Source organism: Hippopotamus amphibius, chromosome 12 (assembly GCF_030028045.1).
Source record: "Hippopotamus amphibius kiboko isolate mHipAmp2 chromosome 12, mHipAmp2.hap2, whole genome shotgun sequence".
Taxonomy (NCBI): Eukaryota; Metazoa; Chordata; class Mammalia; order Artiodactyla; family Hippopotamidae; genus Hippopotamus; species Hippopotamus amphibius.
In genome coordinates, this window is record NC_080197.1 from 90,394,700 (window position 1) to 90,597,533 (window position 202,834).

At 40.3% G+C, this 202,834-nt stretch overlaps 2 protein-coding genes and 1 long non-coding RNA gene across 6 annotated transcripts; 1 reads left to right on the forward strand and 2 right to left on the reverse strand.

Moving 5' to 3' along the window:
• Positions 1-40,194: 40,194 nt before the first annotated feature.
• Positions 40,195-147,166, reverse strand: LOC130833887 (uncharacterized). Its single transcript, XR_009048568.1, has 4 exons — positions 146,963-147,166; positions 145,921-145,993; positions 42,710-42,766; positions 40,195-40,508 (listed from the first exon to the last, which is right to left on the reverse strand). It is a non-coding gene; the product is annotated as an uncharacterized LOC130833887 (long non-coding RNA).
• Positions 147,167-157,308: 10,142 nt separating this feature from the next.
• Positions 157,309-171,679, forward strand: SLC38A2 (solute carrier family 38 member 2). Of its 4 annotated transcripts, none has more exons than XM_057701575.1 (16): positions 157,309-157,606; positions 158,762-158,959; positions 159,252-159,333; positions 159,482-159,597; positions 162,467-162,540; positions 162,642-162,734; positions 162,863-162,944; positions 164,685-164,767; positions 165,151-165,209; positions 165,301-165,468; positions 165,866-165,945; positions 166,060-166,160; positions 166,743-166,867; positions 167,233-167,377; positions 167,492-167,589; positions 168,680-171,679. In XM_057701575.1, the coding sequence occupies exons 2-16, from the start codon at positions 158,844-158,846 to the stop codon at positions 168,776-168,778; spliced, it is 1,521 nt and encodes a 506-aa protein (XP_057557558.1). In that variant the 5' UTR covers positions 157,309-157,606; positions 158,762-158,843; the 3' UTR covers positions 168,779-171,679. The 4 variants fall into 4 exon arrangements, with proteins under 4 accessions (XP_057557558.1, XP_057557557.1, XP_057557559.1 ...); XM_057701574.1 differs by having other exon boundaries at positions 170,568-171,679; XM_057701576.1 differs by lacking the exons at positions 157,309-157,606; positions 159,482-159,597 and having other exon boundaries at positions 158,820-158,959; positions 170,568-171,679.
• A 9,491-nt stretch (positions 171,680-181,170) lies between these two features.
• Positions 181,171-182,170, reverse strand: LOC130832778 (heterogeneous nuclear ribonucleoprotein A1-like). The gene has a single exon (XM_057701579.1). It carries the CDS (start codon positions 182,136-182,138, stop codon positions 181,176-181,178), a length of 963 nt encoding a protein of 320 aa, XP_057557562.1. The 5' UTR covers positions 182,139-182,170; the 3' UTR covers positions 181,171-181,175.
• Between the last annotated feature and the right edge of the window lie 20,664 nt (positions 182,171-202,834).

Here is a 202,834-nt window from a genome sequence, read left to right on the forward strand (position 1 = left end):
AAAAAAAATAGGTGAAATTTATCTTTTGCCTTCTTCCACCTTTCCCCTATTACCTACTGCCCCTTCTCAGGCTTCCCTTCCCTCTGACCCCAACTTCCCTGACGCTGTTAATCCTTTCTCTGACCCTAGATGTCCAGTTTCATCCCAGCCATCAATATCAAAACCTGCTCTCAGGAAAGGTTTTGAAAAATTCATAATGTTGACTATGTCAACCCTCACGTGGGTTTTTTTTTTTTTTAAATAATTTGCCAGGTGACAAAATCTTAAGCCAAAATAATAAATCTCTAATTGTGAGATTTTAGCCTGGTCAGAGACTCTTTCACAGTCCCCGCACCCACAGTGAGGCATTTTGGGTAGGAGTTGCCTTTTCATAATTGTTAGGGGCACCAGAATCTCTGTAAACTCTCGGCTATAGGATCTGGGGCCCTAGGAAATCAGTCTGCCTGAAACTAAATGGACAGCCATTCTTCTAGTATCAAATTATTGAGGCTGCTTGAAAAAATTAATCTTTCAGTTTTTTTTAATAAGCCTCCACATTTAAAAGATAAGGAAGACTTTGCCTAAGAAAACAGTTCAACTCAGCAGATTTGATTTAAACACTAATTAATTTTATTAGTGTTTAAATCAAATTTTATTCTTATTTGGTGAATAAGACCACTATTTAACATGCGGTTACTTCCTAATGGAGGAAGGGGGAATAGAATCATTAAAACCCTAATAAGAACTAAGCAGAGAAAAACTATTTCCTAATTATGTCTCGGCAGATAACAAGTTAAAGGGTAAACAGTAAGAAAGATGATCTCAGAAGAGTGACAGAGTTCAATAAACATCCGGCTCATTTTCCTAGGAATTCTGAAAGCTCCTGAGTGTTTTGTGAGACATCTTTTTAGGAAGATAAAGGATAGATGATGCATTCTACCAAGCCTGTATATCAAAAGAGGCCATAAATCTATGCAGAAGTGACACACACCCCAATTTCTGTACATTGGAATACTTGTGTTAAAACAGATAAATAAGATTCTGCCTGCCACGCCATCCCAGTACCAGAATGGCTCCGTGGACCAAGGCCATATACCAAAGCAGAGAAGCCAATTAGAAATCATCTGGCCATCGGGCAGTGTAAGCTTTCCGTCTGCTGAGTCAGAACTGAGAATAAGTCTCTGGATTTTACCTTCTCTCCCTGAGTTCACTGGATGGTGGCTCAGCCCTGCACTCAGACAGTAAAAGTAATATTCCAGAAGTTCTTGTCTTCCAGACATGTAACAATATGATGTAATATTGAGGAGCAGAAATTAAATGTGAGGAGATGCATTTAAAACCCCAAGACGCTTTATAAATATCAGATGGTGGAATTACTGTGATGGGGATACATGATGGCACTTGGCTAGTACAGTTGATGGTGAAATTGTCAAACACAGGAGCCTTATTTAAAAAAAAAAAACTGAAAGATCTATTTTTTTTTCGAGGAGCCTCAATAATTTGGTAGTTCTAGAAGAATGGCTATCTATTGTCCTTGATGGTCAAGTCAATACAAGCCGCCTCTCCTCTGCCTGACTGAAATAGACTGTGATACAAGAAAATAATATTATATTTGAGTATCAGATGCTTGGGCGACCAGAAAAACCTACTGAAGACATCTAGTGACAATATATGTTATATTAGATTATATACTGGGTTAGAATAGAAAATAGTTCTGAGTTCCATCTCAGGCTCCCAAGAACTTGTCTATTCATCCCTTTTAGTGAAGATAAGAGTCATTTCCTAACTCCTCACCCCCCACACATACATACCCCCACCCCAGTGGAACTAAGGTCTTGCAGCAGAGACATGTCTCCTAGGATCATTTAAGCCTAGAAAAGGGACAAGGAGTTATTTAGTACAACTCTCTCATGGGGCATAGTGAAAATTAAAAGAACCCATGCACATAGAGCCTGTAGCACAATAACTAGCATATACTAAGCCCTCAATAAAAGTTGCTATTCATAGTACTAACAGTAATATCTTGGAGCTGTTTAGGACAGGGCTGGGACTAGAACCCACGTCTCTGCTCTCAATTTCTCCCATAAGACCGGAGACCTCCCATTGCAGAAAGACTAGAGTGGGAGGCTTTGAAAAATTGTTTAAAAGAGATGATTATTTCCAAGCAATTTATTTTATTGTATAAGCACAGATAGTCTGGCTTAACAATATCAACAAAGTTTAATTTTAGATTCCCAAGTTATTTTTCCCATTTCCTTCCATAAAGAGTCCAGACATAAAAAACAAATGTGGTAAAGAAAATCCCTGAATGATTACTTTGATTAAAATTGTATTTGTTTGAACAATAAACCTTCATATCACAGGGCTCCAGCTGTACAATTTGACAACACCCAGCACCTACACATATATTTTAGCAAATATACTCCCCCCCCCCCCACAAATGCACCAGGCTTTACAAAATGCCATGGCTACTGGAAAAAAAATCTGGGACCCATAACTTCCTGAGCCTTATCCAAAAGCAAAACAAATGAAACAAGAAAATTATACTCTTTCTCTCTCCCAACAAAACAGTAAAATATTTTCCTCCTAAAACCATGCAGGGGATACCCAGGAGAGTCAATTCTATTGTATTCTGTGTTCAAATAAATTGAATAAATTGACTCTACCAGACCACAAAAGCAGGTGTGGCCCCATAACCTCTCTGCGCAAAGAACATGATTATGACTTGAAAGAAATAAAAAAAAAAACAACGGACATTTAAATGTAAGTAACAATGATAACAGTGATGATGATGGTGGTCAGGATCACCTGAAGGGATTTTGTGGAAAAAGAGTTCCATGGCCAAGTTGCTTCAAAAATTCATAACCAAGCAAAGTTACACCAATAAATGAACCAAGTGTCTTTACTGCAGTATCCTCAAAGGCTTCAGGTCCCTAATGTGAATTTTTTCTTCTAGAAAGCAAAATAATATTTAGCAATCTGAAAACTTATTTCTTTTCAGAGAATTAATTGGAGTTGGCATTTCATAGAACCCCTTTTGGAATATTCTGCTTAGGTTATAGGCAGACACTTAAGAGCACCTTCTAGGGGCTTCCTAGGTGGCTCAGTGGTTGAGAATCCACCTGCCAATGCAGGGGACACAGGTTCGATCCCTGCTCCAGGATGATCCCACATGCCGCGGAGCAACTAAGCCCATGTACCACAACTATTGAGCCCGTGTGCTGCAACTACTGAAGCCCACGTGCCTAGAGCCCATGTGCCTAGAGCCCATGTTCCTCAACAAAAGAAGCCACGGCAATGAGGAGCCCACGCACCACAACAAAGAGTAGCCCCCACTCACTGCAACTAAACAAAGCCTGCACACAGCAAAAAAAACCCCACAGCCAATAAAATTTAAAAATAAATAAATAAAAATAAAAGCACCTTCTAATATTAGACTAATCATACTGTATGCAATAGATCCTCATGTTAAATCCTTAGTACATACACAGTTATATAATCTTAAAATACATATGGCTAACCATTATCTATAGAAATTGAATTTACACTGGTAGTTATGAGAAAATTCACCATTTCTTACCAGGAAGATTACAGCTTGTTTCTCCCCTGTCTACATTTAGTTTTTTATTGAAGCTTTAACATTTAACATGGAGAAAATGAACACTTTTTCCTTCTCCAGGTCACTAATATTCACTGCAATCAAAGTTGCCCTTGTTGAGGCAAAATAAGCATTAGTATGAGTTTTTAAACATGTTTTTAAATTATTTTATTTTTAAAGAGTTGCATGATTATTATACAAAAATTGGCAAAGCCAGAAACGATTTTTTAAAGAAAATAATAAATTATTACCAATAATTTCACAACCTAGGAATAAAATTTTGTATGTTTCCTTTCACAATTTCGCCTCCTAACTTTTTCACATGCTGAGCATTTTCCCTTGACATTAAGAAAATATTCAAAAGCATATTAACCATGGTTAAACACTGTGGATTGAAATCATGTGTTCATCCTCTTCTCCTCTAAAAGGGAAAAATTACAAAGAGAACTGACGGGTAAGCAAAATTATTTTTTTCAAGATGAAAATTACATGAAGGCATAGTAACTGCCTTAGTAGAACAGCAAAAAGCTGAAACTAAGTGCCTACAGCTGGGAATTTTATCAAGCTACAAGAAAACTCACTCTAGAATTCTCCTCAAAGGGACTCACACAAAGTAGAGGTGAAACGTGGAACTGAGCATGGAACTGTATTAGGAATAGCCACCCAGGGCACACTGGGCATAGCCAAGGTGAAACAGGCTGGGACCTGGGACCTGGGACACTTTGCTGCAGTACTTACAACTGGACAAACATCTTCTCAAGCAACAAAATACAAAGAAACTATAAGGGACTAAAAATAATTGCATGCATGCATAACTGGGGCAAATTATGGACAATGAGATATAAAAAGAACAAAAAAAAAACCCCAACTGCTGCTTCTGAAGAGCAGAGAGCAAAAACAGGGTGTCAGGAGCAAAAGCAGTGTACTGAGCACGCCCCCCTACACACACCACCACCAAAGGGATGGCCATACCACATAACACCTAACACACCCCTCTGGCTCAACCCCTGGACACATCCCTACCCTAACCTCATATAAGGAACCAGCTCACTCCCCATCAGGCAGTGAGCAAGGGAACCTGTTACCTGTTTTTGCTTCCTCCTGCTGCAGCAGGGGCCCCAGTAAAGACTTGCCTGAATTTCCTGTCTGGCCTCTGATCTATCTCTACTAACTAAGGAAGGCTGAGAACCCTGAATGGTAACAAAGGGACTATCCCTTCCTACCACACAGACACAGAGGATTCACTCTCTGGAGAAAATGAACCAGAGAACCTCCTAGACATGTGATTGCCCAGCCTGGCAGAGGTTAGGAGAGAAGCCAGAAGTGATACAAGATATTGAAAATGGGGGGTTGAAAGTCTAAATGAAGAGGTGAGAGTCCCCTCCACCTGCCCCCAGAACACTGGCAGCTAAGCTGATACAAGCAAGGCAACCAATTGGAAAATCCTTCCATGGAGAAACAAAAACTAAACAAACCTAGATGCTTAAAAAGCCACAGATACTAATATCTGTAGGCCAACTGATAGAAAAAATAACTCTCAGCCCTATCATCCTGCAATGATGCCATGCACTTAGTTTCCACCAACTTTGTAGTGCCTCATTTTTAAATATGAATAAAGAGACAAAACCTCCAGACACAGGAGGAAGGCTTCCCCCATGAAAAACAAACAGGCCTTAAAAACTAGAACTTAATGGAACCCAATACGTCTCAGGAAAGAAGATAAAACACAAAAAAAGAACTGTACACATAAGACATAAACTTAAAAGAAGATACTACAACCATGAAATAAGAAACAGAATCTGGGGCTAGGAGGCAGAGGAGAGGAGGTAGGAAAACTCAGAATAAGAAAAATATCATGGAAATTTTTAAGTACTATAGCAGGAAAAAAATCAATAGGAATTTTGGAGTATATTGACGAAATTTCCGAGAAAGTAGAACAATAAGACAATTGAAAGGGCAATTGAAAGAAAAGGAAAAAAAGGATAAGCTAAGAAGGATAAGCTAAGAAGTCCAATATCTAACTAGAAGGAATGCCATGAAAAAAATAAGAGAAAAGAAGACAAGGAATCTGTGTGAGAGAAGAATAATTATATTTTTAGGTATATAGTTTTTTAAAAACACATTTTAAAAGCAGATTTAGGTTACAGAAAAATTGAGAGTTCCCACATATCCCCTGCTCCCACACATGCACAGACTCTCCCACTATGAACATTCCTAATCACAGTGGTACATTTGTTACAATCAATGAACCTACGTTAACACGTCATTATCACCCAAACTCCATAGTTTGCATCACGATTGACTCTTGGTGTTGTACATTAGTGGGTTATGATGAAAGTATAACATGCACCCACCATTAAAGTATCATACAGAGCATTGTTCTGTCTTAAAAATCCTCTATGCTCTGCCTATTCATCCTTTCATTCTTCCTAGTTCATGACAACCACTGATCCTTTGATTGACTTTATAGTTTTCTTATCACTTCTTTCACTTAGTAATATGCATCTAAGTGAATGCTTTTCATTACCTGATAGTTCATTTCTTTTAATTCTGAGTATTCCATTGTCTGGATGTACGATAGTTTATCCATTCATCTACTAAAGGGCATCTTGGTTGTTTCCAAGTTTTGGCAATTATGAATAAAGTTGCTATAAGCATCTGTATGCAGGTTTTTGTGTAGATAAAGGTTTTCAGCTCCTTGGGATAAATATCAAGGAGTGTGATTGCTGGATCATATGGTAAGAGTATGTTTAATTTTCTTAAAAATTTGCCAAACTATCTTCCAAAGTGGAGGTACCATTTTGCAACCCCACCAGCAGTGCATGAGAGTTTCTGTTGCTCTACATCCTTGTCAGCATTTAGTGTTCTCAATATGTTGAATTTAGGCCATTCTAATAGATGTGTACTGGTGTCTCATTGTTGTTTTAATTTGCAGCTCTGTGCTTCTCCTTCAATATTGTTCTGGCTAGTCTATGTCTTTTGCCTCTCCACATAAATTTTAGAATCAGTTTGTTGATATTCACAAAATAACTTGCCTGGAGTTTGATTGAGATTGTTGAATCAATACAGTATGTTGGGAAGAACTGACATCTGGACCATATTGTCTTCCTATCCATGAACATGAAATATTTCTCCTTTTATTTAATTACTTGATTCTTTCATCAGAGCTTTGTAGTTTTCCTCATATAGATCTTCCACATATTTTAAGTTAATACTTAAGTATTTCATTCTTTTGGGTACTAATGTAAATGGTATTGTATTTTGAATCTCAGGTTCTACTTGTTCATTGCTGGTATATAGGGAAGAGATTGACTTTTGTATATTAACCTTGTATCCTTGTTACTTGCTTTAGTCACTTACTCCAGGAGTATTTTTGTTAACTCTTTCAGATTTTCTAGATAGACAACCATTCATCTGAAAACAAAGCCAGTTTTATTTCTTCACTCCCAATCAGTATACATTTTATTTCCTTTTCTTATTTTGCTGCATTAGCTAGAACTTCCAGCACAGTGTCAAAAAGCAGTGGTGAGAGGGGACATTCTTGCCTGGTTCCTGAACTTAATGGAAAAGTTTCTAGTGGCTCACTATTAAGTATGATGTTAGTTAAAAATTTTTGCAGATGTTCTTTATCAAGTTGGGAAAATTCCTCTCTATTCAAAGGTTGCTGAGACTTTTTATGATTAATGGGTGTTAGATTTTGTCAAATACTTTTTCTGCATCCACTGATTATGAGATTTTTCTTCTTTGGTTTGTTGATATAATGGATTACATTAATTGATTTTCAAATGCTGAACCAGCTTTTCATACCTTGCATAAATCCTACTTGGTCTTTTTGTATAATTACTTTCACATATTGTTGAATTTGATTTGCTAATATTTGCTGGGAATTTTTTGTATGTATGTTCATGAGTGATATTGGTCTATGGTTTTCTTGTAATGTCTTTGAGTTTGTGACTAGGATAATGCTGTCCTCGTAGGATGTTAGGAAGTGTCCCTCTGCTTCTATCTCCTGGAAGAGATTGTAGAGAATTTGTATGATATCTTCCTTAACTGTTTTGTAGATTTCACCAGTGAACTCATCTGGGCCACAGGCGTTCTGTTTTGGAAAGCTATTAATTATTGCTTTGATTTCTTTAGTAAGTATACTCCTATTGTTTTTTCTTGTGTGAGTTTTGACAGAGTGAGTCTTTCAAGGAATTCGTCTGTTTCATATAGGTTATCAAATTTGTGGGCATGGAGTTTTTCATATTATTCATTTATTATTCTTTAAGTGTCCATGGGATCTGTAGTGATGTCCCTTCTTTTATTTCTGATATTAGTAATTTGCATCTTCTTTTTTTCCCCTCAGTTAGTCTGTCTAGAGGTTTATCAATTTTATTGATCTTTTAAAGAATTATCCTTTCATTTCATTGACTTTCTTCTGATTTCCTATTTTCAATTTTATTGATTTCCACTCCAAATTTCATTATTTCTTTTCTTCTGCTTACTCTTCTTTTTCTAGTTTTCTAGAAACTTAGATTATTGATTTTAGAATTTTCTTACTTCATAATGTATGTGTTCAGTGCTATAAACTTCCCTCCAATCACTGCTTTCACAAATTTTGATAAGTTGTACTTTCATTTATATTTATTTCTTTTGAAATGTCTACTTTGACCCACATTACTGTTTAATCTCCAAGTATTTAGGGGTTTTCCAAATATCTTCCCAAAGTTGATTTCTAATTTAATTCCATTGTGGTCTGACAGCAGACACTGTATGATTTCTCTACTTTAAAATTTGTTAAGGTATGTGTTATGGTCCAGAAGGTGACCTATCTCTGTGAATGTTCCATATGAGCTTGAGAAGAATGTGTATTTTTCTGTCGTTGAATGGTATAGTCTATACATGTCAATTATATCCAGTTGATTAATGGTGCTGTTGAGTTAAACTACGTCCTTACTGATTTTCTACCTGCGGGATCTGTCCATTTCTGATAGAGTGTTAAAGTCCCCAATTATGCTAACAGTTCCATCTGTCTCTCTTTGTAAGTCTATAATTTTTGCCTACTTATTTTGACCCTTTTGTTAGGTACATATACATTAAAGATTATTATGTCTTCTTGGATATTTTATCCTTTTACTTTTTGTAATGCCATTCTTTATCCCTGATACTTCTCTTGCTCTGAAGTCTGCTCTATCTGAAAAAGAATGAATAACATGTAAAATTAATGAATTGAGAAGTGGTATTATAATCATACATTATTTGGGGGGGAAGGTAAATAACAAAATAAATACTTAAGAGTTGGACATTATTGCTTCTGCAAAGCCAAACCAGGAATTAGGAGGGTTGCATCATGGAGCTGTTATTTTTGTGAAAAACCTTCAGCACTATTTGACTTTTTAACCATACACATGCATTACTTTCATAAAAATAAAAGGTAATTTTTAAAAAGCAAATTCTATATAATAGAGATCATGATTTAATTAAATATTAATCTGTTTTTGAATGTTTGAATTTTTTCCAATTTCTTCATATCATATCATAAATAATACCGAGATGGATATTTGCATCTACATCTCTTACTATCTATTTGGATGGATGTAAAGGTTGCTGTAAGACAATTACGGGAATGGTGTCCTAAGTCCCTATTAGCACAATGCACACAAATACCAGCTTTGCCAGCAATGACTTCAAAGCTTTCTCCAGAAACTAAGCCAAAGTCTACATGATCTATACCCTTACTAAAGCAGCTATAGTTTGCAAAATTATATGTGAAATACTCCCATTTTAATATATCTCTTTAGTCATACAGATCTTACAGAAATCCTTAACCTCTGTATTTTTCTTAATTTCTTTTCTAAACTCTATCAGATATCCAACTGCTTATTTTGTAAACAGCTTGAGAGTCTGAAACTAAAATGTAGACTCTATACCTTCAGCAATATTTAATTTATATATTTCAGGTGAGAGGGCTGTTTAAACTTTCAAATATTTGATATCTGAGATGATTTTAAGAATTCTTGATTCTAAAATCACGACATTGTAAGCCAAGGATTTTTTGACCAATTCAATGGAAAGCTGTAAATTAGAGCACAAATTTTATCCTTAAAAATCTGTAGACATAATTTGTGGGTGCAAGATCACCCTATCATCAAGGATCAGATCACACTTATATTGATTCCACATAAGTGCTGTCCACACTTATATGGACAGCAAGAAAATTCGTTCTCCTGATCTGCCACAAACTCTCACACTTAAGCCCATTGACTATGAGAGGGTGAAACAGACAGAGGGAGAATGTTTTCATACTAATTCAGGGTTGAGTACTGACTATGCCAAGCTAAGCACTCTAATGTATTGGCTCAATCCTCAAACAACCCTTTCAGAGGAATTCTATTATTCTTCCCAGTTTACAAAGGGGGAAACTGAGCTTTAAAGAGGTTATATAAATTGTGCCAGGTCACATGCCTCAAAAGTGGCAGAGCAAAAATTTGAACCCACGTCTGACTCCAGCAGCGCTCAGCTGTGTTCAAGCATTGCCTTGCTCAGCAGTGATCCTGGATCCATAGGAATGCAAGAAAACAGGCAGCCTGGATCAACAGTAGCAAATGAAGAGCAGAATTCCTATATTTTTTGTGTCAAATATGACTTTCCTGGCATGTTTTATCTGAAATTAACATGACAGTTGCCCTACATCTCAACCCACAAGGGCTGCTGTGTCCTTTACTAGTCCTGGAGAAAACCTACATTCAGACATTGCATTCTGTACCAATACCACCTGCTCGGTCATCCATCCGTCTCCTGTTGAACTGCTTTTGCTAAGAAGCTCAGTTCTTTCTGCTACCTCTGGGCACCCACAAGTCCTTTGTTATCTAACTTGTCATCAAAACCAAACCTCTGCTGTTACTTCACTTGTAACATGAACAGATGACTGCCCCACTTAAGACTTCCTGTCTTTAGACAAAGGGCTAACCCTTTCTTTCAGAGGTCCCTCAGTGTCCTAAGCCACAGAGCAGCCTTTGATTTTGGACCCATGCCAGTTTTAAGTGCTTCTAAACTTACAAGACCAAAATAGAAAAAGATGGTAAATAGGTTTCCGCTCTTTACCAAAAGCGATAAATTAATAGACCTTACCGAAGCACCACGTTGAAACGATTCTGAGACTCCATTTAGGCCCACTGGGAAAGAGGGTGATGTTTGTCTAGCAGTGTCTGTCACTGGCCTAGGACAGGAGAGAAGCAGCACACATAACAGGAACTTGCAGTCCCTCAAGGGATTGCTCAAGCTCTAATGACTGCCCCATGAACTCTCAAGTTCCTAAGTAACATGTTAGCAAAGTGAAATAAAAGGAGCCTGGGTACTCTGCATCACCAGCTTCTTTGTAACTTTCACTCTTATTCCCAAGGTAATTAATTCTAAAATAATTCAAATACCCTCATCCCAGGATGATTAAAAAGGCTTTTCCACAGATGAAGTTCATTGCCACACTCAGAGAAGACACAGGCCTGACTGCACTTGACCACAAGATGACAACAACCCCCTGAGTTAGCTGCAGAGCATGTTGCTAGTGAAGGAGGCTAATCAGCTGGCATTCTGGGATGTGATTATGATACAAAGCAGAGTGAGTGCCACAGTTCTGCCACAAGTATAATCAGTTCCACAAAATTCAGCAGAAGGAAACAAGACCTGATGTGAAAGGCTGACTGATCTGGCTTCTCATCCAGGCTCTTTCACTTACTGAACTACTCATCATGTGTTCAGACAAGATGTGATATTGTGAAGATGTGGATTCTCCCCAAATTAATCTATCAATTCCAAATCAAAATCCCAATAGGGTTTTGACAAACTGACTCTCAAATATATATGGAGCAGGGAAAGACTAATAATAGACAATATGTTTTGAAAAAAAAGTCAAGATATAGGGTTGGGGTAGGAAGATCAGGGAATTTTCCCAATCAGCTATGAAGATGTTTTTATATCAAAGCTGTAATAATCAAGACAGACCTAAATGTAAGGCCAGGCACTATAAAACTCTTAAAGGAAAACATAGGCAGAACATTCTTTGACATAAATCACAGCAACATCTTTTTTGATCCACCTCCTAGAGTAATGAAAAATTAAAACAAAAATAAACAAATGGGACCTATTTAAACTTAAAAGCTTTTACACAGCAAAGGAAACCATAAACAAGATGAAAAGACAACCCTCAGAATAGGAGAAAATATTTGCAAACAAAGCAACTGACAAAGGATTAATCTCCAAAATATACAAGCAGCTCATATAGCTCAATATCAAAAAAACAAACAACCCAATCAAAAAATGGGTGGAAGAACTAAATAGACATTTCTCCAAAGAAGACATACGGATGGCCGACAAACACATGAAAAAATGCTCAACATCACTAACTATTAGAGAAATGCAAATTAAAGCTACAATGGGGTATCACTTCACACTGGTCAGAATGGTCATCATCAAAAAATCTACAAACAATCAATGCTGGAGAGGGTGTGGAGAAAAGGGAACCCTCATACACTATTGGTGGGAATGTAATTTGGTACAGCCACTATCGAGAACAGTATGGAGATTCCTTAAAAAACTAAAAATAGAACTACCATATGACCCAACAATCCCACTACTGGCCATATACCCAGAGAAAACCATCATCCAAAAAGAAATATGTACCATAATGTTCATTGCAGCGCTATTTACAATAGCCAGGATATGGAAGCAACCTAAATGCCCGTCAACAGATGAATGGATAAAGAAGATGTGGCACATATATACAATGGAATATTACTCAGCCATAAAAAGGAATGAACTTGGGTCATTTGTAGGAGATGTGGATGGACCTAGAGATTGTCATGCAGAATGAAGTAAGTCAGACAGAAAAAAGAAAATATCATATAATAATGCATATATTTGGAATCTAGAAAAATAGTATAGATGATCTTCTTAGCAAAACAGAGCTAGAAACACATAAGTAGAGAACAAATGTATGGATAGCAAGAGGGAAAGGGGTGGGGTGGGAGGAATTGGGAGACTGGGATTGACACATATACATTATTGATATTATGTATAAAATAGACTACTGATGGGAACATACTGTATAGCAGAGGGAACTCTATCTAATACATTGTGGTAACCTAAACTGGAGGGAAGTTCAACAGGGAAGGGAAGGAATATCTGCATGCATATGGCTGATTCATTTTGTTGTGCAGTGGAGGCTAACACAACATTGTAAAGAAACCACACTCTAATAAAAATTAATAATTAAAAAAGTTTAAAAAAACCTACTGTAATTCCGACCACCTGATTCATATCTAAACAGAAAGAATTTTCAAGGCAATAAATCCGAAGAGGTATTTACCTAATGTTTAACCTCAGAATATGGATCTACATAATAAATTATATCTTCAACAATAAAAAAAAGACAGTGTCATATTTGCACAGGACAAACAATTAGAACGATGGAACAAAACAGAGAGCCCAGGATCAAATCCACATATACATGGAAGGCTGATATATTTATGTTTATCCATTCATTCATCAGATATAGATAGAACACCTATCTTATGTCAGGTACTCTAGGAGGAGGTAAGCAATGAAGAAGAAGGCAAAAACAGATGAAAATCCCTGATCTCATTAAATTGTGCTGTAATATAGGAGAAAATAATCAAAATGAGCAAATATTTTGTATGTTAAATAGTAACATGTTAGAGAAAAGCTAAGAAGGAGGATAAAAAGTATTTTTTTTAAAAAGGTTGAAATTTTACTTGGAGTGGCCAAGGAATACCTCCCTAAGAAAGGGGCATTTTTAATGAATCCCTGAAAAAGTAAGAGAGCTGGCCGTGCAGATACCTGGAGGAAGATTCATCCAGGAAGAAGAAACAAGTGCAAAGGTCCTGTGGTAGGAACAGGTCTGACTTAAGCTAAGATGAGTGGTGGGGGAGAAGTAGGAGAGGAAGCTAGGGAAATAACAAGGGAGGAGGACAGATTATATGGGGCTTTATATGTCACTTAAAAAGACAAACACTTGACTTTTGCTCTAAGTGTAATAAGCTTTGGAGGATGCTGAGTAGAGGAATGACTTGATCTGATTTATGATTTAAAAGGATCACCCCAGCTATTGTGATGAAAGTAGGACATGGGAAACAAGGGCAGAAGCTATTGTGACAATCCAGGAAAGAGAGACGGTGGCTTGGATCAGGGTGGAATCTGTACATGACAGAACTGGGGTACAAACCAAGAGAGAAAGCTATACTGTTAGGAAAAAAAGTGCTGTGACTACTGGGAGAAAGGGAAAGAAATTTGGAGTTTATAAGAAATTCCAAATGGATTAAAGATCTATTGAAGAAAGCAAAACTCTACATTTTTTAGAAGAAAACATAAGAGAGTATATTTATGACCTTGGGTAAGGACCTTTTGTGTCTTTGCAACACTCAAAACCACAAACCACACAGTAAAAGATTAATAACATGATTACATTAAAATAGAAAATTTCTAAACATAAACAGATACTATAAACAGTAAAAAACACAAACCCCAAACTGGGAGAAGACATTTACAAAGCATAAAACTGATGATTGGTATCCTAAATGAAGTACTCTTATAAATCAAGGAAAAAGAAAAGATAAAAAACTGAATTTAAAAAAGGAAAAAGGTGTGTTGGGGTGGGGAGGGGTGCTTTCCTGGTGGCGCAGTAGTTAAGAATCTGCCTGCCAATGCAGGGGACACAGCTTCCATCCCTGTGCTGGGAAGATCCCACATGCCACAGTGCAACTAAGCCCATGTGCCACAACTACTGAACCTGCGCTCTAGAGCCCGCGCTCTGCAACAAGAGAAAGCACTGCACTGAGAAGCCCAAGCACCACAATGAAGAGTGACCCCCCCCACCCCGCTCTCTGCAACTCAAGAAAAAGCCTGCGCAGAGCAACGAAGACCCAATGCAGCCAATACATAAGTAAAATAAATAAATAAACTTTAAAAAAAAGAAAGGGCTTCCCTGGTGGCGCAGTGGTTAAGAATCTGCCTGCCAGTGCAGGGGACACAGGTTCGATCCCTGGTCCCGGAAGATCCCACATGCCACAGAGCAACTAAGCCCATGCGGCACAACTATTGAGCCTGTGCTGTAGAGCCCATGAGCCACAACTATTGAGCCCATGTGCCACAACTACTGAAGCCCAAGTGCCTAGAGCCCATGCTCCACAACAAGAGAAGCCACCACAATGAGAAGCCCACACACCGCATGGAAGAGTAGCCCCCACTCGCCACAAATAGGGAAAGCCTGGGTGCAGCAACGAAGACCCAACACAGCCAAAAATAAATAAATAAATAGATAAATAAATAAATAAATAAATAAATTTAAAAAAAAAGAAATGAAGTGTACATTGCACCTAATTTGTCATTTAAAAAAATAAAATAAAATAGAAAAGGACAAAGGGTATGAATAGGCAACTTTAAAAAGCCAAGAAATATTGAACTAGCCACAGGGAAATGCAAGTTAAAACCTGACATCCTACAGATTAGAAAAAGTTTAAAAGTTTGACAATTTCAAGTGTTGACAAAGATGTGGAGAGATGACTCTTATAGTCTATTGAGAGGGAACATGAATTCACCTAATCTCTTTGGAAAGTCTACCATAGACACAGAAATTACACTGCTAAACATAAACTCCCTAAAGCAGTGATTTTCAAACTGTGTGTCTCAATCCATCTGAAGTCAAGCTGGTAAATTACAAGCAACAATTTTTGTTATCAATTAAGATGAAATAAAAAGAATAGAGCATGTCATAATGCATTATAAATAGTAAAAGTAAGTATAATTTTGTGAAACTTTGGTTTGAGTTATATTCAGGTGGGTATGTACTATACATGTATGCATGGGTTTTCTGCCCATAATACACAGAATTTATTTCTCACTGGGAGTTGTGATCAAAAATGTTTGAAAGACAATGGCTTAGAATAGCAGTTCTCAAAGTGTGGTCCAGAAATTTCTGATGGTTCCTAAGACACTCACAGTGGGTCCACATGGTCAAAACAATTTTGTAATAATACTAAGATGTTATTTGTCCTTTTGACTCTCATCCTCTCACAAGTGTGCAGTGGAGTTTTCCAGAGCCTATGTGATGTGCAATATCACAATCAGAAGTAGATGTGAAAATTCAGCTCCCATCTATGAAAGGGATTTACAGAAATCTAAAGCAATGCCACTCTTCTCACTAGTGTTTTTCCTTTTCTAAGATAGTATTTTACAGCGTGCTTTATACTATTTAATAGTTATTAAAATAATTGTTATTTATAGTAACATATAATGGGTTTATTCGTTATTTTAAGTAATTTAATAAATTTTATGGCAGAAGACTCTTTGACATAAATAGCAGCAATATTTTTTTTGGATCTGTCTCCTAGAGTAACGGAAATAAAAACAAAAATAAACAAATGGGACCTAATCAAGCTTAGAAGGTTTTGCACAGCAAAGGAAACCATAAACAAATGAAAAGAAAACCCACAGAATGGGAGAAAATATTTGCAAACAATTCTACTGACAAGGGATTATTCTCCAAAATATACAAACCACTCACGCAGCTTAATATCAAAAAACAAACAACCCAATAAAAAAAATGGGCAGAAGACCTAAACAGACAATTCTCCAAAGAAGACATACAGATGGCCAACAGGCACATGAAAAGACGCTCAACATCGCTAAGTATTAAAGAAATGCAAATCAAAACTACAATGAGGTATCATCTCACACCAGTCAGAATGGCCATCATTAAAGAGTCTACAAATAACAACTGCTGGAGAGGGTGTGGAAAAAAGGGAACTCTCCTACACTGTTGGTGGAAATGTAAACTGGTGCAGCCGCTATGGAGAACAGTATGAAGGTTCCTTAAAAAACTAAAAATACACTTACCATATGATCCTGCAGTCCCACCTCTGGGCATATATATCTGGAGAAAACTCTAATTCAAAAAGATACATGCACCCCAATGTTCGTAGCAGCACTATTTACAATAATCAAGACATGGAAGCAACCTAAGTGTCCATTGACCGATGAATAGATAAAGAAGATGTGGTACATATATACAATGGAATACCACTCAACCATAAGAAAAGAATGAAATAACTCCATTTGCAGCAACATGGATGGACCTACAGATTAACAAATTAAGTGAAGTAAGTCAGACAGAGAAAGACAAATATGTGATATCACTTATATGTGGAATCCTAAAAAATGATACAAATGAACTTATTTACAAAACAAAAATAGAGTCACAGACATAGAAAACAAACTTATGGTTACCAAAAAGGATAGCGGCGGTGGGGGGGGGGGGGGGAGCGATAAATTAGGAGTTTGGGATGAACACACACACACTACTACATATAAAATAGGTAAACAATAAGGACCTACTGTAGAGCACAGGGAACTATACTCAACATCTTGTAATAACCAATAATGGAAAAGAATCTGAAAAGAATATTCTATATGTACACACATATATATAAATATAACTGAATCACTTTGCTCTACACTTCAAACTAACACAGCATTGTAAATTAACTATAAATAAATAGATATTTTAAAGCATATCAGTTTTCATTTCTAATATAGTAAATACTAATAGACATAATTCACATAAAGATCTTTGGGATCCTTAATAACTTTTAGAAGTATAAATCAAAACATTTAAGAAATGGAAGCTCAGAGACAGTCTCCCTTGTTCCCAAGGCAACATTGGTGAGAATGTTCATTGGCACACTGTAATATAAAAGAAAGAGGAGGAAGGAAGGAAGGGAGGACGGAAAAAAGGAAGAAAGGAAGGAGGAAAGAAAGAAAAAAGAGAAAGAGGGAAGGAAAGAAAGAGAAAAAGTAGAAACAACATAAATATCCATCAACAGGAAAATGTATAAATTAATTTTGGCCTATTCATACAAATGAAGACTACACAAACTTGAAAATAAACTAGAGCTACATATAACACAAATGTCATGTTAAGAGAAGAAAGTTTCAGAAAGATACATACAAGGATGATGCCATTTATATAAAATATTAAAACACTCAGAATAATAATATATGTTTTTCTTATGTGTATACAAATAAGAACAAAAAGTAAGTATTAAGGCCTGCAGGGGAAGATAAACACTGTATTTGAGATGATGATTCACTGGAGTGGTGATGATATCAGGGGAGTAAGTTGGAAGTGAAATGAGATTGGGAAGAGAGTCAATGAGTGGCTTCAATCATATTTGTAAAGTTTTGTTTATTAAGCTGAATGATATGCACATAGATATAATTCTACGTACATTTGTATTTCTTAACTATTTCAAGAAGGGATTGAATTTGTTTTAATTTTGTGCTATATAACTGCACCACCACTCCCATTGAGTTATAATAACTTTATTTAGCTTTAAACTATAAAATGCCACCTATAAAAACTGAAGACCTATAGGAGCAATGGCGAAAGGAAAAGGAAACTAACGTTTGTGTATCTACCTATTTACCATCACTGCACTGGATATTACTTTTTTTCTTATTTAATCTTCACAACAGAATAATAAAGTACTGAGTTTAAGAATGACAGAAGACTTTAAAGTTGAGCCATGCCCTCGAAGTCATCAGCAATCATAAGCAATATGACCAAATTTTTTGGGTTGTACAACATTTGTGGGGTACACGCCTCCAAGAAATTGATTATTTTCACATTGTCCCAGAATACACAGATCTGTGTCTTATTTTTCACAGTTTATGGGGTTGATTTCATGTATTTTTGACATTTAAGAAAATGAATTTTTTTCCTTGTGATAAGTTGAGAGAACTTGCCCCTCTCCTTCTCTATGATATGATTATAGGAGCAAGACTGAAGCATGTATTACACCAGCAGTAGACGAAAGGGCCACATCCAGAATGAGGGATTGAGATTTAACTTCCAAAACTGCTAATTGTCAAAATTAGTGAAGTTCTCCCCCAAACCAAAGTCTCTCAAAATAGGAAGGAGCAGTAGAAAAATGAGCAAATGATAGTCATATACACATTGCCATATATACTATATCTATATTCACAAATATACAACATATGTGCATCTATACACACACAGATATATTCTCTGATAAGCAGAGAAATATATACTAAAATCATGAAATGCCATTGTTTTGTCTATCAAATTAGCAAAGTTTTTTTACAGGTAATGTGTCTTGCAGCTAGAATGAGATGACATATACAAGGTAAATTAAGACATTTCTGGAAAGGAACAGAAATATATAAGATATATAATATATACCTATATTCTATATATGTATACAATATATGCAGTATATACTCTATATACATACATTGTATATACATTGTATTTTGTGTATATACAACATATATGTATATCTATATGTGAGTATACACACACACACACACACACACAATGGATTTGTATATACACATTGAAAATGTTTATAGCCTTTCACCAATTATTTCATTTCCAGGAATCTAGCTAAAGGAATCATCAATTGCAATCAAAATGTATTTACATACAGACTTGTTCATCATACTACTATAATAGTGAAAAACAAGAAACAACATAAATGCCCCCAAATGAGGGAATAACTGGATAAACCACAGCATTTTCACAGAACGAACTGTTACTTAATATACTAAGAGAAACTGAGGCTTTCCAAAGGCTAAGAAAGTTACTAGTGGCAGAGATAAGATTTGAACCCTATCTGACCAGAGTTTGTGCTCTAAAAGATGGGACAGATGTTTCCCAAAGAGTTTCTTTGCAAAGCCACAGGTAGGTATACCGCGGGCTGGAGCACTCTCGCTGTAGAGCGTTCATAGGTGTTCGTGGACAGGATATTTTCCTAGTCAAATAAGACTGGGAAATACTGGGTTAAACCACCTCAAACAGATTTCCTGTGATAAGCTAATATGCACCTCCAAGAGATGATCTTTTTATAAGTAACAGTTCCCAAATTTATTTAGCTATAGTGCTCTCTTTTCAAGGAAATTCCCTTGAGAACACAGTCTAGGCAACCAAGTACCTCACCATCCTACAGTGCCCCATGTCTCAGTAATCTCACCCCCGAAATCACAAAGGGAAATGGCATATCGTGTAGCAATTCATAAGACTGGCGGGGTGGCAGTTATATACAGATGTTGTCTTGCTATTAAAAATAATCAAATGTTTAGGATTCTGTTAATAGTCTTTGAAATAAGACATCACTCTTTATAAGGAAAAGTTAAAGTCCCCAAGCTCTCCTCACTTATTGTATTCCTAATGGGGAGATTTCTTTTCTGTGGAAACCCTCACAGAGAAGATAGACAAATAGGAAAACTGGGGGCTTTTCCCACTTGATCAGCAGAACAGAAATATTTCTAGAAATTTTTCTTAATACGATATAATTTTCCCATAAAAATGTTACATACCCAAAAGAGAAAGTTCACTTTTCAGAAGTCCACATGTGGATTAGTTCCTGGTGTGTAACGTTCAATTTCCTGTGTCAGTAGATCAGCTGTTAGCATTGCTGCTCCAGGGAGGGGTAGAGTAGCGCCTGGGGTGGGGCGTGGGTGCCCGTCAGCTGTTGCATGTGACATTGCACCTATATGCTTACCCAGAGCTTTTTGAGGAAATGTAGTCCTGTTCAGAATACTTGTAGTCACTTGAACATTGGAAAAGACAAGTACGTCACTCCTTAGCTTTGGAACAGATGCCCAAGGGATGCGGATTCACTTTTCTCTGGGACTCCACAGGATGTTAATTTCAAATCTTCTGGAATTCAGGCAGTCCTGGAAAGGGTAGATAGATTTTTTTCACCATTTACTAGGCACCCTCCAACTAGCCTTTATTTTGCCCCCCAGAGGGGCCCTAAGCCCTGTCTTTAACTTCCTCTACCCAGCCAACCCAGGTGACCCTAACCTTTCATTCAACGAATCTGTTATGTCCAAATCCTTGACCATGGCCAACCATCCTTCCCCTCCTCTTCTGATCTAGCTGACTTGATTTCTTGTCATCCTTCCTTTCCTCCATCAAGATCCCAAAGTAAAACCTGTTTCCTTTATTATTGTTTGCACCCTCTTTATTATTTTTAGGGTGAAATTCCCACCTGTCCTCCTTAACCTTCACCTGCCACCTGTTTCAATGTGGAGAAGCAGGAAATGGTAATAGAACTTCCATGAGCCTGGGCATCAAATAGACCTGGGCTCTGATTCCAACCCGGCCACTGTATGGACTGGACAAGTTACTTAATCTCTCTGACATTTGGTTCCCTCATCTATACAACAGATACTTCAATAGCTGGTTTGTAGGGTTTGGGAAGAAATAAATAAATGCAAAGTGCCTGATGCTAAGTAAGTGGAGCCTATTATTATTATTGTTACTTTCACTATTATCGTTTCAATCTGCAGGTGATGCCTTTCCCTGGCCATCCCTTCACCATGTTCCCAATCATCACCCTCTCCCTTCCCTGTCAGGGGTACCAGCCCCCTGATCCACAACCCAAACAGCTGTTTCTCTGGGCCAAGGCCATGTGGTTACTGAAGAGAGCTTCTCTCCTTCCCATGCATTTGACCGATGGGTCACATTATTTGCTAAAAGGCAATTATAACTAGATGAGTCTGGGAGAGTTTCACAAAATCAAGCTACCACCTCTTCTGATCAAAGTGAAAATGTACACCACTGGGAGTGAGGACTTTGGATGATGTATCACTTCTTTCAAGGGCCAGGCCCCATCTCAGGTATCTCCGTAGGAATGGACTTTCTCCCTTCACATTTTAACTGTGGCCATGGGCTCCAGACCATCCCTGTATAAGGAGGATGTGTAGCATTCCGTGTTTGACCAGAATTTGCTAGGCTGAGGAAGGTCGTCCTTGCACCGGCTGCCCTGGTCCAGTTCTCTAGAGAACTCAGTTCTCCTGGGGGAGGATCGCACAACTGCGGTCTGCAACCGAGCACTCCTGGGACCAACGCCACCTCCTTTGCCAGAACAGAGAGGAAAACTAGGCCCCAGGGCTTTGGGCCAGAGGAATTAGAAAGCCTTCTCACTGTTGGGTCACCCATTTCCCTGAACCCAAAGGACCTCCCCTGCATGCTGCCCTCTGCCTCTCTGAGAAGCCACAGTCCCCCAACAAGCTAAGTCTCTCTGAGCCAGCCCCCTTGCCCCCAGAGCCTCCTCCCACCCCCACCCCCACTCTCACGTGCCCTTCCCTCTGCGTGGAAAAATCCAGCATCATCCTTCCCATTTGACCTATTGCCCTGAAAGGCACAACAGAGAGAAGTTTCCTCACTGAGCAACTACCTTGACACCAGCTGCATTTGGGGAGAGAAAGGAAGGAACCCACCAATTCTCTGGCCTTCGTCACTGGGGCTCAATGAGCAGAGCTGCTAGCAGTAGGGTTGTCAGCTCTCAGGCAGGCTATTAGATATTCCCACCCTTTTCTAGAAAATTTGCCCTGGCCACTGGCCTGAAAGTGGCAGCTCTAACCTCCCATGTGACCCTTGCTGCCTGGGCCATGTCTGATTTTATCATGGATAAACTGTCGACCAAAGAGGAGCTGATCCATTGGCTAGACGATGGCCTGTGATTCATGTGATCCGGCTCAAACAGATAAGCTGAACCAATCAGATTTCTCTCCCAAACTGTGTGTCAAGAGACACACAAGCCTGTTGCTACCTGTGGTGGCTGGGAAGCCCCTGGGGCCACATTCAAGACGAGTAGGCAGAGGAATCTGGCAAAGACAGAGGAGGAAAAAGCAGAGTGACACAGCAGAGCTGGGAAGGCCATGGGGAAACTGCGGAACATGAAGAGTTACCCCATGGGAGTAACTCCCAACTCCCAGCATGTAAGCTTGACTCAATCCTTCATCTTTTTTTATCTTTTTTCTTTTTTTTTTTTTTTTGGTGCACTAAGTGGCAGGTGGATCTACCCCAACCAGCGATTGAACCTGTACCCCTTGCACTGCAATTGCGGAGTCTTAACCACTGGACCACCAGGGAAGTCCTCAATCCTTCATCTTTGTTCTATGAGATTCTCCTATAAAATTTCATGCAAGCCCACCCCCCACCCCCGCCCAGCTAGCTCGAACCAAGTTTTGTTTCTTTTCAACCAAAATTGTCTTAACAAAAACATAGTTTCCCCTAAACAGATGCCTATGTCTAAAAACCTCTTCCAGACATGCTGCATTGTCATTTAAGTCTCCTGTCAGTTTGCCTGTGATCGTGCACCTGGCTATCACTTATTGAACCTTGTTCTGTGCCAGGCAGTATGCTAAGAGCCTCACACACCTTCTCTCCCTGCGTCTTGTAGCAGCCTTGGGATATACTATCATCATCCCTGTTTTGCCTGTTAGAAAACTGAGACTCAGAGAGGTTAAGTAAAATTTCCCAAGGCCAGGTGGCAGATCCAGTATCTAAGTCTAGCTGGTATGATTCCAAGTCTGTACCCTCCCCATCCCCAGCATGGTGTCTCCTACATAATCTACAAGGCAGGAAAAAGCTACATCACTGCTCCCTGCAGACATGTGGTTACAGGCCTCCAGAGGCTCTCCTGGGAGTAGCCAACAGTCCAGTGGGGATGGACAAACCAACAGGGATGCCCAGGTGGAGCTGAGAATGATGGAAACAGCTATAGATACTGCTAACACTCCTGGTGTCCCACAGTGGGTCCCAAAGAACATCCGCCATGTATAAGCCCCAGCCCCTGCTCACTGCAGGCTTTTGAAAGGAAATGCGGTCTTAGAAGCAAATTAGGAAAGGCAGCAACACCTGCAAAATTACCTACAGCACTGAAGACCTTGTGAGGAACAATTTCCAAATATATTAATAGATCAATTTGATTTTTTTAAAAAATCCTTCTCAAATCTACCCCTTGTTAACCCTAAACATCATTTAAATTTAACTGTCTCTATTCTTTTGCATTGTAAATCAACTATACTTCAATAAAAAATAAAATTAAAAAAAATTAACAATCTCTAAAATAAATTCCTATAGATGATTTTCTCTGTGAGGCTTCTATTTCATTAACATACAGCTCATGAAACGTTCATTTGTGTAGGAAGAGATAAAAAGAAATGCAGGAGAACACTTAAGTATAGGTAGTAACATAATATTTACTAAGATGTTCAAGCTCCACTTCTGATCAACCATTCTTTTTTTTTTTTAACTTTTTATTTTTTTATTTTTTACAATAAACTGCATATATTTAGAGTGTACAATTTGGTATCCCAATCTCCCAATTCATTCTCCCCCCAACCCTCCCCGCTTTCCCCACTTAGTGTCCATATGTTTGTTCTCTACATCTGGGTCTCTATTTCTGCCTTGCAAACCGGTTGATTTGTACCATTTTTCTATAGTCCACATATATGTGTTAATATACAATATTTGTTTTTCTCCTTCTGACTCACTTCACTCTGTATGACAGTCTCAAGGTCCATCCATGTCTCTAAAAATGTCCCAGTTTCATTGCTTTTTACAGCTGAGTAATAGTCCATTGTATGTATTTACCACATCTTCTTTATCCATTCTTCTGTTGATGGACATTTAGGTTGCTTCCATGTCCTAGCTATTGTAAATAGTGCTGCCATGAACATTGGAAGTGCATGTGTCTTTTTGAATTATGGTGTTCTCTGGGTATATGCCCAGCAGTGGGATTGCTGCGTCATATGGTAGTTCTATTTTTAATTTTGCAAGGAACCTCCATACCGTTCTCCGTAGTGGCTGTATCAGTTTACATTCCCACCAGCAATGCAAGAGCGTTCCTTTTTCTCCACACCCTCTCCAGCATTTACTGTTTGTAGATTTTCTGATGATGCCCATTTTAACCGGTGTGAGGTGATACCTCATTGTAGTTTTAATTTGCATTTCTCTAATAATTAGTGATGTTGAGCAGCTTTTCATGTGCCTCTTGGCCATCCGTATGTCTTCTTTGGAGAAATGCCTATTTATGCCCATTTTTTGATTGGGTTGTTTGTTTTTTTGATATTGAGCTGGATCAACTGTTTATATATTTTGGAGATTAATCCCTTGTCTGTTGATTCATTTGCAAATATTTTCTCCCATTCTGAGGGTTGTCTTCTCATCTTGCTTATAGTTTCCTTTGCTGTGCAGAAGCTTTGAAGTTTCATTAAGTCCCACTTATTTATTTTTGATTTTATTTCCATTATTCTAGGGGGTGGATCAAAAAAGATCTTGCTGTTATTTACATCGAAGAGTGTTCTTCCTATGTTTTCCTCTAGGATTTTTGTAGTGTCTGGCCTTACATGTAGGTCTTTTATCCATTTTGAGTTTATTTTTGGGTATGGTGTTAGGAAGTGTCCTAATTTCATTCTTTTCCATGTAGCTGCCCAGTTTTCCCAGCACCACTTATTGAAGAGCCTGCCTTTTCTCCATTGTATATCCTTGCCTCCTTTGTCATAGATTAGTTGACCGTAGTTTATCTCTGGGCTTTCTATCCTGTTCCCTTGATCTATATTTCTGTTTTTGTGCCAGTACCATACTGTCTTGATCACTGTAGCCTTGTAGTATAGCCTGAAGTCGGGAAGCCTGATTCCACCAACTCCATCTTTCCTTCTCAAGATTGCTTTGGCTATTCAGGGTCTTTTGTGTTTCCATACAAATCGTAAAATTTCTTGTTCTAGTTCTGTAAAAAATGCCATTGGTAATTTGATCGGGATTGCATTGAATCTGTAAATTGCTTTGGGTAGTATAGTCATTTTCACAATGTTGATTCTTCCAATCCAAGAACATGGTATGTCCCTGCATCTGTTTGTGTTGGCTTTGATTTCTTAGAGTTTTCTGAGTACAGATCTTTTACCTCCTTGGTTAGGTCTATTCCTAGGTATTTTATTCTTTTTGTTGCAATGGTGAATGAGATTGTTTCCTTAATTTCTCTTTCTGACCTTTCATTCTTAGTGTATAGAAATACAAGAGATTTCTGTGTGTTGATTTTGTATCCTGCAACTTTACCAAATTCATTGATTAGCTCAAGTAGTTTTCTGGTGGTATCTTTAGGATTTTCTATGTATAGTATCATGTCATCTGCAAACAGTGACAGTTTTACTTCTTCTTTTCCAATTTGAATTCCTTTTATTTCTTTTTCTTCTCTGATTGCTGTGGCAAGGACTTCCAAAACTATGTTGAATAGTAGTGGAGAGAGTGGACATCCTTGTCTTGTTCCTGATCTTAGAGGGAATGCTTCCAGTTTTTCACCATTGAGAATGATGTTTGCTTTGGGTTTCTCATATATGGCCTTTATTATGTTGAGGTAGGTTCCCTTTATGCCCACTTTCTGGAGAGTTTTTATCAGAAATGGGTGTTGAATTTTGTCAAAAGCTTTTTCTGCATCTATTGAGATGTTCATGTGGTTTTTATCATTTAGTTTGTTAATGTGGTGTATCACATTGATTGATTTGCATATATTGAAGAATCCTTGCATTCCAGGGATAAATCCCACTTGATCATGGTGTATGATCCTTTTAATGTGTTGTTGGATTCTGTTGGCTAGTATTTTGTTGAGGATTTTTGCATCTAAATTCATCAGTGATATTGGTCTATAGTTTTCTGTTTTTGCAGTATCTTTGTCTGGTTTTGGTATCAGGGTGATGGTGGCTTCATAAAATGAGTTTGGGAGTGTTCCTTCCTCTGTAATTTTTTGGAAGAGTTTGAGAAGGATGGGTGTTAGCTCTTCTCTAAATGTTTGATAAAATTCACCTGTGAATCCATCTGGTCCTGGACTTTTGTTTGTTGGGAGATTTTTAATCACAGCTTCAATTTCATTACTTGTGATTGGTCTGTTCATATTTTCTATGTCTTCCTGATTCAGTCTTGGAAGGTATAACTTTCTAAGAATCTGTCTATCTCATCCAGATTGTCCATTTTATTGGCATATAGTTGCTTGTAGTAATCTCTTGTGGTGCTTTTTATTTCTGCGGAGTCCATTGTAACTTCTGCTGTTTCATTTCTAATTTTATTGATTTGAGTCCTCTCCCTCTTTTTCTTGATGAGTCTTGCTAGAGGTTTATTGATTTTATTTATCTTCTCAAAGAACCAGCTTTTAGTTTTATTGATTTTTGCTATTGTTTTCTTTGTCTCTATTTCATTTATTTCTGCTCTGATCTTTATGATTTCTCTCCATCTACTCACTTTGGGTTTTGTTTGCTCTTCTTTCTCTAGTTTCTTTAGGTGTAAGATTAGATTGTTTATTTGGGATTTTTCTTGTTTCTTGAGGTAGGATTGTATCGCTATAAACTTCCCTCTTAGAACCGCCTTTGCTGCATTCCATAGGTTTTGGATTATTGTGTTTTCATTGTCATTTGTCTCTAGGTATTTTTTGATTTCCTCTTTGATTTCTTCAGTGATCCCTTGGTTATTTAGTAGCATATTGTTTCGCCTCCATGTGTTTGTGTTTTTTACAGTTTTTTTCCTGTAATTGATTTCTAATCTCATAGCGTTGTGGTTGGAAAAGGTGCTTTATATGATTTCAATTTTCTTGAATTTACCAAGGCTTGATTTATGACCCAAAATGTGATCTATCCTGAAGAATGTTTCATGTGCACTTGAGAAGAATGTATAATCTGCTGTTTTGGGATGTAATGTCCTATAGATATCTATTAAATCAAGCTTATTTATTGTGTCATTTAAAGCTTGTGTTTCCTTATTGATTTTCTGTCTGGATGATCTGTCCATTGGTGTAAGTGGGGTGTTAAAGTCCCCCACTATAATTGTGTTACTGTCGATTTCCTCTTTCATAGTTGTTAGCATTTGCTTTATGTATTGAGGGGCTCCTATATTGGGTGCATATATATTTATAATTGTTATCTCTTCTTCTTGGATTGATCCCTCAATCTTTATGTAGTGTCCTTTCTTGTCTCTTGTAACATTGTTTATTTTAAAGTCTATTTTATCTGATATGAGTATTGCTACTTCAGCTTTCTTTTGATTTCCATTTGCATGGAATATCTTTTTCCATCCCCTCACTTTCAGTCTGTATGTGTGCCTAGGTCTGAAGTGGGTCTCTTGTAGACAGCATATATATGGGTCTTGTTTTTGTATCCATTCAGCCTGTCTGTGTCTTTTGGTTGGGGCATTTAGTCCATTTATGTTCAAGGTAATTAGCAATATGTATGTTCCTATTACCATTTTCTTAATTGTTTTGTTTTTGTTTCTGTAGGTCCTTTTCTTCTCTTATGTTTCCCACTTAGAGAATTTCCTTTAGCATTTGTTGTAAGGCTAGTTTGGTGGTGCTGAATTCTCTTAGCTGTTGCTTGTCTGTAAAGCTTTTGATTTCTCCCTCAAATCTGAATGAGATCCTTGCTAGGTAGAGTATTCTTGGTTGTAGGCTTCTTCCCTTTCATCACTTTAAATATATTGTGCCACTCCCTTCTGGCTTGTAGAGTTTCTGCTGAGAAATCAGCTGCTAACCTTATGGGAGTTCCCTTGTATGTTATTTGTCGTTTTTCCCTTGTTGCTTTTAATAACTTTTCTCTGTCTTTACTTTTTGTCAGTTTGGCTACTATATGTCTTGGCATGTTTCTCCTTGGGTTTATCCTGCCTGGGACTCTCTGTGCTTCCTGGACTTGGGTAGCTATTTCCTTTCCCATGTGAGGGAAGTTTTCAACTATAATCTCTTCCTGTATTTTCTCAGGTCCTTTCTCTCTCTCTTCTCCTTCTGGGACCCCTATAATGCGAATGTTGGTGCATTTAACATTGTCCCAGAGGTCTCTTAGGCTGTTTTCAGTTCTTTTTATTCTTTTGTCTTTATTCTTTTCTGCACCAGTGATTATCACCATTCTGTCTTCCAGGTCGCTTATTCGCCCTTCTGCCTCAGTTAATCTGCTATTAGTTCCTTCTAGTGTATTTTTCATTTCAGTTACTGTGTTGCATATCTCTGTTTGTTTGTTCTTTAATTCTTCTAGGTCTTTGGTAAACTTTTCTTACAACTTCTCGATCTTTGCATCCAATCATTTTTCGAAGTCCTGGATCACCTTCACCATCATTATTCTGAATTCTTTTTCCAGAAGAGTGCCTATCTCCTCTTCATTTAGTTGTTTTTCTGGTGTTTTATCTTGTCCCTTCATCTGGTACAAAGTCTTTTGCCTTTTCATTTTCTCTGTCTTTCTGTGGCTGTGGTTTTCAGTTCCACAAGATGAAATACTGCTGATACTGTTTAATTCTGCTGTCTGCCCTCTTGTGCAGGAAGCTCTCTAGGAGGCTGGTGGGTGCTTCCTAATGGGAGGGACTGATGGTGGGTAGGGCTGGGTGGGTGGAGCTCAGTAAATCTTTAATCTGATTTGATGGGTGGAGCTCAGTGACACTTTAATCTGCTTGTCTGCCAAAGGGTGGGGCTGTGTTCCCACCCTGGTGGTCGTTTGGCCTGAGGTGACCCAGCACTGGAGTTTACAGACTCTTTGGTGGAGCTAATGGCGGGCTCTGGAAGGGCTCATGCCAATGAGCACTTCTCAGAACCCCTGCCCCCAGTGCCCCTGTCTCCTCGGTGAGGCACAGCTGCCCCCCACCTCTGCAGGCAACCCCCCGACACCAGCAGGTAGGTCTGGTTCCATCTCCTATGGGGTCACTGCTCCTTCCCCCTGGGTCCTGGCAAGCACACTTTTTTGTGTGCCCTCCAAGAGTGCAGTCTCCATTTCCCCCTGTCCTGTGGAGGTCCTGCAATCAAATCCTGCTGGCTTTCAAAGTCTGATTCTCTGGGATTCCTCCTCCCATTGCTTGACCCCCAGGTTAGGAAGCCTGACATGGGGCTCAGAACCCTCAGGACTTCTGCAATATAACTGTTCTCCAGCTTGTGAGTCACCCACCTAGCATTTATGGGATATGATTTTAACGTGATTGCACCCCTCCTACCATCTCATTGAGGCTTCTCCTTTGTCTCTGGATGTGCGGTGTTTTTTTTTTTTTTTTTTTTTTTTTGGTGAATTCCAGTGTCTTTCTGTTGATGGTTGTTCAGCAGCTAGTTGTAATTACAGTGCTCTTGCAAGAGGGAGTGAGTGCACGTCCTCCTACTCCGCCATCTTGATTCTTCCTCCTTTGATCAACCACTCTTGATTGTTCCTCCAGAGTCTCTTCTAGGGCAAGAGAAATGGCATTAACCAAGAACGTTTTATTAAAAACACATTTATTTTTCAGGGCAGATAATTGACTGATATTGGGGGTCAGTGCATATTAGAACACTCCAAAGACAGGAAGGCAATGATAAAGGCAGATAGTAATTAAATGTACCCTAGAAGCTGTTGGGTTTTTTTGACTAGAACTGTAATTACAGGGCTACTAAAGAGGTGAAGGATATAGTTAAGGTTTCGTCAGCATTTTTATTGTAATACTTAGTGAAATTAGTCATTTTAGTTGTTCTCTTTCTATGTGCCAAAAATGGAAGACAGCTGTTTGTGCTCTAAAAACTGTTTTTTAAAGGATAGTTCTCTCTGTTTATCAAGTGTATTTTTCCACCAGGGAAACATATTTTAAAGCTTTTTGCACTGTCAAAATGAAGTGAGTAGAAATGATTGCTTTAGCTGTGACTTCTGGATAAGGACAGGAAGCGTGAGCATGTAGGAAAACCTCACAGGGATGATGCAGAATATCTGGGCACACAAATATTCCACTTTCCATCTCTTCCTGTAAAGAGGGATTCCTGATGGCACTGATCATCACCCAAAGTTATTCCCTGAGCTGGGGAATTACTGCAGAAGTATTTAGAGGCAATTCCGTGAAGGCTGGTAACCTAAATCATAATCAGCCCATCCCCCAAGAGCAGAAAGCCAGCTTCTTTTCATAAGCCCATGTGTCTTAGTGAATCATCTAAATCCAGGGGACTTCCCTGGTGGTGCAGTGGTTAAGAATCCGCCTGCCAATGCAAGGGACATGGGTTCGATCCCTGGTCCGGGAAGATCCCACATGCCACGGAACAACTAAGCCCATGTGCCACAACTGCTGAGCCTGTGCTCTAGAGCTCATGAGCCACAACTATTGAGCCCATGTGCTGCAACTACTGAAGCCAGCATGCCTAGAGCCTGTGCTCCACAACAAGAAAAGCCACCACAATGAGAAGCCCATGCACCACAAAGAAGAGTAGCCCCTGCTCGCCACAACTAGAGAAAGCCTGTGAGCAGCAACGAAGACACAATGCAGCCAATAAATAAATAAATTTATTTTTTAAAAAATCTAAATCCAGGAGTTCTGACTGGCCTAGATGAATCCATCTTCCAAAGTATAATAAACCCCAAGAATTCGTTTCCACCAGTACATTAAATATCTGTAGCCTAACACACTAAAAAAAAAAATTGAGGCTTAATTAAATTTTAAACAAAGCCCATGTTTATCATTTGTTCTTAGTTCCAACTTGTCAAATTTCTCTAAGAAAGGTAAGATCTATCTCTCTTTGAATGGTGTGATGACTATCATTCTTTTTATTCCAGACACTTCCAGTTATTTGATTGCCTGATTCAATCAGTGATGTAATAAGAAACCTCAGGTGCTGCTTTGCAGAAGGATTTTGCTTTGCAAAAATCCATAAAATGGCACTGACCCTTTTTTTTGTTTGCTTGTTTTTACTATATATTACTTTGGGGGTTTGGTTGTTGTCCTAAGGCCCTAACTCTAAAAAGCTTATAATCTAGTTAGTGAGGTAAGACCTCAAGACAGAAAACAATTAAACAGCCAACACAAATCAGCATACTGAAAGATGCAGCTCAGATCCCCCCTTCAGGAAAGGACTCTGTGCCCAGCTATGAGGACCAACCATGGTGAGCTGACAGGCTCCAGCTGTGAGCCTCTTCAGCTTTTAGCTAGGGTCACACTTTTCTCAGGAGCACCACCACCTTGCCCCCAGACCATAACTGAGCAAGGCAGGAGTCCAGGGCCTGGCCATTTCCACCCCGTGGGTATTCCTCTAACAGCCATCTCTGCTCCAGAGCTCTCCATGGGGCTGGCAGGGACTCTGTCAGGTCTGCATGAGGTTGGATGGTCCCTATGCCCAATCTTGTGGCCCCTTCTTTTCCTGTCACAGTGGCCACTCCTCAATAAACCTTTTGCAATTCTCACTGTGTCTCAGAGTCTTCTTTCTGGAGATTCTAATCCCTAACGGTGTCAAATTATTACGAGACATCCGGAACAGGATGGGACCAAGACTCGTGTGCCTTCAGGGAAGTGAAAGGTGTTGGAAGGGGTATTTAAGTCCCTGAGGGAATTGTGATGATTAATGAGCTTTGGGTTCCACTACCTGAAATGATACCTGCCCTTGGAAAGCTGGGGAGATCAGGAACCAGTGAAGGAGAGACCTGAGCAGACCAATCCAGTGTAGGTCAAAGCAGGAGGGCAGCTAGGAAGAGAAGAGCTTACCCTCCATCACCCCTTCCATCGTCCCTCCACTGAGGAAAACCTTGCAGTGATGCCATGGAGGAAAGCACCTATCTTGCATCCAGAAAAGTTCAACTTGTATCCTAGATCACTCTTTGATAACCTGTGTGACCCTAGACAGGTCACATCATCTGAGATCTCTCTGGACCTCCGCTGTTCACGGGGAGTGATACTGATTCTCCCGGCACTTAACTGGAATCAAGTAAAATAGTGCACATGAACGTGTTTCATCGGCCGAATGGCCCCAAGAGAACTGAAGGTATTACCTTGCCACATCTCAAAGGCTAAGAGGAAGCCACGGAGCACCACCACCTCCTCCTCCAGACATGCTGTGTGAGCCTCCTCTACCCTGGGCGGCTCAGCTCCCCACTCCCAGCATCACAACACCCGTTCTGAGTGCTTATGCTTCAGGTGTAGTTAGCAGATCCCTGCATTTTCAAATGTATATCAGTTAATCGTTTTATTGTCTTCTTCCTAGTATATTTATACTTTAATTTGGTGATCCTGGCACAAAACATACCGTCAATAAATATTTGTTGAACTGAACTGATTTGATCCTTTATTGAGTCTATTGGTCTCTTCAGTGTTTTGTAATAGCTTTTTCAAACTGATTTTTTTATGATACTGTAACATCCTGTTCTTTACGTCAGAGCAAATGATTTAGTCCCTAGTTGTTAAATAACATGCTAGTTACTCCTCTCATGAGCAGATAATGACTTGAATTCAATGTCAATTTATCAAGGCTGCATGAAAATAAATATTCAAGGACTTTAGCTTATCTTTAGAGAATTTTATCCTAAAAACATTACTTCAAACCCTGAGATACTTCATATAATGTATAGTCTTAAAAATAAGTGTCTTCTAGACATGGGAGAGGGGGTAGATACTTGCCTGTTATTCTGTCTTTGTTTTGTCTTCCTTTTTCCTGTTCAGTGCCCCTTCCCCCAATTTCTTCTGATGATAACACTCCCACTTTGTGGGGAGAACCATTCTCCCTACCTTCATTTAGCTTTGGCAGAACCGCCACAGCAGCTATGGCCCTGGCCTCAGAGTGAGTTCACAGTCCAGGCGGGCTACATCATGGTACATGTCATCCCCCTGGCCTGGGTGACTGACCCAGGCCTGTAGACACAATCCAAGCTGGGCTAATTGAAGTGATTTATGGATGAGTACTAGGAGAATGGGGGGGGGGGGGGTCAAGATTGGGCATGGGTAAACTAAGGTCAAATTCCTCCTTTTCCTCACCACATGGAGGTCTGTGTGAGGTGGGAGAAATGAACTCAAATTCCAAAAGAGCAAGGCTGAGGGAGGAAGAAGGGAGAAGAGAGGCAAAGAGAGGGACAAGGAGAGAGAGAGAGGAAAAGGGAGAGAAGAAGGAGGAAGGGGAGGGCTAGGGGGAGGTGGGGAGAAAGGGAGGAGGAGGTGGGGGAGAAGGAAGCAGGGAGGATAGGAAGGAAGAAAGATGGTGGAGGGAAGGATAGAATGAGGAGAAAAGAGGAGAGGTTTAGAGAGAAGGAGGCAGAGGGAGTGTTATAGAGACAGAAGAAGAGAAAGGGGGTAATAGAGAGGAAAGGGGGAGAAAACAGAAGGGATTGGAGAGAGAGAGAAGAGAGGAAAGAGGAAAGGGGGAGAGAGAGGTGGAGATCACTGAGGACAACTGCACACACACGCCGTAGACCAAGTGAAATGTCTCAGCATAATCATGTTGATTTACTTGCTAAACCCCTAAAGAATTTTGAGAAAGTACATTTTGTGATTGAGAAAATAACAGACTTTTCTAGAGGAGAGGGTACAAGTCATCAGAGTAATTTTAAGATCATGACCTTGAAAATTTTTGAAACACTATGTAAAACAGAACAATGTTACTATTTTCCCCCCCATATGTAATTAAGTTCCTCCTTCAGAAATCACATCTTTGCATTCCTTCAGTGCCTTGGACATAGTAAGACCCCGTAAAAAAGTTGGAGGTAACATTTGTCTGTGGCTTTCTCAGTCTCCTCTTTATGGACACTTTCATCCCTTTTTGGCACCCACCCTGCCCTCCACCGCTTTTCCCACTTCCCATCTAATAAAACCTGCTTTCAATGGACAACCCAACACTCCTGCTATCGAGTTGTAAAGGGCCAGGAGAACTTAATGGTCTGTTCTTCACAGGGTGCTTCTAAGGGCATTTTAGAAGGAGACAAAGGAAGCAAAGCTTTAAAAATCACAAAAGCGAATGTTTAATTCTGGAATTTCTGGCCAGTGCTGGAAGCATTTCAAGATGAGGGCACAGGAAGGCAGAGGCCTTCTGGGGCCCCTGTGGTTGTACAAGTGGTCACCTACATGCTCGTTCTAGGTGACAGTGGTGCAGAGTCAGGGTTCAGACTCAGAATTCCTGAAATCCTGACCACTGCCCCCTGGAAAGAAACCCATCTGTTTGAGTCTGACTTCATTTGTTTATGTTTTGCATTTTTCTTGTAAGAAAATATGTAGTTATTTTGGCCACGTTGTGCCCACTGAAATCGCAGAATGTTTTCCAATGCTTTTAAAGTCCACCATGAAAAGAACAAAATTATTGCTATTTCACAACTCCAGAGAGTTTTCTCAGAACCTAAAAACAAAATATTTCTTATTAATAAGCTAACACACACAGAGAGAAACCAAAAAGGGGGTAACGAAAAATGCTTATTGATGATTCATTTTAACCTTAGCATAGAATTCTTTTAGTCTACTTCCGCCTTGATTTACTGGTGAGGAAAAGGATAGCTTTCTCTAGGAACTTTCAGGTATTTTTTGCATCAAGGGCAGTGTTTGTCTGCTGGATTGTTAGTGGCTGACTACAGCACTGCACCAAAAATGTTTTCAAAACCACGTCCAGGTACAGTGAGAAAAACTCCCGTGATTGACGATGAATGTCTGCAATGGGTGCAGGAGGGAAAGTGGTGGATCACATGACATCAGTTCTTCCTGCCACTTGGTATTTGCTCATTTTTCTCCTGGTAACTGAACCCAGATTTCCCACAGGAAACAACTCATCCTTCTAAACTAGCCTATATACTCTGGGCTCAGGGTAGAGCATGAGCCCAGGTCTAAGCTAATCAGTATTTCCTGTTCTCTGAATCATAATGACAGCTTTATGGTGGTCAAGTGACCCTATTGGAGCCAATAACACTTCAGTAGGAGATGCCACAAGCACTCTCACTTTTTTCTGCAGGATTTCATTTGGAAGGATTTTATAGTTCCTAGTAAATATCTTGCAACCATGAAAGAAAAATGCCTAAGAATGAATTCAACCCAGAGGAAGTGGAACCAAAATTAACAAGGGTAACTCTCCATGGCTTTATCATTGAGCCTTATTTAAAGCCACACCTGAAGTTATAGTTGTGCTTTGCTTAAGCTACTTTGGGTTAGATATTCGATTACTTGCAACCAGAAGAATCCTGATATAGCCATTAATGCTATTTTCTCCCCTGGTTATAACCTTTAACCAGTATGTTTTAAAATTAGTTTACCCTAGGGAAGACATCAAACAAAAATAGAGGGTGAAGATTTGTTGATAGAAATGTTAGGGGGCCTTTTTCACAATTTGGGAGGGTCCCAAGAGGTCAAAGAATTTCTAAGCACTCCAGACCAGAAAAATATGAGCTTCACAAAAAGAATCTGAACCTTATCTCCATCCACATTCCTGGACATCCTCCCTCCATGCTGAGAAATCAGAAGTGATTAGACAGCACAAGAAGGCATCCCTAGAATGTGACGGTGTTCTGGTGAAGAATCTCGATACAATCAATGTCAAGGATCTGAGTCTACAGGGATGAAGATAAAATATAATCTCATGAGGGAGTCTAATAGGTAGCACAGGACAATAACCCACGTTAGCCCCCGATCAGCTTTCCAACTACGCCTACCAGCCCTCGTGGGAGAAGCAGTGTGTCCAGATCACCAATCAAGATTCCATGCGTATGGATGGAATACATGCACTAGAGGTGTTATTTCACTCTTAATAATTCATTTGAGCACACGCAGTACTCTGTAAGGAAAGAGAAATCTCTTCTTCGCCTTTGCATCACCAGAAATTTGCCTTGCAAAAAGGGAGGGTTCCCCGGCCGGTTTAGGTTCGTTTCAGTCTCACCAGGGATCGTTGCCAACATCAGAAGCTCCCAGCACCGTTCCCCTAAAGTGACCATGAAGACCTTATGTCTCTATAGCATCACCCTTTAGGAGCCCCATCAAGAACAGGAGAAACGACAGCTCCCTTTAACACCTCTCTCAGTGCATTCCTATCTACTCTCCTGTCTCCCTAGTATAAATCTCCATCCCACACCCTTTTCCTGATCAACAGACCTGTAACAACTACTGGACACCTCTACTTGCTATAATGTGAGCATTTAACACACACCATGCCATAAATAGAATTCACTATTTCTACCTCGCCCTGCCCTCCTCCATCTCAGTGACTGACCCTGTTGTCCAAGCCAGAAGCCTGGATCTGTCCTCACCCCCACTCTTTACTCACAACTCCCTAGTCTCTTCAAACAACACACCCTTTTTAAAATTTTTTTTATTGAAGTATAGTTTATTTACAATATTGTGTTAGTTTCAGGTGTACAGCAAAGTGATTCAGTTATACACATATATGTATATATCTATATGCTTTTGTAATTCTTTTCCCTTATAGTTTGTTACAAGATATTGAATATAGTTCCCTGTGCTATGTGGTAAATCCTTGTTGTTTATTTTACATATTATAGTGTGCATCTGTTAATCCCATGCTCCCAATTTATCTTTCCCTCCCATTCTCCTTTGGCAACCGTAAGTTTGTTTTCTATGTCTGTGAGTCTGTTTCTATTTTGTAACTAAGTTCATTTGTATCGTTATTTTAGATTCCACATATAAGCGATATCATGATATTGGTCTTTCTCTGTCTGGCTTACTTTCCTTAGTATGATAATCGCTAGGTCCATCCATGTCACTGAAAATGGCATTATTTAATCCTTTTTATGGCTGAGTAATATTCCATTCCACACACACAGACACACACATTCTCCTTTATCCATTCATCCATTCATCTTTATCCATCCATTCAACTTAGGTTGCTTCCAAGTCTTGACTATTGTAAACAGTGCTATAAACATTGAGGTTCATGTATCTTTTTGAATTAGAGTTTTCTCCAAGTATATGCTCAGGTGTGGTATTGCAGGATCATATGGCAACATTATTTTTACTTTTTTTAAGGAATCTCCATACTGTTTTCCGTATAGGCTGCACCAACTTACATTCCCATCAACAGTGTAGGAGGGTTCCCTTTTCTGCACACCCTCTCCAGCATTTATCATTTGTAGACTTTTTGATGGTGGCCATTCTGACTGGTGTGAGGTGATACTTTCTTGTGGGTCTGATTTGCATTTCTCTAATGATTAGCGATGTTGAGCATCTTTTCACATGCCTGTTGGCCATCTGTATGTCTTCTTTGGAAAAATGTCTATTTAAGTCTTCTGCCCACTTTTTGATTGGATTGCTTGTTTTTGTTTTTTGGTTTTTGGTTTTTATTTTGAGCTGCATTAACTGTTTAAACAACACGTCGTATCGGTCTCTGGTTTTCATCTACTTCTTTCCATGTCCACTAGCACCACTTTAATTCAGCCCACTGCTCTCTCTCTCTTGCATTCCTGTTATTCTCCTAATTAGTTTCCCTACATCCAGTCTTACCTGCTCTGGCCCAGCCTCCACAGTAATTTTTATAATTCAAAAGTATTATCATATATCCCCCATTTAAAACACTTTAATCAGGCCTCATCATCCTCAAAAGAAAGCCCTTAGTGTAACTCACAATACCTTTCATTATCTGACCTCTGCTTATCTCTCTGGCCTCACAGGATCGTCCCACCTTATTCTCCATAATCCATACTGTTCTAATTGCAACTCTTCAAATGAAAATGCCCTCTATTGCCTCTGGGATTTTGAACGTTTCTGGCTGAAATGTTCTCTTATTGCCGTCCGTCTATTCTCTCTCCCAACTCCATGTTCCTTCAGTTTCCTACTTTTTTTCTGCTTAATCTTCCAGGAAGCCTTCCCCAGCACCCAGGCTCCTACATCTGTGTTGACCTCTGAAACATACTCCCACAGGGCACTCAACTTATCTTAAACCGCAGCTCAAATCCACTGAACTGAATTGCCTTCTAGACTGTAAACTCTTTGGGAGCCAAACTATGACAAGTATGTCGTTGAGTTCCTGATGATTAATACAGAGACTGACACAAGCAGGACATCAAGAAAGATGAATCAAATCAGAGAATGAATTAACAGGGACTCTTGGGTACCCACAGGTGAAGCAAAGGACATACACATATCTGGATTTTGATGTCACATAGTGTTTTAGCTTGTACGTTTAGTCACTGAATATCTGTTATATGCCGTTTCCCATGTATTGCCCTTCTATTCCAATGACCTTGTGAAGCATCTGACAAGAGAGTGAAAATGATGTTTCTCAAAACTAGTTACCTGATGTTGCAATAATTTCTCCCTGTAACTGTGCTAACCACAGCTATGGAGTGGGTAAGAAACCATCTGATTTTTCACTCTACACACACACATACACACATATATATTCAAAACATTCCAAGTTGAAGTTGAAAGCTATAATTTCTGAATTTAGAGCTTCTCATGGTGGCTGCCCAGCTACAGCAAGTCACATGTGTTGTCCCCTTGGGGCCCTGCTCATGGTGGTGGCAGGCCCCTAGAAGCCAGGTCTGTGCTGTGTGGTCCTGCCCTTCTCACCTCAGCTCATTGATCCGAGGTGGACACTGACCCACACTGGCCCAATAAGACTCTTTCTCCCAAGAATTGGGAATCTGGTGTTAACCTGGTGTCCATGGAGCTGAGTATTTGACATGATCTCTATAAATTTCCACGGTGTCCACCTTCCCGAGGCCTCCCTGTGCAACGCTTCCTTAAGGCCTCTGAGAGTCTTCAGAATCATTTTAATAAATCTCTATTTTTTTACATCTCTTTCCATGACTTCTGACCGAAAGAACCTTCCTAACTAACACAACAGCAATGTTACTGAAAACTGTCAATAGTGTGTTTCCTTTGTTGGTTTAAGTTTCTCAAAGGCTATATTCTCTATTATTAAGCAATTCTATTCCATGAGTTACAGAATGCTGCATTAGATAAAAGGGAAATAATTGGATTGCATCTTGTTAGAAGTCTAAATTTCAAAAAGAGACAACTTTATAAGAAAACCTTTCTCAACCATTCTTACAGGAAAACACCTTATACTCTGAAGCCTCACTTTAATGCTTCACTCACAACCTATGCTGTGGGACCTAGTGCAACCCTAAAGGAAGAACTTGGCCTGAAATATCTACAGGATGGCCCATGCCAGTGGAGCAATCCTTTATAGAGCATTCCTGGCATATAATCTAGCCCTAAGTGAAAAGACTGGTATAATTCATCAGGTTCTCTGGCAATGATCAAGTATGTTTTGAATACTGACCCTTTTTTCAGAATCCTTTCTATATTGGAAAACATTAAAGCAAACTCAAATTTATAATTTAAAGCAGGCATTGAAAATCTCAGTGATAAGCTGGTAAGAAATATTTCTAAATTCTGAAAGAGTAATAAGTCTCTATTAATTGATTATTCTGTATATTTACTGTATATGCTGCTATTTATACTTATTTATGCTAAGGGATTTTTTAAATGTCCTAAAACTGACCTTTTTGCATCAGACACAAATCTCTAATTAGTTGAAAATAAAGTGACCAACAACTAATGTTTAAGCATAACTTTCAATATATGTTATCTATTGGCACAAACACAAGAGGAGAAACTCAAATTCCAGAGGTTTGAGTGCATATTTTATTTTAAAAACAAACACACACACACACCCCAAAATCTTCCCTCTAATTTTTAAATAAATATAGAAGTAAGATGAGGTTAAGTTTGAATAAATGCTCTGCCACAGAGACAGACCAGAGGAATACAACCTTATCACCAGCAGTGGGCACCTGTCTGATTTTGTCCAAGCCCACCTGGTGGCAATTCTCAAGGCTCCTATAGCAAACGAACATTTAACAATACTCCATGAGATTAGCAGTAGACTCTACAAGTAGGCAAAATGCTCCTCAAAGGCTTTGTGAATGAGTGTATCTCTTCCAGGGTCAGCACCAAGAGTCCCATGGAAAGGGAATTCACCACAGACGTCCCAAAGATGAGACTGCTCTTTCCACTGAGAGAGATCATGAATGCCCAAAGCTTTTGAAATGTTAATTATTTCAGTTAAATTTAAGGAAATTGGTATTACCAAAGAGTCCCAGCAAATCTAACTGAGTCTATTTCAGAGAACAATGATACTTGCTGAAAACCACGGTTTACATTCCATCTTCAAAGTGAGATAATGCAAGAATGCCAAAAATTCAACAGAACCTTCTCAAGTAACAATCTTGTCCTTGAGAGAGCATTGGGATTCTGAGTTGTGGAATTTTCCACTCATTTATTCTTTCATTTTCCATCTTCCTTTGCCTTCAAGTATCATTTGGCTTCTCTCAGTCACAGCTGTACAAATCACAGGACTTTTTTTTAATTGGCAGAAGACATATACGTTATTCATCTATTCGGTTTCATCTGAAGGAAATCCAAAAAAGACACAATTTGATTTTTCAACGAAATATTTAAAGCTGCTTTTTGCCCGCGAGAAACTGGACAGAAGACCCCACCTGTGATCTATGTAAGTACAAAATTTTTTGCCTATCAGAGCATGTATGTATTTGATTTTATTAAAATGTAGGCTGGCTTTTTTCCTGTCATGCTTCATCTACTTGTATATAAGTATGTAGCAAATTCAATGTTTTTCTTAGTTTGTGAAGGCTTACATACGATAATAATAACAAGAACACCCTGTGCTTTTCCCAGCAAATATTGACTTATAAGGACATTTTGTTTACATTTGTGCTACATCCTTGATAGCAAGCAATGTGTTTTTCTCTAACTGTAAATACAGTGAAGCGGAAAAGTCAAGTAGCGACTCTACATCAAGTCATTACCTCGGACTCTGGGTTATTGATTGAACTAAAATGCAGGTTAAGGTCACGATAACCCTCATTTAGTAGGCTCTTCCGTGGACAGAGGAAATGACCTGTGTCAAACTCAACACACACAAGCCTTCCTATTTGACAAGCCGGTTCTAAGTCACAAAAATCCTATATGCAATGAAGTAAGGAAATGATGTTCACATTGGTAGTGACATGGGTATCAGCTTTGCACATTGGCCACAGCGATAGGTTCATGGTATGACATAAGGATAAACCTTTCTCTCCTCCAGGGGATAGTTCACTATCCTGCTCTGTAAAAGCCTTGTGGGACACACTGACAGAGCAGCAGAGAGAAACGTGCACCTGCGTTCCCATCTTCAACCCAGCTCTCCATGATGGAAGAATTCAATAGTCACCATCAACCACTAATGAAAACACTGAGCTTGCGAGCTCCAAGTTCTCTACCAGAAGAGAAAAGTTCCACTATAAAAGAGACAGTCATGGCTTTACAAGCCAAACAGAACTTTCTCAACAACTCACAGCCATCTCATTAACCAATGCTCTCTCATCATGAGTGATCACAGTTATTTAGAGTCAGGAGCAAAATATGGGGAGCTCTGTCAGCAGGCAAGTGGAGACAAGGCATAATAAAGGAAGAGCTAGGTGTGTGAGGAAAATCATGAAGTGGGCATATTTTAATGCTTAACTCATAAGGAAGAAAATGCAACTCGGGCAGGAATTTAACCCCTTTCTGGTTGAAATGTCAAGTAGACACATAAACAAGTATTTCTATTTCTTTCAGCATCAATCCACTCTTTTGCCCCAATACTTGGATTTATTTCAAGGCTTGGTAAAGGCACCTCATAAAAGCCTTTCACATATAAAAAGGTACAAATTTCAACATCTTTAATTGTTTTTGAAAACATTGATTCTAAGTGGAGGAAGTTATCATTTGCGATGATTCACTTCCGGGTCACACCAAGTGTATCATTGAACTCACGGCTGGGCATCTCAAATGAGAGATAGAATTTCTGGGCCTTCACACTTCGGGGTCAGCAAGGAGGGTGGCCCTACAGTAGCTGATGTTGAAAAAGATTTTAAATTCAAATAATACAGGGAACCCGAAACACACTCCAACAGCTCCGGGCAAGTGGCGAGCCTTATCTCTTCTGCAGAGACTTGTACATAAGCCTGGATGTTTATTTGGTGATGTCACTTTCCTGTTTCCCCATTTCAGGTTGCCCTTGTGTTCATTTTAACCTAGTTTTTTCTGTATACACTTGTTGGCACAAAGGAAGGAACTGTGGGATTTGGGACTTTATATTCCTTCGTGGAAGACTTTGCATTGCTTTTGAGTAAAGGTTTACGCAAATGAATATTTTAAGAAACAAAGGGGGAGGGAGGAGAGAAGGAGTGGTTGTTGTTTCCCTGTTTTTCCTAAGTTAAAATATTTGGAAACTTCATACACTTAATGCTTATATGTAAGTGCAAATGATAATGAGATGTGACTTTTGTTTATCCCTGGAAATAGGGTGAGATGGAGCAGAGAAAGGTAGGATAGGGTATGTTGGGACAGCCTAGGTTCACAGAGCATATGGTAGCAGCTGAGGGGACAATAGTACTAGAATGAATTTTTAAGACCTGCTGGTTCGACCCAATCGTTTTGGAGTGAGAAACTGAGCTTCAGTGAGGGGAGGATCTTTGCCCAAAGACAAAGAATTGAACGGCTGGGGTTATTCAATGAAAATACTACACATTTTTAATAAGAAAAACAAAAAAGCAAATTTTACTTACTTGCTATTTACTAGCTGTGTTACTAGGAGCAGGTAACTTAACCTCTCTGTGGTTCATCTGTAAAACCGAGATATAATAGTTATCGGCTTGCTGGGAAAATCAAATCAGTTGGTACGTGTAAAGCACCTAGAAACAATAAGTATTTGACAAGCGTCCACTGTTTTCATTATTATTATTATCACTACTAGTGTGCATTCAGCCAGGCCTTTCTCAAGCAAGTGAGCTTTCGTTGTTGGTTGAAGAACTATGGCTTGGCAGGTCACAGTGGTGTGGGTGTCAACATTTTAGGATACACGGAGGGAGAGCCTAGCTTCATCTTGGAGCCGAACCAAGTGAGGGGTGCCGAGGGGGTCTTGTCTCCATGACTAATGGTCACTCATACTTCAAAACACTCAGCTAGCAACTTTCATGTAGCAAAAGAAAAACCTCCAAGAATGAAATTGAAAACCCTCACCTTTCTTGAGTCCCAATTTTGATTTTTGGAAACCTTGACCAAGCCACTTCCATATCTGGTGTTAATAACAAGCTTCCCCTGAATTGCTATAAAGATTAAATGTATTTGAAAGCACTTTATGACCCATAAATTCCACAGAGAATTGCACATTCTTAAAAACACAGTGTATTACAGTTACAAAATGTTTCTCATTTTGAAATTACAGGGAAAAGATCATTTTTGCTTTCTTCCGAGGATTTAGCGTTGACCATGAAAACAGGGTATATGGCCAGAAGATTCATGAAAAGTGTGCTGGAAAGAAAGAACACTGAGCTGGGAAGCTTGGAGGTGTGGGTTCCAGCCTCAGCTTTCCCTTGGACACAGCATACAGCTCCAGGCAAGTCGTTTAGACTTCCTGGCTCCCCGTTGCCTTCCCTGTAAAACACAGGACGAATTAGATGATCTCTCCCCCTCTCATTCTGTAATTCTCAATGTCATACATACATTTTCATGAATCCGTGAGTCACTAAAACCTGGCAAGTTTCAGAAAAGTATTTAATAAACAAAATGTCTCATAAGCAGTTGGAGCCATCTTGGAACTGACTCCCAAAATATTGCATAATCATGTTTAGGCAAAGACTTCAAACCCGAGAAGAACATCTTGGAATCGGGCCTCTTTTCACCACCATTCGCAATGCACAGAAGACAGGCTGTCAGCTCCTGTGTTCACACTCATCCTGCCCTAAGGGCTCAGAGCATTAATTGGAGGCGTGGGGAGAGGCACTTACTAAACAGAAAATCATACTGCCTCTTTCAAAATGAAATGAAAGCCTACCAGTGTGTTTTACTTCTACAAGATCAGCATTTCCAAATGCTTTAGCTTTTTTTTCTCCTTCTCCTTTCGGATTTGATCAATATAACAAGTTTACCAAGTAGGCTGGGCCCAGGAATTCTTGGGCCCTTTTTACAAATGAATATCCCGGGGACAAAGAGATAAAGTAACCTGCTTCCCATTTGCAGTAGATTGTCCTCATTCTTGGATTGCCTGACTCGCACATGAAATCTGACCCCATCTGGGAGTAACCTCCTCCCTAGGGTCCACCAGCTTGCAGATGAGCCCCTGGAAATGCCCGAATCAGCTTCCTTCACAAGCAAAAATCTCTCCTCCTACTTACCGCCCAAGTCATTCTCTGGGACCCCATATAGAACTGAAGTGAGCATCTCTGAGTGCTTTAGCCCTTTTAAAGAACTTCCATGGAAAAATAAAATTCCCAAGATAGAAACAATGGGCTTATTGAAGACCCTGCCGCCATGCCCTGTGGTTTCTCCCAATAAAATGTTTTTCCCATAATTCAGTGGTGACTTTGGGACAGCTGTCCAGAACTCTTTCATCAGAGTTATTTTTTCATCCTAAGATTTTGGCCATCTCTCAGTTTATTTTGAAAAAGGGGAAGGGATGGATCATGTCCTAGAGAGAAAGATCCTACAAGGTCCTCAACATTTTATATCCATGGGGATAATTAGGAAGATTGGAGAATTATAGCCCTCTCTGTTAGCTGACTGAGGAGTAGACCAACTTCAAATCACAAACACAGGATTCCGAACACCGTATAATTTTATGGAACTCACTTCCAGGCCCCTGTGGCAGAGACAAGACAGTGATATGTTTGAAGTGACTGTCCTGGGCTTGGTTGGCGAATGGAATCCAGTAGAGTCAGAGGGCTGGGAATGAAAGATCACGCCGAGATTAGCTCCATGAGAAACATGCCTGTGTTTGCGTAATATTTATGCTTCCACCTTCATCACGGTTTCATTTCATTTATCTCCCAAATTAAGTGGCAGAGACAGCTACTTGTGGTGGCACACATGGTTCCCTTGCTCCTTCTGCCGGACTTGTGAGAGGGGCATTGTTGTTTTCCTTTTGGCGACTGAAGCAAAACAAACACAGCTCCCCATCTTGGACTCACTTTTCACTTATGGTGGAAGATATTGGCAGCCACACCCATCACTTCACCTGATTCAGGCCCACAAATGGTAAGAACCTACTGTGGGCAAGGCACTGTGTTGGGTGCATCAGGGGACCAAAATCTGAGGTCGGTCGAGTGAGTGATGGCTGGAAAGGGATGGTGGGGGGCTGGTGATGGGGGAGATGAGTCTTCAAATTGCTATTTAGAATCAAAGGTTTTATAACAAAAGCACACCTAACAATCAAACACAACAAAGATATCAGACTAGGGACCATATCTCCTTTGAAATATCCCTGCATCCCACTCTGGTACTTAAAAACATTATTTTTTAAGGAAAGGAAAGAGAGGTATCTTGAGGATTCAGAAAAGGGATGGTTCTTAGGGGGATAAGTAAAGGTTTCATGAAGAAAGCGATGCTGGAAATGAGTTCTGAAGGTTGAGTAGATTTTAAATAAATGGGTAAAGTAATAACAATAAATATATATATATATATATATATATATATAATGCACAATTTTTTTTGGCCAAGCCACACAGGATCTTAGTTCCCCAACCAGAGATCGAACCCTGGCTCCCTGCAGTGGAAGCCCAGAGTCCTAACCACTGGACTGCCAGGGAATTCCCAGTGCACAATTTTAAATGGCACGATTACATGTATCATCTTACTTCTTAAGACAAGGAGAAGAGGTCCCTCCACGTAGGAAGCACACCAGGAGCAAAGGCAAGGGCCTGGGAAGCACCAGACATCTGTAGGAGCTAGCAAATACTTTTGCATGCGCACGCCAAACCTTTAGTGAGCACCTACTATGTTCCAGGTGTGCAGCGTAGGTGATACAAGGATTCTGAGGCACAAATGTTTGCCTCCAAGTGTCATGCAGCCTGGAGGAGAAGCTGACGTCATTGACCCAGGACAGGTCAGGTGGAAGCAGGAGATAAAGATGGGAGGTTACCTTGGGACCAGGTGAAGAAGTTCTTTAAAACTAGGCTAATGGGGTCGTACTTATTTCAGTGGCAAGAGAGGATTATTAAAGATTTCGGGCTGAGGAGATATGATCTGGCTTGAATACGTGATTCATTTGGAGCAAATGCATAGGATTCATTTAGAACAAGAAGAAATGAGAAAGAAAAACTTGTTAGGAGACAAAAGCAAAGGTCCCAAGTAAGAGATAATAGGGTTCTGAATAGGGTAGCACTGAAGACCGATAGAGAGAATGGGAGAAAGAGAGAGAGAGCCTCAGCTAAAATAAACAGTTTAGGACACTGAACTGTTTGAAAGGAAAAGGAGGTGTTTGATATGGGCCATGCTGCGTTTGGAATGCTAGCGGGATACAGGGAGGGGTGTCGAGCCCACAGCTGGACAGTCGGGTCTACGGTATTTCAGTGCTGGCAAGAAATACGTTTTGGTGCTACCCACAAGGGAGTGACTGCTAAGGCCATGGGATTGAACAAGACAGCTGAGGTAGCATGTATAGAAGGAGGAGGAAGAAGACATTGCTGGGGAATATGTACGTCTATGGGGTAGAAGTAGAAAAAGAAGCACGTGAAGAGGACAGGAGAAATAAGAGAAGAGTTGGAGGGTCACGATTGTGCAGCACCAGGGAACACAGAGCAGGAGAATGTGTAAAGGGGGAGGTATCGAGAGTCAGATGCTAAGGAGAAGCCAGGAGGTATAGACCGAGTTGGGTTGAGCCACAGGATCTAGTGCTTGGGTGGGGTCACTGGCTGCCTTTGAAAAAGAAACTTCAGTGAGGGTGAGAACAGAAATGTCAGCACTCATCAGCAGAAAGTGAGTGAGCGGACAGAAGGAAGGAGACTTTAGCAGATGAATGGAGGGATGGAGAATGAAGCTGTGCGTGAGGAGGGAGGGACTGATGGGGAAGGAGGCAAAAGAATCAGATTGGCAGATCTAGGGGTGAAGTTGCAAAGAGAAGGGTGCATATAGCCCAGAGGCAAGTTGGAAAGAAGAAAGCGTGGAGGGGTGGGAAAACAAAAAGCCTCTCTCCCTAGACCGCCCTCGCCCACGCCCATGAGCACAATTACCACCTCTCCCTGGGGTGACTCACATTTCTATCTCTTGCTCTAACCTCTGCCAGAGCTCCTGATCTATATATAATATGATCTGCTAGACGACTCCACCTGGGTTCAAACAGGCACCTCCAACTCAACCAGCCCGAATCAAAAGCATAATTTTTCCTCCAAACCATGTAATCTCCCACTGTTCCCTTCTCAACACCTGCCGTCTTTATCCACCGAGTTGCCAAAGTCAGAAAGTTAGAACTTCTCTCAGCACCTCGATTGTTCTCAAACCCCTCACCACCACTAAAAGGTTTTAATTTGTCTCCCAAAAGCCTTGGCTCTAGACTACAGCTAGAGTGACTTTTTCAAAATGCAAGTCTGATCACATCCACCCCTGCCTGGAGCGCTCCGGTGGCTTCCTGCTGGGCAGGGCCAGAATCTGATGCAACTCCCCAGGCCCCACATGGCCTGGCCCTGCCCACCTCCCTGCCTCACCTCTTGCTCTCCCCAGCCTGCACACCCCAACCACCCTGCCTCTCTTCTCTTCCACCTCTGTGCGCCACACGTGCTGTTCCACCTGCCTGGCCTCCCTTCCCACCATTCTCTCCACCTGCTTGACTTCTATTTGAGGCAAGATGGGAGACAGTATAGCAGAGTAGTTAGGACTCCAGACTTTGCAATCCAATTGAGTTCCAATCCCCATTCTTCTACTCACAGCTGGATCATCCTAAACAAGTTACTGTCTCCAAGCCTTTTTCTCACCTCTATGTTAACATGGGTCCATAACTCACAAAAAACCCCATATAAAGCACTAAAATCTGGGCCTGTTACATAGGAACCACTTGGTAAATGTCAGCCAATTTTATTATTGTTCTTTCCAACCAACCGTGAATCAGTCATCCCTTCCTGGAGGCACCATCCCTGAACAGGTCACCGCCCCCTGTCTGCACTCTCAGCCCCCTCGCACCCTCCCTTCCTCGCACCCATCACAGACTTAGTGTTGGATTTATTACAAGGTTTTTAGATTATGTCTGTGTTTTCCACCAGGTTGAAGGCTCTTCGAAACTCTGCCTCCTTTGCTCATGCAAATAGCCCAGTCCCTAGCACGATGCTGCCAAAGTAGACACTCAAGCCACACCCGCTCAGTGAATGAATGAACGAACGAGTAAACAGACATGGCCCAGCTGTGGTTAGAGTGTCAGGGTTTGCACACCCAGCTTGTCCTCTGTGCAACAACCCGGTATTTTGTCACTTAGCCATTTCATCCTCGCTTTAGGGAGGGCCAGATACGCAGTGTGTTGTCTCATCTATAAATTCCAGTACATTGTTCTTAGCAATATTTATTTTTCAGAAACCAGATAAGTCTGGAGTAAAATCCATATTCGTGCGGGCCTCATTGACCAAGGACATTGGATAATCCACAGTTGAGGCAGAGGACGACAGCGGTGATCATCTCATAATTAACAAGGCTTATGAATATCAGCACATTAAGTCCCAGAACACATTGGGCCAGTCAGTGGAACGGACAGAACAGAAGCTCCTGAAGGTCACCTTGTGTGCCAAGTGAGAAACACTGAGGGAGAGCCGTCTCCCCTGCTCCCTTCAGCCCATCTTAATTTTCTGTTGTCGATATAAACACAGACGTCGAACCGGACCCCTCACCGAGATGTGACCTCTGCAGCTTTCTGACTGTGAACTGTGACTTGAGGGCTCGCGAGGCAGGTCACATCCTCCCTTCCTTCCACGTCTGCTTCCCTCCAGGTCTCTTCCGAGGAAAACATTTTATCCTAGGGTGTGTTTTCTGAAGAATACTCTTGGTGTCTGCTATTGGGCACACACTAAATCCATGGGAAATTCTATACAATCCTGGACAAATGTGAGGAAAAGCAGACGAAAGATCCCTATAACTCCATATAGATCACCTTTACTACAGCACGTAAGCCCTTTGATTCATGCTTCCCTTTGCTTCTAACACCAACATAGTCTTTCCCTTGACGGAACAGCTTGGGAGTTCTGAGATGACTGAGTAATGATAGGTTCTGTATCGTAGTGAGAATTTATGCTATTATCTATGCCTTTTCTTTTATTGAGTACCTAGAAAAGGTAGCAAACCACAAAGCCCTAGGTGCATTCCCTGTGCTTGTCATTAAATTGAACAGTAGTTTCAATGCTTTGAGCGTAAACTCTAAGAGCTTTGTACTCTTTATAGAACAGGAAAGGAAAATTGAAGTCTTTCTAGCACTACACATTGTGATCTGTCCCTTGCTCTCCTAGGACTGTTTATCTTAGTTCTGTTTGGCCCCTGGCAGACTGTTGTCTTAGTTGAAACAGTAAAGTAAGATTAACTCCAATATAGTAATGTTGAGAACAGCACTGAAAACCTTTCACTTCCAGAACTTAGTGAACCTTTTTGAAGAAGTCCATTATTACCCAGAAATTCTATTATAAAAGCACATTAGGGTTTCGAAATGCAAAGTGGCTGGGAAAAAAGGCTTATGTAACATTAGAAGCAAAAAAAAAAAAGTGAATGTAAAGTCATGTCTCTGCTAAGATTGTAACTCTATGAAAATTAGGTAACATATTGACAGTAACTGGAAGGAAACATTAAAACAGCTGGTTTTTAGAATGGCAAGATTAGAGATACCTTTTCTTTCCCTTTTTTTCTCGCTTGATTTCTATTGTTGTTATGGTATTGTTTGCCCAATACACATTTGTCAGCTAAACATTTTTTTATGCTTAAAATATGGGAGAAAATCGTAATTCGCTTGTAGTGCAGACATTAAAAATGATACCCCACCTGAAAGTTGAATACGGAAAACATGGAGCTACTCTACCTTATCTTTTAAAACTATCACTTATTCTACACAACAAAAAAACAGGGAACGACTTCTACCATAGTTCTTAAAATTGGCAGAAACGAATTTCATTTATCTTCTCTGGCATCACGGGCAACAGCCTCAAAACTTTCATTTTCTTCGATGAGAAATGATAGAATAAAATTAATTTTTATTAAATTTTCTTTCTGATTATTTAGTAGACTAGAAAACCTGTCTAGAAAAACTACCCTATGTTTGAGGAATCCTTAGTAGGGCAGGGTCAGAAGATGCTTCAGCATATATTTGCCTCATGACTACAAATGCTTAAAGACAGAATGCTTGCTGGGTGCTGGTAGCCAGCGTTGCATCCCTGAATTACAGGCAGGTCTGCAAATTCAACTCAGAAAATAACCACAAAGTCTCCTGTTTCTTAACCTTCTGTTTATTCGGTGCTTCAATCACAGGGACCTGTTGCCTGTAAAAGACACAGTGTAGGGTTAGGATACATCTCACACTGAACGGGCATTTTATCCTGTCCAGAAATTTCCATTTGCTTTTTTTTTTTTTTCTGCTTTCTTTAGTTGCAGTGAGTGGGGGCTACTCTTCGTTGTGGTGCAAGGGCTTCTCATTGCCGTGGCTTCTCTTTTTGCGGAGCACAGGCTCTAGGCTCGTGGGCTTCAGTAGTTGCAGCACATGGGCTCAATAGTTGTGGCTCACAGGCTCTAAAGCGCAGCCTCAGTAATTGTGGCGCACAGGCTTAGTTGCTCTGCGGCATGTGGGATCTTCCTGGAGCAGGGATCAAACCCGTGTCCCCTGCATTGGCAGGCGGATTCTTAACCACGGCGCCACCTAGAAAGTCCTCCATTTGCTTTTTAAATGAAATGATTCCTCTCCCCATGCCTTTGCCCTCTGGAATGCCATTAAGAGGTTAAGAGAGTTTGGGCTTTATCTGCCTTAGAGCTCAGGCCACTCCTGTGGCGCTTTCATGCAAGTCAATCCAACAAAAATATATCCAGCTGAGTGACTTCCCATAGCTGTTGAGTAAACAAGCTCTACCAGGGGGCTATGGAAACACCTTATTGGCCCTTGAATGCTGTGTCTCACCCACTGGTTAGTTAGCACCGTCCATGCTGGACTTCTGAACAGTTCAATCCAGAATAGGTTGGACTACACGTTCTTAACTTTCCTCTTCACATGACTGCTTATGTGTGGTAAGAGTTATCAACTGCAAAAACAAAGTCCAATGCTACAATAACAAGCAATCTGGTGACCAACAAATGAACGACTCAATACTGGTAAGTCAATTGCCACACTAAAGATCATGAACTCAATTTGGGGGACAAGGGGAACCATGCAATGAACTTCGAGAAGAACAGGGATAATGTAACCTGAGTTTAAGATGAGAACTAAACCTAGAGGCTGGAAGAAAATAAACTGGAGAGGGTAGAGATTGGCTAGAATCAGGAAATGAAGACGAAGCTACTGGAATAGTTGAACTCGCTCAAACCAAGGCAATGACAACAGGCATGGAACTCAAACAGATCACAGAGTAAAACTGGATCAAATGATGCAACAAGTTTGATGCAGATTAATGAAGAAAAACACTGTGGCAAGACAGAGTGAAGAAGACACTAAATTTTTAGCCTAGGCTATTGAGTTGTTGGTGATGTCATTAATATAACTAAGAAACCAAGAGGAGAGGTTTGGGGGATGAGACAGTGAGCTCTTGATTTTAGATATGATGGTTTTAAAGTGTCTGGGGCATATCCACGGGGAACACTCCAGCAGGCCGTAAAGATATGCCAGGGCTGCACACTTCCTTTAACATTGAAAGGTCAATCATGAAACTTAAAAGCTTTTGCACAGCAAAAGAAACCATAAACAAGACTAAAAGGCAACCCTCAGAATGGGAAAAAATAATTGCCTATGAAACAACGGACAAAGGATTAACCTCCAAAATATACAAGCAGCTTATGAAGCTTAATATCAAAAAAGCAAATAACCCAATCCACAAATGGGCAGAAGACCTAAATAGACATTTCTCCAAAGAAGACATACAGATGGCCAACAAACACATGAAAAGATGCTCAACATCACTCATCATCAGAGAAATGCAAGTCAAAGCCACAATGAGGTATCACCTCACACCGATCAGAAGGGCCATCATCACAAAGTCTGGAAACAACAAATGTTGGAGAGGGTGTGGAGAAAAGGGAACTCTCCTGCACTGTTGGTGGGACTGTAAGTTGGTACAGCCACTAAGGAAAACAATTTGGAGGTTCCTTAAAAAACTACAAATAGAACTACCATATGATCCAGTAATCCCACTACTGGGCATATACCCAAAGAAAACCATAATCCCAAAAGAAACATGTACCATAATGTTTATTGCAGCACTATTTACAATAGCCAGGACATGGAAGCAACCTAAATGCCCATCAACAAATGATGGATAAAGAAGATGTGGCATATGTATACAATGGAATATTACTCAGCTATAAAAAGGGATGAGATGGAGCTATATGTAATGAGGTGGATAGAACTACAATCTGTCATACAGAGTGAAGTAAGTCAGAAAGAGAAGGACAAATATTGTATGCTAACTCACATATATGGAATCTAAAAATGGTACTGATGAACTCAGTGACAAGAACAAGGAAGCAGATACAGAGAATGGACTGGAGAACTCGAGGTATGGGAGGGGGTGGGGGGTGAAGGGGAAACTGAGACGAAGGGAGAGAGTAGCACAGACATATATATACTACCAACTGTAAAATAGTCAGTGGGAAGTGTTGTATAACAAAGGGAGCCCAACTCGAGGATGGAAGATGCCTTAGAGGACTGGGGCGGGGAGGGTGGGGAGGACTCGAGGAGGGGGAGTCAAGGAAGGGAGGGAATACGGGGATATGTGTATAAAAACAGATGATTGAACCTGGTGTACCCCCCAAAAAATAAATAAAAAACAGAAACAAACAAAAAAAAACATTGAAAGGTCAAGAGGAAAAACACAAAGATTGTCAAGTAAATTCACTGCAATTTAAGTTTTTCTGAATATCACAATATATGGTTAAAGAGATATGAATAGGGTCAGTGCTGTTTTAATCCATAAACTCTTTATTTTTTTTAAAGATTTGTTATACTTCTGTTCTAAGAACGGGGAATAAAAATAGAAAGCACATGGTGAAAATCCGTTTAGTTTTTGCTATTGTTTTAATTAACACCTTCAGTCCTAGACAGAAAGAAGAAAAAAAAAAAGATATGCCAGGGTTAGAAGCAGGACTTAACAGTATAGACATTGAAATTAAACTCTGCTTCTGCCAATTAGGTTGAGTGGCCTTGGATAAAATATGTAAACTTTTGAGCCTCTAGTTTCTCATCTGAAAAATGAAGATAATAATTACATTATAGGATTGTTGTGACTATTAAAGAAGAATCATCCACGGGAAGCACTTACAGTGTCTGAAACATAGTAAGAACTCAAAAAAAGTGTTCTTGAACCCCTGCAATAATTTCTTCCTGTTCTCCCTGTTTCATCCTTTACCTCCCTCAGTTCACCTCTTCATGGCAATCAGAGAGATCTTCTTATAATAAAGATGAGCATCCCATCACTCCTCTGCTTAAAAACCTCTATGGACTCAGCATTCCTATCCTCGAACATGACACTCTTGTCTTAGCCTCAGGGCCTTTGCACTTGCTGTTCCCTCTGCCTAGAGTGCTCTTCCCTAGATTTCTCAAGGTTGGCTCTTTCACATCCTTCTTCTATTGGCTCACACTACACCATCTCATGGAAGCCTTTTGAGGATCCCTTCTTCATCCACCCCTTGCACGCTACATATTCTTACTCTGTTTTTATTTTGTCTGTAGAAAATTAGCATTTGAAATGAAAGATTCATGTATATGTTTACATTTCCCGTCTGTTCTCCTTCTTCAATTGGAATGTCAGTTTCTTGACAGCATGTCTGTCTTATTCCCCACTGTACTTGGCACACAGTAGGATCTCCAGAAATGTGTTGAATGAATGAATTAATGAATATACATGGAAGTATATGGATCCTTAAATATAAAACATGCATTTCTTCCCCAGCAAGATTGAACAGTTGAACTCAGAAACATAATCCTATGCTGTTTAGTTACTCTAACCTTAATGTTTCACCAAGGTAAGCCAATTAACCTCTCTGGCCCCTATTGTCCTTCTCATTATGAAAGAGCCAACACTTGCCACTCTCCTGCCAAAGATAGATGTAGTGAAGAATAAGCAAGATGAAATCTGGCCAACACAAGAGGAAGACACTCTACTTAACTGTCCAACCCACCATAAACATGACAGGAACAGGCCAAAACGACAGAAGCAAAATCCCCAAAGTCACATCAAATCACTGGACTACAAATCCCCACATGGCCCTCAAACAATAGTCTGTCAGAATTTTCACCAAGCTACAGGATCACAATTCAGTGTGGCAGTTCCTGAAACATTATGAAAACCAAGGCCACTACCCAAAAGGATTTGTGATCACAAAGAAAATGCAACATGCCTTCTGCCACAGCATGGCCAAGCCCCCAGTTCCCAGGCTCCTGGCTTCCCTCTCTCCATGGATGGCGCCCATCAATGTTCCTCAGGTGCCCCAGAGCCCCCTGCCAGAGCGTTTAGCGGGAGCTTACTCTCAGAACAACATTTTCAAGATACACCCAACTAAACTGAAGGAAATAGCTTAGGCTTGAGCTTTATTTCAAGCCTAGCTAATGAAAGCTGGCTTTATGGGTCTAGGATAAATGACTCAGCTCAGGACAGCTCTGACGTCAGCAACACCCCTCTCCAGTTACAAAGCCCCTGCCATCCATGACCTCTCTATGAGAACAAGGGAATCCAGAAAGCTCACCACATCTGGTGTAGAGATTAAGAAAATGGATTTTGCTTTTCTTTTTAACTTGGGTGGCCCCGGGGTTTTCTTCATTTTGTCATTTGCCAGTTGTATAACTTCAGGCAAGTCATTCTAAATCCTCAGGGGCTTCAGTGTTCAACATATAAAATGAGGATAAGAGTGCCTACTTTAGTGGGATGTGGTAGAGGAGATAAAGGAGATAGAGTAAAACACTAAGTGTGCTCAATAAATGCTGGCTATGGCTGTTAATCAATAGGTAATCAGTAATTGTCAATAAAAATATCTAAATTCACGTTATTTGTGTTTTATTCACCCAGCAAATATTTACTGAGCATCTGCTTGATGCCCAGCATTGTGCTAAGTGCTGGCGACGCACCAGCAAACATGGGACACTGACCCCTGCCCTCGTGCAGGCAGTAGATTTGTAGATAGACAATTGCAGGGTGGTGAAATCAGTGCTACGTGGGGAAGGCTCAGAGCGCAGTGAGGACACCTGAAGGACACCAAACACGGGCCGGGGAGTCATGGAAGGCTTCTTGCATGAACTGATGCTTAAGCTATATTCCAAGAATGTCATCCAAAGGTTGGAGGAGATGGAGCAAAGAAAATCCCATGCAGAAGAAACACTCTTCGCAGATGCTCAAAGAGTAGAGAGCAAGGCATTTTCAAGTTGCTGATAACAGGTTTGAGCAACGCACATTATGCTGAGAAGGGTCCTAGTAAGTCTTTGTTAAAGAGCTTCTGCTTTAATCTGAGTGCCTTGGGGAACACTGTAAGCTTTTAAGCCAAAGAGTGGCATGGTTGCATTTGTATTTTAGAACGATCACTCTGGCTGCCGTGTGAAGAATAGATTTAGGTAAAGAAACCGTTATGAGTCTATGAACCAAGAAAATATCCCACAAGGATGTGGAGAAGTGGTCATATCCTAGAGATATTTAGAAGAACAATGACAGCACTTGGCAATTGATAGAGGGAGGGAGAGGGAGAGGGAGAGGAGAAAGGTGATGCCAGATTAAATGGTGATACCATTCACTGAGATGGGAAACACAGAGCAGGAACACCTTTCCGATGCTCAGCATAGAATAAGCTGAAGATAAGTTGATTAATGAGGGTCTCAGTCTTTCCTTGCCATCATCATCATCATCACAACTACCTTCTCTTAGTGCTTACTGCCACTATCATCTAGCCTCATAGGACTTCTCTTCCTCAAACAAACCAAACTCATTTCCACATCTAGGTCTTTGCATCTGCTCTTCTCTCCAGTGGGGATCCTCTTCCCTCAGATGGCCAGATGCCTGGCTCCTCGCAATTCAGATGTCTGCTCAGACATTACCTCCATCGAGGGGTCGTCTCTGACCACCCAACCTAAACTCTTCTCAACGTCATTCTCAATCTCTCTGTCCTAAATAGCATCATCACAGCCCTGATAAGTGATAACTATCAGAAATTATCTTGTTCTTTTATTCCTTTACTTTTTTCTTGTTTGTCACCCACACTCTAGAACTGCTGCCTAATACCATAGCCGCACGTGGCTTTGTAAATTTAAATAAATTAAAACTTAATAAGATTTGAAATTTCAGCCCCTCATTTGTACCAGCCGTATTTTGCAGGCCAGAGTCACATGTGGCTGACAGTTAGCACATTGGGCAAGACAGATGCAGAACATTTCCATCAATGCAGACAATTCTAATGGACAGCTCAGCTCTAGAAAGAAAGTTCCACGTGGCCAATGCTTCTATTTCCCCGGAGCCTAGAAGAATGTTTTCTAAAAACTGTAGGCCATGTTTCATTTGAGGACTGGGAAATTTAGTAGATAGTGACCATTATAAGTTTGTGAAACAGGGTAGAAAATAACAAAACATATCACAATAAACATAAGGAGAGTAAGAATCTTCGAAGGAAAATTTGTTTGTGTATATGTACGTCCTGGGTGGCATTATAAATTGTATTTCTTATTATATGTCACAGCCCAAAAAAGATTGTACATTGTACCTGTAAAATAGTATGGGATCAAGTTATTTTTTGAATTTTTTGTTGAATCAATCAATAAAACATTTTATAGATTATCTGATTACATGGACTCCCAACTCACACCCCTGTGAAGTGGGAATTACTATGCTGACTTTAATATTGAGAAAACAGAGGTTATGAGAGTTAAGTGACTTGTCCAGATGACAAAACTTAGAAGGGTTGGAATTAAGTGTCAAATCTGCATCTGGCTGACTCTACATACTATGACCTTAACCGTGGATGCTGCTGGCTCACGCAGTGGGAAGGGAGATGAGCTTGGAGAGGACTGGGAGGGAACCCGGTGTGGGGAGAAGAGCAAAGGAGAAACAGCACAAAGGGGTCCTAACTTCACGGGAAATGGAGCCTGAAAATTTCAGTAAAGTTAGCAGGGAGGGGGTTGTTAAAAACTTTAGCAAGAGTGATTTCAGTGAGGCCATGGGTTCAGAACCTGCCCCTGAAGGCTGAAGGGGAAGTGGGAGGCAAATGTCATACTTTTGCTGTGAGGGAGGAAACAAGGTGTGGAGGCAGAGTTACTGTTTATGTATTTTTAAAATAGGACCTTATGAGCACGATAACATATTGATGTGAAGGGAGAGGTTGATATAGAGAGTTCCTGAGCAGGCGGGAGGGGATGAAATCCAGGGAAGAGGTGGAGAGAGAGCCCTGGATAAAGGGAGGACCGCCCGCTCTGGTTTAACAAGGAGGAAAGGGAGGGTGAGAAATGGGTCAGAGACAAACTAGAAGTGGGACATTGCCAGAGCTCCTCTCCAAGGGTCTCTTTTCTCTGGAAAGCAGGAGAGATCTTGTGCTATGAATGCAGAACAGGAAAAAAAGTGTGGAGAGGGTATTTTTATTTTGTTATTGAAGTATAGTTGATTTCCAACATTGTGTTAATTCCTGTTGTACAGCAAAGTGATTGAAAAAATATGTATATATATGTTCTTTTTCGTATTCTTTTCCATTATAGTTTATCACAGGATATTGGATATAGTTCCCTATGCTGTACAGTAGGACCTTGTTGTTTTTCCACTCTATATATAATAATTTGCATCTGCTAACCCCAAACCCCCAACCCATCCCTTCCTTAGTGCCCTACTCCTTGGCAACCACAAGTCTGTTCTCTACGTCTGTGAGTCTATTTCTCTTTCGTAGATAAGTTCATTTGTGTCGTATTTTAGATTCCACATATAAGTGACGTCATATGGTATTTGTCTTTCTCTGGAAAGGATATTTTTTTAATTTTTATTTTATATTGGAATATAGTTGATTAACAATGTTGTGTTAGTTTCAGGTGTACAGCAGAATGATTCAGTTATACATATACATCTCTCTCTTCTTTTGGAAAGGGTATTTGAAAAAAAAATAAACAACAAGACTTTATCTACATTCACATGTGCATAAACCCTCAAAAACCTGTTCCCAGTTTTCCTAAATCAGAAAGCCAAAACTCCCCTGCATCCTAGCGCCCTGAAGGAGCAGAACTACAAAATGCGGAGAGAACGATACTCTAATCAGGTGAAATGGATGACAGGGCTGACCCAGAAAGCAGGAATGGGGGGCAGCGTGGAGGGACCCCGTGGAAGCTGCAGCCTGTGAACTTTCAGTGACACCAGTCAGCAAACTTCCTGGAAATGCCTGGACCATCTCTGCCTCTAAGTGAGCTGTTCAACACATCCGACTTCAGCAGTAAGAATCTGACCTCATTCCCCCTGTGAAAACTGAAATCTGAAAGAAACAAACCTCCAGCAGAAAGCAGACGAAAAATATAACCACCAGCTATCTATTTTACATTTGGTAGTGTATATATGTCGATGCTACTCTCTCACTTCGTCCCAGCCTCCCCTTTCCCCTCTGAGTCCTCAAGTCCATTTTCTACGTCTGCATCTCTATTCCTGCCCTGCCACTAGATTCATCAGTACCATTTTTCTAGATTCCAAACGTATGCATTAGCATACGGTATTTGTTTTTCTCACTTCACTCTGTATGACAGACTCTAGCCATTGTTGTGGGACTGAGACCCTCAAGTATATAAAAATCTAAACTAAACTTGTACCCTTTTTGCACCTTCCTTTCTACCTTATGCAGTTCATTGAAAATTTCCAATCTTGCACTAATAGGTACCTAAGATGATGCTGGTATTACAAGGTTTGTTTAAAGTTAGAGAAACATAAGCCCTCTATATTATAAAAACTCAGTTCACTCTACCTGCCGAGTCAGGAAAAAACCATTTCTTGCCTACCATGCATTTCTTTCCTGTCTGTCTCCTTACTACTCACACTGCATACTTCACTTCTGGTCACCAAATGTATGGGGGTTTCTACCCACACCGAACAGTTCTTCATGACACCAGCTGGATGTCCTACAACTTAATTCTGACTCTACCTGAAGAGGGTACCCGATCCCACATGCTAAGAGCTCAGTCCCAGCAGACTGTCCGCCACTTCAGAGGGCTAGAGGAAGTCCAGATTGTCACCTGTGCTTCTGACCAATGGGATATAAATCAAAGGCTCCCACAATCTCTTCCTTGGATTTGATTAATTTGCTAGAGTGGCTCACAGAACTCAGGAAAACCGTTTACTACATCTTCTGGTTTATTTATTTATTTATTTATTTTTTATTGACTGTGTTGGGTCTTCACCGCTGCACACCGGCTTTTTCTAGTTGTGGCGAGCAGGGGCTACTCTTCGTTGCGGTGCGCGGGCTCCTCATTGCCGTGACATCTCTTGTTGCAGAGCACCGGCTCTAGGTGGGTGGGCTTTAGTAGTTGCAGCACATGGGCTCAATAGTTGTGGCTCACAGGCTTAGTTGCTCCACCGCGGCATGTGGGATCTTCCTGGAGCAGGGATCAAACCCATGTCCCCTGCATTGGCAGGTGGATTCTCAATCACTGTGCCACCTAGGAAGCCCTCTCCTGGTTTATTTTAAAAGGATATGATAAAGAATACAGACGAATATCCAGATGGAAGAGATGCACAGGGCAAGGTATATGGGAAAGGGTGTGGAACTTCCATGCCCTTTCCAGGGTACCATTCTCCCCACGCCTCCACCTGTTCACCGACCTGTTTGCCAAGCTCTCCAAATCCCCTGCTCTTGGGGTTTTATGGATGCCTCCTCATTTAGGCATGATCAATTCTTAACTCCATTTTCAGCCCCTCTCCTCTCTTTGGAGGATGGGGGGGTAGGGTTGAAAAATTCCAAGCTTCTAATCATGGCTTTCTGCTGACCAGCCCCCATCCTATTACTTAGGAATTTGCAAGGATTTTAGGAGCCCTGTGTCAGGGATGTAGTGAAAGACCAAATGTTAGAAAAAGAGACGCTCCTAGTGGTCTTATCACTTAGGAAATCACAAAGGTTTTAGGAGCTCTGTGCCAGGAACTGGGGGTAGAGACCAATACATACATGTTCAATTATCTCACACCCTCAAAAACTTTAGTGTTGTCCTAAATCAAACTTGAAAAACTTCCGCCATCACTGTGTAGTGAGAGCAGCATTCAACAATCAGATTGGCAAAGATCAAAACATTTGAAAATACTATGTTGGCAAGTATTTATAGAAATAGACGCACTCCTGCATTGGTGGTGGGAATATAAACTGGCATAACCTCTTAGAAGGCAATTTAACAACAATCACTAAAACTGAAAGTTTTCACATGGGTCAAACCAGCAGTTGACTCACGGATATTTATCTCACAAATGTATTCCCACAGGTGACAATGCACCCTTGTTTATAATATCAAAAGATTAGAAACTACCTAAATGCCTTTCCATGCCAGACTGAGACAATTATGTATTGAGATGGATAGATCTCCATGATATAGTTAAGGAGGAAATAGTATGGTTCAGAACAGTGTATAGAGTATGCGCCCATCTGTATGAAAAAAAAATGTATATACATATACTTATCATCTGTGTAAAGAATATATATACACATACATATATATGTACGTTTGTAAATATGTAACAGATCTCTAGAAATAGATATATATAAAGTAACAGTGATTGGAAAAGGAATTAGATGGCTAGAAGATAAGGGAAGATTTGCTGTTCAACATCTCTATGTGGATGTTTTGAAATTTTTTTATTGAAGTGTAGTTGATGTACAATATTATATGTTACAAGTGTAAAATACAGTGATTCACAAATTTTAAAGGTTATACGCCATTTATAGTTACTGTAAGACATTGGCTGTATTCCCTGTGTTGTACAATACATCCTTGAGCCTATCTTACACCCAATAGTTTGTACCTCCCAGTCTCCCAGTCCTATATGGCCCCTCCCCTTCACTGGTAACCACTAGCTTGTTCTCTACATCTGTCTGCTTCTTTTTTTTGTTATAGTCACTAGTTTATCTTATTTTTTAGATTCCACATATAAGTGATATCATACAGTATTCATCTTTCTCTGAGTTATTTCACTTAGCATAATGCCCTCCAAGTCCATCCATGTTGCTGAAAATGGCAAACTTTCATTCTTTTTTATGGCTGAGTAGTATTCTTTTGTGTGTGTGTGTGTGTGTGTGACGTCTTCTTTATCCATTCATCTGTAGATGGACACTTACGTTGCTTCTACATCTTGGTAACTGTAAATAACACTGCTGTGAACATTGGGGTGCAGATATCTTTTTGAATTAGTGTTTGAGGGTTTTTTCGGATATATACCCAGGAGTTGAATTGCTGGATCATATGGTAGTTCTATTTTTAGTTTTTTGAGAAATGTTCATATTGTTTTCCACCATGCTGCACTAATTTATATTCCCACCGACAGTGTGCAAGACTTCCCTTTTCTTCATATCCTTGCCAACATTTGTTATTTGTGTTCTTTTTGATGATAGCCATTCTGATAGGTGTGAGGTGATATGTCATTGTATTTTTGATTTGCATTTCCCTGATGACTAGTGATGTTGAACATCTTTTCATGTGCCTGTTGGCCATCTGCATGTCTTCTTGGGGAAAGTGACTATTTAGGTCTTCTGCCCATTTTTCAATCCGGTTGTTTGTTTTTTTGATGTTGACTTGTATGAGCTGTTTATATTTTTTGGATATTAACCCCTTATTGGTCACATAATTTGCAAATATTTTCTCCCATTCCGTAGGTTATCTTTTCTTTTTGTCAATGGTCTCCTTTGCTGTGCAAAATCTTTTAAGTTTAATCAGGTATTTGTTTACTTTTGCTTGTATTTCCTTTGCTTTAGGAGACCAATCCAAAAAAATATTACTAGATGTTTTGAATTTGTAACCAGTGGTAACCAATTAAAAATAATGTCCAGCAAACTAAACAAGAATACCACCAACTCCTATAAACACAAAGCTCACTTAACACTGTATAAAACTATAAGAAGTCTGATCCATGATCAGTTGGAATCACTTCTGAAAGATTAGAGACCAAAATATGGAAACATGAAGGTCATCTCTAATTAGGAATTCTGGCTGAACATTACAATTTAACACTCTTGTGAGTGCAGAAAACACACGTGTGCAGTGGCCAGTAGCACCCCTGCTCCTGGAGAGCAGAATAGAACAAATCCAGTAGCTGATGTACAAGTCAAGGATGCTTCCTTGCCAGCCATCATTACATGACTCTGGCTTAGTTCCAATCATAATTGAAAATTATTTTTTTAATAATTCAAATAAATATAATCACAAAAGTAAAACAATCAAAGGGGGAAAAAAATCCCCAAATTGTCCTGAGTCAAACTAGAGGAGCGTTCCCACTGGCCCCACTCAAGGAGAAGCCAGAATGGCTTCTGAGTTATTTCTGAGTCTGATGAAAACCCTACTCCCAAGACTGTACTCAGGCCCCCTTGTGGACTGCTTGTCATCACAGAAACCTGGCCTATTATGTTCAAGACAAGGATTGATGTGATTCCCAAGTAAACCCAACAGTGATGTTCAACCACAGTTACTCAAGTTGAATGATTTGGAGCACTGGTTTCACTGTTGTAAAACACAGTTGCCTATTTAGAAGACAGGGAAGTGATTTCTTTTCTTGCATTTTCTCCTCCAGCCTTTCTGAGCAGTTACAATAGGAAGTGGTTGTTTCCTCCAGTCCGGTGGCAGCTGGGTTCTGTATCCCCACCCCTGGAGAAGCAATTCCCTGTGCTACAAACACCCAGAGGCTGGCTGATTACAAAAGAGGAACTTCCGTTTGGTAAGAGAGTTTTAAGAACATACTTTAGACTATGCACTAAACACTAGTGTTAATCATTGCCAGAAAGGCAAGAGTAGAATGCAGGTAGGTTGATGAAGTTAAGTCCAAACTCATTTTGATAAAATTCAGTACCTTGGACTCTAGGTCACATGTGAACAATGAGGCTATGTGCCCAGCACCCAGCACACACGTCAGGCAATTTCCCTCTCCCTCATAATTCTAATAATTTACCTTAGTGAGCTAGATGTGACACCTCTTCTCTGTGTTCTTATCTAAAAAATTAAGGCTGGACTATATTAGGGTTGTGGTGAAATTTAGTTTACTGTGCCTAACGCCACATAAATTCTGGTAGAAGTAGCTCGCAAAATATCTTTTAAAATTGTAGGCAAAAATAGAAAGTAGAAAATATGTAGTTTCGTCTGTCGCAAAATTTTATAGCTAAAAAAACAGCTATTCAACTATACTCACAAACACATATGTAGTCATTTTTTTTCCTAATTTGCTTACACATTTCCATTCTTTTCTACCATAAAATAGGAAAAAAAAATTATCTCTGGATACTTCCCAAAGTGGTTGCATTTTTTTTTCTTGCCTGGGTGTAGAGCCAATAAAGATTAAACTGAGGAGGGAATTGATATGACCTTGGACAAGCACAATTAACACTTCAGGATGCCAGTTTCCTCTTCTGTAAAATAACAAAACTGGACAAATAAGTCCTTCTGAAACCACAGTGTGTTCTGGAATCACCTGGGGACCAGGTGCCTTGGCCATAGGATCTAGGCAAATTTTGTTGTTGTTGTTGTTTGTTTGTTTTTTGCAAACTCCCCAAGAGATTCTGATGCACACCAAGTTCGAGAATCTTTAAATCCGTGATCTCTAAGTCATTTCTGGCTCTAACAATTATTAATCTTTTTTTAAACATAGTTGCTCTGTGTATATAGACAATTTCATAAAAATGCAAAACCGTAACTGTATACATGCTTTGGGGACTTTTTTTTCTCTTTTCCTTTTTTGTGTGGCTACTCCTTCTTTTGCTGTTCATTCTATTCTACCCACAACCATCACTCTCCTCCCACAGGACCCCATGTGAACACTCTATCAATGATCTTAGTAAATCAAGCAGAGGCCTGCCTGGTCCTCTAGATTTGGGATGCTGAATCCCAAGCCTCAAATGCATTTTTTTAATCTAACTGAAAATATCAACGACATGCCAATTCTCTGTTTCCTTTCATTCTGTCTCCTTTGCCATCATCCAAGTAGCCTCATGGAAAAGCAATTGCTCCCTCATGATCACAGTTTTCTTTGCCTCTGCCCTGTGCCCAGCTCAATGCTTAGCTGGCACATGGTATTGTTTGTTGACTGACTAACTGGCTTTAGGAAAAGACAAATTTCAATCTTTGCCCCTGATTGTTTTGTGACTCTCAGTGAGTCCTTGTCTCTACTGAATAGATAGGAGTTAGAAAGTCAGAGATGAATGAAGGTTGCAAAGGAGATAGAGAGCCAGAACCCAGAGTCTCTCATGATTCTATCCCTCTCAATTCACAGGCAAAAGAGACTCTGAAACTGGACACTGTGTAGATAAAAAGAAGAAGACGAAATAACAGCTACCTTCAAAATCGGTCGATAGGGTCCCACAAAAGATCAGACCCAAATCGAAAAAAATACTATGTGGAATCTCATAAAAGTTTTTTACCTTATATGTTGTTAAATTTTTATATTTGGCAAGAAATTAGTAAATATTTTACTGATAGGTGGATTTTCTTCATGAGACTGAAATTTATTTCCTCTGGCAAATCTCTATGAATGAGAAGTTGAGATATGACTTGCCACGCCACACCCCACAAAATGAATCAGTGGTCCAGCTCCATGTTTCACTCTGTGTCCACCCAAATCACTCTACTTTATAACAGGCACGAGAGCAGACATAACATTGCATCGCTCATCTCTGAGGTGCCAAGAAGGATTCTGCGAAAGCCATCTAGATAGTGGACCTCACGACCTACCTTGGCAACACAAATCTCAGTATAACAGCTCTCCTAGTCAGGTCATTCTTCCAGTGCCGTTAATGTATATTACACATTTAATTAAGAATTCAGCAAAGGAGCCAAAGATCAAAAGAGCATGGCTGATGACATGCCCTCAAATCCCTAAAACACTCAATACAGAGCCCACACATTGACCTGTTCTTGAGGACACTCCCAACGCTGCCGGATAGCTCTGCACGGAAAAGACTTTGGTCTTCAGGGCCACCAGGCAAACCTCCTGCAGGAGCATTGCAGTAGACATCAATCGTGGTGGCACTGTGAAGTCAGATCTTTGAACACTCTTGGGACATTATCCAGAGTCCCTCAGAGTCACACTTCCATCCTACGACCTTCCCACATCTGTGAGCCGTGGTGACCATGTCCAGGGTTGAGGTGAGAAGAGTCAGTGGAAATGCCACAGGAAGGGGACTCTTCCACAGCCCTTTCTGGGGTCCTTTGGTGGCTTCTGTCAAGTTCTCCTTCTATTCCTGAGAGTCTTCATATAAAATAGCAGAGTTACCTCCTTTTTCCCAGATGCGCAATGAACACACAATTCTCAGAACCTAGTGTAAATGGCTGTGTATTCACTCCTCTTTCCCGTAAGAGGGCCAGAGCTTAGTGAAGAGTGCACATCTTGGAATGTAAATATGTCTGAAATGTTTAATATGGCTAATCCATATTGTTTTGACAAATCTTCCATAGAGTTGCTCAGTTAATGTAGAAGTGGGAATTTGGTCCAAGACAAAGCAAGGAAGTCAAGCAGCTACTGCATGTGAGATCTAAACATAAACAAATAGCTATTGTCACTGGCCTCCACATCTGGAGAAATAAATCTAATTTAAACTAATGCCCACCAATTTTTTAAATTCCATAAAAGATCAATACCTGGAACTATAAAAATATATACTAATTATTATTTTTATTAAGATAAATATGAGCTATACTCTACTATCAACATACATTTACATACATGGTCACTAATCCTCCCATCAAATCACCCTTCACTCTGTTGTTCAAACCCTAAACTATTATTAGTAGTCTCCTTGGTTCCTTGCTTTCCCTCAATCCCACACCCAATTGACCATTAGCTGTAACACAAAATATATCCTATATTTTCCCACCTTTCTCCAGTTCCCTGGCCCCTGTTCTAGACTGAGCCAAAATCATCTCTCTCAGACCACTACAATAACTGCCAAAATGTGTTTCTTTGCTTCCCTTCCTGCCCTCCTCAAAGCCACGCTCCAATAGCAGCCAGAAAGATCATTATACAACTCAAACTTCCTATGGCTTTCCTTTACACTTAGGGTAAAACCCAGACTCCCCAGCCTGGCCTTTCACAATCAAGCCCACGTGTACAGCGCCAACTCCATCACCTTCACTATCCCCTCCTTCAGTATCCTCCAGCCACTTTGGCTTTCACTCTGACCCATCCCCCACAAAGCTCACCCTACTCTCTTTTGCCAGCTCTTGGAGCGGCTGGATCCTGCCCATCATTTAGTTTTCTAGTTCTCAACTCAATGTCAGCACTTCCCAAAAAAGCATTACTGAACCACTCTTTCTGAAGTAGGCTCCCAATCCCAGACTCTTGATTACATCACCCTGATTATTTCCTCCATAGCAGTAATTATTCCTTTGACTGTCTTTAGCTAAAGAGAGCTGTCTAACACAGGTTTATACCCCCTTCCCATGGTCAATCCACTGATTGGTCCACACAACAGTACGAGAAAGAGCCCTTTCTCCACAACAAGGGCATCTCTGAAAAGTCATCCCAGTCTCAGATCTCCCTGCAGCATTGGCTGAGAACTTCCCTGAGTTGCAGCTGAATTTCCCCCTGCCCAGTCCTAATTCCACCCCTTCCCATCCACAGATAGGTGGTCCCAAGAGCTCTCCCTAATAATTTCCTACATGCTAATTGTTTCCTGAGTCAGCTCCCCAGGATCCCAACCTATAACAGAACTGGTCATATTCTGAATGTGTCTTAAAGATAGAACCAACAAAATTTGCTGATGGATGTGATAGAGGGTGTGTGAGAAAAAAGGGAGGCAATAATTACACCAAGATTTTTATCTTAAGCAACTGGAAAAATCAAGTTGCTAATTACTGTCATGGGTAACTCTGCTGGAAGAATATGTTGGGGATGGGGATAGGACCCACTGTTTGGTTCAGTTCCAATCACCATGCCTACAAGGCACCCAAGAGGAGCAACATGTAAGCACTTGAATATGTGAGACTGGAGCTCAAGGGAGCAGTCAGGGCAGAAATAGAAACGTGAGAGATGTTAGCATGTGGATGATAAGTGCTTGTAACTGGATGAGAACACCTTTAGATCAAAAAAGTATATCCATTATAATTTTGGTCAGCATTCCCAAAGTAAACTATCTGCATTATTGTTACAGTATTTTAATTTTGAAATTTGTCATGAGATGTGTTTTGTCACCAATTAGCTATTCTACCTTGAACAAGTCATTTACTTAACTTATTGGCCTCTTGGTTTCTTCATCTGACATGTGGACATAAATTATAATCATAAACTTTAACTTTAGGGGTTAATCTGAGGATCAAATGAGAAGATAGATAGGAAGGCACGTAGAAGAGTTAAAACTTATCCTAATGAGACATTTTATTTCTGTTAGTTTTTTTTAGAAATATAGTTCCTTTGTTATTAGGAATGAAAGCAAAACAAGAATTAAATTAAACATGCATTGAATTTCACTTGGGGGAAATAACAAATGAATCCAACGGAAAATTAAGTAAGTGAAATAACATTAACAAAATGGAAATAAACAAACTGGAAAACGTTAAAATTCTCAAACAGATAAAACTCAGATTTTCAATAAGCTAAAAAATACAAAACCATTTTGCAAATTATGAAAAACAAAGATGAGCTTACACATTAAATGACAATTGAATAAAACACAAAAGGTTTTTGAATAAAAGTGAATATTTATCAGAAGTATGTTAATTTACATATAAGCTTCATTAAAGTGATAATTTTTCTTCTTAAAAAGAAACACAGAAACAAACATGTTTCTCCTAGAAATTAATTGGAGTTCCTACATAACTGAGCAAGATAGTTTTGATCCATAATATTACTTTTTAAAGTGCCAAATGCAATTTGAATTGTCTACAGAATTATCTTTTTAAAAATATTTTTAATAGGAAAATCTGAAAAGAGTAACTTAAAATATGTCAGTTCCATTCTTCTGATGCCCTGTTTCAATTATGCTATCTAGATGCACCTCATCCTGCTCTACTCACTGCATCCTTGCTGGTGCAAGCTCCATAGAAACTCTTTTTAATTGAAGTATAGTTGATTTACAATATTGTATTAGTTTCAGATGTACAACATAGTGATTCAATATTTTTATAGGTTAAACTGCATTCCATGTGTGGTACATTACATTCCTGTGACTTAATTTACTTTGTAACTGGTAGTTTATACCTCTTAATCCCCATTCACCTATTTCATTCCTCTCCCCTCAGCTCTTCCTCTCGTGACCATTGTTTGTTCTCTGTATCTGTGAGTCTGTTTCTGTTTTGTTATATATGTTCATTTTTTCTTTTTAGATTCCAGATATAAGGGGAAACATACAGTATATATCTTTCTCTGTCAATTATTTTACTAAGCATAATACCTTCCAGGTCCATCCATGTTGTCACAAAAAACAAGGTTTCTTTCTTTATGACTGGGTAATATTCCACTGTGTTCCTTATCCATTTATCTGTTGATGAACATTTAGGTTGCTTCCATATCTTGGCTATTGGAAATAATACTGCAATGAACATTGGGCGCATTTATATTTCAAATTAGTGTTTTTATGTTCTTTGGATAAGTGCCCAGGAGTAGGATTGTTGGATGTTGTGGTAGCTCTATTTTTAATTTTTTGAAGACTCTCCGTATTGTTTTCCACAGTAGCTTTACCAACTTACATTCCCACCAACAGTGTACTAGGGTTCCCTTTTCTCCACAACCTTACCAACACTTGTTATTTGCTGTCATTTTGATGATGGCCATTCTGACAAGTGTGAAGTGATATCTCATTGTGGTTTGGATTTGCATTTCTCTAATAACTAGCAATGTTGAACATCTTTTCATTTGCCTGTTAGCCATCTATACGTCTTCTTAAGAAAAATGTCTATTCAGGTCTTCTGCCCATTTTTTGATTGGGTCATTTGTTTTTTTGTTTGTTTGCTTGTTTTATACTGAGTTATATTAGCTGGATATTAACCTCTTGTCAGTCACATCATTTGCAAATATTTTCTCCCATTCTGTAGGTTGTCTTTTCTACAGCCATACCACCCTGAATACACCTAATCTCATCTGTTGGTTGTCTTTTTGTTTTGTTGTACGAAAGATTTTAGGTTTAATTACATCTCATTTGTGTTTTTGTCTTTTTTTCTTCTTTCCTTTCTTTCTTTCTTTCTTTCTTTCTTTCTTTCTTTCTTTCTTTTTTTCTTCTTTTGTTTCCTTTGCCAGAGGAAACATATCATATATATATATATATATATATATTGCTAAGACAAATATCAAAGAACATATTGCCTATGTTTTCTTCTAGGAGTTTTACAATTACAGATCTTACATTTAAGCCTTTAATCCATTTTGAGTTTATTTTTGTATATGGTATGAGAAAATATTCCAATGGGTTGGCCAAAAGTAAAAATAAAAGACAGTCTTCAGTCTTTAAGTAAAAATAAAAGACACATTTTTCATCTTCACCAAGAAATTTATTGAACAACATATTCACCGTTTTGTTCCACTACCTTCTACCACTTTTCAGGTAACTTCATAATTCCATCTTCCCCAAAATTTTTATCTTTTTGAGCAAAGAACTCTTGCCTTTTATAGTCTTCCAGGGAATTGAAATTTTTTCCCTTAAGAGAATTTTTTAAAGACTGAAATAAATGGAAATCTGAAGGGGCAATGTCTGGGGAATACCACTGATGAATCAGAACTTCCTAGCCAAACTGTAACAGTTTTTGCCTGATCATCAAAGAAACATGCAGTCTTGCGTTATCCTGATGGAAGATTATGCATTTTCTGTTGATTAATTCCTGACACTTTTCGTCAAGTGCTACTTTCAGTTGGTGTAATTGGGAGTAGTACTTAGAATTAATCAATTGGTTTTCCAGAAGGAGCTCATAATAGAGGACTTCCTGCCAATCCTACCATAAAACATCACCTTCTTTGGATGAAGACCAGCATTTGGTGTGGTTGGTGGTGGTTCATTTCACTTGCCCCACAATCTCTTCCATTCCACATTATTATACAGTATCCAATTTTCATTGCCCATCATAATTTGTTTTAAAAACCAAACGTTTTCATTAATTTTCAGTAGAGTATTACATGTGGAAATATGGTGAAGGTTTTTTTGGCTTAACTTATGTGGAACCCAAACATCAAAGCAATGAGTATAACCAAGCTGGTGCAAATGATTTTCGAAGCTTGATTTGGATATTTTGAATATGTCAGCTATCTCCCACTTGGTATAACATTGATTGCTCTCAATTAATGTCTTGATTAGATTGCTATCAACTTCAACTGGTCTATTCGACAGTGGAGTATCATCCAGCAAGAAATCTCCAGGATGAAATTTCGCAAACCACTTTTGACATGTTTGGTCAGTCACAGCACCTTCTCCATACACTGCACAAGTCTTTTTTTTTTTTGCATTTCAGTTGTGTTTTTACCTTTCTTGAAATAATAAAGCATAATATGCCAAAAATGTTGCTTTTTTTCTTCCATCTTCAATGTTAAAATGGCTACACAACAATTCACCAATTTTTATAATTTTTTTAAATGTACGCTGATATGATAGCTGTCACAATACAATTTAACAAAATTGTTTCAAATGAAGTTAAAGACAACTTAGCACTACTAGAACCATCTTATGGAAAAAAACCAAACGAACATTTTGGCCAACCCAATAGTTTCATTCTCTTATGTGCAGCTCTCCAGTTTTCCAAGCACCACTTATTGAAGAGACTGTCTTTTCCCCCATTGTATGGACTTGCTTCCCTTGTCATAGATTAATTGACCATATAAGTGTGGGTTTATTTCTGGGCTCTCTGTTCTGCTCCATTGATCTTATGTGTCTGTTTTTGTGCCAGTACGATACTGTTTTGATCACTATAGCTTTATAGTATAGTTTGAAGTCAGGGAGCATAATAACTCCAGCTTTCTCAAAACTGCTTTGGCTATTTAAGATCTTTTGTGGTTGCATATAAATTTGGGGATTAATTTCTTCTAGTTTTGTCAAAAATTCCATGAGTATTTTGACGTGGATTGCAATGAATCTGTAGACTGTTTTGGATAGTATGGACATTTTAACAATATTAATTCTTCCAATCTCTGAACACGCTATATCTTTCCTTTTATTGCATCATCTTCAATTTCATCAATATCTTACAGTTTTCAGAGTACAGGTCTTTCACCTCCTGGGTTAAATTTATTCCTAGGTATTGTATTCTTTTTGATTAGATTGTAAATGAGATTGTTTTCTTAAGTTCTCTTTCTGATAGTTCAATTAGTGTATAGAAATGCAACAAACCTCTGTATGTTAATTTTGTATCCTACAACATTATTAAATTCATTTATTTGTTCTAATATTTTTTTGGTGGAGTCTTCAGGATTTTCTATATATAGTATCATGTCATCTGCAAATTAGTGATAGTTTTACCTCTTCCATTCCAATTTGTATGTCATTTTTTTTTTCTTGTCTGATTGCTGTGACTCCTGACTTCCAATACTATGTTAAAAAGAACTGGCAAGACTGGGCTGCCTTATCTTGTTCCTGATCTTAGAGGAAAAGCTTTCAGCTTTTTACCATTGAGTATGTTAGCTGAGGTTTGCCATAAAAAACCTTTGCTATGTTGAGGTATGTTCCCTCTATACAAACTTTGTTGACAGTTTTTATCTTGAATGGCTGTTAAATCTTGTCAAATGCTTTTTCTGCATCTATTGAGATGATCAAGTGATGACTAATGAAGAGGGGTAGGTGGGTAAATAATTCATCTGGCTCATCTATGGAACTCTAGTCAAGTGACTCGCTCTGTCACCACAGGTAACTCACTTTTCCTGGCTGGGCAGCAATCTGTTTCCATGTCTGTAATATGGAAACTGTGAGGATTCAGAAAAATTTGTCCTCAGTAGAGTACATACTTGAAAAATTTTGCTCGAGAGCCCAATACATGGTAGGCATTCAACGAATATTCAAATCGGTAAAAGTACCGACCAAACTCATGACATATGACATCCTTAGGAGTTAAACTTCTAAAAATCCTAACAGTTCAAAGACACTATTTCAGAAAGTCACACATTCTGAATTGTCCCTTTTTCACTGGATTCAAGCAAGACTAAGAGGATGGAAACTGGCTCTTAGATTTCCAGAGTGGAAGAAAAAGAACCAGGAACACTTTAAGAGGCATCAAATCCAACAACTACTTTTTTAATTGAATCATGATGCAGTTTGGGGGTTGCTTAAATGACTTAATTTCTTTTAATATTCCACTGTTGGATACTGAATGAACAAAGTCTGGCTTCTCCTCAGAATGAAACAGATTGCTCCCAGCCTGTGAACTCAGCCTACTTTCTCCCAGTGTATTTTTAGACTGCACAGGAAACGCTCAAGACTAAGGAAGTCGGAATGTGACTGACCTTTTACCTGTAATGATACTGGCAACACTGGCATTTGCCACCAAAGATGTGGAACAGAGCTGACAGGCACTCATTGCTCAGCAACTGAATGGCTTCTTTTCATTTGACTTGATATCTGTCCCTGCAGTTTTGTAATGTCCTATAATTACTTCAGACATCATTGATTTTAAAACAGGGCATACCACACTTCATATTCATAATCTACTCCTTTTAAAAGGAATCATAAGAATGCTATCATAGTCTTGTTATCCTCGTCTGAAGATCCAAACAGAGGAATGAAACAGCAGTCCAGCAAGATTATCCTCACTGTATGTAAGTCCAGCAAGATTATTTTTGACCATTCTCTGTACATCAATTTGAGGCCTCTTGTGTGAGATGTCTCATTAGGAGCACCTGAGTAAAATGTCTAAATCATTCCAATGTCTGGTCACATGACATAAAGAAATTTACCAACATTTTGGTCACTAATAGGTAACAGTGCAGCATAATTATGCTTTGAAATTTTTTCACTCAGCAGCTAAATAACTATTGGAGAACTTTGGATACAGTTCATAGAAAATCTTATATAATACCTGCTTCCTTCATAGTTATAAACCAATAGAAGATGACATCATCTTCCTTTCCTCTCATTTATTTACATGAATCAGAATCAGGCTTTTAATTCACACCAGGTAATAAGTATCCAAAAGCACCTCCAGACATTTTATATATGTTAATTGAAAACATAAATTTATGCCATTACCCTAAAATCCCCCTGACATAGTTCTAGGGTAGCAATATGGGAACTTCTTAAAGGGAAAGTCTGATAATGCCTCTCTCCAACATAAAATCCTTCAATAGGTTCCCACTGCTCTAAAATACAATGCTGACTCTTGAAGAGGGTCTAAAATTGACTGGACCCTCACTGCTTTCTCCAGCCTTATGCCTCACCCTATTGTCAGACCATGCCGTGTTCTCACTTTCTGGAGCATTCACTAAAGAAAATTTATGCTTTCATAATTTTCAGGTAGCAGCCAGCTTTTGTAATAATGGGAGATGGATACTTTTATGTTATTGTACAGAAAAAGCATCTTTATCAAGCTTATCAATCCCTAACCAAGTAATCATTTTGGTGAAAGGGACATGAATGTGGCAAACAGGCACACATTTTAAGTTACTAGGTGATTTTATGATATAATGGCTACAATTTTTCAAATTTTTAATGTGTCATATATATGTGCTTCACCTATATCTCATCTAGTTCTTCCAAGAGCCCTTTGAGGTAGGTAACATAAAATTTCCATTCTAGAGTTGAGATAACTGGGTGCTGGGACTGAATTTGCTCACTTAATGTCCATTCATTCTCATTGAAGAGGTTGCAAAGACAAAAACTACATTTCCCATATTCCCTCGCAGCTAGGGTTCTGGAAGAAAATTGTGTCCTAAATGGTAGATACACACAAGTAAGTCATGATGATATAGAAGGCAGAAGTAAGACAGAAACAACTTTCTTATCCCTTCTTGACTATTTCTTCTGGCAAGCAAGTTAAGGCTCCTTGGCACCATGCTCCAGCATCCATTCTATAGGCACCTTGGTGTTTAGAGGCAGCAGCAGTTTCTTAATCATAGCAGAATTTTCTTGCTGGTCTCAGAGGTAGTAACCTTAATGGCTCTGTTTCGTAAAGTTTTGTCGTCATTCCTGGATGATTTTGGAACAACCCAGAACCTGTTTCTTCAACCCTTCTAATGATTTTCTAAGTGCCCAATCCCCTGTATTAAATCCCTTTCTGTGTAAAATACTTAAAGTGGTTTCTCTTTTCTTGTATTGAACCTGAGAGTGCTCAAAAGCCTATGTGTTCATTGGACTACAGGTTAAGCTGAAACAAAGACATTCAAAAAAGTGTGGCTTAAATAAGACCAAAGTTCATTTTGATACCAAGCAGGGCCCTTTTGGAGTTCCTGGGCTCAAAGCCTTTCTGTATCCCCTATTTCTTTGATTACAGGAAAACAGCCTTCATTCAGCCTCCATGACCTTCCCTGAGTCCCAATGAGCAGATTCAAACAGTTGTTAATTAATGAAGGGAGGGGATTCACAAGAACTGAGAGAAACAGGCAAGAGCAGCCTTGGGGCAAGGCCCTGTTTCTCCAGCAACAATACACACAACAATATTTTTGAGCTATTTTGCAGAGGTTGCAACCCCCTCCAGGAGTGAGAAGTTGATGATTAATGATGGTATGCTGCCCACAAGCATGTAGACCCTAGACCAGTTGGACCTGAAGATTGATGATGTTGACTCCTACTTACCTCACCACCAACCCATCAGAAGAATTCAAGACTGTTACTGCCTTGATCCTTATCGCCTACCCCTGACCACGAGCCCTGACTATAAGACCTCTCCCTATTCCCCAAAGAGGGGGACACAGTTCTTGAGGTTCTAGCCCCTGTGTTCCCCCTTTGCCTAGCAAAGTGTCTGTATTTCTATTCGGCATCAGTGAACAGAGGCTAGGTTTTTCTTGGCAACAATTTTTCTTCCATTAACAGTCCAGAAGTGGGTGATATCACATAGGTGGGATGGCTCTATTGTCATCAATATGCAGCTCTTTTCTTTGACCCAGGGAAGCTCCAGTTTTGGACTATTTCAAAGCCATGGGAAAGGGGCCAGGATGTGGAGAGAGTAAATATCCAATGCTTTACAAACACGTACAAAACTCCTTCTCACATACTATTGGCTAGAAATGAGTCACATAGCAAACTTAATTCCAAAGAAAGCTGAGGGAATATAGTGACAAAGTAGGCAACTGTGTGCCCTGCAAATATTTGCTGGGGGGTGGGGGGGGGAAGAATTGAATATTTTGTTAGAAAAGGAAAGAAATAAAAAATGGTTATTAGGGTAACATCACTCTCTTCCATGTCTAACCCTCTGCCCAATATCCATGCCTACCTTTATTTCTGCAAATAGATTGCACAGCCTAAGTGGAATTCTAATCTATTGGCTTCCATGTGAAAGTAACAGTAGCCAAAGATCTATCTGGTTACAGCTCTTGAGCCAAGCCTCCTCTTTTATCTACTGGCCTCTCTGGTCAGCCTTTCCCTCTTTGCTTCAATTTAATATTGTCACTCTTTAGTGGCAGCCATTTGAAATAGTTAGGAAGCCAATGTCTTTTATCTAGTCTTTGCTTTGGGCTGATTCCTGGCCAAGAAAAATACTTAACAGAAGGTCCATGAGAAAGACCTCCATCATCAAACTTATCTACTGCTGTCTGGGGACACAGATCTTCCAAACTTGCATGGCCCAAACTTTTAATGCTCAGAGCCATATTAGATTGCAAACCATAAGTGAGAAAACTTCCCTTATCAGAGCTGTATTCCCTCCTATCTCTGCCTACTGGCTAATAATTACCTGACTTCCCTTTCCTCTTATAATACATTATTAACAGTAGTGAGGATTAGCCAATATATACCTATATTCTGAATTGTTCTCCTTGAGCTAAAGGTCAGCAAGCCAATGGCCTGTCTTCGCAGTTATGATAGGTAACTGTCTTAGTAAATGATATGTCACAGAATAACAAGTGCTTTCAATGTTCCCAGAGGAAATATTGTGCCCATGTCACCTTTGCCTGTTGCTATCCAATGCCACAAAATTTAGTTTTTTGATATGGCCACATCCCACTTCTGGTACCAGTTTCTGTATTAATTGGATACATGCTAAGTCTTTTTTAAATTAAAAAAAAAAAAGAAATCATGAAATACAACGTCTTCATAACATAGAAGCTTGTTTCTCTTTCACTTGACAGTGCAGAGGCAAGCAGGGAAACTCTGCTACCCATATGTGTCTTTCATCTCTGGGCATCCTAGAACTAGCTGTTCTAGTGTTATCCTCTCCCACCCATCAGGAATTATCTTTTAAAAATAATATCCAGAAGGTGCCACATCACTAATGGTGACTTCCCATTGGCAAGAACTTAGTCTTGTAGCTACAAAGAATGCTGTGAAATATTGTCTCTAGCTGTGTAGCTGTGTGCCTTGCTAATATTCCAGAATCCCATCACTAGAAGCAGCAAAAGAAAAGGGACCCTAGGAGATAATTGGCAGTCTCCACCACCATGAGGACCAGAGGATTACAGCTGCCTGACTCCAGATTCCAAAGGCAAAACTACTTCCAAAATTCTCTCCCAATATCTAGAAAGTCTCTTATTCTTCTTCATTACTCTCATGGTACATATTCTCTACAGTAAGAAAGTCATGACACTTTGCCATCTCGTTTTAACTAATTTATTTTATTTTTTTATTTACTTTTATTTTTGGCTTCGTTGGGTCTTTGCTGAGAGTGGGCTTTTTCTAGCTGTCGCAAGTGGGGACTACTCTTTGTTGTAGTGGGCAAGCTTCTCATTGCAGTGGCTTCTCTTGTTGCAGAGCACAGGCTCTAGCCGTGTGGTCTTCAGTAGTTGCAGCATGCAGACTCAGTAGTTGTGGTGCATGGGCTTAGTTGCTCTGAGGCATGTGGGATCTTTCCGGACCAGGGATCGATTGAACCCGTGTCCCCTGCATTGGCAGGCAAATTCTTAACCACTGCACCACCAGGGAAGTCCCTTATTTTAACTTACTTAATCATTTACTTATTCTAGCAGCTATTATTTATTAGATACCTACTATATGCCAGACATTTAGTCAGACAGTAGGAATACAAAGATAACTAAGACAGAATCATCTGGAATCTTTATTCAAGAATTTCTATTTATTTGGAATAGAATATTTACTTAGAAAATTCACTATTCTCTTCTGAACATACCATAAAACCAAAAATCTGTTTAAAAATAATAAATTCAAGAGAAGCACACAAAAGAAATAGTTTTTTATTTTTCACTCTCCTTCCTCAATTTTGTTGTACTTACATCAGTTGGCCTAACTAAAAATTATAATTTAGTGTAAAATGAATCATTTAAGGTATAAAAATCTTGGCAATAGGGACAAGTTGCAACCCAATTACACCTACACTCTCTTTCTAATCAACTGCTATATTGATACCAGCTTTCATCATGAATTTGAAACTGCAATATGCAAAAGACTTCTTTCCCTCCACTGAGCCCACTCCCTAATTTGGAATCCTACTTCTGTTGGATCTAAGTCAACATCAGAATATTCCCCAAAAGAAGCCAGACGCAAATGAGTACACACTATTTTATTCCATTTATACCTAAAGTACAAAAACAGGAGAAAGCTACTTTATGCTATCAGAAGTGAGGATAGGATACCCCCACCTTGATGGGGGACATGTAGGATGCTTCTGGAATGCTGATAATGTTCTGTTTCTGGATCAGGGTGGTGATTATACAGGTATATTCAGTGTATAAATCCCACTCAGCACTCTATACTGAAAATCCTGGTAGCAGATTTTCATGTAATTTAGAAGGCATCTAGGGAGCCTTATGGGAAGCTTTGTACCAGGCACTGTGAAGTTTTCCGACAACATACAGTACATGTGTCAGCTCGCCATTGCCCATCAAAATGAGGCAGCTGTGATGTGAGGGGAAAGATGGGGAATCAGGAGCTGGCCTATGTGTCCATGTGTAAGTCCAAGCTAATATTCACCTCTCTGAGCCTCAGTTTTCTGGGCTATATCTGAACGCTAAGGCTTTCTGTTCTATAATTCCCTCCTGGTCAGTCATGGTTGCCATGTCCCTCTTTTCATCTAAAGCAGCTTTTTTGGAACTAAGAATATCAAATTAGGTAGACACTGAAAAAAAAATTAACATATTGTAACAAATCCACACAGCTCTTTACCAAAGGCTGGACAGTACAACTGGAAAACCCCTGGGACCAGGCATCCCTTGACTCCTGGTTTATGGTGAATGCCCTGTCACCAGCTTACTGCATAGCCTTAGCCCTTCATTTTTCTAGATTTTGGTTTTGTCATTTGTAAGACAAGGGGGCTTAGAACCCAAAGGTGCTGTTTCTGAATCAACTTGTTCAGAGCTCAAAAGTTGCAGAACCCAGACTCTGGTTTTATGGCTCAATCCCAGTTTTCTTCCTACAAATATGAATCTGAAAAACACAACCAAAATTCAGATTTAAAAATTCTTGTTACTCAGGATGTGCTGGACATAGACATCAACCTTGTGAGGGAGATACGTTACCCCTGCTTTACAGATGAAGAAACAGCCCATCAGAAAAGTAAGTGACATGTCCCCATGTGCACCCTGGTCAGTGCCAGAGGCAGGAGGAAAAACCTGGCCCGCAGACTCACAACCTGCCTCTCCCCATGGGGGCTTATAACGGGCCCCAAAGTCAACAAATAAGCCAAAAATAAATCCAGTCCCAAAGCAAAAATAGTCTTTTTCTAGTTTCCTCCAGTTGAGAAAGAAAAACAAGAACTTGGGAGTTTCATTAGTAAGTACAAAATTTCATGTCATTTGTTAAAACAAAAAAACTACGTACAGTTAAATAAAGCCTCACCATGGATCCAAAGTCCCAGCATGTTTTTATACTTGATACATCATTGTGTGCACTGCAATTCACATTTTATCTGGAAGATAAGTTATTTGGGGTATAAAAGACTTTACAAGCCAAAAGTCAAAGATGAACAAAGATTTTCTTTTTTTTTTTTAATTTTTATTTTATTTATTTATTTATTTATTTATGGCTGCGTTGGGTCTACATTGCTGCTCACAGGCTTTCTCTAGTTGTGGCGGAGGTGGGGCTACTCTTCGCTGCAGTGCACAAATTTCTCATTGCGATGGCATCCCTTGTTGTGGAGCATGGGCTCTAGGCACAAGGGCTTCAGTAGTTGCATCGGCACGTGAGTTCAGCAGTTGTGGCTCGAGGACTCTAGAGCGCAGGCTCAGTAGTTGTGGCGCACAGGCTTAGTTGCTCCGTGGCATGTGGGATCTTCCCAGCAGGGATCGAACTCGTGTCCCCTGCATTGGCAGGCAGATTCTTAACCACTGCGCCACCAGAGAAGTCCCTAATTTTTATTTTATATTGGAGTATAGTTGATTTGCAATGTTGTGTTAGTTTCACGTGTACAGCAAAGTGATTCAGTTATATGTATACATATATCTATTCGTTTTCAAATCCTTTCCCATTAGGTTATTACAGAATACTGAGTAGAGTCCCCTGTGCTATCCTGGTTGGTTATCTATTGTGAAACTAGTAGTGTGTATATGTCAACCCCACACTCCCAATTTTTCCTCCTCCCTACCTTTCCCCTTTGGTAACCATAACTTTATTTTCTAAGTTTGTGAGTCTGTTACTGTTTTGTAAATAAGTTCATTTGTATCATTTTTTTTAGATTCTGCATATAAGCAATATCACATATTTGTCTTTCTCTGTCTGACTTACTTCACATAGTACGATAATCTCCAGGTTTCTTTTCTCTCTTTTTTTTTCTTTTTTAATTTTCCTGCTAAAACAGAAAGGCTTAACGTTGACCACTCAGCCTTACAGGATGCCCTGTCAGGTGTCATGTGTGATATGGGGGCATGGCCTCCATGGAAGGAACTCCAAGATGCAGAGGAAAAAACTCTGTGGTGAGTTGCTGTGAACAGCGCTGTTAGCAAACCTAGAAATATTTTTAATGTTGTTTCAGGCCAGCTGATGATTGTTTTAGAACAAGTCTCCTGTCAAGGCCTGGCCCTTGATCTGCAGAATTCCTTCAAAGACACTGGGTCCGGCATGCAGTAATAGATCATCTGCCCTGGCAGGATACAAAACGTCCTGGACGTTGTCATGACTCTTGAATTGTTAGAGTTCACTTAAGTACTTCTAAAAATAGGATGGGATAGCCTTCCAGGCTCCTTTCTTTAGACACTAGACCATCAATTAATAGGCAAGAAACAGCTATTACAAGATAGCTTTGAGAAAAATGTGCAATATTTTATTGTCCTTAATGTGTGGTTTTTATGTGCTAAATCTCCATTCAGTTTTTAAGCCCTAAATTCTATCCTAAACTGAACACTGAGGTTTGGGGTTAATACTATGTATAATAGGAATAGTTTCTAAATCAGGCATTGTGAGCCTGCCTATTTGTTTGCTCCTGTAATTGTAAGTGTGCAGGGATGGTCCCAATAAAGCCATGTTCTCATGTCGCTCTCCACCCTCCCCCCACCCCCACCTCCACCCTCCCCCCACCTCCACCCTCCCCCTCCCCCACCCTCCCCCACCCCCACCTCCACCCTCCCCCATCTCCACCCTCCCCTCACCCCCACCTCCACCCTCCCCCACCTCCACCCTCCCCCTCCCCCACCCTCCCCCCTCCCCCCACCTCCCCCCTCCCCCTCCCCCCTGCAGGCAGGGTGACTTATGCTTATGCCCCGTAGCACTTTCTAGTGTTCCACGTATCATTTGTTAAACATATTTTTAGAATCTATTCTACCAGAGGCCAGGAGTTAACAGATGTAGCATAGCAAGTCGGACACACGGTGTCCCCACAGAAGGGACTGCCAAGATGGATACGGCCAGGAGCCCTGGGCCACCCAACCAGAGGGAAGTAGAGGGCCTTCTGGGGGCTCATCGGAGGCCAGCGAAGGCTTTCTGGAAGAAGTTCCATCCAGGATGAGACTTGAAGGGTAACAGCAATTCTCCAAGTGAAGGAGACGCCTGGGGGCAGGGAAGGGTGTGTGGCGGGAGGGGGAAGAACCAGAGAAACAGAACACCAGTGGCAGAGTAGGCCGCAGAGGCCCAGCCTGAGCCTGGGGGAAACCACACAGACCTGCAGCATGACCCCAGTGTCCGGTCTGAGGCCAGGCAGTGACTGTCTGCAGGTGACATCAGACGGTTTAATAGCTGCCTTGCTCGGATGTTAACGGTGTCAACAGGAAGTACTCTGAGGCTCACGTACTGAGTCAGACTCGGCACACAGGTTCCCAGCTGCTGTCTCACCTCCTGGGACCTGTCCCCCAGAAACAGGAACCGGAATTCTTCTCAGTACACTGTACCTCTTATCAGCATGTGCAGTTTGCAGATGCATGTGGGGTCTCTGCAGAGGAAGGCGGGCAGGGCCAGAGGAAGGCTCTCCTGCCTGTTGTCTGCAAGCCTGCATCTGGAAAGCACTCAGCACAAGGTGGGCAGTCTGGTGGGTCCAGCAAAGTCACAGCAAATCCAGAACCAGGCACTGTCCTAAGCCTTTTACGTGTATGTGGGAAGTTTCTCTTTTAATTCTTACAACCTCTACAAGCCTACCTGCTTGTTTCTTCCTGTGGTGTTTTCCACATTATGGGATACACTGTTATCCCTAAGGAAATTGAAGCACGGTGAAGGTGAGTAATGTGTCCAAGGTCACACAGCTAGTTCCTTAAGAGAAGCACTGGAACCCCGGCAGCCCAGCTCCAGCCTGAGCTGTTAGGTCCTGCCCTCCGTGGCTTTTACTCCAGCACAAGGATGAGCTCAACGAGCCTCTCTTTCCCCCAGGAGCTGGGGGAGGTGGACATAAACACCTACCCCAGAACACATGGGCTTGACTAGATATATGAATCACATGACCGCAACTCAAAAAACAAACTTCAAAGAGGCCTATTCCACAGCATGTACACAAAACAGAACCGATTCTGCCTATGAGAAATGGCTACTTCTTTTAAATTATCTCATTGCCTTCTCATAACCACTATGCGAGGGACATAGCATCTCCTCATCTGATGTAAGAGGAAACTGAGGCTAAGATAAGTTGTGTAACCAGGTCCAGCTAGTGAAGCCAAGGTTCTTTCCCTATTCATTGCGGCCTCCTTAAAATACAGAGCTTTGTCCTCAATCCTAAAAGTTGGCGTCCATTTCAGGTAACTACTTTGAACGTAGAGAGTAAGGGGAAGTGTCTTCGTTCAGGCAGTTACCAGATTCGCTTCCTGAATTCTGCAACAGGAAGCTGGTGCAAACACACCAAAACATCACACTCATGGCAGCCTGACTGTTTAGGGAGAATCCTAGCTCCAGACTATTCCATCTGAGGCTCACAGGGGCTCTGCTGAGGGCACTGTACGGTAGAGGGTGCCACGTTGGAATTCTGCATCCTACTTGGCCAGAAGAGAAGGTATCTGAAGAACACTGCAAATCAGGAGGAGATAAAGAGGACAAAGTGTGAGGGGCAGGGAGGCCTGGGTGGAGATTGTTTATGGATCAGACAGCACAGCACAATCAAAGCTTTGATCTTTCCATCAGGATCTGCCTTCAACAGTAAAGGTTGCCTAGCCTATGCTGGTCAATCCAATGTCTGCTTTGGCTGCATAGTGTCTTCCTGGAAAAGAAAAAAGAACCATAGAGCCAGGTTTTATAGCCAAGATTTCAGGAGAGGAAGGTACATTTTAACCCTGAAGTACAAGATACATCGCTTCTAAGAATAGGGGGAAAAAATTAAAACTATGACTTTGTTTTTAAACATAGACTCCAATTTTATAACAGCTTCCTTCCTCCCTCCTTCAATCCCCCAATCCTGTGAGATAACGCCAATTGTACTAATTAAATCCGCAGACATAGAACCTGAAGATCAGTTTATATTAGATTTTACTCTTTGTGGGGGACAAAGAGGGGCAAGGTATTAGACTTTCTAATGAGTAGAAAAAAGAAAAGAACATGGAGGCATAAAAGTAACCCAGCATTTGGGTATCGAGAGTAGCAATGATTCAAGTAAGAATATAACAAAGGAAGAGATACATGGCTGAGTCAGAACCGTAGTGACTTGTGTGAAAAACAAAGGGAAGTGAATCTTGTCCCTTTCAGCCAAGGCGTGCAGACTGTGTGCGTGGAGCCTGGGGGCAGCCTGCCTCTTCTTGGGGCTGCTTGGGAGATTAGGTAAACGTAAACCTCTTCAAATAACCCAAGATGTGAGAAACTGAAAGCATAGCAAGCTGGAGTAGTCATCAGAGGATATATTTAGGAGAGCTTATTTTGCAAGCTAGAATTACAGTACAGCAAGATGCAGTCCATTAAAAGTATTTGAGCATGATGTTTCTATGATTGGAAGGGAGTTGTAATCTATGACAAAGCCAGAAGGGACCACTGTTCTCCAAAGATCAGGCAATAATTTTAATAAACTGGCCAATTCACCATTGCCCCAACAGCCAGTTTCTACATCAAGACTAGTTCAAGATTTCAACAAAAGGAAGTGGTTTACAAAAGAATCAGCAGGAACCCAGAAATGTTCAATGGGAAAAAAAAATGACTGCACAAGGAAAAACTTGCTCCGTATACCATTTAGGTTACACGTGTTTTTTAAGTAGGAGTCCTGGGGAAGGGTAGGAACTTTAAAAACAGACACTGCTACAAAATTCCATTATATTCACAGAGTTCTTTTACAGCCCTTTAGGCACTGTCATGTCCCTTACCTCAGTGGAGCCTCATAATTCCCTACGTAGGTAGAGCAAGAATTATGGTCATTTTACAGATGAGGAAACTGAGGTTCAAGGAGGTTAAATACATTGATACGGTCACACAGCTAATAGTGCAGGACTGAGATATGAACCCTATCTGAATCATGCTTTTTTTCCTAGGCTATATATACCTCAAAAAAACAAAATCTGAGCTCAGAGATGTTAACTGCAGAGAATGGATTTCAACTTCCTTGACCTGCTCTGTCAAATTCATCTCCTGTAGTTGCCTCAACTCCTAGTCACCATCGCTGTATTTGCCTCCTCTGATGCACTTCTCACTTCTTTGCAGTTGAAAGTGCGCACACTGCCTCTCCCTTTCAGGCCAAAGCAATGATTACATCACTTCTGCTTCCTGTCAGCTTTTGCTATTTAATATTTTTTCTATATGTGACTTGCTTTACCCACAAGACTGACTTTTGGGTGGAAGAACCACCTCTGGGTCCCTTTTGTGAGCCACCTGCCTTATCCCCCAAAAGGCCAGGCACTGTGCTCCACACACAGAAGGCGCTCACTAAATACAGACTGAACTGCAAAGAATCAGGTATTTTCTAACCAGTCTATTCTTCCTTGATAGATTTTTTTTCTTGGCATGATATAATTTGGGCACTACAATAATTTGCCTGATATGTTGTGGGAACTTTATCAATTTTATAAAATATGATGTTTCAGTTGCATGAGGTTCAAGTTGCCGACTTTGCTTAAAATCAAAGATTTTCTCTTAATTTAATTTGCTATTTTACCAGCTTTCCCCTCTCTCACAGGGAGAAGTAGAAATACAGATATAGTAAAATAATGAAGATAACAATAGCTAATACTTATTGTTTATCATGTGCCAAACGCATGCTAAATTATGCATATTTATTCTTTCATTTAATCCTCTCCTCAATTTACAGATGAGGAAATTGAGGCACAGAGAAGTGAAACAACTTGTCCAAGGTCACACAACTAGTAGGTCACAGATTCAAATCCCCATTAGAGTCCACGTTTTATGTATTTTTTTAATTAATTTTTATTGGAGTATGGCTGCTTTACAATGTTGTGTTAGCCTCCGCTGCACAATAAAATGAATCAGCCACACACGTACAGATATCCCCTCCCCTCCCTTTTGGGCTTCCCTCCCATTTAGGTTACCAGAGTGCAGTAGGTAGAGCTCCCTGTGCTATACAGTATGTTCCCATCATGTTGTCTATTTTATACTTAGTATCAATAATGTATATGTGTCCAGGACTTCCCTGGTGGCACAGTGGTTAAGAATCCGACTGCTAATGCAGGGGACACAGGTTCAATCCCTGGTCCAGGAAGATCTGACATGACACAGAGCAACTAAGCCTGTGCACCACAGCTACTGAAGCCTGAGCACCTAGAGCCTGTGCTCCACAACAAGAGAAGGCACCACACTGAGAAGCCTGTGCACCGCAGCAAAGAGTAGCCCCCGCTCGGCAAGAGAGAAAGCCCATGTGCAGCAACAAAGACCCAATGCAGCCAGAAATTAATTAATTAATTAATTAAAAAATAATAATAATGTATATGTGTCAATCCCAGTCTCCCAATTTCTCCCACCCCACCCCTTTCCCTCTTGGTATCCATATATCTGTTTTCTATGTCTGAGTCTCTGTTTCTGCTTTGCAAATAAGATCAGTTATACCATTTTCCTAGATTCCACATATATGCGTTATTATATGATATTTGCTTTTCTCTTTCTGACTTACTTCACTCTGCATGACACTCTCTAGGTCCATCCACGTCTCTACAAGTGACCCAATTTCATTCATTTTTATGGCTAAGTAATATTCCATTGTATATATGTACCACCTCTTCTTTATCCATTCTTTTGTTGATGGACATTTAGGTTGCTTCCATGTCCTGGCTATTGCAAATAGTACTGCTACAAACATTGCATGTGTTTTTTTGAATTATGGTTTTCTCTGGGTATATGCCCAGTAGTGGGATTGTTGGGTCATATGGCAGTTCTATTTTTCAATTTTTAAGGAACCTCCATATTATTCTCCATAATGGCTGTACCAATTTACATTCCCACCAACAGTGTGGGAGGGTTCCCTTTTCTTCACACCCTCTCCAGCATTTATTGTTTGTACATTTTTTGATGATGGCCATTCTGACCAGCGTGAAGTTATACCCCATTGTAGTTTTAATTTGTATTTCTCTAATAATTAGTGATGTTGAGCATCTTTTCATGTGATTGTTGGCCACCTGTATGTATTCTTTGAGAAATGTCTGTTTAGGTCTTCTGCCCATTTTTTGATTGCATTGTTTGTTTTTTTGATATTGAGCTGTATGACATGTTTGTATATTTTGGAGATTAATCCTTTGTCAGTTGCTTTGCTTGCAAATATTTTCTCCCTTTCTGAGGGTTGTCTTTTCATCTTATTTATGGTTTCCCTTGCTGTGCAAAAGCTTTTAAGTTTAAATAGGTCCCATTTGTTTATTTTTGTTTTAATTTCCATTACTCTAGGAGGTGGGTCAAAAAAGATGATGCTGTAATTTATGTCAAAGAGTGTTCCGCCTATATGTTCCTCTAAGAGTTTTATAGTGTCCAGCTTTACATTTAGGTCTTTAATCGATTTTGAGTTTATTTTTGTGTATGGTGTTAGGGAGTGTTCTAAATTCATTTTTTTACCTGTAGCTGTCCAGTTTTCCCAGCACCACTTATTGAAGAGGCTGTCTTTTCTCCATTGTATTAGAGTCCACCTTTTAAATTGGTCATTTGGTGAGATTACAAAAACAATTATTCTGCAGTCTTTTTTTTTTCTTATCAAGATATCAATTTATGAGATTTTTCTGCTTTAACTTTCACAAAAACACTTTGAAATGTGTAATATTGTTCTTCTGGATCCAGCCTTTAAAAAGCTCCATATCTTTTTTTTTCTTTAAGAACTTTTATTGAGATACAATTGACATAAAATAAACTGCATATATTTAAAGCGTTCAATTTGATATTTTTTTTCTTATTAGTAGTGTATATATGGCAATCCCAATCCTCCAATTCATCCCACTCCAACCCCCCCACCCCCCACTTTCCCCACTTGGTGTCCTTATGTTTGTTCTCTACATCTGTGTCTCTATTTCTGCCTTGCAAACTGGTTGATTTGTACCATTTTTCTATAGTCCGCATATATGTGTTAATATACAATATTTGTTTTTCTCTTTCTGACTCACTTCACTTTGTATGACAGTCTCTAGGTCCAGCCATGACTCTACAAATGTCCCAATTTCGTTCCTTTTTACAGGTGAGTAATATTCCATTGTATATATGTACCACATCTTCTTTATCCATTCATCTGTTGATAGACATTTAGGTTGCTTCCATGTCCTGGCTATTGTAAATAGTGCTGCAATGAACATTGGAATGCATGTGTATTTATGGTGTTCTCTGGGTATATGCCCAGTAGTGGGATTGCTGGGTCATACGGTAGTTCTGTTTTTAGTTTTGCAAGGAACCTCCATACTGTTCTCCATAGTGGCTGTATCAATTTACATTCCCACCAGCAGTGCAAGAGTGTTCCCTTTTCTCCACAGCCTCTCCAGCGTTTATTGTTTGTAGATTTTCTGACATGCCCATTCTAACTGGTGTGAGGTGATACCTCATTGTAGTTTTGATGTGCATTTCTCTAATAATTAGTGATGTTGAGCAGAAAGCTCCATATCTTTTAAAGCATTACTGAAGCTGAGGCCCTCTGCTAAAATGAGAACATGAATGGTTATCATAAAGATTAAATTAGTTTATTCATGCAAAACACTTGTAATTAGCACCAGGTGCCCATGGCACGGTTCTGTTGCTGTAAACTATTTTTATTATTGCCCGTGGCCTGCCTTCCCCAACATGGCCAAGAACTTGAGTTGTAGACATTCACTTATTATCATCAAGGCTGATTCATATCTCTCACCAGTGTTCAGGATGTGGTTTAAAACAAATTGGTTTGCCAGATATAATATAAATACGCCTAAATGAAAAGCCATGCCTTTATAAAATATAAATGCACCTAGAATGGTGAGTGGCACATATTATTAGGTCACTGAGTATTTGATAATAAATGTATAAATTAACGAATGAGTGGCCGAGTAAAGGAATAAATGATCACAATCTCAAACAAGAAAGTGAATGACTAATAAACAAAATTATGAAGTTTAAAATGATCTGCAGGACATAGAAATAACTGCCTCCAAAGAGAAATAAAATGGAAATCACATTTTTTTTTACTTTCCAAGAAATGCATCTCACATAAGTCACTGTAAGCCACGTCTCTATTAAAATGCAATTGTTATTTTCCAAAAATCAGTTGTATGCAGTCACATAAAAAACTAATAAAGTCTACATCCAATTTTAAGAGAACCTTATTGAGATCTCACTCAAAATTGAGGAAGGAAGTCTATGGTCAAGTTTTTATTTCATCTTTAATTTCCCATGCTTTTCAAAGAGTCATATTATAACTCTCTCTCAAACATTTGCAAGGAAGCATTGTGATTGTGAAAAGAGATACTCCGAATACCTAAGCTAAATATTTACATTCTGCCTTTTTAGTTAAACAATTGACTTTGTTCTTTAGCATTTAGGTCAAAATACTTAAATGTTTTAAAACATCACTAACAAGAGGATATGGTTTTTCACCAGATAATCTAAACTTACTGGTTTTAGCAAAAGTTTCACAAGAAAGAATTGGGCAATTTAAAAATGTTACTGCACACGCACACTGGAAATAAGAAAAAAAGGTGGGGGAGGTGTTGGTCATTTATTCTTTTTGGCACAAAAACACATTTCGTCTACTTCCCTATGTTTATATAGTTAAGACTTGCTGAGCATTTACATCTACTTACGTCATTGCAACAATAGCCTCAATTTTCTGACTTTACATAGGATTTACTTCAAAGTAGATCTTGGATTGGCATGCTTGGTTTATTCACTTTCAGAGCACAGGCATAGGCATGGGACTAGTGTCTTATCTTTATCCTACACAATTAAAACTGGAGGTACCAGGGGATGAAGCCACTTGCCCAAAAAAGACAAAGTCACCTTGGCTTTTATTATGAAACTTGGCTTAGAACTCATATCTTCTTTAATATAGTAGAGTGTTTTCCCACTAGATTATTCTTCCTTTACATAGGGAAGCAGTCCTTCAGGCAGTCAGGTTGACAGGTGGGCAGGATAGACTGACTACCTGGGCAAATTTGAAGAACATTTTTGGAGGTTTGGGTTAACCAGACCCAGCAGTGACTGTGAGGCTGGAAACAAAGAGAAGCGAGGCTGAGAGAACTGTGTATGTTTTGTGATATTCAGTGCGGACCATGTAACTACTGTGAACAGAGCAGCCAGATCCAGCTGTGTAAGAAAAGGTGAGAAACAGGAGTGTTTTCTAACAAACTTCTTTCCTTGTTAGTTTCACTTGAAACTTCCACTCAGGCCCTGAATTTTGTTTCTGTGCCTCATGCCAGCCCAACCTGAGCTCTTCCGTGTGTTACTGGAACTGCTGTTTTCAGGAGCTGGAAGACCAGTTTCTCCAGCAGCCAGATCGGGGCAGGTGGCTTTGTGCAAGGAAGCTACGCAGGGGGATGTCCAGTCGCACCAAACCAGTCGCACTTATGACACTGGAATGGCGTATTCTTCAAGAAGGAAGCCATTCAGAGACCCTTTGCTGCAACAGTCACAAGGAAGCATGCGGGTTCCCATAGCCACCTCTCCCCAACCTGACTTGAGATGCCAGGACTGAGTCACTTTCTTTCCACTGTGGCTCACATTACGGGTGGCAGGTTCCACCTGTTTCAATATTTGGTCGATGACAAAAGTGACCCTTGAGAGCTGAGCGATGTGAACAGCTGAGCAGGCTTCCATGCCAATTGTGCGAGAAAGCAAGATAACCTGTCCCGTATAAAAGGGATTACGAAGACAAATAAGGCCAAAAGCGGGGGTTCCAACAGGTTCTCTTGTCTAGAGCTCTTTCTGGGGGCTAACCAGTGCAGAGTGAGGGATCAGCTTAAACAGTAGCAGGAGAGCGTAAGCTTGAGTTACAGCAGAAAAGAATGAAGGTCAGACATACTAGGACCTTCCGAACACAGGAAAGCTAACACGGGAGGAGAAAAGAATAGACCACAGAGGTCTCTGAAGCAGACACCTGGAAGCAAGATCCATCACAAGTCCTTCTCATACTAGAATTCTCTATAAGGAAACAGGCTTCTGCCAAATGAGGCACCTTGAGAAGTGAAGACACAAAATCCTTCTTTGCCATCTGGAAATACTCTTCCCCTAAATCCCCTCATCTTTGCCCTCCGTGCAAACCCCACCCTCACCTGTTTTGTGCGTTAACTGCTACATTCCTGAATATAATGCCAGGAACAGATTTCTCCCAACACCGCTTTTCACCACACTCAACTTCTCAAAAGCACTACCCCTTTCCAACCATCCCTTGTGAGTAGCTGAAGTGATTAATTAATAGCTATTTAATGTCTTCCCTGGTGGTGCAATGGTTAAGAATCCGCCTGCCAATGCAGGGGACATGGGTTCGAGCCCTGGTCCGGGAAGATCCCACATGCCACGGAGCAACTAAGCCCGTGTGCCACAACTACTGAGCTTGTGCTCTAGAGCCTGAGAGGCACAACTGCTGAGCCCACATGCCACAACTAATGAAGCCCACGCACCTAGGGCCCGTGCTCCACAGCAAGAGAAGCCACAGCAACAAGAAGCCCAAACATCCCGGTGAGGAGTAGCACCCGCTCTCCACAACTACAGAAAGCCTGTGCGCAGCAACGAAACACAGCCAATAGATAAAAAATAAAGTAATTAATTAATTTAATTTTTTAAAAAGCTATCTAAGTAATACGGAGAATTTTACTAGTTCTGCTCCATCTTAATCTTGCTAATCCAAGAAATGGATTATAGAAACAGCTCTCATAGAAACAGGGAACAAGGTCAGGATGTGGTAAACAAACACTTAAAGAAAAGCTCAAAAGGTCTGGGGTCTTATTTTGCTTTTGCCACTTGCTTTCTGTGCAGCCGCAACTGCTCTCTGCCTGCTTTCCTCCTCATAAAACCTGCCCATGTCTGCTCCTGATGTCATCTAAATAGCAAGGGATCCAGCATTCAACATACAGTCTTTCTTCTTCCCATACCAAGTCATTCACACTAAAGGTTTCTGGAATATGTATATTTCCAATCATCAGAATCTCAGAAAAAGACCATGAGGTGAACGAAGCCAGCCCTTTATAAGTGCTTATATGACGTGAATAATACTCATTTCTCTCTGAAATCTAGTCTCCCACTAAAAGAATTTACTTTATAGAACAAGAATAATTTTGTGATTAAAGATTATTTTAATTTAGGACTTAGTGAATTCAATTTTAGCACAGACGTAGGGTAATTGTGTATCATGTCTGGGTGATCTATGATATACTTGACGCGTTTCCTCTACTGCTACAAACTCTGATATTTTCATGATATTAAAACATCTGTAGTTAAATCAGAATAGTAAATGCCATCACAGTTCAGCATTTGCCATTGAGGAAGATGTTATGGCTGGGTTTTCATTAGATGATGTTTATGGACTTTTTATAATCATTAAGCCTCATCATATAACCAGATATTCATCTTCTACAGAACTTTAAGGATCAAAACAAATATATTAAGCGAGGAAGGATGCATGTGTTGCTATATTTCCTTATTGAATGGGAGAAATGGCACAGGAAAATGACCAAGTTTACCATAAATCACAAATATATGTTTCTGAAGTAAACAGCGAGAGCAGAATTCCTGAATCCCAGGCATGGACGAATGACTCTACCTCGCCTCTTTTACTGTGACACATGTGCCCAAAGGGATACAGCAGCCTTTTCCCCAGGCCTCACAAGAGTCAGCATTGGAGAGGTTACACTGTTTGTCCTCAGCCCCCTTGTGATTTACAGGTAACAATCTGAGGCTTCGATAGAGTTGAAGCGACCTGTCCTTGATCACGTAGCTAGTAAGAGATGTCTCCTTCCTACTTACTCACCAGGGCCCTTTCCCAGACACTGCACTGCTCCCTTGCATGTTTCACCCCAGAGCACCTGGAACAGACTCCCTCACTCATCCAGCCAAAGTGTACTGAGTACCGTCTGGCAGGCTAAGCCCCAGGTGGAAGGCAAATTCTCATCTGCTAAAAAATGTTCCTCTCCCCACAGTGGGAAAAAAAAAGATCAAAAGTCAAAGTGGATGGGGTCCTAGGTAAGGACATACCTTAGACACAGGCCTAAACGTTAGACAGACCTGGATGCACAGTCTGACTCAACACTTTGCTAACGTGTGACCTTGGACTTCTGCGTCCTCCTCTGTAAAACTGAAAATTCCTCAGAGGCGGTTTGTGAGAATTAAATGAGATAGCGCTTTTAAATAACATAGTGTCTGGACATACCAAGGGGGTGAATAAGTGGTAGCAGTTAGCACCACTACTGACTGAATAGGGCTGGGAGTGGGAGAAGTACTTTTGTCCCTTTTTCTTCCTTCTCCCATCAGATGGCCTCAGAGCACTCACCTCCTGCCCTCTGAACCCCATCTGAGTTACAGGTAAGTTACAAGAGGGCTTGCAAGGCCTCACTTAGTGGATTCTGTCTGCAGGGCTTCCTAACACCCTCTCTCTCTCTCTCTCTCTCAGGCTTTCTCACTAAACCATGGCTTTTAAATTCCTTACAGTCTATGAGTCATCCACCAGTCCAAACTTGCACACCTTCCAGCAAGCAAAACTTCAGAACCTTGCCTAATCTTTTAGTTAATAGTAAGATATCAGATGAAGATGAGAATTGCTAAACTGAAAAACAAAAAGAAGTGTACTGAGAGTTTCCCCCAACACACCCTTTATCCGTTGTCTCTGTAATTCATTTAATCCATAACAATGCGAGGCACTACGTGAAAAGAGACACGGGATCCTGGGATCCCTAGCCTCTCGGCTCTCCCGGAAGAGTTAGGATAAGTGCTGGTAAACCCAGAGTGGCGGGCATGGAAACACCAAGGAGTCAGGGCTATATAAAGACATGTGCGTCAGTGTTCAGGAGGGGGAGCATCTATAAGACACAGGGGTTAGCAGGATGACGGTCAAGCATGAAGCAAGATACCACCTGTTTGGAAAAGCTTCAAGTTAAAGAGTTCTGAAAGGCAGCGGGTGACAGGCAGACGTCAGAGTTGACCAGAGGGAGCAAAGCGGAGATGGCAGGAGATAACAGAAAAAGTGACCCCTTGGGAGCAGAGAACAGAGTGAGGGAATTTGCAGACTTCTGCAGGACCCCTCCATACTCACTCAGTCAGGGAGAACCAGAAAGCTGAATAAGGCTGATTAGGGGCAGACACAATGATGTTACCCACTTTTCCCCCTTACAGGTCTGTCTTTCTTAATCAGGTACTGAATTTGCTTTCTACTTACATTTATGACAAGTGGGAATGTGAATGCCCCGAAGTCAAAGAAATAACTTCAAAACCCCAGAAGTGAATTATTAGCCCCACATGGGTCACTGAAAAGCAGAACATCCAGGAGGAATGGCAGAACTTTTTTTTTTAACTACAGAAGTACTTACAATTTAAAAAAATAAATTTCTAGGAATGCTTCTGACACGTCTTTGCCGCATACAATTGCAAGATTTTAATGACTAGAAGGTTTATGGTTTTGCTTTTTGAACAACGACGTCTAATCCAGCAGCACCGTGTGGTCAGTGGAGGCTTTTATAAATACTCATTGACTAAGCTGGTCATGCTCTTGATCCATGTCATAAGACTCACCAGCATATCCCTTTCGAGAAGCTTTGATTTGGTCCTCCACGAAGGCCCCGTGGGCCACATGGGTGACCATTTATATAATAAAATAATAACTCCTTTAACGAGGGCATTCGAGGAGACAAACACCATTCTAGTGCCTTCCTCATCATCTCCAATCCTGGATTAAGGAATCCCACCCTGTAATAAAGCAGATGCCCTTACAGATGAGAAAACAGGGGCTTCAAGAAGAGAGGCAATGTTCCCAAGTTACACAATTAATGTCACTGAAAGGAGACTGCAGTCCAGCTCTAATTCCACACTGACGTGGTGGGGGGCCAGGGGGGTCTGACCCAAGATTCAGAATACATGAAGAAATCTCTTAAACCTATGCTTACATTAAAAAAAAAACAAAAACAAATCAAAAAACCCCAAAATGAAAAACAACTGTTTCTGTAGACCTGTACATAGTTTTTCAAATAGAAAATTAAATTAAATATCCAGTAAATAAGCCCCAACAGTCACCACTGCAAGACTGGAACCAGACTCTTAGGGCAACTAAGAGCCCTTCCCCCACCCCACCCCCTAAGTAAAGGAGGTCAGATTTCTCCAGGCGCCCCAATGCCTCCGTCCCATCCGCATGCCAGAAGCTCTGCTGTCCAGGTCTGACACCAGAGGTTGAAAATAATTGCAGTCTGAGCTCTCACTTCATTGCCATTGGCAGCCAAAATCAATCTTACTAGTCAGGACAATCTCACAGGAAACCATCCATTATGTCCTGCAGACATTCGCCACTCAGAAAGATGGATCTGGTAGAGCCTCCTCCCCGCGCACCCTGGGCCCCTCTCGGCTGGCAGGGGGAGGCGCCTGTGGGCGGAGAGGAGCAGCCAATCTCAACACCAGCCTGGCCTCCCACGGCCCCGCTGGCTCCTCATCCACTGCCCCGGGAGGGTGCCTGGCCCGCGCGCAGGAATAACATCAGCCTCCACGGAGGCAGCAGCGGGGAAAGGCCAGTGTGTTCAAGTTGTTGTTTCTGGACCAGTGAGCCAGTCTGGACCTCAGGAACCAGGAGGCCGCCAGGCGACTGGCAGAGGCCCTTGTTGAAACCGGGCTGCCTCTCCTGGGTCCTGCTCGACTTCCAGGGTGACGCCCACGGTTCCTGCATCCCCTCATCTTCTTACCTGAACCTCGGAAAAACCACCACTACCACGTTGGGAATTCACTGTGACCACGACGCCCTGGAAAAGACACTTCTAGCTCAATTGGACAATCCCAGCAATGCCACAGTCTTTAAGAAGAAGCAGTGAAAATGTGACTTTATCATGCGAGACAGAAGACTGGCCAGGAGATACAGCACAGCCTAGACGAAACCAAAGTAATGCTGAGCACAACAGAAAGAAATTAAAAATCTAGAAGAAAGGCGGGGGTCGGGTGGGGTGGGGTGGGGGGGACCTGAAAACACCTCGCGGGTCTTAAAGAAGGCACAGCTGCCGAATTCACATCAATTATATTTTCCAATGCAGAAAATGTTTATCCGGCTGCAAATTTTTTGGAACTCCAATATCATTCTATAGCCCCTCTTTCCAAATACCTTTCTCCGATTACTTTTTTATTCGATTTTTAAAAAAATATTGATGTCATCTTTCTGAATCTCTCCCTCTCTCCCAGCTTGAATCTCTAGGAAAAATAATTATAGCAATAATAAAGTCAAATATAAAGGAGAGGATCAAAAAAATTAAAAAGTCTTTAGATCTAAATTCTGATTTCAGAATTCCCTTTTGAAGCTTAACTTCTTTCTAAACTGCCTTTATGAACACATGCTCAATAGTGGTTTAATGACCCCTTTCATTAGGAAACATGTTGATTTTCAGGACCACGGGCCTCCCCTTTCTACTCCACTTGCATTGCTTTGGTTTAATCCCACCTTACTTTTTGCCTCTCACAGGGACAGGCAGCTACTGCTCTCCAGTGCTCCAGACTCACCCTCTCCAAGCCACTTTCCACGCTGCTACCCAAGTAGCATCCTAAATTTTAAATCTCTTTATGTTCTCCTTAAAAATTTTCAGTGGCTACCCATGACCTGGAGCAGAGGTTCTTAATAGTTTGGGGACATTTGATTAGAGCTTTGGTCACTTTTTTTCACTCCTTGAAAGCAAATCACTCAGGGTAAATAATAAATCCTGAGCTAAGAATCCTTGGTCTAGAGAAGAGGTCTGCAAAGGGGTGTGCTTGCACCCCGCGGTACATTAGATGATTCCATGGTGGTACAGAAAAAACAATATTAGCATTTTTGTATTTATAGATTCTCCATCGGTAACAAAACTAAAAGGAATATAACTAAGAAGTCATTTAAATGTATACTAATATTGAATGTATGAAATGACACTTGGTGCCCTTGCCCTGTCTTTCACCTAACACAGCTATAATTCTCTAAAGAAGAAAGGGAATTCCACAAAGAAGGGGCAATGCTCCATCCTCATTCATTTCTTCACCTTCAGTGTACGGTCATGATTTGCATTCTATAGGCTATAAGATGCATTTGATGGTTAGGTTATAAAATTGGGTCCTTCATAACGTAGATTCTTTGCAATTCTTTTAAGTTAGATGAAAAATTTCATACCCATACCAGTCTGCTAGTTATTTTGTATCCAAATACTTAAAAAGAGTTATCCAACTACAAGGTGACGTGCATATTTTTCTTTTGCCAGTGACAAGGCTCCCGAGCTGTGGGACCTTTCCTGTGAGGACTAGTGGCTGCCAGGATTATGCAGGTACTTTCAGAAAAATAAATATGCTTAATAGGTCTCTTTAAGGTAAAGATGACATTTTGATGGTGAATGACAAAGTAACTGCTTTTCTAAATTAATTTACTATTTTGAAAATGGGTGTGGTAGGCAGCCTCTGAGATTCCCCTCCCCTCCCCTCCCCTTCCCATCCTTTCCTCCAGGTATTCACGCCCTTGAGTGTGGGCTGGACCTCGGGACTCACTTCTAACAAAGAGAATACAGCAAGGTTACCTCTGAGATTAAGTTACAAAAAGACTGAATTCCCTCTTGTGCTCTCTTTATGCAGAAGCCCACTGGCCAGGAAGTACTGTCTCTGCAATACCCAGTGAGGACCTGAGCAAGGCCTGCCAACAGGCATGCGAGTAAACCTGGAAGCAGATTCACCCCCAGCCCAGCCCTGAGCTGACTGGAGGACTGGCAAGCACCTCAGTTGCAGCCCTGAGACAAAAGAACATGGCAAAGCCACTCCTAGGTTCCTGACCACAGAAACCATGAGATAATAAATGCCTGCTGTTTTAAGCCACTAATTTTAGGGATACTTTGTTATGCAGCAATAGATAACTCATGCCATTGGGAAAAGTTTCCCCATCATTAATGAGTTGATGGCTACAATCATGTGAATGCGTTTCATTTAAAAGAAAAAAAAACCTCTCCCATCTACACGTTAAAAAAAATTAGAAACAGAATTTCCTAGCTTATTTTTAAATATCCCAGATAAAGATTATCAATGTTTTTGAACCAATTGCTAAAAATACAAAAATACAACACCTTCCAAAGGGTTTTACAAGAAAGACTGATTGAGGGACTTCCTAGATGGTGCAGTGGTTAGGAATCCGCCTGCCAGTGCAGGGGACACGGGTTTGATCCCTGCTCCCAGAAGATCCCACATGCCACGGAGCAACTAAGCCCATGCACCACAACTATTGAGCCTGTGCTCTAGAGCCCACGAGCCACAACTATTGAGCCGGTGTGCCGCAGTTCCTGAAGCCCTGCATCACAATGAAGAGTGGCCCCCACTTACCGCAACTAGAGAAAGCCTGTGTGCAGCAATGAAGAGCCAACGCAGCCAATAAATACATAAATAAATTTATTTCTTAAAAAATGACTGACATCAGGGAAGAGGAAACGTTATTAATTACATTTCAAGAATAGCCTGAGCATAGTGCTTGAGATTAAAAATAATAGCGTCATGATTTGGTTAACCATGCCAAACAAATGCTTCTTCAGTTGACACTCTGTCTCTTTGTGAAGTATCTTGTTTTGATTAAAACTAGAAATTAAAATAAACTGAACTTGGAACCAGTCCTTTAAGTTACCCTAACACAAAGTATTAAACCAAAGTTTTCAAAAATATATAACATTTTCAAGCACATTGCTCATGCTAATATTTAATAATATTTTTGTGGGAGCAAAAATTTAAAATATTGCCTATATAATCTTATCTGTGTATTTGTAAGAGATATAATAAACTAGTATGAGAGTTCATCTATATAAGTAACTAAACAGCCATATAAATTGTTAAATAACTACCTATTTGAAGAGTACATGCTCAAGTTATTTTTACTCGTAGGTGTATGCAATTGAAACAGTTTACACACCCCTGACCTCAAACATAAGTCCAAATGCTTTCCCTTAACTTGCACAGTTTCCACCTATCTTTCTAATTCTGCACTTAGAGCCACTTGCAATTCTCCAGACACTCTTGAGGGAGCTTAGAAGCAGATCCTCCCCCAGAAGCCTTTCTTCCAGCCCCACCCCCACCCAGCTGCCATGTCCACTGAAGAATTCCTACTCGTATTTCAATGTCCAGCTTACTTGTCAGCTATTCCATGGCACTCCCTCCTCATCGTCCCCTCCTTCCGCCTCCCGGTGCTCTCACAGCATCTTTGTAATTCCTTTATTATAGGACTTACCACACTGTGGTATATTTTAAGAATTTGTTTATTTTTTATCTACCCTTACCAATCTGAGGGCTTCCTACAAAATTTATTCAGTAGATGAATGTACAGATGAACTCATCTTTTCAAACCGTGGCTCAAAGTCTAACAAGGTGAGAAGAGACTCTCCCTTCATCTCATTCTGACCAGATATCTGGAAATCTCACCACCAAGATTGAATTGCATAAAATTTTTAAATAACTTGTTTCAAAAAAAAAATGAAAAATTGACTTAAGACCAGATCCAGCATTTCTGAGCAGCTTTCTTATAATATTGGGTAAACCAGCCGTGTCTGCCAGGCTGCCTCAGGTTAAATCCACGTCAGCTGCTTGCGAACATTAAATATCTTCATTGCACCTCAGTTTCCTCATCTAGTAAATGGGAAAAATAATTTGTGCATGTAGCTGTGGTATAGAGTAAAATTCAGTAAGCGTTGGTTATCATCCTGTTGCCTTTGTGCATAGATATACAGCAAATGAATAATAAGTGCTAAATAAACTCCCAGAGTGGACCTCCCCTGTACCTACCCCTGCGAATAGATGCATACACCCACAGAGAGAAGCACCTTAAGGGCAGGGCTGTGTCTACTTTTATTACCATCGCTGTAACCCCAGTGTCTGGCATAAAGTAGGTACTCCATTCATGTTGTTGATTTATTTGAAAGTTCCCCATACATTCCTGCCTTGTACAGATATGAATTCACATTGTGGTCCAGCCCACCCTTTGGAAAGCATTCTTAGGGTAGCTATTGTCAGAAGCAGGATGTGGGGAAACAGTTAATGTGGCCGATGTTGCAGGAAAAGCTGAGAAAGAGACATGGGAGGAAATTACAGTTCAATAGGGTACAGGAGTCTGTCAGTAATGTAATGGGAAATGATTCACAAATGCAGTATTTACACACAAGTACAAAATGTTCCAGTGACTTCAGAAAGTAAAAAGGTCTATTTAAAAACAAACAAACAACAACCTTGACAAATTCTAGCACAGAATAAAAACTTTTAAAAATTAAATCCACTCTATCTTCAGAATTCTTTCAGTTACAAATGACTAACACAAGGATAACTAGTCTAAGAAAGGAATTTTGTGGGCTCACATAAATGACAAACAAACTTGTCATTTATGTGGTTTGTCTCAGGGACATATAAACTGTCGTCAGGTGGGTCTATCAGTCTATTTCTTTATCTTTACATCCATGCGTCCATCTCTCAGACTCCCGATCTACCTCTATAGCTTTTGATCGCCTCTTACTGCAGGCAAGTTTTCTCCATTTGGCCAAAGAAAAAAAGGGCAAAGTCACCAACAACTCCAGGCGTACATCATCCCAATTCATTAGCCAGAGGTGGGAAGTTCCTTTTCCCTCTTAGGTCCATGTAGGATGGGAAGGGTTACTGGGTAACCTGAACAATATCTGTCTACCACATCCATAAAGGAAAAATCACTCCAAATTCAACTAGTTCAACACACAAACCACTTGCCATCTTCACATTCCCTGGCAATGCTAGTGAATAACCTTTATATAATATCCTGGCATGTATTTTTTCATTTGACATTTTGTCATAAGCATTTTACCTGTTGCTACACAGACTTTATAATGATCAGTTTTAAGGGTCCATATAACATTTAATTGTCATTAGTCATTATGCAATAATTTACTTATCATTTCCTTAATGATTAATATTTCCACAGTTTCCAGCTGTTGCTGTAATTTCAAATTAATTATTCTCTTCTTACCTATAGTGTATTATTCTAAAAAAATATATTTCCTTAAGATAATTCCCCAAAATTGGGTTAATGAGTGAAATGGTAAGGACAGTTACATACATCTAGTTCTTAAGAGATATAACCAAGTGTATGTTCAAAAAGTTGAACCGGTTTTTGGTGTATCCCGGGATGTGTACGTGCCATGTGATACTTGCTATCATGTGCAGATAAATTTTCATGGAGTCATGGTACCTGAACAGTCTCACCAGTTCACAATGTCTTCCTTAATCCTACAACATTTATAGCCCGGTTCTCTCACTTTAGGAAACATACATGAGATTACTTAGCTCACCATATAGCACCTAATACCCACCAATAGTTGGGTAAAGCTGCAACAGAATCTGCTATGTTCCTATTCATGTTTCTAGGGAAGACCACCTTTTGAAATGTGGGCTTTGATTCTGCAAAGTACAGAACAAAGATAAGCAAAAATAAATCTGTGGGGTGGTTTCTACACAAAACTATACAGAAGAAGAAGTACTTAACCTTTTTATCTGCCAACTCCCTTGAGCTTCTGTTATCTGTTTTGGCAAACAATCAAATAAATCTGAAGGTGTTGTTCTCACTGAGGCATAATACAATTAGCGTTGGTCCCTCTCTAAGCGTTTTGTTTTTTGTTGTCGTTTTGGTGTTTTTGTTTTTGTTTTTAGGTTAACCGAGCCCACCATTGCTCAACCTTGTGTCAGGGTGACCTATGGAAGGTCAGGCCATTTTTTTTTTTTGATGCAGTTGTCTGGGCCCCATCCCCACTTCTCCCATTTAGAAACCCCACAGGCAGAGCCGGGGTACTTGTACGTTTTTAAGTCTCTGTAGGTGATTCTGACACAGAGCCAGGACTGGGGAAGCAAATAAACCAGCCAGTACTGAGTTATTAGTATTAACGTCAGCTCTTCTTAGTCCTTCAATTGAAATTGAGAACAAACTTGATTGAGGGTTTTTCTTTATACCTTTCCCTGTCTCATGGTTCCATGTGGCAGGAATAATCACCCCCTCTCTGAGCCCGCCTCCCACAGCCCCTCTGCCCACCCTCTGTGGACCAGCCTCCTGCACATCCTGCTTCCCACAGGAAGCTATGTTTCTTTAGGTTGCTAGTGCCTGGGGACATCTGCCCAGAGCCCGACTGAAGGGCCAGTGGGTGCCCTGGGCTAACAGATCCATGCCACATTTTCCAGAACCCACCTGGGTCACTCTCTCAATCTCCCAATTCCCAACTCGGCCAGGAAAAGGGGTGCTATTTCTTGGGTTCCCTCAAACCCCACAAGGAGTTGTCTATTTCTGCATCTCATTTACCTTCCTAGACCACATGCTTATTGAGGGCAAGCTGGGACAGCTCCTGTATGATTTGTAAGACACATAGCCTGTCACCCACAGATGTCAGATAAATGTGCGATGAACAGGGCATGAGGGGAGACGTGACATCTGCTCCTCACCTGCTCTGTGCCAAACAGCATGTGAGGTCATTACATGAGCTCATGCTTTCTGCATCACAGCCCTGGGAGGTAGGACTTAATATTCCCAATTTGCAGGCAAGAATAGAAATTATCATCAAATGGAGTCCATTCTGTATGAGAGTATTTACAGGCAAGAACATCACGAAGTGAGAACTTATTCCCCTTTTTCTACCTGTGGCCTAGTTTTCTTGAGATGATTTGCTCTAAGCGCACAACTAAAAGTCCACAGATATGACAGACATAGTTATCCAGAGATGTGTGCTCTCGGTTGGAAATTATCAAATGGATGAGCTTTAACCCAGACAAGTGCCCTTTCTCTTTCTACATTGTTTATTCTCATGAGATCTTGGTATCTCAAATAGGATTATGCCATTTGGGCTGGGCGCTTAAGATCTCCCTAAGGGCCAAGGCTGAGTAATTTTCAGGTAATGAGCTTTAACGTCCAAGGAAAGAGCCATCCTGAATCACCTTCTGAACCTGTGCCACGGGTCTGCTGTAATACTCAGTATCAGTCGTTCTAGAACCTTACATAATTGATCTTGTGACTTGAAATTGAATCACTTTCCAGGCTTCTTCCAAAGTAGTTGCCCTCCTGAACTGTAATCTATTACAGCTACACTTAGTCAGGCAGCCGAAGAAAAAGAAAATGATCATTCCTGGTGCTTCCACCTTCACGGAGGAATCTTCGAAGTCACTCCAAGCCCCCTTTACCCTCAAGGGCAGAGTGAACCACAGGCAAATTTTTCCCCAGCCTGAAAGAATACTAAGGGTGAGAATCAGAGGAGAGGGAGATCCTTCCACAGACCCAAGGATTCAGGTCTTTGGTTCTCCAAGGGCTCTGAGCCACCACCCTGAGGAGGGACCTGAGTTATACAAACCCTTGTGCACACCAGAAAGAGAATCCGTATCAGTGTGCAATATCAGTGTGCAAAGTGTAGTAAAATTCATTAAGCCATACCCCACTCATTCAAAACTTAAGATCATAAAACCTGAAAACAGAGGTTCAGAGAGGTTAAGTGACTTGCCAGAAATCACACAGCTATCAAGTAGCAGAACTGTGGTTTGAAGGTAATTCTCCAGAACTTAAGTTCAGTATTTTGCTTATTAAAGAGTACTGCCCTTAACGGGAAGGTAAAGCTGAACTGTAACTTTATTCTAAAATAATTTATCACCTAAAAAATAGCATAACAGAGGATGTATAGAGATGAGGGTAGACAGAAAGATACATGGTTTCCCGACTTAAAAAGAGATTGTTAAGAATGAGGGGAGAAATAGGACGTTAGAATTAAAAGTCTGCTCTTCAATTTACCAGCTGGATAATCTTGGGAAAGTTAGTTGACTGCTGTGAGCTTCAAATTTTCTCATCTATAAAATGGACCTATGCACAAGGTTATTGTAAGATGTAAATGAAATAATATAGATAAACTAGTTGAAATCTGGTGCTCAATAAACATTACTTCTCTTCTTTCAAACATATCTAAGTTAACCACCATTCTTCTTCGTTCATTAAAGAGTCCTCCCAAGGACTCTTACATAATGGTTTTTTTGGCCTGTTGTGTTTATTTATTTGCTTATCTATTTATTTTCTGCCTCCTCCCACTAGGAGGTAAGCTCAGAGAGGACAAGTCCATTTCTATACTGTTCCCCTCGTTGTCCCAGTTCCTAGCAAAGGGCCTGACTCACAGTGACAATTAGAAAAAATTGGCAAATGCCCGAAAAAAATTAAAAAGTTCATAGGGAGAAGTGAAACTGTTTTTACTCACTGTTTTTTTAAAGAAAAGGTAATATTTTTACTAATTCTTTTATCCTAAATTTGTCCTATGTAAAGAATATCATTATATATATTTTTAATTATGTGTATATATATATATCCAACACAGTGTATACTAATATAGTTACAATGTAGTACACTGTTATATATTACAATAATGTAATAAATATTATGTTATATAATAATATAATATTAGTGTCAACATATTATATATGTAATAAACTATATAGTTATCAAAATAAAGTCTATGCCAATATGAGATGGTGGTTGCCTTTGGAGAGCAAGGTAAAGGAATAAGCACTTGGAGAGAAACAAAAGGAAGCTCAACATCAATCTGCAAATGTCCTATTTCTTTTACATTAAAAACGATAGACAGACATGCACCCCAATGTTCATAGCAGCACTACTTATAATAGCCAAGACATGGAAGAAGCCTAGGTGCCCATCAACAGATGAATGGGTAAAGAAGATGTAGTACATACATGCAATGGAATACTGCTACCCAGCAATAAAAAGGAATGAAATATTGCCATTTGCATCTACATGGATGGACCTAGAAATTATCACATTAAGAGAAGTAAGTCAGACAAAGACAAATGTCATATGATACCACTTATATGTGGAATCTAAAAAAATGATACAAATGAACTTATTTACAAAATAGAAATAGACTCACAGACATAGAAAACAAACTTATGGTTCCCAAAGGGCAAAGGGTGGGAGAGGGATAAATCAGGAGTTTGGGATTAACAGATACACAATACTATATATGAAACAGAGAAACTGCAAGGACCTACTATATATAGCACAGAGAACTATACTCAATATCTTGTAATAATCTGTAATGGAAAAGCATCTGAAAAAGAATAAACATATACATGTACAAGTGAATCACTTTGCTGTACTCTGGAAAAAAATTTTTTTAATTTAAAAAATGATAGACAAAGTCAAAAAGACAAAAAACTAACTGTATCAGAGGAGGTAAAACTGTATGGGAAAGAGGCATTGATGTGAAAGAAACAGGCAGAAACTGACACTGCCCTAACAACCTCATGAAGTAAATAGTCCTATTCCAAGTTTACAGAGGGGGAAACTAAGGCTCAGAAATTTGTTCAAGGACAAGTAGGCAGCAAGCATCTGGGCCAGGGTTTATTAGACATCAGACACTGTTCCGGCCACTAAAATCCAGCCTGATTTCCCAGCAGATCAGATTACCATCAGCAGAATTCCCAGTGTACCTGACCCAGAAGAACCTATGCAATCATCATCGTCAGAGAAATGTCACTCCCCACACGAGTGGTATCACTGAACTGATACCATGTTTAGGCAAATACTGTATTTGTGAATCGTTGCCCTATTAATAAATAAGATACAGTGTTAGTCAGCTTTCACTAGCTTATGGTCATTCATAACCCTCAAATCTCAGCGGCTTTTCAACAGCAGAGGTTTATTTCGCATTCGCGTTTCATAAGTAGTCTGTAGCTCTGCTCCATGTAGTTTCTCCACTCAGGATCCAAGCTGAAGGAACAGCTTCTCTAGCAGACACGTGACCTGCGAAGGGCAAAGAGTGGCCAAGCTGCAAGGGCCCTTAGCGTTTGCCTGGAACCTTATTCAGTTGTGCGCACATCGCTTCCTCCCCCTGGGTTGGCCAAAGCAACCACGTGGCCAGACATGGTCACAGTGGGACCAGGAGGCTGACCCCATCCACAGAGAGGCACTAGAAATCATCTAGAACTGACAGGCATGTATCAAACTGTGAAAAGGTGCAGCAAATGATTGAGACCAATAATGCAATATTTCACAGATACCATGTTTTCTGCTTTTTTGTAATCAACAGGTAGGATTTCTGTTTCAGTTTCCAACAGAGGTAAGAGCACTTGCTCTTTATCATTTACCCAAATTATTTCTTTCAGAGGCTTAGACTGCTGGTAATGTATTTAAATATTCCTTGAAGTTCCCAGTAGTTCCCTGTCCTTTGGGGAGGGTGGGAATACAATAAATACTAAACATTCGTGACCCATTCTAATACCCTATGGTTCTTCCAAAATTCCTATGGCCGCACCAAGCTGATTTAAAAATACTCTCTTAGATCCACAGATGTTAGTTGTATAATAATAATACTTCAAAAGAAACAAATGGCAAAAGTGCCCAGACTGGGTTCATTTTGTTAAACAATGGTTTGGAATTTTCCTATTGTGGGTGTTAACAGTCTGAGTGGAAGGAAATTCATTAGAAGGGCTTGTGTCTGATTGACTGCTCTGCTGTCACCACATTGAAATTTTTTTCTTTCTTTTTCTTTTTTTTTTTTTTGGCTGCACTTCATGGTTTGTGGGATCTTAATTCCCCAACCAGGGATCCAACCTGGGGACAAGGCAGTGAAAGCGCTGAGTCCTAGCCACTGGACTGCCAGGGAATTCCTTTGAAATTCTTAACAGTTTTGAAAAAGCAGTCCACCTTTTCATTTTGCACTGGACTCCACAAATTATGTAGCCAGTCCTGCTCAGATTTGAGGTTCCCTCCCTTGGAACAATTTCTCTGACCGCTTCAGTAAGGCCAGTGCCTGTCCTAGGTGCTCTCATAAGGCCCTGTGATGACGGCTCTTGATACCCTGTACTGGAATTTAATAATATATTCTCTTCCCTTCTGGTCTGTGGGTTCCTTGAAAGCAGGAATGATGATTAATTCATCCTGGTACTTCCAGCACCTACTACCCAACAAATATTTGATGAATAAAGGATTATCAGACTTGGGGTTATTTTCATAAAATTTCCAGTTTTGTGACATTTTTCTCTCCTGTAGAAAGAAATCACTCAGTCCTGCTACAGTGTTCTTCCCGTGCTCTTTCCCAGATTTTGCCAAGTAAACTGATAGAAACAGAGTACCATCTTATACACCTTCAGATTGCCGCAATGCTCCCCACAGGGACCTGAGACTCCAGCTGGAATCTTACACCACTCAAATCTGTCCCCCCAGATCACTTTTGTTTCTCCTATACAATACAGAAAGTCATATGCAGTCTAACACTTGAATTCTCTGGCTAGTGCCAAAAACACAGGAGTAGAGACAAATGCAAATTACCCCATTCCAGGAAAAAGAGAAATTAGAAATTTATAGAGTACATTTTCCCAACCCTACACAGGAATTAAGGAGTCTATTTTCAACTCATAAAGTCATTCTGGTGCACAACAAGGACCAAATACAGAATAAACTTCAACAAGCCACAAAAGGACCTACATCTCTCTATGGACTCTTATCTTTGAATAAAAATAAACTGGGGCATGTGCCACTTGTCTTAAAAAAAAAATTCTGGGCAGTTCACCAAAGCCAAATTGGGAGAAATTATCATCATGTCAGCGTCACTGGATGGACATATACACCGTGGTAGGACACATAGGCTTAGAGTCCAAACATTCCTGAGTTGGAATCCCGGCTCCTCTGCTGTTTACCTGCTGTGACAATTTAGGTTATTTACTTACATCTGAGCCAGTTTCCTCATTTGTAAATACAGATAGTATCTGCTCCCTCACAGTCTTGTTAAGGAGAATAATGAGAAGGTATGTGCAGAGCCCTCAACACAGAGCAGGAAAAGCACAAGAAATCTCAGGAAAAGCGCTCACACCCTTCCAGCCTCTCTCACGCCCCAATTCCCAAACAGCCCACACACCCTCCTCCACCTCTACCCCATTCACGTTGTATTCTGTCCCCTTCAGCCCCTCCTCCCAATTGGTCTCTAGGCACAGACTCAGTTAATCCCCCAATCCACAATGGTCAATAGAATATCCTGAAAAGGAATACCCTCACTTCTTAGGTTTCTGTGTACCTAGGCTTCCTAGGTCCTTCCTCAACAGAAGTTTGTACTTTGAAATTTGTGCTGTGTACTCTGAAAAGATATAAATAAACATACAACAGGGATGACCTCTCTGATACCAATAAATAACTCAAATAGGTCAGGTGTATAAAAAGAAATCTTAAAAATAAATTAAAAAAATAAAAAGAAATCTTGCTTTGTTTTACTAAAAGAAGAAATGACGTCACTGATAAGAGGTACCTAATGTACAACATGAACCTCCTAGACTCAACCCAAGGAAATTGTTCTCTGTGGCATTTTTCCTCTCTGGCTGCCCTTAACATTCTTCATAAATAATATTTGACAAGAAAAAAAAACCTCAACAGTAAAACTATTTAAAAATCTAACTATCTCCAAATATGTACATCTTCTGTTTGCTACTGTCTAATTTTCTGTGATTTCACTGTCCAATAATTCAGGGAGAAAAATTGATGCCTTAAAGCGTCAATTACCTGGTACCTGCCTCCATCAAAATAACCATATAATTACCAAAATCTTGACTCTGCGTAGAGTTGGGTAAGTAAGTATGACAGTACTTTTTTTTTAGTTAATTAATTAATTTATTTATTGGCTGCATTGAGTCTTCATTGCTACACGGGCTTCTCTAGTTTCAGAGAGCAGGGGCTACTCTTCGTTGCAGTGCGCAGGCTTCTCTTTGCAGTGACTTCTCTTGCTGCAGAGCACAGGCTCTAGGTGTTCGGGCTCCAGTAGTTGTGGCCCACGGGCTCAGTAGTTGTGATTCACGGGCTTAGTTGCTGCGTGACACGTGGGATCTTCCCGGACCAGGGCTCGAACCCGTGTCCCTTGCATTGGCAGGCAGATTCTCAACCACTGCGCTACCAGGGAAGTCCAGTATGACAGTACTTAACAACACCAGAATTTGCTGCTAAATGAGATTCAAATATTATCAACAAACCATGATTGAGTACCTATTCCGTTTAGATGAAAATATTGTGCTACAGTGACACCAAATCAGAGACTACAAAGGCCCAATTAAATAGTATTTTACTAAACTCTAGAGAGTCCTAGTCCTGTAGAGTAGAGTGGTAAATCAGAACAGAGGAAAAAGAGAATCAGATTTAAAGTCCAAAGAACAGACTTGAGTCCTGGAGCAAACCCTCTGTGACAGGGAGGCCTCGAACAAATCACTTAACCTCGAGTTGAGCCCTTAATCTTCTCAGCTATTAAAATTGGAATAAACATTATATCCGTTATTTATTTCAAAAGGTTGGGGTGCTTGAATGAAACTTCAAATAGGAAAGAATTTTGTAAAATATTCTGTAAAGCATGAGTAATTTTGTTTGAAACGTTTGAGTGAACCAAAGTCCTGAGTTATGTTCAAATGCTACATACAGTATAGGGTCTTAACCTGAGATACACTGATGCACTGTTGTCACTGCCAACAGGGGATGTAAAACTATGAGTATATCTGCATATGCACATTTTTTTGAGTGGAGGGACCATAGTTTTCATGAGTTTCTCTGAAGGATCTTTGATTCCTCTCTTCTTTTTCACCTCATCCCCAAAATTAAATACCACCTCTAAAATAATTTGGTACCTTGACTGAACCGTGATCATATATTTCTGTAAATCAAGTATCCACTTCTAATGCATATAAGTTCAGATTTCCATTTTTGGACTCTTTTCCTAAAGGCATCATGTACATTTGGAAAAATTTAAGGTTAGAGGGAAAACATGGCCCTAAACTGGTTGGTTGCCATGCTTCCATGCAAACAGGGATGGGATGAAATGGTTTCTTAATATCCCTTCCCATCTTAAAGACTTAGTTACCTTGTTTACCATTTATTTGAACTGATCCCTATGAATCACCTTAGAAATATCCTTGGTCGTGAAATAATGACATAATACAGACTCTTTATTATAATGGTGTTCATCTGCAATGTTATTTATAACACCAAAATATTGGGGGGAAAAAACTCAAGTATTCAGTAAGTGATAGCGTATCCTTGGATGGAGTACTATGCAACATATTCTAAAGTGATGCTTCCAAAAGATTTTTAAGAACATGGTAAATGTTAGTACCAACCAGGTAATCTTAACACAAAAGGAATAAAATTATATGTAAAGTATAATTGTGTTGTAAAATTACATGTAATATGTATATATTTCACATATTGTATATTTTATTATAGCTAGCCTGAAAGGATGTATACCAAACATTAATAGTGGTTATCTCTAGGTGGTGGGATTATGGATTATTTTTTATCTCATTTTTATTTAATTTTCTTTTCTTTTTGTTGTTAGTTTTTCTTTTCTAGTTTGTTGCTGCTGTCTTATTTTTTCAGAATAAAAATACTTTTTTATTCCTGACTGTAAAAACAACTGCAAAATATTTAGGTAGTACAGAAAGACGCCAATTAAAAAGCAAAATCACTCCCTCAAAAAGCCCCGCTGGGAGACACCACTGTTAACATTTTGATGTCATCCTTCTGCGTTTATTTCTACGCATGTCCCACTACACATGCACATTCATGCTGTTTTCTTTTAAATGAGGAGACTTTATTAGAGCAATTTTAGGTTTACAGAAACAATGAACGGTAAGTACAGAGAGTTCATATACACTCATTCCTCCCCCTCCACACACCCATTCCCCCTGCAATTAACTTCTTGCATTGGTGTGGTATATTTGTTACAACTGATGAAACAATATTGATATATTATTATTATTACCTAAAGTTTACATTAGGATTCACTCTTCTGTGGTTTTTACCAAATGCATAGTGTCATGAATCCGCCATCAAGTACCATGCAGAATAGTCTCTCTGTCCTAAGAGCTCCCCCGTGCTCCACCAATTCATCTCTCTCTCACTTCTCCCACAGCCCTCAGCAACCACTGATCTTTTCTGGCTCCACGTTTTTGCCCTCTTCAGAATGTCATATAGATGAAATCATATAGCATGTAGCCTTTCAGATTAGTTTCTTTCACTTGGCAATATGCATTAAAGTTTCCTCTGTGTCTTTTCTGTCTTTTTATGATATGATAGCTCTTTTCTTAATTGCTGAATAATATTCCATCTTCTGGATGTACCACAGTTAATGTATCTATTCATCTACTGAAAGACATCCCTTGGCTGTTTCCATTTTCTTTTTTTGGCAACTATGAATAAAACTGCTATAGATAGGCATGTGCAGGTTTTTGTGCAGACGTAAGTTTTCAACTCCTTTAGATAGAAACCTAGAAGTATGATTGCCGGGTCAAATGATAAGACCATGTTTAGCTTTGTAAGAAACTGCCAAACCGTCTTCCAAAATGAATGTTGTAGTCTGCTTTTTAATTAAAAATTCATTATAGACATCTTTCCATATAAATAAATATTGTCCAGTATTCCATATTCTGTATATACTGTAGCTTATTTAACCATTTGTCTATTACTAGGCATTAAGGTCATTTCCAATTTTTTACTGTTGCAAATGATGCTGAGATAAACATTCTCATACATACATCTTTGATCACTTTAATTATATCTGGGGAAAAAAATCTGAGAAAATTGATAAGGCGTGAACATATTTAGTTCTGATGAAAGACTATACAAATTTACTCTCCCGTTAGGAGTAAACGAAAATGCTATTTCCGCTTTGTCTCTCATAATTAATCCTGCTCAACCTTACCAGTCCAACAGGTCATAAACTGCATCTCAATGTGTTCCAGCTTACCTTTCTTTGATTACTCAAGAGGTTAAACACCCTTTCACTTTTGTTGGATATTTCTGTCTCTTTGTGAATTGTCTTCGTATTCTTTTTACTTTTGCTGCTGGAGTATGCAAGAAAATATTTTTGCTTTCTAAAACTCTTTGTATACCTCACTTCTGCTTTCTAATGTGCAGTTTACTAGAATACGTACTATCAATTTAACAGCTCTTAGGAGCAAAGGGAATGAAACGTTATCACAGAAAACGTATATACTAATTTCAGGAAGGGTGAGTAAAACAGAATAAGGAAATTCAGTGTTTCTGTGATGTGTGTTCTTTTTCAAACAAAATGTAACTTTTGTGGGTGGGAATTTTGATTTTTTTGGTTTTTTCTGTTTTGTTTTTGCCACGTTAAACTCTTACTTGGTGAACTCTGTGGACCTTCTATTTTGTTTTCCAACTTTTCGACCATGGTTTAACAGACTTTCTCTAGTCAAAGAGCATTAAAAAATTTTTACTTAGATATTTATCTAGCAGTTTAATGTATGTTCTTCAACACTAAAGTCTTTTGTCCATTTGTAATTTTTGTCTGTATAAGGATCTCAACTTACTTTTTTCCCAATGGCCAGCAAGTTGTTCCAGCACCATTTATAAACAGTTGGTCTTTTTGGCGCACTTGATCACATGCTAAATCTTCATATATATTTGGGCCAATTCCTGAACTCAATATTCTGTTCCTTTTTCTTTTTTTTTTTTTTTTGGTGACTCTTTGAAGCTAAGACCACACTGTTTTAATTACTGTAGCTTTTAATATCTCAGATAACATCATGACTCACCTCCTGCAGGTCTTTACTGAAATACCACCTTTGCTGTGAGATCCTTCCCAAACACCCTATTTACAACTGTAGCTTCCCTCATCCCTCACCCCTGCCCCGCACCCCGCCACTATGGAGTCTCTCCTTTGCTTTGTTCTTCTCCTTAGCACATGTCACCATCTGACATCCTATGTATTTTACTGACTCACATGCCTATTGTCTGTATCTCTAAACTAAGTCTGTGCAATGATAAGTTTCACGAGAACAGGGATTTTATTCTCTTGTGTTCACTTTTGTAAGCCCAGTGCCTGGAACACTGCCAAGCATAGAATATTTGTTCTCAAAAATATTTGTTGAATGAACAACTATCAGGTAAAGAAAAACATACTACATGCAACCACTACCCTTTTTTTGAGAATTCACCAGTTCTTTTTTACACAATCATTCTTCCATGAAATATAGTATTAAGTTGACCAGGACAAAAGGAAACTCCATGGGATTTTGATTGGCCTAAATGTTGACTAAACAGATTATTTTAGGAAGAACTGACAACTTTACAGCCTTGAATACTTCTAAGTAAGATCCAGTTATTTCTTTATTTTTTTCAAGTCCTCTTTTATGTCCCTCAGTGTCGCTGGATGATTTTCTTTGTAAAGGTCCCTACGAATTTCATATTAGGATTGTTCCTAGTCATTTTGTGATGTTTTTGTTATTATTCACTCACTTAATAAATGTTTATGGTTGTCTCCCATGTACCAGGCACTGTTCCAGGAGCTGGGCTTGTAGCAATGAACAAAAATTGTTCACTGCCCTCATGGACTTTATGTTCTAGTGAGAATGGAATTCTTTTTTCCCTTGTATGTTTTAAACAGTAATGTTTGGTATACAAAAAGCTATTGAGTTTTGAGCACTTAACTTTAACCAGTCTTCTTACTAAATTTTCTTACTGTTTCTAAAAGTATTTCAATTGCTTTTCTAATTTTACCAAGTAGACTTGAAGATAGTGAAAATTTTGCCATCTCTTCTCCAAACATATATATCTCTAGTTCATTTTCTCCTTTTACCTATTAACACACTGAAGTTCTCCAATATAGTCTCTGTATTTACCAACACTCGAATTTCTGAAATTTACTCCATTTTTATAGCCAAGAAGAAAAGTCATTAAAAATTTTTTTAATCTTTATGCCTGTATAATATATCAGAAATTTTAACATAGGTGTCAAATTATCTGATATGATCCAAATATCTGATTTGATACAATTGGCATTAGCTGGACACAAGCGATGCAAAAGTCATTTTAAGAAAATATTAATTTTTTTCTCTTTGCTGGCAGATTGATGATGTAGAATTGATAAAAAGAAAAAAAAGATTGAAAATTGGTTAAAGTTTAGGGGGCTAAGTAATTCACTGAGTCAACTACTACTGAATCTATTTTTTAAATAAAACAAAGAACCATGTTTCTCCTCTGAAAGTTAGAAAACATTAAATCTACTTATTTCTTTTATACTACTTTCTATTTGCCAATTACTTGTACAAACATTGAAATAGCTACAGATTTAATTTGTATATCCAACCACATTGAAATATGGCTGCTTGAGTAAAGTTTTACCCAACACTTGTAAACGAAGATTTTCTGAGGAGTTTCATTTGTCCCAATAAAATAAAACAGGGATTAAGAGCAGGGATACGGAACCCATTTCTATAGCTGAAGGACATGAGACTGGGCAGCCCTAAGTGTCTTGCACATGCTTACATCGTCGGTGGCCAGCCCCAGTCTCAAACTCTGGTTTTCTGCTTCATATTAAATATTCTCTCCACAATGCTGTTCCGTTCACTTGACCTTTTCTACAGAATTCTTAACACTCAAAAGTGTTTCCTCACTTACCTAGAAAATTTTCTTAATTGCTACCTTTGCCTATTATTTTAGTAGGAAATTATTTCTTATAAAATTCACATGTGGCTTTCGATTTTATGGCGCCCTTCTCCTGGAGGTTCAGATAATGAATGTATAAGTAAATACACATTACATTAGAAGAGTAAGTTCTTACAACAGTCCTGTGTGGAGGGAAGCAGAAACGATGAGTCTCCTGTGATATAAATCAACATTCTGAACGTTACAAAATAGATGCACTCATTCATAAGTGTCACAAAACACTCCAAACTGAATAGGAAGGAATATCTGAGTGGAACTGATAACCGCCAAGCCTGGAGAGGAAGCACGACAGCCCAATACAAGCTATTGAAAAGTTCCATGAAAAAAAAAAAAATGACATACAGCAGGAAATTCCTGACCAGTGGTGTAATCTCTTACATAAATGTGTTGGCAGATAAGTGGATTTTTATGATTTTGCTTACGCCCACTTCTCATTGCCCCTTTAGATATGTCACCTTGTAACTCTATCGTAATTTCCCTCTAACTCTGTTTAATGGCCTGATTCAATAAATTGTAGGTTATTCTTAATCCCCTCAAAATATTCTTGGCCCTTTGCCCAAGAAGTGAGGGAAGACATTAGTAACAAAAATACCAAAAGAAACTTGCTGTAATCTAGTTCCAGGAAAAGCATTATATGGAGGATTCAATATGGTAATACCCTAATTTACTATTATCGTATATAGGAATTAGGCAGTGGAAATTTTAATATGCTGATTAAGGCCATAGCTATAGAACTATAAACACGGCACTGAGATTAAAGAGCCAAAAAGTAAATGAAATAAACATGTACTGAAACAAAGCATATGTTAAATACTGACCTAGATGTTTTACTTAACATCTCCGCATTTCATTTCTATTGCAACACTGCAAAATGACTATTATGCTCATTCCACCGAAACATAATAGCAGTTTCTAGAAGATGAAGTTATATAATCCATGCCCTCCCGCCTCTGAGGCAGACCTAGATTTAGTAACTCCTAGCTCTGCTACCTTCTGCCTACGCAACCCTGGGCCAAGCGTGAGCCTTACTTTTGCTCACTTGTGAAATGAGTGATGACACCTACCTCACCACCTCACAAGGTTGCTGTGAATACACTCAATAAACTGCAAAACAAAACTCATTGCTGGTTACTACTATTAACACAAACGAATAGTTAAGCTAATATGAGACAGTGATGGGAACTGATTTCCAAATTATTTTCTTGGACACTTTGTTTTCCAATGCTTGATTACGCAATACTGAGCTGTGTTTTCCAGGCAAGGTCTTTCTGGTTGAGCGTCAATGATTCATTTCCTTCACATTCAAATGAAAGATATGCCTGGGTAGATCAGGTTCCACCCTGCTTTATCTTAACAATTCATACATGGCGGGTAAGCAAACAATTAGGATTGTGAAGAATTTCACTCCTAGGAGTCTAAGATTCCCTCTCTGAGGTTATTTCCAGCACAAAAGACAGAGACTATAGGGTCACTGACCTACTGACACTGGGTCTACAATGGCAAGTTCTATGCCAGTAAAGTCAGAGGCAAGAGGAGTATTTTCCATTTTTCTTGTCAACTAAACTCGGTTTGCCGATGAAATCTCACGTAGCTCTACGGCATACACAACAGATAAGAAAAGTAATATTTTATTATAATATCTTATCAGTTCAAATTTGTTACACGCATTTATTATGATTGAGAAATGAAAATGTTGACTTTTAAAGAACATGCAAAATTTGAAATTGGTGGTTATTCATGATAATGATACAAATCTTAACCTCAGTATCTCAAAATTTCATTTTGTTGTTTTGTTTTCACTAAATTGAGAGAAGTCTGATTCACAAGCAATTGCAAATGAGAACTGTTTTTGTTGGTTGGTTGTTGGTTTTGTTTTTGCAGTGATTGCAGGTTTGGATGTTTTGTTTTGTGTTCATATTTAATAGTTTATATTGCTTTTCTTTTTTTTTATAAATTTATTTATTTATTTATTGGCTGCATTGGGTCTTCGTTGCTGCATGCAGGCTTTCTCTAGTTGCAGCAAGCTGGGGCTACTCTTCGTTGTGGTGCACGGGCTTCTCATTGTGGTGGCTTCTCTTGTTATGGAGCACGGGCTCTAGGCGCACAGGCTTCAGTAGTTGTGGCATGCAGGCTCAGTAGTTGTGGCGCATGGGCTTAGTTGCTCCACAGCATGTGGAATCTTCCAGCCCAGAGATTGAACCCATTTGCCCTGCACTGGCAGGCGGATTCTTAACCATTCAGCCACCAGGGAAGTCTTATATTGCTTTTCAATTAAGCAGTTAGCCAGAGAGACTTTATTTGAAACTGTGCACAGAAATAGGTTAAGTTACTAGCTATACAACTTAACATCACCATAATTTAATATTGCTCTGAAGGTATGTGTAGATGAAATGATTGTTTAGGGACTTCCCTGGGGGCGCAGTGGTTAACAATCTGCCTGCCAATGCAGGGGACACAGGTTCGATCCCTGCTCTGGGAAGATCCCACATGCCGTGGAGCAACTAAGCCCATGCGCCACGACTACTGAGCCTGTGCTCTAGAGCCCGTGGGCTACAACTATTGAGCCCGTGTGCCGCAAATACTGAAGCCCATGTGCCTAGAACCCATGCTCCACAACAAAGAGTAGCCCCCACTCTCCGCAACTAGAGAAAGCCGGTGTGCAGCACAAAGACCCAATGCAGCCAATAAATAAAATAAATTTATTTTTAAAAAATTGATTGTTTAGCTGGAGAACTCAAGAGAATCAGCTGAAAAGCTATGACACACAATGAAGACTCCAGTATGGTGAAAAACATAATGTGGAAAAGTCAATAGTCGTCATACATACAAACAACATCCAAGAGATATAATAGAAGGAATCACTCTATTTACCAAAAAAACAAAAAGGTTAAAATTCCTCAAGATAAACTCAGTAGTTATTTTTTAAAAGACTCAAACAAATGGAAAGGCATATCATGTTTTTAGTTTAAAAGACTCAGCATCTGAAGATGTCAGTTCTTTCAGAAGTTAATTAATGACTATTGGGCATCCCACTCCCAAAATTGTTAGTAAGATTTTTTTTTTCAAACTAGGCAAGTTGATTTTAAAGTTCCTGTATAAAACTAAATAAGCAATAAGAGCTAGGGAAAAGTATCTAAGGAAAAATAAAAAGAAGAATGAGGAAGGATTGATCATACCAATTATTAAAACTGATGGGAGAGAAGGAAGGAAGGGATGGAGGGAGGGAAAAATGTAAGCATATGATTGTCTGGGTCTGCACTGAACATCTCAGAAGAAACTGGCTATATTGGTTGGCCCTGTGGAACAGAATTAGATGCCTTTTGTACCAGTTTTATATTTATATCACATGAATGTATAACACATTCAAAAACTTTAAAAGAAAATAATTTTAATACATAGACATTAAGTGAATAAATGAAGACTGTAATAATCTGCTCTATAAAGTTAAAAGAAACATATATCCAATTGCATTTAAATATCTGGCATCCATTTATGTGTATTAGATTTACAACCATAATCTGTGATTAGTTATACCTGTTAATAGAAAATAGTGTATAATGTGGTATATTTTAAAAACTTCATCCTGGAATCTAAGACACTCAAATCTTTTAAAACCATTTAAGCCATAATATTCAGTATAATCAATTTTTTAAAAGGAAAGAAAGAAATTACAGGAAAGAAAGGAACTAGTTTCTATAGCTGCTACCTTGGAAATAGGTTAAAATACAATTTTTAATACAAATACCAATATATTACTTTTCCCCTCCTTTCTTCTTCACTGGTATACAAATGTCTTGTTATAAATATAATGGAATAAATTAGGAATTATCAAATAAATACTTAGTCTTAAATTTCAGCAGAATTCCGATGATACTAGGAGGCATAAAATCTCAGACCCTTAATATTATCCCTGGTACATAGAGGCACTGAAGAAATATTTGTTGAATAAACACTAACTACTAGAAATATAAGTTATCTTTTGGAATCCTAATGCCAGTAAGTGGATTTTAAAATTTTGGTAATTGGGATTTTTTAAATGGTAATTGATATCTTTTAAATGATTTCAATACAAAATTAACCAAAAAAGAAAACAATGTCCTTATTTTCAATACATATAGCAAAAGTATTCTAATTGTTCTCCTATGGTCACTTGGTCATGTAAGCTCCTAAGAATGTAGTATTATAAAAAGACACATTATTCCTTGCAGCATAATAATAATAATAGCAAAAGTCTGAAAACAATCTAAGTATTCATCAGCAGAGGACTGGTTTTGAACAAACTCTGATACATTTATGTAATGGAGTACTATGTAGCTATTTAAAAGAATAAAATAGATCTCTATATGCTGGTGGGGAACAACCAAGATATCCTGTTAACTTTTTAAAAGGCTGAAGGAGGAGGAAGAGAGCCCATCTTACACAGGCTCTCAAGTTAGTGAATAAGACTGGAATTGCACAGTCCAAAGGTCCCTCAAAGACCCCTTGGAGCAATGCCAGTTTGGAGGCTTACAAAGGCTCTCTTGGTAAATCCTGTACAGAGACAGTGTTTCCTATGGCATTGAAAGGCATTTCTAGTTCTTCAGTTGCACATCAGATAAAGCTGGCTATCATTTATGGGCCGTGTTGTGTAATAGACTCAGTCTTAAAAGCCAACCCCTCTTGGATATCACAGCAAAAGTGCAAACAACAAAAGTAAAAATAAACAAGTGGGACCACATCAAATTAAAAAGTCCCTGTACGGCAAAAGAAGCAACCAGCAAAATGAAAAGGCAACTTATGGAATGGGAAAAAATATTTGCAAACTATCTATATGTAAGGAACTCATACAATTCAATAGCAAAAAATAAATAAAATAAAATAATCCAATTAAAAGATGGGCAGAGGACATTTTCCCAAAGAAGACATACAAATGGCTAACAGATACATGAAAAGATGCTGATTGCTGTTTTCGTAGCTGTTTCCATGTAACTCTCCCTTTTTCTCTGTATTTTTACTTCCTAAGATAGTAATTTGCAATTGGTATTTTTGTTTGACTATGCTTCTGAATAACTTATACAAACTCCCTGATTGCATTAGATTTGAAGTGTTAAATCTATCAAAATAAAAATAATAAACTAAATTTGGGGAATATTTGAATATTTGAAAACAAACAAACAAACAAAAGCCAACCTCTCTCCTGTCATAAAAGAGAAGGAAATCTTGCAACATGCGACAACATGGATGAAACTTGAGGGCACTGAGCTAAGTGAAATAAGCCAGTCACAGAGGGATAAATACTGCATGATTCCATTTCTAAGAGGTATCTAACACAGTCAAACTCATAGAATAGAAAGGTAGTTTCAGGGCATGGGGGAAGGGGAAAGGAGGAGATGTTTATCACCAGGTATAAAGTTTTAGTAATGCATGGTGACTAAGTTCTGGACATCTGTACAACACTGTGCCTAGAATTAACAATACTGTGCTGCCCACTTTAATATCTATTAAGAGCAGGGACTTCTCTGGTGGCTCAGTCATTACCAATCTGCCTGCCAACGCAAGGGACACAGATTTGAGCCCTGGGCCAGGAAGATCCCACATGCCAAGGAGCAACTAAGCTCGTGGGCCACAACTACTGAGCCTGTGCTCTAGAGCCCGTGAGCCACAACTAATGCACCTGAGTGCCACAACTACTGAAGCCCCGCCTGCCTAAGGCCGTCCTCCGCAGTGAGAAGCCCACGCACTGCAACAGAAGAGTAGCCCCTGCTCACCACAAGTAGAGGAAGCCTGTGCACAGCAAAGAAGACCCAAAGCAGCCAAAAATTAATTAATTAATTTTAAAAAAAATAAAGTGAAATAAAATAAAATAAAATCTGTTAAGAGTGCATATATATAGAATCTAGAAAAATGGTAATGATAAACCCAGTGGCAGGGCAGGAATAAAAATGCCGATGTAGAGAACAGACTTGAGGACATGGGGTGGGGGTAGGGGAGGAAGGGGAGGCTGGCACACAGTGAGAGAGCAGCACTGACATATATATACTACCAAATGTAAAATAGATGGCTAGTGGGAAGCTGCTGCAGAACACAGGGAGATCAACTCGGTGCTTTGTGACGACCTACAGGGGTGGGTTAGGGATGGTGGGAGGGAGGCTCAAGAGGGAGGGGATATGGGGATATATGTATACATACAGCTGATTCACTTTGGTGTACAGCATTAACTAACACAACATTGTAAAGCAATTATACTCCAATAAAGACGTATAAAATAATAAAATAAAATACCATGATTGCAATAAAAAATAAAGCTTTCCTCAGTTGTTAAGAAGTAAAAAAAAATAAAAAATAAAATTTGTTAAGAGGGTAGATTTCATGGTAAGTGTTCTTACCATAGTAAAATAAAAATAAAAAACCAGCCTCACCCTGGGTGCAGGCTGTGCACCTGCTGAGAGTGAGTCCAGCTGAAGGAACAGGGGTTGGTGTGTCCATCTTCTGTTCAGTCATTGTGTCTCTGGTTGGCAGGTGAGGTCACGAGCACTGATTCCTCCTGCTTTAGTTTCTTTTGTTTTGGTATTATTACTGTTGTTGTTGTTTTGCCAAGTACATGTAGTGGACCTTTTTTTCAGATATACACAGTTGATTTAAGTCAGATTCACTGACAGTGCACCTCCTCTGCAAAATTCTCCCACTTGTGTAAAATAATTAAATCAAAATACACACATCCACATGTATACCTACCGGTACATAGACTATCTGGAGGGACACTCAGGAAACTGGGTATACAGGTTACCTTTGCCAAGAAGGAAAGGGGACTTTGAGGACTGGAGTCAGGAAGACACTCTTCACTCTAATATTTTTGTATTATTCAAATGTTATACCATGTATCATATTACTTTAAAAAAAATACAAGTGAAAATACTGTTTAAAAATGCACAGAATATCTAACGGTGTAAGAAGATTTGTGAACTGAAGACCTATTAACCTCCTACTAATAATGACTTACGCTTTCTCTACCCCAATTTTTAAATTTGGGGGCTCATAGGATCTTCAAAAGTTTGATAAAATTAAAACCCTCCCCCCAGTGGAATAAAGATAGCTGCATACACATAAACCCATAAGTCCCTGAACCCTCAGTTTAAAGCTGTTACACTACCTCAACACCTATCTGTGAGATTCTTGCAAAAAAAAATATTTAACCTGAATCTATTCATGAAGATATAATCAGACAAATCTAACATAAGGAATATTCTCCAATATACCTGCCTAAATTTTTCAAAAATCCAATGTCATGGAACAAAGCAAACCAAAATATAAATCCAGAGAGACTAAAGAGACACGACAACAGTGTACAGTTGTGTGAACACATTGCGTTTAACGTGTGAACCTTGATCAAATCATGAATTGGGGAGGAAAAGAAATCTATAAAAGACATATTTGGGAAACTAGGGAAATCTAAATATGGATTCTATATTTGATGGCATTTTGGGATTATTGTTTATTTTAAGGGCGTGTTCATGCCCATTAAACAACTGAGGGGTGAAATGTCCTGTATGCAACTTACTTTATAGTTCAAAACTATTGCACACAGTGCAAACGAATGTAACCAAATGTTCACCATTGTTAAATCTATGTAAAGGGTATAAGGGAACTCATTATACTATTTTTCTAACTTTTCTGTAAGTCTGAAAGTTTTCAATATATGAAAAGTTCCCTTCACTCCCCTATAATTCTAACACAGCACCACCACCAAATTTCCCCCTTCTTCCTACTTACCCATTTGGCTTTCCATCTCCATTTGTCTTGCCAAAATGGATTGTTGGTACAGTTCGAGAAATCTAGCACTTGATTCATTTCTTCCAAGAATATTTTGAAGCATAGGCAGTGTCTCAACCTCAGGCCGGGCTGCCTTTGCCTTTGTCTCTCTTGGCTAAGCTATGAGGAACTGTGCCGTTACCATCTTTTTTGTTGTTTGTTTTGTTATCATCTTTATAACCCTAATGTTATACGCAGTAAGGGGAAGCAATAAACCTTTACTGAACTGAGCCTTTGGACCAGTTCACTGACCTTTTAGTACCTATTGTGTTACTCCTTAGCAAAGTGGGTAATAGATTTCGCAGGAGGATGAAACAAATGCTGAAACCAAATCACTAAAATGAAATTCTAGGGTTGCCTCTCCCATGAGTACGGATCAAGAGCCTTGCTTATAGTAGCTTTGTGCCACATTAGCAAGAGTATGGAAATACCAAGCACGCCCGAAGTAGAATAAAGTTCAGGTTTTGGGACTGCCGTCTGTGCACGATGCTGGCTTTACCCGACTTCCACCTGTCAGCTTGTTATTCTCTAATACTGTGCTGACAGCAGTTTAGTGATGAGGGAGCCACAGAGCCTGCCAGTGGCAACATAAGCACCGTCCTACTTTAGAGTAAATAAAACTATTTCAAGCAAATTGGAAACTAAGTGACAGAAAGCGCCACAGATGGAAGACACTGGGAACAGGAGTGGAAGGCTGCATCCCTCATCGTCCCTGCGGTCTGGGATGGAGTTGACTCTGAAATGCTGGCAGTGGACCCGAGCTGCCTATCGCCATGTGTATGCAGAAGAAGCTAACTGAATCATATCCATCTTTGGGAATAAGAAGAAGCTCCTGTCCTCTCCGTTACAACCAAAATCAAACCTATCCATTGCAATCGGTGTTTCCCTTTTTGAAAATGTTTCCTCTGAACTTTACTTAGCACACATTATTTTTCGTTCTCTCTTCCTGTACCTTCCTTTCTCCTCAGTGAAGTCTCTAGAAAGAAAACACGTGGCCCTCAACCACGGACCTGGCTGATCAGAGAGTCAGATTTACCATCTCCAGCTTCCTGCTAATACCAGAACCCCTGACCTGGCTAAAGGAAGAAAAACAGTGACACACATTTCACCGCCTAAGTCGTTTCAGCCCCTGCCTCTTTCTAATTTGAAACCCATTCTTTTCATTAAGCTTTAAAAATAAACAAATAAATGAAGATGTTTGTAGTTGGAGTAATGGAGAGCACACTGGCCCAAGACAGGGACTGGGAACTGGGAGAAATAATTGGTGATGTAAAATATGTTCCCTCTCCTAGCCTCATCTTCAGGTCCTTCTGCATCTTTCTGCCCTCCCCCTTTTTTTTCTTTCCCTTTCGACCCCCTCCACATCCTGTGCCAATGTCAATTAATGACTGCCAAAGGCGCCTGACTTGCTAAAATTATTTCTGTCTTGTGGAACCAAGACTATGAGTTTCCTTCTCCTTTTCACTCCTTTGTCAGCAAAAAGGTTGAGCCCAAATTAGTCCACAGCAATCCACTATCTATGTGCTCTGATGTTTACTGAGCAGTGCTCTGTCCCAGGTACAAGCAAAGAGCAGGAAGCCTTGTCCTTGCCTGCAAGAAGCCTCTGCTCCAACAGAGGAAAGCAAACATGCCAACAACTAAATCTAATGCAAGGGAGAATCACAAAAGGAAAAGCAATTAAATACCAATGAATGGTGAGTTCACCAATCCCTACCAGGAGATTATACTATAGAAATTTTTTTTTTCTAAAAACACTTAAATAGACAAGAGTGCAAAACAAAAATTTATTGGTTGCCGCACAAGGAAATCGTCAACCTCAAAACCATCTCTCCTCCCAAATGTTTGCAAGAGGTGGGGTATTGCACAGTACAAATGCTTATTCTTTAGCAGAAAAGGAGCTACATAGGTAGAAGACCAGAGTAACTGCATATAATGCTATGTTTCCACCTGTGGTGACTCTTAGCCAAGAATAGCACTTATTGTGCCTTACCGACAAGATGCTGCACATAAAGATGTGTACATTGTCTAGGGTTGCACAGACAAGCAAAGTACCCAGGTCATAAGAGGGGAGAAACATCTGACTGGTAGGTCATCTCCTTTTGCTTCTTTTAGTTATCCACGGAATTAAGTAAGTTCAGAGAAAGTGGACCTCGGTGAATGACCTACGAAAACAGACATTTTTTTCTGTAGTATAATCTCCCGGTAGGGATTGGTGAACTCACCATTCATTGGTATTTAATTGCTTTTCCCTCTGTGATTCTCCCTTGCATTAGACTTAGTTGTTGGCATGTTTGCTTTCCTCTGTTGGTGCAGAAGCTTCTTGCAGGCAAGGACGAGGCTTCCTGCTCTTTGCTTGCACCTGGGACAGAGCACTGCTCAGTAAACATCAGAGCACAGAGTCGGGCAACCGTGACATGTGGAAAGCACAACCCTGTTGAGAGAAGGCAGGAACACAGCAGAGAAAAGAGTGCCTATTAAAGGCAGCAATCTGAGGTCCCTGAGGCCCCAACTATAAATAACTGATTTCCCCACATCCCTGTCACCTCTTTCCAAAGTGAGAGTTAGATTCCTGGCCAAAGGCTAAACAACTGTCCCAAGCCCTCCTTTCCCACAAAGCAACATTTCCTAATGCAACATGGTGGTGAGCCATCGACCAGCAGAGGGTCGGGAGTCAAGTGCCTCTTTGTTTGATTCCTGCCTTCATTTCCCAGCTTTTTGAATCTCTGAGCCCTGCTTCTTCATCTGAAAAATGGTACAATGATAATGATGGTGAAACTAGCCACCATAAAATAGGCACCGTGCTAAGTGCTGTTGATGCCGTATTCATTGAATCTTCAGGAAAAAATCAAGGCAGTATTATTATTAGCAGTAGTAATATTACTTCCTCTTTTACAGAAGAAAACTTGCATTTCTGAGAGGAGTTAGTTAACTTACCCAAGGTCTACGCTCCCTGCCTGTGATTATAAGACCTGCCTAAGCAGGGTATTGAAAGCCCTGATTTGTATGCCCACCAGTGAATGCTACTGTCATTATTTTTGATGCTGGTGCCTTTGATGGTGATACTGTTTCTGTTGCCTTTCTCCCTCCCCGGATGCTGGGAGTTCTGAGGTCTATCAAGCACAAATCATCAGTGCAAATCACTGGCAAGTCTAAATCGAGGCCTTGGGGACATTTTTGAGCACCAGATAACAAAACTGATATAGCTTTTAGATGTTTCATTGCCAAAATATTCCCGTTGAGTATGAATGAGAGATCAAGAGGCAAGGAAATGGAATTCAGTACTGGTATTTTGACTTCCTACCTAAAAGGGTCCTTCGATGCCTGTGTTTTTTAAGTTCAGAATGACAAAATGTAAGGTGCATTGTTCTTACATGTTTCACTTAGATTTCCTAAGTTAAAATTATGTATCATATGCCAACTTTCAACTATCCAAACTCTACTTTTGCTCCATTCTTATCTTTTAATTCACTTTTCATTGTCATGAAATAACTATGATAAATGTTTAAACCTCTGACATGCTAAGATGCCCATCAGATTAAACACAGCAAGCCTTAAACACACACCTGGAGAATTCCCTAAGTAAAACAGAATTGTTCCTGCATGTCATCACTTCCTTCCTATTGCCAACTAATATCCCCGCATCTAAAAGGGTCATCTTCAAGCTGCATATCTATTTATAAAGTGTGTTCACTGTCTTCCTTCCTCCGGTGCATTGTCTGTGACCTTGCCCATTTCAAGATTGATAAAATAGGGCCATCAACATATGTTTATGAAGCTCTAGACATCTTGTGAGAGATTTTGTAGTTATTAAAAGCAATAAAGAGTGACAAGGACAGTTCCATACTACTGCCTGTCAAGAGAAAAATGTCACCCTTACCATAAAGGACCCAGAGGCATAATTAGGAGGTAGAAAAGGGAATGATTTTGTAGGCACAGCAATGAGAAGCTGGGGTAAAACACAGCAGCAATGGAAAGTGCCTTCTCTCAAACATGCCTGACTGGTTTCCATCTGTCCATGCCCAAAGGGTCCGGGCAACAGTGATGACTCCATGTCCAAAACGCGGGGCACTAAAGAACACCCAGGTTAGTAGCCCTCCTGAAGCAGGGCCAGCAAGAGTTTCTGGGAGGAAATGTGACTTTTCTTAACAGCATCAATATGAAAACTAAAATAATGGATCCTCCAGGGGACCTGCTAGGAACATTAAAAGAATTTAAGCTTCAGAGTTCCTGGAAGCTCATACTCAAAATCAGAAATCCACATACCCCACAAAGCTATAAATAAGGCTCACCCGAAGGTCTCCTCACTTGTTTCTCCAAAAAATCTGGTAGGATCTCCTCCCCTTCATCCTAATCTTTATCCCTGTCAGTCCTGTCTGTCAAGAACAGGAGGTGAAGAAAGACACAAATAAACCTGGTCCCAGATGCCTGCTCGGTTAACTGGCCCCTGAAAGCTGGCTTTCCTAGGACCAAAGAAAAGATGTCCCTGTAACTCCGCGTTAAGTCTGTGTGGCACCTCAGGGCCCTCTCTGCAAAATGAGGGAGCTTAGTGTCACCCCAGCCATCCTTCCAGCTCAAACGTTTTACGATCCTGGGCTGCGTGCGCGGTGGTGCACGAGAAGAGTCTCAGCAGCAGCCTCCCATGGCCTCTATCCTGGTCCTTCTCTCACGGTGGGGTGGAGGCTGGGAGGCAACAGCTGGGGACAGGGAGGTGGATGTCACTCCCTCCCCTTAGGGTTAGTGATGGCTTCACAGATGGAGCAGCTTTTTCCCAAGTGACTTTCTCCACCTCATAGAAAAATTCTCTCTTCCTCATTTCTATTAGCAGTATCACGTACCTGCCAGCATCAACACCTGTCCCCGCTCCCCCACTCCCCAGATGCTTGGCATCTCCAGGCCTCCGCTTCCTCATCTATAAAAGGAGGGTAGGAATGCTCTCTATGGCTACTCTGAGCATTAAATTGGTTAATGTAGGGACAGTCCCTAGAACATAGTAAGTACCAGGGAACTGCTACCGTTTCTATTGTTATTACTGGGGGTAGTAGTGATAGTAGCAATATTCTCTGTCACCAACCCAAGGGGTTCCAACACTGGTATCTTTCCCTCCCTTACATCACATTCAGGGTGACTAGTCCAGACCCCCACTTTAAGAGTCTGTAGACTTGGGACAGAGCCAGTGCTCTGGGGATGTTACCGGAAGGTTTTCATTTTCTCTTGACAGGAAGCACTGGGTATGGAAAGTGTCCTTGCCACCTCTACAGTATTAATAACAACCAGATGGGACTAGGGAATCATAAACATGTCCGTGATTTGATTCCATGGGTTTACATCATGATTCAAAGAGTCAAGGTCACAAACAAATGGGATAAAGGGAGACGGCAGCTCCAGGATACCAAGCCCACACTTTTCTGCAACTTTTCTGTATTGTGTTAAAGCTTTTAGCATTTCAGAGTCCTATACAGTGCCTGTGTTTGATGGAGTGATTATTCCCTAGGAATATCTTGTATTTTGAGAAACATCCCGGTTTATGGATTGAATCAGGGTGATAACAGCAAATGGTAGAAAAATAATGGTCCAAAATGATTTCCAAACCCAAACCTTTCCCCTCAGAATGAGGTCTAGAGATATGGCAAGGAGAAACTGGACCACTGCTGCCTCTTTTACCCACAGTAGCCAGTAACACTCAAAGGCTGTGGTTTTTAAATTATATTTTAACTAAGGTTTGAAAAAAAAAAAAGATAACAGAGCCAATCATTTAAATTCTTTTCTGCCAATCCAATACTTAACATTTTTATAAGTTCTAAAATAATGATATGTTTCAATCACCAAAGGTTTTATTTTATGGGACCCTATAATTTCAACACATGTCATGAACTAATTTATCCTTGTTCATCTTAAATCTAGAGGGACATCCTGGCACCAGCCAAAGTAGATGTGGTCAGCATCACTGACATTGACTGATTTATTTAACATTGTACACATTCTTCATGGGATGGGGGGAGATGTGTTCAGAAATGAGTGACTAAAAAATATACTTTTCTCAAAAAGAGAATATTCCCTGGCGTGGATGGAGTAGAGTAATCAGAAGACAAAGTCTCTCTGGTGGTAGATTGATCCAGAGGCAATTCTGTTCTCGATCCGTCATCCCAACTGGAAGGGTCCAGAGAGCTGCATGTGGGTGGCAAGAGAGGATTCAGTCCTACCACTGCCTTAAATCGGCACCCACAAAAGCCCGAAGACTGTACAATCGGGTCTCCCAAGTCCAGGTGATGTAATGCATCTCATAAGGTGATGTTATCCACCCTGCACAACATTCCAAGTGTGGTGAGGAGTTGAGGGTGGCATCCCTAGACTAGTTAACTCCTTCCTAGGTACTGACTATGGGAGCAGGTCTCAGTCCCTTTTTCAGGAGCCCCATATGGTCACCCCACCGGTGGTCGATGAGTAACTCCCTCTCGCCAATCTTCCATGTATCCTCTCCCTCTCTCCTGTAGTTCTCCTCTCTCTGGAGTTTCCAGTCCTCTGCTCTCCTGGCCATCAGAGCGGGTTTTCAGTTATTCCCATTATCTACTTCACATAGTTGTACTGTGAGATGGGGAAGATTCAGATGTCTGTGGGTGGAGACAGAGGGGGGAGGAGGGGGAGAGTCCCTGACAGTGATCAGGTCTCTGGGTGAGACCCCATTACGCTACAAAGGTTAATCTCCTGCTAGTATAATTTTCCTACCTTTTTCAGCTGAAAAAGTATAGTCCTCCTTCTTAGCTTTCACTTATATTTCCTAAAGCTGCCTTCTACTACCATACTACCCTAAATAAAGTAGGTACCCCAACCCTCTCTATTCTATTAAGTACATTTATTTTATTCTTGGCACTTAATATTAGGTAAAATTTGTTTGAACTCTCTTACATATGAATGGCCTCTCTCCCCATTTTCCGCCTGCCCCCAGCCCCACTAGGGAACACCTCCATGGGCATCACCTCTCTGAGTGCTGTGAAGCCCTTTCCTTCCCAATTCAGTTATCTGCTGTTATCTCTGGGCATCACACCACTGTGTCCCTTGAGTCACTCAGTGCTTTTCAGGTCCTTTTAGGGTCTCACACTTTCTCAAGAATCTGATCAAAGTCCTGGGTTCAAGAAAATCCTTATACACTCAAAACCTGACATAAAATGTCAGGCATCTGTATTTTAAACCCTTTACTGCAATATGCATTGTGATCATTTTGTTATAACTATTTACAGGTGATACAACTGTCTCCCTCACTAGAATGTAGGCAGTTTTAGGGCAAGTTTGTGTGTTTTATCGTTGTCCTTTAATCTCTTTGCATGTAGCCCTGTGCTTAGTATGGGCTAGGTACTAAAACGTGTTAATGAACAGACTGTCTAGGGTGATATTTAGGTGTTAGGTTAATACAATGTCTTCTAAATATCAGTCACGTGAGTAAGGCCTTCACAATGTTTGCCATATCTGCTATAACTTGTACTACTGTTTACTTACTTAGCATTTGAGATAGGTTGTTTGCAAAATTCTTGCCAAAGATCCCTTCCACCTCTGAACACAAGTGCCTCCAACCTCCCTCAAAAGGTACAAAGTCTATTTCTCCTTCCCTTGAATCTAGACTTGTCCTGTCACTTGCTTTGACCAATAAAATGGGGCAGGAGGGATGCTTTGAGGCTTCCAGATCTAGGCCTTAAGAGACTTTGCAGCCTTTTTTCCCCATTGTCTTGGGATCCATGCACAATATAAAAAAGCCCAGGCCAGACTGCAGAATGATGAGAGACCACACAGAAAGAGAGAGGCTCAGCTAGCTGCTGCCATTCTGGTCACTCCAGCTGGCTGCCAGACATAAGCGAAGCCATCTTGCACCTTCCAGTCCCAGACGAGCTCTCAAGCCACAGGAATGATCCCAGCAGACATCATACGGAGAAGAATTGCCCAGCTGAGCCCAGCCAATCCACAGAATCCTAGTAAGTCATTGTGTTTTGAAGCCACTATGTTTTGGGATAGTTTGTTAACACAGCAATAGATAACAGACACACTGTTTTTTCTTTAAATCAACTCTTTATGTTTTAATTCTTTTGTTAAAAGAAAATTGTTGTCCCTTCTATAAATAGAAAATTAGTGTCACTTTTCACAAGACTAAACATGATGAAAGAAAAACAAAGCAATACTATTCACTTCTATCTAGATACTGCTGCCTACAGAAGCCTCTATATTAGTTCCAAAAAAAGATCTCCAAATGTCAAAGAGGTATTAAAGATACCCCAGAAGTAAACTGGAGCTCTCTCCTTGGTGTAAGCCAGATTGAAAGAGGATATAGTGAAAGCAACATGCTTATTCTGAAATGTGATATCATGCAGTGCTCCATCTATCACCAAAAAGCATCATAATGCTGCTATAGATAATAAATAATAAAGCAGGGAGTAAACATCTACAGCAAAAATTGTGAGGAAGTTACTCAAAGGGCTGACATTTGGAAGATGCTCTATTAACCTAACACCTAAACATTGAGGTAAGGCACAGACAGTCCACATTTTTGGTGCCGGCTATGTGATGATACGATGCTAAACAGAGAGAGATTTGAATAAAAGATAAAACATAAAGCAATCATGTAAATATAAATCATGTAGAATATAAATGCTTATATTCTAGTAGAGAAGACTGGTGTGTAAATAAATAGTTATAACACATTAACTATAGTAAATGTAAAACGGCATTTGATTTAAACTCGAAAGCCCACAGACTCAAACTCCCAATCCCTGACATTTTGTTTAAGAGTTTGAGGGTAGATTTTCGGGCCCACAACTTTCATCAGCCTCTCAAAGGAGTCCAGTGGGACACATTCCATAATTTAGGAAACACTGGATTAGATAATGCATAGTGATGTGCTTGGTTCAACTGTTTCTACCTTAAGACATTCCCAGATTGCCAGGACACTCATTTTCAGTCTGTAATTCTGAAATCCAAACTCTGACCTTCTCTTCCCTCCCCATGGTTTCCTCTTTTCTCACATAGCTATACAAAAGTTCTCTTAAATTCTCTGATGACCAGACTTCCCTCAAGATCTCTACTACAACGTAAGCTCCTTGAAGCTAGAGACATGTCATATAACTTCCTGCCTTATCGATAAACAACTGTTAAATGAAGAACAAACCTCTTAGAACTCCTGCAGGAAGTTTTTCCTGCTGTCTAGGACTGATTTTAAAATGTTTTTTTCCATTGCTCAGACTATGAACACAACGGGTATTTAATCTGAAATGCGTGCCTGACAAAATATTGGGGGAAAAAAGCACCAAGTTCTTCCTGCAATGTGTTCCATGTGTAGAGGCATCAATGTCTGCCTGGACGGGCATTTTCTGCCTGTGCCTGCGTAGGTCAATGCTGAACATTTTAAAGGGTGTCAGGACCGCGTTTATTGACATACTGCATAAAGCAGTATTGCGATGTCCTTCACACCGCGGGCCTCGGGGCCTCTTCTGGGCGTGACAGTTCTCCTGGTGATATTTATGCTTTCCTCACGGTTTCTTCTTTTATCCTGTTCCCCCAGCACAGTGATTTTGTTTCCCTCTGGAACTTAGATTCAGTGAAAGACAGAGACCTCTAAAATGTTAGCACTTTCATCAGAAGTTAAAAAAAAATTTTTTTTTCTTTAGCTGTGTTGTGAAGTGAATGAGCTGAAGTCTCCTCTGTTCAGAGTTCTTGAAGGTTTGACATTTAAATTTCTTCTAAAATAGTTTTTGCATGAAAAACCAAGAAAGGGAGGATTGTGGTTTGTACCTTGGCATGGAATTTTATACGAGTGGGACAAAAACAGAGAGGTGGTGTTGAAGCCGTCTGCAGGATTTGCTGGCACTGATTGGGGCAGGAGTGGCCCAGTGTCCAAACAAGCACATAATTCCTATGACTAATTCTAGCTTTTGCCTGCTCCTCCACCCCTACCCCTACAAAACAATCAACATATATGGAAATCTTAGCCAAGCCATCCTCTCGTCCCCTCGAAATGATGGAGTCCCCTCATACCCATGCCTGAGCTTCTGCACCTTTGGGGCGAGAAGTTGCAAAGGGCAGCAACTCAAAGTGAGCACCCCTGCAACACCTTCTGTGAGGGGAGAGAACCCAACATCTTCATTCCCAGATGTTTTCTGGCGGTGTGCTTCTGAGTCATAGGAGCATTGGTGTATGGCTCTGAAAATATTTTATTTATGTATATAATTATGTAGGCATGTGTATATATACATACATACACAAAAACTCTAAACTTGACCATTTTTCCTAATTACTTTTTAACCTAAACTTTAATTTTGAAGGACTAGGTATCGTCTAAATACACTCCTTAGTTACATGCATCCTATTCCAGTACCTGAAAGCCCTTTTCATTCCTCTGTAGCTCAGAACCTTTTTAATAACACCTCATTATAATTGGGAGTTTGAACAGATTAGCCATGACATGACACAGTCAGTTACAGAGGTTAACACAGGTGTGTATTAATATCTGTAATAGAAAACACCTGTAGCTTGGAATGTACAATTCACTTGATACAAAGTAGCAGATTTTGAGGCGAATGCATCATAAATAGAGTAAGTGCCAGAGACATGCTTAAGCCCTGCCTTCTGGGCCCCCACAAAATGATTGCAAAGACAGCCTTGGTTGTTTTCAGGCTCGACCCTCACGTCTTTTCTCTTAGAGCTTCTTCCAGAAGGAAACAAAACAGACGTGTGTGTGTGTGTTTTCCTGAGTTGAGGTAGAAAGTTCTAGAAGTAGATGCTAGGTGGTGCCCGAGATGCCAACATAGCAGCTGAATAAAGCAGGGTACGTAAGGAGAGGATTAAACCAGAGGTCCCGGAATGTTTCCCTCCAAGTTCAAAAGTCTACTCTTTTCCGATTAGGGGCAATTGAATGGGCATAAAAACCTGCTTTTCCCCAGATCTAAAGAGCAAAAGGGAAAAGTGGAGCTTTTACTGAAAGGTGGTAGGAGGATGAACAGGCAGGGAGGTGCTGTCCACGCCTAGTCCCTCAGAGGCTGTGAACAGAGAGGGAGGCTGCAGGGTGCTTTGAGCCTCCACTCAGCCCATGTGGCAGCAAGGCCATTCATCCCCCGTGCACACCTGGAGCTCTCCTCCACCTGGTGAAGACACCTCACGTGCCTGGATGGACTCTGTACTTACACAGTCACCCCTGGGGTGGTCTCCAGTGCAGACAAGGACAGGAGAAAGATGTGGAATCTGAGTCGTTGGAAGTAAAACCTCCATTCTCTGTCTCCTCCATCCAAGCTTATAATGGTGTGGAAGAACCCAGAAACAGTCAAAATATGTCTGGGTCTGCTCTCTGCTCTACCGTTCACTCGCATCATGACCTTATGTCAGTGACTAAACTGGTCCCAGACCAAGTCTTTTTTTTTATTCTTTTCCATTATGGTTTATTACAGGATATTGAATATCATTTCCTGTGCTATACAGTAGGACCTTGTTTTTTATCCATTCTATATATAATAGTTTGCATCTGCTAATCCCAAACTCCCAATCCAACCCTCCCCCACCTCCACTTCCCCTTGGCAACCACAAGTCTGCTCTCTTGTCTGTGAGTCTGTTTCTGTTTCATAGATAGGTTCACTTGTGTCATATTTTAGATTCCACATATAAGTGATATCATATGGTATTTGTCTTTTCTCTTTCATCAGAAAGAAGATGTGGTACATATATACAACGGAGTATGTCCATACTTTGCTTAGTATGATAAATTCTAGGTCCATCCATGTTGCTGCAAATAGCATTATTTCATTCTTTTTATGGCTGAGTAAAATTCCATTGTATATATGTACCACATCTTCTTTATCCATTCATATGCTGATGGGCACTTGGGTTGCTGCCATGTCTTGGCTATTGTAAATAAGTGATGCTATGAACATAGGGCTGCATGCGTCTTTTCAAATTATAGTTTTGTCCGGATAGATGCCCAGGAGTGGGATTGCTGGGTCCTATGTGAGCCCAAGTCTTTTTAAACTGCAAAATGGACATAAGTGTAGTATTTACTTAACCAAAACAAAGTGGTGCGAATGCGTCCAGGCCAGGGAACACCTCCTGTACTTGTGTGCCTGTGAGGGCGGGGGCGGGGGGCGGCCTTTCCCGAACCACACTTGTGCACGCAGGACAGAGGACAGCAAATGGCACCCCAGTCTGTCAAATACATCCACTGCCGGCCTGAGGCCAGCCGAGCCGCACTGAGTGGACGCCTGGGCCTCCACCCGCACAGGGCCCTCTGTGCCTACAGCTTCGCTTCCCTCCTGCGGCCACGACTGACCGCTTCCTGTCTCTGCTGCTTACGCACTGGAGTCCAGCCCCTTTACCTCCTCCAACATAATGCTCCCAACTGTCAACTGACTTTTGCATCACTGAGCTGTTATTCTCTACTGGACCATTCCCAGAACACAGATGTGCTGTCATACTTTCTCCCACTTCAGAAAATTTTTTAAACTTTCCTGCTCCCACATCCTCCTCCAGCTACCACCCCATTTCTCTTCCTTTGAAGAGTAAAACTTCTCTAAAGAGTAGCCGAGAGCCTGCCTCCTGTCCAGCTCCTCCCATTCCTTCTGGAATCCATTCCAAACAGCTCTCAGCCTCATTACTTCATCAAAATAGTTCCTGTCAAAGTCACCAATGACCTCCATGTTGCTATCCCCAAGGTCAGCTCGCAGCCCTCCTCTCACCCACTCTGTCAGCCACACCTGACAGGCTGGATCCCTCCCTCTTTCTGAAAACACTTGATTCACTCAGCTTCTGGGCCTTCATTCTGCTCAGAATCCTAGAATGGTATTCCAAACCACTTGGAATAAAAGCTAAAAGCCTTAGAATGGCCTTAAAGGCCTTTTTTGAGTCCTGGGATGCTCTCCTTCTAGATAACCACAGACTTCTTCCTGACAACCTATCAGTTCAAATGTTACCTTATCAGCCTGGGGATCTTTCCCTGGCACCCTAGGTAAAATAACTGCCTCCCAAACCCCCTCATTCCCTTACCAGAAGATTAATATTACAATTGCCCTTGTAAGATATATTGTATAAATTGTACAATTACAGGTTTATTTATTTTATATAAGCTGGTTTTGTCCACGGCCCTTTCCCCAGCACTTACGACACGTCTGCCCATAGTAGGGATCCGGGTATTTATAAAGTGATTGAGTGAAGGAATTCTAAGCCCTGGAAACTGGACAGAGGCGGTGCACATAGCCAGCTTCAGTGTTTAGTGAGAGAGGGAAGGTTGTCAGGACAGAAGTGGACAGAGCTAAGGCCGTTCTGTACACCCTATTTATATTGGGCTGGAAAGATCTCTCCCTGTCCAAGGGTGAGGCAGGACAAAAGCAACCTGATGCCTTTGAAAAGATTCTACAGTACCAGGGAAAATGTTGATGTCCTGTTTGGTATTCTAAATAGAGATGTATGAAAACACCATCTCCACGAAATCAGAGGATGGACATTCAAGAATAAATAGACTAAGAGGAAAGGAGAAAAGAAGAATGAAGCCACTGAAATAAGAAAACAAAATCCAAGGAAATTCAAAATGCCGTATCAGAATGAAAGTCTTCCTTTGAAGCAGTAATGATTATAATTGGTCCTGCAAAAAATCATCTGTAGTGTGGATGGGTAACTTGAGTAGCTCTTCTGAAATGCAGCACAAAAGTGAAAAAATTGCATAAACAAGAATAAAGAAATTTTCCAATATATTAACAATGTTAGGATCTTCAGTGACTTTTTTCTTCCTTCTGTATAGTTTTTCCAATTTATAAATTTTCTATAACATATGTGTAGCATTATAATAATATGGAAAAAGGGGAAAGGGAAAAAACTAAATATATATCTTAAATTGTTTGTTCAGAGTCTCTGAGTTTTTTTGAGAGAGCAGGAAATTATTCCCTAGCCCATGCAGCCTAGTAACGCAATTCTTTCCCTCAGGCACTCAACCAGCTAATTCGGAAGTGCCCATGAAATTCATTCCAGTAGTAATTACTGTAGGGTTTGGCTTTTTTAATATGACTAGATCTCAGGAAGGTCTCAATATTTTGGGTAAGATTAGGAGCACTGAGAAATCATGAAACTGGGAACACTTTTATTTCATAATCCTCTACCTGTCACAGTGATGGGTACACAGCCATTGTCTTTAAATGCCTGTTAAGATGGAGGTTGCCAATGCCACTTAAAGGTACACTTCTGAGTAAGGGGTGAAAAAAATGTTCTTGGGCTGCTGGGCCTAAGTGAATGTTACAGCTTTGATGGAAACTCTTCCTCACTATCCTATAGCCCTAATGTGGTAGCCTTGGCTGCTTCGGGCATGCTTCCAAGACTGCAGTTAAGGCTTTAAAACCTCCAATGGCTCTGCTAGCATGTAGTGCTATTTTTTCCCCTCCTTCCCCAAATTTGCAAGCTCGTTTCTTCTTAAATGCGCCATGAGATGATGCATGAACGCATTTTATTTCTCAATGGAAATGTAGATGCTGCACAGCTGTTAGATTTGAAATCACCAGGTGGTACTTGGAAGCAGGAACTAAGATGCTGTTGCCAGGGCAACCACACATTCTTCTAGCTATGGGTAGAGCTGCCATGTTTTCTATGCTCTTAGGAACATATGTTATAAAAGGACTGGCTTAGTGCATAGGAATATTTACTATTTTAAAAGAACACCCATGTCTTCACAAACCAGTAGAATTTTTTTTCATATACCTGAAAAAGATTTTATCTTTTCAGGGCATTAGGTCTCATCTTTCTTTGCCAATAGAATTGTAAGCATCCAGTAATAACCCGTATCTTATGTTACCCATAATGCATCTCATTTTATGCATTTGATAGATTCATTTAAATATGCAATTAGAGCTTAGTATTCATGCCACTGTAATGCTATAAGGAAATATATTTATAGAACGTATTCAATTCATCAGTTATGAAAATCATTATTTCCATTCACAGTAGAATCTCAGAGATGTAGAGGCTAATCTTCTGAGCGCCCCAAAGTTGCACTGGAGTTGAAAGACCTGTAGGGCAGTTTAGGACCACCCTGGTCAGGAAGAATCAGTCCCACAACACCCAGAACAAAGCAAAAAGAAGCCAATAACACAAATTTCCTTCCTCCTGTCCGTCCTTCCTGCCTTCATTCCTTCCTCCCTCCTTCCCTTAAGTTCTATGTGCCGAGCTCCTACTTCACACTAAGACGGTGCCTGGTGTTGTGAGACTTTCCTTAGGGATTAAACCCAGCAGTAGAGGTACAGGTAGTATGACAGGCTCATCTTCAACTGTACTAGATTTTGTCAAATAGTTTTCCAAAGTGGTACTGCCAGTGAAATTCTCCCATGAGCAATGCATAAGATTTCTCTTTGTTACACATCCTCACCACTACTTGGTCTCTGGTGGATGTAAAATCCTACCTTCTGACAGTTTTCATATTGCATTGCCCTAATCACTATGTTCTCATGATTACTGGCCATGTGAGGTAATCTTTTCTGTGCACTGCCTGCTCATATCATTTCTCCATTTTTCTATTGGGTTGTCTTCTCCTTATCGATTTATAGGGATTTTTAATGTACTCTGGGCATGAATTCTTTATATGTTTAAATCTCTTTCTTACTTGCTCACTTGTCTTTCACTTATTTGTGTCTTTTCATTACAGAAGTTCTCATTTTAATGTCGTCAACTTTACCCACGTTTTTCTTTTTCTTTCTTTTTTTTTTTTTGGACATGGAAATCCCTACCTATCCCAAGTTCATAAAATATTTTCTTTTAGATGTTTAAAAAATGTATGTGCTTTTCACATTTAAGCCTTTAATCTATCTATAATTGATTTTTATGTACAGTATGACCTAGAAATCTAATGTTACTTTTTTCCTCTTATAACAAAATCTATTACTGAGCCATCAAACTTTTCCCCAACATGGCCTTTCATATATATCAAGTTCTCATATATGTGTAAATCAGGTTCTAAACTTTCCATTCTGTGCCATCAGCATATATATCTAAGCCTTTGCCATTACTATTCTGCCTTGATTACTACAGCTTCATAAAAAGTCTTCATATCTATTAAAATAAAATTCTGCACTTCCTTTAAAATAAAATTCTATTCTTCAAAATTATTGTAACTATTTTTGGCTCTCTGCTCTCCTATGTAAAATTTAGAATAATTTGTTGAATTGCTACTGTCATCACAAGCATTTTATGCTATGGATTGCGCAGTTGAGTTTTACGTACAAAGGTTAAATAGATATATACAATATGATCAGTGGAAGCTTGACTACTAAGTAAGCTATATGTACAAATTTCAAAAGTGCCATCTCCCCAAATCATATAAAAAAATGGATTGGGATCCATATATACATTACTAATAAGAGAAAAAAGATCAAATTGTACACTTTAAATATATGTCAATTATATCTCAATAAAAGTTCTTAAAAAAATAGCTGCTGTTATGACGTTGGTTATGAATACTGACATACGTTGGGTCTTTCATTGGTAAGAGACTTGACCAACTCACTCTGCTTTGTATAATGCTACCATCAGCAATCAGTGGCCAGTAATTCTTTCCCCTCCTGGTCAGTAGCTGGTAGCAGCTTCTACAGCTCCTGATGACACAGGAGGAAATCCCAGCACTGGTTCACTGGCCAGTGTGCGGAGTGAGATTGAAAAATGTCCCACCTCATCTACACTGCTCCCCGGCACCTCCAAGCTGCTTGCCCCTCAAAGTCCTCAACATTAATCACACATCTGGGATAGGATTTAAATTAGTCTGTACATCTTTGGAAACTTCAGGCTTGTCACTACTTCCAGAGCAAATGGAGGGATCGTGCAGAGCTAGGAGAATGTTATATGTATCGTCACATTCCTATCACTTGTTTAATACCTAATGGTACTCAGAAATACCTTTATTAAATTGCAACGACCTAGAGCCACAATAGCTATCTCTGTCTTCGTCAAATACTGGCCATGAACTCTGAGCACATTTTATGCATCAAGAATAGTGCTACATATATACAATGGAATATTACTCAGCCATAAAAAGGAATGAAATTGAGTTATTCGTAGTGAGGTGGATGGACATAGAGACTGTCATACAGAGCAAAGTAAGCCAGAAAGAGAAAAACAAATACTGGATGCTAACTCATATGTATGGAATCTAAAAAAATGATACTTATGAACCCAGTGACAGGGCAAGAATAAAGATGCAGATGTAGAGAATGGACTTGAGGACACGGGGTGAGGGGTGAAGGGGAAGTTGGGATGAAGTGAGAGAGTAGCACTGACATATATACACTACCAAAAGTAAAACAGATACCTAGTGGGAAGTTGCTGCATAACATAGGGAGATCAACTCGATGATGGGTGATGACTTAGCGGGCTAGGATAGGGAGGACGAGAGGGAGTCGCGGGAGGGAGGGGATATGGGGATATATGTATAAATACAGCACATAATATGCAATATGTATAAATACAGCTGATTCACTTTGGTGTACCTCAAAAACTGGCACAACAGTGTGTAAAGCAAGTATACTCCAATAAAGAGCTTAAAAAAAAATAGTGCTACTTTGCATATATTGTTTCAGATGATCCTTACAGTAATCTTGCAAAGTATATAATATAATCCCAAATTTGCAGGTGAGGAGGCTGAAGAGCAGAGAAGTTATTGCCTAAAGTATAGGAACTAGCAATGTATACTAGTGTGAAGATTCAGATCCAGATCTTTTCAGATTCCAAAGTCCTTGCTCCTTCCTAAACACTTCAGACTGCGTCAAAACCTTCAAGTTTAAAACAACAAACATAATGTGACTATTTGCGTTTAGAGATACTTATTTACAAACTGCCATTTGCCCATATGATGAACAATTTAATCATTTACTTGGAATGCGTTAAATGCCTATAATATGCTAGGCGCTGGCTGTCCTTAAAAGCAGCTCAGAATTAACTTGAGTGTCAACACACCCTGAAAAAAGTTAGAAAAAGTGAAAATGTCACATTAGCGGGGGGACATAATATGCTAAACAAGAGAGAAATTCAAGGTTCTCTGACTGACTCCTTGGAAAGGCTACAGATATACTAACTACTGTAAATTTTGCCCCAGAGTTGTTTATTGTCCTTTTGTCTAGTTTGAGTTGAAAACCCCAAGAATTTTCAATCATTTCAAAAGATTCTCTAAATAAATTGGGACAAATTCACAGGCTAGTTACCAAGGTAGATATTTCCCACCACATGAACTGGGCTACACGTAATTAAGCAAGCGAAAGATATTTTTAAATTGTAGTACCCATTAATGGACAATATGGGGACAAAGCTCTTTTTTTAATCAATAAAAGGTAAAGAGCCTGGTTCTCTTCCTATATCCTTTGGGTAGCATAGTACATGGCATATCAGTTTTCCAGTTTGTAAAAATGCAGAAAATCATAATAGCCACCCCGAAAGCTCATGTTGATTAAATGTGATAGTGCATTGAAAAGCACTTGAGAAACTGTAATGTGTTGAGTGCGTATTACTTATTGTGAGCTAGACGTTTGCTAACAGAAACAACTGTTTCTAGCGTTATACCACAGTGAGCTAAAAAGCAGAGTTCGGACTCACTTCAGAAAGGAAAAGAAAAAACATAGGGCAGGGGATAGGAATGGAACCGAAAGGTTTCTAAATGAAACGCAGATAAGAATAGAACCAAGAGACGTTATTTCAAGTTTTCCTAAGAATGAGAGTAAATATATTTGGAACAATAAAACTGCGAAGTGTCTTTTTACAGGTGGCCCTCTCACTGATGGCATAGTAGAGACAGTACCTGAATCCAAATTTAAGGACCACTGAAACTGTAATAGAAGAATCTGTGGAGGTAACGTCAAAGAGTCAAGACTTTCTGCTATGTTTGGTTGAAGTCCAAACTTTAATGTGATTTTAATCTACTGCATGTCCAATGAGGAATTTAACTGAGGATAGTACTGAAAAGATACATCGGATGAGAAACAAGAGAGGCCAAAACCCACAAATCTTATGAGGCCACTCCTGACATGATTTTATGTCAATAGACTGACTGGTTTTTAGCTAGGGCCTTTTCCAAGTACTCAGTCTTTCAGCTTGTAAATCACTGGAAATAGAATAAAATGCATCATCTTAAGTTGTAAATGCACGTAGATAAAAAAAGACCAACAGCATTGCAAAAATAAGATTTCTGACTAAAAGGGTCTCATACTCCTGTGCCTTTCTCCTCCTTTTTAGATGCGTATAAGGTTTGGCAGGACTTTAACCCTAAATTAAGTGCCTTAATAAAACCTCTGATAGAAAACAGTCTTGGACTGTCAGCAAGACGCTTGTGGATTACCTTAAGTAGTAATCAACAACTGCCCAAAGGATTCAAAGACAAAAAGCACAACTATCTCTTCCCCAACTTCAACTGAACGAAATGAGCAGCACATCTCCTGAGCTGAAGCATAGGAGGTAATATTCAAACACCTGCTTTCAGGGCTACCACATTCAATGTGCAGTTTGTGTACCACACCAAATCCTGGGTGGAGGAGGAGGTGGGGCTGAAATCTAGCCTGTATTCCACTTGTCAGTCCCTGCACCCTAGAATGGGACCGCGTCACCCAGGAAGAAGAGCCTTCTCCAAATCAAAATCCCGTGAGTCTGAAGGGCTGCAAGGTTAGCTGTCACAAAACTGCCATAAAGACTAGGGCCCTACCTGGCTGACTCAGTAGTGAGTCCCTAAACAACTTTGGAAAACCATAGCTTTTCCATTTCCTCCAGAGTAGGCGTTTCACATTATCAAACTACAACTGCTTGACAATCCACACACTGACTCTAGCCCATATCCCATTGAAGGGTACAACCAAGAGTCTTTATCTCCAATTGGAAATAATACAAACAACTCAGTATGTAGCAAGGCCCCCACCTGGGGCTTTAAGCACTCACACTCTGCTGCTCTTTCTCATCTTCTTGTCCTCCAACTTTAGCCCCAGTTGGATAGAAGCACCTAAAAGATGTTTCACAAGAGGGACTAAATCCCAAGGATCACTTTTCTTTTAACTTTAACTGGTGATATGTTGCTTAAAATGCCATGCGATATTAGCATCTCTGACATGGCGAAGACAAAATTTGAGATTTTACTTTGTTTAAACTAACACTAGCGTAATGCTTAATACGTGCTAGGCATGGTCCTAAGTGCTTACTTTACGAGTACAAACTCATTAAATCCTCACCAGTTATTATTCATACTTTACATTTGTGAAAACGGAAGCCCACAGCTAGTAAAAAGCAGAATCAGGCATCAAGGCAGCCTGTCTGGACCCAGAGTCCATGCTCCCCTAGATTGCCTTGCTGCAGTTGCCACTGTATTTGCAACAAAACAGTCACCTCTTAAGAATATATTTTCCAATCCTTCTACGCTGTGAATAATGCTCTAGGTGAAAGTCTTTGGCAAATAAATGCTGTGGTCCTTGAAGCCAGCGATAATACTTAAATTTTTAAAAACATTTTAAATATCTTCTCAAAAGAGGATGTATTAGGATGCAATGTTCTCAACTAAAGTAAGCAAAGATCAGCTAAGATTTGCTTCGTAGTCAATAGAAAACATAATTTCTGCAGAATATCTGAAATATTTTAAAGCAAGATGAAATGTTCGCCCTCAGCTCCCCTCTTTCCAGGGCCAAGGGATGCAAAAATCCCATATTCTTAATAATCATCTGACTTGTCAGAGAAGGCATTCAGCACCTTCTCTCTTCAATTCCTTGTAAATTCAGGTTACAAAGTTTATGAACAGAAAAATTTCAAACGGTGTTAAAAAATATAAGGGGTTGGGGAGGGAGGTGGTCTTTAACCAGGACTTCTCATGAAATTTCAGAACCACAAGCAGTTTAATCAGTCAGAAGAAGAAAACTAGAATAGTACGTCTCAGATGTATCTGAGACGTTCTCTTAACTTTTCTAAATAAAATTTCCAGGACAAAGGAACTTAGTGATCATAAACCAATACGCAAAATAAACTTCTGGGTTTCCCTGGTGGTCCAGTGGTTAAGACTCTGGGCTTCCACTGCAGGGGATGTGGGTTCCATCCCTGGTTGGGGAACTAAGATCTTGCATGCCATGAGGCATGGCCAAAAAAACCAATGAACTTCTAATTGTGATCAAAGATATATATATGCATGAATACATGCATGTATGAGTAAACAGATGTTTTTATCTGGTTATAATCAGCTAACTTGAAGCATACTGCAATTTAAGGCAATTTAGAATCAACTCTACAAAGTAACTAGAAATTACTAGTTAATTAACTAACTCTGGTTCTCCAAAATTGGGAAAGTGGATTTTAGCCTAATGGGTTAAAAACATAAGTGCTAGGTACTTGCTGAGAGCACATCTGGAATCACTTTATCTGAAACTGTTGTATAATGAGGTGCTAACATAGCCAACTGTGGCTCACCCCCCACTGAAATGAGTGTGTGTGTCCTGGACTTAACCCCTTTTCAGTAGCAAGTTCGGATTCCAGAACAGCTTGTCCAGGGATCATGTTGGCAGGAATGTGCTTATCTTGGAAACCTGTGGACCAAAATATGCTCCTCCTCAAGAAAAGCAGGTCCCGCAGATAACAGGGGCCGGCTAGTCAGTGTTCTCAGATGTCTCAGAACTCCTGGTTCTCACACATTCTCACTCTCTTTCTAATACCAAGCCCATGTTCTCTTCAGCACTACTTGTAAAACAAAAGGCAACAAGCAGGAAGTGGTAATGAGTCCTAACAAAGCATCCACCAGACCAAGATATTTGGGGAGAGGCAATTTTGGGAGGGGAAGGGCCATTCTTCACGATGGCAATGATGAAGGCTGTGCGTGTACCTTAGATCTTATGGTGGGTCAGTTCACAAGGTTTCTGGTAGAAAGAGATTTATCTAATGGCTGAATAATACAATTTATTAATTCCCATGACATGACACCCTGAAGTGGATGAGGACACAGGAGACCTGGGTTCTGCCACCAGCCTTGCTGCGAACCAGCAGTTCAACCAGCAGTAAGTCATCTTCCTGCCAGGCCTCAGCTGCTTCTCTCCATACAATAAGACTAGGCAGATAATTTCTAAAATCCTTCCCAATTCAGAAGCTATCCTAGATTCAAAGTTTTTTACTGAACCTCAAATACATGTGTGCATGTGTGTGTATGTGTAAATATATGTGTATATAAATGGGTGTATGCATCTACATACATGTGTACACAAACACACACAAACACAGAGAGAGAGAGAGAGAGAATCCAAACAACCTACTGAGAATTAAGGTGGGCATGGAAGTCCAGAGGCTGCTCTATACGGTCCAGGGACAGTTATTCGGTTGTCACCTCCTCCTCGTGCAGGCCATGTGAGTGCTCACCCAGCCATGCCTTGACCTCTCACCACTTATACCTTTCAGTGTCTCTCACTTCCTTCCCTCTTCTTAACCACCGTCACTCCAAAAGATGAAAAGTATAGGGCAGAAATTTTCAAAACTGTGAAACGATGCCATGCTTCTCCCTAAGTTTTTTCATACTGAGAAATATAGCTATTTTCACTTTTTAAAATGTTATTTATGTGAGCATTTTCTGGGTTCACTTTTTTAATGAATTAAATGTTTTAATTTCTAATATGGTAAATATCAATAGAATAATCCACCAAAACAAAACTCTTTGTGGTCCTCAATAATTTTTGAAAGTGTGTGTGTTGGGGGTGGGGGTTGGGTCAGTTCTAAAACCAGAAAGTTTGAGAAGTGCTAGTGTCGTGGTTAAGATCACAAACTCCAGAGCCAGATCGGCTGAGCTCAAGTCTCACGTCTACCATTTAGCATTTGTGTGACATTGGGAACAGCTGTTCAACATCTCTGTGCCTCAATTTCCTCATCTATCAAATGGGGATCACAATAATAGTGCTTATTCCATTAACTTGTCATCAGGCTTAAATGAGTTGATACACGTACTGTATGTTATCCATCATTCTCTTTGGTGTCCTTCCCTTCCTCTTCTCCACTCTCTTTTATTCTCATTCTCTCTCTCTCTCTTTCTCCCTCTCTCTCTCTTTCTCCCTCTCCTCACCAACCCCCACCCCGCTGCCATTTTTACTTGTTTGGTTTTGCTTGGTTTGGTTTGATTTGCTCTGCTCTAACTACTGCTGCCTCTGCCCTAGGCCAACAAGTCGCTGTGACTGGCGCTGCTTCTCCAAGAGCTAAAGGCTTAGCTGCTGAGGCCCTCCTCAAGGACCACAACCATCACTTTCCTACCCATGTGTTGTGGCAGCCAGTTGTACTTTGAATTTGCCCTTCACAGAAGCTCTATCAGCAAAAGACAACTGGAAAATCAAAGTAAGCAACGCTAAGTTTTTAAAAACACGCTATGTCAGATGAATTAGAACGTAAAGTAGAAACTTTAGCCTTAGGAATAATCAATGAAACAGAAGAAAGGAGTAGAAGAGAGAAAATGCAAGTAATTACATTCATCCCTTAAAGGAAAAGGTGATATTTACACAAACTCTTGCCAAATTTGAACTATTTTCTTTCACAGCTTTCTCTTTCCTTTTTAAAATCTTTCTTCCACCTCCCAGAACACCCCCAACCTCCAGAACCTTCAAGCCATCTACTGGCCTAAATATTCTGATGAACTGGTCAGATTCCGATCAGATTCTGGTCAAGTGCACATTCTGAGGGCCATTTAACCTTGGGGTGGGGGGAGTTGAGTTTTATTAAGATGTATAATCACAGTTCCTTGTTTTCATATTAATTTTCTAATCTATAAAGTATTTTCATAAAAATATTCCTTTAATTCCAGACAATCACGTGTTATCATTTCTGTTTTATAGTTTTGAAAATGGAGGTTCAGAGAAGCGAGGCCACAAAACTTTGAATGGACAGAACATAAACTGTATTACAAATGAAATTGGAGAATTGTAAAAGACTGGAGGAGTGGGAGAGAGACTCGGCAAGGAGGGGCGGGGCCTGATGGAGAAAGGTGGAACTAGACTATTTTTGTCAGGGGGTTACCGCTTAAGCAAATCTGTTCTACTGTGGAAATAACCTCTACTAATTCCCCAGGGTTTTTCACAGCATCTTTACTCCCTCCACAACTCAAGCTATCCATTCTCTAAAAATTCCAAGATTTATTTTTTTTAATTGACTAACTTTTTGTACAATGGCTACCTTTGGCTACCTGTTCTAAGGAGGAGTTTAAGGAAAGTACACCAGTATGTTTTATATTTGGGCTGCTTCTGAATAGAGTGTTTGTAAATTGAGAACTGTCCGTATGGCATGCGTGATGTCATTAAATATATATTTGGTCAGTCCAAAACTATCTGGCATTTGTCCTTTACCAACATTACTGAGTATTTTAGTTTCTCAATCATGCGAGCTTAAAGTGCACAGCCAAGTCTAATGAATGTCAAACTTGTGCAGTGAATCAAGTTGATTAGAGTATTTTTAAAGAGAAAAAAAATTAAGATTCACAAAGGATCGATTGGGGTGAATACTCACGTTAGGGGAATACAGAGGCATCCTTTTGAACCACCCATTCTTCTGAATATGTTTAAATGTGCATTAAACACAACTGTTAAGAAAAAATGTTTATCTGTGTTAAATAACATCTGAAGCAGGAATACGATGTTCTTTGTATGTAAAAAGAACTGCTATGCAATCTGAAATATTTTTTAGTAACAGTGCTATATTTAAGTTAATAAAACTATGCCCTTTTACCTATTTTTTTGCAACTTATCAGCTCTGTCCCATAGTACTTTCTGCAATAATGAAAATCTCGATATCAGTACTGCCCAACAGAGAAGCCACTTGTCACAGGTGGCTACTGAGCCCCTGAAATGTACCTAATACTACTGGGTAACTTAATTTTTAACAATTTTATTTTAACAGATTTAAATAGCTCTTGTGGCTAGTGGCTGTCTTAAGAGAATTATCAGGTTTCCTTTAGGGGTAAAAAAAAAAAAAAAAATCCTATGATTCTATCATTCTAAAGACCCCAAATTGTAAGGTCAGGATTAAGTGTGTGGTTATTTATTATTTGGGTGCAGAAATAAAGTTAGCTAACCTGACACAAATTTTTTCAGAAGTTGTTTTTGTTCTTATTCAATAAACATCAAAAAACTATTATGTACAAAATAACAAGTGGGACAATGGGATATATACCCACACTCAAAATATATATTCCTAACCAGGCAGTTTATATCTAGCGGTAAAGAGAGAGAGAGAGAGAGAGAGAGAGAGAGAGAGAACAAGTAAATGTAAGAAAGGAGGAAAGAGGGAGGAGTTTGGACAGAGGCTATGTTCCCAATGGGAACACTGGTCTCAGGGTTTCTGTTAAATCCCAACTTGGTACATCCTAACAAGACAAGGCTGACCAGGAAACTCATCCTTTTAAGTAGGATTGCTAAGCTCCTATTTTAGGACTAACAACTGTGCTGAGCTCTGGTGACACACTGTTGAGAAGGACAGAATGCCCTTCAGGAAACTCAAGAATCTCCTGAGAGGTAGAGTCAGGTGAGCAAGCAATGAGAATATAATGTACCATCACAGGCGTAGATTCTAGATGCCACAGGAGCACACAGAAGAGGCTTATAATCCTGTGTCGGAGGGTCAGGGATGGTTTCAAGGGCAGGACAAAAAGGTTCCAAAAAAAAAAAACCTTTAGTATCTTTCCTATTGAATCCATCTCCTATGTATGTTTCTTTCTGGAAATTTCCTTTTATTTGGCATTATGTCATCAACCATTTCAAAGGCATTCACTTCTTAAGTATTTTTCAATCAATCTGTATTTTTCAAACTGATGACTGAAGAGCTTCACAGCATTTTCCTGGAGGTCTCACCATGTCCTAGGGGCCAAAGGTATATGAAGACAAACATTTCTCCTAAGGAAAATAAGTTCCCAGGTCAAATATTTCAATAATCTTCCATGTAAGAAAAATGTCATACTGCCCCGGAATGCATAGTTTCTTTTTTAAATTGTGTGTGGTTTTCTATCCAAACTAAACTTAGACCTGTCTCCAAAATAAACTTCAGGAAGGCTAAATAAATTTAGTAAAAGGAAAAAAAAAAACCCCAAAAATGTAAATCTAATATTTCAATACAGTTATGCTTCTTAGTAGGGAATTTCTATAGCATTGTGACCCCAACATGGGATTTGCCTCAGACAGGTTGGGTTCAAAGTCCAGTTCTTCCACTCACAAGCGAGAGGGGCCTTTTTATCTAACTTAACTGTGCCCCAATTTCCTTATCTCTAAGGAATGAAGTAAGCTGGATAATGGGACAATAATAGCCCCTACTTCACACAGTGGATGAATTAAATAATCGCATATTTATAAACAACTTAAAATAGTGCCTGCGCCAAGTACTACATCAACATTAGCTATTCTTACTAATTACAGTAATTCTAAGTGCAGATACCTGTGAGAAAACAATTCACCCAGTTCTGGGGAGAAAGTTAAAAGTGGTGTGGAAAATAAGACACATCCGGCAAGTCCCCGGTCTGTGCTTTTGCCTCGGGCGGGAGTGAGAGAAAAAGGCCCCCAGAGGCGGCTGCGAGGAAACCTGCACAGAGCAAACCCATAACGCTGTCTTCTCAGGCAAAGCAGTCTGTAAACAAAGATCTTAACTTTCTAATTCGGGCTAGTATATTTTTTTTTCATTTGCTTCCAAGAGTTTGATGGAATGACTTGAGGAAAAGGAAACGGTGACAATTACTAGAAAGAACTTAAAAAAGCACTAGAGATGAAACAGTTGGAGTACTTCTGTAACAAACTTTTCCTTACAAGGGCAGAGATAGAGGCGGGGTGTCTGTGTAATGCCTACTCAATGCAGCAGAAGGAGCAGAGGAAATCTTTGCCGATCTCGGATTTCCAACAAAAAGTCTTAACCGGGAACCACCTGGAACCTGCTGCACCACAAACCCCACGTTCACCGAAGATTCGAAGATTTCCTCGTGGCTCCGGGAGTTTCATCGGACAAATCCCAGTGCCTATGGGGCTGCCCGGGCACAGGGGATGGGGTCAGGGCCTCACCCTTTGGTCCCTCCCTCCGGTGCGAGCTTTCACAGCCACAGTTCCCCACGGCAGAAGCCACGTACACAGGCACCGACAGCTGCCAACAGGGCGTGATCGCTTCCCAGACTCCATCTCCCCAGCAGTACTATGCCCACGCGGCCAGGCGAGTCCGCGAAAACTCCGCGGGGCGTCGAGGCCCCCTGCGGCTTTCCTCAAAGCACCCCGAGATTAGCCCTGCTGTTTACAGGGCTCTCTAGGTTTTCCACGTCGCAGCCGCGGGGCTGGGCGCGCCCTGGGCAGCCATCCAGCTGGCCGAGCTGGACCGAGGGGGCGTTGGGGGGCCGAGATAAAGGCCCGCGCCTCCGCATCTCCAGTCTCCTCTCTCCTGGGCTCCCCGGCCTCCCCCCTCACTTCCCTCCTCTCCTCCCCACCCCCCGCCTTCCCCTCCCCGGTTTCCCTCCTCTCCACTCCGCTCCCCCGCCCGGGGCCCGGGAGGCGGCGCCTGGCGAGTCACCGTCACGTGGCCCCGGGTGCGCAGGGACCTCCCCGCGCCTCCGCGGCCCGCCCGCTCCGAGCCCTAGTGGAAAATTTTCCGAGACCGACCGGGGCTGCGCGCCCGAGGCCCCGCCCCGCCTCTCCCCCCGCCTCCCCCGGCCCCCCGCCTTCCGGCCGCAGCCCGCCCCGCCCCTGCGGAGGTGCCTCTCTCCCTCGGGGGCCGCGCTGTGCTCGCCCCGCCTGCCGCCGCCGCCCCCCGGGCTGGCGCCGCGCGCGCCGCTGGCCCTCCGGCCGGCAGCCGTCGCTTCCTTCGCGCCCCTCCTTGGAGCTCCGAGCAGCCGCGCTGCCTTGCCCTCGACCTTGCGTGTACCCGGCTGGCATCCTGAGAGCCGAGGAGCGGCGTCGTGGCGCCTCCGCCTTATCCTCTGGGGCGCCGCAGCCCCCTCGGCCCCGCCACCTCCGATGCGCAGGACGCGGGTCACGGGTCCCCCCCCCACACCTCCCTGGGGGATGGAAGACAAAGGAAGGAGATGGTTCCCACGCGCGTCTTGCCCGCTGCTCGTTTAACGCCCTGCATCGCGTCGTCGTTCAAACACAGCGTGTCCTGGCCCTATTGTAAATAGTTTACTTCCCCCCGCTTACCACCAGGAAAATAAGCAAGTTGTTTCCCTACCCCATAACATTCCCCCCTTCGTTTTTCCAGCCGCGAATGAAATGTATTCCTGAGACAGCAACTTTGGAGAGTTTGTTGACCTTATCCACCCAGGGGTGACACGCGGTTACACAATGACATTATTTCACTCAAAAGGGGTGTGTTATGTGCGTGGTTCACTTCAAGAAAGCAAACCACATTTAACAGTTTCGACGACCGGTGGGCTCTGGGCTGTCCTTACCTTTACCGATGGGTGCCACTGAATGGGGAGAGGGGGTTGAGAAGTGGCGTCCGCACCAGGTGTCCCATGATGAGGTTACCTGGAGGTGGACGCAGGCGTTTAATCGGACAAAAGGTGCCAAAGATTTCGCCAAAACAGTGGGAGTTTTACCTAAGTAAAGATCCCATAACCAAGCCCAGATATTAAAATGCTTTCCAGCTAAGAACCAGAATTTCAGGTATGTTCATTTTAATAAATTCTTATTTCAGTATCTTAGCTCTGGGCAAAGAAAGATCTGAAAACTGACTGAAAGCCAGGAATATAAGTCCATGGTGGCCTACGAATGTTTTGAGTAGAACACATCATTCAGTCACTCATTTTTCTCTGGACAAGAAAACACACTGCTAACAATTAGGAAGCGTAAAAATAAAAGTATTTTTTAAAAGTCCTATTTTGGAAAATTATGAGTTTGAAATTTTAAAGTCATTTACTGCCAAGTAGCAGGTGTCAGTTTACCCAGTGAAAGAACCGTGGTCAATTAAAAAATTCCTCAGCTTTCTGACACTGTTTTCATTCATATTCATTAGTATATACCACACCTACCAAAATGGACCATTCCAGGGTCACAGGAAAAGGCCAGTGGGTAAACACCACAAAAAGGTCTCTAATCAAGCCATTTCTTACCCCTTTATTTGGGGAGGAGATGGGATAAACAGAGTACTGATACTCTCAGAAGTTCTAGAGTCCTGACATAATTAAATAGGTTTATACTAAAATGTCTGTAAAACTATCTAAATGTTTCTAAGTTGTTTTTTAAGGTTGAGTTTCTGTGGGCACCATAATTTTCTTTTTCTGGATGAGTGGTGAGGTGTGTACTTGCAAAACATTAATACTTGCAAACATATGGATTCATAATATAAAGGGGTTTTTTTTGCATGACTGTGTTACCTAATTCTGGCCAATAGGATCAGAGACAACCACAGCGGTACTTCCAGGAAATATTCCCTCTCTTAATAAAATTAACTCACAGAATTGACACTTATTTCTTTTTCAGTGGATGTGGGCCTGTCTGCACCTGAGCCCTGAAACTACAGCAGCCAGCGTGTGACCATGACAGGAGATAATCTCCAGCATGCTGAAGATGATAGAATGAAAAGATGGTGAGTTCTTACTCTGAGGAGATTAAAAGGCCAAGAACTAACCTTAGGATTGTCCTATCTGTAGACTTCCTGTTAGACGAGTTAGTTAAGTGTCCTTATTATTTAAGCCACTTCTAATTGCATATTGTGTTTCTTGCAATAAAAAGTCTTCTGCTACTGACAACCTCTCTGTGGTAGCTAGCCTCCAGGAAGGCCCCAATGATCCTCACCTCCTGGTATTCACATCTTTCTATAATCCCCTCCTATGTTGCATCAGGGTTTGCTTTTGTGACTTGTAGAATATGGAGGAAATATAAAGTGTGATTTCCAAGTCTAGTTTATAAAGGCATTGCAGCTTCTGCCTTGATCTCTCTTGGATCACTTGCTTTGCGATCAGCCAGCTACAATGTTATGGGGATACTCAATCAGGCTTGCGGAGAAGGCTTCTTGGGGAAGAATCAACTGGCCAGTACCAACTTGCCAGCATGTGAGTGAGTGACCTTAGAAACAGATCTTCCAACCCTAGTCGGGTCATCAGATAACTATAGACATAGTTATTAGATGGCTACACCAAGCTAAAACACACAATTGAATTGCTCTTGAATTTCTGATTCATACTAACTTTGAGAGTTTCAGCCACTGAGTTTTGGAATAATTTGTTACACAGTAACTGCTACCTAGTAGAGTATCCTTCAATACCAGAAAAACAGGCCACAGTCACCAGGGTGCTAAGAGTTAATACTATTGCTTGGGGCTTAGGAGATGTCTTAAAAATAAAATACAGCCCTTTATTTGTTGAGCCCCTACTAAACATAACCTCAAGAATAAAATATAAAATAGAAGAAAAAAAGAAAAGAGTAGAGAAAGGAATTTATTGAGGAACCTGGGAGAAATTAATGCTAAGAAAATATGGAAGTCATTGGAATAAAGGGAGGGGTGTGGTCTGAAGGGAAAGGGGGGGGGGGAGGGGGTGGAGTCCACTATTCCTCCATGATGCCAGTGTCCATACTTGAATTTTGAATGACATGGTCTGGACAAGAATGTCAGGCTGTGGACATAGCAAAAAGTCATATTAATTAGGTAAAATGAAGCCATTAGAAAGCAAGTCTTGGAATCAGTTCTCATGCCTGTGGCTTACAGAAAACTAGCCTCAAGGAAAACCTGTCCTTTTCCACCAAGTTGTTGCAACAGACATTTATTATGTACTAGGCACCGATGGATAAAGTTAAATGTGCTGATTTAATCAACACTATGGAACTCCTTCGATGTATCAGGCACGGTTCTAGGCACTAAAGATTCAAGGATGACCAAACCAAAAGACTTATCCTTGTGGGGTTAACACTCCAGAAAGGGGTTTGAGAGGGAAAATGCAGGAAGGGGGAAGAGATCATAGGCAAATAAACAAATAATGAAATAATGTGTTCTCATACCATGGAAAAACTGTGAAAAAATAAAATATGACAGTGAATGAGGAAATGGAGATTGCATGCAAGGGGCAACTTTTGCTGGGATGGTCAAGGAAGACTTTTTTTTTTTTTTTTTTTTTTTTTTTGAGGAGTGACATTTAAATAGACCTAAGTGATGCCACCCAAACATATAGGCAAGGAGACTTCCAGATGTAAGAAACAGCAAGCACAGTGCCTTGAAAAAGGAATAACTTAGAGTATTTCAGGGACAGAAAGAAAATCATTGTGGCTAGTACACAGTGAAAAGGAACATTGTAAATCAACTATATCCAATAATCAGTAATTTAAAAAAAAGATGGAATGATGCAACAACAACAACAAAAAGGAAGGAAGGGAGGGAGAGAGAGAGAGAGGAAGGAAGGAAGGGAGGAGGGAGGGAAAGAGAAAGAAAGAGAAAGAAAGAAAGAAAGGGAGAGAGAAAGAAAGAAGGAAAGGAAGGAAGGAAGGAAAATAGTGTCAGGAGATGAGGTTGAGGAAGTAGGCAAGGGCACAGCCAGTAGGGCCATGGTGAGTAAGGAATATGGATTTTATTCTGGTTGCAGTTAGAAGACACTGGAGGGCTTTAACAATTTATCCCTTTAAGCAAGGGATTTTATTTATGTTCTGAGAAGATCTTAATTCCTGCCAGGTAGAGAATGGACAGTGAGCACCAAGAACAGAAGCCCCGAGATGAGTTAGGCTGTGGCTTTTGCAGGGATCCAGGAGAGAGGTGATGGGCGCTTGGACTAGGACCAAAGCAGTGGAGATGGCAGGATTCTGAATATAGTTGGAGGCAGAACCCTCAAGACTTGCTGATGGATTGGGTATTTGAGGAAAAGGAGGGCTGAAGATGACTCCCTGCTCTGGGACCTGAGCTCCCTCATGAATGGTGGTGTTATTCTTCTAAACTGTAAAGAATTAGGGGAGGAACAGTTTTGCTAGGGAAGTCAAGAGTTCTGCTTTGGCCAGTAAGGAATGAGACAGATGCCGTTTAGACATATTAGATAATATGCTTTCTGCTGTTTACTCCTGCATGTATTCATTTGACAAAAATATATTACCAGGTACTGTTCTAGGTACTGAAACTAACAGTGATCAAAGCAGATTAAACCCCTGCCTTCATGGAACTTACATTCTACTGAGAGAGACAAACAGTAAACAGATAAATATAATTCGCGTAGTGGTAGGTACTTAGATAGGTACTTCACGTATTTAATTCATCCAAATACTCAAAAAGTACCTTCTTTTTACAAGTGACTAGGCCAGGTGTGAGTAGCCAGATTCTACCCTGAAAAGACACTAACATAAAATCTAGTACACAGACAACACGAAAAGAAGTGCCACAAAAAGTTACTTACAAAGCACCACTTCAAAGTAGAATGAAATCAGTTTCAAATGAAAGCATCAAATAAAGAAAAATTAATGAAAGGTCTGGCGTATAAGGTGGGCCTCAAAGGAAAGATAATTTAGATACATGGTGATAGCTGGGAAGAGGAGGTATCAAGAATATTCCATTCCAAGCAGTGGGTACAGTTTGAATGCAAAATGGTTTGTGTTGAGAACAGTGGCAAAAGCATAGAGTTTAAGAAGGGGGATGTATTAGTTATCTATGGCCGAATAATAAACTACAGCAAAACTTCGTGGTGTAAAACAACAAATATTTATTATCACTTATTTCTGTGAGTCAGGAATCCAAGCTGGGCTTAGCTGGTCCTCTCAGTAATGTATTAGCTGGGACTGCAGTCATCTCAAGGTTCAACTGGACAGGATCAGCTTCCAGGCTTACTCTTGTGACTATTGGCAGGCCTCCCTGGGCTGTTGCCAGAGACGTTAGTTCCTTGCCCTGGGGGCATCTCCGAAGGGCAGTTCACAAGATGGCAACTGGTTTCCCTCAAAGCAAATGAGGGAGAGGGCAAGAGAGAGCAAGATGGAAGCCAGAGACTGTTTGGAACCTAATCTTAGAAGTAATGTACCATCACTTTTGCTGAACAGAAACACATGACTAAGTCCACCCATATTCAAGGAGAGGGGATTACAAATGAGTCTGAATATCAAGTGAGGTTCACTGAGCTCCATCTCAGAAGCTGCCTACCGCAAGGAATAGTGGGGGATTAAGGTGGAAGTATAGGCGAGTGCCACGTCAGAGAAAGCCGTGAAAGCCAACCTGAGAATGAAACTACTTGGCTGAACATGAAAGGTAGGGTAGAGGGAAGCAAATATAATAGTTGAGCCCACTTCAGGCAAACTGAAATGCTGAATAAATAGAATTTTGAGGACCATCCTAAAGATGAGCTTGTTCAACAAGTTGGGAAACGACTCACGAGCCCCCAGAAACAGACCCACTCTTATCAGGTGACAGTGGTCAAATAATTCTACAGAAGATAGCTATCTACCCTCCCTAAAAACATCTACGGACCTACCTTGACAATGCAGTGCATTCCTGAAAATCCAGAGTTGACAACTAATATTTGTGATTATTTTCCTGCCTTAGAATAGGTTTACTCTCAGTAGCTTTCAATATTCTTTGATCCCAGTCCTCAGTAAGAAACAGATTTACTTCATAACTCAGAATACATACATATTTATACATAATCGAAATTAAAATTTTATAGAATAGTACTAGCATTACTATGTATGGCATACTTATATTTTAAATTCTATTTTGTTCTATTGAATTAAGGGGGGGAAAAAAACAGTTTGTAGTAATCCACTGAATTTATCACTTTCCTTTCCTGGGTCCCATTCTGCAGTTGAAAGACACTGTTCTGCTAAACATTTGCTTAGAGATAGAGCAAAACCATCGCTTCTGACCAACAAGAATTTGGTGGTATAGCTTCCCAGAAATTGGGTCAGGGTACTGTGTCCTGTGCATTCTAGCCCAGAACATAAGGGCAAAAGTTCAAGCACATCAGGCCTCACTTGGAAGCCACTTGAGTGACCCATTATGCCTCAGATTGGCCTTTGAAACCATGAATCAAACTTGCTATCGAAAAATCAATGTTTCAATACCTCCCCCTCTTTTTTGTCATTTACTGTTCAGGTTCTTGTCATAGAGAAGTCAGGACAAGATTACAACCCTCCCCCCAAAACACACACACACACACACACACACACACACACACACACACGCACGCCCTCAATTTTATAGGTTTCCTTAAGCATGTACTGCAATACAAACCACCAAAAAATCCAACGGACAAGAAAACTAGTCCAAGAGCAGGACTTGCTAACCAGAACCATCTCTGCCTATGCAGGGGACTAACCTGGATGAAAACCTGATATAAGACCTTTTGATTTTCATCCATTTGAAACCTGATAGAAAGGAACTTCCAGGGGAGGCGTCTCTAACGCACAACTAAGATTGCTCTCCAGACAAGAAGAGTTGATGGGTGTTATTAGGGAATGTGTGTGGAAGAAAGATAAGTTTTTTCAGCCCCAATTGTGTATCAAGTGCCAGACTTGCTCTGGAGAGCGCACAGTCTCCCTGGTAGGACAAGACTACAAACTTGAACAATTTTGAGTACAAGACAGCACAGGTTTTAAAAAGTCCTCGCCTCGTGGTTTAGAAAACAGTCCCTGCAATAAGAGGGGTGAGGAGGGAGGATTTCCGGAGGCTCAGTGACTAAGCCTTGAGTGATGGTGAGGGGAAGCTGGGCACTAAAGCAAGAAAGAGTATTGTTTAGGTGAGACTGGTCTGACCAGTTGAATGGGGGTGGGGAAGAAAGCAATGTAAAGGGGAAATCGGATCCTCCCATGTCAATCATGAACACTGGTGCAGGCCGAAGGCACCCGCTGCCTCACGTGCCACGGAAATAGGCAGTTGTACAGACTTCCTCAGGAAAACATTGAAAGCAAAAATTGTGATCACACCCAACCCTGCCCAATCTCTCCCACGTCCCCAAAAGGAAGAGAGCAGGAGGTCAGATCGTTTGTTTATTCATTCATTCAACCAACAGTCCTCTCTCCTAAGAGGCCTTTGTTTCCAGCCTTTCCGGCAGCACCGAGTATTCCACAGCGAAGGGGCCCCCTAGTTGCCTGGCTCAGCAAGACCACATCAGCGCTGGAAGGGGAGGACCAGCATTCCAACGCAGGCAGCGCCTCTGTAAATACAAGGAGAGAGGCGAGGAGAGCTCTCCCGTGGGGGTGAGACGGTGGAAGGAGTGAAATGTGTCTGCCAAGGGAAAACGGGACGCCTACACCTTATCGCAAGAGCCGAGCCCCCCCACCGGGGACCCCCTTCAAGCCGTCTGGCTTGCTGGGCAGGAGGAAGCTTTAGCCTTAATAGGTCTTTCCCGTGTCCGTACAAAAAGGATCTCCCGAAACGGAGCTGCCCACCGACCCACTCAGGCTGGTTGTGAAGAGTGAAAGCAGGTCTAGCAGGAGGAGAAAGAACGAGAACAGAAACCTACCGTGGAGACAACATCGCTGTGTTGGCCCAAGTTTGCGAGAGAAAACCCCCCCATGCAAATCACACAAAAAAATACATGCAAGCAAGGATTGGGTGGGCGGGATGTGTCCCCAAAAAGCCTCGAGGAGAAAGCAAAGCCTGTCGGTAACTCGCACAAAAGGGAATTTGAAGGAGAAGGTTCCTGAAAGGCAACCGCATGTCTTGGGTACCAGTCCGAGCTGAAAGGGACAGACCCGGGGAAGCACGGGGTGGGGGGGTGAGGGGATCCTTCGAGGCTGACCAGGGGACAGCGGAGCCGGGCTGGCATGGCGTGGGGGGGGCGCCAGCGCGCGGGGCTGGACCGCCGAGTCGGCCGCAGGGGCGGGGCGGGGCGGGGCGGGGCGGGGCCTGGAGGGCCCGGGCGGGCGGGGGGCGGAGCCCAGGTGGTGTTGATACACAAAGAGCAGCACCCGGCGGCTGGGGCCCCGCCCACTGACGCGTCCTCCCTCGCGGCCGCTATAACCCGCCGCTCGCGCCGCTGGCTCCAGAGACGTGCGACGCTGCCCTCCCGGAGCGCTGTCCTCGCACCGCCGCCGGCAGCCCGACCACGCGTTCCCGCACGTTCGCGCCTGTCCCTTCCGACGGCGGACGCCGGACGACTGGGGCGGCACCTGGCCATTTCCCTGTTGAATTAAAATTCTTTTCTTGCCTCTCGTTGGGTTTTTCGTTTTGTTTTTCTTTTGATTTGTTTTCTCACGATTTTTGTTTACCTGAGAAAAACTCCCCGAAGGCTTTTGCGTGTTGTTTCCGGGATACAGGAGCCGAGACCACCGAGGTAACGCGCGCGGGGGCGTCTGTGCAGAGGGCGCGGGGCTCCGGGCGGGAGTGGGGGAGGGGCGGGGCGGGCGGGAGGGGCCGGGGCGGGAAGGCAGCTGCGCGGGGATCCTTTCCTCCCGGGGAGGGCGTTTTCGCTCTTGAGGACCAGCCTGCGATCCCGGCCAGCACGGGGGTCGCCGTCCTCCTCCGGGCGGGGGAGGGGCACGGCGCGGGGGGCTGCGTGCCCGCCCGGAGCGGAGCCGCATCTTCCCGTTAGGGGGAGGGGAGCCAGCCGAGCGCGCGGCTCCGCTGCGACAAGTCTTGTGATTGATTCGAGTTAATAAAAATAATTACGTCCACGGGTCTTGGAATTTGGGGGCGACGGAGGTGGGTTCGGGCTTTCAGTGTAGCGGAGACTAGGATTGGGGAACGCGAGCCGGGAACATTTGACAATCGGCTATCGATGTTGCATCAGTTTCCTTTCCGGGCAGAGGAGGGGCCGGCCGGGCGAGGTGCTCGCGAGCCAAATGCCTGTGGACTGGTGTGCTCGAGGGCACGGGCGTGAACGTGTAAACAAACCCTCGAAGCTTCTGCGCGCCCTCTGCTCCCCTTCTTGGGAGAGGAGGACTCGTGTCCGCCCTTGCCGCCCCCTTCGAGTCTGTCTGCCGCAGAGGGCATTTCCCCATCTCGGGGCTCCAGGCGTGAAAGAACGGATTTCGCGGCATTGCTATTGTAAATGCTAGAAGCGGGGAGCTGTGCGCCTGGGCTACATGGAATGCACACCTAGCCAGTGCCTGGGTGGGATGTTTGCCTTGCGTGGCTGTGCACGACCAGGGAGGCTGCGGGAAAAGCAAAACAGAGCCCCCGCACCCCTCCCGTGAAACCTGAGAGAATGGAGAGAGCAAAACACTAAATTCCGCCGGAGAGGGGCCTCGGGGTCCAGGGGGCGCGGGCCTCCGCAGGCGCAGCGCTGCAGTAGGACCATCTTTGTTCTCCGCGGCTCCGCGGTCTGTACTTTTCCGCCCCTCGGCGCGCGCCCCCGCCCTTCGCGCTCGGTTGGTACTTTTCCACTCGCCTGGCGGGGGATGAATCAGCCGCGCTGCGCCGCCCGGCGGTGTCACGTGACAAGGCGGGCGGGCTCTGCAGTCTTGACGCGCCGCCTCTACCTTCACAGGCGGCGGCGCGGGCCAGTGCATCTCCAAGGACAAAAGGAACCCCCCGTTACTCGCTGCGCTTGATTACTCCCGCTGCCCAGTATGAAGAAAGCCGAAATGGGAAGATTCAATATTTCGCCGGATGAGGACAGCAGCAGCTACAGTTCCAACAGCGACTTCAACTACTCCTACCCCACCAAACAAGCTGCTCTGAAAAGGTGGGAGAAGTTGTGTGCTTTTTAAAATAAACGGTTTGTGTGCATCGGAAGTTCTTTACCTAGGACTCTGCTTCTATTGCTTTAAATTACTGTAGCATTGGAGAGAGCGTGTACCCTCTGGAAGATTTTCCGGTTGTTGCAGTGACAGGATGTCGTGTGAAAGTCGCCTACTACTTAATATGCATTTTAAATAAAGATGTGTGACAGCTACACGCGGGGGCCCGTTTTGTGTTGAAGCATTCCTTTGTATACTTCACTTCAATTTAGGATTTTTTTTTTTTCTCTTTTGCAGCCATTATGCAGATGTAGATCCTGAAAACCAGAACTTTTTACTTGAATCGAATTTGGGGAAAAAGAAGTATGAAACAGACTTTGTAAGTTGAATATAGTAATTTGTGTTTCTGTGGCTTTATGGAGTAAAAGAATAGTTTTACTTTTAGATTTCAAATCTAACTTGCCCAAAGCTGGTTTTCTCCATTTAATTATTGTTATATGTTTGGTTATCGTTTTCCCTCTGTGTAGCATCCAGGTACTACTTCCTTTGGAATGTCAGTATTTAATCTGAGCAATGCGATTGTGGGCAGTGGAATCCTTGGGCTTTCTTATGCCATGGCTAATACTGGAATTGCTCTTTTTATGTAAGTATGTGTAAGTAGTGAGTCTGCCATGCAGGGCAGTTAATATGATGATACAGCATATATTTTGGCTTCAGAGACAGAATTTACAGTTGAAGTAGTTGACTGAAAAATCATTAGCTTAACATTTAAAATATGAGAAATCTAAAAATCTTTTTATTCTGCTACATAACTGCATGATATCAGAAAAGCCAATTAGATAGGAGAAATTAGGACAACTCTTAAAACTGATAATTAAACCAAAAAGTCTTCAAGTCAAAGGGAATCGTTAAAGTTGAGTAGGGGTTGGATATTTAAAGAGAACCACCAATAAATCCAGGGTAGGGTTTTTGTTCTGGCAAACTCTGAAGCAAAAACTGTTAAAAAGCATGGTACCTTCAAGTCGTTTTGGTAAATTGACAGTCTCCTCAAGGACCTGTGGCCCCTTTCATGTATAAGGAAAACAACTTTTTTTTTTTTTAAGTATATGGAGTGTGATGTTATTTATCTAACCTAGAACATGTTTATTTTAAGAAGAGTCATAATTTTCTGGACACAGAAAAGCAACCTATATGTGATTTTTTTTTAAATTTTTTGTCTTTTTAGTATTAATTTCTTGTCTTTGTGATTGCCACAGCAAAAGATTAATATTAAAAAATAAGTACCTGCTTTGAATTGCTTTTTTTCACCCCTGGTTGTCCAGTTAGACTTAGTTAGAATAGAATTTTGGAGCTGTAAAAGACTTTAAAATAGTGGTTTTTAAACATTTTGGGGGTCACTGACCTTTGGAGAATATAAAAGTATAGACCTTATTTCTAGGGAAAAAAGCATAAAAGAAAAATACATGTGAAGTTGAGTATACGTTTTTAGTGATGTTTGTATCATAGTTACTAAGACTGGGCTTCTGAGGGCTCCTGGCTGAGGCACTTAAGTGGAAGGTAATATGATTTACTGTGCAGACAAGGAAACCACATATACATGTAGCATGGAATTGTCTTTCTGCTACAGATGTGTTTTAGTTAGCTGACTGGTGCCTTCTACTCAAGTTGTTTTTTGTAGCAGAACAGAATGTTCGTGAAAAGAAAAGCAGACCTTTGCAAAGCTCTGCTTTGTGGTGAAATTCCACTGAAGTTTAGCATGGCTTTAAGCATTGGAAGCTAGGATTCACTCAGCTTGCTTTATTAGCATGAGACTTTGAGATCTAAGACCAAGAGCCAGGAATTTACGTAGAAAGGACCCTAGAGTTTCAAAGTTTTTAGTGGGGTGCTTGAATGGTATCATTGTTAAATATTTGAAACCCTTCCTAACTCTTAATATAACAACTGGAGGCAATTTTTAAATGCTCCCAGTGTGGTTACTGTACAGACTTTCCATAAGATGGCACCTTTGTTTCGTAAGAGAAAGCAAAATTCTGATGTTACCCTTGCACTTTTAGAATTATTTATGCTTTAATAGGGTCTGTATGTTTGATGATTAACCATTTAATAAGGGGTTAAATAACATCGAGTGTGCTAAAGTGAGTTTTTAAATCCATCAGTGTTTTGCAAGGTATGTTTTAGAGGTATAGAGGTTAAATGGTCCAAAAGCCACGTGGCTGCTATTGTCTGATTAAACAACTCTATAGCCTGTGCTGTAAAGTAGACTCAGTCTTGAGGTTGAAAGTGACCTCAAGGACAGTTCCTCATTGTCCCTTCTGTGTAAAAGAAGGGAGTGAATTTGTCAGCACACTTTTGAACAGTGTTTTTGATTAAGCTCTGCTTTGTCCAGTTAGAGGTTAGGCTGAAGGTGTCATTTCCACTGCAGATTAGACCCCATAGAACTTTTGGCGTTAGGATGGCAGCTTCATGCTTCCATCTGTGTTTAACTAACAGACATCAGTTTCTTTGCCAGACCTTATATGGTACTGTATTCAATTTGCCAGTACAGAATTTGGAAAATGTGACTGTCGTCTTGTTTGCAGAATTTTCTATGAGTTTCCCTGATTTTGATTTTTTGTTGTTGTCATTGTTGTTCCTTTTAATAAAAAGAAATTTATATTTTTCTTGGTTTGCCTGGAGGGAGTAAAGTAAAGCTGGAATGAGAGAGAATGTGTGCCCTAAAGGAAAACTTAGTGACTTAGTAGAGAACCTTTAGTTCCTCTCTGTTCTATTTTTTTTCCTCCTGTTCTATCCAAACGAAAGGACTGAGGGAGGAGACAGCCCAGTGAGACTGACAGCCTGCTTGTTCTAGCACAGGCATTGTTTAACTTTGTGACAATGCTGGGCCTGTCTTCCATACCGTGGGGTGCAATATAGTATATCGTCACAGTAGTTACTTCTCTGATTTGTGCCCATTTGTTTGTAAAGCTGTTCCCGACACTTAATATGTCAGTATCTTTCCTCCTTCCCTTTATCATCCTTTTCCTTTGCTTATCTATATGGTCCAAGGGCTCTCTAGCCCTTTCCTGAACCTGTCTCAATTGGATTTCACAAGTCACTGGCAGCTGTTAAAACCATTTTATAGATAAAAGCAACTATCACACTGTAGAGAAGTAGCAAGTACACAGCTAATTATCATGGTGCCAGAATCAAAGTATAAGATGTGTAACTCTACCACTGGGAAGTTAGGCTTTCCAGTGTCTCCCAGCACCTTTGGTTCAGCGAGTGAATCCTGCTCTTAACTAGTACTGTAGAGCTATTCCCTGAGACATGATGCAGTCATGTTTAGTGCCAGGCAAGAGAACTTGTTGACACCCTAGCCGGAAGAGTGAACACCCGTCCTTGGGGGCATTCTGTCTAGCATAGAAAATATTAGGACAAGTTCCATGTTTAATGTTGAAATAAAATCAAAAAGAATTATCTTTAAATATAGAGGTGCTTATTTATAACCCTATGCCTTTTCCTTCTCTCATCAGAATTCTGTTGACATTTGTGTCAATATTTTCCCTGTATTCTGTTCATCTCCTTTTGAAGACTGCCAATGAAGGAGGTATGGTAGCATTTTGATATTTCTAAAGCAATGATGCGTGTCATGATTTTCTTCTTCTTCTAAAATACTTCCTTCATGCTTCTGTGTTCTTTACGTTACAGGGTCTTTATTATATGAACAACTGGGACATAAGGCATTTGGAATGGTTGGAAAGCTTGCAGCCTCTGGGTCCATTACAATGCAGAACATTGGAGGTAAGGATTTTTAAGGCGATTTGGGTAGACTTTTTTGCTCTTTATGTAGCAGAGAGTGGTGACACGTTGCTTTTGGTGTCACATGCCACAGTTTGCACTTGTAATGGTATAATTTTGTTTTCCTCCAGCTATGTCAAGCTACCTCTTCATAGTGAAATATGAGTTACCTTTGGTGATCCAGGCATTAATGAACATTGAAGATACAACTGGGTAGGTGCTAAGTAAGGTTACTCATAAGAAACAGTTATAGTCTAAAATGGTTAGATACAGTTTTATCAAAGTTGGATACAAAATGAGTATCACTGAGTTATATTTTGTAAATGTTCCTGCTGAAATTGACCAAGCAGTCCCCCAGAAACTGATGGGAGCTTTTAAGAATGAAAGGCCAAAGAAGGTAGTAGTTATAGAACTAGTTGTAGTAGTCCTATAACTCTGGGTAACACATTTCTAACCTGTGTGAGAACAGGTTTTCTGAAACTGTTTACCTTTTCTCTTTATGTTTACTGTCCCAAGAAGTTATAGTTGAATAACTTATACCCCAACCTAAGTTAGAACTGTTTTCAATTACATTAAAAATCAATTCCTGTCTCATTTTTGTGAATTTGAAAGTTAATCTATGTAAAATGCAGAATATCAGAAAATGTATGGCCATGCTGTACAAACCTTGTTCTAGCAAAGTTACTCATCCGAGTGGACTAACAGGTTTTTATCTAAAGTAAACATGAGGCGCAATAATGTACTTCCCAGCTTACATGCAGCTCTTTATCTCAAAAGAGAGAGGTGTGGCTATCTCTGTGGCATTTGAAATTTAATTTAATAAGCTGATCTTCAAGTATTAGTTTTCTGTTGGGGGGGGGGGTCTCTGTTGCTGAGGTGACCAGAGTAGAATTGACAGGGCAATTAGGATTTGCAAATAAGTGATTTAAAACAGGGTGTAGTTGATTACCTAAAAAGGAGAAGGCATTGTTAAAACCCTTAGGAGAGATGCATAACATTTTCTGAGTTCAGAAGGGCTCTTTTACTATTGGAATCACAGTGGGTCAGGGTATCACAACATACTCTTGACAACCTGAAATAAGTTCTTATTTTGTGGGACTGGGTTTTGTTGTTTTGTTTTTGCCTATGTATTTCATCAGCGTATGAAAAAAATTTCCTTGTTGAAATGTTTAAGTACATTTGCTAACAAATGTCTGAAAGAAACTTGTTTTAAAATTTCCTTGTTTCACAAAGGGATAACTGTATATATACATTCGAAAGAATGAAGCTAGACCCCTACCTCACAATATACAGAAAAAAAGTAACTCAAAATGGATCAAAGACTTAAATGTAATAACTCAAGCTATAAAACATTTAGAAGAAAACATAGGAGCAAATCTTCAAGACCTTTGGTTTGGCTATGGTTTCTTTCTTTAAATACCTTTAGTTTTTAAATCGAATTTGAGGGGTTTTTCTCCCTGTAATTCAATCACGTCAGCAGTCTTCTATTTGATAGTCTTACTCTGTAATAAAGCATAATTCTTTTCTCAGATTAAAAAAAAAAAAAATTGTTTCCAGCATTAAAAAATGTGCGCTTAAGCTATGACAAAGTTGGGGTACGATTTTCTAAAAATGCTTAAAGATAAGATTACTGGCTTCACAAAGCCACTTTGTTCCCGACATTAGTATCAAGCCTTTAAGAAGCATTTTATGTTATGAATTAGCTGGCAGCCTTCCCAGAGCAAACAGTGGGACAAAAGTTACACTGTTTCAGACCCCATCTCTAACCTGAGTGAATATTCATTGGGCGCCCAAAGTTAGAAATCTGTTCTATGTGGGCTTTTTGAATAAGCGAACTCTTTCCAAACCTGTCTTTCTTTTAAAGTATAGAACGAGTCCTGTGAGAAGAAATGTATATTATCCTGAGGATGTGTGTGGCTGGTCGTGACCTTGTTTTTCTTTTCTTTAATTCAGATTGTGGTATCTGAACGGTGACTATCTGGTTCTCTTGGTGTCACTGGTGCTCATTCTTCCCTTGTCACTGCTGAGGAATTTAGGTGAGCAAACCCATCTCTGAAGAGAATCGAAACGAGCCTCACCAGCTAGTCAGCTTGCTCTTAATAGAAATTCATGAGTGCTAAAGAGTCCCGAAAACATACCAGCATTTGGAACTTGTAGTTCTTTCAGAAATTCTAGCAGGTTGGTTACCAAAGGGCCCAGATAGTTTGTTGAGATTTATAACATCTTGTGCTTTATAAAAATACAAAAGGATAGTTGTTATTGATTTAGTTATTAACAGGTAGTTTTAAGTTATTATACATCTTATATAAGAATTAGAAATTTGATGTGTCCACACTGAAGTCTTACAAGCAGAATTGAGTTATATTTGCCCTAAAACCTGTTTCATTAAATGAATACCAATTTTTTTCTCCTCTTCTAGGATATTTGGGGTACACCAGTGGCCTTTCCTTGTTGTGTATGATGTTCTTTCTAATTGTGGTAGGTATAATTTTTCTATAAGGCTAGAGATTCTTTTTCTAAGCCCTGTCGCGTTATTCAGTCTAACAAATGCAAAATAATATACTTTCAGGTGATTTGCAAGAAGTTTCAGATTTCTTGTCCTGCGGAAGTTGCTTTCCTAGTTAATGAAACAGTAAACAGCACCTTAGCACAGCCGACAGCTTTTGCACCTGATGTGGTTTTTAATATGACTGAAGACGATTCTTGCCGACCACGTTATTTTATCTTCAACTCACAGGTAACTAATCTTTGTGTTCTCGGGAAGATTTTAGGGAAGAAAACGGGGAAAACACCCACTGGAAATTTTAGAACACTCCGAAGGTAAAGGGAGATCAGGTAATAGCTGCCCTTTAGGAAACATGGTTAGCTCATTATTGAGGACTGAGAAGAAAGTGTTGATTTGTATCTTAAAATAGATGAAATGATTATCTGATGTTAATAACTGACATTCTGAAGTGAAGGTATCGATCACACTTAGTGAACAAATTAGAAGAGTGGGAGCTAATTAGGCAAGAAAACGTTATTTTAGGCTTTGACCCTGAGATTAATGAATATAAAATATAAATTGCAGAACTGTGATAACACATGAGTTTGTTATCTCAGGATATTAAGAAAGTTTTTACATTTTTTTGCAGACTGTCTATGCTGTGCCAATTCTGACCTTTTCATTTGTCTGTCATCCTGCTATTCTTCCCATTTATGAAGAGCTTAAAGGGTGAGTGCTCTACCTACTTTCATCTGAATTTATTGGGAAAACTGGAAAAATATTAGATTACTGCCATAACTACTGCTAAAATATATGTCTGTATTTTCCTTTGAATTTGCACAGCCGCAGCCGTAGAAGAATGATGAACGTGTCCAAGATTTCATTTTTTGCTATGTTTCTCATGTACCTGCTTGCTGCCCTCTTTGGATACCTGACATTTTACGGTAAATAATGTCTAGTTTACAAAAAGGACGCTTCGTGAAATGAAATGGATACTTTTGTATGGATACTTCTGTCACTTTAAAAACTCAGTCTGTTTTGGTATATTTCATATTTGTAATGAGCAGTTGAACTTAGAGCTCAGGATTGCCTGCAGAGTGTATTGAGTCAGTAATTTCTAGAATCCAGGTTCCCAAAGCTACCGTTAGCCACTGGATGGCATTTTTATGTGATGTGCTTGCATCTAGGTTCATACTGACTCTCTCCTCTCCCATCCCCTTCAGATTATTACAACACACACACACAGACTGTAAGCCAAAGCATGGGATTTAGCTGTTTAGCTCCTGTTGTTTTTAATGGGGGTTATGTGGCTAAATCTCTCCTTGGTATTCAGAAAAATTTTCTTTCAATGTTATTTTAATTGCATTAACCCTAATTCCAAATTAATCTTATTAGCCTCTTAGTCGTTTTGTGAGTAGCTAATAACTTTGGTGCAGATTTTGCCTTAAGTTAGATTTTCTAACCAATCTCCAGAGAGAATGGCACACTTGAAGTTTTTATTTTTTTTTTTAAATCTTTCTCTACAGACCATGTTGAGTCAGAATTGCTTCATACCTACTCTTCTGTCATGGGAACTGATGTTCTGCTTCTCATCGTCCGTTTGGCTGTGTTGATGGCTGTCACCCTGACAGTACCTGTAGTTGTTTTCCCGGTAAGTAATCATCTGCTCTCCTTTCAGCAGGCAGGAATTGTTACACATGAAAATCTGTGAGATCTCCACGTTCTGGGAGAAGGAAAAAACTACTACGGCAGTATCAAGTTGATGGTGGTTTTTGAAGCTTCTCCCCACCCCTCAGTGTTTTGTACATCTTTAAAATACATCCTGGAACATTTTTTCCATAATTGAAAATATAATCTTTCTAGTGTTCAGATGTTTAGAAACAGCAGTAGAGGAGGGAGGAGGGGTACAATTTTAGTATTTAAGTAGCTGCTCATTTAGATATATATCCTGTTGCTGGGGGTTTTTTTTTTCATTAATTAAAGCTGCAATTTTTATTTATCCATTTATTTTTGCAGATTCGGAGTTCCATAACTCACTTGCTGTGTCCAGCGAAAGATTTCAGTTGGTGGCGCCATACTGTCATTACAGTGTCTATCTTGGCATTTACCAATTTACTTGTCATCTTTGTACCAACTATTAGGGATATCTTTGGTTTCATTGGTAAGTTTTAGGAAGTACCAAAGTTGGTTGAAATATCAGGGATTTTAATGTTTTAAAAAATGAATAACAAGTGATTCACTGACTTCTTAAAAAATGGTAAATGCTCTTTTACAGGTGCATCTGCAGCTGCTATGTTGATTTTTATTCTTCCATCTGCCTTCTATATCAAGTTGGTGAAGAAAGAACCTATGAAGTCTGTGCAAAAGATTGGGGTGAGTGAGAGATCATGACTGGAGAAATAATAATGATCTGATGCCAGAAGTCCCTTAACTGATTTTAATTTTAGTCTCCTAACTGTCATTTATTGTAGTTTCACTTCAAGTTTCTAGTAAACAAATGTATCTGTAAGTGTGTACTTCACAGATGGAAGATTGGGGGAGGAGAGGAGGTGAGAGATGGCTTGCCATCTAATATGTATGCTTAAGTTAATTGCAAGAAGATTATTAGATATTTTAGAAACAGGAACAGAGATAAAGAGTGTAAAGATACTGATTCAACTTTCAATGTTGTTTAACCAGTAACTGTTGGACCTCCTACTGTGTGACAGGCACTTAAATGGTCCTGGAGTGTATAAAAGAGAAAAAATAAAGGATATTTAGTCGAATGAGACTTAACTTTTCAAAGCAAGGCTTGGGGGTTGGGGTGGGGGGCTATTATTATACTTTAAAGTGTAATAACAATTGATTTTACGAAGACTATGATATGTTAACCACAAATGATCCTGGTGGGGATACTTAGGAAAAGGACTGCATTTCAGTCCTTATTCTCCTCTACTATTGTAGTCTTACTAAAGTACTAGAATTGTTTATGAACCAACAACTATCATCTTATTTTACTCAGAATATCTAGTGCAGTAATTGAAGGGTAGGATTAGGAGTAGATGTACTCGTGTCTCCTAGAAAAACCTCCAGCTTCAACTCAGGCTGCGTTTTTAAGATGACTTGGATTTGATTTTGTAAGTTAAATATTTTTCCTTTTAAAAAAGGCAGAAATCCTAGTCCAGTTCTAGTAAATGAAGTAATTTATGTAACAAAGAAAATTATATACCTTTTCATTTCATACAAAGGAATGAAAAGGGAAAGTTCGGGAAGTTCAAAGATAACAGTTACTTAGTACTCTATAGATAACCCCTTGATCACTCACTTAAGGCAGTTTAACTATCTTTAGCAAGGTAAAGCTGTAGTTCTGTGAAATATGGAGACGCTTTTAGTAATTGTAAGCCTGTTTTTAAAAGTAGAAAGAGGAATATTTAGCGTATGTTTTGTTGCTTGCTGATCAGTTTTCTCTGTGTGCTCGTTGCAGGCTATGTTCTTCCTGTTAAGTGGCATAGTGGTGATGACCGGAAGCATGGCCTTGATTGTGTTGGATTGGGTCCACAATGTCCCGGGAGGTGGCCATTAACCAGCACCGCTAAAACTCTGATAGTCCATTTGATGCCAGTGTTGAGTCAACTCTCAACTACTGTGAAATTTCACCTAATGTTTTCAGTTTCACTTCCTTTTGAAGTGCAGATTCCTCGCTGGTTCTTCTGAGTGCAGAATAAGTGAACTCTTTTTTGTTTGTTTTGTTTTGTTTTTAAAGAAACTATTCTGTATGATAGAAATGGATATTAACAACAAAACCACGAGTCTCGGGTTAACGGAAGTGACAATTTTATTCCATTCCAGAGAATGGACGAACTCTTAACTTTAATCAAGCCACATGTTTGGCTGTGTCATTGTTTAACTTGGATATTTTATGATTTTACTTGAATGTGCCTAATGGAACCATTCGATGTGAGAAACAATTCTTCTTAATTTACAGCAAAGTATTGAAATAACCATTGAGAAAAACACTATTATTTTTTTGTACCAAAAATATTTAAAGACCTCAGAAGCACTATTTTACTTTTTAAAGATTGCTTTTTTTGAACTTTATCCAAAAGCAGTTGTCAATGAATTCCATAAAAAAATTTTCATTGTTATTTAAAAGCAGATACTAGTATTATGAAATGATTTGCCTTTTTGTAGGCATACTAAACCAAATACTTTTTTTACCCAAAATAATTTTTAGAGAAAATGGCGTAATGAAAAATTGTACCATGAATAGGAGCATAGTTTTTTTCATTCAGACTTCACCATTAAAGGATAATTGGTTGCTTGTGGGTACACCAAATCAGATGAACTCTGTTCATCACTTTTCTTCTCTGTCCCCAAATAATTTGGTTCATTTAGACTCTGAAATATTTATGGCTTCAATCTATTAGAATAGAAAGAGGATAATGCAGATATTTCTGTGGGAAATAAAGTAATTTTGAGGTACCAAATAGTGCAATTGGGTAAAACAGGGTTTATTCAGTTGCATCTGTCTCCAGAGTTGTGTTGACAGCTCCGGGTTTTTTTGGGCCAGCCCTTTTTTGGCATTGCTTCCAGCAGTGGAAAATGGGCATTTGATGGCAGTAGGCCAAAACTGTTCTATCCAGAGAGTACAACTTTTCAAAATGCTCATCTGCTACTGGAAGTGTGAATTACTTGACAATGTATGGTTTAGTTGTGTTCATGTTTTGTCTACAGTAGAGGTCTAATCCATAGGTTACACCAATATTTGGTATAAGTTCTCTTCACATAGGCCACTGGGTTTCTCATGCAGTAAGCTTTTTAAAAAACTCATGTGCACTGGATTGTCATCTCATTCTTGTACAACATAGAATCACTTGTTTACATCCAACAAATGGTTAGTTAGGGAAAACAGTGCAAACTGAGTGTAACTGTTGGTCCGACTGCATGATCACCCTTCCATTTCAATCCCAGTTAGAAGTGAAAAAATTACTTGGCTTTAAGAGCACATTTATTGTACGTCATGGTGTATGGTGAATATATTATTAAGTAATGTGGTACTTTGCTCATCAGGCATAATTAGAAAATCTAATATACATAATTCCATTAGTGGTTGAGGGAAGCAAATAATGGAATCATCAATTGGTCACCTGGCTATAAGGTTGTTCTCTTGAACTAAACATTTTTAGTTTTAGGCAAGGGCCAGAAATGTGGCAGACATGATTTTTGTTACGCATTCTTGTATTATATGTGACTAAATTACAGACAAGATGTGTCTGTAAATCAAAGACCCTTGTGGAACTGGAAGACGTCTTGTAGTGCTACATTGGGTGAAACCAATGGTCCATTTTTGTTTGTTTCTATGAAAATGAAAGTGGGGACCATCTCGAAAGGCAGTGAGAAGACGGATTCTACAGTGCTGCTTTCATTGGATTGGGCTTTTGGCACTCTTTGACTCCAGAACCTCACTTCTACTTCAGACCAAGAATTGGCACTTCTGCTTGAATTCCTGGAAAGAATTGTTTCTTAAGACTTGCCAGGGAATACGAAGTAAGGAGTTGTTCTCTACAGTTTACATCCTTTCCTATGGGAGAAAATACCCTGGCAACCAGGAAGAAATGAAAAAAAAAAATTCTTCTCCCAGCAAGTCGATGTGGGAGTCTCCTCCAATCTGGCTTTTGAGGTTCAAAATCAACTGCCAAGGGTAAATTCCATTGCATGATTTTCTTGGAGCTATCTTGTCTACCTGGAGGTTCTAAACAGTGAATTCCCAGTAATGAGCAGTCTTCAGTATTAAAACCACTGTCTTGTCACCTCATTTTGCATTACTGTCTTCCGTGGATGTTTCAGTTATAACTGTAATGTTATTTATAGAACAGCATTAATCCATTAAAGCCTAACCTATTTTTCAATATTTATGATAATCTTATGTACATACATTGTCTGTCCATATGTATTTGTAAATAGGTTGTATATAATGTCAGGTTTGGGTCTTGGGTTCAAATGTATATATTCCTGTAAGTTTCTTAACTGCATTTTGATGAATTCACATTATGTATCTATAAGAATTGTCCTAAAAGTAACTGTACAGAGATTTCAATAAACAAATTGACAAATTGTGTAAACACTAAAAATTTAAAATATTTAAATTGTATTTGCAATAAACAAACTGGTTGAATTTCACATTTTTTCATGAAAACCTGTTATAAGTTCAGATCTCATTTAAATTTTAAATAAGGTCTAAATTTTCAAAATGCAGTAGTTATCAAAATGTGATCTAGTATAATGAAATCAAATATGATCTAGTGTGATGGAAGACCTTTGAGAACCTGGGTGTGTTAAGCTTTCTGTATATAATGTAAATATCCCCACTGTACTGTTAGAGGCCAACAATTCCAGTATGACTTGTTGGCAAAGAGTGCTACACCGTTTCAATGAAACATTGTATGTTTTAACTGAACTAAAATAAATACATACTTAATCCTGAGTAGCAGCATTTTATTTAATGATAAGTCGTGTCTGGTACATTCTGTAAGCACAGCAACCTAGCACTTAACAGGGGTCCATTGATGAAGAAAAAGTCGTCGCAAAAAAGTGTAATTTGCTTTTAAGTTCCTAAAGATGATTACCAAGTGTGGGGAGGAATGAAAAAAAAGAAATGCTAAAAAGCACCTGGAGGACCGAGCCTTGGGCCTGCTGTAAGTAGGCCAGTAGTGCATCAGAATCACACCAAGGGAGCTTAGAGTCTGTCATACAGAGTGAAGTAAGTCAGAAAAACAAATAGGTATTAACACATGTGGAATCAAAAAATGGTACAGATGAACCAGTTCGCAAGACAAATAGAGACACAGATGTAGAGAACAAACATGGAAACCAAGGGGGGAAGGGGGATGAATTGGGAGGTTGGGATTGCCATGTATAATTACTAATAAAAAATTATCAGATTGTACACTTTAAATATATGTAGTTTATTATGTCAGTTATATCTCAATAAAAGTTGTTTAAAAAGTTTTAAAAATGCAGCTTTCTGGGGACTTCCCTGGCAGTCCAGTGGTTAAAACTCTGTGCTTCCACTGCAGGGGACACAGGTTCAATCCCTGGTTGGGGAACTGAGATCCTACATACTGCCTGGCACGGGCAAAAAAAATTAAAAAAAAAAAAAAAATGCAGCTTTCTGAAGCACGTACCTATGTAGTCTGATTGCACAGATTAGGAGGGCTAGAAATTTTTCTTTCCCCCAGAAAGCTACCCAAGTGATTTCTGATGCACAGGTAAAATAAGGGGTGCGGAAATAGACTTGGGAAGAAGTCAGGTGAGTTCAGCCTTTGTGGAGAGTCCCAGGAAAGAAGGGGAAGTGCCATGGTTGGAGAGGAATTGGACCAGCTGAGAGTTACCTGAGGGATGGACACTGTTGAGGAAGGTTACTAAGATACACAGGGTAGCTCAGGTATGGCCTGCTGGTAGTTTTAAAAGTTTAGGACTTATAAAGTGAAATATCGAAAGCTGAAACAGAGGAAGGTACCTCAAAACACGTGTGCCAGGGAGTGGTCCCAAAGGCAAGGGAAATTAATGCAAGAAATTTATATCCATTTACTAATACTGTTCAAAAGGGAAGGAATAATTTGTGACTAGAAAGCTCAGCAGTTTTGCAACAAATCTCAAGAACAAAGGATTTTCAGTTATTCATCTGAGCAGCTCTAATTGAACACCTGTGTGCAACTAACATGCCCATGGGAAAGAGGCTGGGGTGATGTGTCAGACTCAGGTTTTAATGGAATCCATACAGTTTTCAGTTAAGCCATTTTTTAAAAAAACTGAAATGACCCCAGGATGCCAATTGATTGATCGGAAATTTGAAATATATATTTGGTGAATGGGTCCTTTGAGGTGAAAATTCAGTTCTACAGCCAGAGAACCAGGTATTTCCAGTAAGCCTGAGGAATAGCCAAGGAACATCTCAAAAGGACCAGAGCTGTTTCTCAACTTGGAAATACTCTTACCTAGAGAATTGGCTTAGTTAAGTTTCTGGTAACAAAGTAAAGAAGATTCACTTAAATTAGCTTAAGCAAAAATGGTGGCTGAGGGAGAGAGCTTCTTAGAAGGAGACTGGGGTACCTTAGAAAATTAAAAGTTAGATACACAGGCTAGATTCATTAAAGAGACCTCAATGACAGGTGTGGAGACTTCACTATGGGGCTCTACAGATAGATTCCGAGCAACTCCTTCAGCCAGCCTCTCGAGATAAACATTGGCTAATAATGGGTCCTGATCTCTAGTCAGGTGGGCATGTGATGCAGCACAGCCATGGCTGTGGGCCCCACCCCTATGGTTGAGAAAATAGTTCTCATAGGAAGAGTCCTGCATCCTGGGAAACACCTCAATTCCAGGCAAACTGGGATAGTTGGTCTAATAAAACAGGCTAGAGAGATTGATAAACTACTTCTTTGGATTTCCTTTTTCTAGACTTCCAGGTAGAATGCCTGTCTTCTTTTATGACTTTGCCCCAACTCAATGGATTATAGCTTCCTCACATCACATCTGTTCTGATTTCCCCCCATAAGAGTTGTAAGCCTCATAAAAACAGACATCTGAGTTTTCATCAATTGATCCCCAACACAACGTCTAGCAAATAATACATACATTCTCAATATAATTGTTGAATGAATAAATATCCCCTTCACAGCATAGTTGAGGTGAGGCTCAAAATTTAAGCAAAAATTTACTAAATGCTTGCAAAATAAATACAGCTAGTACCAGGAAATTAAGCACTCAGACCTAAAAAGATAGAGTTCAGGCATCTTTAACCGGAGGCTTTCTTGCCTAGACTATGACCTGCCTCCAGGTGGTGGAAGCCATCTTTAACCCCTACCACATGCAAGTCAGTCTGTGGCTGTGATAGCCTTTTCCAAATCCTAGCCAAATTTGGTTGTCCCCCACACATTGTGAGGAAAACATTAGCACAGCGAGCCTGAGTGCTTACTACTTACGTCTTCAAGGGAGCCGTGAGTGACTGTTGGCCGACTCCTGGGAATGTTGCCCTGAGAATGTTCTTTACGTGAGTGATGGATGATTTTTTGTTATACACACGTGAAGCAATTGCTCATCCTACGCTGGCTTTTCAGGTTGCTTTACAAACACCAAGATTTCTAGAACTGCCATATGACCCAGCAATGCCACTACTGGGCATATACCCAGAGAAAACCATAATTCAAAAAAACACATGCACCCCAACATTCATAGCAGTACTATTTACAATAGCCAGGACATGGAAGCAACCTAAACATCCATCAACAGAGGAATGGATAAAAAAGACGTGGCACATATATACAATGGAATATTACTCAGCCATAAAAAGGAATGAAATTGGATCATTTGTAGAGATGTGGATGGACCTAGAGACTGTCATTCAGAGTGAAGTAAGTCAAAGAGAAAAGCAAATATCATATAATAACGCATACATATGGAATCTAGAAAAATGATATAAATAATCTTAGTTGCAAAGCAGAAACAGAGACATAGACATAGAGAACAAATGTATGGATACCAAGAGGGAAAGGGGTGGGGAAGGAGGAATTGGAAAACTGGGATTAACACATTTACATTATTGATATTATGTATAAAATAGACAACCGATGGGAACATACTGTATAGCACAGGGAACTCTACCTAATGCTCTGTGGTCACCTAAATGGGAGGGAAGCCCGAAGGGAGGGGAGGGGATATCTGTATGTATGTGGCTGATTCATTTTGTTGTGCAGCAGAGGCTAACACAGCATTGTAAAGCAACCACACTCCAATAAAACAAACACACACCAAGATTTCTGACGTGCACCTGATTTCATTGTTGGAGTTCTGAGTTTTGGTTGCCAAGACTGGTTGCAGAGTAGGATATGCCTATGTGACCAACCACACCCCCCAACCCCAGCCTATAAAAGCCATGGACCTTGAGGCTCATTTGGGCTTCCCTGAGCAGAGACATTCCACACATGTCCTTGTCATTCAGTGCTAGAAAAAGAGCATTCTCATGTGGCCTTTGGACAAGGAAGGTCTTGGAAGCCCGTGACGGACCTCTCTGGACTTCCCTGTTGCATATCTTTTTCCTGTTGCTTTTGTTCTGTATCTTTTGTAATAAACCTTAGCAGTGACTATTACCTGCTATGAGTCCTTCTGGTAAATCAGCAAATGAAACACTTACGGTGTCTTTTTCTTGACACCAACAGCTCTCAAACCTCAGCATCTCTTGCCTTCTCCAGGAAGAACCTATTCACAGTGAAAGCCCCAAGGCAAGTTTTACTAAATATTGCCTGGGGTGTGAGATGCTGGAGGGTTGGACAGTAAAAGGGACTCTTTTACATTGCACATGCCACTGTGTGCGACTCCATAAAATCCCATTTGACATGCATTACCCCCAAGTTGGCCTGGCTGTGCTGTGAACCAGAGATTCTCTCTATCTACCCTTCCTCCCACACCAATACACAGCCTGTCTTCTATTCTCATGAGTAGTTCAAGTTTGTCCTCAAATCTGCCAATGCATCTCAGATAAACAAAAGTTTGGAGTCATCAGGACCTACTCTCCAGAGAAAGCAATTTGCTGGTCATATCTTTTCATTTCCTGTCTACTTTTAAAGATCTCACTTCTGCTCCTACTCTTCCTAAATAACTTAGCTTAGTATTCTTTCTAACCACTTACAGTAATTTCCCTGAAAGGAGTTCTGGTAAGTTCAAGCCTTTCATCTGATTACTTGAAAGAAAAAAAAAAAACCCCAGAAAACGTGGTGTAGAACCCAACCTGTAAAGCAGATAAAAGCAAAACTGTGGTGGTTGAAACAGCCAGAGTGGGGTCTAGAGCCTAAGTGCTCGGCCTCCCAGCCTCTTTGCACCTGCTTTCATCCCTCCATAATGGTCCATAAGGTGCCACAAGGACCTTAACCTAGGGCTCTTCAAGGAGTTTCGAAAAACATGGCTCTAAATTCTTTCAGGAGAATGAGACCCCAAGATAACAAGAATCCTGCCAGCCTGAAGCTCAGCTGCTGAGTCCCCTCTTTCTCTCTTTATTGCCAGGATGGTGGCCTTGGCTTTCTGTCTACAACACAATCGTCTTTATCTCAGTACGATCCAATATCCTCAAGATGGACACGAAGTTCATGTAGAGGTCAAGTCTCCTTGACTGTGAATGTGTTGCTGTGGAGATGCTCAAGCCCCTCCAGGTATCTCTAAGGTGGAGCAGGTAGAGAAATCAAAGTGGAAAAGAGACACGATGTCAAATAATCCATTTCCTGTCCCCTACTCAACAGTGATGTCATTGCCAAGAATTGCCTTCAGGTTGCCGAAATTACAGTCTTTCTAAATAGGTAGGGTAAGAAATCTTAAAAAAATGTAACCTCTGGTTACATCTAGTTCTGGAGGTCTTTAATTTTAAAAGGGCAAGTGATCATAAACCACTCTTCTGAACCATCTGTTTCTCAAAGATTTGGGGAATTATTCCTAGGTCCTAAGTGTATAACTTTAAACTTCCAAAGTTATATACAGGCTTACTGAAAATGTGGCAAAATCACACATCTATATAGTTTTTAAGAGTGAAGTGTCTGGTCTAAATAAGCAATAAAAGGAACCAAATATATTGAAGATGCCTACTTTAAGGATACAATCCTAACAAGCAGCTGTTTGTTTTTCTTGAGGGGAAAGGCACGACTTAAGTTTTGGTAAATGATGCATTTTCTTCCAGTGTCTCCTGTAACCTACCATGGAATCATGCTGCGTTCCAAGCCAAAACTAAGCTATATTTATTTTTAATTTCCTTTCATTTTCTGTGTATTTTGCCTTTAAAGTGACTCAAAGTCTCAAGAGATGCGGAACTCAAGGTTCATAACCCTTCTGCACCAGATAGAGGGATTGCATTTTTAAACTGATCCCTAAATAGAAAGATCCAAAGAAGGAAATATGTGAAATATGAAAATCTCTTCTCAAAATGCATGAGAGCCTCATAAATTTGAAAATGTTCTTCTCTCATAAACTGCTCCAAAAAGAAATATTTAGTACTTACCGCCTGTATTAGAGGCAATGAAGCAGGCAGGAGAACGTTCTTTCTTGCTTGTGGGAGAGAAGCCATTGAAACGACTTTTTCTTCACTCACACACACACACACACACTACCCACAAGCAATAATACTTAAAAGGCTATCACAGATTTCACTACAGTACCTACTGAAGAAAAGCTGATAGTCAACAATGCCAGGAATTGCTCCACACTAGTTGTCAATATGCCACTGTGGATGGAAATCTCTCCTGGTCTAGGGGGAAAGCATGACATTGTAGTTGTGTGGAGTTGGGTTCAAGATCTGATTTGCTGTTACTAGCTGTGTGATCTCCAGCAAGTTCCTTAACCTCCCCATGCCTCAGTTGGCTTGCTTTGTAATAAAATTTAGCATAACTCACATCAGTTAGTGCTTAGCACATGCCAGGGACTGAGCTGAGGGGAATCATTATAAGTGGTGCTGAGGGAGATGAACCAAAAGCCTCATCCACAGCATCAATTGTCAAGTCCAGGACTTCTGGGAGATGTATAGGAGTCTCTTCACTGGGGCTGATGCCCCATTATGTCTACATTAGGTCTGAATGTGATTTTTCTTGCTCCAGGTCCTACAGACTAAAAAGATAAGTGATCAGCCCTCAATATCCTATGCACTGAGGATCAGAGGGAGGATAAATGCACCAGATGCTCCTGGAAGTCCAGGTCTGTAGCAATTCTAAAATATTGCTGGGCCAACCTGAGGAGGGCTTCCTACCCTGGGGTGGGATAAGTTATTTAATTAGGCCCTAATTTTGCCCCAGCAAGGGACTCTTCTATCCACTTGTCTTCATGGCCCTTGAATAAACCCTCTGTAAGAGTCTTCCTTTTATGATATTCTATTTAGGCTTATCAAAAGTGGGAATTAGTGAATAGATCTTCCTTAGGCGTAAGGCAGTTTTTCCAGCCCATTTTCTACTCATAGAAGGTTAGGCCCAAGGGTTGTTTCAAATCCTGTGTCGTCAATTTCTCTTCTCTAGGCTAGTGGTCCCTTTAGCATTTTAACTCTCTCAAAAAATTTAGTCCTATTGTCATCTGGTTCCAGTCAATTTCATATGCCAATAGCCATACTCGCAGTTCTTTGTTGAGATATATTTCTTTTTATAATTTGAGCTTATTTTGAGATAAAATTAATATATCATACAATTCACGCATTTAAGCATAAGATTCCACAGTTTTTAGCATCTTCACAGAGTCATGTAACCAGTGCTAGTAACTATAAAATATTTTAATCCTCTGAAAAAGAAATCCCATGCCTATTAGCAGTCACTCCCGGTTTCCCCCACCTTCTACCACTCCAGCTCACTCAACTCCCAGCAAAAGGAAAAAAAACCTACTTTCTGTCTCTATGCATTTGCCTATTCTGGACATTTCTTATAAATTGGATCATAAAATATATGGTCCTTTGTGCCTGGCTTCTTTTACTTGGCATAATAGTTCCAAGGTTCATCCACACTGTAGCATGTACCTGCACTTAATTTCTTTTTATTGATGAATAGCATTTCATTGTATGGATATACAGCATTTTATTTATCCATCAAGCAATAGACATTTGGGTTGCGTCCACATTTTGGCTCTGATGAATAAAGCTGCCACAAAATTTACGTACAAGGTTTTGAAAGGACGGAAGTTTTCATTTCTCTTTACTCATACATCTTGAATTTCCTACACGTCTTTGTTTTATTGCCTCTCTATCTCTCTGTCTCTTTCTCTCTCAGTTGCAATTACCTTGGGCCTATCTTTCTTGGGAAAGACATACCTTTATTTCCTTCACCCTATTTTGCCCAGTTGAAAAGATATACAGATTTTAACAATATGCCCCATGGTTGTATCTTGAGTTGATCCTTGCTCCAGGGCTATTTTAATCAGACTTTGTTATCAGAGCATTGCTCAATGCTTCTTTTTACTGTTTGAGGTTCAGAAGTGGTTGCGTTTTGCAGCCCTAGAAATGCTCAAATTTGTGGGCACTCTCTATTCCCTTTCCTGCTCGCAAACTGGCCATTGTTTTCTGAGCTCATCTATTTCTTGTAATACCTTGCCAAGCATAGTCATTCACAACCAACACAGGCTATAAACATTCTGTTTTCCAGCCTCTTCTTCTAAGGCTATAAATTATTAGGGACTTGATGCGCCTTCCAAATTACCTCAGACGGCAATTTTACCAAATGTTTCGCCACTACATAATACGGATACACATCCGTTCATCCTCCAATAACAGTTTTCTGCCACCTGCTACCAGCTCCTAAGCCAGTACCTCATTTTATGGGAATTTAATTAAAACAGAAATTTTTTTGACATCCAGGCTAGACTAGGTGGTGCTCTGGTTAAAAAACAAGACAAAACAAAACCCCCAGAATCTCAGCAGCTAAATTCTTACAAAAATTTAGTTCTTGCTTATGCTACATGCCCAGTGCAGTTCACGAAGGCAATGAGAAAGTAAAAATAGCTTGGACTGTCAAACTCTGTCCTACCATTCATCAGCTTGGAAAAAAAGACAGATAAAGCCAGCTGCAAAGTTAACAGGAAATAATATTTCCCCCAAGGACACACTACTTCTGTAAAGTGTCATGACAACCCCCTTCTTTACGTGACTACTGCTTTCTTCTTCACTGAGAAACTATTCTCTAAAATCAGAGACTATCAGAAATGTAAGTAATTTGATTTAAATTGTTTGAAAAGGTATCAGTAAGAGAACAACCTACTCTTGCCTGGGGGTGGTCTAAGTCACTTTGACGCAGAGAAGCAATCTGAATTTACAACTCAGGTGCAGCCTCAGATAAGGGGTTTCTGCACACAGTGTTCCACATCTATCTTAGCTTTCTTTTTTCCAAGGGAACAAGACCTGGGTCTACTTCGCAGTCTGAATGTGATGTTGACCACTTTACACTGCCTTACTTTGCTTGGAGCCTATCAAAACACAGATTTATTTAAATTTCACTCAAACTCTACCCTTGCCCAGAATTCTCTCTATCCTAGTTCCATCTTTCACTTTGGTTGGTGAGATGCCCCACAGTTTCTCTGATTTTCGACCTCCTTCATACCAATAGGCCAATACATTTGATTTTGTCTAACAAAAGGTTTGTTTTTAGTGGTTTGGTATTGATCGGGCTAAGACAGGGCATTCAACTCAGTGTAAACTTCTGACAATGGAAGATCTGTATTTCGCATAATGAAATAAATACAGGTTCTTGTCAGGCTTTGCCTTGACCCTAAACTATCCTAGTTTTCTGAAGATGAGTTACTCCTTTCCTGGAAAAATGAAGCCAGTTGGTCTATATAACACAAGCCCTCACTCACAAAAGCAATGGGGTTTAGAAATAACAATAGCTAAAGTCCTAAAGATTCAGGGCCATTTGAGTACCAGGCTGTCTCTTAAAATTCCATTGGAGTGGAACTTCTCTGGTGGTACAGTGGTTAAAAATCCACCTGCCAATGCAGGGGACACAGGTTCAATCCTGGGTTCCATCCCTGGTCTGGGAAGATCCCACATACCGTGGAGCAACTAAGCCCATGCACCACAGCTACTGAGCCTGTGCTCTAGAGCCTTCGAGAGTCAACTATTTTTTTTTTTTTAAAAAAGACACATTTATTCAGCGTCATGATCAGACTATTACATTTAGCAATCAACAGCATGGGTGCAAAAAAAAAAAAAATCTACATTAAAACCCTTTGTTAGAATGCTTTACACTTTCCACAGAACAGAAACTAAAATAACCTGTTATACAATTAGTCACAAATACAGTCCTCGAGTTTTTTTTGCCCATACACATGAGTATTGTCTAAAACATGTCTTCTTTGTAGCAGCTAGGCCCTGCCACCACTGTGCTTGGCTGAGTTCACAAATCTGTTGCAACCTGTAGCTTCCCTGTCACTTCTCTGGCTCTCCTCTCCTGCTAAGCTTTGTTTCCTGGCAATAATTAAAACCTTCTGCCACTGCCATAGCTACTGCTGCTGCTGGAACCGCCATAGCCACCTTGGTTTCGTGGTTTGGCAAAGTATTGGCCTCCACCGCCATAGGGGCCAGAGCTTCTGCCTCCAAAGTTCCCTCCTTTCATGGGTCCAAAATTTGAAGATTGATTGTTGTAATTGCCAAAATCACAGTAGCTTCCACCACCTCCAAAATTGCTTCCATCATTACCAAATCCATTATAGCCATCCCCACTGCCACCATATCCACCACCACCGTGGCTGCCACCAAAGCCACCTCGACCACTGAAGTTTCCTCCATGACCAAAGTTGTCATTCCCACCAAAACCACCTCCACAACCACCACCAAAGTTTCCAGAACCACTTCGACCTCTCTGACTCAATGAAGCACTAGCCATCTCTTGCTTAGATAGGGCTTTCCTTACTTCACAGTTGTGGCCATTCACAGTATGGTACTTCTGAATGACAATCTTGTCTACGGAGTCATGGTCATCAAAGGTTACGAAAGCAAAGCCTCTCTTTTTGCCACTGCCTCGGTCAGTCATGATTTCAATCACTTCAATTTTCCCATACTGTTCAAAATAATCTCTTAAGTGATGTTCCTCAGTGTCTTCTTTAATGCCACCGACAAAAATCTTTTTCACAGTTAAGTGGGCACCAGGTCTTTGAGAATCTTCTCTTGAGACGGCCCTCTTTGGTTCCACAACTCTTCCATCCACCTTGTGTGGCCTTGCATTCATGGCCGCATCCACCTCCTCCACAGTGGCATAGGTGACAAACCCGAAGCCTCTGGAGCGCTTCGTGTTTGGATCCCTCATTACCACACAGTCTGTGAGCGTTCCCCATTGCTCAAAATGGCTCCTCAGACTCTCATCGGTTGTTTCAAAGCTCAAACCTCCGATGAAGAGCTTCCGCAGCTGTTCGGGCTCTTTGGGAGACTCTGACTTGGACATGACGGCAGTGGAGGGGGGAGACGTCAACGATGCTTACTTGGCGGTGTCCACGGGCAGAAAGGACGAGAGTCAACTATTGAGCCCACGTGCCACAACTACTGAAGCCCGTGCGCCTAGAGCCCGTGCTCCACAACAAGAGAAGCCTGTGCACCACAAAGAGGAATATCCCCCGCTCACTGCAACTAGGGAAAGCTCACATGCAGCAACAAAGACCCAATGCAGCCAATAAATAAATAAATAAATAAATTTATTTAAAAAAAAAAGATTACCAGAGATAAAGAAGGAAAAACACATTTGAAAAAAAATCCATTGGAGCACAGTCAGGCTGCCACTGAGCCCATTTCTGTCTCTGTCCCTCTGAGACACTAATTCCCGTATAAATGCAGCTGATTGACTTTGGTGTACCTCAAAAACTGGTACAACACTGTAAAGCAATTATATTCCAATAAAAAGCTAATAAAAAACCAAAAAACAAAAAAAATAAAACAAACAAAAAAATAAGACACTAATTCCCTAGATAGAGGGAAGACCTACACTGTGTCCTGGGTAGTTAACATCTCTCAGTAATATGTGTAGAATAAAAGAAAAAGGAAGAGTTGTAAATACTCAATCCTTTCTCCCCTCCTGATCCATCAATGTGGTCATCCCTAAAGAATAAGGAAGTGGGTACTGGGAGTTGTACCAAGAAGCCTCAGAGTTAGAAATCAGGGACATACACAGAGAAAGGGGTTGGACATCAGCCATGGTCCCAACAAGAAATAGTTGTGGGCAGGATTAAAGGAATTAATAAGGGAAGATGAAGAATCTGGGACAAGCCATAGCAGGGAGGCTTTATCACCACTTGTCGAAAAGGCAAAGGGAGGGAAATGTAGAGCCTATTAAAAGCCAAGAAACTCCAAGTCCATCATCAGTCATTTCTCATTCCTTCCTTCCCCACAGCCCAGCCCTGGGCAGCTACTAACATAGCTTCGGTCTCTACGAATTTGTCTTAGACATTTCATATCAATGGAATCCTAAAATATATGGTCTTTTGTGACTGGCTTCTTTCACTTAGCATAATGTTTTCAAAGTTCATCCATCTTGTATTTTCCCTTGGTACTTCAATTCTTTTGATGACTGAATACTATTCCATTGTACCAATTACACTACATTTTGTTCATTGGGTTGTTTCCAGTTGTGGGCTATTGTGAATAGTGCTGCTGTAGACATTTGTATACAAGTTCTTCTGTGGCCATATGTTTTCAGTTCTTTGGTGTATATACGTAGGAGTGAAATTGTCAGGTTATATGTAATTCTCCTTTTTACTTTTTGAGGAACTGCTAAACTGTTTTCCAAAGTGGCTACACCACTTTGCATTTCTACTAGCACAGTTCTAATTTCTCCATATCTTCAAAAATACTTTTTTGTCCATGTTTTTGATTATTGCCATTCTTCTAATATCCTTTTGATAATGTACTTGGGTTTCTATTACCAGATTATTGAGTCAGGCTTTGGGATATGATAGGAATAGAAGTCTCGTTGGGGTAAATGCATCAGAGAGGGGTTAGAGTCAGGGTCTTTACACATAGAATTGGGTAGTTGGCTTAGGAAGGTGATGAAGTTGATGACATCTATACTTTGGTCTTCCAATCTGGGATATATGCAGGGGATATATGTGTTGGGAGCAAAGCTTCACGGTGTCTTCCATTTTGATATTTTCAGTCAGTTGTTTTTTTCTTTGTGCACTTTGGATCGGTGCACAAGGTTCTTCTTCCAGACACTCCCCAGGTTCTGAGGAAATTGTGATGCTGAGAAGTTCAGAGAAATCATGGCAGACAAACAGATAATTGATGTGGAAGCAGATGTATTGTGGGAGAAGTGCTATCCTGTTTGCAAATACCAGGTTCTTGGGCTAGCCCAACTGTCTGTAGAATGTCTGGCGACAGACTGATCTACTCTGCTAGGCCCAGGTTAATACGCTCCATCAGTCTGTGGGTGGCAGGTGGGTTACTGGAGAGATTTAAAATTGTTTTCCCCAAAATTGACATCCAAAAAGAGCAATGGAGAGACTGAGTCTATGGAGAGAAAAAGTATGCCTTGACAAGCAAAGTAGAGAGAGTGAGAATAAAAGTAAATAGGGTTGCTGTATGGAAGCATAGTGCATCACTTTGGTGAACTACAGATGTGAGAATAGTTTGGGAGAGGCCCTGGTGAAAAATGAAGTCTAATGTAGTGAGTCCCAAGGTATCCGAAATGGGTACAATAGGTCTAAGGTAGTGAGTTCCAAGATATCCAAAATAGGTGCATGGTCTACAATGACCAGATGTCATGGGTGCCTAGTCACTGGGTCATATCAAGAGTGGGGCCATCAGAAGGGCTTCCAAAGTTTCCAAATGTGTCAGAAAGGCTTGTTGGGAGGCAGTTCTGGGTTCAGATGTCTCTAGTCAGGAAGCACAGGCAGCCGTCCCTGGAAATGAGGGTCTTTTTGCCCTTCACCTCCACCAGAGCCCTCAGGCATTGCTGGGCATGGAATTCCTTGGTGACATCAGCTGGAGAGAAGGCTGTTTAGACACAGGAAGGAATCATTTCATTTTTTTTTTTAAGATTTATTATTTATTTATTTATTTTTGGCTGTGTTGGGTCTTTGCTGCTGCATGCAGGCTTTCTCTAGTTGTGGTGAGCAGGGGCTACTCTTCATTGTGGTGTGCAGGCTTCTCATTGCTGTGGCTTTTCTTGTTGTGGAGCACCGGCTCTAGGTGCTCGGGCTTCAGTAGTTGTGGCATGTGAGCTCAGTAATTGTGGCACATGGGCGTAGCTGCGCCACGGCATGTGGGACCTTCCCAGACCAGGGATTGAACCCATGTCCCCTGCATTGGCAGGTGGACTCTTAACCACCAAGGAAGTCCCCATGTCATTTGACTTTAAAGAGATTGCAAAGGATTGACTCTGTCTCTATCTCTCTTTTAATTTATTTTTGTTTTATTCTGGAGGCTATGTTCTTAGAAGAGCTAGCAGTGAATTAGCTCATTGGATATTATAGGTAATTTCTGATAATAACTGATAATAATACTGGTTGGCAGGCTAAGGAGATTTGTGTTGCTATTTCTAATCTGTTTTATGGATTAGAATTTGTTTTTCTCAATAAGTATATTTAAATGTATGATCCAAATAAACTCTGAATCTAATCCCATGATGTATTTTTTTTTCTGTGTAGAAATTTTTCTATAGATAATTAAGAGATGATCCCTAGCCCAAATATCGGTTACCATACCTACAAGATTAAAAACACTGCATAACTTAAAGCCTGTAATATTATTTTGATCTAATTCCCTCCTGTAGCATATTGATGGCATAGTTCATTTTAATCCTTAGAGAAGATCAAATGGAAATGCAATCAAAAACTCAAATTTGTTTTTAGAGTGCACTTTATCATTGCTTGCTAGTTTCTCAGTTTCTGGAAGAATTCATTGCTTAAAGGAATTGGGCATGGAAAATAAGACATATACATTGGTAGAGAACAGAGGTAGAATTTGGAAGGAGCTTTGCTAGAACTTCATTAGTCATTCTCTTTAATTCTTCATGTCAAATGTGTAATGCTGTTTGGGCATTACTCTTAATAATAAGAATTCTTCAATCTCTCCAGGAAGCTTTAAATGTTCTAAAAACAAACATTTGCCTCAGAAGTTTCAACTGGTGAGTGTGAATAGAGAATGCAAACATTTCCATAATCCTCCAATAGGGTTTGAGCAAATTTGCTGTTACTGTTCCCTGCTTTTCCCAGAAAACTCTTGTTTCTAAGGTGAAGATGTTTTCAGAAAAAGCTGGCTTTATGCAAATAACCTTCAGGTTATTTATGAAAATGTTACAACACTTCTATGGTGAAATTATATATAGATGTGATATAAAGAAAATTACAGTAGTTCCATTAGAACCTAGTCGGAGCTTCTTTCCCTTTTTTAAAAACAGCTTTATTGAAATATAATTCACACACTATTAAATTCACACTATAAAACTTACCCTTTTAAAGTATACAGCTGGGTGGGTTTTAAGTGTATTCACAGAGTTAAATACACTAAATATAAATATGCGTATATTTATATATAAATATAAAAATATAAATACAGTCTATTGTATGAATGTAACACATTTTGTTTATCTTTTCATCAGGGAGTGGACACTTAGGTCGGGTCAATACGGGGCTATTACAAATAAGGCTGCCATCAATGTTCACACACACGTCTTTGGATGTACGTTTTCAATCCCAATCATGGTTTAAATATACATTTGTATCAGTTATTGACATGTGCTTTTTTGTACTGTGTGCTTTCTTCTGAAACAAAGATACTACAAGTATATACTCATTTATACTCTTTCTTTAAGCCTAAGTGAAGAAGAGAGATGCTAAGGGAGGTATAAGGGAGGGTCACCCAGGGCCCCCAAACACTCTTTTCCTGGTACAAAATGAAGGGGTAAGTTCACCACAGTTATCTTCCCATTGCATGTTTCTTTCTGCTCAATGTGAAAAAAATATAAGTAGGGAAACTAAGAATACACACACACACACGTGCATAAACCTATGAATGTGCGTGTGTGTAAAGGCTTCACCGAAAAGGTAAGTAAAAAGTAATTAAGAAAGGTTTGTTTCAAATGTAAATATTAATGTTATTTTTGAAAAGTATCATTTTTGAATATCTAATCTCCAGGTCTTTTGGGGAAATCCAATTTTGTACAACTAGGTCTTGAAAGACTTTATTTTACCCTTGTTTTAAGAAGCCATATGCTCACTCAGACCCATTTTGTGATTATAGGGTAAACTCAAGTGAAATAAGGTTTATTCCCCCTGCTTGCCTATTTTCTAAATTTAATTGAAAAATCAATCTTTCTTTGAAAAATCCATTACAAATCCTCATTTTGTTTATATCATCTGATAGTCAATTAAGTAATGCTCTGCGTGTAATGCCCATTGCAAAGTGAACTGGCTGTGTTATGCTGATGTGGTCATCTCAACACCAAGCAGAATGGGAAAGACTGAAGGCTCTCCCCTCCTGCTGGGCCTTCTCAGTATCATGATAACAAGCATCAGCTCTTATTGGTGCCAGGCACCAGCATCGTTTCATTTCATATGCATTTTGTTTAGTTCTCACAAAATACTCCAATGGTAACTTATTATCTCCATTTCACAGAAGAGTAAACTGAGAGGTTGCAAAATTTCCCAGGTTCACATGGGAAGGTAGTTACTTCCAGAGCTCAAATTCAAACCCGGGTCTTTCTGACTTTTTTTGACTCCAGAGTCTACATTTTCATCCATTCCTTTACAGTGCTTTTGCATGTTATGAACCCAGATGAGGGCAAATAAACCTATAAAAACATTTACCAAAACATCTCACCTGTTTAGAACTCACTTATTAGACAAAATCCTTTGAGTAGAACAGAGCTAAGAGGGCTTCCTAGGTGGCGCAGTGGCAGAGAATCCGCCTGCCAACGCAGGGGACACGGGTTCGATCCCTCCTCTGGGAAGATCCACATGCCCCGGAGCAACTAAGCCCGTGTGCCACAACTACTGATCCTGCGCATTAGAGCCCGTGAGCCACAACTATTGAGCCCATGTGCTGCAACTACTGAAGCCCACGCGCCTAGAGCCCATGCTCCGCAACAAGAGAAGCCACGGCAATGAGGAGCCTGCATACCGCAACGAAGAGTAGCCCCCACTCACCACAACTAAAAGAAAGCCTGTGCACAGCAAAAAAGACCCAACACAGCCAATAGAATAAATAAATTAATTAATTTTAAAAAAAAGGAATAGAGCTAAGAGATGGGAAAGAAACTAAAAAGACCAATATGTGGTCAAAATAGAGTTTATAAACCCCATACACTAAAATACATACACATTGCTTATAGGATAATCCCTCGGGTTCTCTCTCAGAGACTTGTTTTTGTTGTGCTAAAATATACATAATGAAATACATGAAATTTACCATCTTAACCATTTAAGTGTACAGTTTAGTGATACTAAGTACTTTCATATTTTGCTGCAACCATTACCACCATCCATCTCTGGAACTATTTCCATCTTAAAGACTGAAATTCTATACCTGTTAAACAATAACTCCCCATTCCCTCCACCCCCCAGCCTCTGGCAACCACCATTCTACTCTCTGTTTCTATGATCTGACAAGTCTAAGTGCCTCATGTAAGTGGAATCACACAGTATTTGTCTTTTTGTGACTAGCTTAACTTAGCATAATGTCTTTAATGCTCGTCCATGTTGCAACATATTGGAGAATTTCCTTTCTGTTTAAGGCTGAATAATATTCCATTGTATATATGTATCACATTCTATTTTTCCATTCATCTGTCAATGGACACCTGTTTTGCTTCCATGTTGTAACTGTTGTGAATAATTCTGTTATGAACATAGGTGTACAAATATCTCGCCAAGATCTTGCTTTCAGTTTTGTGTATATACTCAGAAATGGGGTTTGCCGGATCATATTGAAATTCTATTTTTAATTTTTGGGGGAGCTGCCACACTATTTTCCACAGCAGCTGTACCATTTCACATTCTCATCAACAGTGCACAAAGTTTCCAGTTTTTCACATCCTTGCCAACACTTATTTCCTGTTTTGCTTTTGTTTTTGTAATAGTAGGCATCCTAACGAGTGTGAGGTCTTATCTCATTGTGATTTTTTTTTCTTCTTTTTTTATATTTTTTTATTTTTTGGGGGGTACACCAGGTTCAATCATCTGTTTTTATACACATATCCCCATATTCCCTCCCTTCCTTGACTCCCCCCCGCCTCGAGTCCCCCCCACCCTCCCTGCCCCAGTCCTCAAAGGCATCTTCCATCCTTGAGTTGGGCTCCCTTTGTTATACAACAACTTCCCACTGACTATTTTACAGTTGGTAGTATATATATGTCTGTGCCACTCTCTCGCTTCATCTCAGTTTCCCCTTCACCCCCCGCCCCCTCCCATACCTCGAGTTCTCCAGTCCATTCTCTGTATCTGCATCCTTGTTCTTGTCACTGAGTTCATCAGTACCATTTTTAGATTCCGTATATGTGAGTTAGCATACAATATTTGTCCTTCTCTTTCTGACTTACTTCACTCTGTATGACAGATTGTAGTTCTATCCACCTCATTACATATAGCTCCATCTCATCCCTTTTTATAGCTGAGTAATATTCCATTGTATATATATGCCACATCTTCTGTATCCATTCATTTGTTGATGGGCATTTAGGTTGCTTCCATGTCCTGGCTATTGTAAATAGTGCTGCAATAAACATTATGGTACAAGTTTCTTTTGGGATTATGGTTTTCTTTGGGTATATGCCCAGTAGTGGGATTACTGGATCATATGGTAGTTCTATTTGTAGTTTTTTAAGGAACCTCCAAACTGTTTTCCATAGTGGCTGTACCAACTTACAGTCCCACCAACAGTGCAGGAGAGTTCCTTTTTCTCCATACCCTCTCCAACATTTGTGGTTTCCAGACTTTGTGATGATGGCCATTCTGACTGGTGTGAGGTGATACCTCATTGTGGCTTTGACTTGCATTTCTCTGATGATTAGTGATGTTGAGCATCTTTCCATATGCTTGTCAGCCATTTGTATATCTTCTTTGGGGAAATGTCTATTCAAGTCCTTTGCCCGTTTTTGAATTGGGTTGTTCTTTGTGGTTACCTGGGGATTACTTTTATATTATAACACTCTAATTTGGATACATACTAGTTTAATAACATTCAAAAACTCTGCCCTCTTTTTCAGTTGTATTCATAAAATTACAACCTAATATATTGTGTGTTCAAAAGCATAAACTAGTCTCAAGTTATATAGCAAACAAAATGTGGAGTTTTAAACCAAAGCTGCAATAATATCAATACTAACTTTTAGACAAATAATTCTTTTTAAAAATTTATGTCTCTTAAATCATGTAGAAATCAAAAAGTGGAGTTACAAACCACTTTTACAATAATACTAGATTTTATAATTACCCATGTATTTAACTTTATTGTGCTCTTTATTTTTTCATATGGCTTTCAGTTACTGTTTATTGTCCTTTCATTTCAACTTGCAGAACTCACTTTATCATTTCTTGCAGGACAGGTCTAGTAATAACAAGCTCCCTCAGATTTTGTTTATTTGGGAGTGATTTAATTTCCCCCTCACTTTTGACAAATAGTTTTGCTGCATGTAAGGTTTTTGGTTAACAGTTTTTTGTTTTGTTTTGTTTTGCTTTGGTCTGTTCTTTGTTTTATTTTGTTTTGTTTTTTTTCTTTTTCTTTTAGCGCTTTGAATATATCAGCCCACTGCCTTCTGGTGGCCAAATTTTCTGATGAGAAATTTGGTGATTATTTTATTGAATCCCTTGTATGTAAGAAGTCCCTTCTCTCTTGCTGCTTTCAAGATTCCTTCATCTTTTGATAGTTTAATTATAATGTATCTCGGTGTGAGTCTCGTTGAGTTTATTCTACTTGGAGCCACTGAGCTTCTTCAATGTTTACATTCATATCTTCATCAAATATGGGAAGTTTTTGGCTATTATTTCTTCAAATATTATCTCTGCTTCTCTCTTCTTCTTCCTCCTCCTCCTTCTGGGACTCCCACAATATGTATACTGATATGCTTAACAGTGTTGCACAGATCCTTTTGGCTCTCTCTGTTCATTTTTCTTCAATCTTTTTCTTTCTGTTCCTCAGACTTGATAATTTCCATTGTCCTTTCTTTAAGTTCAGTGATTCTTTATTCTGTCTGCTCAAATCTACTTTTGAATCCTTCTGGTGAATTTTAAATTTCTGTTATTGTAAATTTTTAGCTTCAGATTTTTTTTTAAGGATTTCTATTTCTTTAGTAATATTTTCATTTTTTCATACACTGTTTTCTTGACTTTCTCCACATTACTTTAGTTCTTTGAGCATCTTTTTTAAAATTTATTTATTTTTTGGGGGGGGTACACCAAGTTCAATTATCTGTTTTTATACACATATCCTGTATTCCCTCCCTCCCTCGACTTCCCCCCACCCTCCCCATCCCAGTCCTCTAAGGCATCATCCATCCTCGAATTGAACTCCCTTTGTTATACAGCAACTTCCCACTGGCTATCTATTTTACAGTTGGTAGTATACATATGTCTATGCTACTCTCTCACTTCGTCTCAGCTTCCCCTTCACCCCCCGCCCCCCAAACCTCGAGTTCTCCAGTCCATTCTCTGTATCTGCATCCTTGTTCTTGTCTTGTCACTGAGTTCATCAGTACCATTTTTAGATTCCATATATATGAGTTAGCATACAATATTTGTCTTTCTCTTTCTGACTTACTTCACTCTGTGTGACAGACTCTAGGTCTATCCACCTCATCTTTGAGCATCTTGAAGATAGTTGTTTTAAAGGTTTGTCTAGTAGATCTGCCATAAGGTCTTTTTCAGGAATAGTTTCTCTCTGCTTATTTTTTTTCTTTTGAATGAGCCTTACTTTCCTGTTTCTTTGTATGCCTTGTGATTTTGTTGTTGTTGTTAAAAACTGGACATTTGAATCTAATAATATAGTAACTCTGGAAATCAGATTTTTCCCCTTCCCCAGGGTTTGATGGATTTTGTTTTTCTTTACTTTTATTTATTTTTTGATTGTTGTGGGCTGTCTCTGTGCCAAGGATTGGCCTGAGGAGTAAACTTAAGATCGTCTCAGGTCTTTTCTGAGCCTATGTCTTCTCCTGGGCATGTGCATTAATGTTCTAATGTCCCCCATTTTTACAGTTACTTTTGAATGTCTTAGCCTTTAATGTCTGGCTACCAGAAGGGAAGAAAAAAGAAAAATGATTAGAAAAAAAAGCACTGGCACTTAAATCTCCTGGAAGAAACTTCAGCAAGAGGGGAAGGAGCTTGCCACAATGGGGAGAGATGCAACAACAATGACCACCCACCTCTTTGTACTTCTGTGCTCAGAAGCAGTATCCGTAATCAGAGTACAGATCCCCAGTATTTGTAAGACAGGATCCTTATTGCCCAGTCTGGTTCCTACAAGCATCACACGTGCTTCTCCTAGAATGTGTGCATGGCTGCCTGACAAGGGTCTGGGGGTGGGTACTGGGTAGCTGGCACTGTGCTATGAGCTGAATTAACCAAAATTAACTGCAGTTTAACATCCACACCTTCCTCTGAAAGTTTCGAGCCTTCAACAGATTCCAAAATTCCAAAATGATTACACCATACAGATTCCACCAGTCCATTTTTTTCTAGGTGGGAAGACATTCCCAGTGCTTCCTACTCCACTATCTTCCCAGGATCCTTTTTATTGTTGTTTTACTGATAATTCTGATAAGGGGTATCTAGTTTCTAAGACCATAGTGGATCAGAAACAGAAATTCAGGTAAAGGACAGCAAGCAGTGGCCTGCCTCACATGTCACCAAAGTGGTGCCCAGAGCATTGTTGTCCCTGCCTCAGTGTCTCCACTGTGTCAGCCATCCCTGCCCTGCCAATGGCTAATGTTCTGCTACACACAGACTACTGCCTGGCCCTTGTACTCTAGGACTTTTCTCACTCTCCAGCTGGTTGGAAGTACCCACTTTTCCTGACCAGTTGTTTCACAGAAAGATTGTTACCACAGAAATGTGATATGTTTTTCCTTTTCTTTTTTTTTTTATTATCATCTTCTCTTTCTAAGTGCTCAGAAGAGCACCAACTCCTTTTAGCAGTCAGACCTTGCTGTTGAGCTACTCTATCAGAATATACCTTTATTCAAAGAGAATTTTTTCTCAGAGGCTCAATTGCCTCTTCCTGAAGTTTAGTGCATCTTCCTTCTTTTCTTCCCTCCCTCCCTCCTTCCCGCCCTCCCTGCCCCAGGCTTCCTTCCTTCCTTTCTTGTTTGGAGGTTCTCTCTTTTACCATTAAAACTTTTTACACCTGCTGACCCTCTTTCATGAGCTGAACACTAATTCATTCCCACTGAGTTCTTGGACTAATGCAAGTCAGGAGATACGTTTGGGTGTCTGTTCTGCACATCCCATGGGAGTTAAATTTCTGGAACTTTCTGCCATAGTTAGAAAGTTAGTCTGCCCAAATCATGAAAAGTACCTCTAGGGAGTATTTCTTCCTAATTACACATGCCAGCCTATCAGAGGCTTTGCCCTGGCTTAGCAAAAATCCTCATACATCATCACCAGCTTCTCACCAAATTAGTGAATGCACACAAACACATGCACGTCTGTACACACACACACAAATTAACTTTAATATTCAATCCTGGTAATGGTGCAGTAAAACTATTGCTTTCAAATATTGATAATGACATTGTAAATTGGAACAGGTTTGTAAATCAATACAGCAAAATGTATCAAGACCCAAGAAAATGTTCATTGACGTAGTAATTCCATTAAATTGCTTATGGTCGCAAGAGATAATCTAAAATGTAAGAAAAGCCGTGTCCTGCATTATTCATAATACTGAAAAATGATTAAAAAATTAATGGTCAATAATAGAGATATTATAGTACATTTTTCTATGGAATCTTATATTCATATTAAAATATTTAATATAAAGTCTATGTAACAACATATGCACAATACAATAACTACCATATACTGAATGCTTTCTATGTTTCAGGACATAAATTAGGGATGTTGTGGATATTACCTCATGTCTGTCTCACAATAATTCTATAAAGTGGGTATTACCCCCCTCTGAGTCTCTTTTGAAGATTCTTCTTTCATTTCCCCTGTCCCCTTTCAGTGATCTCTCTAGGTGACTTCCCCTTTCTTCTTCTTTTTTTTTGTAAATTATTTTATTTATTTATTGACTGCATTGGGTCTTCATTGCTACACACGGGCTTTCTCTAGTTGCAGCGAGTGGGGGCTACTCTTCCATGTGGTGCGCAGGCTTCTCATTTCAGTGGCTCCTCTTGTTGCAGAGCATGGGCTCTAGGCATGTGGGCTTCAGTAGTTGTGCTTAAGGGCTCTAGAGCACAGGCTCAGTAGTTGTGGCACACAGGCTTAGTTGCTCCACGGCCTGTGGGGTCTCCCTGGAGCAGGGATCGAACCTGTGTCTCCTGCATTGGCAGGCGGATTCTCAACCACTGTGCCACCTAGAAAGTCCCTCCCTTTCATCTTAATAGGAGGAGAACTCCTTAAAGAAGCTCCTACCTGACTCTGGAGCATGAGATTTTTTAACTATTACCCTAAACTGACTCCTACCGAATATGGTGTTAAACAGAAAAACAAAAGGAAATCAGATTATGAATTTATATATCCACTACAATTTAAATTTTAAAGATGTTGCCTCTAGGAAAAAACTTGGAAGAGAATACACATAATCGATGACAGTTGTCTTAGGGTCAGACAATTTTAGAGGGATGATATTTTTTCTTCAGAATTTCTGTGGTGTAATTTAACTTTCTTATACTATAAGCATAAACACTTAAAAGTCCCCCAAATGGAAATAATTTGGTTCTTGAGTGATGAATCATAATTTTCTTGCTCTAAAGCATTCTTTACGGTCACTGTAATGTTGTTTTCAGAACTTTAAAATACGCTAAGCAATAAAAAAATTTTGTCTGCTGCATTTATGAAAGTCACCATGATTAAGCTTTAAAGTTTTAGAGCTTAAGGACAGAAATCACCTCAACAAATCAATCAATATGGCGCTTTGTAGGTTTCAGTTTCATGTACATGGAGTCACTTGATCTTTCTGACACCTGAAAGGTAGAACTTCAGCTTTCTGAAAGTTATCCAAAAATCCCTTTCCCTAGAGTTTCAGTGCAGCCACAGCTTCACTAGAGGTACTGACTAGTCGTACATGCCCCCCTAAAGAACTACTAGGGCACTTGACACACGCATCATCCAGCCCTATCCAGGCACAGCTGGAAACACAGCTGCAAGCTGCAGCTGGAGGAGTCCCTGGTGTAATCATCACTGAAAAATGCTGAAGAGGAAGGCTCTTCTGAAGGTTCTTCCTTCCTACCACCCCCTCTTTCTGTCCATCTAGGCTGACTTTTCCACTTAATAGGAAGAGCAATTCTACTTAGTGTCGCTAAACCACTGACAGCTGGTTGATGACGAGCTCCTGGCTTCCCCCCAAACTAAGGCTCTCCCAAACAGACCAAAAACAGGGCAACTGCAGAAATCTTGGGGAATAATACTGCCCCCGCTAGGCAAAAAATTCAGCAGACACTGCAGCTTTCATTCAGATTTAAACACCTAACAGGAAACACAGAGACTCTAAATGTTGCTTTTCTTTTTTAAAAGCATGGGATTTTTCTGATTATAAAATGATTACTCACTGTAGAAAAAATAAAATGAATTTAAAAAATAAAATCACCTTAAGTCCTTTCACCCAGAAATAGCCACTATTATGTTTTTAATAACTTCCTGGCCTTTAAAAAATATGTGATAAATATAAACATACATTTATATACGTGTTACTTTCACCATTTGAGAATCATACTGCGTAGACTATTTCGTTTCCTCCTTTATTTTCAGTTAATGTTACTTGCATCTTCCCATTTTATTAATGATGCTGCAAAATATCTTTTTAATGCTTTGTGCATAATATCCTAACTTTAGGAACCATTCCTTGCAGGTTTGGTGTAATAGTAGTACCATCTGACTCTTTTTACTTTATTCTTTAATTCCACTGAATCCTCATGGGCATTTAACACTCTCTGGCTTCAGTGAGAATTAAGCACAGGAAGAGGAAAAGCAGGCCATCTGTGCAGGAAGGTAAAACCAGTGTAAATTAAATGGGGTGTGAAAAAAAGCCACTTACGCTCTTTAAATATGTGCTACTTGAGAGAAATGTTCACCTATGTACAGAACTAATCCCTGAACACACAGGCTTCAAGGTGAAGGGCTGGTTCTGAGTGTTCTTCATTCAAAAAAGCAAAAGCAACCCTATTTTATTTTTAAAATCCTATTTTATTTTAAAAATAATTATTTATAGCTTCAAAATGATCCCAGAGATTTGGATCAAACCTTAAATGTTTCAAGCATGGTAAGCCAAAACCAAAACAAGCCCCCACGTCTGGCATAGGTGCCATTTTCCTCGCGGCTCTGCTCAGCAGCTCAGAGGTATTTTGGACTCTGCCTATTCCTCCAAGGCTGTTTGCCCACTCACTGCCATCTCTTCCTCCCTGATGGGTTTTTGCTCCTGCCTTTCTTTTCTATTCCTTCCTCCAGACCTCTCTTCCTTGTCTTCACTGGAACAGCCTGGTGGTGGAGAACGCCAGATTTGAAGTCACACTGCACATTTGAATTCTGTCGGTGGCAATTTATGCAAATACTGATCCCCTCTGTCCTTCAGTTTTCAGTCTGACAAATGAGGATAACAGTACCTATCTATCTCAGAGGACTGTGGTGAAGAGTAAAGTGCTACTTTCTGTAAAGCACTTTTAGAAAAGTGCCCAGCATACCATGAGCACTTAATCACTGTTGCTATTTTTATTACTACTAAAAGAGCTTCCTAGATGTGTTCTCTGCTTTCAGTCTCTCAAGAGTAGTGATGGAGTAACTCTAGCTACCTCTGTGCCAGTTCAGTGCTTCCTATGTGCCAACCCTGGTCTAAAATAAATATTATTATTATTACTATTATTAGTAATATTATTAGTATTAATTTGGCTGTGTCAGGTCTTCATTGCAGCACGTGGTCTTCTCTCTAGTTTGGCTCGTGGGCTCCAGGGCGCATGGGCTCCGTAGTTTGCAGCAGGTGGGCTTAGTTGCCCAGGAGCACGTGGGATCTTAGTTCCCCGACCAGGGATCAAACCTGCATTCCCTGCATTGGAAGGTGGATTCTTTACCACTGGACCACCATGGAAGTCCTTAAGCTCTTTACATGATTTGTTTTTATTCCTTACAACAATCTGCGTGCTAGAAATTACCCTCCATTTGACAGATGGGAAAACTGAGGCTCGGAAAAGTTGCAGTCCACTTTTTACAACTTCTTTAAGAAACTGCAACATCCTTTTTATAGACAGTATTTCTTTGCCAAATGTCTGCAAGATAGTCTCTTAGCTGCCCCTACATTGCTTCTGCTTTCCAACCACAGGCATTAGGTTAGTGCCTGGTAACTCAACCTCACTGCCACCCACTATGTCCATTCCAAGTCCACCCTCCACCCTTTCAGCTCCAGTCCTGAGGTTACTTTAGGTTCTGCTCATGCTCCTTCGTTTCCTCATCGCCATTTTTATCCTAAGACAAAGATTTAAATCTCCATCTTCTCCTAGAAGTACAGTGAAATATTCTACCCCTCTACTTCTCAGAGTACATCACCCACATCATGAGTGTCCCTGAATTTAACTACAGGCAACTTTAAGAGAAAATCAATGCACGCAGTCAAGGATAAATGATCAGGATGTGTTGGTGCAATCTGGGAACACAATTAAAAAATCTTCCAGCCACTGACAGGGTAGCACAGAGTATTTGCAGGCAGCTGTGATGGTTTAAGACAGTGCTTCTCAGACTTCAGTGGGCATAGGAATCACTTGAAGATCTGGTTAAAATGCAGGTTCTGATCCCACAAGTCTGAGATTCTGCATTTCTAACAAGCTCCCAGATGAGACCAGTGGGGTTGGTTCTTGAGTAGCAAGGGTTGAATAGATATCCTTAAGTTTAACAATTAATTGAGGACCACAGAAAAATCTTAATTTTCTTAACAGAGAAACAAATATAATCTACAAAAGAGAAATATTTATCTAGGAAAATAAAGACCTAAAGTTTTAAGGGATTTCAAACTTAAATCCCTTAAAACTGGATGCACTTTTCCTCTTTTACGTTAACTTTACACCCTCACTCTGCAGTCCCTCTGTACCTCTCCCCCTTGTAAGGTTTATTATTTGTATCCTCTCTTAACACATTCTGGTCACCCCTGTATTGCACATCCATCAGCAGTTTAGAATAATGTTTAGCATTCTTTAGAGGTCAACAAACTTTACAGGTACCTGTGCCAAGCACTGGGTTGGCCAAAAAGTTTGTTTGGGTTTTCCGTAACATCTTATAGAAAAACCCAAACGAACCTTTTGCCCAACCCAATATTTAGGCAGTTGTAATGGGTTGAAGGGAGAGGAAGAGGGCAAGATCAGGGGTCAGAATTAGAGAATTTGGAGGAATAGCCCAGCAATCCAGAGTAACATCTTCTCCCAACAAAATCTGGGACAGGAGGCTTGACATCAGATAGCCAAAGCGAGCACAGACCATATACTAGAAATTTTAAGGTGCAGGTCATACTGTCAACACACGTACAAGGGATGACTGAGTACTTACACTGAGGAGGAGAAGACAAGGCAGGATTGGGGTGGTACTGGCCCCAGGAGATGTTGGTGGCTACCTAAAGAGTACAGGAGAAGCTGCTCTTGAATATCTGGAATTCTCATCATGCAGCAGAGGAGAGGGGAGGAGAGGAAGGGGTGGTGATGGACAGAGAAAGAATAACCCGAAAATGAAGTAAATAGCCCCAGGAGGCTAGAAGCCCCTTTACCAGGATTGTTATGCAGGAAATTCCAATGTTGCAGCTTGAAATGCCTGTTTCTATGATGCCTTCAAGATCTACTTGGGCACTCACTTAGCTGACACGTGCATGGCTACTGGCAGACCCACGGCACATCTAGTCTGTTCAGAGAACTTGTCAAGGCCCTCACCGAAACCTGTGTCTCCTCTTTTTAATGTGCCCTCTGGCTCCCTTCTTTTCCCCAACTAAAGAGGTGAAAGTGTCTTACAGGAGAAAAGCCAAAGAGACTGACTAGATACCTGGTGATAACCTTCTCTAAACCCAAAACAGGAGCCCTGCTTTGCCCCATTCCCTGGGAAGGGAGCAGTATAGCTGATGTGGGTTGTGTCCTGGCCAATCTTCCATATGTAATCCAGCACCTCCGGAGGAGCAGCACCGAGAACAAAACCACAGGTCCCACGGCTCCACCTGCTGCGGGCTCTTCCCAAGACCGGAGGGCTGGAGAGGAGGAAACAAAGAAGCAGGCATTGACCTTTCCTCCAGTAAAAAGTGCCAAGCCTCCCCGCCCCCCCGCCCCGCCCCGGGAGGTTTCCTACCGGAAGTTATCAGCAAATACTTTAGAGTTCGTACTTTAGGGAAGGCTTATTACTGAAATTCACTGAAACCAGGGACTGGGCACAGGGGAGGCCCCGGGGGAGCAACAGCGGGAGGGACTGGCGGAAGGAAGGAAAGCAGGCTGATAAGCGAGGTGAGGGGGGCACGAGGGTTACCCTCTGGCCTGGGCTGGCTGTACCAAAAGCTGCTCATTCCACCTGTCTTATCTTGCCTTTAGATTCTGTTACAGAAGTCAGGTCCTTTTCCCCGGGGAAATTCAGCACAGGAGTAAGTATGTTGCTTGTTTCCCCAGAGAAGGGACTGTAGCAGCTTGGGCCATTTGTAGCTAGGGTGTGTGTGTGTGTGTGTGTGTGTGTGTGTGTGTGTGCGCGCGCATTCCAGTGTGTTTGTGTATGACTCAAGGCTTGTGTATGACTCAAGGCTTGTGTGTCCTCCACCTCTCACCTGAGCAGTTGTGCCCACAGTGGTGCAGTTTCTCAAGATGGGGTCTATAGGAGGAGGGGAGGGTTTGGGTTGGGGGAAAAAAAGGATGAGTTCAATTTTGGACATGTTACATCTGAATCAATAACTTTGAGTATTTTATTTGAGAAGTACATATATATGTGTGTACATGTAGATCACTGTAAACACTAGCTCTTCTACATGGTATTGTTCTAGAGGCTTTACATACATGAAGTTACAACCTTCACAGCAACACTGGAGTAGGATCTGCTATAAATTCACTTTGCAGACCAGAGAACTGAGGCACAGTATGGTGAAGTAACTTGCCCAAGGTCACTCACATAGCCAGCCCAAGGGAGAGTCTGGGTTTGAGCTCAGGCTATCCGATTCCAGACACCATTTTTAAAACCACCAAGCTCTATTGTCTCCCACATCGAATATAAAATAGAGTTAAATGTGTTCAAGTAAAGCATACTAATTCTTAACAAGAGCTAATAAGCAGAAAACAGTATGTGTCAGGCCCTATTTAAGCCTGTATCTCATGTAACCCACACGACAAGCCCATGACATGGACACTGTGAATATCTCTGCTTTACAAGTGAAGATACTCAAGATAATGGAAGTTAAGTCACTTGCCCACACATGCATCTTGCATGTGGACAAGATGGGAACTTGGGTGTATTTTGTAGCAAAGCCCATGCTTGTAACCAGGACTCTATACCAAGAGAAAGAATGTACAGCATCTAACTTTCTCTTTTAGTTTCTCCACTGTAGTCAGCAAACAACTCAGGAATGTCCCCCTCACCTCACATTTTTACTCCCCCTACATCACATGCTTTTACTTTGCCTCCACTAGAAAAATGGTCCCCCATCCGTGCCAGGAGCTTCTCCTTTCATCTCCAGAAATTCATCTCAGGACATACCTTATGTTTTTAATGTCTTTCAAATGCCAGCTTGTCATGCATTTAGGTAACGCGGGCAACCTATCCAGGAAATTAATTGGATAAGCATTTCCATTATTTTGCCATGGGTACAGGAAGAAAATAGCAAAACCAACAGGCTAATAATTAATAGGGCTGATAAGCTCAGTAGATCATCGTGACTAAAAGTGCGTATTACTCTTCTCTTTTTAATCCCAACAAACAGTAAAGTGCCTGATAATCACTCAATAAATGTTCATTACACTATGCGGATGATAAAGCTGAGTGGTGCTAGAATGGCAGGATGATTTCTAATTGTCTTGTCTTGTTCTAGCCCTCACGTTTACAGCATATAACAGAAAGAAACACAGGCGTTGAGAGCAGACAGACGGAAGTTTGAATTCTAGCTCAGCTACTGTCTATGAAATCTTGACTAGGTTACATCCCCTCTCTGCCCTTCACATCCTCCCTCTGAAAACTGGGGGTAACAGTGCCCACCTCAAAGGTTGTGAAGGAGAAGCAGGCAACCTGCCAGCATGTGTCCCGGAGGTGGGCACAGGCAGGGATCTTGTCACTTTCCTTCTGTTGTCTCCCTTGCAAGCATCCTCAGCCGGCACTGCTGCAATCCTCCCACTCTCCCTTCCATCTCTACCTCTCCCCTCATCCCCCAACCGCGCTTCACAAAGGTCAGAAAAAGGAGCTATCTTTCTTAATATGGATAGATTACTATCGACATTCCCTGCTCAAGAAGGTATGTGTACCTTGATCCCTCACTGTTTCTTCCGGGCTTCTTTTTATTTTGCTGCTTCACTTAAGAAGGGAATGAGAAACAAAGGGAATGGAAATCAAACTCCAAACGCTTCCATTCTAGTTTTTCATGCCCAAGAATCAGACACGGCAGGACAATGAGAACCTCAGAACACTTTCTTTTCTATTTCTTATCTGTTTATGACATAGAGTACACTAGGCTATGCGTTTTAAAAATTAATTCTCTCAAGAATTGTTTTCTACTCTTACAAATCTTATTGAGTAGACACTGATAATTGCTACACGATGTGGAAACGATGAGAGCCACTTTAAGTTTATGCTACAGAGGACACCACAGGACACTGTCCCTTCAGGACTGCTGCTGGCTGAAGCCCTCACTTACCTGCCCTCTTGTGGAAGTATCTCCAAGAAAGCTAGCTGATTCGCCCAAGGTCATACTCCCTTCCCAGGGCAGCCTGCATCCCATGACTGATCGATATGGAGGTAAAAATATCCGGACCCTCACCCTAACTCTGAAGGGCCACCACAGCCTTGAGCTCCTTGTGGGGTTGGCTGAGACTTTCACTGAGGCTGTGTCATAGCCCAACAACTCTCTCTTCCCTAATCTTGCTTCCTTTCCTTCACTTGCTCAAGGGTGGATCCCACAAGCATCCCTCATAAACCTTATGCTCTTTAATCTCAGTCTCATACTATTTCCCAGGGAACCTAACCTATGACATGTCTAATTGGTTGATTCTCAAACATTCTTGGTGACTTAGACCAATTTACTCCATGTAGCAAACACAAGTTGTGTCTAACATGTTTACCTATAGAGTAAGAACGTCAACTAACATATTGTGGATGACTAAAAACTGAGTACATGAAAGCTTCCTATTTATGCTTACCTGATAGAGAAACGTATTTTACCTAAAAATGGTGTCTTAGCTGTGCATGATTAGGACAATTCATATGTTTATTTTAAAAAATAATGTTTGATTGGCAAAGTTCATTTTCTATAAATTAATTTAAGGAAAATTGCTATCTTCAGCCTGTTTAGGAGTGTGGTATATTTCTCAAGGTATTCAGATCTTTATTTATATATTAGCAAAATTTTATACTTTGAAAAATATAGAAAGATAACCTATACATTTCGTGTTAAGAGAATCCTTGGATATTTTAGGTTTTCATTGTAAATGTTTTATTTGTGTGTTTTAATTGAATTATAGGTGTGACAAAAGTTCCATTGTTTTCTTACATTAACTTATTAATAATCCTAAATTCATCTGGAATAATAAACAGTAATAAATAATAAGATCTGATAAAAAAGGCACCACAACTGAAGAGAGAAGAGAAGGTATTTTCACAACTAGTATTGGAATAATTGATTAGTGAGTTGGAACAAATCAATTTACATTCTTAACTCTCCCTAGATGGATTAAAGAATGAAATCTGTGGGAAAATATCTAAGTTATAAGAATTAAAGCCAAGTTCTGGTGAATATTATCTTATCTCTGTATAAGAAATGAATTTGTAGGTCTAAGAAAAGAAAGCTGAACAGTTCATT

Excerpts from the sequence above, each read along its gene's own strand:
- SLC38A2 (XM_057701574.1), top strand. The coding sequence starts at position 158,844 with ATGAAGAAAGCCGAAATGGGAAGATTCAATATTTCGCCGGATGAGGAC. Across the intron at positions 159,334-159,481 it reads AGAAGTATGAAACAGACTTT|CATCCAGGTACTACTTCCTT; the intron begins GTAAGTTGAATA and ends CCCTCTGTGTAG. Across the intron at positions 165,946-166,059 it reads ATTTATGAAGAGCTTAAAGG|CCGCAGCCGTAGAAGAATGA; the intron begins GTGAGTGCTCTA and ends GAATTTGCACAG.
- LOC130832778 (XM_057701579.1), bottom strand. The coding sequence starts at position 182,138 with ATGTCCAAGTCAGAGTCTCCCAAAGAGCCCGAACAGCTGCGGAAGCTC.